This window comes from Plecotus auritus (genome assembly GCF_963455305.1).
Source record: "Plecotus auritus genome assembly, chromosome: 9".
In the NCBI taxonomy this organism is placed as follows: domain Eukaryota; kingdom Metazoa; phylum Chordata; class Mammalia; order Chiroptera; family Vespertilionidae; genus Plecotus; species Plecotus auritus.
In genome coordinates, this window is record NC_137783.1 from 110,053,035 (window position 1) to 110,306,090 (window position 253,056).

Below are 253,056 nucleotides of genomic sequence, written 5' to 3' on the forward strand. Positions count from 1 at the left end.
GAGGATGACCAAGGGAGGGGCTGTGGCAGGGAATCAGCAAAGGTACTGAAGTGATCTGAGAGACGAGGCCTCAGCTAAGGCAGGAGCCATGGGTCTGACAGGTTTGGTAGTAGACTGGATATGGGTGTAAGAGAGCTACCTAGGGATCTCTAGCTGTCTGGTTTGGACATTGGAGAGATGGTGGTACCTACCATTTACTGAGCTAGGAAACACAGGAGGAAAAACAAGTTAATTTTAGGGGGGAGGTGAATTCAGTTTCAGGAATGGTCAACATGAGTGGCCTTTGGTCCTTTGGGAGAGAGATGAGGAGGTGGATGGACCCAAGTGTCTAGAGCTTAGGAGATGATCTGGACTGTGGACAAAGTCTGGATGTTGGCAGATATGAAGCCATAAGTGGTGAGGTCATGTGAACAGTGCAGACTGTCCTGTTCCAGAACAGCAAGTTAACACAGCACGTAATTTGAAGAGATGGGACTGGAATCCAGGTTTCCCTGGCTGCTGTGGAGGCTGGCCCTGTCCATTCCACTGGGCATCCTAGACCTGAGGAACAGGCAGAGCATATCATGCTGATGGGCTACAGGAAAGGGATTTCTGAAGCTCTATGGTAACTAAATATAATGAATTGTCCCCTCCCCTCCCCCATATCAGCAGAAATAAGGACAACTTCATGGAGAGACTATATCAATAAAGGCTGGGAGATATTTATTTTAACAAGATCATAAATAACAAAGAAACAAAGTAGGTCCCAGACTCCAGACCGTGCAGCAGGATAAGGGATAGGAAGTTGTTGGGTGAAAAGGTGGAGGGGGCTAGACATCACCTACGACAGTCACAGAAAAGATGGGCTGCAGGAGACTGCCCCTCCCTGCCCTTGGAAAAGGTATGCTGGGGCAGCAGGGGGAGGCCGTAGTGCTGTGATGTGGCAACTGGAAGAGGCAAAGATTGAGGATGCTGGACTAATTCTATGAGGTGACATGGGAACCACAAATGCTGAAGATAAGCTGTGTGGGTCTAGAAGAAGCAAGCGGGCACTCTGCACACCTCCAGGAACCACTTATGAAAATGGTTAAATTTGACCCTTAAAAACAATTGCACAGGCTTTAGCTCTGTGGCTTTGTGCATGGGCTGTACTTAACCTGGGTTGCTGTGTGACAGGTGAGGGCTCAAGAGGTCCCTGGAGCAGCCTGGCCTTAGCCCAGGACAGGTGTCCAGACATGTGTGAGTGGGACAGTGGGCTCTCCCCAGATAGGAGGCCATGTGCTTGGACTGGCTGGACCTGATTTTCAGGATGGTTTCTTGTGATGCTATCCACTACACCTCCTTATACCTAAGAATTGGATCCTGGACTATGAGTCTTCCAAGCCTGGAAGAGTAAGACTGGGATAAAAAGGTACCCGACTGGTGTTTTATTTGGAAGGAAAAAATAAGGACCACTCTATGCATGGCCCAAACCCTGAAGTAGGGCAGAACTATGCCAAGAACAATATCAAGGAGTAGAGGTCTCTGAGCCTGGGGAGACATCTGAACCCAGGTGCATTGCCTAATGCCAGAAATAGGGGCCCAGGTGGCAGTTCTGATGAAGGCTTTACCCTAGGTAAGGCAGAGAACAGGCAAACCCTGAACAGGGAAGGGGTATGATCTGGGAACCTTTGACTAGGGAGGCTCATGTTGGTCCAAGGCCCTGAAAAACAATGCATTTGACAGAAATACACAAAAGGGTCCATATATCTGGAGATGCCCATCTATAGGAAGCCGGTGTCACATGGTCGGGCAGGATGGTGAGGAGGAGACAGCGGCATCACAGTGGCCTCTGGTGCGATGTATTTACAACAGACCTCATGTGAAGGGAGGGACAGATAGCAGGTCACTAACAGCCAGGAAACACACTGTGAAGAGTAGAAAGAGAAGGGAAAACAAATGTCACCCTGCCTCCTCCAGGATGCCCTTCCTAATGACCAGCAAGGACCTTGCAGATCTGTCCCACCTCCCACAGCACCATTCAGGGCTGTACACAGGGTCTGCTCTCAGTGTACTGCTGACTTGACCAAAGCTCCAAATGGTCCAGGGCCCCAAACATTGCTTATTAAGAGAAATTCAATCTTTACTTTTGATTCCTGGGGTTCATCAATGGGCATAAGGGAGTCACTTATATGTGGCTCACTGTGCCAGGCTCCTGTCATCATTTCTAAAGCCTAACTTGCCCTGTCACCCTCACCTCCCAGGCCCTGGTATTCCAAGTTCTCTAACACAAAAGGCATTTCTTCTTCAAACTTCCTGAGGGTGGGGAATGGGTTCCCTGGACCCTCATCAGGCTGTGGGCTCTGTGAGGTATCAGGGCCTTCTGTAACACAGACTAGGAGCTCCTTGAGGTGTGGCCAAGACCGTGTGTTATGGGTCACCATGCTTCTCTTCCTCCTCAACAAAGAGCCCAACTGTGTCTCCCTAATCAGATGAAGAACATCCTAGGATGAGAGGCATCCCCTCCAGACCAATGGTTCTTACCTGGGAGTGATTTTGCCTTCCTTGGGACATTTGGTAAAATCTAGAGACACTTTTGCTTATCACAATTATAAGTGTGTGGGGGTGCTACTGGCTTCTAGTGCATAGAGGCCAGGGATGTTGTTAAACATCCTATAATGCACAGGGCTTCCCCCAACACAAAGGATTATCCGCCCCAAGTATCAATAGTGCTGAGGTTTAATACCCTATTCTGGGTCTCTATTCAGCCTCCACGGCCTGCCCAGCCTTCTTCAGCAGATCTAAGAGCCTGGAAAAGGACTGATGCCCATCCCAGACTCCTTGGAGAAGGGCCATCTCAATAACAATCCACGACCAGAGAGACAAACAAACGATAGCATTGTAGAAACACACATGTTGGGCTTTGTGTTGAGGAAGGCATGGTGACTGAACCAGTGTTAAGGAAGAGATAGTTACAACTTTGCAAGTATCTTTTTGTTGGAGTTGGCCAGCACTTTGGGCTCCTTAATCCTTTGTACACCATAAGTGTCTATAGACACAAGCAGCGGACATTCCCCACACACCACGCATGTCTATAAGCCGCAAACTTCGCCTATCAACTCTGGTCGCCCAAATTTTAAAATCAGACTTATTAGTAACATCTCTGGGTTTGTAAAGAAAATTATGGAAACTTAAATTCATAAATATCTCAGCACATATGGAAGAAATGGGGATGGTTTATGTTTCCGACGTGTGGCAGTTAACTGGTTAAACCTTTGTACTGCTTACCACTGGAATCCACCAATGGGCTCTGCAAACCTGTTCCGGATCAGGAAAGTGGCAACAGCTTCAGCTACCTAGAATACAGAGATATTCCTAGCCATGTGAAGGTTAGCAATGGGCCTCAGCCTTAGAGGTCCTGTGGGCTTCTGCTGGAAGGTCAGACCCTATAGTGAACTCATGGGTCCTATAGGTCTTGGGAGCTTGAGATCACAACGACCTGGATACTGCTAGGGCTAGGAGACTCATTCCTAACTATTAGTATAATTTAGGGAGCAGTTTCTACCCCAATTATCCCTTTTACCACCTGGCTTTTGGAGGTAATGCAGAAGTGGAGCTTAAGATCTTCACTATAGGATCCCAGGATAAAATAGCAGGGTGCCAATAGCTTCTCAGCCTACACACAGAAAGCCAAGACCATAGGCAGCTGCCAGGGAGAGGTTTGGGAGCTGGTGGATTTGCATCTGTGTAGGCCCCACAGCAACAGCTGCAGGAACACAGACTGATTTAGAGGTATATTCTCTCTTCTGTAGACCCAAGGTTACTCTCACAGAGGTCCTCACAACTCTTGTCATCAAGCATTGGGCTCACCTTGTCTGGGGCATCCTCATGGACTGCGTGGCCACACTGAGGTAGGACCTGCATCTGGAACTTCCCTGGAGAGGAAAAAAATCCAGGTAACCTCAGGGACTAAAATGGCTCTCTCCTTACCACCTCTGCAGCCTCACAGGACATTTCAGAAGCCCAGGACCTCTCCCTCCCTCTCTCCCCAAAACTCTAGACTCAGTTACCAAGCCTTTGAGGAGGATGGTAATACTTATAATTGTAATCTTGGACAAATCATTTTCCTTCCATTTTTTTCCTTCTGCAACTATTTAATGTACATATATCTGCTTCAGGCCAGACATATAGAAAGAAACAGTTTCCTTTTTTCAGGAGATTTATTATAGTTTAGTGGGGGAGCAAATCACAAGAACCAACATTTTAATGCAACAGGTAGTTCCTATGATTAAACTGCACACATGGAACTGGAAGAATATAAGAAAGGGGCTTTGTAATCAAATAGGGATTCAGGGAGGCTTCCCATGCAGAAAAAGCCTACACAAAGGAAAGGAGGATGAAATAGTATTTATTCCTAGAAATAAAAAATTTGGCATGGTGCTTGTGAGTTATAATGAGGGTAGAAAAGTAAGCAAGGACCATAACATTATGGGTTTTGCAAGCTATGCTAGGATTTTGAAATTTATTATGACAGTAAGTTACCATTTGAGTGCTTAACTATATGCCAAACACTGTACGAATAAGGACTTCCTCACACTGTTTTGTGGAACACTGTAAGCTCACAACTAATGTGATCATTATTAAGAGTAAACAAAGATGACTGATAAAGCAAGATCTCTGAGCAGACTAAAAGATATGGGATCCAGAGCTCCCAAAAGTAGAGAGAGCAGACTCTCAGAGCTTCAGTATCTCCATTTACAAATAAAGGGAGTACTCTCTGAAAGCTTCTCTCTTTTTTTTAATAATTCTTTATTGTTGAAAGTATTACATATATCCCCTTCCCCCGCCCCCCATTAACCCCGTCCAGTCCGCCCCTTCCCCCTCCCCTGCCCCAGGCCTTCAGCACCTATTGTCTGTGTCCATGGGTTATGCATATATGCATACAAGGTCTCTGATTACCTCCCACCCACCCACCTTCCCCCACCTTCTCTCAGATTCCGCACTCTGTTCCATGCTTTGAACCTCTGGATTCACTCCGTTCATCAGTTTATTTTATTACTTAGATTCCATGTATGAGTGCGATCATGTGATACTTGTCTTTCTATGACTGACTTATTTCATTTAGCATTATACTCTCTAGGTCCCTCCATGCTGTCTCAAAAGGTAAGAGATTCCTTTTTACTGTTGCATAGTATTCCATGGTATAAATGTACCACAGCATTTTTATCCACTCATCTACTTGGGCTGTTTCCAGATCTTAACTATTGTAAATTGTGCTGCTATGAACATAAGGGTGCATACATTCTCTGAAAGCTTTCTTGGTCATTACATTCTGTGATTCTTACCCCAGTTACACAGTGCTTTAAAAATATTTTTCAAAATACGCTTCTATCCATGTTTTAAGTTGATTCTCAAATCTACCCTATAAAACTAAGCAGGGCAAATACTGAAATTCTTTTTTGAAATGATGAAACTGACTGAGGCCATGATTAATAAAGTGATTTGCCCAAGGTACTTAGTAGAGTAACTGCATTCCATTCAGTAAGGTTCAACTTATGCCCATCTTCTTGCAGTAAGCTGCCCCAGGTACCCAAGCCTAACTCCCCTCTCCCTTGTATCTCTTAATGTACTACTGTGAATGCATTTGAATCCAAACAGAGCAGTATGTGCCATTCTTGTTTTGTAAGCATATATTTTATATGCCTTTGGTGCTTGCCTCCCCAGGAGTGTGTCATTCTGTAAGGACTCCAGTTACTATCATTACTTGCTATATATCCCTAACAGGGCCCAACACTGGGCGAGACATTGAGCAAGTTAGTAATTTAAGCAAATGACTTGATGAAACTTGTAACTCCCAGGTTTAATGACTAGGAATGCATTTTTCAATCCTATTTGAAAAAATGGGCATAAGGAACCAAGGAGAACTCACACATACTAACACTATATCCAGTACACATAAAATAATGTTATCATGGGCAGTCCTCACAATAATTCTATGAGTTGGGCATATTCCAAACCCTCCCTTGTCATGTTACAGATGAGGAACCTTAATTTTAGAGAATCTAAATTATTTACCCAAATTGCACCGTGAGTGCTGGGTTTCCAGGATTCAATAACTAATTCAGCTGGTTTAAACACAATGCTGGAACCCTAACTGGTTTGGCTCAGTGGATAGAGCGTCAGCCTACACACAGTAGGGTTCCAGGTTCGATTCCGGGCAAGGGCATGTACCTTGGTTGCGGGCACATCCCTAGAAAGGGGTGTGCAGGAGGCAGCTGATGGATGTTTCTCTCTCATTGATGTTTCTAACTCTCTATCCCTCTCCCTTCCTCTCTGTAAAAATTCAATAAAATATATTTAAAAAATAAATAAATAAAATAAACACAGCGCTGGAAAGGCTGAGGTTAGGAATCTATGCTGAGTTAGCCATTTCTCTTTGTTTTATTGAATGTCCCTCATCACAGCCATTTAATCTCTACACTTATGAGATACTCTGAAAAAGAAGGTGGCCTTGGCATAATCCTTACTGGAGAAACAAAAGAGTATCTAATGAGGAATCATGACTGCTTCTTGAACACAGTGAAGCTATCATCTGTCAGACTCTTACTTCACTCACATTTTCTCATTTAAGCCTCACACAATTGTATTGAGATATAGCATTATCTCCACTTTATAGATTTTTTAAAAAAACCTCTGGATTAAAGAAGTCAGCAATTCATTCAGGCCACAAAACCAGTAACAGGGAATCAAATTCAGAACTATTTGATTCCAAGGCTGGTGATCAACACTGGTTCCAAATGCAAGTCCAGTCCAGATCAACTGCTTTCAGATAGAATCAGGTGCCATGTTTGATTCTTCTGTCTGCCCAACAGCAAGCATATGTCTTGCATAGAAAGAGTACTTAGGAAAGGTTTGCTTGAATTAAATTCAAGGAAAGATGTTTAAGCTCAGAATTACCAACATCGGAATTACCAATCGCACAGCCCCAGCCCAGAATTCTTCTCCAGGTTTCAGAACACTATGTAGTTGGAGAAAGAGATAGGATGAGCATCTGGGGCCAGAGTTTGATAAATCATTCTGGAGTCTTTGAACAACTATTGTGATGAAATATAGCCTCCTTTCTCTGTGGAGAGCTTAGAACAGCTAAAAGAACAGTTTAAGGGGCCTATGAAATATGTAAGTGGAGATGTCCAGCAGGTTTGATACATTGGCCAGGTCTGGAGCTCAGGAGAGAAGAGATATGAGTTGGACATTTAGCTTTGGGAGTTATCGGGGTATAAACAGAAGCCAGGAGATTTGCACAGGGATAGTAAACGGAGAAAAGAAGGAAGGTCAAGCCTGGCTGGTGTGACTTAGTGGTTGAGTATTGACCTATGCACCCTCCAGGAGGTCGCAGGTTCGATTCCCCGGTCAAGGCACATGCCCAGGTTGCAGGCTCAATCCCCAGCAGGGGGCGTGCAGGAGGCAGCCGAATGATGTTGATATTTCTCTCTCATAAATGTTTCCATCTCTCCCTCTAATCTCCTCTCTCTCTCAAAATCAATTAAAAACCTATTTTAAAAAGAAAAGAATCTGTTTAAGACTAAAATGTTGGCCTTGGGGTTCACACCTCTTCTTCCCATCACCCAAAAGGTGCCAATGCCTATTGACTACACTTTCGCCAAGACTTTTGTCCATATTAAAGCAAGAGCCTCCACAAAATCAGTCCCACTGCCTCCACTGTCATCTGGCCAACACACCCGGACCTAAGCACATTTCACTTTCTTATTCATTATACCTCACTGTATCTGTAAGGCTGCCATCAATTTTCTCATTTTATAGACTGAGAAAACTGAAGCCAAGGCAGGTCAAGTAGCTTGCCAGTGTCAAAAAATTAGTAGGAAAGAAGCATACTCAAATCCAGTTCTCCAAAGCTAAGAGCCCTTGCTTTCCCAACCACTTCACTTTACACTTTTTTGTATCTCAATTATCTTGGACCTTTATCTTTCCTAAAACTTATAACAAAAATATTGATAACTATTCAGAATATCTCCTTTCACAATATTACATACCTACCAGAGGCCCGGTGCACAAAAATTCGTGCACTCAGGGGGGTCCCTCAACCCGGCCTGTGCCCTCTTGCTGTCCGAGACCAATCGGGGGATGTCCACCTGCCAGCTTAGGCCCACTCTCCGGGGTATTGGGCCTAAGATGGCAGTCAGACATCCCTCTGGCAGCCTGGGAGCGGACCTAAGCCGTCAGTCGGACATCCTTAGCCCTGCCGAGGTAAAAGAGGCTCTCGCCACTGCCGCTGTGCTCACAGCCGCTAAGCGGAGCTCCCGCTGTGGAAGCACACTGACCATCGGGGGCAGCTCCTGTGTTGAGCGTCTGCCCCCTGGTGGTCAGTGCACATCATAGCGACCAGTCGTTCCACCATTAGGGTCAATTTGCATATTACCCTTTTATTATACAGGATAGTATACTTTATAATTTATAATGTCCTTTTCAATGACATTGCATTACTTCAGTCCTTACAACTCTGAGACACATGTGGCAGTATAATTCTCATTTTTAGAAGGGAAAAAAAATCAAAGCTCAGAAAAGGGAAATACTTGTTCATAATCATATAATGGGTCAGGAGCAGAGGTGCATGCTAAATCTGGGTCTAATTCTAAAGCTCAAGCTCTCTCCACTACATCTCAACATCTCAGAAAATTAATTTCCACATGATTGCACCTTTCTATACCTTCAGAGAACAAGCTAGAGCAGCGATTTTCAAACACTGTGTCATAAGGATTTTTAAAACATGCAATACCTATTTAGTCAGGGGCCCTGACCTTTTCCCCCTTAGATTGTCAAATAAAAAAATGACAACAGCCCTGACTGGGTGGCTCAGTTGGTTGTAGCATCGTCCCGTACACCAAAATATTGTGGGTTTGATTCCAGTCAGGGCACCTAGGTTGCACGTTTGATCCCCAATCTGAGAGCTTATGGGAGGCAACCGATCAATGTTTCTCTCTCACATTGATGTTTCTCTCTCTCTCTCTTCCCCTCCCTCCCCTCCTCTCTATCTAAAATCAATAAAAACATATCCTCCAGTGAGGATTAAAAAAAAAAAAGAAGACAACAGCCAATACAAAGATAGTAGTCTGGTGCAAATGAATCAAAATTATACCTTTTTTTCTTTTTTGTTAGATGGCAAAAAATTTATTTTTTGGTGTGTCGAAGAATTTTAGTAATTAGTTTATGTGTGCCATGTGATAAAAAAGTTGAAAATCATTGACTTAGGGATATCATTTCTTGATGTCTTACCTTGCATTTGGCCAATAGTCAGATCTTTATCCAATCTATCAACACCTAGAAAAAAATAAGAGAATCCATAAGTAGCTTACTAGAAAAGGCCGTGTGAAGTAGGTTTTACTGTTCAAGTATGATGTAAAAATTGTTACAAAGTTGTAAACATGATGACATTCTCAATTCATGTTAATGACAATCCTAACTCCCTAAGGGTATATTCTCACCATATGAAACTTTCCAGGCAATCAATTTGCTCATTTAAAATGGTTTCTGAAAAGAGGGTTTTACTTTTTAAAAGTTCCATTATACTCAGAATATCCTTACACCACTCTAGGAGAAGGACTTGGGCTTGACCAGGTACAGAGGCCAGGCCAGAATCAGGCCATCCCCGGTGGATGCTTATGCTTCATTAGGTTTAGGGATCTGGTGTGGGGAAGAAAAAGGGCACAAATGAGTGACGATGGTATTTCACCTTGGAAGTCACTACCCATTTGGTGAGTATTTACATATAACAAGAACATATGCAGATGACGATATACCTACAGTGCTACGAACTGAATTGTGTCCCCCCAAAATCTATATGTTGAAGCCCTAATCTGTGACTATATTTAGCAATATGGAAGTAATTATGATTAAATGAGGAAGTAAATGAGTTAAATGGGGTCATAAGGGTGTGGCCTCCATCATATGATAAGATTAGTGTCCTTATAAGAATAAACACCAGAGGGCTTGCTCTTGCTTTCTCTCTGCCATGTAAGGAAACAGTGAGAAGGTAGCTGTCTGCAAACCAGTAAGAAAGTTGTCACCAGAACTCAACCATGTGGGTACCCTGAGCTCAGACTTTCAGCCTCCAGACTGAGAAAATAAACTTGTTGTTTAAGCCACCCAGTCTATGGTTATATTGTTTTGGCAGCCCAAACTGACTAATACATGCACATACACACTTACCAGCCAAGAGTAGCAATTTAGGAATAGGACAACTAAGAAAGAGATTGGATAAGCCTCGGAACCAGCCATCCCAGTATTTTTCAGTTTTTGCCAGTTCAATCCTCCAAGTGTATGGATGGTCTTTCTTGGTCTGGAGGAATAAGAGAAAGTTTTGAGTCTCTGAAGGCAATCCCTGGAGGAACAGGATAAAAACTAGGTCCCTGGAAAAAGGAAAGGGAAGAAAACTAGCACTTATTAAGGACCTACTATGTCCCAGACATTTTAATAAACATTTAATTCTTGTAACAGCCTTGTGATATAGTGTTATTTCCGTGTTTAGATAATTAGAAGTTTACTTTTACTTCTATTAATTCAGTGAACTTGGGACATTTTCTTCAGAATATAAAGCTAGTAAATGGTAGAGCCAAGATTGAGTTGCTCTATATTTGGCAAAAAGAACACAACATCAAAAGGATAATTACAAAAACCATGTTGCAGTATGAAAAAAAAAATGCTTACAATATAATATTAAGTGAAAAAAGCAGAATACAGCATGTCATCTACATTAGAATTACCACTGGAAAAATGTGGTATACTTTGGGAAAGAACTTGAAAGGAAAACTGAAAATATGTTGATTTGTTAGTAGAGCATTTTTCTTACATTTTGATTTATGATAATGATATAATGTTCCTCTAATAGTAATTTAAAAAAGGAAATCTGACACAAATATATCAAAATGTCAATATCTGTTATATCTCAATATAAAGCAGATGGATGGGCATGGAGTATGCACTCATCAAATGCAAACTGAGCAAATAATTCTCTATACTTTTCTGCATCATTAAAAAATTTGAAATATTGTAATTGAAGTAAATAATTGGGATACTACATCAACCACAAGATGAAAATCTAGAAGTGAACATGAGACAGCAATATATTAAAGATCATTGGATGGTTAAGATGTCCATATTATCCACAGCAATCTGCAGATTCAATGCAATCCCTATCAAAATCCCAATGGCGTTTTTCCAAAAATAGAAAATTTTATACTAAAATTAATAGGGAATTTCAAGGGATCCTGAACAGTCAAAACAATTTTGAAAAACATCAAAATAATTTTGAAAAAGAAAAAAAGCAGACTCTCTGATTTTAAAACATTACAAAGCTACAGTAATCAAAATACTCTCTGAACCATTCCCAACACCATCCTTCCAAGAATGCAGGCTGTTACTCACCTCCATGTCATCTTCCTTCTTCCTCTTATTTACTGATTCACTTCCTTCTTCTTCATCTTCATCTTCCTCTATGATTCCTTCCACTACGGATTTTGAGCCTTCTGGACTTGTAATTCCTTCACACCTAGGTTTTTTTATAAAAAAAAGTGCTGTCTCAAACCTCTCGTGTATACACAAATTATCTCAGAAATACTGATACTTATGGTCTTTTATAATCAAACTAGAGGCCCGGTGCACGAAATTTGTGCATGGGTAGGGTCCCTAGGCCTGGCCAGCAATCAGGACCAATCTGGGCCTTTCTTCCCCCGGCTGCCGCTCTGCCCCCTGGTGGTCAGCACATGTCATAGCAATCACCCCCGGTTGGTCAAACTCCCAAGGGGACAATTTGCATATTAACCTTTTATTATATAGAAGGATGTTATAACTTAACAATGCTTCTGGAAGGATGAGAAAAAATGTGCTTTTTAAAATGTATAAAAGTAGACCATAACTGTGGAAGGTAATGACCAACATAAAACTATACTCTAAGAGATGGTTTCCAGTTCTTGTATCAAAATTGACCCACAGAAGGGAGTAATCACTTGGAGGCATGCTAACGAGTTTTATTGGCATTATCTTATGTAAATCCTTTTAACAATCCTATAAAATAGGCCTGAAGAGTTAAAAAATAGTCCAGGATCACTAGCTCATGAGTAGATGAAGCTGGCAGGCAAATGCAGGCCCAATTAATTCTAAGGCATAATGCTTTTCTATTATACCCTGAACAAGGCTCAACCAAACTGGTAAAAAGCTCCCACTTTTTAATCAGCTGATAGAAACTGGCAATTACAGTAATCATGACAGCTGAACCTTGCAGATTAGAACATCTGGTCCAACCAATTATTATTGTTGTGTTTCCTCTAAAAACATCTCTTTATTATGCAATTAGGTTAAAAAATATTATTTTATGAACAGCTGGTGCCATGGTTACTTTCAGCGATAAGTTACTGGAAAAAATATATTGACAAATGTTAGAGGTAAAAATCCCAAGGGTCTTGCCCAGCCAGCACGACTCAGTGGTTGAACATCGACTTATGAACCAGGAGGTCACGGTTCAATTCCTGGTCAGGGCACATGCCTAGGTTATGGGCTTAATGTCCCATGTAGGGCATGCAGGGGGCAGCTGATCAATGATTCTCTCTCATTACTGATGTTTCTATTTCTTTCCCTCTCCTTTCCTCTCTGAAATCAATAAAAAATATTTTTAAAATTTAAAAAATCCCAAGGGTCTGGATAGCAGCTAGTGCCAAGGTCTGCTATGCATGGTTCACAAGAATTTGTTTGAAAAACAAAGAGAAGGGAGAAGAGAAAATAAGCAAAGAGTGGGATAAACTGAAGGTCAGGGAACTTCAGTGGTGGATTTTTAAGAATGGTAACTTCTCTTTCTCCTTTACCCACTCTTTCTCCTTTACCCAACCTTCAATGAAGGCTATGTTCACAAATGTTTTGTTAGGTGGGGGTTTCTATTGAACTTGAAGTATCAAGTTTCACATCTAGGTCAAAGGACCATAACAAAAAAACAAGTGCTTTGGATTTCCATAGCTATGAACTGGGAGATTCAAGAGAATTTCACCTAGAAGAAGAGGGCAGAAATGTTACAGCTAATAATCTATGTGACAATTAAAACACATATATTCTTACATACACAGATTAACAAATTAAGAGAAAACATTACTTAAGCTTACAAATAGTAAAATTTAAAAATCACTTAATTACCTGCATACCAGCTATGTAACTTCCTTACAAAATGCTTTACCACTGCTTAGACAAGACAGATCTCAAAATATTTAGGCACTGAAAAGTGGACAGTTTCACAGATTACTCAAAGCCTCTGCTATGTGTCTGCCAGATATTACTACTCAAATTATACTTTTAGTCATAAAATCCATAATATAGGCCTTAGAGTAAAATAAATAGAATTTGAATCTGAGCTCTGTGATTCACTAGCTATGTGATCCTGGGAAAAATCACTATACTTTTCTGGACTTCTATATCTTCACCTATAAAACAATACTTATCTTAAAGAGGTATTCTAAGAATTAAATGAGATAAAGCAAATGAATTAATGAATCCAGGTAATGATCATCTATGTCAAATAAGAGACAAGCAGACATTATTTGCTCTCTGATGGCATTAAATAATATTACCTATTCTTAAAAACAAATAAACAAAATAAAAACAAATCAAACTGAATTTGATCAAATCTCTGGCTCTCACTAATAATTTATAGACAATACAGGGAACAAAGGAACATGTTAAATTTCACCTTGAGGAATCAACCAGCAAATCCAGATTGTGGGATATTCTACAGAGCAAACAACCAGGTTTCCTCAACATATAAATTGCAAGAAAAAAATGAGAGAGATAGAGGTGGAACCTATAGAAAGCATACTGAAATCATACAGAGGAAATTGTGTTTGTCTAGAATTCGTTTCACAATATTTTGTGCTTAGGGGAAATTAATAGGGGAACAGATAAAACAAGACTGGCCATGAGTTAGTAACTGTTAAAAATGGGCAACGGGTACACTGGGTTTCAATGTATTATTCCACTTTTATATGTCTAAGAATTTTCAATATTACATGGTTTTAAAAAATGAGATAGTGTATATAAAATACCTTTCACAGTGCCTGGCAAATAGCACACATTCAATAATTCCATTATCATTATCATCAACTTTTATGTTCCATTTGTTCCATTGGGCAACATTTTCTCAATTCACCTGAAGTTTCTTTTGTGCCTACATGGCAATATCAAGGACTCATGTAACCCTATCCAGGAAGATCAATGGGGCTAAATAATCTTAGCTCACAATTAGAATCTGGCTTTCACTCAGGTTATGCTAAAGCTTTTATCCTATAATTTCCTCACAACCATTATTGGTTTAGAAGGAAACTGTTATCAGATTAAAACCATACTGCCCGTACTTAAGGAGACACTTAATTTCTTATTTATTTTTGACTTGAGAGAGACAGAGAAACATAGATTTGTGCCTTCACTTGTTGATTCTTATATATTCCCTGACTGGGGATCAAATTCCCAACCGTGGCATATTGGGATGATGCTCTAAACAACTGGCCACTTAATTTTCAATGTCCATTCTCTGGGATTCTTCACCTTTAATACCTAGAGTTGTGCTAATAAGGTAATCCAATACTATACTGAAGACACTAATTGGTCTTGGGATTTCCTCAAAAAGGAGAAAGAAAAGAGAAAAGAAAATCTATACAATTGGCCCATCTGAGCTCACTTGTAAAAATTATCAAAAATAATGAAGGCATTCACAAGGATGACAGGATAAGTGTATGAGAAAAAGAGCTAATTGTAATTTCATCACCATGTTTCATTCTCTAACTAGCACAACAGAGAAAAATAGAACCTACTCTTTGACTTGGCCAACCATAGAGACACGGGCCGACTCCAGATTCCTAATCTGGCCACTCTTCACACTAAAAGAGAAAAGTAAGAAGGGAGAGAGGTTATTCAGCATCCACTTTATCATGTCACTAGGGTCAAATGAATAATTCTACAGATTCTGTAGGACCTACTAAAAAGTTATGGTTACCACTGTATGGAGGTTACCACTACTTCCCCCTTAGTTATTATGTCTATAAACTGAGTAGTAAAAATTAAGTAAAGACATTGAAGCCATTTCAGTCCTGCAAATATTTACCAAGAGGATACTTGTGGCAGACCCATGCTGAAGAAGCATATAATTCATTGGGGAGAAAGAAACACAAACAGATAATATACACTAATAAAAGAATAACATGCTAATTGACCGTACCTTTGCAACATCCACCAGCCAATCAGGAGTATGCAAATTAACCCAACAAAGATGGTGGGTTAATTTGCATACACAGGCTCCAAGCGGCCAGGGGCGGGGCAGGATGCTTGCGTCGTTGCCAGACGCAGGCGTTCCGTACCACCCCAGCTGCTCCGGGCCTCTGGGCAGCATGGAAAGGTGGGAAGACGGAAAGGCGGCTCCGGCCAGAGCGAAGGTGGTGTCGGCAGCCAGGGGAAGGAAGGCCCATTCTTGCACGAATCTTCGTGCATCGGGCTTCTAGCTTTAACATAATAAGGCAAAGTTCAAAGGAGTCACCTTTATTTTCAATGAGAAGGTTAGAGAAAGCTCCCCAAATGTCCTGCCTAAACTGAGAACTGAAGGTAAGTAAAAGATTAAAGAGGGTGGTCAGAGCATTATTGGCAGAGGGTACACTGTGTGAATGAAGGTACTATGATATAAAAAAGTCAGCAGGATGATGACTTTAGAGCCAACTGGTGGTCCGCAGACCACTGGTGGTCCATGAGGTCCGAAAGGTGGGCGACTGCTGGTTTAAGGAAACCTTTGGAGCAGTGGTCACCAACTGATGGTCCGCAGACCACTGGTGGTCTGTGATCTCTGAAAGGCCGACCAGTGCTTTAGAGGACAGAATACAAGGAAAAGCAGGGGAAAGCAAAGAGGGAGTGTGACAGGGCCTTGCATGTCATGATATAGGGCTTAGACAGCCGTGGGCAAACTACGGCCCGCGGGCCGGATCCGGCTGTTCTATCCGGTTCTCTTGCTCTCCCCTCCGCTCCTTTACTTTGAATTTATATTAGTTCACACAAACACTCCATCCATGCTTTTGTTCTGGCCCTCCGGTCCAGTTTAAGAACCCATTGTGGCCCTCGAGTCAAAAAGTTTGCCCACCCCTGGCTTAGGAGCTTAGACTCTATCTTAATAGATTAGTTTTCCCAGAGTGGTTTAAGCATGTGTAAGGGCCGAGCAAAACACCACATGAACCAAGCAGGCCAACAGAACACATTTCTTTAAATCTCATTTTTTAGCTTAAAAAAATCATGTAAAATTCTAAAGTGCACCCTACTCAATGACCTTATCTATTATTTTAGTAATAAACAGAAGCATTAGAACTACTACTCCATTTTTCTACCACAAACTGAGTCTACAGTAAAACAAACCCACCAGTATTCATGATCATATAGTCTGTTTTGATGACAGTTTAATATATGAAATATCTCTGCTCCTATTCAAGGCCAACCATGGGTACTGGTTCCCATGCCCTCTTGCTTATGAGGAGCTTGTTTCCTTAGTTACCCTATCTCTCTCCTATGTCACCATTCTTTTCCTCTAGAGGACATTACAAAACATCCTTTGAAAACATTCCCTAGCCTTTTAAAACATTTTCAATCCCACATTCACTACTAGATACTACCCCATTTCTCTGTTCTAAACAACAAAACTTCTCAAAAAAGTTATCTCACTTGCTTTCTCTACTATATCACCGCCCATCCTTTACTCAACTAATATTCCAAACCTGTAAGAGGTTTTATCTCTCCCTTATATTCTGAGATTTCCTTTGCAAGGTCACCTCCATCATGTCAATTCTAATGATCATTTCTTAGCCCTCATCTTGGGTGATCTCTCAGGATTATTTGACACAAATGCTCTCTCCCTCCTTCTAGAAACATTTACTATACTCCCCCAGTTTTCCTTCTATCTCACCAACTGTGCCTTTGCAGTTTCCTTTGTTCAATCTTCCCCCTCTTTCCAAGCTCTAAATATTGTCTAGTATCCCAAGGATCAGTTCTTGGATCTTTTTTTCCATCAACATCAAATCCCTAGGCGATTACATTCAATCTTTTGGTTTTGAATACTATCTATACTAGGAGTGGGGAACCTTTTTTTCTGCCAAGGGCCAATTGGATATCTATATCATAAAAACCTAAGTGACCGTTACGGTGGGAACGACCAGAACGACTGGTCACTATGATGTGCACTGACCACCAGGGGACAGATGCTCAACGCAGAAGCCGGGCTCACAGCTGGTGAGCACAGCGGCAGTGGCAGGAGCCTCTCCCACCTCCGCAGCAGTGCTAAGGAGCAGCAAGCCGAGCGGTAAGGAGCAGTGAGCAGGCAGGCAGTAAGAAGCGAAGGGTCCCAGACTGTGAGACGATGTCTGACTGCCAGCTTAGGCCCGCTCCCCACAGGCGGTCCTAGACTGTGAGAGGGTGCAGGCCGGGCTGAGGGCCCCGCCCCTGCAGTGCACTAATTTCGTGCACTGGGCCTCTAGTTTATAATATTATTCACGGGCCATACAAAATTACCAACTTAAAAATTAGCTTGCTAGCCAGGCTGGTGTGGTTCAGTGGCTGAGCATCGACCTATGAACCAGGAGGTCACAGTTCAGTTCCTAGTCGGGACACATGCCCAGGTTGTGGGCTCGATCCCCATTGTAGGGCGTGCAGGAGGTGGCCAATCAATGATTCTCTCTCATTATTGATGTTTCTATCTCTCTCTCCCTCTCCCTTTCTCTCTGAAATCAATAAAAAGATATTTTTAAAAATAGCTTGCTATATTTGGTCAAACATTAACTCACCCCTAATGCCTTGGCAGGGCCAGACCAAATGATTTCATGGGCCTTATCCGGCCCATAGAACAGACATTCTACACCCCTGCCTATCAGATAATTATTCAATTTATCTCTAGCTCAATCTATTCTAACTATAGACAGTCCCTGACTTACAATGGTTCAACTTACAATTTTCCAACTTACAATGGTAGGTAAGTGATATGCATTCAGTAGAAACCATACTTCAAATTTTGAGTTTTGGGGTTTTTCTGGGCTAGTGATATGCACTATTGTACTCTTGTGATGTACTCTTCTGATGCTGGGCAGCAGCAGCTAGATGAAGCTCCCAGTCAGCCACACGATCATGAATGACAGTATACAATAGGTACTCTACAGTGTGTTTATCGTGTTAGATGATTTTGCCCAACTATAAAGTAATGTTAATTGCTCTGAGCATGTTTAAGTTAGGCTAGGCTAAGCTATGATGTTCAGTAGCTTGTGTATATTAAAAGCATTTTCAACTTACAATGTGTTTTTCAATTTATGATGGGTTTATGGGGACAAAACCCCATCGTAAATTAAGGAGCACCTATAACATAAAGTGCCTACTTAATATTTCCATTTATATGTACATATATAAGTATTTCAGCTTACCTAAATAAAAATCCTGATTCCTTGCCTCTTACCTAATCCCAAATCTACTTCTCTTTGTCTCTACCATTCATCCAACTGGATGGGCTAAAAAACTGTAAGTCACCCTTGAGTTATATGTTGCCCCCTGCCCCACAATATCCTATCCCTAAGGCAGTCCTATCAGTTCTACCTTCAAAATACATTCCAAATATGACCATATTATGTCTTCTGTTGCCATCCTAGTCTATGCTTACCATCATTATACTCCTATACCACTCTCACTGTCTCCTACCCAATTTCCCACTTCCATTATCACCCCCACTCCCCACTCCTTCCCATATTGTTTTCCTCAGAGCAGACAGTGGTGCAACCAAGATGCAAAACCATATCTGCCCAATTTCAAAGCCCAGGCTCTTAATGACTAGACCATACCACCTCTCATTAGAATGACCAAGAAAGCAAAAGCAGAAATGCACTTTGCTTTAAATCTTTATTGAATTAAATATGTTGGGCTTGTATTTCAACATTAAAAAAAAAAAACCTGAATAGCTAAAATGGCCATCCTATCTAATAAAAGAGTATTATGCAAATTGACCATCACTCCAACACACAAGATGGCTGCCCCCATGTGGACACAAGATGGCCACCACAAGATAACCAGCAGGAGAGGGCAGTTGGGAGGGACCAGGCCTGCAAGGGAGGGCAGTTGGGGGCGATCAAGCCTGCAGGGGAGGGCAGTTAGGGGTGACCAGGCTGGCAGAGGAGGGAAGTTGGGGGCGACCAGGCCTGCAGGGAAGGGCAGTTGGGGGGACCCAAGCCTGCAGGGGAGAGCAGTTGGGGGGGACCAGGCCTGCAGGGGAAAGCAGTTAGGGGTGATCAGGCTGTTAGGGGTGACCAGGCCTGCAGGGGAGGGCAGTTAGGGGCAAACAGGCTGGCAGGGGAGCAGTTAGGCATCAATCAGGCTGGCAGGGGAGTGGTTAGGGGTGATCATGCTGGCAGGCAGAAGCGGTTGGGGGCAATCAGGAAGGCAGGCATGTGAGAAGTTGGGAGCCAGCAGTCCTGGATTGTGAGAGGGATGTCCGACTGCCCGTTTAGGCCCGATCCTACCGGGATCAGGCCTAAATGGGCAGTCAGACATTCCTCAAGGGGTCCCAGATTTGAGAGGGTGCAGGATGGGCAGAGGGACAACCCCCGTGCACGAATTTCGTGCACCGGGCCTCTAGTCTATATCTATAAAAGCCTAAGCGACCGTTACGACCGCTCTCTATGATGCGCACTGACCACCAGGGGGCAGACACTCAACACAGGAGCTGCCCCCTGGTGGTCAGTGTGTTCCCACAGCGGGAGCGCTGCTCAGCTTGCCGGGATGAGCAGGAGCAGATCCTCCCCAGATCCCCGCAGGCCATGCCGAGGGACCCCATTAGTGCACAAATCCATGCACTAGGCCTCTAGTAAGTTATAAACTTGACTCAAATATCCAGCAGAGTATACAACAAAATGAGCAAATACTTCATAGTACTCTCTGATTCTCAGGCTCAAAGAGTGGGGTCTAAAAATCAGTGACTTTCATAGAACCCAGAACATTATCACATTCAATCTACAAAAATCTTATCCTATCCAATATCTGCCACTAGATCAAGACTCTACCTCAAGCATGTCAAACTCGCGGCCCACAATGCATCCCAATACAAATCGAATATTTTTGTGGCCCAGTCAAAATAATGGTATATAAGAAACGTTTTAATAAAAATTTCATAATTTAATTTTTACAATATCCTGTATACATAATTATTAATAATGAACTACAATGTTCGCTAATGACTGATTACTATAATTGCGTTGCATTCATTTCCCTTACGTGCCTTACACACAGGTGCACCATTTCTCTTCACTAATACTAGCAGCGAATATTTTAGCAGCTGATTGCCACGTCATTAATCTTGTACTGACTTGGTGTGCACAACAGGAAATATTTTGCTTTCGGAGAACAAAAAAATAGGTTTCTTTGCGTTACGCTTATTAATTTGTGCAGCTATTAAGTGACTAGTAAGTTAATGTTCAAGAAAAAATATTAATTTTTATTAAAATGTTGTATTATTTTATGTTAATGATTACTCATTTATTTCAGCCCTTTGTATTTAGCATGTCTCTCTCGAAATCTATGTTTCTATAAAAATTGAAGCTTTTGTTCTTTTTTGTGGCCTACATAAACTTAAACCTTGTTTCTCTAGCCCTTGTGAGCCTTTGAGTTTGACATGCTTGCTCTAACTCCTTTAAGAGAAGGGCTGCCATGATTCCCAGGCTGAAATGGATACCTAACTTCTGTACCGCCTGTGCTTCCTTCATTGTATTGTTTATGTATTTACTTATTTACTTGTCCCTAACAAGCAAATACATAAGAACTAAGTTTAATTATCAGGTACTGACACATCTTAGGTACTTAAAAAACGTTTACTGAATAAATTTAAAGTTATTTGGAATAATTTTCTCACTGGTTGTTACTGGGGAAGAAGGCAGAGTACTCAAGCTACATGTTGAGCTGGCAGCAGCTGCATTCTCAATGCTGTGACTGCTCAAGATGGAGAGATCTTTGATGCTTCTGAGAGAGCAGTAGCATGAACACAAAAGGTAGAAGTGCCTTCACTAAACACAAACATCATTCTGGCAAGCCATATTTGGCATGAGACCCGCTGTCCTAGGTAAACTCCCTTAAGATATATTTACCAGGTCCTTAATTTTCACTTGATATCTCTGATTCAGTTAATAGATATGTTCTGCCTGTTAGAGCAGCCAGCGATATGCTATATGAAAGTACAAAAGAAATAGAGAATAGCTGCTGTCCTTATGATGCAGGAAGGGCATTAAGGCAGAAATGAAAATTAACAATATAAGCATATCCCTTGAGGGAGGACTAGAAGCCTTAAGTGGTAAACAGTACAAAATAATGCAGGTTTAAAGGTGTCAAGCAATTTTACTGAGGCAGTGATCTATGTGGTTTGGAGGAGTTAGAGAAAAGGTTCAGAGAAGGTACCGGATATGAATTTTGAATAGGTAGGAAGATGGGATATTGAAGATGTTTTATCTGAAGACTAATCTCTTTGGGGGGGGCAGTTATTTACTTATCTCTGAATCTTCACCCTTTAGCACAAAGTGTTTAATAAATATTTAATCAAATAACTGACTGAACTAGTAAATTAATGATTGAATAGCCTTTACTTAAGTGAAAGCCATAGACAATTCTGTCAGTTATTTTTATGAAAACCATTTACCCGAAGAGTTTTTATTTATCCAAAACCCAAATAAAAACTGAGAAAGGAATCCACACCTATCTTTTGATTCTCCATCATTTTCTCTGGAACACAGAAAGTGAATCTAGAACCTTGGAGCAATAGAGGTGGAAGAGGTCTTCGAGTCTCAATTAGTCTAAACTCTCACCTTAGAAATGGGAACAGCTAGACACCAGATGATACATAATTACTAAGATTGTAGGAGATACTACAGTATATTAGAAAAAGAGTAGATTTTATGCAACTGAGACAAGTCTGAAGCATTTAAAACTTTTTTTTAAAATTCTGCTCTTTATATAAATGTTTTTATCCATGATATTATAATAGAGCTAAGGCATGGAATTCTTCCTTTAAACTTTGGTACTTTAGTTGATGAAAAAGGAAAGCTTAACATTTAAAATACACACAATACAGATTTATGGATTACCTCCATTCAATGGCATTCTCCAGAGACTTGAAGGTTTTAGGACGACCACGTAAGAAATTCTGCATGCTATTAAGAGCATCCATGGCTGTACCTAGATGTTAAACAAAATTTTTAACCATAGCACTTAACATTTTCCAAGCATTTACACTTACTGGGGAAATACATACATCTGCCTTCAATGACAGCAAAATTCAGTATGCTTGGGGGAAAAATGATGCAGTTTAAGAAAATTCAGAAGATTGATGGGATAGCCAGGTTCCAAGATGGCCTCCAGTGATTTCTGCTTCCTGGTATTCATGCCTTCCTGTAGTATCCCGACAATGAAAAGGGCTGACTTGTATATGTAATAGTGTAACTTCTGATGCTGGGTCATAGAAGACATGGCAGTTTCTTTTTAAATGTTAAATAAAATTATGATATATACATACAATTAAAATATTATGCAGCCATAAAAGATGTTTATGAAGAATTTATGTCATGGAGAATGATTAGGTAATGTGGGGTGTTGGTAACATGAGTGTAGGTGTGGGACGCGGCTACAGTGTTTGGACAGGTTCAAGCCTTGGACTGATGAGAGGGCACAGTCCTCTTGTGGCCACGTGCAAGTCCCAGCTTGGAGGGCAGAGCCCTCCCAGCACAATTATAGCCAACAGCTGTAGTTGTAAGCTTGAACCTATGATCCGAACACGTGGCCCCAGGTGCCTGAGTGATATAGGCTTGATAGAGTTCAGGTGCATGTAGTTGAGTAGGATTGAAACCCACAAGAATGTTGTAAACATCTTGACCACGCCCTTACTTTGCCCCATGGCATCTGGCTATAAAATAAAGACACGGCTTGTAGTCCGTGGCGCTGTCTCTCAGGGAGCAGCGTCCCACTGAGACCCAGCTTTCATTCTCTTGTCTGTCTTTTCTAAGCCTGTCAGCCGCCCCCACTCAGGTTCATACACATGTAGGTGTAAAAAAATACAAAGTTCCAGTCACAAAATAAATAAGTCCTGGGGATACTTATACCACATGTATAGCATGGTGCCTATAGTTAATAATACTGTATTATATATTTGAAAGTTGCAAAGAGAATAAATCTTAAAGTTCTCAAGACAAGAAAAATTTGTAACTATGTGTGGTGATGAATATTAATTAGACATATTATGGTGATCATTGTGCAATATATACAGGGTGGGGCAAAAAGGTTTATAGTCATGAGGATGTGAAACACAGAGTTTATACTTATAATATTCTTTATTATTATATAATTTTCCATATGAACTGTAAACTTACTTTTGTTCCACCCTGTACATATACCAAGTCATTATATTGTACAACTGAAACTAATACAAAGTGATATGTCCATTATATCCCAATTTAAACAACACTTGGAATGCCTTTGCCACAAAATAACATAAAAGTAAGATATAAAAGACAAAGGGACATAATTCAAGATGAGTGAAATCAACAACAAATTAAAACATGATAATAATCTACCAGGATGGCTCTTATACTCAAAGATTTTGAATGGGTTAGCACAAGAAAGCTTACCTTCCACAACATCAATCACACACAGACCCAGGAGGCTTGGCACCAGGTTGGATGATGCTGTGTGGACTGCAATAGCTCCACCCATGCTATGTCCAATCAGCATAATTGGAGGAGGGAGGTCAGCATACATGGCTTCAACTACATTGCCAACATCTCTGCAAAAACAAGGAAAGAAAGCTGGGAATGCCTCTGACAACACTAAAATAGTTTTCTTTCTTAACTCCTTCCGTTGGTCTGTAACTAACAGGCCTAGGACTGTAAAGGTCTATTGCAGGGGTGGGCAAACTTTTTGACTCGAGGGCCACAATGGGTTCTTAAACTGGACTGGAGGGCCGGAACAAAAGCATGGATGGAGTGTTTGTGTGAACTAATATAAATTCAAAGTAAAGGAGCAGAGGGGAGAGCAAGAGAACCGGATAGAACAGCTGGATCCGGCCCGCGGCCCGTAGTTTGCCCACGGCTGGTCTATTGAGTCATCTCACAAACGTTAACTATGTAAAATTCCTAACGTGTCCCCAGTATTTGTACACAGAGCCACATACCTGGCTCTTCTGATAAATGACAGTTTAAGGACTAAGAACCCAAATATTTTTACTTTCCTTTATATAACACTTTTACTGTTCCACACATTTAGTATAATTACATAATCACATATCTTTAGTTTAAACCTAAGCTTGAAACTCTGGACAAATCATTTAACTGCTCTATGCTTCAGTTTCCCCATCTATAAAACAGAAAAACAACTTTATTAAGCATTACAATGTAGTGGAAGTTTGGAGTCACAGGATGAATTATAGCCCAAGTCTGTTTTTTACTATATGGACTTGGATTAGTTATTTAACCTTTCAGAGTTTCTATAAATGAAGATAAGAATGTCATTTACTATTCTGAATTTCTGTGAGAATTAACTGAGAGTGAATATAAAAATACTTTGAAAAAAGTAAAGTGCTATACAAATGTTAATTATTATTTGTCATATAAAGTTGTTTGAAGTATGAACATAAATGTAAGTATAGTGTACTGAGAAACTTGAAAGATGTTTAGAGCCTGTTTTTATTGGCTTCTGTCCTAGCCTTTAATTATGAGTAGGTCTGTTTAACAAAGTCAAACCTTACAGCTTTGAAAATGAGAACTAAAGTAGGAATTTTGGCTTTTATTTGCGACAGGCCTTCTTTGCTATAGCAAAAGCAAGTATGGTATGTTTCTAGGAACCACTGGCTCTACTGTCTCCTTCTGGGAGTGGCTGAGTCAATCAAGTTCAAAAGACAGCTTTGCCTTGCTTAGCCTCCACAGTATTCAGAATACCAAAGGTAAATGTCATTATTTCTAAAGGAATTAATCTTAAAACCTCATGTAACAATACAAATGTCAATACGGTAGCTGCATCATCTGCAGACAATCTGAATGGGAGATAAGGAGGCCACCCAATTTTATAATTGAAAATAATAGAGTTAAATTTCAGGCTAAAATTTTTTGAGTTAGTAACAGATATAATTAATAAAATTAAAAGGATGCTATAGAAGACTATCTAAATTCAGGTCTCCTTAAAATACTAAGTTGGAGGGTTCTCCGATAGCTGCTTCATGCATGCAGGTGGATAGGGTCTGAAACAAACCAACTTAATATTGTATCTAAGCTTAGGAAAGGAATATTTCATACAGATAAAAGTTGGTTATGATCAATCCCTTGATCATCTACCACCAGGAAAAATGTATCCTTATTAAAGTTAGGCAAAGTATTCAGTCACCAAGATTAGAGCCTTGAGACATGTCCTGAAATTCCAGAGAAATAAAATAAAAATAGAGATTAACTACAAATCTAGTGTATAACATAATTTTGGTAGTTGCTCTCTAAAGACATTCTATCAAACTTATTAATACTAGGTTCATTTCCTGAGAAGCAGTATAGCACATCACAGACATAACAGAAAAGGAATGTCAGAGTGACCTGAGCTCAAATCTCGGCTCTTCTATTTTCAGTGGAGTTGCACCTTATGTAGAGTATAGGTTCTAAAGTTGATACGTAAAGGGAAAATCATGCTGATAGTACTACTTGAAAACTCCACTAAATCACCCATTAAGTATACCCATTTTGGGATTTTTGTTTCACAGAATTATTGAATTCAGAAATCATATAAAGTTTTATTGCTTAGTCTATTTCAGCAAGAATCCAACTTACTGGCCATAATCCGTTCTACATGATTTTAATCATTTATTTTCTCTTTACCTTTACTGTGCCAGTTATCAACTTATTGTCTCTCAGCCCCAATTCACCTTTTATTGCATGTTCTGCACAATTGGCCCTGAGGCATTAAAATGTTTTTCCTTTGCCAGCTGACAAGATGTGAAGCTATGTCAGGAGAGACATTGCAGAAAAAAAGGGTTTTGTTCCTGATTCATGGGTGTTTTCTTTACAAACTCCTATAACTTGCACTTCCCTAGCACCCAGGTCCTGCAGCATAGGAAACCCCCAGCTCCCGCACCACAAACAGTTTTCCCCAGTGCCCAACCTCTCCAGCACTCCAACCCCCATTCCCAATGTTTTTCTTTCCAAGCTTTATTGAGGTATAATTGGTATACAAAGAAGTGGTACATAATTAATATATACAATTTGGTAAGGCTGTATATATGTGTGTGTGTGTATATATATATATATATATATATACACACACACTAGAGGCCCAATGCACGAAGATTTGTGCAATAACGTGCCTTCCTTCCCCTGGCTGCTGGCACTGTCCTCGCTCTGGCAGGAGCCACCTTCCCACCTTCCCACGCTGCCCAGAGGCCCAGAGTGGATGGGGCAGTGCAGAAAGCCTGCATCCCGCCCCGCCCCCGGCCACTCACACCTGCGTATGCAAATTAACCCACCATCTTTGTTGGGTTAATTTGCATACTAACTCCTGATTGGCTGGTGGGCATTGCGAAGGTACAGCCAATTTGCATCTTTCTCTTTTATTAGTGTAGATTTGTGTTAACATCACACAAGGATTACCTTGATCATATCCATCACCTCCAACAGTTTCCTTGCATCACTTCAAAAAAATATATTTATTTATTAAATTGATTGGGGTGACATTGGTCAACATGAACATAAATATTACAAGATCTGTATATTGCACCATGTACCCACCACCCAGAGTCAAATCTTCTCCTGTCACCTTATATTAGGACCCTCCTTGCATCACTTTTGTGTGTGTGTTAAGAACTCTTAACATAAGATCTACTCTCGAACTTTTTATAAAATGTTTTTATTGATTTTAGAAAGAGAGAAAGGGAGAGGAAAAGAGAGAAACATTGGTGAGAAACATTAATCAGCTGCCTCCTGCATGCCCTCTAGTGGGGAACGAGCCCGCAACCTGAGCATGTGCCCTGACCCGGAATAGAAACAGACACCTCTTGGTACATGGACCGAAGCTCAACCAACTGAGCCACACCAGCCAGGGTACCCTCTTAATCTTTTAAGTACATAATATCTTATTGATAACCCCTCTCCCTCTCCCTCTCCCTCTCCCTCTCCATCTTCTCTCTTTCTCTCTCTCTGCCAAACACTATAGTTGAATGATCACAATTGGTCTATTAACTGTGACCTCATATAGTTATTCAACCTATCTGAACTAGTTTTATCATTGGTAAAAAAAAATGATAATATCTACATTACAGAGTTAATAATGTAGACACATTTAAATAACTTAAATAAATTGTTTATTCTTAATAAATGCTTATTTTACACTTAATGAAGCCTGGCAAATAGAAAGGGCACAAACAGCATCTATTATCAACAACAAAATTATGGCCACATGAGTTTGGGTTCTAAAGGAAAAATAGTTTACTCTTGGATTAAAGTTGTTAAAATAAGTAGGGACAATATATTTTTGGCCAAAGTTGGTCAACTACTTGAGAAGACATATTAAGTACATGACAGAGCATGTATAAAAACAGGGTCATGAAAGGAGGATCCAAGATGGCGGCGTAGGTAAACACCTAAACTGCTGCCTCACACAACAATTTCAAAACTACAACTAAAAGACAAAACGTCTATCACCCAGAACCACGGGAAAGCTGGCTAAATGGAAGTTCTACAACTAGAAGGAAAGAGAAAAGAGCACTGAGACGTGCACAAGCGCTGAAAAGCTGAGGTACGGAGGCACGCAAATCGGGCTGGCGGTGGGCGACTGGGAGCGCTGCTCTTTTCAACCCGAAGGGAGACAAGCTCTCGATTACTCCGAACTCCAGTTTCTGGGGAGACGCGGGGGACCCAAACTCCTACGGGGAGAAGCTGGACTGTCTGCCATCGGGTCGAAAAGTGAGGGTGGCTTGCTTGCAGGGCTGTGCGCAGGAATAACTGTTTACTGCGCTGGGGTGTAGGACGCGGTCAGAGACTCAGAGCCGGCTTACTGGCAGCCATCGCTGTTTGCCACGCCCTAGCCTAGTGACGCCCTGAGATGCCGCCCCGCACAACTTACAAACCCACCCAAGCTCTAAGCAGCGGCTTTAGCATATGAATGGCCTGCCCTATCACAGCTTAACCTAGCAAACTTGCAGCCCAGGACAGACAGCTCCAAAAGCTCCAAACCCCAAGCAAAGAGGAGAAAACTGTAGTTTTCGCTGTAGCTCCTGCTGGGTGGCCTCAGACAGTAGCTAACCTGCACCCCACTGGAGATCCAGAAGACAGTGTACCTAGAGGTCAGTGTGAGACACCAGATTTCAACTCCTCACATCCATAAGTGACACATTCAAGAGGCAGACTCAGTGAGCACCAAAGCCCCACTGAAACAAGTCCTGCACCACAAGCGTGTCTCCAGCGCAGCAGTTCTTCCATTATAGACACAGCGGGTCCTCACAGCCAATTGGCCTGGAGGTCAATTCCTCCCAGTGTGCCAACAGCAATCAAGGCTTAACTACACCAAGACTTTGCACTCAGCACACAAAGGGGTGTACCAAGAGAGTCCACCTCAGGTGATTTGGGAGGCTGAGCTACTGGCCCCTATAGGTCACCTACCACACAAAGCCACTCCATCAACACAGGGAAGCAGCCAAAATGCGGAGACAAAGAAACATGTCACGAATGAAAGAAATGGAGGAAAGCAAAGTACTGATGACATAGAGTTCAGAACCACATTTATAAGGGTACTCAAGAATCTTCTAAAAACCTCTGAGGAACTTAGTGAGACCTTTAAGGATCTTAATGAGAATGCCCAAAAAATGGAAAAGGACCAGTCAGAAAATAAGCATACACTGTCTAAAATAAAGAATATACAGAAACTCAACTGTAGATCAACGTACCCCAAGAATCAAACCAAAGATCTGAAATATGAGGAAATAAAAAACACCCAACCAGAAAAACAAAAAGAAAAAAGAATCCAAAAATATGAAGATAGTGTAAGGAGCCTCTGGGACAACTTTAAGCATACCAACATCCGAATTTTTGGGTGCCAGAAGAAGAGAGAGAGCAAAATATTGAAAACCTATTAGAAGAAATAATGACAGAAAACTTTCCCTACCTGGTGAAAGACATTAACTTACAAGTTCAGGAAGCGCACAGAACCCCATACAAGAGGAATCCAAAGAGGACCACACCAAGACACATCATAATTAAAATGCCAAGGGCAAAAGACAAAGAGAGAATCTTGAAAGCAGCAAGAGAAAAACGGTTAGTTACCTACAAGGGAGTACCCGTACGACTGTCAGCTGATTTCTCGGCAGAAACTATGCAGGCCAGAAGGGAGTGGCAAGAAATATTCAAAGTGATGAACAGCAAGAACCTACAACCAAGATTACTCTACCCAGCAAAGCTATCATTCAGAGTTGAAGGTCAGATAAAGAGCTTCACAGACAAGAAAAAGCTAAAGGAGTTCATCACCACCAAACCAGGATTACATGAAATGCTGAAGGGTATTCTTTAAGAAGAGGAAGAAGAAGAAAAAGGTAAAGATAAAAATTATGAACAACAAAATGACATCAAATACATACCTACCAACAAGTGAATCTAAAAATCAAGTGAATAAAAAATCTGAAGAACAGAATGGACTGGTGAATATAATAGAATCAGGGACATAGAAAGGGAGTGAACTGACAATTCTCAGGGGGAAGGGGGTGTGAGGGGTATGGGAAGAGATTGGACAAAAATATTACACCTATGGATGAAGACAGTGGTGTGGTGGGGAATAAGGTGGAGGGGGGCTATGGGGGGAAAAAAAAGAGTAACACCTGTAATAATCTGAACAATAAAGATTTCTTTTTAAAAAAACACAAAAACAAAAAAAGCAGGGTCATAAGAATCCTGCTTACAATACAAGATAGTAACTCCAAAACACTAGTCCTATATCAGATTCCTCTATAGAGCTTTATCAAAATACTAGAGGCCCAATGCACAAAATTCGTGCACGAGGGGCGGGGAGGTTCCTCAGCCTGGCCTGCGCCCTCTTGCAATCTGGGACCCCTCAGGGGCTATCCGACTGTCAGTTTACAGGCCTAAACCGGCAGTCAGACATCCCTCTTGCAATCCAGGATGCTGCATGAAGCAGTGACCATACTTTTCATACAGTTGAAAGGCATCTTACTGTTGTATGGGCAGCTACATTTTTTTGCCCTGATTATAAAAAGTAGTACATAACATGATCCTTCTGAGGCAGTAGTACCATTTTCCCCATCTTATGGAAAACTGAAGCAGAGAGAAGTTAAGTAATTGGCTTTGTCACACAGTTATAAGTGTCAGAATCAGGGCTGACCACAAAATGTGCAAGCCAGAGTCCATGCATGTCACTGCTGCATCATCCTGTTTTTTCAGTGTTAAGAGTACCCTTGTCAGGTTTTAATTTTTAAATCTAAGAGACTGTTCCCAATATATAGGGTAGGGTCCCTAGGCCTGGCCAGAGATCAGGGCCAATCTGTGGGGCAACTGGCGGGGTGATCAAGGGGCCCCCTCTGGCACCCGCCTTGGCTGGTGGCCTGGTGCTACCCACTGGCTGGCGCCAGCCCCGCCCCACACTGACAGGTCGTTCCTCCGTTCAGTCGATTTGCATATTAGGGTTTTATATAGATAGATAAATGCCCAGATTGCACTGGTAGAAGAACTAATTCAGTAGGGTGAAGTAGGGCCAAATCATCTGTATTTCAATCACTTGTCATGTGATTTTGAAGAGTGACCAGGTTTGAAAGCTACTGTATATACTACGTTTATTTTTTACTTTAAGGCCTAGGATATAACTATTTTTTCTTTAATACTCTGTTTCTGTCTTACTACAAAGTTGGGCAAAGAATGTGGGCAGGGTATCTGAAGAACATTTCACAGGGCCTCTTATAGAGAACTTTCCAAGCATGGGTCCCCAACCGATGTCCAGATTCTATTCAACAATGTCAACAAAAGAAAACTTTTCAAAAGCTAATACAAACTAAACTGTGCCTTGAAAAATTTTCAAGTGCTTTATGTATGACCACTACATTGAATATACCAAGAAAAATGAATGTTTAAATAGATTAAATAGTAATGAGACACCAGATATAAGTAAAAAAGAATAGAGCATTTACTAATTATTGTCCAACAATCTCACCAGGAGAGTGATAAAGGTATGCTACTCTTTATAATAGTAATGAAAGCTAGGTGATGTATAAACAATATTAGATTACTTACTTTGCCATTGTTTCTGCAGACAGATCTTCAGAATTCTTGACTTTTGTTTCACCTAAAAAAAACACACCTATATTTTAAAAATAAAACTCCTGATAGAAATTATAAATGCAAGAGTATTCTCTTTTAAAAATCTCACCTTTGGACAACGAAATGGAGACTTTATATTTATATAAGGTGGACTTAGCAAAATTTTGTGTTGCATGCACATCTTTATAGTTGGATGCCCTAAGGATGATAATTACAGTAGTCTAAAAGTGAGTTATTCACATTCCTTATATATTACCAGCATCCAAATCTGGTTACATTAAAGGACATTTTCTTCGCTAAGCAACAACAAATATGTGTGTGTGTGTGTGTGTGTGTGTGTGTGTGTGTGTGTACTTGTAAAATATTTATAAAAACTGCAAGCTAGAACTTCCCTCAAAATGCCCAAATGGAAAGACCAGGTTATTTGATGGTCACACTGAAATTTGTAATATTTAACACTATTCAAAGGGCTTGGCAAATATGCCATTCAGTCAAAACTAATTAAGAATTTCACTCGCCCTAGCTGGTATTTCTCAGTGATTAGAGCATCGGGCCATGCGCCAAAGAGTCACAGGTTTGATTCCTGATCAAGGTTGCAGGTTTGATCCCCACCCCATTCAGGTTTCATGTGGGAGGCAACCAATCAATGTGTCTCTCTCACATCAGTATTTCTCTCTCTCTCCTTCCCCCTCCCTTCCTCCCTTCCAGTCTCTAAAAATCAATGGGGAAAAAACAAGTGAGGATTAACAAAAAAATAATTAAAAAAAAAAGAAAAAGAACTTCACTCACCATGACCTCGCAGATCCAAAGCTACAATCCTACATTGAACCCTACTAATGATCGCTGCCTAGGAGGAAAAGGAAAAGTAGTAAGATACATCTGGGTTAGCAAATTTTTCCCTTTACCAATAACTTTGTTGAATGACCTGCCATCAGAATTCAAGGATCTCAGGACAAGTGAAAGAAAACTTTCAATTTTAAGCAAAAAATTTTAAATGACAATTTTCTGCTTTTTTGGTGCATATAATGGTTCCATCCCAACTTCAAAATATAACCTTCTCTACTTGAATCCCTTCATAAACTTTAAATCTTCCTAGCTTTTCATGAAACACAGAGTGAGCTTCTCTAAGCAATGATCCTCTGTATTCTATTAATTATGATCTTCATCCATATTCCTTGGTTATCTTTCCCCTACTTTGGAAGGGAGATTTCCTAGATAAGGACCATGAGTCAGTTAATATCTTGGTTCAGGATATTACACAAAGTAACATTCAGATCATGAAATAATCCTGAAATCCTGAAATAATCATGAAACCTGCCAAAGACTCACTTTCGATGCAGGAGTACACACAAGCTTGTATTGCAGTTAAATAAAAATATATTTAAAAAGAACATATATGCATAGCCCATGGACATAAACAGTGCAGTGAAAGCCATAGGAGAGGGGGCAGGGACTGGGTGGAGGTGGGCAAAGAGGGGGAAATGGTGGGTATCTGTAATAGTGTCAACAATAAAAAAAAATCATAATATCCTAGGGCAGTGGTTCTCAACCTTTCTAGTGCCGCGACCCTTTAATACAGTTCCTCATGTTGTGGTGACCCCAACCATAAAATTATTTTCGTTGCTACTTCATAACTGTAATTTTGCTACTGTTATGAATCGTAATGTAAATATCTGTGTTTTCTGATGGCCTTAGGCTCTACAGCATTGGTTTTCAACCTGTGGGTCGCGACCCACAGGTTGAGAACCGCTAGCAGGGTCGCCTAAGATCATCAGAAAACACAGATATTTACATTACAATTCATAACAGTAGCAAAATTACAGTTATGAAGTAGCAACGAAAATAATTTTATGGTTGGGGGTCACCACAACATTAGGAACTGTATTAAAGGGTCGTGGCACTAGAAAGGTTGAGAACCACTGTCCTAGAGAGTTACAATTTTAGAGGTTTAAATGCTGTGAACTCATCTAAAACTGAATGCCTGAGTAAAGTACTTTATCAAGAACTGCACATCTTTTGTTTATTCTCACAACCACCCTATTAACTAGATGGTATTATATCCATTTTATAGATTAAGAAACTAGAGCTCGGTAGATTAAGCTGTTTTGAAATTTAAACCTCAGTGTTTGAAATGAAAGCTTCTTAAAATTTTTTTTGCTGTATTATTTGTATACATGTGCCATCTCCATTTTTCCTATATTTAGGATATATTCACAATTAAGTAGTCCCATTTGACTTAAATCATCATATGAACAAGAGAATAGCATGTATATTTAATTCTCCATTGCATCCATAGCACCTAGCATAATGTCTTGTACAAAGCAGGGGTTTACTAAGCATTTGCTGATTGGCTAATCTTGTAAAAGAGTAAACTCTCATTTTCCTATCTTGAGTAACCCAGAACAATACCTGAAATAGAGAATATACTTAGTAAATATTTGCTAACATAAACTGAATTAACTGAAAGAAGCAAAAGAAATCAGCAGACACTGTAGATTCAATTCTTGGCTATAATCAATGCACACTTGTTTGGTGGTCCCAGACCCCTTAGAGGTACCAAAACTGAAAACTGGAGGCTGGCAAAATGTAGCCTGCTGAGGCTGCATGTATTAGTGAGCTCCAACTGCTCCTCTGCTCTCTCAGCCAAACTTCAATTTCTGCTTAGTTCTGGATTCTCCGACAGCAATTATGCCAGTCTGTTATACCCATTACTAATGGAGAAGTCTATAGAAGCCCTAAGTATTGTATTATCCACTACATATGATAAACTTGATTACAACAACTACAGTAATAACTAGTTTACTGAATATAAACAAGGAATAAAGAATTCTGAAAAATTAATTTTCTAGAAACCTAAAGCTTACCCTTTAAAACACCATAATTCCCCTCTCTTAGTTATCATTCTTTAATAAATAATGATAATAAATAATGATCACACACACACGTATGCCTTGGGGTTTTTTTTTTTCCTGTTACAAAAGTCAAAATAGAAATGCTTCCTCTTGACAGTTAATAGAACTTGTTCAGGTGAATCTCTGAGGTTCCCCCACCCCCACCCCCACCCCCAAAACCCACAAAACATTTAATGCAAAAGGGTTTCTACTCAGGTCCAGAATTTTACAGAATGATAGATAAGGAACTTTAGTATATATTCACAATTAAATCCTACAATATGCACTATGCTGGAACACTACCAAGATGATGCTACCTTTCCCTTTGTAGAGGTCCTTGTCTGCTTTAAAATAGTCCCAATCTTTAGAAGTTCTGCCTTATGTGTCTCAAAAATATGCCTCCATGGTTTCTGCCCTGAGTCTGTACTCTTAAGCAGTGTAGAACTGGTCTTCAGAGAAACCTGACACTGGAGGTAGACAGAGGTAGGTTTAAGTTCTGGTGCAGTGAATGGCTGTTATTTCTCTAAATTTTAATGTTCTCATCTGCCTACCCTCACAGAAATATAAAAAGAATCAAATGGAATCATGTAGGTAAGCACTTATCCCAGTACCTGGCACATAATAAACATTTAAAAGATGTGGCTGATTTAAAAAAATAGTAATATTACAGTTGAAAGCAAATATTATGCCTCCCATATGTCTTTGCTTTTCTTAGGCCAAACATTCAGTTGAATGCTATGGTTTCAAGTACTCTAATCCTGGCTGCTCTTTTCTGGGCAAATTTGTTTGCCAATCTCCTCTTAACTAGTGGGATAGCGAACTGAATATAATCTTTGAATACAACTTTTGAAATTAATATAAACTTTTCCCTTTAAAAACAGTGTGCATTAAAGAAAAAACAATCTTTAAGTTATAAAATAAAAAACATACAACTGAAAGAAAACCTAGAAAAGAGAAAAACAGAGTTTTTTCCATACTGTCCAGAATTATTTTAAAAGGTTGTATAGTATTTTGTCTTATAGGTACATACAGTTTATTTAATCAATTACTTATTGTTGGACATTGGGATTGTTAATTTTAGACAAATAGCTTTTCCCATTTTTGGTATTTTTCCTTATAAGTACAATTTCTGTGTCAACTGGTATATATATTTGCTGATTCGTCACTGTAAATTACCTTCCAAAAAAAAGCTCTATTTACAATGCCACCAGCAATGTTTGAAACTTTCCTTTTCTAAGTATCCTTGCCAACAGAGGAATTTTTTTGAAAAATACTCATTTGATATTTTAAAAAATGATACCTGTTATGAATCATATCTGATTACTAGTGAGGATAAACATTCTGTTTGTTCTCCATGAACTATTTCTTCCTGTCCTTTGGCCTCATGTCTCCTAGAGTTTGTAACTTTTCTAACACATTATACAACTTCTTTATGTATCAGTCATATGTAAATGACTTACTGCCATTTGATAAAGCCTTTAGGAAAATTACACTTTTCTGCTTTCTTGAATAGGAGACAATGAAAAAAATTTAATCTTTTCTTAATTGTTAGGAATTGGTATTAATTGTTAGGAGTTGGTATTGACTAGAAAATTAAGGTATTAGCTGTTTTGTGGGAAGAACTACTGAGCATCAACCCCATGCCAGGCTCTGTGTGCTAGACCTATAGGGTGAATAAGGCATAGATCTGCTCTCAAGATTCTCATGATCTAGCATCAATCACAGTTGTTCATCTCTTCCTTTGGCTGCCAATATATCTGTCCACCTGCTATGCAAGGGCCTTTTTGCTTCCATTTTATTGCCTTTTTTACCAAATATCATCTGGGCAAAGATCTCAGGGAAATTCTGCCTCTCATGATTATGAAGCACTTGAGCTTATTCCTGCTATTTTCCACAGCTGCCTTCTGGATTCACAGACATGTGCTAATGCTTGAGGAAATATGAGCTCTGGATCCAGTCAATTGCAAGAGCACTAACTTTTATGTAGCCATGTTTATTTTCAAAGCACAATCACATATCAATGTATTCAGTGGGCTGGTACACTGGCAGGAATAACAACAAAAAAGGGCAGGCAAATTTAACCAGCCAAGTCCAAGCTATTAAGTCAATTGAGTGGTAGAGAATTCCCTTGGTTACACAAGTAAACCAGGTAAGCAATTGGGACATGGTGATCTATCTATAAAAGGAGTTTCACAAAGTGCGAGAATCAGTAGACACTTCAGTTTCAATTGTTTTTAGGAAAAAGGAATCAGAATCAGTACACAGTTCAGATTCAATTGTTTTAGAAAAAAGGAATCAAGTGGTCAAATACATTTAGGAGACAAAGTTGAAATTTAATAGACTTCGAAGAACATCCTAAAGGCTTTAATAATATACTGATATGCAGGATGAATTTCCAAGAGAGGATAAGAAAAGGATATTATATGTAATATTGCTCAAACTCATTTAATCACAAAAATCCCTATTTCATTAATTTCTCATGGAATTTGTAATCTGTAGAATAGATCTTGGTAAAAGAGATATCTTCTACAATAATAAAAAATATAATAATGTCAGCAGCTATTTATCAATCACCTCCTCTATGCCAGACACTTTGCATGTTATTTCATTGTTCCAATTAATGGGATAAAAATATTTAATATCAATACATGCCAACAAATAGCTTATTATAATATTTGTACAAGGCTTTATAATCTACAAAGTTTTTATATTCGTATTTCAAATAATCTTCAAAGAAACCGTGAATTCTAAGGAGACTGCATTTAGCGAAGAAAGGCTTATGTGGCTTGCTCAAGGGCTAAAATAACTTTCACGAGGATGTATTATGAGTACTGGTAAAACTGGAGCTAGAAATCACATCTTCCTAACTCCACTTCATTGTTCCTTCTTTTAGTGTCAAAAGCAATAGCTGTTTTGTGGGAAATATGTAGCCCAACCTAGATCCCTCATCTCTAAGGATTCTGAATGCTCAAAGAGGTAATGTTACCTCTGATTTTGCACCAGACTATTAGAGAGCTGCTCAAAGTTCAAAGAATATAGTAAAGCTACCTCTAGCCTATATATGTAATTCTTATAAATTTTATAAAATCTTGTAACCCATTAAGAACTATCCTTGGTTTTCCTATCCACAGACTACTTTTTGCCAAATTTTTTATGAGGCAGTCTGGAGTCACTATCCCTAGCAAGTTTCAATACAGTTGTCTGAATGTGACATGACAATTAAGACAGTGCCTCTTTCCTTACAAGTCTTCAACATGTTAGCTGCCCTGTTGCAGTGTATTAGCTTAGAGCAGAGCCAGGCAAGTCATGGTACATGAGCCACTTCTGGTGGCTCTGACCTTGGTTCAGGGCAACTGGAGTATACTTATTACTATGGCTGCTACATTAGGAAAACGTTGCTATTATTTGTTCATTTCAAAAAACATCCTTGAGCATACAATATGTGCTAGGTAAAAATAAACTGTGATCTTTACCTCTAAAAAAGCTTACTATTGCCCTGGCCAGTTTTTCTAAGTGGTTAGAGTGTGGGCCTGCAAACTGAACGGTCGCAGGTTCGATTCCCGGTCAAGAGTACGTACCTGGGTTGCAGGTTCAATCCCTGGCCAATTAAGAACCTTTACTTTAAAAAACAGGTGATATTTGGCCTACCATAATAAATACAGAATCTCTCTCTCCTCCCCTCCCCTACTTCCCTCCCTTCCCCTCTCTAAGAAAAGTCAATGGAAAATATATCCTCTAGTGAGGACTAATAAAATAAAACAAAAAAAGCTTACAATCTAATAGATGAATGTAAATGTCTAAAGCTATGCTACTAAGGACCTGAGATGTGGCTATCCAAACTGAAATGTGCTATAAGTATAAAATACATACTGGATTTCAAAGACAGTATAAAAAATAATGTGAACTATCTCAACAGTAACTTTTAGATTGATTACCTGTTGAAATGGTAAGATTTTGGGTACAATGAATTAAGTAAAACATATGTTAAGATTAATTTCACCTGTTTCTTTTTAGCTATTTAATATCCCTATTCAGAGATTTAAAATTACATATATGCCTGGCATTATATCTCTATTGGACAACACAGGTCTAGACACATGAAAGAGCCTAGCACTTATGGGCAAATCATACAGCTATAAAGCAAGAGATAAGAAGTAGCAAGGCAGGGGACAAATCATTTAATAACAGTTGAATAAGTGCCTATGTGTCAAGAATTATTTCAGGCATTTGGGAAACAAGAAAGAGTAAGACATTATCCCTGTTCTCAAGGAATTCATATTCTAAAAGAAGAGACCAGAAGATGATTTTATACTTAATCCCAATAATCCTGCCAGAAGCAAAATGATATATTCAGAAGCCTCTTCAGCTCCATACTCATCTGGTTCTGAGTACCTAGTGCTGCATTCCCAATTGCTCCCATTTTCTGTCCCTCAGACTCCCTACTGGTTAATAGAGGAAGTATGTATATCTGCTTGATACACATAAGATATGACAATTTCTCTTTATAAGGAATATTGCCAGTATCTTCCTGAGCAGTATCTCTCTTTACACATGGACCACCCCACCCCAGAGTCAAGGATATTAGGAAGACCTACAAATAACAACATTCACACAGACACATATCCTCTACTCTAGACCAGGTTATCATCAACCAAATATTGCTTACTTCCTAATAGCTCACAGGTACCATTAAGTGTAAAGCATTATTTGTAAAAAAAGAAGGATTACTTTCCAAATACTTATGGGACATCTCTATGTATAAATATAAAGTACAATAGGCTCTATGAGGGAGATAAATAAAAAATAGACATTATCTCTATTTAAAGCACCTGAATAGAATGTCTGATTCTCCATTACTTATATCACTGAAATACAGACCCCCACTTTTGACAAGGCACAAATTCCATCCCCCTCATCCCAATGAAATATATGTAAAACATTTTACAAAACGTTTGAATAAATCATGCACTGAAACTCACCCGTTAAGAACCTTTACCTTAAAGAACAAGTGATATTTGGCCTACCATAACAAATACAGAATCGACTCACATCCATAACCTTCTTATAATCAAGCCAAAGAGTGAGCACAGAGGAAGAGTTAGGCTAGTCAAATTCATCCAGAAGTAAACAATGATTGCATTAATATCAACTCCTACTATCAACTACTTACCGTGAACACAGCCCAGGAAAGGGCGGAATGGCCTCCTCCATGCAAAAGGAGTAGGACTGGACCCTCTGAACCACTCTTATAAACTCGAAAAGAGTATGAATAGTTAAAGATAACATATCTAAACTTTGTTCATTGAAATTTTTCATTTCATAATAATGCTGATTAGAAAACTAACTCATGCAGCATGAAGCTACATGCAAAGCTGCAGACTTCTAAACTTAAGAGATACTTCAATATAAGTTTCTGTCTTTGAAGCATGAAACCAGTATGACCATTTTATCGATGGGGAAAAAAAAATGCTCTCCGTTGCGCTAATGAGGACATAGTCCCTGGTTTCTAGACGCTAAAAACAAGTTCAACTCACTTCACTCATGAAACTTTACCCTGGGCCCTTAGGAAATATACCAGTTTCAGAAATTTAATTCTTAATCCCTTTCCCATGCATTAGACAATTATAGCCACATAACATATTGGCATTGACTTATAGGTAATATTCCATGCCACACAAAAAAACAGGTGGAGAATAAAAATGAAATAAGCAATAGTAATAAAGAACATTTTAGGAACTACTACATAAATCTTCTACTTAAACATTATAAGCTTACTAAAGAACTAGAAGCCCAGTGCATGAAATTCATGCATGGGGAGAGGGCGGGGGGGGGGGGGGGCGCATCCCTCAGCCCAGCCTGCACCCTCTCCAATCTGTGACCCCTCAAGGGATGTTTGACTGCCCATTTAGCCCCAATCCTGGTGGGATCGGGCCTAAATGGGCAGCTGGACATCCCTCTCACAATCCAGGACTGCTGGCTCCCAACCACTCGCCTGCCTGCCTGCCTGCCTGCCTGATTGCCCCTAACCGCTTCTGCCTGCCAGCATGATCACCACCTAACCACTCCCCTGCCAGCCTGATCGATGCCTAACTGCTCCCCTGCCGGCCTGATTGTCCCTAACTGCCCTCCCCTGCAGGCCTGGTAACCCCTAACTGCTCTCCCCTGCTGGCCTGGTGCCCTCAATCCTCCCCCACAGGCCTGGTCCCCCCCCGACTGCCCTCCCCTGCCGGCCTAGTCCCCCCCGACTGCCCTCCCCTGCCGGCCCGGTTGCCCCCAACTGCCCTGCCCTGCTGGCCCAGTCCTCCCCAACTGCCCTCCCCTTCCGGCCTGGTCCCCCCCCACTGCCCTCCCCTGCTGGCCTGGACCCCCCCGCACTGCCCTCCCCTGCTGGCCTGGTCCCCCCCCACTGCCCTCCCCTGCTGGCCTGGGTCCCCCCACTGCCCTCCCCTGCCTGCCTGGTCCCCCCCCCCACTGCCCTCCCCTGCCAGCATGGTTCCCCCTAACTGCCCTCCCCTGCAGGCCTGGTTCCACCCCAACTGCCCTCCCCTGCTGGCCATCTTGTGGCAGCCATCTTGTGTCCACATGGGGACAGCCATCTTGTGTGTTGGAGTGATGGTCAATTTGCATATTACTCTTTTATTAGATAGGATAAGCCATTTTGCAAAGGATATATCCTTGCCAGTTTCATTCTCTAGTTCTACGTCTTCCATGGACTCAAAGTACTGACTCCAAGAAACAGGGGAAAAATCCCGTTTTCTTCCAGGGCTATGGAAATAAAAAGAGGGAGAGAGATTTTAAGTAAAAAATAGTTATGCATTAAATGATTAAAATCTTGATCAAACAAATGCTAAATGTAAATCTGAAAAGAAAATAGCAAGGGTATTTTTTCCTTGAAGATATGAAGTGGTTTCATACACAAAGTATTACACTTAAAATTCAAATATATGTTTCTTAAAGTTCAAATATTTTTTAAGAGTAAAAAATTTAAATACACTAATTAATTTGAGGAAATTAGTGTATTTTCATCACAAATGTGTTCTGTGTATATACATACCACAAAACCCAGTAGCTCTTTCTCCTATTCTTGGCTATAGGCTAATTCTTATCCTCTTAACCTGCTACAATAATTGTTTTGGTCACTTATGCTTCTTCATACCTTTAATCCCTCACATAATTTCACATTTATTATTTCCCAGCCAGTAAATATTCAACCCTTCATAGAAGGCAAAATGGCAATATCGATACCTTGAATTTCTAACAATTTATCCAAATACATGCTCACAAAGAAGTGAAATAACTTATCTATTCAAGATAGCATCATTTGTAATAGAGAAAAATTGAAAACAACCTAAATATCCATCAACAGGTGAATGATTAAAATAAATTGTAAATAAAGAAATAACATTTAGTTGTTAAAAGAAGGAAATATTTATATACTGATAAGATTCTTTATATATGGGGAAGATACACTAGGTAAATAAACAAACATGATGCATATACTACCATTTGGGTAAAAATGGGAAATACGTATAAACTAGAGGCCCGATGCATGAAATTCATGCAAGAGTAGGCCTTCCTTCCCCCAGCTGCTGGCACTGGCTTCCCTCTGGCACCAGCTTCATCCAGAAGGTTGTCCGGTCTAATTAGCATATTATGCTTTTATTATTATAGATACAATTGCTTATATATGTTTAGAATATTTCTGGAAGAGCAGTGATATAACATTGTTGGGAGATAAGAGGGACAATCTTCAATATAGATCCCTTTCTATCTTTTGATTTTTGAACCATGTATTATTAAAAATTGTAAGATTATTTTAAAACAAAACAACCAATAAATGTCTATTTACAACCTGTCTTCAATCTTGGATGGGACACAAGAAAGATATCCTAAGCCTTCCCCTATTTCCACACCTTCTTCCCAATAATAAAGGAAATTCAGAATTATATGAGAAGCAAAATATTACTTCCTGCCAGACATCTTCCTGTACATGCCATGGGGAATGGAGAATATGTACAAACTATAATACAAAGCCCTCTTTAAGACTTAAGTGAATACAAAAGTACTCTAAGTGGCTATAATACTGAAAAGAATTATAAGGGAGCAGCTCAGCAGTCAGGTATATATTCTTTCAAAAATCAAGGATTTATTAAATATTTACTCTCTTATAGACATTGAAACAGGTCAGTTCTCAATCCATCCTATATAATAAAAGTCTAATATGCTAAGTGTCTGGTTGTCAGGTCATCCGTTCAACCAAAGTGTAATATGCTAATGATATGCTAAGGCCGCTCAACTGCTCGCTATGACATGCACTTACCACCAGGAGGCAGACAGTTGACTGGTCTACCAGTCGCTATGATGTGCACTGACCACCAAGGGGCAGATGCTCCAGCTTGCTGCTGGGGTCTGGCCATTCGGGACTGAGCGAGACAGGCTGGACACACCCTGGAGCCCTCCCATGATCCCTCCCTGGCTGGCCAGCCTCCCGTGTTCCTCCCTGGCCCAAATCATGCACCAGTGGGGTCCCTTGGCCTGGCCTGTGCCCTCTCGCAATCCAGGACCTCTCAGGGGATGTCAGAGAGCCGGTTTCGGCCTGATACCGCAGGCCAGGCCGAGGGACCCCACTGGTGCACGAATTCATGCACCGGGCCTCTTGTGTAATAATAAAATCACCTAGGGAGCTTTTAAAAATACTGATGATTGGGTCTCACTTCTAGAAATTGATTTAAATCTGAGGTGTGACGAGGCACTAATTTTTCAAGTTCTAGAAGTTGAAAGAGGGGTGCTAAAAATGCAAAGGTAAAGTATATGATTTGGAATGAGAGAGAAGTTCAAATTCCTCACAGTTCCTACTTTTTCCCTATAATTCCCTACAAATTCCTAATGCAATATGGGCTTAGAAAATTCAAATTATTTAAACTCCTCTGCCTTTTATTGTAGTGACTAAATAAAATAACTATTTTTTTCAGAAATCTAATATACTTGGCATTTGGTCCTTTCTCAGTAAATGAGTAATCCTATCCTCTGATAGAAAAACTATCTCTGTGACAGTAAACTACAACTTTAGCCTAGACCAGCCGTGGGCAAACTACGGCCTACGGGCCGGATCCGGCCCGTTCGGCTGTTCTATCCGGCCTGCGGAGCCGAAAGAGCGAAGGGTTCTCTTGCTCTCCCCTCCGCTCCTTCACCAGCAGCAGTGTTAACATGGCAACGTCGGGGAAACACGGCCACAGCTCCTTCTTCTGAGTGGGCGGATTTATATCCGCCCATTCAGTAGAAGGAACAACCTCTCAATCTTCCAGAGGCTCCTTGTAATGCCCGCGGACACGAGTAGACACGTTATCGTGGTGATGTAGGGAGACATGCCCCTGGAGAGCACAGTATCAGAGGCTTTCTGAGGTAAGATTAAGAGCTCTACTCAAACAATTTTTTCCTGTTCCCACATTCTGTACATCACAATGACTTTTTTTTTTTTAAATATATTTTATTGATTTTTTACAGAGAGGAAGGGAGACGGATAGAGAGTTAGAAACATCGATGAGAGAGAAACATCGATCAGCTGCCTCCTGCACACCCCCAACTGGGTATGTGCCCGCAACCAAGGTACATGCCCTTGACCGGAATCAAACCTGGGACTCTTCAGTCCGCAGGCCGACGCTCTATCCACTGAGCTAAACCAGTTAGGGCACAATGACTTGTTAATAAAACAACAAAGACTTTCAGCTTTTAGGGCTTGTATCCACTGCAGTTTTTTTTCCCACTGCAGAAGCGCGCAGCAGAGAAAAAGACACACAGAGGACATGTCACACTAGCCATGCTGCGGCTGCATTTTTTTGCTGATACGGATGCGGTATCAGTAACGCTACCGTGGCCACTAACCGCATGTGTTAGCAGCAAAACAAATGCATTTTGCGCTGCGTTTGCTTCTCCCCCTTGCGCCTGTAAAAATGCGTGCTACAGGGCATTTGTGTTAACATGCACCACTGCACATTAGCATCAATGCAAACATGATGGAAACCTGTGTACCCTGCATTAACCCTAGCTGCGCTGCATTGCAGTACTGCACCACACTGCAACGGCAGCATGGCTAGTGTGAACGAACCCTAATTCAGTGGGTTAAACAAAAAGATTGTATAGAAATGTGATGAACTAAAGATTTTATTACAAAATCGCTTAATTTCAGGGTTTCAGAAGTAATTGGACACATGAAAAACTGAAAATCAAATGTTCATATCTAATACTTGGATGAAACCCTTTCCTGGTAATGACAGCCTGAAGTCTTGTACTTATGGACATCACCAGGTGCTGGGTTTTCTCCTTTGTAATGCTCTGCCAGGCTGTCACAGTAGGGGTATATATATAAATATCCTGCCATTTCCAGCTTTTAATAAGAAAAACTGTTGCAATGGGCATTTAAAAGTGGCACTTGGTTGTTTTTATAGAGTCCAGTGGATGCAATCTGACATTGATAATGGGCTCTTTCACACTATGTGCACTGCGGCTGTTTTTTGCCAGTAATGGAAGTGCTAGTGGTAACTACTGGTTACCTATGTTTTGCACTGCCCTAGCACCTCCCATACAAGTGTGTCTGGAAGACACAGCAATGTGCAGCTATGTGTGTTACCATAAACAAAGGGCCTGTGTGAAAGATACACAGGTTTCCTATGGAGGAAAGGGGTTGTTCTCTATGGTCAGGGTGTGCCTCTGTCCCATGTCTGAACTTTTTCAGATGATTTTATTATATATATATTTTTTAGAAGACCAAAAATGTTATAGTAGAGCAAATTTAATTACTTGTTTTTATACTTTACTGTCTTATTTTAGTAAAGAATTTAATAAGAGAACGGTACTGTTGGCTTTAGCCCAATATTAAACATGAGTGGACCAAAGAAAAGGAAAGTGGACAATGAATGCCGAGTGTTTAAGAGGGAGAGGACAACAAAATATTTTTTCACCGAAGTCCGATCAATGCCGGTATGTCTGATATGCCAGGAAACACTTGCAGTCTTCAAAGAGTACAATCTCAGCCGTCACTTTGCCACAAAGCATGGCAACTATGCTAGCAAGCAGTCACCTCACGAATGGGAGGCTACTGCACACAGGTTGATGGCTAAATTACAGGCTCAGCAAAATGTCTTTCACAGACAAACTGCAATTCAAGAGACAACTACCAAAGCAAGTTTTATGCTATCATTCAAATTAGCAAAAGCTAGCAAACCTCTCTCTGAAGGCGAGTTTTTGAAAGAATGTATGATAGAGACAGCAGGTCTCTTGTGTCCAGAGAGCAAAGGCAAGTTTGAAAAACTCAGCTTATGGCACAGGACAGTGACTTGTTGAGTGGAACTGACTGATGAAGACTTGGCCAGGAAGTTAAATAGTAAGGCAGAGTTCTTTAAGTTTTATTCACTAGCATTGGATGAAAGTAATGATGTAAAGGACACTGCTCAGCTCTTAATTTTTATCCGAGGGATTAGTGACAATTTTGAAATTACGGAGGAGTTTTTAGCCATGGAGCCACTGAAAGGAAAAACACGGGGAGAGGACTTGTATGACTGGGTGTCTACTGTCATCAAGAAAATGAAGCTACCATGGAGTAAACTTGCTAATGTCACGACAGATGGATCTCCAAATTTAACTGGAAAAAATGTTGGACTGCTAAAAAGAATTCAGGATAAAGTGAAAGAGGAGAACCCTAACCAAGATGTTATTTTTCTTCACTGTATTATTCACCAGGAATCATTGTGCAAGTCTATATTACAACTTAATCATGTTGTTAATCCAGTCGTAAAGCTTGTTAATTTCATTCGAGCAAAGGGACTTCAGCACCATCAGTTTATTAAGTTTCTGGAGGAAACTGATGCGGATCACCACGACTTACTTTACCACTCTCATGTCCGCTGGTTGAGTTTGGGCAAAGTTTTCCAACGAGTGTGGGAGCTCAAAGAAGAGATTGGTGCATTTTTGAAATTAAAGGGGAAGTCTGACAAATTTACTGAGCTGAGTGACAAGAATTGGCTGTGTGACTTTGCATTTGCTGTAGATATATTTTCACATTTGAATGAGCTAAATGTGAAGCTACAGGGAAAAGATCAGTATGTACATGACATGTACACTAATGTGAAAGCCTTTAAATCGAAGCTGATTTTCTTTTCCAGACAAATTTCAGACAAAGTCTTCACTCATTTTGCCACACTAGCCACACAGAAGGAGACCATCCAAAACGTGAATACAGCAAATCACTGGATGACCTGCATGCAGAATTCTGTCGTCGGTTTTCTGATGTTGAAAAAATTGACCAGTCACTTCAACTGGTGGCCTGTCCTTTGTCACAAAACCCTGAAACAGCACCAGAAGAGGTGCAACTGGAACTCATCGATCTTCAGTCTGACTTTGTCCTAAAGGAGAAATTCAGCTCTCTTGACCTACGAGACTTTTATGCTCCACTTAATGAAGCCACTTTTCCAAACATCCGGAGGATGGCACAGAAGATACTGGTGCTGTTTGGGTCAACCTATGTTTGTGAGCAGACATTTAGCATCATGAACATCAACGAAGCCCCTCACAGATCCAGCTTAACTGACGAACACCTCAGATCTATCCTGAGAATAGCCACAACAAAACTAACTCCAGACTTTGATGCATTAGCTAAAAAAGGAGACCAACAACACTGTTCCCACTGAAGTTGATGTTTTAAAGACCAAAAACCTTTCAATCCAGTCTACATTGCCATCTACATCTACGTCCCGGGCATAATTTGGAATTTGCACTAAAGAAAATGTTTAATTTACTGTTTACACATTTTGTTCTTTTCTATTTGTTTTAGTTTTAAATTATTTTATTATATTTAAGTTTAATTTGAAAGGCTTTTGTACCTTTCCTTTGTTAGGCAATTTTATTTTGCCTTTGCCATCTTCAATATAAGGTATGTTATTGTGCTATGATTCCTCCATTTTTTGAAGTTTCAAATCATAATAATTAGTGTTTACATTCTTCTTGTTAAAATGTTAGAAATGAATAAAACTATGGAAAAAAAAAAAAAGACCGTACCCTTTTATGTAATGATGTTTACTTTGAATTTATATTAGTTCACACAAACACTCCATCCATGCTTTTGTTCCGGCCCTCCGGTCCAGTTTAAGAACCCATTGTGGCCCTCAAGTCAAAAAGTTTGCCCACCCCTGGCCTAGATCAATTTTTTTCATTTGCCGGTTGCACTTGAATTCTTACTGGAAAACTAAAGGCAAAACTCTTAATTCTACCGACTCATCAGTCACTCACAAATCCACCTATGCATATACTAATTTCAAATATAACAACCACAAGATGGCATGCCAAGCATTTATATAAGGGTCTCTTATGTAAATAGATTTTTTATATCATCATAGTAATAGTACCTAACATTTACTATAACAACAGGCATTGTGCCAAATACAGGCAGAATTCTATTTAACCCTCACAAATTTTGAGTTATTTTTATCCCCATTTCACAAATAAAAAACAGATTTAGATATGTACAGTAACTTGCCCAAGGTTATACAACTACTAAGTGGCAATGACAGCATTCAAATCCAGTTCTACCACTCTTCAAACCCTCTGCTATTTACCCCAATGCTATATTAATAATTCTTAGATTCTTACCTTTCGTTCTTTCTATGCTTCTAAAAAGTAATAAGGCTTTAGGGCATATTATCAGAGGTTTCCTTTTCATAGTCTAAGTATGGTTGACTTTGTCAAGGCCACAGAAAGTTTCCAAGTTGGCTAGATACCAGTTAAAGAAAAATTACTTCCTATAAACAGAAATTCTTCCTAGGAGAATACCCTCCACTTCTAATTTCCTTCATTAAAAAAAACACACAAAATAGTTCCAGGGATTCCCCAATTTACACCAACATATGAGTAATTCCCATTTGATAAAAGCACCAATAATCTATACCTCCAAATGTTACTCCTACTCCCAGAGATTTTTCTAGCATACTTATAGTATCTTCATTTGAACACACAATTGTTTAGACTCCACTACTTCAGGTAATTTTGCAACTAATGTTAGACATGAAGTAGATAGCAAGGACCTAACATTAATCTTTACATACTAGCTAGATAATGCCTGTTCTCAATAAGCTAATGTAAAATACCTAAATATCAAACATAATGTACAGTTAACCTAAGAGGTATGGCTAAAGTGCTGTGAATGTTCAAGGAGGAAAGAAAGATTACTCTCAGCTTGGGAAATAGAGACTTCAAAGGAAAAGTAACATTTAAGCTAGTAATTGAAGAACAGACAGAATACAGACTAACGGAAATAGGGAGGAGGAAAGAAGACATTTCAGGCAGAGAGAAGGATACAAATAAGGACCCAGTATGGTGCCGGTCATAGGGAACACTGATGAAAAACAAAAATTTAAAAATAGCTAACTGCAATATGTAGGAATAAGTACAGCAGTTCTGAAAAACTAAAGGAAGCTGATACAACTGAAAGCAGATAGTGGAGAAGGAATAATATAAGATATAATAAAGTAGAAAATATAATATGCCCCACTTCTGTTATTTGTGTGTTAGGGCCCCAAAAGTCAGAGGGTTTGGATGGTGTAGAAAATGAGGAGCCAATTAAAGTATTTTTAAAAAATAAATGTGGTAAAAGGTACAAAATAAACTTGATTCTGGAAAATATGTTGCAGTAACTTGGTTAGAAGATGGGAGTCTAGACTGGTAATAGAATTAAAAAGGAAGAAAACATAGACTTTTCAAAAAGGCAATCAACAAACTCAGGAATGTTAAAGATATGAAAAACAGTAGAATCTAAGTCAATTCTAAAGTTCTGAACTAACAGAGAGATGAATTATTAAGTCCTCAACTTATAAATAAAAATCTACTTTGGAATGTAAATATATAGAGAGAATTTTGAAGTCACAATAAAGTTTATTTCAAACCTAACAAAATAAATGTATAATTTCCTCCCATCTCCTGCTACCAGAAAAAAGGAGTTTGGCAGAGAGGGAACAAAATGGTGGTGTGAAACACAAAGGAAATATGGCTTTGGTCTAAACCACGTGATTCAAATTGTTTATGGACCCTTTGCCATTATCCCAGACCCTGTTAAGAATCTGATGAACACTATAAAATTTCACTCTAAAAAAAAAAGCACAAATATATATTTTATGTACAGTTCCATTGGCTTCAGGAAACTCAACTATGAGTCCCAAATTAAGAACCCTTGTCATACTTTGACCGTAACAACCTATTTCCAGCAGAAAGAATAATTTTTTTAAAAAAGGAGATACAAAACTTTTAGTACATCCTAAACCTAAATTAATTTTCCATTTGCTACTGACTAAAGATTTATTTTCATAACCCAGTTCTGCCTTTATTACTTCTGTGAACTTTGGCAAGTCACTTAACTTCTCTAAGCCAGAGTTTCTTATGTCAGATGGAGTTATACCGCCTATTTTATAGGGGTTGATATGAGAATTAAAGTAGCCTGATTACCCTTTGGTTACTCTCAAATTAGCCTGTGCTAATTTGCTACTAATGTGAGAGTCATGAGAACATGAATATTCTGTATCTGTTCATCAACATACTCTCAGAGTCTAACATATTGATGATTATCTGTCGACAGTATGAAATGAGCTAATGTGCGTAAAGCACTTCTGTTGGTGTCTCAATAAATGTTTTTAATATGATTATTATTAGGCTTTGAAGCTAATAAGCAGAATTCTCCTTACTGAATCCTCATAGTTTCCAGGAAAAGGTAATGGAACATGCCCAGACGGCATGGCTCAGTGGATAGAGCGTCAGCCTGAGGACTGAATGGTTCCGGGTTCGATTCTGGTCAAGGGCACATGCCCAGGTTGTGGGCTCGATCCCTAGTAGGGGGCGGGCAGGAGGCAGCAGATAATGATTCTCTCTCATCAATTCTCTCTCATCACTGATGTTTCTAGCTCTTTCTCCTTTCCTCTCTGAAATCAATAAAAATATATTTGGTGGCGGGGGGGGGGGGGGAAGGTAATTGAACACTACCAAGCTACATTAATCAATACTGTGATACAAGCATGAGAGTAGACATATAGATTTACTGAATAGAACTGAAAGTCCAAAACATTCACAGCCAACAAATTTTCAGCAAAGGGTCCAAGACAATTCACTGGGAAAAGAACAGTCTTTCTAACAAATGGTATCTGGACAACTAAATCTCAAAAACTCTAATATTGGAAAAAATAATAAGCATAGAAGAATAAATGCAGTCTGATTCAATTAATAAAGTTCAAAAATAGGCAAAACTAAGTAATGTTTTTATGGGTACATGCATAGATGGCAAAACTATTATGAAAAGCAAGGAAAATGATAAACATGCAATTCAAGACTATGGGGCATGGAGGTGTTCTTGAGAAGAAACAAACAGACCTATAAAGTGCTGAAAATGTTCTATTTCATAAGGTAGGTGGTGGATGTATGAGGATTTATTTTTCTTCAAACTGTATATATATTTTAAAAATACTTTGTGTGTGTAATATATCACACAATTTAAAAACCTTTGAAAAATCTGTAAAACTTCTCTTAATATGGTCAATCATATTAAATAATATATCAGGTCCATTTTCCTTTGGAAAATTCCATTCCTGACACCTTCCATTCATCTGCTCCAAATGGGACTGCTTCCTCTATGGGTATGATGAATTGTCATTTCACTATCATCTTGAGAATTCCTCTTGCCTTTCTCCTATGTTGAAACCCTTATTCCCAAATCCCATATTTTTTTTTATGCATTACTTTATTTTGATGAAACATATACTCCATTAGCTTCCTGAGAAAAGGAGATTTTCAAACTTTGCACGTCAGAAAATGCCATTACCCCATTTTCACACTTGACTGACAGTTTTCTTAGGTATAGAAATTTTATGTTGGGGACTGTTTGCATCATGGTAATTAGGTAACTTGATAGATACAACTTTGGAAATATTTTAAATAACATGCATATGTGTTTAAAAATATATGAATATATAAAAATAAATGTGTATTATATTTTATTACATTATATTACACATATTATAATTATTTTCATTCATTCATTCTTAAATGCACAGATGAACTGGCACGAAAGTAAGAAATATAGAATATTAAGATCAAAAGTTAACCTTGGTTGCGGGCACATCCCCAGTAGGGGGTGTGTAGGAGGCAGCTGATCAATGTTTCTCTCTCATCGATGTTTCTAACTCTCTATCCCTCTCCCTTCCTCTCTGTAAAAAAATCAATAAAATATATTAAAAAAAAAAAAAAAAGTTAAGTACAGGTGGGAACCCAGAGAGGCATTCAGTCTACTAAAGTTAGCTTTTATATTGATGGCATTTGCCAACTAATTGAACTTTAGGTTTTGGGGTCTCCTGGGGTATACTACACAAAGCCCAAGGTGGGGAGCTGAGTAGGAAACCTTTCACCCACAAAGCTGGGATTGCAAAGGATTATATAACCAGGGAAAGGATAAAGTAAATCTGTCTGCTCCCTAACCCAATTCTAAGACTAAGGAAAAAAATTTCTGTCCTGAAACTTGACATTGAGAGGGAGAAGAAAAACAAACCAAAAATCCTTCTCAAGACAGCTCTCATACTAATTTTAGCTAAATTCATACAACTTATATGATCCAAGAAATTTCAAGTTAAGAATTTAGTTTAAAGTCGACCCAGACTGGTAGTACCCGTAAGACCCCAACATGAACAAAGGCAAACCCTCTTTGAAGAAATCAACCTTCATTCTAGGACAAAAAACTCCCGAAGTTCCAAAGCAAATGACTACTTCACAGTCAAAAAGCATAAACCATGTGCGGAAACAGATGTATAAAGACCTCTCATATTGAAATTACCAAAAAGAATATAAAATAATTTTAATATGCTTTTTAAAAGAATAGAAAATTGAAAATACAACTTTTAGAATGAAAAGAATGTAATTAAAAAATAAATGATCAGCTAAGGGGAAGGGTAAACATACATTTGTTCAGATATATGTAGATATATCTAGAATATAACATAAAAACAAAAGATGAAAAATATGAAAGAAGTTAGAAATATGGGAGAGAAATAAGATTTACATATGTCAGATCAGAGTTCCAACAGGAAATTAGAGAACGGGTAAAGGCACTATTTGAAGAGTAACAGCTGTTGATTCCAGAACTGAAACGTCAAACTACAGATGCATAAAGCCCAAGGAATAACAAGATTTTAAGAGAATTACTATATTGCAGTTAAACGGCAGAACATTAAAGACAATTATCTTAAAAGAAGTCCCCCTCCGCCCTGATATGAAAGGATCTATGCAAGTTTATTCATTTCAGCACTATCTGAAATATAACATTATGGGAAGAACCCAATGTCTATCAGTAAGTAGAGTGGTTGAATAAATTATGTTATATCCACACAGTGGAGTACTATGCACCTGAAGGGAAAAAAATGAAAAATATACTGTTAAGGAGTGATCAAGATATATTAAATTTTAAAAAGTCATAAGCAGCACAGCTGGGATGGTTCAGTGGTTACTGATTCGATTCCTGGTCAAGGCACATGCCAGGTTACGGGCTCATGCCCCAGTAAGGGGCATGCAGGAGGCAACTGATCGATGTTTCTCTCTCATCGATGTCTTTATCTCTCTATTCCCCTCCCCATTTCTCTAAAATCAATAAAACCTATTTTTTAAAAATATGCAGAGGAGTATATAAAATGTTATCTTTTATCAAAGAAAGGGGGATTATAAATATATACATATAAACTTTTCTAAAGTGGAAGGATTAAACAAAAACTAATGAAAATGATTATCTGTGGGGTAGTGGAGGGGAAAAAGGCAAATGCTATCCTTTTCTGAATATACACTGTTTATACTTTCAACTTTGGAGTCATGTAAATAATTTATGTGCTTTTTTATTTCTAAATATATTAAACAGTTTGTAGAAACTAATCACCAACAGTAACAAAAAAGGGAGCAAATTAACCTAATGGCATACAACATTTATTCCAAGTGACTTTAAAACACAATTACTTAGAAAAAGAAAAAAAAAAAAGCACAATTACTTGACTGTACATCTCTGGTGAGACATACTTTAAGGAAAAAAAAGAAAATAACTTAATAAAAATCTTAAACAGTATTCCATAATCATACTGTTGGTAGCTTTTATTGGTAGTATAATTGGTTATTTTGAACATCATGTGTGTGCATATTTATATACATATGTATCTATCTATATAATAAAAACCTAAGCGACCATTACAGCGGAATGACAAGAATGACCAGTTACTATGATGCACACTGACCACCGGGGGGCAGACGTTCAATGCAGGAGCTGCCCCCTGGTGGTCAGTGTGCTCCCACAACGGGAGTGCCGCTCAACCAGAAGCCAGGCTCACGGCTGGCGAGCGCAGTGGCAGTGGCGGGAGCCTCTCCCGCCTCCAAGGCAGCACTAAGGAGCAGTGAGCTGAGCGGTAAGGAGCGAGGGCTCCTGAACTGCAAGAGGATGTCCGACTGCCGGCTTAGGCCTGATCCCCACAGGGAGCAGGCCTAAGCTGGCAGTCGGACATCCCCCAAGGGCTCCCAGACTGCAAGAGGGCACAGGCTGAGCTGAGGGACCCCCCCCCCCCCGAATTTCGTGCACCGGGCCTCTAGTACTATATAAAGTAGGTAGTTAGGTTAATGTCATTAGAAACTAAGATTTCCATTGTAAGAGTAGAGATAATTATATGAAATCAAAGTTAAAAAAAACACACTGTAATCTTATTTGAATTGGAAATATCAATGAATTCATTTTGTCTTGATTCCTTTTGTCTTAAAAAGTACATTCTAGCTCTCTGCCCATTGCAAAGGCCTACATCAATAATCAACCTAGTAGCAACAAGTTCATCTGTGCCTACATTGAGGTATTTACTAGGTGTACCAGTTAACAATGCTGATTTTGTAATCAAAGAAAACACGATAATTTCAAGAGAAACATCTAAAGTGCTTTATTCAAAGTGATGTCCATTGCTAGCTACACATTTCCCCCATCTTTCAGGTAATTTGTGGATACCGTCCCAATAGAACTTTTCTTGTTTTGAGGCAAACCATTCAGAGACCCAATTGTCCACTTCTTCGTATGTTTTGAAGTGCTGCTCAGAAAGTGCGTGTGCCATTGTTCAGAGCAAGTGGTCATCTGAAGGAGCAAGGTCTGGTGAATACGGCGGGTGGGTTAATACTTCCCAGGCAAGATCTTTTAACGTGTCTTTAACTGGTTTTGAAGTGTGTGATGGTGTGTTATCATGAAGCAAAATTACTTTGCCGTGTCTTCTGGCCCATTCCAGTCATTTTACGATCAAAGCATGGTTCAAATTGATTGTTGTTGGTGCAATCAGTATTAACGGTTTCACCTGGTTTTAGAAGCTCATAATACACCACACCTTCCTGATCCCACCAAATGCAGAGCATTGTCTTCTTTCCGAAGCAATTTGGCCTTGCAGTCGATGTTGATGGTTGACCTGGATCAACCCATGATTTTGTGCGTTTGGGATTCTCAAAATAAATCCACTTTTTCATCGCCAGTCACAATTCTATGCAAAAAAGACTTTCTTTCGTGCCGTTGAAGCAACATTTTACTGATGACTTTTTGGTTTTCCATTTGTCTTTCGTTCAGTTGATGTGGCACCCATTTTCCTTCCTTTAAAATCTTTCCCATTGCTTGTAAACGATCAGAAATTGTTTGCTGAGCAGTGTTTAATCTTTCTGAGAGTTGTTTTTAAGTTTGGCACGCATCTTCATCCAATAATGCTTGTAATAGATGGTCTTCAAACTTTTTCGGTTGACCTGGACGTTCTTTGTCTTTCACATAGAAATCGTCACTTTTAAAGTGTTTAAAACAGCGTTCACAGGTATCTTGAGATGGAGCATGTTCACCATAAGCTTCCCGAAGTATACGATAACTTTCAGCAGCACTTTTTTTCAAAATAATGAATTAAAACTTCCCGCAAATGCTCTTTTTTGGCACGAAATCTGACATTTTTAAGCGTAAAAATATCTGTAAGGTTAACACCTTCAGCAAATTTGACGTGAAATTTTGAGGCTTGCTGTCAATACAACAAAATAGCATACATATCAAATTGCATATGTATAAACATATGTGTAACTCCATCTATTGAAAAAAATTCGCATTATTAACTGGTACACTTAGTATTTTCTATTTTGTCTATCAGTTTATTTTGTTCATTAGACTCTACATATAAGTGAGATCATATGGAATTTGTCTCTTTCTGGCTTATTTCGCTTGGCAGAATAATCTCCAGGTCCATCCATGCTATTACCAAAGAGTTCCTTTTTTTTACAACCGTGTAGTATTCCATTGTGTACCACAGCTTTTTCAGCCACTCATCTACTGTTTTAAATACCATTTCTAGCTTCTAGAAGATGCCTGTATTACTTGGTTCAGAGATTCTTCCTCCATTTCAAAGCCAGCAAGCAAAATGGCATCTTCAAATTCCTCTTAGATTTCTGACTACTCTTCTGCCTCCCTGTTCTTTCAAGGACACTGTGACTGCACTGGGCCCACCCAAATATTCAAGAATAATATATTTAATTATTTATTTATTTATTCATTTATGTTAAACAAAATATGTTAAATGCAAGAATCCAGTCACAAAATATTTCATTTATTATAAATATCCAGATTAAGTAAATCTATAGAGAGAGAAAATAGATTAGTGGTTGCCTAGGCCTGGGAGGTTTGGCAAAAAGTGAGAGCTAACTGCTAGTGGGTATAGGGTTTCTTTCTGGAGTGCCAAACATGTTCTAAAATTCATTGTGGTAATGGTTACAGAACTTTGTGAATATGCTAAAAATAATTGATTGTATATTCTACCTGGTCACTTGTATGATATATGAATTCTATCTTAATAAAATTGCTATCAAAAAATATTAAAGTAACCATTCAAAGAATTTATCTAGAGACTGTATCATTACTAATCCAATAGAAAAATATGGAACGAGAAAAAGAAACACAGGTCAGATGAGACAAACAGAAAGTATAAAATAAGGTGGTAAAAATAAATCCAAATATATCAAGGGCAAACTAAATGCTCTAGGTCTGAAACATACACCCTTAGATGAGATTTTTTTAACTCCAGCTATACTAGTATCCTCTATACATACATATCCTCTATACTAATAAAAGCCTAGGTGGTCCTCGCACCCTCGTGCGACGCCCTCACGTCATCACAAGATGGCCACCACAAGATGGCCACCACAAGATGGCCGGCAGGGGAGGGCAGTTGTGGGTGATCAGGCTGGCAGGGGAGGGCAGTTGGGGGCAACCAGTCCAGCAGGGGAGGGCAGTTAGGGGTGATTGGCCGGCAGGGGAGGGCAGTTGGGGGCAATCAGGCCGGCAGGCAGAAGCGGTTAGGGGCAATCAGGCAGGCAGGCAGGCAAGCAGTTAGGAGCCAGCAGTCCCATATTGTGAGAGGGATGTCTGACTGCTGGTTTTCGGACATCGCCCGAGGGGTCCCAGATTGGAGAGGATGCAGGCCAGGGTGAGGGACACACCCCCATGTACAAATTTCGTGCACTAGGCTTCTAGTACTATATAAAAGAGATTAAAAGTTCCAAGACAAAGATATAGTAGGTAATTACTAGCCAAAATAATTTTAGGTTAGATATTCTTTCTCAAAATATAAGGCATTTTTCTATCACCTTCTAATTAAAGTATTACTATTGAGATATTTTTAAATAACCTTTTTAATCCCTGTACTTCTCAATTTTAATCTTAATGTAGAACAAGCTTTCTAAAAGATTCCTTAAACTTTCTCTTCTACTGAATTTATATCTACCACATATGTTTTCATTCCTAATAGTTATTTCTTATTCTCTGAAGCAAGTTTCCTTTTTTTTTTTTTAAGAGCATCCTTTTCTTGTGTTTAATAGGTGCCATCATGTCTCTTGTCTTTTTGACAAGAGATATTATTTTAGGATTCTCTTCTGTTCTATGCATTATAGTTTCCTTTCTTCGTTTTGTTTTGGTCTCTGTCTTTCACGTTAAAGGCTTTCCTTGGATATTTGGTGAGTCCATGAGAGAGTGAGTAGTACTTATTTAGTATTAAATATCACTGTATAGTTATCGGGTAGAGGCCCAGACATTTAAATGGAGGACTCTTCCCCCAAACATCAATATCTACATGTCTTTTCTTTTAGACCAGTCATTTCTCCAGAGAGAAATCGTCCACTCTCTTGCATGGGAACATAGACTAGCTGTTAGAACTTCTGAAAAAGTTCAACAAATATTCATTAAGCATCTATGAGATACTATTTTAGGCACTGGGAATACTGCAGTGAACAAAAGAGATAAAACCCCTTACCCTTGTGATGTTTACACTCTAGTAGAAGGAGACACAACTAAAAATTTGTCAGGCAGCAGTAAGTGCCATGGAGAAAAATGAGACCAGGAATGAAAATACTGAGAACTAGATCAGAAAGGACTAAAGTTTTAAATGGTGGTCAGGGAAGGCACCTTTAAGCAAAGACCTGAAGGAGGTGAGGGAGCAAGCTATGAATCTATCTAGAGGACAGATGTATATCTAAATTTAAACACTGTTTTCATCCTGTTGCTTTACCTTTGCTCTCATAGACCTAACTGTGTCTGAGTCCATTCTTCCACTCTGATTCAATTCTTCCAGAAATTAACCTGTCTCCCATCACACTGAGGAAAAAGATAAGATCTGGGAGTCTACTGGTACCTTATTCAGATTTTCTACCAGTCTTTCTGTTTTAAAACCCATTTCAGAAGTAGTTAGCACCTACAATTCCTTAGCCTTTATCTGATTCTGTTATGGATTAGCTTGCACTTTCATTCTTTCTGTGAATGGTTTTATGTTTGCTCTCTATTGTGAGTGAATAAATATTCTTAAACTTGCTATCTTCCTAAATCTTGTTGGTATCTTATCTTCCCTCCTCTTCTTTGTCATTTGGTTTTACCCCTTTTTCCAAATTACTTTATAATAATTTAATGAGGTTTGGGGGATAGAATAGATATAAACACATTATTTAATTTCCACTACAACCCTCTGGGGTAGCTACTATTATCCCTGTTTTGCAAATGAGAAAACTAAAACTTAAACCAAGGGACTACAGAAAGTAGCTGAGCTAGAATCTTACTCTCAGGGCTGCTTCTTTATCAATTTGCAATATTACGCTCAAATACTAGGTTCTCCATTCTGGAAATCACCAAAGATAACAATGAGCACCCAGAAATCCCCAGGAAGAGATGAAAAAGGACTGGTTCCTACATAGGAATAATGATTGGTAGAGAATCCTTGTAGCAAGCCTCAGTACACTGGAAACTAAGAAGAAAGTCAAGGTTTACAACTATAATGATAACGGATAGGAGGGAGCAGGAAGGTAGAGTGAGAGGGGAAAATCAAATTCTCAAGTTTCTCTGATGCCATTCTAGGGGAAAAGAGAGGAGGCCTTTTTAAAGCATTTTTACTTACTAAATACAGATTTACCATGTGCTTGAAAATCCTAGAATCTATTACTATTACTTTTCAGTGTTGGCCATTGGTGAGATTGTTAACTGGACATCACAGAATCCAAAAACGGAAACAGTAACATGTCACACTATATCCTGCATTAAACAACACAAGATACATATGGTCCAATATATGATGTGGTTTAAGCAAATGAATGAAACCTTACCTCACTTAAAAACAGTTTCAGTCCTAGCCGGTGTTTCTCAGTGGTTAGAGAATCAGCCTGCAGACCCAAAGGGTTTCGGGTTCGATTCCTGGTCAAGGGCATGTACCTGGGTTGCAGGTTCGATCCCCAGCTCCAGTTGGGGTGCATGCAAGAGGAAACCAATCAATGTGTCTCTCTCACATCATGTTTCTGTCTCTCTCCCTTTCTTCCTTCCTCCCTCCCTCTCTCCCTTCCACCCTCTCTAAAAATCAATAGAAAAAAATAACCTTGGGTGAGGATTAACAACAAAAGAACAGTTTCAGATAAAACACAATCCAGAGAAATTTTCAACCTACTGAGTCAGATCACACAAAAATATACTTTGTTTAAATGGATGGATAAACAGACTGCTGTAGCACAGGAAGAACTTGTAATCTTATACCTTTGGTGATAAAAAATTCTGTTTTAGTTAAGTTAGAAAAATTTCTAAATTTTATGTCCACCATTCACTCAACCTAAGAACATAATTTTTTTGCCAAAACCCTAAAAGGAAAGGGGGGGGGGGGAAATGACAACTTTACTAAAGTGGTCTGGCCTCAAACAAAAACACAACTACTGATAGATAAGAAAGAAAGCAGGCAGAGTACAAAGTTTTCTTAATGTTTTGCAAGAGCTAAGTGTAGCTGTTTTTCTCATAATCAATGTGTATGGCCATACTCAAGGGTCAGAACTTACCAGTAGCTACTATTCTACTTAAGACAGTACCACATCAGGAAGAAACCAAGCAGGTTTGGGGTCAAAGTTTAAAAGGCCAACAAGTCTGAAGAAACCCAAAACACTAATTTGAAAGAATATATGCACCCCTATGTTCACTGCAGCATTATTTACAATAATCAAGCTATGGAAGCAACCCAAGTGCCCATCATTAGATGAGTATATAAAAAGCTATGATACAGCCCTGGCCATTGTGGCGCAGTTGGTTGAGCATTGTCCTGTGCACCAAGGGACTGTGGGTTCAATTTCCAGTCAGGGCACATGCTCAGGTTGCAGGCTCAATTCTCCATAGGCAGCAGCTGATGGATGTTTTTCACTCTCTCTCCCTCTAAAATCAATAAAAACATATCCTCGGGTGAGGATTAAAAAGTATATTAAGCCCAGCCAGTGAGGCTCAGTGGTTGAACATCAACCCATGACCAAGAGGTCATCAGTTTGATTCCCAGACAAGGCACATGCCTGGGTTTCAGGCTCGATCTCCAGTAGGGGATGGGCAGGAGGCAGCTGATCGATGTCTGTCTCTTATCGGTTTCTATCTTTCTAGCCCCTCTCCCTTCCTCTCTCTCTAAAATCAATAAAAAACAGCCTGGCCAGCATGGCTCAGTGGTTGAGTGTCAACCTATGAACCAGGAGGTCACAGTTCAATCCCCAGTGAGGGCACAGGCCCGGGTTTGGGGCTCAATCCCCAGTGTAGGGCATGCAGGAGGCAGGCAATCGATGACTCACACTCATCATTTATGTTTCTATCTCTCTCCCTCTCTCCCTTCTTCTCTAAAATCAATAAAAATATATTTAAAAAATAATAAAACAAAACGTATTTTTAAATATATATACATATACATATATATGAGATCCTGGACCACCAACAACAAAAATACTATATAAATCATTTTGTCTCAATGTTAAATTTTCTGAATTTGATAATTACATAAGGAGAATAAAAATATCATTATTCTTGGGAAACGCACTAAAGTTACGATTAAGGACGATTACGTAAAATATTTCCAAATAGCTTAATAAAGAAAACTGTAATTGAAAAACAATTTAAAGCCAATAAATTCCATATAGAAGACTCTCATGAAGTATATTTCAGAACCAACAGCCATATAACGCCCTCCACAGACTCACCTGAATGCCATGGTTATAGAGAATAAAAGATACTTCATAAGCAAACAGCAAATATCTTCAGGGTAATTATTTTAGTGCCTCTTTCCAGTTACAACTTGCTTATATAACCAGCTAATTTAATTCCAATTCAATTAAAGAGATATTTGACTATGCTCTGTATGGCAGGCCCTGTTACACTTCCTGGGTACTAGGGCAATCAGCAGGCCAGAAGTTCCCATCGATGAATAAAAACTCAGTTCTTGCCCTCAAAGAGCTCATGCCTGGGAGGGAAATAGATAAGTAAACAGTCACTGTATATTACAACTATGACAGAAAAAAGCCTAGCATACCATGAGAGCTCATAGATGGAACATCCAATATTTTTTTGGGCACTTATGGGGATGAAATCAGGTCAGAGAAGGATTTCTAAAGATAATATCTGGTAAAGATTTTGTCAAATCAAATACTATAAAAATCTGAAGTACTGTCCATACTAAATAATGACCCAGACGGGGAAGAGACAAAAGTACAAATCCTCTAATTACCAATAAAAGATTACAATCCCCAATACTCAGTGAAAAAAAAAGTTAGTATAGAGATTTTCCAACTTAAATATGGGTTTATATTCCAAAGGTTTGTAAACAGGTTGTTGGGAAAACTGATGCACATTTACCCTGATTAACAGCATTATGAAATATTGGCAGATTTTCTGGGTAGCTCCACCCCCAAGCCTATTTACCCATAAGACGCTAAAAAGATATTTATGATGAAATTTGGCTAATAATAATGTAGTTCAGGTGATTAACACAGAAAACTGAATTTGAAGTGATTTTAAAATATTTTGAACCATGTTTCTTATGCTTAATGAAAAGCTGCTTTAATTGAAAGGATGAACAGTATTCAATAAAACAAACCAGACATGCATGTGCTAGGTACTTTATATTACGTGAATTTAATCCTCACAACCTGAGCTATATTTTCTTAATAGAATAAAGTTACAGGGATATAAATATGGAATCACAGAAAAATATAAACAGGGTACAATTCATTTTTGCATAATATCAATAATCACAGCTTTTAAATCTCACTTCTATACTCAGCAAGTCAATGGCTTTTCCCTCTTATTTACTTCCCTACCAAATTCAGGGCGAACAATTCTAAACTATTGAAAAAAATTGTCATGTGTCCACTGTATCTGAGTATCATTCATTAACTCATCAAATGTTTATTGAGCTCCTGTGTGCTTACCACTTTGGGGCATGTAAATAAAACACAAAAGGAGTTTACAATTAAATTAGGGAAGACTAAACAAGTTTATCACAATCTTATTATTAATAGGATAAAATATTGTATCTATAAAGCACCATCAATTATAAGATGAACCATAATTTTATGTATCACTAAGAAAAAGAGCTACCCATTAAGATATGTAACACTCTATCACTTAGAATTCATTTTATATTTCTTGAAAGAGCTCTTTTGTACTTACATTGATTCATCATATATCACTTATGGGTATATATAAAAAGGAAAATGAGAGCAAAATAAAATACTTAAGGTATTCCTAACCAATTTCTTCATACTGTGAATCGTACTCTGAATCATTCTAATACAGTCCTCTCTGCTTCACAAGAACATTAGTGGAGTATTTCTTAAAACTAAACACCAGCTCATATCCAACTTTACCATTATGTAGCGAGCTATATTATTTTTATTCTCATTTAAGGAATATTGCTTAATTCATTCTCACAACCATTCAGTTATTTGTGGTTAAAAATACTCCACTCTGGCCCTGGCCAGGTAGCTCAGTTGGTTAGAGCATCATCCTGATACACTAAGGTTTGGGTTTGATCCCTGGTCAAGGCACATACAAGAAGCAACCAATGATTTCATGAATAAGTGGAACAACAAATCAATGTTTCTCTCTCTCTCTTAACTTAATCAATGTTTTAAAAATTAATTTAAAAATGTTCCACTTTTGTCTCCAGAATTTTCTCCCAAGCTGCCAACAACTATTTTACAAGTTTTAATACTGGTTTTGGGGTTCACTCATGCATTAGCAATGAGAAACAAGTCAGGGCTGTTACCTGACCAACAGCAATTGTTAAGGTCCTATTATTTTAAATATGAAAAGAAGTGATCTTAGAATTTACAAAATACAGTAAATAACTTTCCATTATATAGCTTTACAACTTAAGCAATAATTCCACATTTATATCATCTCTTTCTCCTCAAAAACAACTCTTTGAGGCCAGTATTACCCACATTTTAAGAAAATAAAGTCAAGTTTGCACCAGTTAAATAGCATGTAGCAAAGTATGTTGATTTAAAACCTATCTACTAGTATATATCTATATATATAAAAGCCCAGCAACCGAACAGCAGAACGACCAGAACGACCGGTCGACCAGTCACTATGACGCGCACTGACCACCGGGGGCAGACGCTCAACGCAGGAGCTGCCCCCTGCTGGTCAGTGCACACCCACAGTGGGAGCGCAGCTCGGCTGACTAGGATGAGCGGCGCTCCCACAGCAGGCCAATTCCCGCAGGCCATGCCCCCCACCAGTGCATGAATCCGTGCATCGAGTCTCTAGTATTCTATTAAGAGACAGAAGTACAGAACTAATAGTATTGATATGGAGTTGGCAACCTATAGTCTATGGGCAAATCTAGCCACAATTGCAGCCTTCTGCTATGGCTTGAAATGACTGGTACTTTTAATATAATCTCTTATTCAGATTTCAAAATATATTGGTAGTATATGCTTAGGACTGGTTGTCAATACAGGCATTCTTCAGAGATACTGTAAGTTCTGTGCCAGACCACCACAATAAAGTGAATATTGCAATAAAGTGAGTCATAATCTTTTTACTGGTGGAGAGTCCTCCCTTTAAGACCTTGCAAAAACCACAGTATCTGCCAAGTGCAATAAAGTGAAGCACAACAAAATGAGGTATATCTATACTACATTTTGAAGAACATCTAAGTGAGGTGTACAAGTGGACAACACTTTCACCGTGTTTCCCCGAAAATAAGACATCCTCCGAAAATAAGACCAACTTACAGGTTTCCTTCTGAGTGAAATATAAGGCATCCCCCGAAAATAAGAGCCCCTGGGCTCTGTCTCAGAATGAAAATTAATTTACCGTAAACTGGTCGCTAGGGCCGCCCCGACTGGCGTCTAGCAGCCAGTGACGTTACGTGGCGTCCTGATGTCACTGCTGTGTGGAGGCGGAGCAGAGGTCGGAGTGAGCGGTGAGCGCGGGGTGGGAGAGAGGAGGAGACTTTCGCAGATGCGTGTAGAAGAACAGGAGGATTAGAGCGGACGGGACGCGGCGAAGGTGGTGAGTGCTGTCTCTGGTGACACTACCTGATGCTCGCAGCCGCCTTCATGATGACTGAAGGTTCTCAGTCAGTGGCAGACCCTGCTCCAGCCCAGATCCAGGCCCCAGCAAGCCCAGTGACAGTCCCCAGGCAGGCCCCAGGGGGTAACTGTCTGATAAAGGGGTAGGGGGGATGTCTGGTGAAGGTGTTCAGTGGCACAGGGTTGGGGGGAGGGGGATCACTTAAAATGACACAGGAGGATCAGAGGGGACAATCAAAATGACACAGGAGGATCAAAAGGGGTTACTAAAATGGTAATCCCCCCTCTGATTCTCCTGTGCCATTTTGATGCCCCCCTCTGATCCCCCCTGTGTCATTTTGAGTGATCCCCCTCCCCCCATCTTGATACCCCAATTCCTTTTTTTTTACCCCTAGAAATGAGCGCAAAAAGAAAAAGCTACTCCGTGGAGTACAAGAAAGGAATCGTGGAAGACTCTCGGGGCCAAAATCTTACTGCTTTCTGCAAAGAGAAGATGTTGAATATCCGATTGGTTCGAAAATGGCGAGCAGAGTATGGTAACCTCATTGAACAAGTGGACAAGGGAAATGCTAAAAAGCGCAAGTGTGGATCAGGTCGGCAACCATTATTTTCCGAGCTGGAAGACCTGATCTGTGAATGGGTTGTTGACAGGAGAGCAAAGGCTTTGGTTGTGAATAGGGCTCAGATTCAAGAATTTGCCCTCGCAATGGCACCACAGTTTGACATAGCCCCCGAAGACTTCAAAGCATCACAACACTGGCTGGATAATTTCCTTCAGCGAAGTGAACTGTCTTTAAGAAGATCTACAACATTGTTTAGGTTGGAAGATACTCAAGTTATTAAGCAAGCACTTGCATTCAAGTCCTTTATTGATGATGCTGACTTCTCTAAATACAATCTTTCCAACATGATTGCTATGGATGAAACTGCAGTGTTTATGGGCCAATCATCTCAAACAACAATTGAACAGGGGGTTGCCTCCTTAGCGTACATTCCCTCCACTGCTTACGAAAGTGCACGTGTTTCCTGTATTTTGGCAATTCGTCTGGATGGCACTAAAATCCCACCTTTAATCATTTCTAAGGGCAAGAAGGAAAAGATTGAATGTGTTTTGGGCGTTTTTATTCTTGAAACTGAAAAAGCCTGGGCCACACAAGCAGTTATAAGGAAGTGGGTCGATTTAATGCTGCCGCTTGTTATGCGAGGGAGCCAAAGAGGTCTGCTAGTCTGGGATGCAGCCAGCACTCACCGCGCTAAAGACATGAAGACATTTCTTCACGAAAGAAAAATAGATCAGATAATGATTCCCGCAGGAATGACGGCCTATCTCCAGACTCTTGATATTGCAATAAACAAGCCATTCAAAGACAATTTGCGCATGGAAATTAATGACTACATTGAAAATAGAATGGAGAGAAATCAGCGTGGAAACTTTGTGAAACCTAAACTGCAAGAAGTTGTGACTTGGGTGAAGAATTCATGGGAGAAAATCACTGACAGTTGAATTGCAAATGCACTGCGAGCAGGCTACCTTGACAAGAAGTACTCATTTAAAGACAGTGCTATTGCTAAACATGAGAGATTTGGTCCACTGATTCTGAAAGAAATGGAGTCTCAAGAAATTCACCAGGAAATTCAGGAATTGGATTGTTATGATGATGTTCCAGAAGATGATGACATGATTGTCATTGAATAAATGAGTAAATTCTTGATACTGTAGGATTCACAGTTTGTCTGGTTTGTGTTGACAACTACCGTACTACCGTACCGTATACAGGTAATAAATTTCCTTTATTTTCATTTAACAATAAATGTGTACCGTATTCTTCTTCATGGAAAAATAAGACATCCCCTGAAAATAAGACCTAGCGTGTCTTTGGGGGCAAAAATTAATATAAGACACTGCCTTATTTTCGGGGGAACACGGGTAATAGTGCTATGAATTAAAACTTTCTTCTCTAAATGAAAGTACTTCATATCATGATGAAAAAAAGTTTTTCCTAACCAACCACGGGTGTTTTCTCAAATCTGAGAGCAAGTAACAGAACAAGAAGGGCTAATTAGGTTTAAAAAATCCAATTATCCAATTTTGGAGACCCTAAGAAGAAATATATTTGCTGGTAATAAGCCTAGCAACAATGGAAAAAAATGGACATTTACTCAGAAGTGCTCAGGTCAAGGGGCTCAAACCTGGCACAAGTGGGAAAGGATGGGGAGGAGGGGTCACGTCTTATATAATGAAAACAGTAGGGAATCTGAAGTCAGATCAGTCTCCCCTACTTGTTAAGATCAGGACTTGAGGCAGCTGCTGTTAACTCTCTACATTCTTTCCCCACTTCCCAGTCTCTAATCCTTAACAGAATTCCAAATTGTTTTAGTAGGTAGTAATCTTATCTTTCCTCCAGCCCAAGGGAATGAATCAGAATTAAACACTAATCAGTAATAGTAATCAATTCCATGTGCCAGTGATTGGTCTTAAGAAGGACATGTGGCCGAAACCGGTTTGGCTCAGTAGATAGAGCGTCGGCCTGCGGACTGCAGGGTCCCAGGTTCGATTCCGGTCAAGGGCATGTACCTGGGTTGCGGGCACATCCCCAGTAGGGGGCGTGCAGGAGGCAGCTGATCGATGTCTCTCTCTCATCGATGTTTCTAACTTTCTATCCCTCTCTCTTCCTCTCTGTAAAAAATCAATAAAATATATTAAAAAAAAAAAAAAAAAAAAAGAAGGACATGTGAACTAGTTCTAGACTATGAGATTTAGGGAAAATGTGCTGGAAGTTTCCCTTTCTAGATAGAGAGAAAAAAAAAAAAAAAAAAAAAAAGCTTGCATAGGAAATGGCCTTTGCCCCTGTTCCTTCCTTTTTATTTGGAAAGACAGAATAAAGGTAAGATGCAAATGGAGTTGCAGCAGCCATCCTGTAACCATAAGGTGAAAACAAGAGAAGGAAAAGCCAACATTTCTAAGATGGCAAAAGAAAGGATGCAAAAAGTATGGGTCCTGAATGATCAGTTGAATGGCTGGATTAATTCTAGAACTTCCTATTGATAATAAATAAATAAATGTTAACAGTAAATTATTTCACATGAATGTAATGTTGCTAATTTTAATTTAGGGAGTTTTGTATGTTTGATTGTATTTAAATAGTAAATTTGTTGAGTTTTATAATTATATAAGTGTAATATGAGGTTTACTCATACATAAGGCATTTTCCCTATACTTGGAATCTGAAATATTTTCCTTCAAAAGAAATACATATATATTTCTTTAAGGAATTCAACATCATTAAAATGTTTATTCTAAGTTATTTTACATATTTTAGTCCCAATAAAAATAATATCAAGATTTTTTTTTCTGACACTAGTCTAGTTGGTTAGAAAGTTTATTTGTAGCCGAAACCGGTTTGGCTCAGTGGATAGAGCGTCGGCCTGCGGACTGAAAGGTCCCAGGTTCAATTCCGGTCAAGGGCATGTACCTTGGTTGCGGGCATCCTCAGTAGGGGGTGTGCAGGAGGCAGCTGATCGATGTTTCTCTCTCATCGATGTTTCTGGCTCCCTGTCCCTCTCCCTTCCTCTCTGTGAAATATCAATAAAATAAAAAATAAAAATAAAAAAGTTTATTTGTAAGAATAAATAAGAGGACACAGGAAAATGTTAAAAATGAGGGAGAACCTACCTCTACCATGTACTAATAATGATGCCTAATTAAAAGTGTAGCAATGGCACATAAAAAAAGGGAAAGAAACTGCATAAACCCAAATCTATGTGGAAATTTGGTATATAATATAAATGTCATTTTAATCAGTAGAGAAATGCATTATTTTTTTTAGGTGAAATACATAATGGGAAAAGGACTTTTTAACAAACAGTGTTAAAATAACTGGACAACATGTAGATGAAGATAAAATTGGCTCTGTTCCTCACTTTGTACATCAAGATAAATTTGAAATAGGTGCAAAAAAAGAAGCCCTACTGGCCCTGGAAAAAACAAAACAAAAAACCTATATGAATTATTTTATAACCTGTGAGAAGAAAATGTATTTCTGTGATTCAAAATCCAGAATATGCACACATCTAAATAAAGTTAGTGAAATTGAGGGCAAGAGATTATGAAAAATAGTTAAAAGAGTAATAAGTAAGAGATTGGCAAAGAAACAGGCCCAACTTGAAAGTAAGAGATAGATAGGGGAGTGGGAAAAAATGGTAAGATAAGAAAAAAAGCAAGTGAGTAGAGGAAAAATAAAGGATGCTTTGAAATTAGTGGAAGTGAGACTTCATAAATCAGGACCGAGGAAAAAGACTAAATCTTAGAGTATTTGCAAAGGAGTAAGATACACAACTCAAATTAAATATTGCCAGGATAACAACTATAAATCCAAAAAAAACACAATGGGTCTCAAGAGTCAAGAAACACATGTTCTATATTAGCATGGCCCCTGCGCAAGGATGACAAGCAAATTCGTGAAGCGTTCCATATGTAAATAAAATAAAAAAAGAAAGAAACCCAGGTTCTAGTCCTTAGCAGCCAACCCTACAACCAAGCTTCTAGGGTACCTCAGTATGAGGAAGATTTGAGTTTCAGTTTGTCATTAAGAGAAAATATTGTCCCCTGCCCCTTAGTTTACCTTACAGAATACAGAATTCTGTTTCCTCAGCTATACAGTGAAATGGTGAGATGAAATCATTTCAAGAGCTCTCTTAAAGCTTTATGATTGTAGGGGGCCATGGGTCTATATTATCACTAATATTAGACTTAGAGGAGGCCTGCCTGTGTTCCAATAAGAAGAGAAAAAAAAAAACACATAAAAATAAGCCACTTGAGGACCACATAAAATTCACCAACATATGCTCTTCTCTTTACAACAGTATAAAGCTTCTTTCTAAAGAATACTTTTCAGGATAAGCAGTTAGCCTAAATTAAGAAGACCAAACATCTATTTAAAGTTACTAACAATTATACAATCGTCTAATCAGCAGATTTTCCCTTTATTTTCTCTTAGTATTTTCCTTCAGTTCTTCGTCTTTAGAGAAAGTAAGAAGGTGAGTTCTAATTAAACTTATCTGAAGCATGTATAGTTATTTAAAAAGGTAACATTTGGCACAGTTTTTAATCAAGGAGTGCTGGTATACTGAAAGATCAAATTTTAGATTAAGATAGGCAGAAACTAAGCTACATTCAACAATAAATGTTACATTAATTTTATACTCCAGGTAATTTTCCCAAATAATCTGTTATGGATCAATTTCCAAATCCTTATTACTCATGTTACAGTTCTATCTTTCTGTCTTCCAAAGCTAAAACAATTTTCTTAAATGTAGCCTTCTACCACCTCTTTCTGTTGTGCCTCAATTGGCCTATCTTTTCCTGTCAAGGTTTCTACTGCATATTCTCCTGTCATTTTTCTACTGTATATCATAGTCAGGTCTCCCCTTCAATTCTTAATTTCCTTCCCTGGTTTTTCCAACCATTCGCACCAGCTCCTACTGTTTTAATTTATAGAATTTTCCCTTTCTCTTCATTGTTAGGGCCTACGTTCACAGTACACTCTTCTATCCTCCTCGCCTTTTCATCAGTTTTTGTACATATTACTTCTTCACAACCTAACGTTTCTCTTCTCTAGTCCTCAATCCCAAGAATATCTACCAATCCATCTCTAGATTCCTGAACACATACTCTTGACTACCTTATCCCTAAGTATTCTTCCAGCCCTTTTCTCTGTACAGTCATCAGTTTCCAAAATCTTGTCTGATGCTACAAACACCCCTCAAAACCAACTGCCTATTCAATTCTCTCTGCTTTTCAGCAACTAACACTGTCATGTTCAACACATTATGCTCTCTCCTACACCTCCTAAGTATCCCCTATCCTGGCGCAAGCCATTCAACAACCTAAAATTCCAAGTCTCTGTCTTCAACGCAGCTCCTTTCTCCCATGTAAATGGCTTCCCTGAAACATTTTAAGTAGCTACTTTCAATGCTTCATTAACTCTGTTTTATCAAACCAGTACATGGCTTCCATCAGACCCATCTGCCAGGCAAAAATTAGTTACCCGAATCTTCCTTTTTAAGCTTCCCATTCACTAAACCCTGTTCCTAGTCGTTGCTCAATTTCTAGAGCCCATGGTCGCTTCTCTAACCTCCTCAGTCCTCTCCCTCATCACACCTCCCCTATTCTCTACCCTCAATTCTCATCACATTCCTATTACCCTTAACAGTCTTCTTGGCTATGTTATCCATCTTTCCTTAGGCCTATTCGCCCAGCTTTCTCATTTCTCCTAACTCCATGAATCTGCCTCTTACACCTCTAAGAACTCCCTCCAGAACCTAACTGCTCTCTCGTTCATTTCTTTCTCTAACTCTGCTTCAGATGTTCTCTAGTTCTCATAGCTTTTCTAATACCTAGCTCTCATAGGCTTTCTACTCCTAAATCTTTCCCAAGTTGCTTCCCCTAATTCCCAACTTTTCTCTCAGTCATTCCCCATTTCCCTCAACCCTCCCTGGCAGCTTCAAACCCACCTCTGTTATCGCTGGACTCCCTTTTTTCAAACCTCCTCCATCCCTTCTTCTGTAGGTGCTTCCTAAGTCTCTTTGCCTTATTCCTTTCTCCCTTCAAAACTATCTGTCCTCCAATTCCCATTAACTTGACGCCGCCCGTAGAGCCCAAACCTGGCCTCTACTCCACCTAAACGTCTCCAGGCCGCCGCCACCATTCTCTCCTCTCCTTAGCCTCCCTAGACGTGCAGCTCCAAACGCCCAGAGACACCATTCTCTAATGGCCAACGCCTGGCCTCTAAGAAGAAGGGGTCCAGGTTACGTACCCCATTCGCATCTTGGCTCCGCTCTGATTGCCTCCGTTACCGGGTAGAGGGGGGCGAGAGGGCAGGCGGCCGAGGTGCATGCTCTTCTCGAGGGCGGACATGAAGGGGAGGCCGCAGTCACACAGGAGCCAAAGCTTAGTCCCTGGCTAAGTGCGGCCCAACTGGTCACAGCTCGCCCCTTTAGCTGCTCCCAGTCGCCTCTGGACAGCACCCAACCAGCCGCAGAACCACCCACCGACCACCGGCTCCGTAAACTCCACCCCCTCTCTTCAGGCGGTTTCAACGGAAGTGCGCAACAGGAAACTTCACAAAGGAAGCTGGGTAACGAGTCCGCAGACCCTTCAGATCCCTAGTGGAGAACTCCACGGACCTCGCCGGAAAGAGAAGCGCTCCTGGTGGCAATGCACTCTGGGCAATGGAGTCCTCAAAGGATGTCTCCCTTTGCGCCTGCGCAGCTGGAGGCGACAGCGTCCAACCCCGCAGAGGTAGTGTAGCAAAGCATCGTGGGTGTTGCAGTCTATTGGCGGTAAGGAGTCTTGGCGCCTTCCCTTCTCACCGCTTCCCAGACTGTTAGAGGAAAAGCTGCTTCTTCGTGCCTCCCAGGCTGCCCAGCGGCGCCGTTGCCGAGGAACGCAAGCGCGGTGGGAAGGGATGGCGGGAGGCTACGGCTTAGGTGCTGGGGCCGGAGTTGTGTTGGTGAAGAAAAGTTCGGCCTCGTCATGAAACAACGGAAAGGCCAGGGGCCTGGGGGCGGCCGTGGCCGCAAGAAAGGAGGTAACCTGAGCGACCAAAGGTTAAGGAAAGCGTAATAGGGTGGAGATAGGGAAGCAGGGTGTAAGGTGTTCTAGGGAGACCACCCCACCCCCCGCACCTGCCTGTAAAAAAAAAGGGGGGGGGGGACCGAGGAGGGAGAATAACCAGGGAATCAGGTTAAAAAGAGGGCAGTTGGTCTCCAACGAATGGAAAGGAAATAGGGGCTGGAGTGGGGTGGGGACGGCAAACTGGACAAATAAATGGGGCGAAGTGAGAGCTAAGGGGTACAGGGAGGACGCTTCTACATTCTACAGGTTTTTTTCTTTTACTTCTTAGGAATTTAGATACAATTGACATAACATTGTCTCCAGCAACTTTCAAATATACACTATTAACTACAGTCACCACGGTATACATTACATCCCCATGACTTGGGAGGCTTTTTAATAACCAAGTTAAACGTGTGTGAGGATATACCTTTGGAGGTCCATATAGGACGGAAGAAACACAATTTGGAGAGGGGAGTATGTCAATAATCCTAATAGGCAAGGGTCATTGCTTTATACCTTACTGAATCCTCAAGAAGTAGCACAAAATAGGACTCAGTAAATATTAGTTGAATGAGTGAAGCATGAGGGGCTTCAGACAGGAGTGGGGAAAGATACTTGTGGAGAGAGAGAGGAAGGAGTGGGGAGTTACACCATGTGGTAGGTAGGGTGGAAGTGGGGTTGAGGGCATGAGGCCCTCTGAAGGATTTGAGATGATGGAAGAGTGTGTATGTAGCAAGAGGTTATCATCAGGTTAGTGCACTCCAAGAGACACACAAAGAGAATTAATAGAAATAGTGATAATACATTAGGGGTGAGGACTGAAGCTGCAGCCTGGAAATGAATCTTATCCAACTGTGTAAAGATATTTAAACAGTTTTGAGGCAGTGCCTTTCCTCCCAGGAATGATGAAACATGGAAGGAAGTGGTCAGTTTTGCTGCTCCCTATGTCAAACCAGTCAAGTTTATTTGGTTGTTAGGAAAATCAAAATAGAAATAGCTTAAGAATGCCCTACACGCTATAACATATACATACGTAGTAATGCTCATATATACACCTGTGTATAACTTTTTTATTGAGACTAGTTATCCATAAAGATTATGGTGGATTTTTTCTTTTCTATAGAGAACAGAGAAGGTGTTCATTTCAGAAATCCAAAGAGGTATTTATATAGATATCTCATCTGAGAGGCTCCAGTGTATTTTCTTGTGAGGCCTAACCACTCCCCAAGGGTAAAGTCAGAGGAATAGAAAAGTGTGTGTAATGTAGGAATGGTTTCTTAAATCTCTGAGTCTTGGTTAGTAACATTAAAGGAAAGTTTTATAGAAAGCTGTGATGAATTGCCTCATTTACATTTTGTTATTTGTCTGAAAGCCAGTAAATATTACAAACCCAACTTTGTGCCAAAAAATAGTGTAGAATCTGAAGATGATAACCTCTGTACATATTAACCTCTGTACTCATTGGCAGGAAAGTAAAGACAGACAATTTAAGGTGGTCTTTATTAAGAATTGTCGACTTTGCATTAATCAAATCAACAGTACTTGGAAGAAAATTTTCAATTACTGAGATTTGCATGTCTTAACTTAGTATGTTCTTTACTTATAATAACCTGAACCAAACCCTAAATACTAATTTGTTACCAGGATGACTTAAGGGACCCAAATAGGTTATTCTATGGTCTGGTTTGTTAGTTACTTCTTTATTAGGATAGACAGGATAAGCCTGCTCTCTGTTTTGTGTATTTTTATTCAAAAAGCAGATTATATATTTTCTGTATTTACTGTAAATTTTGACTTGTTATTCTTGAATTCCTCCATAGGTTTGAGTGACATTCCTCCTTCTACAAGCCTACCACCTCTAGTTGAAGGCCAGCTACGCTGCTTTCTGAAACTTACTGTTAATAAAGTCATATGGAAGATTGCAAAGCCTCCCTCTTGTGTACTTGTCAGAGTGAGATGGTGGGGAGAAACATCAGATGGAACCCTCTTTTGTCCCACAGACACATTGCAGACTGAACCAAAAGCTGTGAGAACAACTACACGTTATGCTATTCACTGTGGTCCAAAGCAATTTACCTCTTATCTAACAGGTATGCTTTTTTCACCTATAGGCCTAATAAGCATGTAGTAATGTTGTTATCAATAGGTGTTACTATGTACCTAGTATCTATGGCATTGTTAATAATTGAGGACTCAAAGAGGTATTACAATGGCCATCGTTATTGAGAGTATACTATGCGTTAGCAATTGATTCATGTTATTTCTAATTCTTAATAACCCTGCAAGATGGATATTTTATCTGTTTTATAGACTATGAAACTGAGGTTCAGAGATTAAATCAGTACTCTCTAAGGTTATATAGTTGATAATGGCAAAACTAGGATTTGAACCCACTTCTGTCTGACACCAAAACTTTTCACCAAATCATGCTTCTCTAATAACTATAGTCTTTGCTCTGGGACTTACATTATGCTCAAAGAAAAAAGATATAGACACGAAATTTACTGACATTACAAGGTAATACATGCTAAATGCCAAATGAATGGTTTAGTGAATTAGTACTATAGGTTTTTAAAAAGGGAAGGATCCCTCTATAAGAATCCAGAAGCCCAAATTTCTTCATTTCTTTTCAAGGAAAATATTCTAAATGTTCTGAATTATTTTTCAATATTTAGATCAGACTTTCACATAAACACATTTTTGGATCGTGAGATTACTTATCAAATCAATCCAGTTTAAGTCAGTAAAAATCAAGCATTTATCATTAAACATTGTTGGGCTAAGAATACTGGAGAGCCAAAGGTGAATTAAAGATTAACCTGTCCTTATGAAGCTTACATTCTATCAAGAAAACATTTTGAAAACATCAAATGTAAAGAACAAAAAAAATTCAGTAATTCAAAAAATACATATTGAATATTTAGCATGTGCTACACATTGTGCTAGGCACTATGGGATTACAAATGTGAATAAAAGTTTAATCAGAATAGTATCTAATTCTAACTAAATTCACAGAGTTTAATTATAATAGTAGGTAGAAAGTGATAAGTGCTCTTAAAGGATACCCATAGATACTCAGGTACTATAGACCTAAAACTTAAATCCGCAGGTGGTATTTTTATATAATTTTAACATATGAATAGGGATTAGAAATTCTTCACTAAGAAAGAAATATCTGTTAATATGATAATTAACATATCAGAGACTTATTTGAGCACCCTGTGGTAAAATAAAGAATGCATTAGCCGTAGCCAGTTTGGCTCCATGGATAGAGCATTGGTCTGTGGACTGAAGGGTCGCAGGTTTGATTCCAGTCAAGGGTACATACCTAGGTTGCAGGCTCAATCCCTGGCCCTGGTCCGGGCTCATGGGGGAGGCAGCCAATCAATGTGTCTCTCTCACCTCAATGTTTCTCTCTCTGTCTCTCCCCCTCCCTTCCACTCTCTCTAAAAATCAATGGAAAAATATCCTCAGGTGAGGATTAACAACAATAAAAAAAGAATTCATTAGACTTGGCATCTGAACTTTAGGTTGTTATCAGCTGTGGGATTTTGGGAAAGCCCTTTCCCATTTTTGACCCCCTTTTTCCTCATCTGTGAAATAGGATCAAATGGTTGCCCTTTCCATGAAAAAGCAGCCTGATTGAATGAGAAGAGGATGGGTTTTGAAGTCAGACAGTCTTACATTTGAATTCTGGCCTTAGGATTGGATGCTAGGTGATGCTGGAAGGTTCCCTAAGATCTTGGAGCCTCAGTTTCTTATTAGTTATACTAGAGGCCCATTGCACAAAGATTCGTGCAATAGGCCTTCCTTCCCTTGGCTGCCAGCACCAGTTTCCCTCCGGGACCCAAGCCTTCGCTCTGGCTGGACCCTTCAGTGTTTGTTCCGGGCCGGAGCCTTCAGTCTTCTCTGCTCTGGCCGGAGCGCCGCTCCTGTAGCTCCCTCTGCCCCCTGCCCTCCCCCTCATAGCAGGTGTCTTGCCCTGCCCTCTGCTCTGTGCCTGTGTATGCAAATTAACCCGCCATCTTTGTTGGGTTAATTTGCATACTCACTCCTGATTGGCTGGTGGGCATCATGGGGTATGGTCAGTTTGCATATTTCTCTTTTATTAGTGTGGATGTGAATAATAGCACTTACCTATCAGAAATTATTGTAAAGATTAAACAAAAAAATTTTGTGGCATTTATAAGACTCACACACACTCTTATGTGCCAGGAGTACCTGGCACATAAGAGTGTGTGTGAGTCTTATAAAAATATAATGTCTTAAGTACAGCATAGGGAATCTATAATAATAAAAGCGTAATATGCTAATTAGACCAGACGTCCTTCGAGATGAAGCCGGTGCCAGAGGGAAGCTCAGGTCCCGGGTGCCAGGGGAAGGAAGGCATGATTTTCATGCATCGGGCCTCTAGTATAGTCAATAACATTGTAATAACTATGTACAGTGCCAGATGGGTAGGTGAAATATTGGGGGTTCTACTTTGTAAAGAATATGATTGTCTAACCACTATCTATACAGTACACCTGGAGTTCATACAAAATAACATAGATTTAAAATATATATATATCTACCACCCTAACCAGTTTGGCTCAGTGGATAGAGTGTCGGCCTGCGGACTGAAGGGTCCCGGGTTTGATTCCAATCAAGGGCATGTACCTTGGTTGCAGGCACATCCCCAGCGGGGAGTGTGCAGGAGGCAGCTGATCGATGTTTCTCTTTCATCGCTGTTTCTGACTCTCTGTCCCTCTCCCTTCCTCTCTGTAAAAACTCAATGAAATATATTTTTTAAAAAATACCCTATCAACAAATACCAAGAAAGTTAAAGAGAGAGAGAGAGAGACAGAGAGAATCTGAATAGAAATCCAAAACAGCAGGAAATTTGTATTTTATAGTCACTTGGCTATTCTTTTTTGGGGGGATAGGGGAATACAGAGATTTTAGATGTAGCCTCTAATCAAAAGGAACTTAAAGATTTGTTGAAAAAAACAAAACTGACATATATGAAACAAAAGTGAGCAGTACCAAATAGTGTGTAATTAAATACTTGATTATCTGATGCATACAATGAGTACTATATGAATATTCCAAGAAATTAATAAGGGCTAAACTAACATAAGCTACTAGGAAACCTACTTCTGTTCTACACTAACTTGCTGCTAGACTTCGAGCAAGCCATTTCATCTTCCTGGATCTTAATTTTCCCATTAGTAAATTGAAGGGGTTAACCACCAAATGGGTCAATACTCAAATTTTATTATTCTAATTAGGAAAGAAGCCTTGGAGAAGGTTGCATTTGAGTAGGAGACACGTGAGATAAACCTTGTAAGTGATGGCCCAACTGTAAACATGAGTATATGTGTATTAGAAAATGAACCCTGGCCGGTTGCTCATTGGTTAGAACATTGGCCCATGGACCAAAGGGTCTGGGTTCGATTCTCAGTCAAGGGCAGGTACCTGCATTGCAGGGCCGATCCTGGCCTGGGCATGTGCAGGAGGCAACCAATTGATGTGTCTCTCTCCCATCAATGTTTCTCTCTCTCTTTCTCTCCCTCTCTCCCTCTCTTCCTCTCTCCCTCTCTTTCACTCTCTCTAAAAATCAATGGAAAAAATATCCTCAGCTGAGGATTAACCAAAAAAAATAAAAGGATCTTACATTGAAGGACTTTTAAGAAATAAAAAGTCTTTTTTTAAAAAAAGAAAATGAAGACACAACATTGGTTTACATGAGTATGTGCTCTAACTGAAAACTTGGGGAAAGTATAACTATTTCTTAAGATGTGTGATATTATTATTTTATGTACTCTTTTGTATGCATAGCTCATTTAAAAGAAAATAAGATTCATAAAGTAAACCAATGAATATATTGTCTCATATTAGCATAAAGCTTGTATAGATCCAGGTTGGAAAGAGGAAGGCAGTAAAATGGAAATTATACGAATTCCTCAGATAAAAATAATATAGCCTTGGCCAGTTTGGCCCAGTGGATAGAGCGTCAGCCTATGGACTGAGGGGTCCTGGGTTCGATTCCGGTCAAGGGCATGTACCTTGGTTGCAGGCACATCCCCAGTAGGGGGTGTGCAGGAGGAAGCTGATCAATGTTTCTCTCTCATCAATGTTTCTAACTCTCTATCCCTCTCCCTTCCTCTCTGTAAAAATCAATAAAATATATTTTTAAAAAATAATAATAATAATATAAAGGAACAAATGAAAATATATAGCATTTTATAGTTCATTCCATCTTATTTGATGTTTAAAATGACCCTGTGAAGTAGGTAGGATTATTTGTTTTATTCATTTCTTTTTCTTTTCTTTTTTGTTAATCCTCACCCAAGAATATTTTTTCCATTGATTTTTAGAAAGTGGAAGGGAGGGAGAGAGAGAGAATAAACATCATGTGAGAGAGAGACATTGATTGGTTGCCTTCCGCATGCACCCAACTGGGGCCGGGGATCGAGCCTACAATCAAGGTATGTGCCCTTGACTGGAACCACCATCCTCCAGTCTGTGAGCTGGTGCTCTAATGGAGAGGTAGGGAACCTTTTTTCTGCCAAGGGCCATTTGGATATTTATAACATCATTCTAGAGCCATACAAAATTATCAGCTTAAAAATTAGCCTGCTATATTTGGCCAAACATTTAACGACTCATCCCTAATGCCTTGGAAGGGCCTGACCAAATGATTTCTCAGGCCTTAAATGGCCTGCAGGCTGGATAATCCCCACTCCTGCTCTAACCACTGAGCAACTAGCTAGGGTTGTTTTACTCTTTTTTCTAAAAAATATATTTTTATTGATTTCAGAGAGGAAGGGAGAGGGAGAGAGAGATAGAAACATCAATGATGAAAGAGAATCATTGATTGGCTGCCTCCTGCATGCCCCTACTGGGGATTGAGCCTGCAACCAGGCATGTGCCTTTGATGGGAATTAAACCCAGGACCCTTCAATCCTCAGGTGGACGCTCTATCCACTGAGCCAAACCAGCTAGGGCTACTCATTTACTTATTTTATTCTGAACAGAGGCATTTTGTTTTTGGTTTTGTTTTTAATTAGTTTTGGTATAAGGGTGACCTTGAGTAAGTCCCACTTCTAACTCTGAAACTCAAATTCATCACCTAGAAAGTGAGGCTAATAACCCATTATAATTATACAAGGCCTCACAATATGCATTCTAATACACTTTAAGTGGCTTTCTCTCATTCCTTCTGTATTTTCACATTCTTTAACAAAAAGTTCTTAAAGATTTAAAATGTAAAGGTCACCCTTACACCAACCCTAATTTCAGCGATGTCCTGAATCCAAGATCATTAATGTTTCTGCTGTGCCATAGGAAATAGAGGGATTATAGGGTTCTGAGATATGTCTCATACTCTTTTCTGACATCTTTCCTCCCTTACTCTTGATCTCTTTACAGGAAATCGCAGCCCTGAAAATGTTTGAAGCATGTGAAGATTAGAGTAGAAATAGAAAATTGCAGTAATTCACTAAGTCTCATCACTTGATTTTGCCTCTCTTTAATCAGATAGGATTCAGTTAGTTGGAATATGAAAGACAATGGGGGTGAGAAGAATTCTGAACAATAAGGATTCTAATTCTACAGAATGTCTTATATACCTTAATCCCCCTTTTCTATCTCTGAACCTTTCCTGCATATGGGGTCTCTGATTCTCTCATGTATGTGGAGTTCCCATATATGTGTAAATATTAAATTTGGTTATTTTCTCTTGCTAAAAAATATAAAAATAATAATATAAATAATTCCACAGCAAAAGTGAAGCATAGAAGTCAGAAGCCTATTAAGAATTAACATTTTTTCTCCCTAGAAGTAATGAATAATGAAGCAGCATGGTATAGTGTACTTTAAATTTAGATCAAACTGAGTGTTAGCCCATTTTTGTGACTTATAGTTAGGTGAATTTAGGAGTGTTCATGACTTCTTTGAGCCTGTGTTATTCTCAAATGGGGATAAAAATACTGTATCATAAGTTGTTAAAAGAATAATGAGACATGGAATAGCCAGGCTGTTAGTAAATAACCAAAAAATGTTTGTACAGTTCCCTTATTCTGCATCTGCACATCATTTTATAGTCTTCAAAGCACTTTTACATTTATTAGCTCATGATTTGCAGATAGCTTCCATAGGAAGGTAAGACAGGGAATGTGATAGGATAGGTAATTTGCTTAAAGACCTATAACAGTCATTAAGGCTCTACCATGTGAGAGACCCCTGTGCTATGTTTTACTTGCAACACCCATCTCATATAGTCATGCTGTAGTATGATGCCTGTTTTACAGATAACTGGCTTACACAGAAGTAGTTTTTTTTAATATTGGCACTGTAACACAGTCACAGGTCTTCTAATTATAGCCCCTATGCTCTTTTCACTACAGTATTGAGCATTTTCTCAACTTGGTAAGCAAATATTCAGAAACAATACTGTCCTGAAAGAATCTTAGATTCCAAATGAATGCATTATATTTCTTCTGCTGTAAATTAAGACCATGAAGGTATTAAGTTTGAGCGACTAATTGAAGAATACAGTTAAGGAGTTTATTTTCATTCCTATTAGTTCCAAATGCTCTCAGTATTTCAGTACTCCAGATACAATCAAGGAGTAAGCAATTAGATACTCCTGGGAGGCAGGGACTAACACTTGAATTTATGTAAGAGAAGCCCTTAGTCTACTTCAAAACTAGAAATGGTGAGAATAAAAGAACTAAGAGTTACTGCTTTTTATATTTCAAAAGCAAAGCCTGAGTTCTTGCCAAATAAGTTAAAAATACTCTTGTTAAGGAAATTTTTTAATCAAATACTTGATATGCAAATGTTTTTGTTCAGTGTAATTCTTTTTTCTCCATGCAAGATATTTTGTCATTGTTCTTCTCTAAAACTTTGTTCTGTTAATCATGGATGGGTTCACTCTCCCTCCTACCCCAGAATGATATGGTAAGTACATGGTTTATTTGAAAATAAAATAATTTTTTAACGTAAAAAATTTTTTCTAATGTATATCTCCGTTCACTTCAAAAAATAAAAGTAAATGAAAGTATTTATATTATGATTGTTTCTGATTAGATATGGCTGTCCTGGTGCTGGAAGTAATCACCAAACTTGATCATCTTCCAATTGGTAGAGTTCAGATCAGTGGATTAGCCAAGCTTTCTCCAACCCATCACATCAATGGATTTTTCAGTATTATTTCACCAACATCTAAGAAACTTGGAGAACTCCAGGTAAAGATACTTTAATTCTTTGTTGCATAGAATAAAAAATTGGGGGCACAAGTAGTTGAGTCTGTTTGTAGGATAGATAGGTACATGACTCCCATATACCATGTTAATTCCCACTTAATGCCTTTGTTCATATTTTTACAAAGGTATATAACATACCTTTGTTTCCCACTTATTCAGATCCTCTTAGTGACTTCACAATACTCCCAAGTACATGTACGCTGGATGCTTGATATTTTTTCCTATTGCTAGATATTCAAATTCACTAATCTTTTTTTTAATTCTTTATTGTTTAAAGTATTATGTAAGTCTCCTTTTTCCCCCATTGACCTCTCCCCAGCCGCTCCCACCCCCTAGCACATGCCCTCACCCCCCTACTGTATATGTCCATTGGTTATGCTCATATGCATGCATACAAGTCCTTTAGTTGATCTCTTAACCCCCTACCCAGCCACCCCCACCTTCCCTCATAGGTTGGATGGTCTGTTCAATGCTTCTATGACTCTGGCTCTATTTTTGTTCATCAGTGTATGTTGTTCATTATATTCCACAAATAAGTGAGATTGTGTGATATTTATCTTTCTCCAACTGGCTTATTTCGCTTAGCATAATGCTCTCCAGGTCCATCCATGCTGTTGCAAATGGTAAGAGTTCCTTTTTCTTTACAGGAGCGTAGTATTCCATTGTGTAGATGTACCACAGTTTTTTAATCCACTCATCTGCTGATGGGCACTTAGGCTGTTTCCAAATCTTAGCTATTATAAATTGTGCTGCTATGAACATAGGGGTGCATATATCCTTTCTGATTGATGTTTCTGATGTCTTGGGATATATTCCTAAAAGTGGAATTACTGGGTCAAATGGGAGTTCCATTTTTAATTTTTTGAGAAAACTCCATACTGTTTTCCACAGTGGCTGCACCAGTCTGCATTCCCACCAGCAGTGCATGGGAGTTCCTTTTTCTCCACATCCTCACCAGCACTTGTTTGCTGATTTGTTGATGATAGCCATTCTGACAGGTGTAAGGTGGTACCTCATTGTCGTTTTGATTTGTATCTCTTAGATGATTAGTGACTCTGAGCATGATTTCATATGTCTCTTGGTCTTCTTTATGTCCTCTTTCGAAAAGTGTCTGTTTAGGTCCTTTGCCATTTTTTGATTAGATTGTTTATCTTCCTTTTGTTAAATTGTATGAGTTCCCTGTAAAATTTGGAGATTAAGCCCTTAACGGAGATAACATTGGTAAATATGTTCTCCCATACAGTCGGCTTTCTTGTTGTTTTATTGATGGTTTCTTTTGCTGTGCAGAAGCTTTTTATATTGATGTAGTCCCATTTGTTTATTTTCTCCTTAGTTTCCATTGTCCTAGGAGCTGTATTGGTAAAGATATTGCTGTAACATATGTCTGCTATTTTGCTGCCTATGGATTCTTCTAAGATTTTTATGGTTTCCCATTTTATGTTTAAGTCTTTTATCCATTTTGAGTTTATTTTTGTGTATGGTCTAAGTTGGTGGTCTAGTTTCATTTTTTTGTATGTATCTGTCCAATTTTCCCAACACCATTTATTGAAGAGACTGTCTTGACTCCATTGTATGCTCTTGACTCCTTTGTCAAATATTAATTGAGCATAATGGCTTGGGTCAAATTCTGGGTTTTCTGTTCTGTTCCATTGGTCTATATGTCTGTTCTTGTGCCAGTACCAGGCAGTTTTGAGAACAGTGGCTTTGTAATATAGCTTGATATCTGATATTGTTATCCCTCCAACTTTGTTCTTCTTTCTCAGGATTGCTGCAGCTATTTGGGGTCTTTTTTTATTCCATATGAATTTTTGGAGAGTTTGTTCTATGTCTGTGAAAATATGCCGTTGGTATGTTAATGGGGATTGCATTGAATCTATAGATTGCTTTGGGTAGTATGGACATTTTAATGATGTTGATTCTATCAATCTATGAACATGGTATATTCTTCCATTTGTTTATGTCTTCCTCTATCTCTTTTTTCAATGTCCTGTAGTTTTCCAAGTACAGGTTTTTTACCTCCTTAGTTAAGTTTATTCCTAGGTATCTTAATTTTTTTTGGTGCAATGGTAAATGGGATTTTTTTTTTTTTTTTTTTTTTTTTTTTTTTAGTTTCTCTTTCTGTGAGTTCATTATTGGTGTATTAAAAAAACCACAGATTTCTGGGTGTTAATTTTGTATCCTACTTTGATGAATTCATTTATTAAGTCTAGTAGTTTTTTGATGGAGTCTTTGGGGTTTTCTATGTACAATATCATATCAGCTGTGAATAATGACAGTTTTACTTCTTTTCCAATTTGGATGCCTTTTATTTCATCTTGTCTGATCGCTATGGCTAGCACTTCCAGTACTATGTCTAGGAGTGGTGAAAGTGGGCATCCCTGTCTTGTTCCTGTTCTTAGGAGAAATGGGCTTAGTTTTTGCCCATTGAGTATGATGTTGGCTGTAGGTTTGTCATATAAGGCTTTTATTATGTTAAGATATGTTCCCTCTATTCCCACTTTGCTGAGAGTTTTTATCAAGAAAGGGTATTGGATTTTGTCAAATGCTTTTTCAGCATCAATTGATATGATTATGTGATTTTTGTCTCTTCATTTTTTTATGTAATGTATCACATTTATTGATTTGCAGATACTGTACCAGCCTTGCATCCCCAGGATAAATCCCACTTGGTCATGGTGTATGATCTTTCTAATGTAATGCTGGATCCAATTTACTAGAATTTTGTTACTAATCTTTTCTTGTACAGTGTCTAATCTGTTCTTATCCCATCAATCAGATTTTCATTTCAGATACTGTTTTTCCATCTCTTTAAAAGTTAAATTTTTTAAATTTTATTTTTTTTTAAGTTTATCTTTTTTTAAATAAGTTTATTTTTCAATTACAGTTGACATACAATATTATATTAGTTTCAGGTGTACAACTCAGTGATTAAACATTTATGTAATTTAGGAAATGATCACCCCAGTAATAAATTTCATTTATTAAATGTATATAATCTATATAATAGTTGCTTCAAGATCCTATATGTTACTTTTACTATATCTGTCATGTGTTTGTTTTAATTGATTTCAGTGTTCTTGAGATAGTAGGGCTCTTCCTGCTTCTTGTAATTTTTTATTGCATACTGGAAATTGTGAATTTACATGTTCTATACTTGATTTTTTTTTTTTCCTTTAAGGTGCATTGGATTCTAACAGGTAGTTCAGTTACTTCCCAGTATTAAATATATCAATTTTCAAATTTAAAAAGCCTACTGAGGTTCCAGTTATAAAAAAAAAAAATTAGAAATAATCAGGGAAATTGGAATGTTGACTTAATCTTTGATAATATTAAAAAATATTATGAATGCTTTCTATGTGCTAATGGTAATATGTTTATGTTCTAGAAAGGAAAAGAATCCTCATATTATTACTAATGTATTTACAGAAGAAATAGTATGATATCTAGGACTTATATCACAATATCCCAATGGTGTAAATGAAATGTGATTAGTTATGTGTTGATAATTATTGAAACTGAATAATGAATACCTGAGTTCATTTTACCATTTCTAATTTTGTGTTTTAAATTTTTCTTAATAAAAACACTTTTCATATTAAAATTTTTTAGAATGGCCCTTTGAGTATAACACAATATATGAAAACTAACTTACGCCAAGGTATAACATTGTGACATTTCAGAATATTCAAAATAAGACAATCCAATAAGCTTCCAGAGAAAAGGAGAATCACATGCAAAGAATTGGGAAGTAGTATTGCTTCAGGCTTCTGAATAGAAATATTAGGAGCCAGAAGACAATTCAATAATACCTTTAGAATGTTGAATAAAAATAGACTATCCTGGCTGGTGTGGTTCCATGGTTGAGCATAGACCTATAAACCAGGAGGTCATTGTTTGATTCCTGGTCAGGCACAGGCCCAGGTTTGAGGCTCAATCCCCAGTGGGGGTGGTGCAGGAGGCAGCCGATCAATGATTCTCTCTCATCGTTGATGTTTCTGTCTCTCTCTCCCTTTCTTCCTCTATGAAATAAATAAAAAATATGTATTTTTTAAAAAGTTTTTTATCTTAATAACTAGTGGCCCCGTCCACGAAATTTGTGCACGGGGCAGGGGGTGTCCCTCAGCCCAGCCTGCACCCTCTCCAATCTGGGACCCCTGTGGGATTGAGCCTAAACTGGCAGTTGGACATCCCTCTCGCAATCCGGGACCACTGGCTCCTAACCACTCACCTGCCTGCCTGCCTGATCGCCCCTAACCACTCTGCCTGCCGGCCTGCTCACCCCCAACTCCCCCCTCTTGCCAGCCTGCTTGCTCCCAACTGAACACCCCCCGCCAGCCTGCTCGCCCCCAACTGCCCCCCCCCCCCCCCGCCAGCCTGCTCGCCCCCAATTTCCCTGCCTGCCGGCCTGCTTGCCCCCAACTACCCCCCTCCCACCAGCCTGATCACCCCCAACTGCCCTCCCCTCCTGGCCTGATGGCCCCTAACTGCCTCTGCCTCAGCCCCGCCACCATGACTTTGTCCGGAAGGATGTCCTGAAGGTCTCCCAGTCTAATTAGCATATTATCCTTTTAGTAGTATAGATTTTGTGTCATGAATACCACTTATTAGTTTTTTAAAAAAAAATCCTGCTTAAATTTCAGTACATTTCTGTTTATTCCATTTTCATCATGCATATTTTCTACATACTGATTATGTTTCTGTAATTTGTTTCATAAATGCTAATTTTTGATAGTCTCATTTTTTTTGCTTTGTTTCATCATGGAATATTCTATTCCATAAAGAAAATGTCTTCCATTTCTTTTGAAAATAGTTCTCTCTTTTATGAATACTAGTACAAGAAATATTTCACTTTCCTCTTGATTCTACTGTAAGAAAGACAGCAACCTACATAACACAGAGACATTGTGGCAATATTATAAACAATTCTATAAATTTGACAATTTATATAAAATAGATCAATTCTTTGAAAATCACACTACCAGAAATCACTCAAGATGAAATACATAACTTGCATAGACCTCTAAACTATTAAAAAAAATTGAATTTGTAGTTTAAAACCTTCAAAAAAAGAAATCTGGCTTAGGGAAAAAGCAAAACTCAGTGGTGGGCCAGCCAGCAGTTAAGGCCAGGGACACAACAATTATTCTCAATGTCTCCTTTTTTCTAGAATACATCTTCAGTCTTTTAGCAAGTGATGAATTGCAAGGGAACACTTGCTGGCATTCACATTTGGGCAGCCAGAATTTTATGTGATGCTATTACAATGATCACTGCACAGAGTATTTGTCCCACTGCATTCCTGTCTGTTGTCTTTGTAGAAAACCTTGATGATGAGTAGATTTAAAAGACTATGTTATTTGGTTCATGAACAAAATTCTCATTAAGACACAAGTATGTTTTATTGAGTCTGTGCCTTAGCAGTTTCTTTGCACAGATTATTTCATTGACCTTCCCAGAGACATCTTAAAGCATCTAACTGCAATCTTTCATTTTTGTTTGATTCTCTTTGGCTGCTTAAATAATTCCTGCTGCTTTTTTTGTTATTGTAACTGAACTTTTAATACAGCTATTCTTTCCTTTTGGAGTATATTCAACTTTCTTGTGTAGAGTTGTGTTCTAGAATCTATTTTATTTTCTATTCCTCATTAGGCTTTTCTCCATTAGGCTTTTCAGATGACTGGAGAACCTTTTAATGGGGAACCTGAACTCACAGGAATGAGATGATAAAGGAAATTTCAAATGATTACTTTTTGTCTAAGTGTTTCTCCCTCCTCACCCTGCCTTATTCCCAGCATAGAGCAAGGGCCTTATTTTTCTCAAATAACTAACAATGACTACATGGGAGATAATGTCACTCTTGTATTGTTCAGTTTATTAGTCATTAGGCATACTAGACTTGTACACTGTGTACTATGCTAATTAGTCCACCGAAAAAGAATATGACAGTCCATACCTTCAAGGATTTCATAATATAATCAGGATGAAAAATAAGCTACAAGTTACAGATACCTCCTCTAAGCCTCTCTTGGTTCTTTGTAATCTTCAAATTAGGGTAATATACTTTTCTGACAGTGTTATATGAGCTTTTCTGTCTAAGGAACTCAGCACAGCTTCTGGCCTGTAGTAAAGTGTTCAATAAGTGGTGGTTATATTGATTGATACTGAGTAAGCAGAAACATGAAGAAGGGAGTGGCTATGACATCTCTTCCTGGATACAAAGAAGTTTACACAGAAAAAGTAATACTGATGAAATTGCATATACGAAGGCATAAGGGAATGAATATAAGGTTTTAGAGAACTCTTAAGTAATTGGTATACCTACAAGAGAGGATTGGAGGAGGGAAGAACAGTGAGAGATGCGGCTTCTCAGGTAGGCAGGAATTTTAACTTGGTCTTATAAGGAATGGGGGACGTTAATTTATAGTAAGCAAGGAGTCTCAAAATTAGTCCATACTAAAGACAAGTTCTCATATATTATATGTCTCTTTCAGGTCTCACTTGCCCTGGAGCCTCTGTCAGAAACATATGACAGCTACAACCCTCTGCTTACCACTGACGTGACAGACAGTGTACTTTTATCTGAGGAGGGATTCAGAGAATATACTGAACCCAGCAATACCCAGTTTCTGGTTCCATCAAGACCTCGTAGGATATCTACCACCAAAATTAATGGAAAAGAATTAACAGCCAATAGTAGTAGATCAACCACTCCAAGGTAATTACCACACCTAATCCTAATCCCAGTCAGTCTGTCAGCTAATTCCCACTGCACTCATAATTTCTTTCATTTTGTGATTGGGTAAAAGATTAAAGGTAGTCACTCATTTAGCAAATAATGACTACTGGGCATAGGAATTAATAAGACATACAAAACAATCAGGGGGTTGTAAAATACAGTATAGGAAGTATAGTCAATAATATTATAATAACAATAACATGATGCCAGGCAGGTACTAGAATTATTGGGGGGATCACTTTGTAAGTTATATAATGTTTAATCACTGTACTGTACACCTGAAACTAATATAAAATATTGAAAGACAACTGACATTGAAAAATAAAATAATAAGACATTCCTGTTTTTGAGGTCTACTTACAGTCTAGTGGGGAGGCCAACATTCAGGTAAATAAATATGACTAAGTCATATACAGATGACATGATAGATGTCCATGAGGAAAGAGGGAAAGGCAGTATTTTGTGAAACAGAATAGAGTAAGAGGAATAGCTTTTGATTTTAAATAATAATGAAGCATTTGCTTTGTGTCAGGCCCAGCACTTTAGCCACAACCACACAGTAGTAGGCAAAGCATCTATTACTTATTTCATTTGGGACATGAAAAACAGATTACAAAATCTAAGCTGCACTGCTACTGCTATAAACCACTGATCCACTTTCTGTCTCTGACAGCGTGGGATGTTACCATATGGGTAAGAAACTGCTGATGTTTTTTATTTGAAAACAGGGGAAAGGACCACTTGTACTTTGCAGAGAACTCTGATAGAATAAAGGACTCTTTTTTTGGACTACAGCACCATCTTAATTCAGGGCAGAGTTTAGAGTCTATGGCTCTGAAAGGCAAAGCCCCACAGAAACAGATGTCTCTTCTCAACAGTTCGGAATTGCAGCCTCAAATTGGGACAGTTGCTAAGAGTCACAGTGACTTATGCATTCTTTCTTCAAACAATCCCCCTACCAAGGACCTTCTTTCAGGTATGTACATATTGTGAACTGAGACTAAACTATATTTATTGGGATTACGCTGCTTGTTAGCCAGCCTACAAAGAGAACCAAAACTTCTGTTTGAACTAAATAGCCAAATAAAAGAACCAGAATTTCTCACCATTTAAAGGCAGCTCTATTAAACCATTAAGTTACTGCTAAATACTAGGTGCTTATAATTGTAGGTTTAGGAAAGAAACCTGGTGATTAGGGAAATCCTTTATCAGAGAAAAATATTAGTTCTTATTTGTTCTGAAGTAATTCAAGGCAAATAAGGTTTTGTCTCAACACCAGCATTTACTTGTATGACTGTGCAGAGGCTAATATGAAATCTGTTTCACGCTCTGAAAACTGGTCTCAGAGGGGAACATTCAGTGCACAGCAACTGCTTATTTTAAGCCTGGGAATTAAATATGACTTGCAGGCAAACAGAAGTAGAAAGGAGTCACTTTACCTATGTAAGGGCTTAGACTGAAATAAAAAAGCAAATAGAAACTGGATCAGATTATCTCAAGTTAGGGAGGTAACTTACATTACACTGTTATGGTCAATTATATATCTCTGTGACATTGAGAGCAAGACAGGAATTTGTTTCCATCCTCACAAGTAAGATTTCCAAAGTAGAAAGTCTGCAGCATTAGCAGAAAAGTCTTTGAAATAACTATTTGGGTACATAATTTACATTAGTAAGGGTCTTTTATTAATGAAGGAATTTTGTTTATATTTGTAAAATTGAAATGTCTTTGCTCCCCTATTTTAAAAATATACTCTGATTATAATCTATTAATTTTAGTCTTTAATGCAACCTAGGCTATACTAATAAGAAAGGAAATGGTCCCACCATTTAGCAGTTGTCAGCTTATACCTAGAATATTTTGTGTAGACCTGGACACCAGATTTTGAGAAAGATATTTGTCCACTCATTAAGCAGTTATTTTTAGCACCTATTCAATGTCTCACATTCTCGTAGGTGTCAGGGATACGGCAATTTAAATTAAAAACAAAACAAAAAAACACAAACTCCTGCCTTATGGATCTTAAATTCTAGATGGGAAGACCAATGATAAACTAGATAAATAAGTACATAGTGTTAGGTGGTAATAATAGCAATGGGAAAATATGAAGCAAGTAAGGTGCGAGGAGGAAGTATTAGTTTTACATAGTCTGACAAAGGTAGGCCTCATTCAGAAGGTAACAGAATAAAGCTCTAAAGAAGATGAGTTTCTTCTAATAAGAGTAAGTAGGTCAATGGGGGGAAAAGGAGACATATAATGCTTTAAATAATAAAGAATTTAAATTAAAAAAAAAAAAAAAGAGTAAGTAGGCTGGTGAAGGGACCACTGAGAGATATTTAGCCTTGAGAAAGCAGTTAACATTTACTGAGCTAGTATCATATGCTAGCTACTGTGCCAAGTGTCTTATACACATAATTTTTTTAAAACCAAGTGAGGTTGGGACTTTTATCTCCATTTTAAAATGAAGACACAGGCTTAGAGTTAGGGAGGTCCTGCCGGGTCAAAGAGGGCAGTTGTTCCTCAGCTCTAGTTCATTGTCTTAGAAGACTCCAAGGCAAGGTCAACTGCCTTACCCTACTATAAGTTAGTTAACCTAGGCCTGCCTGCCCTTTTTTTTTTTTTTTTTTTAATCAAAACTGCTGGCCAATGTTCAAGCCAAACGGAATATGCCAGTTACAATCCATGGTCTGCCATGTGCAGCCTCTTCCATAAGAGTTATTAGTATCAGTAGGTTTAAAGATAAACCAAGACAGATTGTGATCCAGTGTAAATTAGTAATTTTTACACTGTGTAAAATTAGAAAGGACAGCTTCAAGATGTAGTGAATTCTCTATCCCTGGAAATGGAACTCTTACAGATTAGATTAAACCATCAAGTAGGCAGACATTATCTTTAAAGATCCCTTTCAACCACAAGATTATGGAGGACTAAGATTAAGTGGGTCTAGGCCTGAAGTTATGGGAGAGATATAACAAATGCATAAACCTAATTATCTTCCTGGTCTTTCTTTCTTGTACTGACATCATACCAAAAAAGGAGGTACAGAGCTGAATTAGTCAACCAGCTAGTATTTATAAAACTAACTATACATCCAGCTTCTAAGAGTTGGGGATTTAGAATAGATGGCAAGGAGTTGGAACAAAAACCAGAAGCTTTATAACGTCCCTGTGTTTGGCAGGAGCTGTGTACAGCATGTAGGAAGTACACAAGGGATACATTTGTCCTGAACTCACTTGAGTGCCCTTCCCTTGTGTTCAGGAAATGACAGCTTTTATACTGAAAGTACCACCTTCCTCTTAAGATGGGAGATAAGATGTTTTTATTCCCATGCCTTGGCCTTTAGAGGAGCTTTTCTAAGAATGGCTGTTTCAATAATGAAACCACTTGGAGGCCAGTAAATAGACTACCTGTGCTCAGAGTTTTCCTACTTTTCCTCCTTAATATTCATTTCCTTTTAAAACCTTGCTTTTGGAAAGTATCTTTTGAGTGCCTATTTTGTGTCAGTCACTGTTTTCAGTATTGATGTTAGAACAATATATAAGATACAGACCCTAACCTTAAGAAATTTAGTCTAGTAAAGGCAACAGACCCTAAAGCAGAAACAGTATAATATGTGTGATACATACAATAATGGAAGTATTTATTAAAACATTTTATCAAGTACCTGATATATATCAGGTACTGTACCAGACACCAAGGATACAAAGACAAGAACCAATCCCTAATCTAGATGTTGATGGGGTGAGATAGAAAATTATAATACCTCACGATAAATTCTTTGATGGAATTATATATCTATAGCTTTGAGAGCACAAAGGAAGTATTGTGATTAAGGGATTGAAAATAGTTAAATATGGTTAGATCATAAAGTACCAAGGCTATTTTATCTGTCTAGAAATATTTTGGGTCTCAGTAGAAAAACTATTTTTCTACATGCCCTGAAATCAAATAAAATTTATTGTCACTGCTTATCATTAACTACTTGATTCATAAAGCATTTATTGAGTGGACTCACCTCAGTCAAGAACTTTTAACTAGCCCGGTTGGAGGTCTCAGTTGATTGAGCATCATGATGTGCACCAAAAGGTTGCCAGTTTGATTCCTGGTCAGGGCACATGCCTGGGTTACGGGTTCAATCCCCCATCAGGGTACATGTGGAAGGCAGGCAAACGATATTTCTCTCTCTCTCTCTTTCTCTCTCTCTCTCTCTCTCTCTCTCGCATGTCCTTGGGTAAGGATTGGAAAAAAATAAATGACTTGTAACTACATTAAATAAAGCCAAGTACCAACTAGAAACTAAATGTAGAAGGGTTTCCTCTCACATAGCAAGCTTCTTTAGCCAAATTCCAATGCTAGCAGACTGTGTGTTTTTTCTTTAACTTTTCTCATTGAATAAATAAGACATCCATTTTCTGGCTGAATCCTAATGAGATTTTTTAATTAAAACAAAAATACTACCTGATCAGGTGCTTCAGTTGGTTGAAGCACAGTTACATACACCAAAAGGTTGCAGGTTCAATTCCTGGTCAGGGCACATACCTAGGTTGCAGTTTCGATCCCCATTTAGTGTGCATATGGGAGGCAGCCAGTTGATGTTTCTCTCTGTCTCTGTCTGTCTGTCTGTCTCTTGCCCTGCCCTGCCCTTCCATCAGTGGGAAAAATATCCTCTGGTGAAAACTAACAAAAAAAATATTTAAAATGAATTCCAAATAGAATATTGTGCAGCCATTATTTACATAGGAAAGGGTTATGCATATAGTTAAGTGAAAAAACAGTTACAAAACAGTAGACATAATATGTACCATTTTGCATAAGAACAATTTTGTATATATAAAGGGCAGGCATACCTCAGAGATAGTATTTGGGTTCAGTTCTAGACCACAATAAAGCAAATATCGAAATAAAGCAAGCCACATGAAATTTTTGGTTTCCTAGTGCATAAAAGGTTTTTTTTGCACTATACCTCAATGAGTGTGTGAATCACTGGGAGAAAGTATGTGTACACAGGAGCTGGGGGATCTTGGTGGGGTTGCGGGTAGAGGGCATCTTAGGATTCTGCCTACCTTGACGAGTGATCTTTATTTTTTTTAAGCTTAGTTGTACTTTCACTAAATTACACATTGAACATAATATTTTGGGGTTTGTGTTTGCATTTTTGTTTTTCTTTTTTTGTGTGTGTGTGTGTTTTTTTTTTAGTTTCTAAGCTATATTTTGAATTCTTTTTACTAATAAATATTACATGTTTATAAATCTGTTTAGCTTGTGTGTTTTTTCCTCATGGCCTGTCTACCATATCTTCTTTATTGATAGAAGCTATAAAACTCTAGACCCGTGGTTGGCAAACTGTGGCTCGCGAGCCACATGCGGCTCTTTGGCCCCTTGAGTGTGGCTCTTCCACAAAATACCACGGCCTGGGCGAGTCTATTTTGAAGAAGTGGAGTTAGAACAAGTTTAAGTTTAAAAAATTTGGCTCTCAAAAGAAATTTCAATCATTGTACTGTTGATATTTGGCTCTGTTGACTAATGAGTTTGCCGACCACTGCTCTAGACTAAGATAGATGGTGTCTAGGCTCATTCCCTCTAAACAGTTGTGGAAACTCAAGAAAAGAATACTTTCCAGTATTCCTTACAATAATGCCACTGGTCCTTCGCTTTTAAAAAGAAGTCTAAGAACTAAAATGGGGTCACATATAGTATAGTGGTTAAAATCAGAGGGTAGGGAGTCATCCTGGTTATATATACATGTACTGCATGCATAACAAGCAAATTACTTATCCTCTGCACCTCATTTTTTTCCCATCTGGAAAATTAAGGAAATAGTAGTATCTATCTTAGAGGATTGTTGGGAGGATTGAGTGAGTTAACATAGAGTAAGGGTTCAATAAATGTTATCTGCTATCCTTGTTGTTATTATTGTTATTTAGGGATGGGATAAATTTTACCTGTCTGAAGTCTGAAGGCTTCATCCTCACTCTTCTGTTAACCTGCTGTATGATCTTAGAAAAGTTATGGACATTTATTGGCATTCTTTGTCCATAAAAGTATAAATTTGGAATTGGTTATCACTATGGCCCCTAAAAATTTAGATGGTATAGTTGTGTTTCTTGGATAAGAATGACATTAAAACTGTTGCGGATAATAGAACTCAATAAGGTATCTGAATACAAAAATAATATAAACACATTACTAACCTTATTATGTACAAACACCAGTTGAACAAGTCAATAATGACTCCTACAAAGAAGTCAGGTCTCTTCAGAAGAGAGACTTCATTCACTGCTGTAATACCAGCATCTAAAGCAGTTTACATATTTGTTGTAAAATGAACGTTCGCAAGGGATTCTCAAGCTAGTGGGGAAGGCAGACAAGTAAGACATTACAGTGCACTGTGATAAGTCTTGTGATAGAAGCAAAGATGCTAAAGATTACAAGTATTTCTGCTGAATTTTAGATTTTTTGTGTGTCTTCTACTTTTGTCCTCAGCTCTGTTGGAACAAGGCAATAAACTACGTAATGCCATGGTGGTTTCTGCAATGAAATCAAGCCCAGATACTAGCATGTTGTTGGATGAAGTTCATCCTCCTGTGAAGGAAGACTTTCTTAGAGCATCAACACAGTAAGCTATAAAATAAACATGAACCCCAGCAGTTTATTTCTTGATAGTTGTTAATGTGTGTTTTTGTCAAATTATGGACTCAATAATTTTGTAAGTGTTCAGCAAACAATTCTTAAAGTGGTGGGAAAGAAGCCTAAATTAGAAGTTAAGATAATCAAAATCTAGACCTAGCACTGGCACTTACTAAAATATGTAAATGACTAAATTCTTTGCTTCCTCTGACCAGTATGCCTATATTTGGAATTGGGATATTCTGTCCTCCCTCTCTTACAGAAATGAAATGAGATTCTAATGTAGGAAAAGGCTTTGTAAATTGTGAAATTTTATGTATATTTAAGATAGTTACATCTAAAGTGTGTTAAATTTTCCATGCTGAACCATCTTTTAGCTCAATTAATCTAATTTAGATTGTTTTCCATGTGTCAGCCACTCAGAAAATATTTTTCCACACCTTAGAATCAAAGCCTTATCTAAGAATCAATTTAAAGACCACAATGAAGATCACCTCCTGCCTCTAACTGAGAATAAATTTTGGAAACAAGACACAAAAGCTGATACCAGAGCCATACAGCTACTATTGGGCAGGTAAGAGCTCTTAACTAGCTTTCTTTGCTTTAAATTTTTTGGCTATATCATTGTTACATTGTTCACAGATTTATCTTCATAAAGTAACACTTACTTAGAAAAGCAAAAACATTCTCTTGCTTACTTGTTGCACACTAAATAAAAACCATTATTCATTACCCACTAAGTAAAAATTTAATCTTTAGCCATTTATTTATTTATTTTTTTGGAAATTCTTTTTATTTTTTAATCCTCATCTGAGGATATTTTTCCATTGATTTTTAGGGAAAGTGGAAGGGAGAAGGAGAGACAGAGAGAAACATCAATGTGAGAGAGAAACATTGATTGGTTGCCTCACACAAGTGCCTCAAGCAGAGAGAGGCAATTGAGGTACATGCCCTTGACCAGAATCAAACCCAGGACCCTTCAGTCCACAGGCTGATGCTATATCCACTTAAACAAACCAGATAGGGCTAGCCTTTAATTCTTAACTTCAGTTACAGAATGGTCTCAAATCTACCTTTTCTTTTTTTTAATATATTTTTTTAAATATATATTTTATTGATTTTTTACAGAGAGGAAGGGAGAGGGATAGAGAGTTGGAAACATCAATGAGAGAGAAACATTTATCAGCTGCCTCCTGCACACTCCCCACTGGGGATGTGCCCGCAACCAAGGTACATGCCCTTGACCGGAATCGAACCTGGGACCCTTCAGTCCGCAGGCCGACGCTCTATCCACTGAGCCAAACCGGTCAGGGCTTAATATATTTTTATTGATTTCAGAGAGGAAGGAAGAGGGAGAGAGAGATAGAAACATCAATGATGAGAGAGTATCATTGATCAGCTGCCTCCTGCACGCCCCCATCGAGCCTGCAACCCAGGCATGTGTCCTTGGCTAGAATCAACCCGGGACCCTTCAGTATGCAGGTCAGTGCTCTATGCACTGAGCCAAACCAGCTAAGGCCTTTTTTTAAAAACATTTTTTATTGATTTTAGAGAGGAAGGGAGAGGTAGAGATAGATAGAAACATCAGTGATAAGAGAGAATCATTGATCGGCTGCCTCCTGCATGCCCCCACTGGGGATCAAGGCCACAACCAGGGCATGTGCCCTTGAACAGAATCGAACCCGGGACCCTTCTATCTGCTGAGCCAATCAAGCTAGGGCCACCTTTTCATTCTTATCTTCCAACTTTATCCCCAACATCAGTGTTAGGGTATAATGAAAAGAGCATGGATTTTTACCCAGGCACAAGTTGAAATTTGGAGTCTGTCTCTTATTACCTACTAGGGGCCCGGTGCATGAAATTCGGTCATGGGTTGGGTCCTTAGGCCTGGCCAGCAACCAGGTCGATCTGTGGGGTGACCGGCAGGGTAATCAGGGGGCCCCCACTGGCACCTGCCTTGGCTGGGGGCAGCTCCTGCATTGAGCGTCTGACCCCTGGTGGTCAGTGCGCATTATAGAGACCAGTTGTTCCACCGTTCGGTCAATTTGCATATTAGGCTTTTATTATATAGGATGTGGTTTGCACAATTAGGCAGGAAAAATAAGCAGAGTTCTAATTAGAAAGGAAGAAGTAAAATTATCTCTAGTCACAGGTGACAGGATCTGGTATGTGGAAAACCCTAAAGAATGCACTAAAAAATAATTAGAACTAATAAATTCAGGAATATTGCAGTATATAAGATTAACATAAAAAAATAAGTTGTACTTTTACTAATAAAAGGGTAATATGCTAATTAGACCGGGAGACCTTCCAGACAAAGTCATGGTGGTGGGGCCGAGGCAGAGGTGGTTAGGGACAATCAGGCTGGCAGGGGAGGGCAGTTGGGGGTGATCAGGCCAGCGGGGGGGGGGCAGTTGGGAGTGATCAGACCGGTGGGGGGGGGGGAGAGTTGGGGGCGAGCAGGCTGGCAGAGGGGGGCAGTTGGGGGCAAGCAGGCTTGCAGGGAAGGCATTTGGGGGCAATCAGACTGGCATGCAGAGTGGTTAGGGTCAATCAAGCAGGCAGGCAGGTGAGCGGTTAGGAGCCAGTGGTCCCAGATTGCGAGAGGGATGTCCCAGATTGGAGAGGGTACAGGCTGGGCTGAGGGACACACACACACACACACATACCCCGTGCACTAATTTCGTGCACTGGGCCACTAGTCCTATATAATAAAACCTGAATATGCAAATCGACCAAACAGTTGAACGACCAGCCGGTTGAACGACCAGCCGCTATGACGCGCACTGACCACCAGGGGCAGACACTCAGCATCTGCCCCCTGAGAGTGAGGCAACTGGCGGCAGCAGTAGGGGTGCGGGCGACACCAGGCCGCCAACCAAGGCGGGTGCCAGCGGAGGGGGCCCCCTCAATTGCCCCACCCACTGGTCGCCCCACAGATGACCCTGATCACCGGCCAGGCCTAGAGACCCTACTCTATATATTGGGAACTGTCTCTTAGATTTAAAATTAAAACCTGGCAAGGTTACTCTAACACTGAAAAAACAGGATGATGCAGCGATGACATGCGTGGACCCTGGCTTGCACATATTGTGGTCAGCCCTTGTTTTGACACTTATAACTGTGTGACAAAGCCAATTACTTAACTTCTCTCTACTTCAGTTTTTCCATCCATAAGATGAGGGAAATGTTACTACTGCCTCAGAAGGATCATGTTATGTGCTACTTTTTATAATCAGGGCAAAAAAATGTAGCTGCCCATACAACAGCAAGATGCCTTTCACCTGTATGAAAACTCTGGTCACTGGTGCATGCAGCATCCCGGATTGCAAGAGGGATGTCTGACTGCCAGTTTAGGCCCAACATCCCCCTAGGGGTCCCGGATTGTGAGAGGACACAGGCCAGGCTGAGGGACCCCTCCCCTACCACCCCTACTGCCCCCATGCATGAATTTCATGCACCAGGCCTCTAGTTTTTATATACTTGCAATAGGTAATCCAAAAATGAAATTAAGAAATAATTCATTTACAGTAACATTGATAAGAATAAAGTACTTAGGGATAAATTTAACAAAAATACAAAACATAAACTCTGAAAACTGCAAAACACTGTTGAAAAAAATTTTAAAGATCTGAAACCTGGAGGGGGTGGGACCCTATGTTTATTATTCAATGCAATCCCTATAGAAATCACAGCTGACTTCTTTGAGGAAATTGACAAGCTGATTTATAAAATTCCTATGAAATTGCAAGTGATTCAGAATAGCCAAAACAGTCTTGAAAAAGAAGATAGGAGGATTCACACTTCTCTATTTTTAAATTTCCTACAAAGCAGCAGTAATCAAGTCAGTTTGGTACTGGCATAAGAACAAACATATAAATCAATGGACTAGTCTAAAAATAAACCTATGTGTCTACAGTCAACTGATATTCTACAGGAAGAACACCACCATTCATTGAATAGTCTTTTTAACAACTCATACAGGGATAGCTGGCTAGCCACACATTTTTTAAAAATGAAATTGGAACCTTACTTCAAATCATGTACAAAAATTAACTCAAAATGGATCAAATAGCTAAACAGAAGAGCTAAAACTATAAAACTCTTGGAAGAAAACATAGAGGTAAATCTTTATGACCTTCATTTGGGAAAGGATTCTTAGATATGATACCAAAAGCACAAACAACAACAACAAAAAATAGATAAATTAGACTTAATAAAACTTTAAAATGTTTGCCCTGGTCAGTATGGCTCAGTTGGAGTGTCGTCGCTATGCACCAAAGGATCTTGGGTTTGATTCCTGGTCAGGGCAGATACCCAGGTTAAAGATTCAATTCCCAGTTGGGGTGCATGCAAGGAGGCAAACAATCAATGTTTCTCTCTCTTTTTTTAAGATATATTTTTATTCATTTCAGAGAGGAAGGGAAATGGAGAGAGAGATAGAAACATCAATGATGAAAGAGAATAACTGAAGCAATTCCTCTGAAAGAGATTCAGAAAGTAAATGAGCAACTTCTACACATCAGACAAATGAGAAAATAACCCCGCAACCACACCACACAGTCAGGAGAGAATCCCTAACTCCTAGCTTCTTGAACACAATTTGGACCTCATATCTAGTGCCCCAACTTTTAGAACTCCCACCACAAAGAGATGGGCTCCCAAAATGCCTAGCTCTGAAAATTAACAGGGCTTATGTCCACAAGACTATAACAAACAAAGATTAGAAAAATGGTTTCTATGGAGGGCAGGAGAAACAGGGAGAGATTGATAAAAGGGTACAAACTTTCAGTTATAAATTGAACTAGAGGCCCGGTGCATGAAATTCATGCACGGGGTTGGGGAGGGGTTCCTCAGCCCAACCTGCACCCTCTCCAATCTGGGAGCCCTCAGGGAATGTCCTACTGACGGCTTAGGCCCACTCCCCATGGTTCTCTGCTCTCTGCAGGGCCTGCCTGCTCCACACCATGGTGATGGGCCAGCAGGCCCTGCTGGGTGCTGTCTGCGGGCCATGCTTGCCTGCTCGTGGGTCACCACAGCAATGGCAAAGCAGGCCCTGTTGGGTGCTGCCTGTGGGCCGCACTTACCTGCCCCTGGGTTGCTGCAGCGACAGCCAAGCAGGCCCTGCTGGGAGCTGCCTGCGGGCCTGCTTGCTTGCTCGCGGGTCGCCGGGGCTACAGCCAAGCAGGCCCTGCTGTCTGCTGTCAAGCTGCGCGGCCGCCCTCTCCTCCCGGGGCGGTGATGGTCCCAGGAGGCTGTGGGCTTGGCACCCGTCCCCGGGACCCAGGCCGCTTGGCGCCACCCCGCCCCCGGCTGCTTGGCGCCTGCATATGCAAATTAACCCACCATCTTTGTTGGGTTAATTTGCATACTCCTGATTGGCTGGTGGGCGTCACGGAGGTACAGTCAATTTGCATCTTTCTCTTTTATTAGTGTAGATAAGGTCTGAGGTGACTAGTTGATAACATGTATTGTATAATTGAGATTTGCTAAGAGAGTAGAACTTAAATGTTGTCACCCCTCCCCCAAAAAAGTAAATATGTGAGGTGAAGGGTATTTTAATTAATTCAATGGGGAGAATCCTTTCACAGTGTATACATATATCAAATCATCACATTGTACACTTTCAATATTTTATAATTTTATTTGTCAATTATATCTCAAGTTGGAAACAAACAAAATAAAAGACTTTTCCACCAGCTCCATGGAAGACAATGGAGAAATGCTTTCAGAATTCTGAATTTTCAACCTCAAATTCCATTCTCAGTCACTATTAATCAAGTGTAAGGGTAAAGAAAAATGTTTTCATGCATCCAGGGTCTCAAGTTTACCTCTCCTCAGTAGGTTTAAGTTCTGTGTCATATTTAGAGAATAAACACTCCTTTGGGGAGCTGGACAGGGCCTCACTGGGAATATTTCACTAGGGAAGGGGGTACATGGAGACACATTCCTCCTGTGTTTGAAATTGAGTGGAAATTTTCAGTTCTCTTGGATAGTTCAATAATGAAATAGTAATAGGCACATAGAAAACTAAGTAGATGAAAATTAAGGCAGTTATTAAAAGAAGGAAAACTACAAGTTGTTTATGAACGTGTAAAAAATTATACTTGGTTCTGATACCATGTTAACCCTGAAAATTAACTGCAAAAAAAAAGCAATATAACTAAATTGAGCCAAAACCGGTTTGGCTCAGAGGATAGAGCGTCAGCCTGTGGACTGAAAGGTCCCGGGTTTGATTCCGGTCAAGGGCATGTACCTTGGTTGCGGGCACAACCCCAGTAGGAGGTGTGCAGGAGGCAGCTGATCGATGTTTCTCTTTCATCGATGTTTCTAACTCTCTATCCCTCTCCTTTCCTCTCTGTAAAAATCAATAAAATATATATATTAAAAAAAAAAAAAAAAGAGTAGGGATTCCAGAAAAAGACTAAGTAGCTTGGAATCCTGGATCTGCCTTTTTCTAATTTAAAAAAATATATATATATAACTAAATTGAGAAGATGGGTGAAAGGGAAATCTGTGTTCAACAGTAGTGGTATAAAAGAGTGGATTCTTCATTTTTCATAATAGGAAGTCCATAAATCATTTAGAAAGGGAAAAAAAATCAGAAAATGGCAGTACACATGTTATTTAGCAATATGAAGATAAATATTAGAAGAAATATCTTAATGAGTTGAAAGTAAGGAAGCAGGCCACTATTTTTTATTATGTCTTGTAATTCTATTTTAGTTTTAAAACAGGTATATGTATTTGATTTTAAAATGTTTAAGATGTAAAAGAGAGGAAAGTGCTGAGAGCGTGCTTGTCTTATGGCAAAGAACACAGGCAACCTCCATCCCCATCCCACCCCTCTTTTTTTAATTTATTTTTTATTATTTTTGTTGTTGTTGTTAATCCTCACCTGAGGATATTTTTCCTTTTTTTTTTCTAAGAGTGAGTGGAAGTGAGAGAGACAGAGAGAGAGAGAAACATCAATGTGAGAGAAACACATCAATTGGCTGCCTCACGTATGTGCCCCAGCCGGGGCTGGGATCGAGCCTGCAATCCTACAGTCAGTGGTCCAGAGCTCTATCCACTGAGCCAAACTGGCCAGGGCGCATCCCTTTTTTTTCCCCATTCTCATTTCTCCTGCCCTCTCAGCTGCACAGGATCCCCAGGCCTCTGTCCTGTGCAAAATAGCTCTGACCTCTCCCAGTTTCTGGTATAAGTAGGTCCAAAATATTGCATGGAGGGAAATGGCATGCCCTTTTAATGTGTCATAGACAGTAGAATAAATTCAAAGAAATGTTAATTTGAAAAAAGAACAAGTAAAAGGTGGAGGATTATATACTGAACAGTAGAGATCCTGCTAACTTTAAGGGAATACAAGGGGGGAGGGAAACAGCAAGCAAATGAGTATGTGGGGATGAGGGCGGGATAATTGGCAAGCGAGAGTTGTATAGAATACCAAGAAGTAGAGCTTCACAAAGGAGCAGTGCACAGAAGCCATGTCAATTGGGAAGTTGTTAGTTGGGTTTTGGTAGTTAGGAAGTTGTTCTGACCTTTGAGGGAGAGATTACTATAGAGCAGTGGTTCCCAACTGGGGACAGTTCTCCCCTGTTCCCCATGGGACATTTGGTATTATCTGGAGACATTTGGGGTTGTCAAAACTGAGGTAGTGCTACTGGCATCTGGTAAGTGGAGTCCAGGGATCCAAGATGCACAGATAGCTCCCAATGACAAAAGAATTATCTGAACCAACATGTCAGTAGTGCTAAGATTGAGAAATTCTGCTACAGATTAAGGAACAGTGACGAAAAGAACCTGTTAGTTGCAAGAAATAAAAGAACATGATCTAATTTGAAGGTATTTATTGTGTCCTGTATTCTTGAGAAATCAAAGAAGGGGAATAAAGTATAGCAGCTAATTTGAAAGGGAAGCAAAGTTGAAAGAATAATTGAAATGCTTAGCATAGTGTCTGGCACATATTAAGTATTTAATAAATATTGCTTTCATTATGAAGAATATGTTTATTAAGAATTCAGTAGGATGCGATACCATCTCACACCTGTCAGAATGGCTATCATCAACAAATCAACAAACGACAAGTGTTAGCGAGGATGTGGAGAAAAAGGAACCCTCGTGCACTGCTGGTGGGAATGCAGACTGGTGCAGCCACTGTGGAGAACAGTATGGAGTTTCCTCAAAAAACTGAAAATGGAACTCCCATTTGACCCAGTAATCCCACTCCTGGGAATATATCCTAAGAAACTAGAAACACCAATCAGAAAGGATATATGCACCCCTATGTTCATAGCAGCACAATTTACAATAGCTAAGATTTGGAAACAGCCTAAGTGCCCGTCAGCAGATGACTGGATCAGAAAACGATGGTACATCTACACAATGGAATACTATGCTGCCATAAAAAAGAAGGAATTACTACCATTTGTAGGCACCTGGATGGAATTAGAGAACATTATGCTAAGTGAAATAAGCCAGTCAATGAAAGAAAAATACCACATGATCTCACTCATTTGGGGATAATGAAAAACATTATAAACTGATGAACAAAAAGATAGATACCGAGGCAGTAAAGCATCAAACAGACTGTCAAATTACAGCGGTAAGGTTAGGGAGAGGTGGGGGAAATAAGAGATCAACTGAAGGACTTATATGTATGTATATAAGAGTAACCAACGGATGCAAAACATTGGGGGGTGAGGGCATGTATGGGAGTGGGATGGGGGGGTCAATGGTAAGATATGTACACATATAATACCTTAATAAAAAAAAGAAAATAAAATAAAGAAAAGAACAAAGTTAAAAAAAAATAAAAATAAATAAAAAGTTATCTAATCAGAAGAAAAAAATAAATAAAATAAAATAAAAAAAGAATTCAGTAGGTTCGTTAACAGATTTTCATTAGTTACTACAGGAGAAACAAACATGAAATATACATATGCTTATATGCTTATCTTACTAGTTTACAAATTCTATAAGTAGGGTATCTATTTTACTCCTATATTCTACAAAAAAATCTTGCCATAATTAACCCTAAATACACATTTTTGCTTAGTAAAGAAAGCATATTTATGAATTAGCCATTCTTCACAAAAACAACATATAACATTTAACTCATTGAATTATAGTTAATTATTTCCCTTTTTTTTTACCCCTCCCTGCTAGACCATAAGCAACACAAGAGTAGAGCAAGTTAGCTTAGCCATCTCTGTATCATTTAGTATCTAACACCATGCCTGGCACATAATAGGTGCCCAGTAAAGTGTTTGTTGAATAAATGAATGAAATCACAATCAGTGTCAATAGTGTATTTTTTGAATACTAGCTGTTGGCATCCCAGAGGAGGGGGAATATAATATGAAAATATTTATCAGATAGTCTTCTGTTTAATGTGAATCTTCTCTTTAACATATCTTCATATTTAGAACTTCAGAAAATTTTTGCAAAAAAAAAAATAGCTCAGCTAAAATTTCCTTTAAAGTTCTGCCTTGTTTTGTTTTTTTAATCTCTGCAGTGCTGAATTTTCCCAAGGTCATTACTGGGACGGACTAGGCTCTCCTCCAGATTCTCCAGCTCCTGGGAGTGATGTGTATTGCAGCAGTGAGCCGAGTGACCCTCAGTATGACCAGAGTCTCCTGGAGAACTTATTTTACACAGCACCTGTAAGTCATTGAATCTGAAGCTTTAGGAGTTAGATAACAATTAGAGTATTAATAGGATGAGTAGGGGCCCGCATCTTGCTACTTGCCAGATAGAAAGCTATCCATTTTATATACCATATTTAATTGTAATGACAACCTGAAAAGGAAAATATTGTCCTCATTCTGCAGGTGCAGAATCAGGCCTACTAAGATTAAGTATGTTGTCTAAGTACACATAGTTTTAGAGCCAGGATTCAAATTCTAGTTTACCTGAGTCCAAATACATTATATAGCTTCCTTAGAGCTCTTCTAAGGAAGAGCTAATGCAGGTGTACCTTCAGAACCACCCTTGACTGGTATCTCTTCAAAATATTCCAGACACACACCTCTACTTACTAGTGACAAATACCTCTACTGTTCTAGCATTTTCAAAGTTCTTATATCAAGCCATATGTTCTGTTTATTGGCTTTTAGTATCTCTTAGGGTCTACACATATTAAGTTCAATCCCTGTTCCACAAGTAATCATTTATATTTGTGAACATTGCTGTCAAATTCCCAATTTTCCTTTTCTCCGGGTCAGAAAAGATAACTGAAATATAAGGTAGTTTATACCAGCTCACTGATAAGACAATGCTATCAGGGTTCAAAACAAGCAGGGAGAACTTTTACATTAGATTGTCAGGAGAGAGCATTATGAGGAGTTAGGGGTTCTTAATGGGACTTGAAAGATGGTGTTTAGAGAGAAAAAGGATATGAAATGGGAATAGAAAGAATGACCTATCTAGAGAAGCAGTTTGTGCTCTGCAAGGTATCTAAATTGACTAGATGAAAATTTCTGTGGAAAAAGAAGTTGTCCATAAGGCAGGCTAGCACAATGCAACCAGTCTGTGAAAGCCTGTGAATGTCAGATGATGAGGAAATGACATGATCATGATAGTGTTTTAGGAATGTTAATCTGGCAATGATATAGGGGGCCAAAAGGGGAGGATGATCAGAAGCAGATAGGAAGCCATTGGGCTACTAGAGGTGTGAGAGAGGGGGGGAGCCTGAATAACAGTGGCAGCAGTTGGAAAGGAGAAGATGGATTTAAAAGACATTATGAGCCTGGCCAGTGTAGCTCAGTAGGTAAGCATTGACATAAGAACCTGGGGGTCACAGTTCGATTCCTGGTCACGGCATATGCCGAGTTGTGGGCTTGATCCCCAGTGTGGGGCGTGCAGGAGGCAGCTGATCAATGATTCTCTCTCATCATCATTGTTGTCTCTATCTCTCCCTTCCTCTCTGAATTCAATAAAAATATATGTATTAATAAATAAATAAATAACATTATGAATTGTTAGGATTTCATGACTTCCTGCCTCCAAAATCATCACTGCCCAGCTGGAATGGCTCAGTTGTTGAGCATCAACCTATGAACCCAGAGGTCACATTTTGATTCCCAGTCAGGGCACATGCCAGTGTTGCAGGCTCGATCCCCAGTGTGGGCTTGCAGCCAATCAGTGATTCTCTCATCATTGATGTTTCTGTCTCTCTCTCCCTCTTCCTTCCTCTCTGAAATCAATAAAAATATTTTTTTAAAAAATAAAAATCATCACTGATACTCTTTTACCTGTAGGCTAAAAAGGAAAAGGAATTATATTTATTTTATATGTTTTCTGTGCCAGGGAATTTACATTACCTGTTATTTATTCAGTACTATACCAGATGTTTTAAATTTGTTATTTCATTTAATTCTTTTTCTAATCCCATGAGTGAGTGTTATCTTTTTTACATATCATGAAATAAAAGCTCAAAGACATTAATTACTAGCAATAAGTGGCAGAACTAGAATTCTTACTCTGGTCTGTCTGACAAAAAGCCTGTGTTTTTCCTGCTTAGACCACACCATCTCATCAGCTTTGAGCATGGCATTAGAATATGATCTTGTCTTACCTTCCTCACCTCATCTCCCATTGTGCTCTATACCCATTGGATACTCCAGTCATACTGATTATCGTACTTCTCCTCAGACATTCAGCTCCTTTCCTATCTCATTTTTTGCTCATACTGCCCCTTCTACTTTGAATGTTGAAATGCCCTTGTACATCTGGTAAACTTGTCTTCATTCTTTATCAATTCATCACCTCTCTGAAGAAAATATCCCAGACATCCCCAAGAAGAATTCTTTGCCTGAATGTCTGCAATATCCAGTACATACCTCTGTTATGTACAGGATACAATTCCTTATGAAAGCAACTATGTCTTCATTATTTTTTTATTACCACTAGAATAAAGGTCTGATAGATATTGAATACTCAGTGCATATTTAAAAATTTATGAATGGCACTGTGTAATCCCCAATGCTGTCAATGATGAGAGAACAAAATAATTTTAGAAAATGATTGTTGACAGAAAAAAAGGAATGAAAATTTAAGAAAATGGGGAGACCAAGGAGTTAGAATGCTCATGTCCTTCCTTGAGGTCATTGTTTGATGTTCTTAATATTGACTAACATCCACGGCTTAGAAATTGAGCATTATTGCCTTGTTTTTGGTTCCTTGAAATTCTTAGCTTTTGAACAACCTAGATTATGTTTATTATCATTTCCTTCAGGCTATGGACTCAACTAGAGTTTTATTGCATTGTCAATAAGCATTTTTAAAAGCTTACTAAGAGCAGAAAGCTTTGTAGGGTTGAAAACGGGGGAGACCATGGCATCCTCCTCGGCCCCATTTGCTATTGTACCGGCAACTACAGTAACCCCCAGCCCAGGTTTCTGTTTTACCGCCAAAACCATGAAGCATTTTGTGCAGCAGAAGGTGAAGGTGCTCTGGACATGTTTGTGTTCCTCTGGAATGTAACCCACGCTATCAGTGAGTTCAGCAAGGTGCCTCCCCCAGTGATTCTGCTGCCAGATAACTTTAAGGCCAGATCCAAGATCAAGGTCAACAATTACCTATTCCACAGGGAAAATCTGCCCAATTTCAAGTTCAAGGAGTGTTGTCCCAAGGTCTTCAGGAAGCTCCATGATCAATTTGGCATTGATGACCAAGATTACATGTTTCTTACCCAGAGTCCCTCAAGTGAAAATGAAGGCAGTGACGGTCACTTCCTTATCGCCTATGATCAGATTCTGGTTATCAAAGAAGTATCCAGTAGGGACTTTGCTGACATCCATAACAACCTCTCCAAATACTACCAGTACATTGTGAAGTGCCATGGCAACACGCTGCTGCCCAGTTCCTGGGGATGTACTGAGTTAGTGTGAATAATAAAGACAATTGCATGCTTGTGATGTGCAACATGTTTAGCCACCATCTTTCTATGCACAGAAAGTGTGACCTCAAGGGCTCCCTAGTGCTCCTAGAGATGCCAAGAAGAAAGCAGCTCATGTAGCATGGGCTGGGGCAGAGATCTCTACTGTCCATACTGAGCAGTATGCTAATCGATTCCTGGATTTTATTACCAACATCTTTACCTAAGAGACTCTGTGGTGGGGTTCTGAGAGGCTTGGGGAAATTGTGGATATTCTGGTCATTACTTCTTAACTTCCTCTTGCAAAATTCAGGCTACAGGCTCCTTCCAGCCAAATAACTACATCTTGTTAAGTAAGCTCTTTCTGAACCTCAGAAATACATCATCTTTTCTCCCCTTTGTCCAGTTTTCTTCCTTCTCTCCCTCCCCTCCAACAAATCTGCTTGCTTCATTAGAATATTAATGTTGATTCTCTCCCAAGTGCCTTGCTTTTGTAAAAATGTTCTGTTATTTCTATAACATAGGAGGAGTTGGGGGAGGGGGTTGTTTGCTCTCTTCAGGACCTGACTAGTAGATGAACCTGGTTCAAATAACTATGGATGCACTTTGCTCTGTGGGATGAACTAAAAGTGACTGAATTTTGCTGATAACCTTATAGAACTCATTGTGGCATGCTTCCTTCTGGCTAGGCCCTGGGATGGTATACTTTCATGATACTACAGATTTGGGACAGGCATGCACACATGATGGGATAAGGCCAATTTTACACATAGAGGTGGGGTGGAGCATGGTCAGCAGGAAGGCACCTCATGGAGGTGGGAACTAAGAGGACTCTTATGATTATGCAGGGGACTAGAAAAAAATCTCTCAAGGAATAGGTATTCTCTCCAACCTCTTCTCTCACTCCATTTCCACCCCTACTTCTGAACTTCTGGGCACAGGAACTCAGAGATTGATGGCCAAAGTGTTCAAACATGGGTGAAGGTGTTTGACTATTGCTGCTCTTCCCCAGGACCACACATCCCTTCTGTTGCTGGAACCCTTCAGTGGGGTTGTGGCCTGTTCTGGAGGCTGGGATGATAGGCCAAGGGTGTAAAGTTTATTCCCCATGTTAAAGTTTTTTCCTTCATGTCTAACCATCTCTGAGGTTTTATTCCTAGTAAAAGGGACTATCTCTACCTGGGTCAACCCTGGTCATTTCAAAAAGATGGAGGTCTCAAGTATGGGCACATCCTCTACCCCCTGGGGGGGTGCCTACCATACTTCCTTCCCCTACCCTTTTCAAACCCTTTTTCCAGTTAGGTTTGTTATTCTGTTCTCTTTCTAATTTTACTAGTGGCCTGGTGCACGAAATTCGTGCCCCAGTGGGGGGCGGGTGTTCCTCAGCCTGGCCTGCACCCTCTCCAATCTGGGACCCCTCGAAGGATGTCCTACTGCCGGTTTACAGGGATCGGGCCTAAAACAGCAGTCGGACATCCCTCTCACAATCCGGGACTGCTGGCTCCAGCTGCTCACCTGCCTGCCTGCCTGCCTGATTGCCCCTAACCACCCTGCCTGCCGGCCTACTCGCCCCCAACTGCCTCCCCTGCTGGTCTGCTCATCCCCACCCTCCCTCCCCACTGGCCTGCTCATCCCCACCTCCCCTCCCCACTGGCCTGCTCACCCCCAACTGCCCCCCCTGCTGGTCTGCTTACCCGCAAAGGCCCCTGCCGTCCCATCCTGGCTTGATCACCCCCCAACAACCCAAGGTCCCAGCCCCTCCTTTTTTTCTTTTTCTTTTTCTTTTTTGTTTTTCAGCGCCTCCTTGAGCAGAGGCCAGGGCCTGCTGGAAGCAAGTATCTAGGATTTATATATCTTCTATAATTGAAACTTTGTAGCCTTGAGCGGAGGCCAGGGCCTGCCAGGGTGGGCGGGAAGCTTGGCTTCCTCCATTGCCGGGGCAACCCAAGCCTCCTGCTTGCTCCAGCTCCATGGCCATCGCCATCTTAGTTGGGTTAATTTGCATACTCGCTCCTGATTGGCTGGTGGGGTGGCTTTGCGTAGTGGAGTGATGGTTAATTTGCATGTTTCTCTTTTATTAGTGTAGATGCTGCTACTCTGTCACCCAGGGGACAGATGGCCTTCTTTGTCATCTTCACTCTTCACCCCCAGAGAGGAATCAGAGCCATAACTCAATCATCCAACCCCACCCAAAGATAGTTGAGTTGGTACATGATATTTTTTTTTTTTTAAATATATTTTATTGGTATTTTACAGAGAGGAAAGGAGAGGGATAGAAAGCTAGAAACATCGATGAGAGAGAAACATCGATCAGCTGCCTCCTGCACACCTCCCACTGGGGTTGTGTCCGCAACCAAGGTACATGCCCTTGACCGGAATCGAACCCGGGACCCTTCAGTCCGCAGGCCGACGCTCTATCCACTGAGCCAAACCGGTTTCGGCGAGTTGGTACATGATATTGTCAGAATGTAGAGGACCCTGATGAGCCCACATGTGCCTCCCTGCCCTCTAATGCCTTTGGGGCAAAGGCAGCCTTTCTTACTATCATCCATACCCCTTGAGGCTTCTACATTTTTTAAAAATAAATATGGACACCAGCAACTGTCCTATGGGCATGCAAAGATTCTTTTCTCTATATCTGGCTGGACTGATCTGTCTCACAAGAAGTCATGAGGTCAAAAAGAATTCCTTTCTCCCCTCCATCTTCTGTTCCAAAGGAAATAACACGAAGAGTCCCCAGTTAAGGATTGGAGCCCCTATGATACCTTCCTATCTGGAGCCTAATGGATCTTTTTCATTCCAGTCGTCTACCTTTACCGTGTTAAATGCAATAAGACTCCATGACACCAGCAGCTGTTGTTCTTTAAAAATGGGTTTTCTGACCATGTGGCCAGTGTATCACAAGCAGTATGGGCTTCTTAATTTGTTTATCCTGATTATTATCTTTATAGTTTTTTTAACAAAAGATCTTGTGTATTTATTCCCATTGTTGCCATTATATAGAAATTAAATTATTGAAACCAAAAAGAGAAAAAAAGCTTTGTAATAACACCTTGAAAAAGTTGGATTGCTTCCTAGAAGGATAGTCTGATCAAGCCTAGTTAACTGTTAACTTGTTACTCTTATTACACAGGTCAACAACTCATTATACACCCTGAAAAGGGGAGTTAGAGGTGATAAACTTAAAATGACTTTGGATCGGCCTCCTGCATTTATATTAGCAAGCTTTGTTTGTTTGTTTTTTACTATATAACTGTACCCAAATAACTATAATACTGTCTTCTCTATTTTGTATTTTGTGGTAGAAAGGGCTAATGAGTCAATTGTGGTAGCTGCCTTTTCTCAAAATAAAAATTAATTACTAGGGACTTGGCCACTGGTTCCCCCATTAAGGAAATTTGTGACATATAATAAACAGCTCATCTTAGCAAAATTAAAGTAGAATGAGTCATTAGTAGTATGGAGAGGTGAAAAAAGCAATCTGTGCATCCATATAGTTAGACTAGAGGCCTGGTGCATGAAATTCGTGCATGGGGGCGGGGAAGTGTCCCTCAGCCCAGCCTGCACCCTCTCCAATCTGGGACCCCTCGGGGGATGTCCGACTGCTGGCAGTTTGACATCCCTCTCACAATCCAGGACTGCTGGCTCCCAACCGCTCGCCTGCCTGCCAGCCTGATCACCCCCTAACCACTCCCCTGCTAGCCTGATCAACGCCTAACTACTCCCTGCCGGCCCGATTGCCCCCAACTGCCCTCCCATGCCGGCCCGATCGCCCCCAACTGCCCTCCACTGCTGGCCCAGTAAACCCCAACTGCCCTCCCCTGCTGGCCCGGTCACCCCCAACTGCCCTCCCCTGCTGGCCCAGTCACCCCTAACTGCCCTCCCCTGCCGGCCCAGTCGCCCCCAACTGCCCTCCCCTGCAGGCCTGGTCACCCCCAACTGCCTTCTCTTGCAGGCCTGGTCACCCCCAACTGCCCTCCCCAGCTGGCCTGATCACCCACAACTACCCTCCCCTGCCGGCCATCTTGTGGCAGCCATCTTTGACTACATGGGGACAGCCATCTTGTGCGAGGGCATGAGGGTCAATTTGCATATACCTGTTTATTTTACCTCTTTATTATATAGGATGGCATTTACCAGTGACTTTGCCTCAAATTATGGTAGAAATACAGGCTTTGGAACCCAGGGAGATCAAACCTGCCTATACTACTTAATGGTGTGAATCATAAACAAGCTAACTTCTCTCAGCTTTCATTTTTCTCACTTATAAAATTTAGGTAAGGTCACCTTTTAGAAATGTGGTATTAGAAATACACATGAAGCATTCAGCATAGTACCAGATACAGAGCAGTCAGTCAATAAATAGTGGTTATTATTATTGTTAATTTGAAAGAATTTATTTTGTTTGAAGTGAACTTGTAGGTTATTTTTGTTATTATTATTGACCCTTGACCAACACGGTTTTGAACTGCACAGGGCCACTTGTACACAGATTTTTTTCAATTCATATTCAGCCCTGTGTATCTGCAGGTTTTGCATCCATGGATCAACAACCATGGACTGAAAACAGTATTTTTACATTCCCAACCATGGTTTTCCAACTGTGATTCATGAAAATACTGTTTTCGATTCACAGTTGGTTGAATCTGTGATGCAAAAGGCCAAGTGTAGTTAGGGTTTGGGGGAGTCAAAAGTTATAGACACATTATTGACTACACAGGGGGATCAATGCTCTTAACTCCCATTAGTTCAAGGGTCAACTGTATTTTTGTATAACAAGGAGAAACATGGGATTATCTGATACCCGGGTGTTAGTTATCACTTTAAGAATGATATATGTACAGAGAAGAAATTGATTACTTGTAGAGAAATGTTTTTGTTACACTACCCCAAAAACACTTATCTTTTAGTGCCTCTTTTCGTTTCTTCCCCCCACCCATAGAAATCTGATAGCAGCATTAGTGATTTCTTCAGTGAAGAAGATGATATTGTCCCTTCTAAAAAAATGAGCCAATCGAAAGCTCTTGCCAGATCTTCTAAGGTTCTGGAATCAAATGATCACAAGATGAAGAAGAGAGCAGCAAGCAAGAAAAATAGGTGAGCCTCTTTATGAATGCTTGCTTAGAGGCAAAAGCAAAGGAAGATTATTTTTACAAGATTTAAAGTGAATTACCTGTGCTTATCCAATAGTATCAGGCTGATTAAGTTAGTTACTGTAACTCATTAAATATTGTAGTCCTTAAAAATATAATAACATGAAAAGATGGATATGATGAAATGGTTCAGGAAGAAAGCAGAATTCTAGGTTGTATATGTGCTGCATTATATTTGTGAAAAAATATACATAAGGAAAGCAAATGAAGAGGAATACAAAAAAATAACAATAGTAGATATATTAAGGTAGTGGGTAACTGAAGTCTGTATCCCATGTAGAAAAACTAGTTTTTGACATCAGTTTCTATACATGTATGGAGATAAGCCTATAGATTAGAAAAATGTTATTACAGTTTTTGAGATTTCTTTCACTGTGGATTAGGACCAGAATTTTGATAAAATCCATTTCCCAATACTTGATAACTTGTGAATTAAGATGCTTGCTGCCCTTCTTCTTTCTCCTCTTGCCAATGCAAACTAGATCGTTTCATATTGGGCCTCTGACTGTCTGCCTCACTGTCTGTATGAATTCCTTTCAGAAATTTGGTTGAACAACAAATGAAATCAATAACTCCAGAAGATGCCCAAGTGATGACACTAAGTGTAGATAGGCTGGCCCTTCTGGGTAGAACACACTCAGTCAGAATCATCATTGAAACAATGGAAGTTCCTCCAGAGAGTCCACAGATGACCCCTGGCAAAAAAAGCTTTCCTGGGAGACCACCTAAGCTGACAACAAAAAAGCGGTATGTCTCTAACATGGGAAAACTAAATTTGACAGTGGGAAGTGTCCGATAAAAATATCTATAATAATAAAACCGTAATATGCTAATTAGGCTGGACATCCTTCCGGATGACCTTCTGGACAAAGCAGGGGCTGCAAGGGGCGAGGGCCACCGCAGCGGGTGGGGGCCGAGCCCCTTGCACGAATTTCATGCATCAGGCCTCTAGTAAATAAATAATTGTATAATACTTTATGGTTTGTAAAATACTTTCATAGGCACCATTCAAGCAACAAAAATGTATTGAAAATTCCCCCACTAAGTCCCAAGCACTATGCTAGGTATGTGTAAGAATAAAGAAAGTTAAGACCTAAACTCTGTTTTTACATACTTTACAGTCAGCAGGAGAGAGATTTTTAAATGGCTATCTGTAATATAGGGCTTTAGGGTTCAAAATAGAAGCTTTATATTAAAAGTGCTGTGGGAGCAGAAGGAAGGGAGCCTTTAATTTTGCCTGGCAGGATTGGTGAAAGCTGTGATGGTTCCTCTGAGAACCTGAGATCCTGAAAATAGAACCCTGAAAGATATGTAGAATTTATCAGACAAAAAATAAGTTTATTATTTGGTTTGTTTTTAATCACTTATTTTTTTTTTTTAGCACCTTCTTTGTGGAATATCACTTTCCTGTGGGCTTTTCCAAAAGTGGATTGGGAAAGACAACTTTGATAACTGAGGTCGTTCGACTTGCCTCCAGCAAAATTTCAGATGGAAGTAAGAGAAAGACTGATTTTCTGCTTCTTAAACATTTTTGTTTTGGAAGAATTTTGAATCCCTAATTACTGATCTGACTCTTAACAGTATCATCGAATTTTAGATTTGAAAGGGAGGTGGGTGGTGTCATAGCATGGATTGATGATGTCTCTGTTTGGGTGACAGGTACTTATGTGTCTGATTCTCCTTGCAGTGGTGAAATTCCAGCAGAGATTTGTGTTTCCGGTACAGTTTGGTGGTCCAATGATAGAACATTGGTGGAATTCCAATCTTATTTTCCAAATTTACACAAAGAAAACCCCACAGAAAAAGGTACTTCACGTGATTTTCACATTTACACCAGGGGTTTGGAGCATACTTAAAACTATATGTCTTCATAACATAGGAATTTCTGTAGGCTCAAACAACACTAATGCTTTTGATTATTATCATTATTTTTAAATTTCTGTTTGCTGTTTGTTATAGAGCAGATATTATTGTGTGTTTGCTGTATAGATTGCATGTGCTAAAAGTTCTACATGAACATACTGTCAAATTTAATCATTACAGCAACTTTGTGAATAGGAACATTATTTTCTTCATTTTACAAATGAAATAAACTGAGATTAAGTAACTTCTATAAGATCACCCATGCTAATAAAAGAAAATCCAGGATTCCACCCCAAGTCTTTTGACTTTAGATCCTAAGTGCTTACTTAATGTCTTTACTGTGCTCCCTACTATGAAGAGTTGACTGTTTGGATTGATGTAGACTATTAGCCTTAATTTGAGATCCTACTTTTTTTTGGCAGAATACTTATAATTCACCTATGTTCAAGATAATGTAATGTGGGCAGCAGTTTTGATCAGCTCATTCCACGTCTATAAAATCCATTTGTAACTAGTACAACATAAATCATTAAACAATGTCATGAGCAGTTTTTACTTCTTTCAGTAAAGGAGTAGCTTTTGCATATTTGACCTCTTTGGTATGGATAGCATCAAGAATGCATTTTGGGTTTTTGTTTGGTTTTTCACAGGGGTTTTTAAAATAGAGCAGAATAGGAAGAGGAGAAAACATACATAATTTCACAAACTCAAGAAAACCTCTATAAACATTTCAGAATATTTAAATTGAATCACCTAGTTCAGTGGTCGGCAAACTGCGGCTTGCAAGCCACATGCGGCTCTTTGGCCCCTTGAGTGTGGCTCTTCCACAAAATACCACGTGCAGGCGCGCACGTACAGTGCAATTGAAACTTCGTGGCCCATGTGCAGAAGTCGGTTTTCAGCTCTCAAAAGAAATTTCAGTCGTTGTACTGTTGATATTTGGCTCTGTTGACTAATGAGTTTGCCGACCACTGACCTAGTTAATCCTTTTTTTCTAATTGTAAAAGAATTATACATATTTTTATAGAAACTTGAGAAATATTTTTTAAAATATATTTTTATTGATTTCAGAGAGGAAGGGAGAGGGAGAGAGAGATAGAAACATCAATAATGAAAGAGAATCATTGATTGGCTGCCTCCTGCACGCCCCCTACTGGGGATCGAGCCCGCAACATGGGCATGTGCCCTTGACCGGAATCGAACCTGGAACCCTTCAGTCCGCAGGCTTATGCTCTATCCACTGAGCCAAACTAGGTAGGGTGAGAAATACTTTTAAAAAGGAAAATCACCTGTTATCCTATCACCAAGAAATAACTATTGTTAATATTTATGTGTGTTCTTTTCTCTTTTTCAAATGACTACAGTATTTTATATATGTAAATCTTTGTCAGTATTAGGATACTTTTGTATGCAGTTTTTATCCTTTTTTAAAATTTAACATTGTCTTGAAGGTTTTTCTTCTTTCTTTTTTCAAAAATATGTTTAGCCCTAGCTGGTATGGCTCAATGGATAGAACCTCAGACTGCGGACCAGAAGGTCCCAGGTTCAATTCCACCCAAGGGCAAGTACCTCAGTTGCAGGCTCCTTCCTGGCCTGGGCCCTGGTCAGGCCATGAGCAGGAGGCAATCAATCAATGTGTTTCTCTCACATTGATATTTCTCTGTCTTTCCCTCTCTCTTTCACGCTCTCTAAAAATCAATGGGAAAATATTCTCGGGTGAGGATTAAAAATATAAAATAAAAAAATGAAATGATATATTAAAAAAAAGAAAGAATAAGAAAAATTAAGTTAAAATCAATGAACTATTAAAAATATATGTTTAATCTTTTCTGCAAAATTTTATAAATGTTTCAATACCCTATTTTTGTCAAATATTATAATAAATATTTATATTCAGACTTTTAGTAGACATCATTTTAATGGCTGTTATTTCATTGTAGGAATGTACAGTAATTAGCTTTATTATAATAACTTGATTATTGAACATCTAGTTATTTCTCTTTGTTAAATATACATATTTGTATGTAAGGTTTTTATCTATTTACTAGAAGCCCCGTGCACGGATTCAAGCACATTGAAAGGAAATTAATTAGAAGAAATATTTTAGAGGCCAGGGGGGTCCTTCAGCCTGGCCTGCACCCTCTTGCAGTTCAGGAGCCCTCAGGGGATGTCCAACTGATGGCTTGGGAGTGGGCCTAAGCCAGCAGTCGGACATCCTTAGTGCTGCCTAGGAGGCAGGAGAGGCTCCAGCCACCACCGCTGCGCTCGCCAGCTGTGAGCCTGCCTCAGGGCTTCTGACTGAGCGGTGCTCCCCCTGTGGGAGTGCACTGACCACCAGGGGGAAGCTCCTGTGTTGAGCATCTGCCCCCTGGTGGTCATTGCGCATCATAGCGACCGGTCGTTCTGCCATTCGGTTGATTTGCATATTAGCCTTTTCCAGAAGTGAAATTACTGGGTCAAAGAATATGAATATTTAAAGCTTTTTATATTTATTGCCAAATTTGCTGTCCAAAAGTATGTTGCCAGTTTATATTCCCAACTTCAGGCATATGACAGCCTCTGTTTCTCTATAATCTTGATAGCATCAGCAGTAGTGTTTTGTTATTTTCCTAGCTTTAATGGCAAAAAATTATATCATCTTTCATTTCATATATTTAAGAGTGAAGTTGCACAATTTTCATGAAGAATTGACTCTTAAAAATAGAAAGAGAAAATCTTCTGACTTCTTTATGACTCATGAAACCCTCTGTAATCTCCCAGGGAGAAGTAGTGAAGCCCAGAAGGGGGACCAAAATATAGCAGAATATGGATTTTTACTTAGAGTTGCCTCAGTCAAATAATTAAGCTATTTACTTCATAAAGTATGCGTGCCTGTATAAGATATATGTTGTCATTTCAATTAAAGTTTCCTGTTGCTCCTCTTTAATTTAAACTTTTTCTTTCCTTCTTCTCTTAGCCAGAAGTCATTGGATCTGCATCACTACCTTTGAGAGCTGTCATTCAGTCTGAATTGCTTTCTTTCAGTGACCAGCTTCCAGTGCAACAGGAAAATGGTCAAGTTCCACTTGGCCCCCTAAAGGTACATAGATATAATTCAGGCAGTCCAGTATTTATGAAGCACATATTACTGGCTGGCCCTGAGAATATAACAGTGAAGAAGAAAATAGGGTCCCTGCTCTTGCAGCTTATATTAAACTAGAGGCCCAGTGCACAGATTCGTGCACATTGAAAGGAAATTAAAAGAAATATTTTAGAGGCCGGGGAGTGACGGTAGGAGATTGGCTCCAGGATGTGTCCGGTCCGTCTCACCCAGTCCCGATCAGCCAGACCCCAGCAGCAAGCTAACCTACCTGTCGGAGCTTCTGCCCCTGGTGATCAGTGCGCATCATAGTGACTGGTTGAATGGTCAAATAAACAGTCAGACACTTAGCATATTAGACTTTTATATATAGAGATAGATAGGGCAACAGAAGTGCTGTGAAGGAAATAAATGGTATGCTATAATAATGAGTACTGGGAGGAAATAGGAGATGGTGGTCAGGGAAGGTCTCTCCAAGGAGGTGAGATTTGATGAATGAGAGGAAGAGGCTACCAAGTAAAAAGCACAGGAAAGATCATTTTGGACAAGGAATAACACCTCCAAAGGCCCTAACATGGGAATGGGCTTGGTGTTGTCAAGGGACAGAATGTTGGTACAGGATAGTGAACCAAAAAGGCAAGTGGTAGAAAATAAAATTGGATGGGCAGGGAGGAGCTATAACATTCAGAGTTTGTAGGTCAAAGTAAAGGATTTAAATTTCATCCTAAGAGGCAAGAAAGAACATTGAAGTATGAAAATGACAACTCATTTACATTTTAAAAGATTACTGTGTGGAAAATAGACTGTAGGGGGCAAGAAGGAAAATGGGAAAGTTGTTGGATTAGTTCAGAAAAGAGATTGTTCATGGCTTTGAGTAGAGTAGTGACCATGGACAAGGAGAGAAGTGACTGAGTTTGTGCCCAGTGAATGAATTCTGATCTATAATTCATTAGAGAAAGGATTCGTTCCTTGTACAGGCAGTCCTCGGGTTATGTCGGACTCGATGTACGTCATTTCGTGGTTACATCGCTATCTCCCATCTATATATATAAAAGGCTAAGTTTTTTATATGGCTGGTACATATGACACATACTGGCAATTTAAAAATAGAGGTTGGCCGAAACCGGTTTGGCTCAGTGGATAGAGCGTCGGCCTGCGGACTGAAAGGTCCCAGGTTTGATTCCGGTCAAGGGCACGTACCTTGGTTGCGGGCACATCCCCAGTGGGAGGTGTGCAGGAGGCAGCTGATCGATGTTTCTCTCCCATCGATGTTTCTAGCTCTCTATCCCTCTCCTCTCTCTTCCTCTCTGTAAAAAATCAATAAAATATATTTTAAAAAAAAATAAAAATAAATAAAAATAAAAATAGAGGTTGACTTGCACATGCATGATACATATAAAGGTTTTGCTGGCACCAATCACAAGTGACGCCAGAATGTATCTGAAGACCAACAATTGGCACAAAAGATTGCAACCTAACATAATCAAAACTGAAGTATTAACAGGATCTGCGGAAGGAGAGATTGTTCTGATTCCAAGAATTGATTTGTCCCTGTCTGACACTGGCCTCCCATTTAAATTAATTCGAACACAGTTTCCCATGATGCCAGCATTTGAGATGACTATTAATAAATCACAAGGACAAACTCTAGACAGAGTAGGAATATTCCTACCTGAACCTGTTTTCGGACATGGTCAGTTATATGTTGCTTTCTCTCGAGTTCAAAGAGCGTGTGACGTTAAAGTTGTAAATACTTCATCACAAGGGAAATTAGTCAAGCACTCTGAAAGTGTTACTCTTACTGTAGTGTACAGGGAAATATAAGAATAAGTTTAATCAATTTACCAGTCATTGTTTTCATCGATGTTTTTATATCATGTTTTTGTTATTTTTATATCATGTCTTTGTTGTTTTTATAACATGTTGGTATTGTTTATTTATTAATCAAGTGATATATTATTTTCATATACATTTTACCTCATCTCTGACAACTTTTTCTTTCATCTCTGACAACTTTTATTATAGAGAAAGGGCAAATAGGGATATTAAAATATTTTATACTTTAATTTTATAATATTATATTACATACTAGAGGCCCAGTGCACGTAATTCGTGCACAGGGGTGTGTGTCCCTCAGCCCAGCCTGCACCCTCTCCAATCTGGGACCCCTCAAGGGATGTCTGACTGCCTTCTCACAATCCAGGACTGCTGGCTCCCAACCACTCACCTGCCTCTGCCTGATTGCCCCTAACCGCTTCTGCCTGCCAGCCTGATCACCCCCTAACCACCCCCCGGCCAGCCTGATTGATGCCTAACTGCTCCCCTGTGAGCCTGTTTTCCCCTAACTGCCCTCCCCTGCAGGCCTGGGTCCCCCCCAAGTGCCCTCCCCTGCAGGCCTGATCCCCCCCAACTGCTCTCCCCTGCAGACCTGGGTCCCTCCCAACTGCCTTTCCCTGCAGGCCTTGTTGCCCCCAACTTCCCTCCTCTGCCGGCTTGGTCACCCCTAACTGCCCTCGCCTGCAGGCTTAATCGCCCCCAACTTCCCTCCCTTGCAGGCCTGGTCCCTCCCAACTGCCCTCCCCTGCTGGCCATCTTATGGCAGCCATCTTGTGTCCACATGGGGACAGGATCTTTGATCACATGGGGGCATCCATCTTGTGTGTTGGAGTGATGGTCAATCTGCATATTACTCTTTTTTATTAGCTAGGATAGAGGCCTGGTGCACGGGTGGCGGCCAGCTGGTTTGCCCTGAAGGGTGTCCCGGATCAGGGTGGGGGGTCCGTTGGGGCGTGGGGCAGCCTGGGCGAGGGGCCTGTGGTGGTTTGCAGGCCGGCCACGCCCCCTGGCGACCCAAGTGGAGGCCCTGGTATCTGGGGTTTATTTATCTTCTACAGTTGAAACTTTGTAGCCTGGAGTGGAGCCAAGCCTTCTGCTTGCTCTGTGGTGGCAGTCATTTCTCTTGGGATTTATCTATCTTTTATAATTGAAATTTTGTAGCCTTAAGCGAGGCCTGGGCCAGCCAGGGTGTGCGGAAAGCTTGGCTTCCTCCATCGCCGGGGGCAACCCTAGCCTCCTGCTCTTTCCAGCTCCCTGGCTGCCTCCATTTCTGTTTGGGTTTATGTATCTTCTATCATTGAAACTTTGTAGCCTTGAGTGGAGGCCTAGGCCGGCAAGGGCAGGCAGAAAGCTTGGCTTCCTCCATTGCCAGGGAAACCCAAGCCTCCCTCCTGCTCTCTGTGGCCATAGCCATCTTGGTTGGGTTCATTTGCATATTCACGCCTAATTGGCAGGTAGGCATGGCTTGTGGGTGTAGCAGAGTGATGGTTAATTTGCATATTACTCTTTTATTAAATAGGATATTATTTTGACATGTAATTTTTTTTCAGTAATGTAATTACCACAGGAATCTTCTAATTAATTTCCTTTCAATGTACATTAGTTTATTTATAAAAAAACAAAAATTCCATCATTTTGATGTATGTACATATGTGCTTTATGTTTTTTACTACTTATTTACCACAAGTAAAGGTCAGGAATTGTTACCTTTCTTTTAAATTTTTTTTACTGTTTCACTTCATTACTGCTGCGTATGTGCTCCATGTGAGTGACGTAGGTGCTTATGTAGGTGGGTTCTGACTTACGGCGAAAATTGCGTTACGTCACGCCGTAGGAACGATCTCAGATGTAACCCAAGGACCTACCATATTCAGAAGCATCAGAATTTCTTAGGTGGTAGAATTTGAATGTAGGGCTTGTCCTGGTGAGCTTTTAAAGTCATCAGAGCCATACCTAAAATATTTCCATGGCCCCTCATATACCCAAAGGATAAAATACAGGGCACACCAATGACCCTAGCCTACTACTGTAACCTTCTCTCTTCCAGTGGTCCTACCAATAGTTATGTCAAACTATGTAAAGACTTGTTAAGGTATCATGCTGGTTTATGCCTCCATGCTTTTGTTCTTGGTTTTCATACTGCTTCCTCTTCTTGGAAGCCCTCTTCCTGGTGTTAATAATAATGCCATTTAGTTGTAAAGACTTATGTGATTATCATTGCAAAAATTAACATCACATTACTTTTCTGCAATCAAAGTTTTTATTTTTTGTTTGCCTAATTCATTCTGGTCTGCATGGTTTAAAATTAGAAAGAGGTAAAAATAGAATTGAGGGACTAGAAATTGTTTCTATTATGTCTCTTGAGAGAAGATCTGTTCTAGATAGATTGCTGTCTAGATTCAATAGAACTTTGCTGTGGAGTTTAAATAAAAGAAACAGGAAGTTCCCTTTTTCTTTAGTAATTCAGTCTTATAATAGTGACCACTTTTCATCATTTCTCTTACATCCACTTTTACTTCATACTAGAGGCCCAATGCACGAAATTCATGTATGGGTAGGGTCCCTAGGCCTGGCCGGCGATCAGGGCCTATTTGTGGGGTGACTGGCAGGGTGATCATGGGGATCCCCGCTGGCACTCGTCTTGGCTGGCCTCAGGCCTGTGGGCAGGGGTCAGCTCCTGCGTTGAGTGTCTGCCCCTTGGTGGTCATTGCGCGTCATAGCAACCAGTTGTTCCACCAGTCGTTCCACCATTCAGTCGATTGGCATATTAGGCTTTTATTATATAGGATTTTAACTTTTTAAAAATAACTTCAAACTTGCAAAATTGAAGAGAAAAATTGCAAAAATAGTACAAAGAACTTGCATACCCTTCTCCTAGACTCAGCAATTATTTATATTTGTCACATTTGCTTTATCATGTCTGTTTACTTTTTTCTGTATCTTTCTTTTTTTCACTTTTCCTTTTTGTCTCCCTTCCCTCTACATACACATGCACAATTTTTTCTGAACTATTTGACATTCTGTTGCAGACATAATGTCTCTTTTCCCCTAAATTCTAGTGTATATTTCCTGAGAACAAACACATTATCATACATAGCACTAAACAGTTTTAAAAATCAATTTAAATCTGATACTGTATTCTATCTTCAGTCCATATTCAAACACTTCCCTTTGTAGTGGGTTTTTTTTTCCAGTCCATGATCATCCATTGCATTTATTTGTCATATCTCTCTAATCTTCCTTAGTCTGGAGCAGTTCAGCAGCCCTACTTTGTCTTTTAGGACTTCGATATTTTTGAAAAGTAAGGCCAGTTATTTTGTAGAATGTCCTCTACTGGGATTTACCTGAAACACTTATTACTATAATGATTGAAAGATGATTTTTTTTTAATTTAATAAATCTTTATTGTTCAGATTATTACAATTGTTCCTCTTTTTTCCTCCATAGCTCCCCTCCACCCGGTTCTCACCCCACCCTCTGCCCTTACCCCCCCACCCACTGTCCTCATCCATAGGTGTATGATTTTTATCCAGTCTCTTCCCACACCCCCCACACCCGTTTCCCCTGAGAATTATCAGTCCACTCCCTTTCTATGCCCCTGATTCTATTATATTCACCAGTTTATTCTGTTCATCAGATTTTTTTATTCACTTGATTTTTAGATTGACTTGTTGATAGATATGTATTTGTTGTTCATAATTTTTATCTTTACCTTTTTCTTCTTCTTCCTCTTCTTAAAGAATACCTTTAAGCATTTAATATAATACTGGTTGGCGGTGATGAAGTCCTTTAGCTTTTTCTTATCTGTGAAGATCTTTATCTGACCTTCAATTCTGAATGATAGCTTTGCTGGGTAGAGTAATCTTGGTTGTAGGTTCTTGCTATTCATCACTTTAAATATTTCTTGCCACTCCCATCTGGCCTGCATAGTTTCTGTTGAGAAATCAGCTGACAGTCGTATGGCTGCTCCCTTGTAGGTAACTAACTGTTTTTCTCTTGCTGCTTTTAATATTCTCTCTTTAATATTCTCTCTTTGTCTTTTGGTCTTGGCATTTTAATTATGATGTGTCTTGGTGTGGTTCTCTTTGGATTCCTTTTGGTTGGGGTTCTCTGCGCTTCCTGGACTTGTAAGTCTGTTTCTTTCACCAGGTGGGGGAAGTTTTCGGTCATTATTTCTTCAAATAGGTTTTCAGTATCTCGCTCTCTCTCTTCTTCTGGCACCCCAATAATTCTGATGTTGGTACGCTTGAGGTTGTCCCAGAGGCTCCTTACACTATCTTCATATTTTTGGATTCTTTTTGCTTTTCCGGTTGAGTGTTTTTTGCTTCTTTGTATTTCAAAACTTTGACTTGATTCTTGCGGTCCTCTAGTCTGCTGTTAGATCTCTGTATAATATTTTTTATTTCAGTCAGTGTATGCTTAATTTCTAGTTGGTCCTTTTTCATATCCTCAAGGGTCTCGCTAAATTTATCAGCCTTTTTTAGAAAATTCTTGAAAAACCTTATAACTGTGGTTTAGAGCTCTGTATCCAGTCGTTTGCTTTCCTCCATTTCTTTCATTTGTGACCTGTTTCTTTGTCTCTGCATTTTGGCTGCTTCCCTGAGTTGATAGAGTGGCTTTGTGTGCTAGGTGTCCTATAGGGCCCAGTGGCTCAGCCTCCCCAGTTACTTGAGGTGGACACTCTTCACGCACCCCTTTGTGGGCTGTGTGCACAGTCTTGTTGTAGTTAAGCCTTGATTGTTGTTGGTATCACTGTGAGGAATTGACCTCCAGGCCAATTGACTGAGAGGATCAGCTGTGTCTACGCTGGGAGAACTTATGTGCTGGAGACACCCTTATGAGACAACACTTGCAAAAGCCTCTGTGCTCAGCTTGGATGGGGCGGAGTCTCAGGGCTGAGCAGACAGCATTGGTTTCCTGTCAGCCCTGTCCTAATAGGCCCCTGTGTCTCAGTGTCCTGTGGTAATCATTGCAAGCACCTCTGAGAGAAAACCACCCTTGAGTTCCGCCCGCTGCCAGACAGTCCAGTTTCTCCCCGAATGAGTCTGGGTCCCCAGAGTCTCGCCCGGAGATCAGTGCATTTGGGAGCTTTTGTCTCCCTCCCGCTTGAGAAAGCCAGCCGCGTACTCAGTTGCCTACCCTCTGTGCGCACGGCTTGGTACCTCTGCCTTCCGCAGTTCCTCTGAGTCTCAGTATGCTTTTCTCTTTCCTGACAGTCCAGTTTCACCCCGTATGAGTCTTGGTCCCCAGAGTCTCGCCTAGAACTGGAGTTCAGCACAGTCGGGAGCGTTTGTCTCCCTCCCGCTTGAGAAAGTCAGCCGCGCACTCAATTGCCAGTCCTCTCTGCGCATGCGCGTGCGTCTCAGTACCTCTGCCTCCTGCAGCTCCTCTGAGTCTCAGTGTGCTTTTCTCTTTCCTTCTAGTTGTATAATTTCCACTCAGCCAGCCTTCCTGTGGTTCTGGATGATGTCCGTTTTGTCTTTTAGTTGTAGTTTTGAAATTATTGTGGGAGGCAGTAGTTTAGGTGTTTACCTATGCCACCATCTTGGTTTCTCCTGAAAGATGATTTTCTAATTCCACCTTAACTCACCATTCCTTGTACATTTATTTTATTTTATTTTTTAACCTCTTTTTTTTACCCTCATTTGATATTTTTCTATTGATTTTTAGAGAGAGTACAAGAGAAAGGAAAAGACAGAGAGAAATATCTATGTGAGAGAAGCACATTGATTGGTTGCCTTCCGCATGAGCCCTAATCAGGGCCTGGGGCAGGGAGGAGCCTGCAACTGAGATACGTGCCCTTGACCATAATTGAATCCGGGACCCTTCAGTCCATAGGCCGACACTATCCACTAAGCCAAACTGGCTAGGGCACCTTGTACATTTATTAATTCGCATTCTACTATATGGAAGAGTTGGCCTTTCTCCCATGTTTATTCATATTGATGTGGACTCATGGGTTCTTACATTATTTAATTGGTTGTAATCCATTACTGTTACTCATTTTGATGCTCAAATAGTCCCAGTCTTGGCCCGTGGGAGCCCCTTCAACTTGATTCTGTATCCTTTCAATATGTCTCTATCCTTATTTTCTGGCACAAGTTGATGTTCCAGGTTCATCTTATATTACTGATAAATCATCTCCTTAGCTTTTCTTAATCCTGGTAAGGTAATGTATATGGAGTCTACTAATGTTCTTAATGTTATGGCGTTTGTGGATGAATTAATTTATTTCCTAACAATCCAGTGCTGCATCTAGCTTCAAAATTCTGATTCTGATTCTAGAAGAGATTCTTACATACTCCCTTTCTTTTGTGTTCTATAGGTAACTGTGGAGCTTGTTATAGATAAGGATTTCAGTGGTGTCAAGACGAAGTTAAATAGTAGCACCCCACATACCCTACTTTCTACTCTTATAAGCCCAGATAAGAAACTGTCAGAACCTAGCCAACATGCTACCTGCACCAAAAATTCACAGAACCTAAATCAAGTTCATGAAGAAACTGCAAAGGAAGAACAGAATTTTGTGCTCTCCAACCCAAAGTCACCAAGCCCTGTTGCACCAAATCCTTCAACCTTCATGGCTATGCCAGCTTCTCACAATTTGGTAAATCAGACAAATGGGTCAACCAAAGACAGTGCTTTGCTGTTGCATGTGCTTTTGATGGTGCCAGATGGGAAAGATTTCATTACTGAAGAATCTGAGAAACCACCACCATGCAATGTTTATTTAAATTGCAAACTCTTCAGCACAGAGGAAGTCACCAGATCTGTCATTGCATGGAGCACAACACAACCGGTCTTTAACTTTTCTCAGGTAACTTTCTACATATCTTAACATTTCATATCTATTAGGAATGTATGGAGGTGGGAGACAAGTATGTTTCCCAAATCATAATACCATTGTACCAGTAAAAGAAATCTAGAATGTTCAGCCTGGGAGGGACCTTTATAATTTTCTGGTATGTAAATCCAGTCCCACTATTGGGTGGGAAGAGGAAAAGATATTGCCAGCATTTTCAAACTTTTGGTCTTTATTTCTTTCTGTTCTGTCTCAATTCCCCACTATTTCCTTTGCCTGGATTCTGAATTCTATTCCTTGCTGCTTCCTCTAGGGCTTTGATCAGGTAAACTTCCTCTTTTTCCTTTCTGTTCCTCCAATCTCTCCTTTATTTTTTTATTTACTTATTTTTTTCCTCACTGACTTATTCCTTCACTTATTTCAGTACTCATTTTGCTTGGTTTCTCTATAGAATTTCATGCTATTGCTTAGTTTTCTTTCTCGATCTATGGAACTCTAATCTCTTATATTTTTTCTTGACTTAACTGTCCTTTTTTAGTTATTGGGTCAGAGGAAAAGAGTGGTGACACCAGCACTTCTCTCTTTTACCTTTATCTCCTATTCATTATTGTTGGAATTCTTCCAAACCAACCTTTTTTTTTAATGTTTTTATTGATTTCGAAGAGAGGAAGGGAGAGGGAGAGAGATAGAAACATCAGTGAGAGAGAATCATCTATCAGCTGCCTCCTGCGTGTCCTCTACTGGGGATTGAGCCTGGGCATGTGCCCTGACCAGGAATTGATCTGTGACTCCTGGTTTATAGGTCGACGCTCAACCAGTGAGCCACACCGGCTGGGCCAAACCAGCCTTTTCCCCACGGTCAACACATCTACTCTCATAGCTTCAGCTCTCATTTATGTGAAAACTAGTGACCCGGTGCACGAAATTCGTGCACATTAAAAGGGGATTAATTAGAGGAAATAATTTAATATTGCTATTTGCCCATTTTCTATAATAGAAGTGTCAGAGATGAAAGAAAATTAGTAAAATGTATATGAAAACCTTCCTCCTGTCAGAGTCTGGGGCACACTACGGGACCCAGAGTCAAGTCCCCACCCACCCACATGCACCTCAAAATTGCATGAGACCCAGACCCAGCCACCCACCCCGCATTGGGCTAGATCCAGACCTGGCCAGTCCCACCCTTGTCAAGCCCTGCCAGGCAGGGGGTGTAGCCTGAGGTCCCCCAGCCCAGACCGGGAGGTGGGGGACACGGCCTTAGATCCCCTGTCAAGCCCCACTGGTGGGGGGTGCAGCCTCAGGTCCCCCGTCAGGCCCCACTGGGTGAGGGCACAGCCTAAGTTCCCCCGACCCAGCACTGGGAGTGCACCTTGAGGTCCCCTGTCAAGCCCCACTGGGTGGGGGGCACGGCCTGAGGTCCCCTGTCAAGCCCAGCCAGGCAGGGGGGCGCAGCCTCAGGTCCCCTGGCCCAGTGCTGGGGCAGGGTGCACAGCCTGAGGCCCCTGTCAAGCCCCGCCGGGCGGGGGATGCAGTCTGAGGTCTCTCATCAAGCCCCACCTGGTGGGGGGCACAGCCTGAGGTCCCCCCGCCTGGTGCTGGAGCGGGGGGAGCAGCCTGAGATCCCCTAGCCCAGCACCAGGACAGGAAGCACACCTTGAGGTCCCCCATCAAGCCCCGCCGGGCGGGGGGCATGGCCTCAGGTCCCCTGGCCTGGCACTGGGGCAGGGAGTGCAGCCTGAGGTCCCTCAGCCTGACGCCAGGGTGTGGGGCGTGGCCTGAGGTCCCCTGTCAAGCCCCACAGGGGCAAGGGAGGGCGTAGCCTCAGGTCCCTGCTGATTGCTCATTAAGGCTTGTTATGGGAACTTGGCCTCAGCTGTGAGTGCAGCCATCTTTGTGATGGAGTGATGGTCAATTAGCATATTCCCTCTTTATTAGATAGGATGACTTCCTATACTTCTTTTTTTTTTTTTTAGAGAATTTTTTTTTTAAATATATTTTATTGATATTTTACAGAGAGGAAGGGAGAGGGATAGAGAGCTAGAAACATCGATGAGAGAGAAACGTCGATCAGCTGCCTCCTGCACACCTCCCACTGGGGATGTGCCTGCAACCAAGGTACATGCCCTTGACCAGAATCGAACCCGGGACCCTTAAGTCCGCAGGCCGACGCTCTATCCACTGAGCCAAACCGGTTTCGGCTTCCTATACTTCTTTGTAGGACATACAGTCTCCTATAGTTTCACATCTCTATATCCTATTGCCTGCTGTTTGTCACCACCTGGATGTCTCAAAAGCATTTTATACTTGGCACCTACCACATCACCTTTCATATCATAGGTATTCAATAAAGATGTGTTCATGAAAGAAGAAATTCAAATGTGTCCAATTCTAAATTTATTTTTCCTTCCAAATCTGTTTCTCCTCCTGCTGTCTGTCCTAATTCGTATTATAATTTACTCAGAAACCCAAGTAGAGCCTAAAAGTTTACTCTTTCTTATATAACTAGAGGCCTGGTGCACAAAAGGCGTGCACTGGAGGGGGGGGTCCCTCAGCCCAGCCTGCACCCTCTCCAATCTGGGACCCCTTGGGGGATGTCCGACTGCCGGTTTATGCCCAATCCCTGTGGAATCGGACCTAAACTGGCAGTCGAACATCCCTCTCACAATCCGGGACTGCTGGCTCCTAACCACTCACCTGCCTGCCAGCCTGATCACCCCCTAACCCAGGGGTGGGCAAACTTTTTGACTCGAGGGCTACAATGGGTTCTTAAACTGGACCGGGGGGCCGGAACAAAAGCATGGATGGAGTGTTTGTGTGAACTAATATAAATTCAAAGTAAAGGAGCGGAGGGGAGAGCAAGAGAACCCTCCGCTCTTTCGGCTCCGTGGGCCGGATAGAACAGCCGAACGGGCCGGATCCAGCCCGCGGGCCGTAGTTTGCCCACGGCTGCCCTAACCGCTCCCCTGCTGGCCTGATTAACACCTAACTGCTCCCCTGCCAGCCCAATCGCCCCCAACTGCCCTCCCTTGTTGGCCCAATTGCCCCCAACTGCCCTTCCCTGCAGGCCTGGTCACCCCCAATTGCCCTCCCCTGCCGGCCATCTTGTGACAACTTGGGGGAGGCCATCTTGTGATGACGTGGGGGCGGCCATCCTGTGACAACATGGGGGCAGCCATCTTATGGAGGCCATCTTGTGATGACATGGGAGCGGCCATCTTGTGAGGGCATGAGGGCCAATTTGCTTATTACCTCTTTATTATATAGGATTATTCACCAAGTCCCATAGATACTGCAAACTTAATTATCTCTGAATATATCTTCTTATCTCCACTTCATTGCCATTGCTTTCATTCTGGCCCTCGCTCTTTTTCTAAATAGCCTTCAGATTGGCTACCTGTTTCTGTTCACTCCCTGTCCATTCCTTCCTATGCATCTCTAAAACACTAACCTGAATATTTTACTCCTCTGCTTCAAACCTTTCAATGTTTCTTCATAGCCTTTAGGATAGAGTCCAAATCCTTGTTTTGGACTATAAGACCCTCTAATAACTGTCTATACTCTCCAGTTTTCACTCTTCCCTTCACACTAGATAGTCTAGCTATGCTCAGCTACTTGTATTTCCTGAATATTCTCTTTTCCTACCTCTGTGTCTTTATATGTATTTCTGCCTGGAATTTCCTCTCAACTTTCATAACTCCTATTAGGCAGAGTTTTTTGTACTAGTTAACTCCTGCTTATCCTTAAGATTTAAGTTTATTTTCTCCCAGAAGCTCTTTCTGAATTCTCCCTATTTGTAGGTTAGGTTGACGTGTTGTACTTTTTTTGGTTTCAAGGACCAGAAATGTGGTCATGGTACCTTATGTAATTGAAGTGTCTTAGATGAATACAAAAGTAGATCTGCTCTTCTGATTTCACCCCTTTGCCTCTTGTATTTTCTGTTAGTTTCATCACTAGGTTTCTCTCTCTTCTGCTGTTAGTTATTCTTAAGTTTGGTTTTCTTCAAATCAGTGGGCCCTTGACTCTTGTTATTAATTTGACTGACCTGCTCTTGACTCTGGAGCTCTGGTTCTCTTTGTGACTTTTCTTTTTTCTTTCAACTAACAGCTGGCTGGCCAATTCTGGAGTCCTTTTACACTGAAAATCCAGATGAACAGTTGGCCTTGTTATTTACTACTAGAGGCCCGGTGCACGAAATCCGTGCACAGAGTGGGGATTCCCTCAACTCGGCCTGCACCCTCTCCAATTGGGGACCCCTTTGCAGGATGTTGGACTGCCATTTTAAACCGGCAGTCAGACATCCCTCTCACAATCTGGGACCACTGGCTCCTAACTGCTCACCAGCCTGCCTGCCTGATTGCCCCTAACTGCCTCTGCCTGCCAGCCTAATCACCCCTAACTGCCCTCTCCTGCAGGCCTGATGTCGCCCCCAACTGCCCTCCTCTGCTGGCCAATTTGGTTCTGATTGGTCGGTTCCTGTGCCAGCGTCAAAAGCTTCACCTCCTAGGCAGCCATTGGCTCCCCACAGCACCCAGATTTGGTTCTCATTGGTCGGTTCCTATGCCAGTCAGTGTCAGAAGCTCCACCTCCTAGGTAGCCATTGGCTCCCCATAGCACCCAGATTTGGTTCTGATTGGTCGGTTCCTATGCCAGTCAGCATCTCCAGGCCTATCTCTGTTCAAAGAGGCAGGTCTTAACAGCAGCCCCCGTGGAGGCCAGGAGAGAAAGAAAGAAAAGCCTGGCCACTGGCAAAGATCAGAAAGAAAGAGGGAGAGAAAGAGAGAGGTAAGTACACTGATCAACAGCTTCCACTGAGGCTGCAGATCAGACCCTGACTCACTTTCTGGGTCTCAGCCATCTGGGCAGTCAGTGCTGGGTCGCCAGGCTGCAGCTGGGCAACCCAGCGCTGACTTCCAGATGGTCTGCATTTGGTCACAGGCTCCGCCCCTTCCCAAGCCTAAAGCCTCCGCCCCAGGCTTTAGGCTTGGGAGGTGGCCCTCTTCCTCTCCCCCACTCCAATTGCAGGCTCGGCCCCTTCCCAAGCCTAAAGCCTCAGCAGAAGCTTTAGGCTTGAGAAGGCTACCCCCACATCCGATTGCCGGCTGGGAGTGACCTGGGTGCAGAAGAGGTTCCCGGGACCGGGTATGTATGCAAATTAACCACCATCTTTTGTTGGGTTAATTTGCATGCTCACTCTGATTGGCTGTGGGCATAGTGGAGGTACGGTCAATTTACATGTTTTTCTATTAACTCATGCCATTTTGTATTTAGCCTTTATATATGTTAGTTTCTGACACCAGACTGTGGCTTCAAACTGAGGATGTAGGTTGGATTTTATTTTAATGTCTTCAGCTCTTAGCACTGTGCAAGGCACACAGTAGGCTTTCAGTAAATGTGTGTTGATTAAAAGTATAAATTATTTTGTCTCAGGTGTGGGCTTTTGTTTCTTGTTGTTCCTCTCTCCAGGTGATTCCTGTCTCTCTGTCTCCCAAATACTTGGAAAGGCTTAAGAACAATGTGATGGTAATAGAAACTTGGAACAAGGTGCGGAGCCCAGGACAGGACAAGCTGCTCGGGCTGGTGAAACTCCCCCTCCATCAGTTTTACATGTCATTCAAGTAAATAGGATCTTTTGGAGTATTCTTTATTTTACATCTTTAACTTTGTATGGACTGAAGAGGAATTCTTTTGTTTTGAAAACATGGCTAGCCCTGTAATTCCTTGGACAAATTTGTCAATTTCACCGTAGTTTTTGCTCTTTCTCTTGTGTTAAAGCAGTCTTACAGATACTGCTTACCATGTTTCAGGCCCTATTTTAAGAACCTTACTTACCCCATCAAGTCATTTAATCCTCACAACAATCCTCTGAGGCAGGTACTTTTATTTTCCCTATTTTACTGATGAGTTAACAGAGGCACAGAGAAGTTATATAACATGTCATTATATCGTAAGTAGTAGAACAGGTAGAACCCAGAGAGCCTGGCTCTAGAGTCCACCATCATCACCAAGCAGCTCAACTGCCAAAGGTTACCACAAAACTAATGGTTTATCCTGTCATAAAACTTTAGTATTGTTCACATCAGCTATTTGAAAGATTTCTGTGCTCAGTATTGTCTTTTACACCTTCAGATTTGATTACTGTATCTCACTTGTCACTACCCAACACCTAGATGGGGTATTGATTTTATCTGAAGGCAATTTCTACCTGCAGTACAGACTGTTCATTTTCTGTTTTGATTCAAGGTGCACTGTTGTGGGCTCTATCTTGTATGAACCTTTCTATAACTCTAGGAGATATTATCATTATCCCCATTTTACAAATGAGGAAACTTGTCTTTTAATTTGGAGAAGTCAATCTCTTTGGCTTTCTTTTTATCATATATAAAATGAGGCTAAGGATAGATCATCTGTCTCCCTCCTAGAGCAATTGTAAGAATCTAGTGGGAAAAGAAATGAGTAAGCCTTCTATGAATGCTTACGTACTTATCATGGCAACATAGGAAAGCATAGCCAGGCTAAGGAGTACTGCCAGAATCATGGATGCCACTGCCAACTGAAGGCTTCCTTTTTTAGTTGTGATATTAGTCTGGTCTGATATTCCCCTTTTCTTCTCATTTCATTAGACCCCATTCTTTGCTGAGAGAGCAAAACAATGCTAGGTACCAATGACTGAGCACTTACCTAAATATGCCAGGCATCACAGTTGGTATCTTATATTTGTTATCTTAGTTTACTCCTTATAACAGTCCTTTGATGGAAGTTTTATTACCTACATTTTACAGATGAAGAAATAGACAGATTAAATTGATTACTTAGTGTCATACAGCTAGTAAGGGCAGAGCAAAGATTCAGCATGAAGAGCATTTGGACTTTTTATTGTCTGTTAATAGTGGATAATATTAACCCTTTGCAGTATTAAAAGGATTATAGAAACTGTAAAGTGCTTATCATATAGTAAGCACTCAGTAAGTGGTATTATTGGTAATATTATCTAAATTTTACCCACCAGACTCCAAAATCCATACTTTTTCTAGTTGACCATACTGCCTACCTGTAAAATAATGCAATTCAAAAGACTTCTACTGAGGACCATGATGATACCGAGATAAATCAGACACATTCTCTGCCTTCAATTTGCTACATTTGGAACTTACTGCCTGGTATTTTTTTTTCCCCATAATCCTCACCCAAAGATATATTTATTGATTTTTAGAAAGAGAGGAAGGGATAGAGAGAGAAATGTCAGTGTAAGAGAGAAACATCAATTGGTTGCCTCCCATACGCACCCTCACCTGGGATTGGGGAACAAACTCAAAACCTAAGTATGTGTCCTGACCCGGAATTGATCCTGCAGCCCTTTGGTGTATGGGACAACACTCCAACCAACTGAGACACCTGTTCAGGTCCTGCATGGTAAATTTTATTTGATGGATTATGAATAGAATCATATGTTTTCTCAAGCCACTATTACTTTTCTAGTTGTAGATACATTTTTAACAAACTGAGAAAATGAGCCAAGTAAGAAATGAAGCAACTCTATGACATAATTGATGATTGTTATTTGTTCATGTACAATTTCTCTCCCTTTAGAGATCCCAAGATTTCTCGCCTGCTGCTTGATGCTCAGTTCCCAGTTGTTGCTGTCGACAGCTACATGCCTGTGATTGATGTGTTCTCAGGCCAGCAAAATGGTTGTCTTCGAGTCTTTTTAGCTATGGGTTCTTCAGATCAGATAATGGCACTACAGAGATTGAAGAATGAAGAAGGAACACTTCCTCCCTTCAGCCCAAGGCCAGCCCATTTACTGGACCAGCTATCTAAAGCATCCACTGCAATGGTAATGACTAAACACTTGATTGTATGTTTATGTTGTAAAATGGTTATCAAAATCAAGCTACTTAACATATCCATCACTTCACCTAATTACCTTTTGTGTGTGTGGTAAGAACACTTACTATACTCTCTTAGCAAATTTTTTAAGTACATAATCTCATTTTATTTTGCATGTTTTAGTGAAAGCATTGCCCCAAATCCTTATTTCAGTAGTGAAAGGCTTAACAAAAGAACATACTTGTACTTCAGTGCTTATGATAGATCAAAGGAAGCATTGTTATTTTTCTTTTATGGCTTAAATGCATATCTGTATCCCTCTGAGCTCCTTGAATTTATGAAGAAAATCTAATTGGACAACTAGATCTTAATCCTCTAATTTACTAACTTAATTGCCTTTTTAAAATATTGGGGTGAAACGTAGCTGCTGTAAAAAAAATAGTCTTAATTTTAAAAAACTTTTAAAGATAATCCAGGAAAAAAATGGGGGTTCTGGGATGAAGAGTGATCCCAAATGTAAGCCAGCAAAATCTCACTCTGTTTTTCTTGACCAGATCCTTGTTGGAAAGTTAGAGTGAAGTTCCTAGCTTTTCTAAGTTAAAAGTAATTTATTTTGTATAGTGCTGTACAATTAAGAAAGTACTTTATCATGATTCTTTTCCTAACAACTACATGAAGTAGGTCATTTTCGTTCTTTTTTATACTTGACTAGAGGTCCAGTGCACGAATCTGTGCACCAGTGGGGTCCCTCAGCCTGGCCTGCGGGATCAGGCCAAAACTGGCTCTCCGACATCCCCTGAGGGGTCCCGGATTGCAAGAGGGCACAGGCCAGGCCGAGGGACTCTACCAGTGCACGATTGGGACCAGGGAGAGACGTGGGAGGTTGACCAGCTGGGAAGGGACCGCGAGAGGGCTCCAGGGCGTGTCCGGCCCGTCTCACTCAGTCCCGATTGTCCGGACCCCAGCAGCAAGCTAACCTACCAGTTGGAGCGTCTGTCTCCTGGTGGTCAGTGCACATTATAGCGACTGGTTGACTGATCAACTGTCTGCCCCCTGGTGGTCAGTGCACATCATAGCGAGTGGTTGAGTGGCCTTTGCATATCATTAGCATATTACACTTTGTTTGATTGGTTGACTGGGCCGACTGGACAACTGGACACTTAGCATATTATATAGGATGAAATAGAAAATCAAAGAGGTTGTGTTATTTGTCCAGAATCCCATAGCTAAGAATGGGAGAATTGGAGTTCAGATATAGGTCTTCTGACTTCTAAGTCCATAATATCATGTCCTGTTGTATCTTACATTTGGTGTCTTAGTGTCCAATATAGCTAAATCTCAGTCTCCACTCCATTTAAGTATATTATATTTTTTAATCTGAATCTGAATAACATTTAATGTTTCTAGCAAAGAAAGAACTATTAGGGAAGTATCTATTAGTAGGTTATTATTTATTTGTTATGAACTCTAAACTTTTCTGTTTTTATTGAATATTAGTGTCTATCAGTAGATAGTAGTGTTTTATTTTTATTCAAAAATGACATAAAAGCACAAATTTAAAAAAAATCTATATTCCCAAGTGTTACTGTAGTGTAGAAAGTTAGAAAATGTTATTTACTACGAGCACAAAAATCCTTGAAATGTTAGATATCAATAAAATACAGTTGTTTTTTCTCCTACATTCATAAGTCCCTCACCCAATTCAACATCTACAGAACTGAATTATTAAATTACTATAATACTGTATGCCCAAATTGAGCAGGCACTGTAATTTGGAGAGGGCTTTTTTTCCCTATATTTTTCTTCTCTGGGAAATCAAATTGTAAGGTTCCTGTTTCTGTAGGAAGGTTTTTTGAGCAGGTATTGCTGATGTGCGTTTTTAGATTTCAAAGCAAAGACCTAATGCAATCTCTGTTCCAAATGTATTGAATGTTAAACATGTATAAATCATACAGTCTGAACCTTACCTGAATCCTGTATTCCCCTTTTGAACATTCCTAATAATCAGTTATCTAGTGTCTGCTGTACAGAATAGAGGTAAAGAACTTTGGCTCTGGAATTAGACTACCTGAGTTCAAATCCTAGTTCCACTATTGTTAGCTATGCATGTTAAATTAGCTAATATAAGTGAAGGGCTTAATAGAGTGCCTGGCTCATGGTAAGTAGTAACTACATTATTAGTTATTTAGTAACAGTATATTCACTACCTCCCCAAATAGTCCTTACCATTGACGAACAGTTTTGTTGTGGTGGTGGGTTTGTTAATCATCACCTGAGGATATTTTTCCATTGATATTTAGAGAGTGGAAGGGGGGCGGGGAGAGAAACATTGATGTGAGAGAAACACATCAATTGGTTGCCTCCCACATGTGTCCAGACCAGGAATGGAGATCAAGCCTGCAGCTAGGTACATGCCCTTGAACAGAATCGAACCCAGGGCCCTTGAGTCCACAAGCTGATGCTCTATCCACGGAGCCAAACCGGGTAGGGCCATTGACAAACAGTTTTGGTATTATTCCTAACTTCATCAAAAATAGCAATTAAGTAAATTAATGCCTGTTTATTTCAAATGTATATTTCTTATTTTATTAAGGAAATAACCTTCTATTCTTAAGTTTACTGAGAATTAGGAACAGGTGTTAAATTTTATCAAATGCCTTTTTTGTCTATATTGAGATAATCATATTTGTTTGTTTGTTTTTCATTTCATTAATGTACTGGATTACATTATGGGTTTCATAGTATTGACCCAGTCTCATAATCTAGAGTAAATCCAGTTTGATCTGATTACAATGAGCAGTTGTGAGATTTATACATAATGAAAATTAAGTATCTATTTTAGTACAGGCCAATTAATTATGCTTATTTCTTCATCTATACTCAGACTTCATAGAGAAGCAACAATATTCTAAGCAAGTTACTCTTTACAGCTCACCAGTCTCTCTGTGTTTTGTTTAATAGGCAGAAAACCAAGGAAATGGATTGATGGAGCACCACTTTGAGCTCCACGTAGACAAGGTTAAAGGGCTAGTCCCTCTTCAGGCCACAGTCTGGGGAGAAGCAGATTGTTATGTTCAGTACTACTTTCCAGTTCAAGACTCACAATCCAGTGTGTTAAAAGGACCTGAGTCCCTTGAAAATGGTAGGTGGAGGAGATTAGGCCTTCTCATTCTTGTTTCATTCTTTTACTGGATATACTTAGGAATTTTTTTTCCTGAGTGAATTTTGTGTTCCTCAAAAATTACTGTTACCTGGGCAATACAGGAGATAGGCTAAGTGTTTATTTTACTTTTCTTAACATTTTTTTTTTGGTAACTTTTTATTTTGATTTGGCTTCAAATTTATGGAAAAGTTGTGAAAATAGTACTGAAAACTTCTGTGTACCCTTTCTAGATCCATCAAATTATTTACATTTTGTCCCATCTTATATCATTTGCATGCCTACTCATTCTTTTTTTTTTTATGTTTTTATTGATTTCCAAGAGAAGGAGAGAGAGAGAGAAACATTGATGGGAGAGAAACATCAGCTGCCTTCTGCATACCCCATACTGGGGATCAAGCTAGCAACCAGGGTATGTGCCCTGACCAGGAATCGAACCCGTGACCTCCTGGTGCATGGGTCAGCACTCAACCACCGAGCCAGACCAGCCAGGAAGCCTACTCAATCTTATCATCTATAAACATACAATTGACCCTCATTACATGGAACTTATGTTCTATAATGTCTTTAAAAACACCACTTTAGAAAATACTGAACCGCCGAAACCGGTTTGGCTCAGTGGATAGAGCGTCAGCCTGCGGACTGAAGGGTCCCAGGTTCGATTCCGGTCAAGGGCATGTACCTTGGTTGCGGGCACATCCCCAGTAGGAGGTGTGCAGGAGGCGGCCGATCGATGTTTCTCTCTCATCGATGTTTCTAACTCTCTATCCCTCTCCCTTCCTCTCTGTAAAATATCAATAAAATATATTTAAGAAAAAAAAAAAAAGAAAATACTGAACCATTGCTCCTGGGGAAAATATGTACATATACATACCTCACATAGATCATAATCTTCTTTTAAATTTTATTTTCAATTATAGTTTACATTCAATATTATTTTGTTTTAGTTTCAGGTGTACAGCATAGTAGATCATAATCCTAAAGCCTAAAAACAACTTATTTTGGTCGATTCTATTTTCTTTATTTTACAATAGAGAAAACAAGGTTCAGACGTGTGAAATGGCTAAGGCCACCTCACTAACAATTGTCAAGGTTGACATTCATGCCCTGTCCACTGGCTCCACAGCTTCTTGCATTATACTGCACTGTCTCCTACCATATCTATCTTGTCATTTCTGAGAGCTAAAATAAGAAGACAAAGTATTGCTTTTTTTTTTTTTACCTCATCTTGAAATGAGCAAGTCGGGTGACTCAAACTTTTTTGCCATTCTGAGCATGTCAACAAATAACTGGGGAAGCACTACCAGTGTTGGTTTTAGGGTTCAAATAACAGACTTGTACCCTAAATATATAAAGAACTTTACAAATCAATAATAGACAATCCAATTAAAAATGGGCGAAGATCTCCAAATTCATATAAATGGTCAATAAGCACATGAAAACATACTCAACATCATTACTCATTTGGGGAATGAAAATCAAAACCACCAGAAGATACCACTAAGATGGCTATAATTTTTTTAAAAAAAGAGCCCTAGCTGCTTTGGCTCAGTGGGTAGAGCGTCGGCCTGCGGACTAAAGGGTCCCAGGTTCAGGGACCCTTCTGGCCAAGGGCACATGCTGGGGTTGCAGGCTCGATCCCCCCAGTGGGGGGCATGCAGGAGTCAGCCAAACAATGATTTTCTCTCATCATTGATGTTTCTATCTCTCTATCCCTCTTCCTCTCTGAAATCAATAAAAATATATTTTTAAAAAATTAAAAAGAAAGAAAAAAGAAGACTAATAAGTGTTGGTGAAGATGTGGAGAAAGTGAAACACTTATTCATTGTCCACCAACAAAGGGATCTTTTACTTCTGTATTATGATGAGACCTTAGGTACCATAACTACTAGGGAAATGGACCTTGATAGGACTTACAGTCTGGAGATAATAGATTCTGGCTCCACCTCTGTGACCTACTAGCTCTAAGACCTTCAGGTTCATCATGTAACCCAGGGTGTCATTCATATCCTCATCTATGAAGTAGGGGTAATAATACCAGCTTTGTTTTCTTTATAGGAATATTGTGAGGATAAAATTGAATAATATTGGATATTAACATACTGTCTTACTACATATAAAACACTAAATGATGTGTTGATTATTCTGAATTGCTTTTCTTTTCCAAAGGAATCACTCTGAAGCCTTTCAGATCTGCAACCACACTCTGTGTTCCAGATCCCATCTTTAATAGTCAGCACCATCACTCTCTCCTGTTGCCAACAGAAGTTCCAGTGCAAAGGCTCCTACTCAGTGCCTTCTCTGCACAAGCACTTGTGCCCGGAGGTGGAGTCCACTTTGAAATCTGGTGCAGGTAGTGTGGAGAACCCAATCCTGTGCTTAGGAAGGAAGTATACAAGCATAGAGCATCCTTCCCATAACTAGTCTAAGTTGAATTATACAGAAGCTAAGCAGTCCTTTCTGCCATGTTTTATATTATTTGTGTTTGTTAATGATTGTTGTCCAGATTTTATTGAAATCTATTCTATTATTAGGCTCTTGGAAGCAGTTGTATCTTACACTTCTAACCACTACTTATAATTATAAGTGAAATTCTATCAGTTTTACCTCCTATTGTTCTCTCAAATGTATCAGTCACCTTTTTCTGATTATCTTACTGCCTTATTTATTCAGGCCTACATTAGATCATGCCTAAATTAATGTAATGCCCTTCTAGACTCACTTCTTATAATCTGTTCTTCCCACCACCAGAAGAATACCCTTCATAAATATAAATCCACTCATGTCACAAACTTTGGCAATTTCCAGAAAAAATAATGGCATTAAAACAGGTGTTCAAATTCCTCCCTTGCATCCCCATCCCCAAGAAGCCAACTAAAATGACTAAGAGAGTATAATTCTAAAAGGAGAGGAACCAACATCAGGAACAGCCACTTGCCAGAACCTTTTCCTAAATAGAATCAGGTGGAAATTAGGTTTGATAACTTTGTGATCAAATGGGATGTTTTGAGATGAGAGGGAAATAGTGTAGGTACTAACAGATCCTAATTACATCTCCAAATTTGAGGGGCTTGGGCCTGAAGACGAAGAAATTTGGACTGCTCCACCTAGAACCACTTTGATACTGCAGGATGGATATTTTCAGGAGTGGCTGCTCCCAAAGGTCCAAGCCAGATGCAGATACTTCAAACAGAATGCCTGTGGGAAGCTGGGCTTTATCCTGAACACAGTAATTTATGGGGTTCCACCTCCACGTAATGAGCAGTAAATCCGGCCAGACACAACCACAGCTGTATACCACAAGTACAGATCGGGCTCCAAAGTTGATCCCTAGAGCAGACTGAATCATTTATCTGCCTAATTCTTCCAACCAACAGCTTGTGCTTTTGTGGCTTACAGATACTATTATCCTAATGTGAGAGACCAGATGGTCGCCAAAGGAACCTTGCCATTATCGAGGATCTGTGCCATGGTAACCATGCAGCACCGTGAGGATGTGGGAATGCAGACCTTTAATCTCCCTTTAACCTCCAGGCTTGAGAATAGGAAAGAATTGAGGAACCAGTCATCAGGTAATTGAGGACTATTTTTGTTTTTCCCTTTCAAAGTCAGTATGCATAAATATCTCTTTTTCTCTAAATTAATGTTTCTTCACATTTTGTGGTATTCACCCTTCTAAGAATCTGATTAAAACTCTGAGGCACCTTCTCTTAGACAAATTTGTGTAGAATATACACTCCAAATTTTGCATACAGCTTTGGAAAATTTATATTTCCAAACACTGTCTATATAAATGTTGCTTGTCTCATTTCACCTTTAAATTCAGCAACTGTTTGATAAACCCTCGCAGCCTAAATCCTAAGTATTACTATATATAGGTGTACTCAGAGAATTATTATTCCAAGGCAACATAAGCAGATGTGGGATTGGTGGAATATATTTAATATGAACTAGAAATTCACTGTAATAGAGGAGAAGGTTAGGATTTAAAGTTGGAAGGAATTAATTAGAATTGGAAGTTTTGAATTCTGTCCTAATGGTTTCATTAGGATGACCCAACCTCCAAGTACATAACATAATAGATTAATAGGATTAGCCTCCTAAATTAAGTTATGGTATAAGCTTGCTGGGGAGTATCTGTGAAACAAAAGCTTTTATCTTGCCATGATTAAGATTGAGTATTTCCGCCGAAACCGGTTTGGCTCAGTGGATAGAGCATCGGCCTGCGGACTGAAAGGTCCCAGGTTCAATTCCGGTGAAGGGCACGTACCTTGGTTGCGGGCACATCCCCAGTGGGAGGTGTGCAGGAGGCAGCTGATTGATGTCTCTCTCATCGATGTTTCTAACTCTCTATCCCTCTCCCTTCCTCTCTGTAAAAAATCAATAAAATATATTTAAAAAAAAAAAAAAAAGATTGAGTATTTCCTCTTGATGCTCACTGATCAGCTTGTTCTGTTGTTCCTTTAAAAAAAAAAAAAAAGAGCCCTAACTGGTTTGGCTCAGTGGATAGAGCATTGGCCTGTGGACTCCAGGATCCCAGGTTCGATTCCAGTCAAGGGCATGTACCTTGGTTGTGGGCACATCCCCAGTAGGAGGTGTGCAGGAGGTAGCTGATCGATGTTTCTCTCTCATCGATGTTTCTAACTCTCTATCCCTCTCCCTTCCTCTCTGTAAAAAATCAATAAAATATATTAAAAAAAAAAAAAGATGGTATGTAAAGGGTGTTTCAAATGGTGGTGGCAGGAGGGTGATAGGAATATGAGTATAGAAACCTTTTAAAAGTTTAAAAGAAGAAAAGCTAGAGCTCATCTCAATTCTGTAAATAACTAGGAGTTTAGAAAACCTGGAAATAAGTTCTGCCTCTGATAGTTATATAATCTTGGCAGACAATTGAATCTCTGAGCCATAGAATCCTATCTAATAAAAGAGTAATATGCAAATTAACCATCACTCTGCTGCACCAACAAGCCAATCAGGAGTGAATATGCAAATAAACCCAACCAAGATGGCTACAGCCACAGAGAGCAGGAGGGAGGCTTGGGTTTCCCTGGCAATGGTGGAAGCCAAGCTTTCCGCCTGCCCTTGCCGGCCTAGGCCTCAAGGCTACAAAGTTTCAATGATAGAAGATACATAAACCCAAACAGAAATGGCAGCAGCCACGGAGCTAGAAAGAGCAGGAGGCTAGGGTTGCCCCCGGCGATGGAGGAAGCCAAGCTTTCTGCACACCCTGGCCAGCCCAGGCCTTGCTTAAGGCTACAAAATTTCAATTATAGAAGATATATAAATCCCAAGAGAAATGGCTGCTGCCACGGAGCAAGCAGAAGGCTTGGCTCCACTCCAGGCTACAAAGTTTCAATTGTAGAAGATAAATAAACCCCAGATACCAGGGCCTCCACTTGGGTCGCCAGGGGGCGTGGCCGGCCTGCAAACCACCACAGGCCCCTCGCCCAGGCTACCCCACACCCCAAGGGAACCCCCACCCTGATCCGGGACACCCTTCAGGGCAGACCAGCTGGCCCCCACCCGTGCACCAGGCTTCTAGCTAATAAAAGAGTAATATGCAGATTGACCATCACTCCAACACACAAGATGGATGCCCCCATGTGGTCAAAGATCCTGCCCCCATGTGGACACAAGATGGCCGCCACAAGATGGCCAGCAGGGGAGGGCAGTTGGGAGGGACCAGGCCTGCAAGGGAGGGCAGTTGGGGGCGATCAAGCCTGCAGGGGAGGGCAGTTAGGGGTGACCAAGCCGGCAGAGGAGGGAAGTTGGGGACAACCAGGCCTTCAGGGAAAGGCAGTTGGGAGGAACCCAGGCCTGCAGGGGAGAGAAGTTGTGGGGTGACCAGGCCTGTAGGGGAGGGCAGTTAGGGGAAAACAGGCTGGCAGGGGAGCAGTTAGGCACCAATCAGGCTGGCAGGGGAGTGGTTAGGGGGTGATCATGCTGGCAGGCAGAAGGGGTTAGGGGCAATCAGGAAGGCAGGCAGGCGAGCAGTTGGGAGCCAGCAGTCCTGGATTGTGAGAGGGATGTTCGACTGCCCATTTAAACGGGCAGTCGGACATCCTTGGAGGGGTCCAAGATTGGAGAGGGTGCAGGCTGGGCTGAGGGACACACACCCCTGTGCACGAATTTTGTGCATCGGGCCTCTAGTCTTGAATATAAAGTATAAATAGTAACTATTATTATGTGTGTTTTTTTAAATATATATTTTTTTACTTCAGAGAGGAAGGGAGAGGGGGAAAGAGATAGAAACATCAGTGTTGAGAGAATCATTGATTGGCTGCCTCCTGCATGCCCCACACTAGGGATAAAGCCCACAACCTGGACATGTGCTCTGACCAGGAATTGAACCATGACCTCCTGGTTCATAGGTCAACACTCAACCAGTGAGCCACACAGCCGTGCTATCTTTATTAATCCTACAGTACAATAATATAATGTGAATCTGACCATGGACAGATTATCTCACTGCTAAGGACCCTTATTGTTCATTAGGATTATAGTGTTTATTCTCTTCCTTCCTTCCTAACCAGGATTTGGGGCTTGATAGAACAGAGATTCTTCCAACCCACCTTTTTATTTTGTTTTCTTTTTTTCCTGACTCTTCAGGTTTACTAGATGTGGGCCTGAGGTACAGGCGTACTCCAAGGACAGCAGAGGGGGTTCTTGCTGGCCGAGCTGTCTCTATCTCAGTCCAGATTATCAGAGCCTGTGGTCTGCAAGCAGCAGCCAAGTAAGTTCCCTTAAAAAGCAATTCTCAAACATTTTTCCACTGCAGTCCACAAGATATACAATGCTCGGATACATAAACTTTCTTGTGTACAATTTCCACTCATTAACCACAACTCTACTTTTTTTGTTGTTTTTATAAGAAAGCATATAAGAATGTAAGTGAATAAATATTTGCAAACTCTGCTATTTTTTAACTGTTTCCAGCAATTTAGTTCCTTAACCTTGTCCAACAACTTTATCCTCAACCCTATTTAAGCACTTAATACCCACGGTCATACTCTACAGTCTCAAAGCATGCCAGGACCAGTCATTGCAACTCTTCTGTAATCTCATGTTCTGTCTCAGAATACCAGCTTCTATTTTTCTAGCTTGTTCGCCTTCAAGTCGCTTCTCAATACAGAAGCCAGTTATGCCATGAAAATTTAAGTCAGATCTGGACACATCTCTATTTATTTATTTTTATTAAACACGTCTCTATTTGAAACCCACCAGTGACTTTCCATATCATTCAAAGTAAAAGCTAGACTTCTTAAAATGGTGGTAAGGCCCCACATGTTCTGACTCCATCATCTTTGTGACCTCGTCTCTTTTTGCTAGTCTTCCCTCTGCTGATTCCACTCTGGCCCTCTTATTGCTTCTGAACACACCAAACTCGTTTTCCTCTTAGGGCCTTTGTCTTGCTGTTTTCTCTGCCTGGAACACCTTTTCTTTATATAAGCAGCTTGGCCCTCTTTGCCTTCTTCAGGTCTTTGCTCATACTTCTCTCTACCTTGAATATTCTTCCTTTCGTCTGCTAAACAAACTTCTATTTTCTTTTAAGATTTTGCAACTTCTTTGCAGCCTTTCTTTATGTCTTCCAACATGTAGACAGAATTGGCACTTTGTCCTTTGTTAGCACCGTGGTGGCAGCACATATCACTCTGTTTAAGTTATTTACATACATGAGTTTTCCCCCACTAGGCTTGTGAGCTCCTCTAGCCATAGACACTGCCTGAAGTCCTCTCTGTCCCCCAGCCACCACAAAGCATAGTCCTAGCACATAACTGGTGCTCAGTAAGAAAGGGAACTAGGTCATACTCCTGCTGCAGACTAGTTCGTTTTGGACATGAGTTCAAGAAAGAAGAAGCTAGTGTTCCTTAACTTCTTCCTTGTAACCTAGAATCAAATTGTTTGCCTTTAACTTCATGATCTCTAAATAGCTAATTGAATTATTGCCCATGTGAGATCAGATATTGAAACAGCTAGTAAAATGTTCAGTATAATTAATATTTTTCCTCACTGAACTCTAATAGACTTTTTCAATAATTGCCTGACAACATTTTAGTGTTAGTGTAAGTGATACTATGGCAGTTTTTTAAGTTTTTTAATCATGTGACTTACATTAAAACTTCTGATGGTTTCCCATTGTCCGTAGCAGTGATCTCCTAATTTGAATTGTGTATTCCTACTAATGGAAAAGATAAAATTTAGTATACCCTTTAAATATGTGTATATTTACTATGTATAAATTATCTGTGTGTACTACTATATCAATATATAAATACATTATAAAATAAATCAGAGTAGTAAAATTTTTATGTATCAGATAACAAATATAGAAGTTTTAACATTTTTTCCTATGCTCATATAGTTTACCCTATGAACTCCATAGGTTATATACAATCTATTTTAAGGACTACTGGTTCGCAGGATAAGGTTCACTGTGCTTAACTTAGCATTCAAGGCCCTTCAACTTATCTTAATCTGAATCTTGGGGGAAAAGTAGGACTTACCAAAATAATCAAGAGGACTGAAAATTATTCTGGTCAAATAATTCTGGTCAGAACATTTGCAAAGGCATGGAACTTGGGTGTCTAAAGTACCTATTCTGTGTAAGACCCAGCTAAGGTCAGAATTCTTAAATATGGTGTTAAATTAACTAATTGGCAGAGAATCACTTGGAATTAGATAGATAGATACTCAGTAGATCTCAGAGAGACTCAATAATAGACAAGAAACTCAGTAGTCCCCTTCGCTGGGGACTCATAGGGAAAGTTAGATTGGATGTGAGTTCCACATTTGGTCTATTTAATAACTTCGATAAGGAAAAAGGCAAGAAGCCAGGCTATTCCTAACACTACATTCTTCTGATAGGTTGGGAGAGTTCCACAGGATATGAGACAAAGCATGGTATTATGGAAACAGAACTCCACTAGAAATTGTATCCATTGGCTTCTAGTTCCATCTCCCACTAGCTGTGAATGATATTGGGCTAGTTTATTTTCCTCGCTGAATGTCAGTTTCTTCATCTGAAAATAAAAATTATGAACACCCCCTCCCATTTTATAAGGATTAGTGTAAAAATGAACAAATATGAAATCATTTTATAAACTACCAACTTTTTTAAAAATTAAATCTATTGGGATGACATTAGTCAACATTAAACTACCAACTTCTATACCAATGTATAGGTTTTTGTGATTATTTCCATTTGTATAGATAATTAATGCTACATTTATTAGCCAGTAGAATATAGTAAAATCAGAAATAAGTTTTACATTGCTTCTTATTGAAGAGAGGAATTATTGGTACTCTAAACTTATTCCTCCTTTGAATCTTCACTCTGGTATCCAAATAGCACTTGCTCGGTGGTTAGAGCTCATGGGAGGCAACCAATCCATCTCTCTCTCTCTCTCTCCCTCTCTCTTCCTCCCTCCCACTCTCTCTAAAAACCAATGAAAAAAATATCCTCGGATGAGGATTACAACAACAAAAAAAAAGAATACCAATCCAATATCCTCGGATGAGGATTACAACAACAAAAAAAAAGAACACCAATCCAAAGCAAAGCCCCACTTCCTTAAACACACATTCCTTCAAATCACTTAACATGAGCCCAGTGATATAAGTCCTTTCTGAGACCTTCTTATAAAGGTGCCCCATGATTCCCACAGTGTGTGTTCTCCCTATTAGAGTGAGCAGTAAACCCAACTTGTTCAGTTGTAGTTGGTTCCTGGTAGCCTTTGGCTAAAGGACATTGGCCAAACAATGAAGTGTCTGTGAAGTGTCATTCTGGTGCACAGATGACTGCTGTCTCTTCCCACCCCCACACACATATACTCTGAACCCAGATTACTAAGAAAGCACACTGGCACTACCAAAAGCCTAGACAGGAAATACGGTCACTTAATGTTCTTGGCCTTATAGAAATGGTGGAGCTGTTTTCTGAGCAGGAAAGCTGATTTTTTATATTTCTTTCTTCTCCTGCCCACTCTTTTCCCCTACAGGGCTTTGGCTGAGCAGGAACCCTCTCTACAGTTTAGTGCCTCAGTAGGGGTCAATGCCTTTGTCACCATTCATCTCTCCTTCCTGCCCACGGGAGAACAGCGCCAAACCCGCCCTGTGGCCTGTACCTTCTGCCCTGAGTTCTCCCATCACACAGAGTTCTCATGTAACTTAGTAACTCAGCACTGCAGTGGAGAGGCCTGTTTCCTGGCAGAGCTGTTGGAGTTTGCAGAGGTCACTTTTGCCATTTATCATGAAGATACCAAGTCAGGTGAGCACCAAATGGCTCATCACAATCATAATTAAAAGGGACTCTGTTTTGAATGATATATCTTTCTTAGAAGATACATGCTGAAGTATTTAGGGATGAAGGGTTATATTCTCTGCAACTTAACTTCTGAAGGGTATAATGAAAATAAGTAGAATATGTATTGACTGTGTGTGTGAGAGAGAATATAGAGAAAGATAAATGTGTCAGGATGTTAGTGGGTAAATCTAGGTGGATTTCATTGTAATATTCTTGAAGATTTTCTGTATACCTGAATTTTTTCAAAATAAAATTATTTAAAATTACACACACACTCATCCATATATGACTAATTTAATTAAAACAATATAAAGGGCATTTGATTGGAGCAAGATGATCTCTAATGCATCTTCTAACACTAAGATTTAGTGAGTGTAAATGAAGGGTTATGTGAATATACTGTAAATACAAACTGGTCAGTAGATCACCAAATAATTTATCTTTTTTGTTTGATTTGACAGCCAGTGATATAACCAGTATCCAGTCATTAAAAAAGTATCTGCTTGGAGTAGTAAAGGTTCCAACAAAAGAATTGCTAATCAAGAGATCTGGTAAGGATCCTAGATTATCACTTTCTAATCCTATCTTTTCCCATTCACTTCCCTGTAAGAGACCATCTTGTCTAGCTGCCATAAAATATGCAAAAGAAAATATGACCCTGTAACACATGCTTCTGAATTCTCCCAAGTACTCAAAAGTTTTCTCAAAAGCATTTTAAGCGCTGGCTAGTATTTCTCAGTGGTTAGAGCATAGGCCTACGTACCAAAGGGTTACAGGTTTGATTCCTGCTCAAGGGCATGTACCCGGATTGCAGGTTCTGTCTCCAGCCCTGTGCAGGAGGAAACCAAGCAATGTGTCTCTCCCACATCAATGTCTCTCTGTCTCTCTCTCTCTCTCTCCCTTTCTTTTCTTCTGTTCCTCCCTCCCTCCCTCCTTCCTTCACTTCCAACTCTCTCTAAAAAAAAAACAAAGGAAAAAATATCCTCAGGTGAGAATTAACAAAAAAGAAAAGAAAAGGCATTTTAAGTCTTCTCCTAATCATTTCAAAGTTTTTCTAATAAAGCAAAGAAGCTCAAAACATTGTACTTTTCTAATAAAACAAAGAAGCTCATAACATCTTCCTCTAGGAAAGATAATGATAATGATACTACTAATAATAAATATGGTGATATCTATTACATTATATAGCACTTGGTAAAATACTTTCTTAAATCTTGTTTAAGACTGGCAGGGATACAGGATCTTATTCTTTTCATTTGACAGATGAGAGAAAACTTAGGCTCACAGAGGTGATTTGCAAAAACCACACAGCTAGTGAGTGGCAGTACTGGAAATCAAATCCAGATTTTCCCATTCTTTTTTTCTAAATTATCTTCTTTCGGTGAAAAAGGAATAAGGACATGAGATGAAGATACAACCACCAAGGCAGTTTGGAATTAGTGGTCCTGTCCTACTTATTACTAGCCTGGTGACCTTGACAAAGTGACCTTGTCTTCGGGGCCCCAGTTTTCTTAGCTCATGGATGGAGACAGTCTATAGGTAGGAATTGATTAAATAGGATAACATTGACACATAATGAGCACTCAGTAAATGTTTCCCTTCTCTTGTCCATTTTCCTCCCTAGGGTTATGTAATCTAGTTTCCAAAATTCTGTCACACAACTCCTGAGCAATACCCTAATAAGCAGGCACTGTGTGCCTGGCAGAGAGAAGTCTATACAACTTAATAATAGAGTTTAACTCTCACTTCTGTCACTTACTGTTTGTGATCTAGAAAAAGTCCCTTTATCTCTCAGATCCATAGTTTCCTCATCTGAAAACTGGAAATAATAAGATCAACTTTGCAAGATTATTGAACCATTCAATGAAATTATACATGTAAAGGATCTTGGCACATAGGAAACCTCAGTTTCTCTCCTTCTGAAACTTACTACAGAGTTTGTCAGGCAATAGGCACCATCTGGGAAATTTCATACTTACAAATTAGATTTAACCCCTTGGGAATAATCCTTTAGATAATTTGGGATATATCTTTGTCTTTGTTTTCAGAGTTATTCTAAACTTGAACGTTCTATTTTCTTTCCTCCTGCCAATAATCTCAATTATTGAATCACAGAGCAAAAGGAACCATCTAATCTAGCAGTTCTTAATTGCTGAAATGGTGTGAAATTTTGTGTGTATGTGCATTTGTGTGATTTTCTGGGGGTAATAGCCAAAGGGATCTGTAACCAAAAAATGTTAAGAACCACTAGGTTGTGGGGAAATTAATAACCAGAAGGGAGAAGTTACTAAAACTAAGGCCGTAAGTTCTTAGACTGACAAAGCCGAAAAGAGTCTTAGAGATCAACATATTTAGCGTCCTCAGTGTACGGATGAAAACTAGGAAGGCTCAGAAAAATTAAAGGCCTTTTCCAAAAGTCACAAAGCCATAAGTGATCTTTGGCAAGTTAATTTCAATAAGTCTAAATTTTCTCATCCATAAAGTATAATTAATGAAACCTTTCTCATAAAATTGTTGTAAATATTATTATACCAATTATATAAATGTGAAATTCAAAAAGTTTTTTATTAACTCATTGAACTGCAAATCTGAACTCAACTGACAGACTAGTCTTTATTTATGACTTACGCAGCTGCCTGATTATATGAAGTTTTATTGGAACACATAATGCCCATTTACATATTGTATATGGCCACTTTCTACAACAACAAGGTAGCTGAGCAGTTGAAACAGACCATATGGCCCAAAGTCTAAAATATTTAGTCTGGCCTTATGCAGAATAAGTTTACCAACCCTGACTTACATGATCACTGACCATTACATAATATTTTGTTTATGTACCATATTTTCTTTCTAAAATATGAAAAATTCTAAATTCAGAAACAAATATGGCCCTAAGGGTTTCAGATAAGATACAGTGAATCTATAGTAGGTGGAATGTAGACTGTGGAACCAGTTAGACCTGGGTTCAATTACTAGCTCTACCACTTGGTAGCTATAACAACTTGGACAGGTCTCTGGGTTTCCATTTTCTCTTCTACAAAATAGGGATTCTTATCCCAGTTAAACCTCAGAATTTCACAGGGTTATCAGGAGAATGAAATGAAGTAATATATATAAAACTAGGGGAATTTCTGACACGTAGTAAATACTCAATAGAGAAGTTATTATTATTTTGAAATCTAATTCCTGGTCCTTGGTAAATGTTCACTAAGTGGCAGTTCCCTTGGTGGAAAACCTGGAACTAGATCCCTCATCTCCTGATTGCTTGTCCCTTGCCTTTTTTATTATACTATCCTATAGCCTATATAATAAAAGACTAATATGCAAATTGCCCCCTCGGGAGTTTGACTAACCAGGAGTTCAACCGCTGACTATGACGTGCGTTGACCACCAGGGGGCAGCACGGAACGAAGGAAGGCCCCAGCCAGCAGCTGGGGGAGGGAAGGTCCCAGCCTGCAGCCCGGAGCCAGGGGAAGGAAGGCCCCAGCCAGCAGCTGGAAGGCCCTGATCAGCCCTGATTGCTGGCCAGGCCTAGGGACCCTACCCGTGAACGAATTTCATGCACAGGGCGTCTAGTAACATCATAATAACATTTCGGGTCTTGTGTAGTACTTCTCTTTGAAAGCTTTTCTAAAACCATTATCATTTAATAATCATAACAACTTTGTCTGGTAGGCAAGATCAGCAGTAATTTTCCCATTTGCCAGGTAAGGAAAACAAAGCTGAGAGAAATAAATGGCTTACCCAGATTGACCACTAGTTTTGGGCTGAGCCAAGGAGAGAATTTAGATCTTTCAACTCCTAGACTTCGTTCTTCAACCTGTTCTCATTGCCTTTCAGTGGTCAGATGAAACAAACTACAATGCACTGTTCAGTATATGTTTTCTGTTCTATCTTGGGCTAGAGTGATGGTGGCTCTGGGGTGGATAATGGGTAAGTCTTTTTACTTTTAAGACAATAATTGAAAATGTTTTCTCCCATAAGGGATCACAGGATGGTATCCTATTGTTTTACCAGAAGATGGGGCCATGCCTCATGGCTTGGAGCTCATGCAAAAGATTGTGGGTGGTCTGGAGCTTTCAGTTTCCTTCACCCATCCTGGAGACAGAGAACGGGTGTTGGAAGCTGCTGAACTATTGGGCTGGAGCTTTGAGAATAACCTGAAGGATCTTGTCAAGATGGATGAAGAGGAGCCAGCCACTATCACCATGTCCACACCCAGGCTCTGGCTGCCCCTTCATTGCGTGCTGCTTGCTGGCCAGAAGCACATTCATAAGAGCACATATTGCTACCTCCGCTACAAGCTGTATGATCATGAATGCTTTTGGACTCCTCTCAAGAAACCTAAGGAATCTACAAACCAAAAGCAGGTCATAGTTACTTTTAAGGCATCCAAAAAAGCAGAAATCTTTAGGGGTCCGTCACTGCTTTGGTACTTCAGGGAAGAGAGATTAGAGATCCAAGTGTGGCGGGCTTATGGCAATGAAAATGTGGAAAGGCCCCACAATACGGACAGTTGGATTGGCTCAGCCTATGTGGACCTGTCCAGACTTGGGGAGAGGACAGCAAGGACACTAACTGTCAGTGGTAAGTTAAGAACCAGCCTCAGCTCTTGTGGTTTGAGCACCTGCTCTATGACAAGCACTAGGTGAAATACCCTCTCAGACATTTTATTTGATCCAGCAATCCTGTGAGGTAGGTATCCATTTTATAGTCATGAAAATGGAGGCTCACAGAGGTTGGGTAACTGCCCAGGATCATAGGAAGTGTTCTTTCCATTATTGTGTGCTGAAGATTAATAGTAATTTAGTGATGCTTCTCATAACTAAAGAGATTCCAAAAAGAGGTTTGCTGGCTGCTTTAAAAAGAGCATTATCTACTGACAGTCTACTTTCATGGAATCACCACAGCTCTAAGAACTGGCTCTGAACTTAGTAACTAAAGAGTACATCCAAATGCATCAGATTTTTGCACCTAACGTACTGCCTACAACATTGTAAGCACTCAGTTAATATGTATGAAGTAATGAGTAAATTTAGGGGACTATCTGTAACCACTTGTGTAAGAACCTATATGATAATGTAGAATCCTAGTTTTTTAAATACACTGAAAAGCATACCTGCTAATGAAACTAGGATATCCTTTCTCTCTGGTCAGCATATTTTGAAATCATAAAGAAAATCAATATAGTAATACTTTGGTTCACAGGCAGAAAGGAAAAAGGTAACATTTTACAAGCGTCATTATGTGCTGGGTACTTTTCTTTCAAACATTTGTTTAATACATGACACATCTACTTGGCCCTGGGAACTCAAAGATGAGTAGGAAATAATGCTAACCTCAATAGAGTAGTAAATAAACAATTACAGTGAAGCATACAAACTATGAAGAAGGTTTTCTCAGTGGTACTAAGGGAGCACAGGGGTTCAGCATCTCTTTAGTTCAAGGACAACATCTCAGGGAAAAAGACACAAGTTTCAAAGGATTTAGGAATAAGCCAAGAAATGTGGGAAACAAGGGTGTTTTAAAAGGATGTGTGTGGAGACACAGAAGCATGAAGCAGTTTGATACATTTTAGGCACTATAAGTAATTTGGTGCTGCTGAATCATAGGACACACAGGTTGGGAAATGATGGGAAATGAAACTAGAGATGTGGACAAGAATACTATGTTGAAGGCCTCTTCTAAGCAGAAGAGTTTGGAGAACTATGGAAAACTATAATGGGTTCTGAATAGAAGAGTGACATAGCTGCATACTAGAAAAAATAAGTCTAGTAACTATAGTGCATAATGAATGGAGATGGCCAGACTAGGTTTTTTACAAACATGGTATTAATCCATCTTATATATATGTAAGGTTGTTATTTTCCTACCTAAAAATAGAAAAAGACAGGAAAGGTGCTGTCTTCCCCCCCGCCCCCCATAAAGATGTTTCATTGATTTTTGGAGAGGGGGTGCGGGGAGAGAGAAACCTTGATGTGAGAGTGCCAGGCATGTGTCCTGACCAGGAATCAACCGGCAACTGAGCCACACCAGTCAGCGCAGGAAAGGTTCCATTTTATGCTATCGGAAAATCAGTTAACTATTTTCCTGAATTGATATGAGTCTGCTAAAGCAAACTTTGGGCTTCTGAAAGAAATATTAGTGCCTTATGCTTTATAAATAAAATCTCATTGAATATTCAGACAGCCAATAAAGCTCATATCCCTGAATTTAAATCTGCCACTTATTGAAAAAGTCATCTTTGCAGGGTACTTAACCCCTCTGAGATTCTGGCACACGAAAAAACAGTCAACAAATACTAATTTCTTACTTTCTTGCCTCCTCTGCCACCGCCTCCTACTTCCCTTCCAAATGGTCTCCAGGTCTACTGCCAAAACATATTTAGTTAGTGAACAGGCTAAATTGAGTATCAGGGCAGCTTCCTGATGAGAAGAAGCCCTAAGAACAAGAGTCAATGGGACATGTGGAAAAGAAGACAGGCCGCTCCTGATTTCATAAAAATCTTGGACTTTTAAGTGGCTTCAGAAGTCATCGAAGCCTAGCTGCCCCTCAGCACATGAATCCCTTCCACAACAGCTCTGCCTGTAGTCATTTGGCTTTGGCTTCAAATCTAAGCTCTGACTACTTTCCATTATTGGAGATAGTGCGTGACAAGGGGTTTGGAGAATGTTGCGGGAGTTAAAAATTTTCACATTGTATACTAACTTCACAGGTGTTTTTGCAAATTGGTATGTTGGGGCCTGTAGGTCTACAAAAGAAAAGAGGGACCACAAGCATCCTCTTTGAGCATCTCTTCCACGGTTATTGATTCCTGCTTGCTTAGGCTTATTCTCCTGTATTCTTTTGCAGGTGTGTATCCTCTATTTGGACGAAATGCTTCCAATCTCTCAGGAGCTGCCTTGCGAGTTCATGTGGTGCTTTCCTCTCTCTCCCCACACCCTGGGCCCACTCATGAGCTGGACTCCATGGACTGCAGCAGCCACAGTGAGTCTGAGCAACTCCCCAGAAGAAAGGATGAGATCCAACTCTCTGTACCACCTGACCACCATAAGCCTCCCACCTGCATCCAGATTCCCTGCAACAGGACCACAGCTGAAGTCTGCCCAGCCCAGGAGGGTCCTGCTGAATTGGATGGAACTTTTGCCGTCAGTATCCTGGTAGAAAGAGCAATGCACTTAAGCTTGAAAGGTACGCTCTACTCACTTACCCAGAAACATGTATCTTACTCTGCAGGCTGTGGTCATATCTTCACATATCTTTCAAATCATGGCAGCATCTGCAAGAACTGCTAACCATCTTAATCATTATTATATTTTTCAAGCCTAAAGCTTAAGCAAACTGAAAGCCTTTCCAAACATAAGTGGACCTTGTCAATTTTCCTAATTTTGCATATTACAAATTTCCCAGTCCAGAAACCTGAGTATCAGCCTAAATACTTTTCCTTAGTTACCATCCTATCTAATAAAGAGGGAATATGCTAATTGACCATCACATCCTCACAAAGATGGCAGTGCCTATAACCAATAAGGAGGGGATATGCTAATTGACTGTCACGCCCTCAAAGAGGGTGGTGCCCACAGCCACAAAATGGCGGTGCCCAGTCCCCTCAGCCCCGCCGGAGCAGCAGGCGTGTGGCATGACCGGGCCCGCCCCCAGGCAGGTCCAGCCACTCTGCATGCCTGCCTCCGGAGTCCCCCAGTTTCCTCAGCCCCCCAGCCACCCAGGGCCACCCGAGGCTTAGGTAACCAGGGCCAGCCAAGGTTTTCACTGCCGGCAGTGGCAGCAGCAGAGGTGTGATGGGGGCGTTGCCTTCCCTGATTGCCGGGTCACCTCCTGCCCCTTAGGGCTCCCGGACTGCGAAAGGGCACAGGCAGGGCTGAGGCACCCCACCCCCCAGTGCATGAATCTCATGCACCAGGCCTCTAGTAGGGCTATATTATGGAAGATAACATAAAAGCCTCATGGGTTTTTAGGTTAAGTACAGGCCTCCTAGTAGATACGCTTATTGTTGCTCTTTAAAGGCAACAGAAACCCCTATGCTTTATAGAGTTTAGTGTTTACTTTTCTCTGGATTATTGTTACTTTGGTGAAAAAGTTTGAAAAGAATTGGTCTAGTCTAATGGAAACTTTTGGTTGAGGAAATTACATCAAAGTGGCAGGTATTTCTCTTTCCCTAAAAGAAAGCTGAAGTTGGAGAAATCTAACTGAGGGTATAAAGTTCCGTGATTCTGCCTAGAGGGTTGAGAGGCTTCTGAGAGTAGATGGTGGTTAAGCTCTTTTAATGGCTACTTATTAAATGTTACACTGCTAGTGAAGGAGAGTAAAATCAACAGTTCCTGACCATGGCTTGTTCATCAGATTGCTTTCTGTCACAGGATAGGCTGAGGTCTTTGGAAGAGTAGTCACGGAAAGGAGCAGCCAGATAGAGAAGGAACAGGATGGTGCCTCAAAGATTAACTTCACCTATAAGGTGAAGTGAGAGTATGCATTTGGGGAAAGTTTGAGCTAGACAGATAGAAGACAAATTGCTTAGAATCCACATACAGAATTTGTACCTCTGGATCACATAAATAATGTTTAAAACATACTTATTTTCTTACTCTTTTTCTCTTTTCTTCCCTTCCCTACATTTGTAATCCTGAGATTCATAGTGTTTTAGAGTTAAGAGGGAGCTTATGGAGTACATAGAGTCTACATTATATAGAGTCACTCTTATTTAGCACTGACAAAAAGAACTTTGTACTTTAATTGAAATGTTCTATATCTTTACTGCCCAGTATGGTAATCACGAGCTACATGTGGCTATTGAGCACTTGAAGTATGGCTAATGCAATTGAGGAATTAAATTTTTAATCTTATTTAATTTTCGTTAATTTAAAGTTGAACAGCTAAGTTAGACTATCTAGTATCATTAGCCATCTTCATTTTGCATTTGTTTTAAAAGAGAACAAATGACTGAGTGTCTTATGTTGGAAACCTAAAAATTTCTAGCATAGTACTCAGTGTTTTATATTCATCAACTCTGTAGTGGAGTCATTATAGTTGATGGCTGGGAGCTTCGACTCTAGAGCCAGAATGCTTGAGTTCTACTGTATAATAAATGTGTGGCCACTTAATAAATGTTTAATCTCCTGTACCCCAGTTTTTTCATCTGTTTAATGGGAATAATAATACCTATCTCAAAGGGTTGTTGTAAAGATTAAAGGAGTTAATATATATATACATGTATTAGAACAGTACCTGGCACATAGTGATATACTATAAGTGTTACCTACTATTATTTATTTTTAACGTCTTAGGAGATGTATCATACGCCCTATTTGAGGAAGCTGTGTCCTAGATAGGCCTTTGCTCAAGGTCACACAGAATATATATGACAAAGCTAATAATTGATAACCTGACTCTTAAGTCTATGGCTTTTTGCAGTTCTATCTTTTGCCTCTCAATCACATATTTTCTATCATTCCATAAAGTATAAGGAGATGGGAGAAGTCATTCTTTGTCGGGGAATATTTATGAACTAAGCCTTGATAGGACAGTTTTAGTAGCAGAAAGGACACTGAAAACATTTCAGATACAGGGAATAGCTCAAGCAAAGACCCAAAGGTATAAGACGGCTGGAATAGTCTTGCTCTTGTACCTGTATAATAGGATGCTTCCAACAAATTCTTTCTGGTACCCTAAAGTACAGTTACTATATTCTGTTCTATTTCAGGGAGCCCCTTGACAGAGCGGAAGGTATCAGTACCCAGTTGTTGTGTATCTTTTGCAACAGCTGATGAGCCATCTCCTGTCTACACCCCAGTGGTTAAAAACACAGATTCCCCCATCTGGAATTTTCAACAGCAATCAAGGTTTGTATTTTATAATGTTCCCTTAACCTCTAGAATCTGGTTTTGTTCCAGGAGACAAACTCAGAGCAAGGAATGTAACAAATACAGTAATAGTTAGCAGACCTGGGAAATGCTTTTCTTAAGCAATTATTTAATCCTAATGCTTTTAAATTCACAGGTAGTAAAAGGTGAAGGGATTAAGAAGTACAAATTGGTAGTTATAAAATAGTCATGGGGTGTAAAGTACAGCATAGGGAATATAGTCAATAATATTGTAATAATTATGTATAGTATCAGGTGAGTACTTGAAATATCAAGGGATCACTTTGTAAAGTATATGATTTTCTAATCACTATGCTGTGTACCTGAAACTAATACAAAATAATATTGAATGTAAACTACAATTGAAAAAGAAAAGAAAAAATAGGGAAAAATAAATTCATAGCTAGCAGTGGTTTAAAAGCTTGTTGTGTTTTTTATTCAGTGAGGATTGTAATTATCTTTAACTCCCAGTACCTAGAACAAAGCAGGACATTTCAGATGATTAAGATAAATTTAAAAATTACACAGAGTGGCATATGCTGCTCTCAACTCTATATTCTTAGAAGGTGATAGCTAAACGTTCAGGGAAGGTTCTTAAATAAGATATCTCAGCTAAGTATGGAGGAATGTATGTTATCTAGATGAAGAAGGCCAAGAGAACAAATCTCAGAAAAGACTAAGGATTGTACATACTTGGAAAAGATTTCTGGTGCAGTGGGAAGAGGCTAGGCTTTGGAACTAGAGAGAGGTGGCCTCCAGCCCATCTCTGTCATTTACTATGTGAACAAGTTACATAACATCTCTGAACCTTTTATTCCTCATCTGTCAAATGGGATAAATCACAGGGTTATTGTGAGGTCCAAATTAGATGACATTTAGGAAAATTACCTCATGGTACATATTAGGTACACAACAGATCTCTTGTGGAGGGCTCAAAAAAATCAGAGGCTGAGTTATGTCAATCATACTACAGTTGTACAGACTGGCACAGGGAGGTTACATAATCTGTAGGCAAGATTAGAAGAAAAATGAATAATGGTACCTTTTTTAATTTCTTTATCACAAAATTGTTTCATTTGATCCTCCTAGCAACCTGTAGGTAGATATTATCCCATTTAATTGATTTATTATCCCAAAGTAAACCAGACTCAGGGTCACTCAGGTGACAGTAGTAGAACTGGAATTCAAAGGTAAGAATTTTGACTCCAAGCTAGAATTCAAAACTCTGACACAGTATTTGTTTCACTTTAGCACAGTGCCTCTCATTCAATTCCCTAGTGGTCTCTGAGTAAGAAAATTAAATCTCTTAATTTGCCTTGGTTCTCCCATCTTGCTCACCTGAAGCAGTGATACCTGGTTTAGAACTTTCCAAATCTTTGTAATTTAAAACTGTATAATTCATGTCATATAAAACATATTAATTCCACATCAGCTTCTTTACCTGTATGAAAGTTGGGCACTTTCCTATTTTGGTGCCTTACCTCTGCACAGAGTGGCTTTGGAGTCAGGCAAACTAGGGTTCAAATCCCAGCTCTGCCACTTGCTGACTTTTATGTCACCTTGAACAAATCACACACCTCTCTGAGCCCAGCTTCATCATCTATAAAATAGGGATAATAATGCCCATGTCATAGGTTTTTGTGCAGATTACATGTATATAAAACACTTGATGCTATGCCTGGCCCAAAAAAGGCACTCAATAAATGTTCTTTTTCCCCCTCTTTTTTCCTTCTCACCATTTCCCCACTCCCATGGCACAAGAAGAATTCTTACCTGCTGCAATAAAACTGTTCATTACATGTTGAGGGGCTCCCTTTCCACACTCCCTCCCTTGTCTTGAAAAACAGAGTTTGAGTGTGAGGGGAAAGCTGCTGTATCAGGGGAGTCTGTTTTCAAATCTTGGCAAGTTATTTCATCTCTCTGACTTTCCATCTCCTTTTAACTGAAAATAAAAATATTTCCTAGAAGATGACATTGAAGGTAAAATGAAAGTGCATTGCAAACTACAAGATATTCTTCAAACCTAAGCTTTGTACTACAGAAGCATCCTACACAGTTCATTTATTGTGGTTGTTTTCTTAATAGGCTATCAAAAGAGCTTCTTTTGGACCCACAACAAACTCTGGTCTTCAAAGTTTGGCATAAAGGAGGTATGAACTCTATTCTGTAAACTCTGGTTGTGAAAATTAGCTCACACACAATTGACAGTTTGCTAGTCCTTTTCTTTTTTTAACCAAATGAAACAGTAGAACTGGTGGTGCTGAGTACCCACAAATGTACTAGAAGTGAATCCCACAGAATACCCTGTAATTTAAATCCTTACAAAGCAGATAATGTTGTTTGACCACATGCTTAGTGAGGCATAATACAACTGAGTTAAGAGCACAGACTCTGAAGCCACACTCTTTAAATTTAAATACCAGTTCTGCACTTACAAAGTAGTATGACCTTGGGTGAATGACTTGAACTTCTCTATGCTTCAGTTTCCTAAAATAAAGATGATAATAGTACCTACCTCATAGGTTTTTGGGAGAATTAAATGAATGCCTGATACTTAGTAAATACTATCTCAGTTTTTATTAGTGAATAGCTATGTGCTAAGAGCTTTACAAATATTTGTGATCCTGCAAGGTAAGAATATAATTAGTTCAGTTTTATAGATGTAAAAGCCCAAGGAAGTTTAGTGGTTTAACTAAGGTTATATACCTATTAATTGATGGAACCAGGATTTGAGCCCAATTTTGACTAGCTATATATCCTTCACCATTTGTATTTCACCACGCTAATAAGATTGAATGACTCAAAAATGAGGTGGTGATGACATCCAACTATCTCACAATTCCTATACTTAGAAAATTTTGTCTCACTAAATCCCTCCTATAAACCTAGTTGCTGTAAGATTCCTGCTAGGGTCTGGTTTCAAACTTTTGGTTGATTTGAGTCATCCACAACATCACAGTTTTTGTTTGCTAGTGGTAAGTTTTTAGAGCTAACCCCAAAGCCTAATAAAGACCTGAGAATAGTCAGGGTATAAAGGAAATCAGCTTACCTATCTCCTCCTGTTTGGAAGTGATGCTGTGTGTCTGGTTTAAATGGTTCCTCCCATGCTGCTTCCTCGGATTCACTTATGTCCCCACCCCTGCCCAACCTCATAAATGCAGCAGGAGCTGATCATAAATAGGTTTTCTCTGAATTAACACTAGGAATTCCTGCTTCATTTATTTAGGCTCCACACTCCGGTCTTGCTTTCTATTCTTCTCCTCTCTCTGACGTAGTCCAGAGAATGTAAAGCAGACCAATGCTCACCTTATTAATTCAATACTTATCAGGAAAAAAAGAATAAACCTTTGGTCTTACACAGACCTGGATTCAAATCTTGGCTCTTCTGTTTACAAACTGTGTGGCCAAGAAAGGGATCTTCTCAGTCATTAAGGGCAGCCCCCTTAGGAGACATAGCCTAAGCTCATTTTGCGCCCTGTGCTGGTTTTCTAGGGGATTATTTGTCTTTCCTTTGTGATTTTTTAACTAAATATGTTATCAAAATTTTTGAAAATACAGATAAGTATAAGTGGGAAAATGCAAATAAATTGCTCAAAATTCCAGGGGTGATAGTCTTTCAAATGCTTTCTTTTAAGACCCAGTCCCCTGAGGAAAATCACTAAGACACAATAACCTAGGGACAAGAACAAGTTTCTTATATTTAAGAGTGCTCTCCAGTTGTCTGTATCAAGAGGACACATCTCAACCCTGCCAGCTTTTCCCTGCCATACAAAAAGGGAATCTATAATAAAAGCATAATATGCTAATTAGATTGGACATCCTTCCAGACATCCTTCCGTTCTTCTGGATGAAGGCAGGTCTGTGAGAGAAGTCTGGGTCCCGGGTGCCCGCCATCGGCCGCAGGGAAGCCCAGGTCCCAGGTGCCGGAGGGAATCCCAGGTCTCAGGTGCCAAAGGGAAGCTGGTGCTGGCAGCCAGGGGAAGGAAGGCCTACTTTTGCACGAATTTCATGCATCGGACCTCTAGTCTATATGTTTAAAAGCCTAATGTGCTAAGTGTCCAACTGTTCAACCGGTAGCTATGACACACACTAACCACCAGGAAGCAGATGCTCAAGGCACAGGCATGGAAACATGGAACAGACTGCTGAATCTCAGAGGGGAGGGGGGGAAGGGGAGGGCAGGGAGAGATTAACCAAAGATCTTATATGCATACTAGAGGCCCGGTGCACAGATTCTTGCACCGGTGGGGTCCCTCGACCTGGTCTGTGAGGATTGGGCCGAAACTGGCTCTTCAACATTCCCCGAGGGGTCACAGATTGCAAGAGGGTACAGGCCAGGCCAAGGGACCCCACTGGTGCACAAAATGCACTGGGCCTCTAGTTAATCCATAATAGTGAAAGCAGGCTGTGGTTGTCTGTCTCATCCTTATTATCTGTCTTTTCTGTTGATTTTGGAACCACTAAACCTCCCAGTCCCCTAAATCAGTTTCTCCATGTGCAGCCTCTAATCTCAGTGGCAAGACATGCCTAGCCACACTGCCCAGCTCTTCTCTTTCTCCCATAGATGAGGAGAGGGTGATTGGCTTTGCCTCAGTGGACCTCTCCCCGCTTCTCTCTGGCTTCCAGTTTGTCTGTGGCTGGTACAACATCACAGACTTCAGTGGAGAGTGCCAGGGGCAGGTAAAAGTTGCTGTCTCCCCTTTGGAGAGTTTGATGCATTTCAAAGAAGAAAGGCAAGCAAGACGTGGGGTGGAGACCCCAGGATCACTGGTATGTATCCTACTTCACATCCTTAACCAAAAAGGGTTCTACTGAGTAAAACCTGCAAGAAAATATTTTAGATGTATTTAGTACTTTCCAGCTTATAGAACACATTATATATTTGTGTTTTGTAATAACCTCATGACCTTTTAAAGGTGATAAAAATGTTTTGTAACTATATATCTCAGTTTTTAAATAAAATAAGATTAGTTGCAGTGTGGAATCTGAAGTGATACTGGTTGAACTTTTTTTAAACTCTTACATTAAAATCATTGGCGTGGCTCAGTGGTTGAGCATCAACCTATGAACCAAGAGGTCACGGTTTGATTCCCGGTCAGAGCACATGCCCGGGTTGGGGGTTCTATCCCCAATGTGGGGCATGCAGGGAGGCAGCCAGTCAATGATTCTCTCATCATTGATGTTTCTGTCTGTCTCTCTCTCTCTCCCTTCCTCTCTGAAATCAATAAAAATATATATTTTTTAATCATTGGTCTACCTTTTAAAAAAGTTCAAAAGGAGAGACTGGGAAGAAGGGAATTGATGATAGTAAGTATAGACAACTCTTTCATGGAGTTTAACTATAAAGGAAATGAGAATTTTCCAAACTGTCCCAGATAGGGGAGCTGTGTCAACACAAAGATTGTAGCATATTCATCTCTCTATCATGGGTGCCTGGTCCAGTATCTGACAGAGTGGGCATCACCAAATAATGAATGAATGAATGAATGAATGAATGAATACATGCATGCATGAGAAAATGATGAGTTAAACAGTCTCTATATAATAAGGACTTTTCTTCACATCAACCCTGGTAGTTTTCAGATAAGAAATATCATAGCCACATTATCCTCACATGTAAATGTAAAACGATGTCTAGCCTGGAGTTCACAGACTAGCTAGAGGAACAAGATCATAAATATGTATAGATAAAGCAACTAAAAGGCAATCTACTGGTATAGTCTGTAAAATGGGCATAATAGCATCTACCTCATAAGAGTATTGTGAAGTTTAAATGAGAAAATGCATGTAAATTGCTTAGTACAGTGCTCAACACATAGAAAATACTAAGTAAATTATATTTATAAGTATATAATATATTTTACAAATTGGTTTATATTACTTTGTCCCAAAAGGATTTGTGATGACAAGTATTTTCATTGCTTCTACAGATCCCTATATACCATCCCTTTTCCTTCCCTGTCTCTGATGTGTATGCTGCATTCCCCAGCTGCATTGCTAGACAGACTCCAGAACAACTTGTTCACACCTCTTCAAAAGAGCTTGGTTTCTCCTCCCCTGGGAGGTGAGTGATTTCTTGATGATGGGACGAAATGGAGTCTAAGTGTAGAAGTGTTCGAGCTGGCTTGTCATTTCTCTTTCCTTTATTAAAGGAAGAAACTAAAGACAGGGAAAGAGCTTTGTTGACCTTCCGTTACAATATCTGGGAGCCTCAAGATCCTATGAAAACAACGTTTTTATAATATAGGAACTAGAACTTTTACTGCTGTCAAAAGGATAGCTTCAGCCCAGCTGGTATGGCTCAGTGGTTGAGTGTCGACCTATGAGCCAGGGGGTCACGGTTCAATTCATGGTCAGGGCACAAGCCCAGGTTGCGGACTTGGTTCCCAGTAGGGGCCATGCAGGAGGCAGCTCATCAGTGATTCTCTCTCATCATTGATATTTCTATCTCTCTCTCCCTTTCTCTCTCCCTTCCTCTCTGAAATCAATAAAAATATTTTTTAAAAAATAAAAGGATAGCTTCAGGCAAGAGATATGTTTTTCTATTCTTCAGAGGCCTTTGACCTTCGTCTGTAAAATCAGTTATCAGCTGTGTGAGAAAGATATCATGATCTTTCTCCTTCCAAACCAATTTGCCAGGTTATTTTGTAAAATGCATCTGGCTCATCCTTTTCACCCAAGCCAACCATGGCTATGCATGTGGATCCCCATATTCCATCCTGTCAAAGAGCCAGGTATAAGAATAAGATTGCTTCTCCCCACCCCCCATTCTCTTCCAGGCCCTGGTGTCATTTGGTATCCTTCTGCCTCTACCAGTCTCCCATGTCTACCTCAGAAGGCAGGGGATCTTCCCCTACAGCAACCACTCCAACAGCAGCAGTTACTGAGTAGACCTTTTATTCCAAGAAAGATACCACTTAAAGGCCCACTACAATGCTATGTAGCTTTCTGCCTGCTCACTACATGAGGAGAGCCTCTGTGCTCTGCGTAAAGGAAGCCCATGTATCTGTCAAATTCTAGATCCCAGGTTTAGATCATTTCTGGTTTGTTTTTTTCTTCATTGAATTTATTGGAGTGACATTGGTTAATAAAATTATGTAGGTTTTAGATATACTAGTACCTATAATACATCATCTGTATATTGTATTGTACACTCACCAACCCAAGTCAAGTCTCCTCTTATTATTTTATAGGTGTTATTTTGATCATAGCCATCCATGAGACATATAGGTAGGATAAGGGTACTGTACAAGAACAGAAATACAGATCAGTGGTGAGGCCACTGTATAGTAATTGTAAAAGCTACAAGTTTAGTGGTTTGCTTTTTGTCCAAACAAAAATGTTTCTGTTCCCACTTCAAAGGGCTATATCAAAAAGACAAATTCTAGCTAGCCATCCATATTGTGGTATATTCATACAATGGATTAATTCTTAACAAAAAAAAAAGGCAATGTTGGTTTACAACAAAATGAATCAAAATAGAAGTTAGACAAAAAATAATATGCTTTATATTATTTCATTTATATAAAATTCTAGAAAATGCATTCTAGTCTATAGTGACAGAAAGCAAATCAGTAATTGCCTAAAGACAAAGTAGTATGAATGGAGCTGAAAGGAAGGAGGAGTTACTAAGCATAGAAGGAAACTTTTAGGGGTGATAGATATATTTATTACCTTGCTGTGGTAATAAATTCCTTAAATATACATGTATCTCAAAACTCATTATATTCTATATTTTAAATACGTGGTTTATTATATACTGGCTATACCTTAGTAAAGCAATGGTTCTCAAATATTTCCACTTCAAAACACCTTTATACTCTTAAAAATTATTGATGACCTCAAAGCTGTTCGTTTTTATGTCATATCTATCATTTTTTACCATATTAGAAATTTAAACTGAGAAAATTTTAAAATATATGCAAAATCAATTGTGTCTATATATCAGCAATGAATAATCCAAAATGAAATTGAAAAAAAACAATTTCATTTACAATAGCATCAAAAAAGATAAAATACTGCCCTAGCTGGTTTGGCTCAGTGGATAGAATATCGGCCTGTGGACTGAAGGGTCCTGGGTTCGAGTCCAGTCAAGGGCACATGCCAGGGTTGCAGGCTCAATCCCCAGTAGGGGGCATGCAGGAGGCAGCCGATCAATGATTTTCTCTCATCATTGATGTTTCTATCTGTCTCTCTCTTCCTCTCCCTTCTTCTCTGAAATTAATAAAAATGTATTTTTAAAAAAGATAAAATACTTAATAAATTTAACCAAAAAATTACAAAACTTATTCTCTGAAAACTACAAAACATTCTTAAAAGAAGTAACACCTTAATAATAAAGAAATTTTAAAAAAAGAAATTAAAGGTCTAAATAAATGAAAAAACATCCCATGTTCATGATTGGAAGACTAATATTGTCAAGATGGCAATACTGCCCAAACTGACCTACAAATGCAATGCACATTGTCACAATTCCTGCTGGATTCCTTATGGAAATGGGCAAGCTAGTCCTAAAATTCACATGGAAATTCAAGGGACACAATAAACAAAACAGTCTTGAAAAAACCAAAGTTCCTGATTTCAGAACTTACTACAAAGCTACAGTAAACAACACAGTGAGGTACTGGCATAAGGATAGAAATATAGACCAATGGAATGGAATTAGCAATTCAGAAATAAACCCAAGAATGCCAAGATGTCAAAGATACCAGGATGGTTTAATTAAGGAAAAATAGTCTTTTCAACAAATGGTGTTGAGCAACTGAATATCCATATGCAAAAGATTGAAGTTGGACCCCTTCCTCACACCATATACAAAAATTAACTCCAAATGGGTCATATTTCTAATTATAAAAACTAAAACTCTTAGAAAAAATATAGGAGTAAACCTTTATGACCTTGGATTAGGCAACGATTCCTTAGATATGACACCAGAAGCAGAAGCAACAAAGGAAAAAATTAATTCATCAAAATTTTTAAATTTAGTGATATAAATGATACCATCAAGAAATTGAGAAGACAGCCCAGCCTACAGAATGGAAGAAAATACTTAAAATTATATATCTGATAATGGACTTATATCCAGAATACAAGGGTGGGCAATAGTAGTAGGTTTACAATTGTGAGTACACAAAAACGTTAATAAAGTTATTATAATAATTATAACCTGCATGTCCTTTTTCATACAAATAACTGTAACCCTACTTTTGCCCAACCCTATATATAAAGAATTTTTAAAACTCAGTAATAAAGGCAAATTATTCCATTAAATATGGGCATATTGTCCTGGCCAGTGTGGCTCAGTTGAGTGAGCACCATCCTTTGCACCAAAAGGTTACCGGTTCAATTCCTGATCAGGACACATACCCAGGTTGCAGGTTTGATCCCCAGTCGGGGTGCGTACGGGAGACAACCATTCAATATTTCTCTCTCACATCAATGTTTCTTTCTCCCTCTCCCTCTTCCTCTCCCTCTCTTATCTAAAATCAATAAAATATTTTTTTAAATAAATCTTTATTCAGATTATTACAATTATTTCTCCTTTTTCCCCCCATAGCTCCCCTCCACCCATTTCCCACCCCACCTTCTGCCCTTACCTCCCCCCCACTGTCCTCATCCATAGGTGTATGATTTTTGTCCATTCTCTTCATGAACCCCCCATACCCCTTTCCCCCTGAGAATTATCAGTCCACTCCCTTTCTATGCCCCTGATTCTATTATATTCACCAGATTATTCTGTTCCTCAGGTTTTTAATTCACTTGATTTTTAGGTTCACTTGTTGATAGATATGTATTTGTTGTTCATAATTTTTCTCTTTACTTTTTTCTTCTTCCTCTTCTTTAAGAATACCTTTCAGCATTTCATATAATACTGGTTTGGTGGTGATGAACTCCTTCAGCTTTTTCTTATCTGTGAAGCTCTTTATCTGCCCTTCAATTCTGAATGATAGCTTTGCTGGGTAGAGTAGTCTTGGTTGTAGGTTCTTGCTATTCATCACATTGAAAATTTCTTGCCACTCCCGTCTGGCCTGCATAGTTTCTGTTGAGAAATCAGCTGACAGTCGTATGGGTGCTCCCTTGTAGGTAATTAACTGTTTTTCTCTTGCTGCTTTTAATATTCTCTCTTTGTCTTTTGCTCTTGGCATTTTAATTATGATGTGTCTTGGTGTGGTCCTCTTTGGATTCCTTTTGTTTGGGGTTCTGTGGGCTTCCTGGACTTGTAAGTCTATTTCTTTCACCAGGTGGGGGAAGTTTTCTGTCATTATTTCTTCAAATAGGTTTTCAGTATCTTGCTCTCTCTCTTCTTCTGGCACCCCCATAATTCTGATGTTGGTACGCTTGAAGTTGTCCCAGAGTCTTCTTACATTATCTTCAACTTTTTGGATTTTTTTTTTTGCTTTTTGCTTTTTCGGTTGAGTGTTTTTTGCTTCTTTGTATTTCAATTCTTTGGCTTGATTCTTGGGTTCCTCTATTCTGTTTCTGGGTCTCTGTATAATATTTTTTATTTCAGTCAGTGTATGTTTAATTTCTAGTTGGTCCTTTTTCATATCTTCGAGGGTCTCGTTATATTTATCGGCCTTTTCTAGGATATTCTTAAAAAGTCTTATAACCGTGGTTTTGAATTCTATATCCAGTCGTTTGTTTTCCTCCATTTCTTTCGTTTGTGATCTGATTCTTTGACCCCGCATTTTCACTGATTCCCTGAGTTGGTAAGGTAGATATTTGTGCTAGGTTTCCAATATGGCCCAGTGGGTCTGCTTCCCCAGTTAACCTGAGGTGGACACTCTTGGTGCACCCCTTTGTGGACTGTGTGTACAGCCTTGTTGTAATTAAGTCTTTATTGTTGTTGGTATCACTGGGAAGAATTGACCTCTGGGCCAGTTGGCTGTAAGGATCAGCTGTGTCTATGCTGGGAGAAGTTCGGTGCTGGAGACAGCCTTATAGGATTAGACTTGCCAAATTGCAATAGCCTCTGTGCTCAGCTTGGATGGGGTGGAGTCTCAGTCTTGGCTTCCTGTCAGCCTTGCCCTTGTGCGCATGTGCGCTTTCAGTCCTCCGCCTTCCCTGGCTCCCAAGTCTCCGCCCGAGAGTCCAGACTCCCCCCACAAGAGCGTGGGTCCCCAGGGGCTCGCCTGGAACTGGGGTTCACTGCAGTCAGAACTGGGGCTCAGTGCAGTCAGAATCCTCTGACTCCCTTCCACTAGGGAAAGCCTGTGGCAACCTCCGCAGCCTTTGTGCGCACTGGCCCACGTGCGCCTTCAGACTTCTGCCTTTCCCAGCTCGAGTCTCCGCCCGAGAGTCCAGACTCCCCCCGTAAGAGCGTGGGTCCCTGGGGGTTCGCCCGGAACTGGGGTTCAGTGCAGTCAGAACTGGGGTTCAGTGCGGTCGGAGGCTTCCTTCCCCCTTCCGCCAGAAAAAGTCAGCCAGGCTCTCAGCCGCCCTTCCTCTCTGCACGCACAAAGCCCCTTTGCCGTACCTCCAATTCTCTGTGAGCTTTCCTCTTTCCTTCTAGTTGTAGAATTTTCACTCAGCCAGCTTTCCTGTGGTTCTGGATGGTGTCCGTTCTGTCTTTTAGTTGTAGTTTTGAAATTGTTGTGCGAGGCAGCAGTTTAGATGTTTACCTATGCCGCCATCTTGGTTTCCCCAATAAAATATTTTTTAATGGCACATTATCTGAGTAGACATATCCAAAAAAGGTATACAAACAAAAACAGCCAATAAGCACATGTAAAGATGCTTGGCATCATTAGTCAGGAGGGTAATGTAAATGAAAACATAATGAAATACCACTGTACACCCACAAGACAAATATTACAAGTGTTGGGGGAGATGTGGAGAAATTGTAACCTTCATACTTGGATTTTAAAATGGTGCGGCTGCTTTGGAAAATGGTGTGGCAATTCCTTAAAAGATAAAACATAGAGTAAACCATATGATTCAGGAACTCCACTTCTGGGCATATATATCCAAGAGAAGTGAAAACATGTTCATACAAAAACTGTACACGAATGTTGGTAGCAGCATTATTCCTAATAACCAAAAAATAGATACAACCCAAATGTTCGTGAACCAATGAGTACATAAAATGTGATATATCTACAAAATGGAAAACTGTTCAACAATGAGAAGGAATAAAGTATTGATACATGCTACAACATGGATGAAACTTGATAACGCTAAATTAAAGAAGCCAGTCACAAAAGACCACTTACTGTATGAATCCATTTATACGAAATATCCAAATTAGTAAAATCTATGGAGACAGAAAGTAGATTAGTAGTTGCCTAGGGCTGAGAGTTCTGGATGGGGGTTGGGAAGAGAGGAGGAAATGTGGAGAGATTGCTAATAGGTATAGGGTTACTTCTTAGGATAATGAAAATGTTCTAAAATTGATTATGATGATGGTTGCACAACTCTGTGAATATACTAAAAACCATTGAATTGTAGGCCCTGGCTGAGTGGCTCAGTTGGTTGAAGTATCTTCCCAAGTACCAAAAGGTTGCAGGTTTGATTCCATCACGGCACATACCTAGGTTGCGGGTTCAATCCCTTGTCAGGGTGCATAGGAGGGGCAGCCAATCTATGTTTTTCAAATCGATGTCTCTCTCTTTCTCCTCTCTCTTCTCTTTCTCTCCCCCCCTTTCCTCTCTCTCTAACATAGTAGTAAAAACATATCCTCAGGTGAGGATTAAAAAAATAATAATTGAATTGTACACTTTAAATGGGTGAATTGTGTATGTGAATTATTTCTCAATGAATCTGTTTTTTAAAAATATTATCCTTAAAAAAAAAGAAAAGAAAAAATATTATCCTATCTAACAAAAGCCTAATATGCAAATCGACCAAACGGTGGAACAATCTGTGGAATGACTGGTTGCTATGATGCGCACTGACCACCAGGGGGCAGATGCTCAACTCAGGAGCTGTGTGCAGGCCCCAGGCCAGCCAACGGGGTTGTCAGCAGGGGCCAGTCGCCCCACAGATCGGCCCTGATCGCTGGCCAGGCCTAGGGACCCTACCCTTGCACGAATTTTGTGCATCGGGCCTCTAGTTTTTTAAATAATAATAAAAATAAAGAGATTATTGCTGGGGTCAAGTTCTTGAATGCCCAACTAAGGAATTTGAAATTTGTTTTATAGATAAAAAAGAAGGTAAAACTAGAAAGGAATGATGATGATTAAATAGGTTAGTACATGTTGAATGCTTAGAGCATTGCTTGGCATGTAATAAGGACTCCATAAATGTTCTCATTATTTCAGATTTGTGTTTTCAAAAATCACTCAGGCTATAATGTGGAAAACTTATTCAAGAGGAATGGGTAATACTGAAGGTAAGATTATTTAGGAGATTGTTGAAATACAAGAAGTTGATGAAGCCAGAACTGTGGTAGTGGGATGGATTTGCAATACCATTTCAGGAAGGTGATTTGTTTATTGTCACACTAGGAGTTTTCCCATTGGATGGAAATTTATTTGCCCCCATTTATTCCTGACAGAAGTGTTGCAAGAAGCCAGGCATCACGGCATGAAGAGCATGTGCAGAATATCCGCCGATTTCATGAATCCCTGCAGCAGGGAGAGGCAGTCTCGCCAAGTGAAGACAAACTGACCACACCACCCTGGTCCTCCCATACTTCCATTCTGACTTCTCTGAGGTGAGGCCCTCTGCTGAGAAAAGACACAGGAAACTATAGTGGAGCACAGGTGAATGGGCAATGGCAACCTGCAATACAGCTTTTCCATCAACTATCACCCCTCTGGGAGGTTTAACAGGGGCTTTCATGCACATTAGTGTCAAATTGGACCCTGTTTTCTCACAGGTTTCCTCATACGTGAACCTGTCTCAGCTTGGACCTTTTATTCCTTCACGAGGCTCTATTAATGCACCGTAAATACAGGAACTTTAGATTATTCACCAAACTTATTGATAACTACCCTCATAGCTACACAACCTCTCATCTACTTTACAATTTACGAAGCCTCATTCTGTCCACCATCTTTATCCTCACAACCACTGAATTCTTCCAGACCAGCATCTGTCCTGTTAATGCTTCCCTCTTCCTTAGTCAGCATCTGAGCCAAAGAAGCACTGTGAGAATTGAAGGACCATTATAGATCATCTGGATCAGCCCTGAATTATCTAATAAGTGTAGTGCAGTGAAAAGGACTTTATTATTATTTTTTTAATCCTCACCCGAGGATATTTTTCCATTGATTTTTTTTTTAATATATTTTTATTGATTTCAGAGAAGAAGGGAGAGGGAGAGAGAGATAGAAACATCAATGATGAGAGAGAGAGTCATTGCCTCCTGCATGCCCCCTACTGGGGATTGAGCCTGCAACCCAGAATCAAACCCGGAACCCTTCAGTCTGCAGGCCAACGCTCTATCCACTGAGCCAAACCAGCTAGGGCCACATTGATTTTTTAAAGAGTAGAAGAGAGAGGGAAAGACAGAGAAATACCAATCTGAGAGAAACACATCAATTGGTTGCCTCTTGCACGAGCCTCAACCAGGGCCCAGGCCAGGGAGGATCCTGTAACCAAGGTACATGCCCTTACCAGAATTGAACCCGGGACCCTTTGGTCCCCCAGTCGACACTCTAGCCACTAAGCCAAACCAGCTAGAACCCAGATTCTCATTTTAGATTCTCAGCTGGAGACAGGCTATTTAAGTAAAACCATCCATAGTGTGACTATATTTATTAGGTCATTCACATAACATATTTTAGAACCCACTGAGAAGAGAGAAAAAGAAACTCTCCTTCACCCTAGAGCAGTTTCTCTCAACCTCAACACTGTTGACATTCGGGCCAGATATTTTGCTGTGGGGCATATCCCATGATATTTAGCAGCATCCCTGGATTCTGTCCAGTAGACACCAGTAGCACCCCTCTCCCAGTTGTGACAACCAAAAATGTCTCCACACTTTGCCAGATGTCTTCTTGGGATCAAAATCGCCAGGCTAAAATCCACTCTTCTAAAGCTTTGGTTCTCAAAATGTAGTGTGTATCAGAATTGCATGAAAGGACTTGTTAAAACAGAGATTGCTGGGACCCATCCATACAATTCCTGATTCAATTGGGCCTGAGAATTTGCATTTCTTACAAGTTCTCAGGTGATGCTAGTGCTACCAGGATGACTCTCTACCAAATAGAGAGTAATAGAGATAATCTTGTATTACTTCCTTGGGTTCACAAAGCCCTAACACAGTATTTTCTCTGAGCAATCCTGTGAGGCCTACAGAACAAGTATTAATAAACTTTTTTCACAGATGAGAAATTTGTAGCTTGATATTAGTAGGTTCTGCACCCAGAACCTCTGACAACGCCAGTTGGGTTTGCATATTTTCTAAAGCTTCACCGTGTTTACATTTATTTGCATGTTCCTGCTACAGGTATTTATCCATGTGGCATACACCCAGATATAGACACCTAAGTAAATCCACTGTGATTTAGTAGAATCATGGCTTCTAGTGACAGAATAAGGATCAGCTTTGTCCCCTCATTTAGCTTGGATTTGACTCTAAGACATGCAGACTGTTCCTAACAAAAGGATAGAAAGACTTTTGGTTTACTTCACAGGTATTTAGTATCTATGCTGTGCCAGTTGCATCAGGCACATTGAGTATACTAGAGAAATGGAGAAGTTTGAGATATTATCTTCTATTACCAGATGCTCATGCCCTAGTTAGGGAAACTAAACTAACACATAATGAGAAAACTAAAGGAAAATCTAATACAGCAAGTCAGTGGAGATGCCAAGAGTGAAGGAGTTTAAGGGAGAGGTGGATCAATGATTTGGGGTGATGGACTTTGAAAGGGAGAAATGTGAGCACCTTAATAGTTGAAAGGAATAAGGACAGAGCAGGGGGAGTAGCTTGAACTCAGGTTCCAGCATTCAGAGCTGTGAGACAGGAATGATCCCTGTTGGGACAGGGCCCATCTATTATCATGGAAAAAGCACAAGACTTGGAGTCCCAAATTCTGAGTAGCTGCATACCACTCACCCTGGACAAATCACTTAAATTCTCCGATCCTCACATTTCTCATTTGTAAAACAGTAATTACTGATCTCATCTGGTTGGCTGAGAATTAAACAAGGTAATGTATTTGAAAGCATAAAATATTAAATCCTATGCAAATGAAGGTGGTAGTGGTTGGTGAACAACCACTGGAGAATGGTAAGAATAAAAAAGGCCTGCTTTTCCATGCTGATAGCACTCTCGCAAACATGGTGAACATTCTAAAACCCGCCAGACTTTCTGTAAGAAGTGTGGCAAGCATCACTTATTAAAACAGTGTTAACAGTCATTTTTTTATATCCATTTAATGTTGATTTAATTTTTGCCAAGCAGTATGCTGAGTGTAGTAGATATAAAAGAATCAGCACAGAGCTTATACTTCCTCAGAGGAAATCAATGTGAAACAAGCAAGTGATGGGATTGAAGAGTATAGAACTGTGGAGCACAGAGGACCCTTAAGCCAATTTAGAGGATGGTCAGGGAAAGCTTGCTAGGCCTTGAAGGATCAGGAATGGTTATGAGGTAGCAAAGGTCAGCGTTATCCCAGAGTAAGGCCTTTTTCTGTCAGAGGTAGAGGGCGTGATGACTGGAATGATGATCAAGAGTGTTTCCTACCAGGAGTTGGGATTTTTGCTGTACATCAGAAGAATAATTGCATGAGCCATACAGAAGAGGGAGAAAGTTGTCCCCAGTAGTGGGATTGTAGTCAGAGAAGTGAAGGATGAGTTGTTGGTAGATTGGAGAGAAAGAGAGCCCTAGTATTAACAGACCAAATGAGAGGTATTAAGGTCCTAGCTCAAGCAGTAGAATGTCAGGGGAACATAAAAGATGCTTATAATTTCAGTGAAAGATCCTTTTGTCCTCTTCTCCCCTTCTCTTTTTACAGGAGGAATCTGAGTGAGCTAGATCAAATTCAGAGGTACTTCAGCCAGAAGCTCACCAAGCCTGTACTTCCCCTCAGTCCTCAGACTCAGACTATCTTGCAGTGCCAACAGAGCCATGGGGACCATTGTGGGCCAGAAGCCAGCAGCCTAGATCCTGAGAGCCAGTGCATCCTGGAAAAATCCAATAACCTGGTGTTGCAAGTCAGCTCCTTAATCACGGGTATGGCTCAGGCCCCTCTTGTTGAGAAGTCATGATCACTGGGTGGCTATTCAAAAAGCAGATGAATGTCTATCCTCAGACAAGCTCCTATGACCAACAGAGACCAACAGCTTTCATCATCTTATTTATTTATCGTCTTCCTTTTGAAAGGAGAGGCATAGTAGCATGGCACAAGAACATGTGCAATGGAAAGAGCATTGGACTGGAGGCAGGAGACCTGGGTGGGGTCCTTGGTGGGTTTCTAGCATGGACTTACTATTTGACTCTGAGCATACCCTTTCCCTTCTTAAGGTTTCCCCAACCAAAAAGGGGGTGGGGGGGGCGGTTGGATTAAATGAGTTCTTCAGTAGCACTTCTTGAACTTGTGCCACTCTGTTTTCAGAAAAAATCCACTACGTACATATTAAAAATTCTAATTCTAAATACAAAAAGAGCCCAGAAGTCTGCATTTTTAGCAAGCACCCCAGTTGCTTTTGGATGTTAGTAATCTACACTTTGAAAATCCCTTAGTGGTAGTTCTCACTTTGGCTACATATTGGAGTTACCAAGGGAGCTTTTAAAAATCCAGATGCCCAGCCCGCCAGCATGGCTCAGTGGTTGAGAGTCGAACTACGAACCAGGAGATAATGGTTCGATTCCTATTCAGGGCACATACCTGGGTTGTGGGCTCACTCCCCAATAGGGGGTGTGCAGGAGGCAGCCGATCAGTAATACTCTCTCATCATTGATGTTTCTCTCTCTCTCTTCCTCTCCCTTCCTCTCTGAAATCAATGAAAATATATTTTTTTAAAAATCCAGATGCCCAGCCGAAACCGGTTTGGCTCAGTGGATAGAGCATCGGCCTGCGGACTGAAGGGTCCCGGGTTCGATTCCGGTCAAGGGCATGTACCTTGGTTGCGGGCACATCCTCAGTGGGAGGTGTGCAGGAGGCAGCTGATCGATGTTTCTCTCTCATCGATGTTTCTGGCTCTCTATCCCTCTCCTTTCCTCTCTGTGAAATATCAATAAAATATACTAAAAAAAAAAAAAATCCAGATGCCCAGACTGCACCATGTCAGTTGCATCAGTATGTCTGAGAGTGAGACCCAGCATCAGTATTTTTCATAATTCCCCAGGTAATTCCACTGTGCAGCCCAGAGAGAGATCACTCCAGAAAAAGTATTTCCAAACTTGCCTAAGATAAGAATCACCTGTGGTGTTTATTTTGAAATACAGATTGCTGGGTCCTACTGAATCAGAATCTAGGGTTAAGCCCTAGAAACAGGCATGCTGTGAGGATTATTGAGAAATCATTTAGATCAGCGCCTGAATTCAACTCACTTGGTGTCATTTTTGCTCAAGGAAAATATGTAAATTGTACACACGGATGGATAAGTTTCATTTTCCTTTTTTAAAGGGGAAAAAAAACCCACCAGAAATCTTATTCCTACTTTGTTTTTCTAGATATCTAACCTGTTGGTAGCCAGGACCCCAGAGGTGTACTGTGTATTTGATTTCCTCTTGCTTGGAAATAATGTTCTGTCAGCTATTTATTGAGCACTAACCATGCCAGGCACTATTGTTTTACTAGTTCCAGGAAGGTACAGTGGTAGACAAGACAGGCATTGTCTCTGCTTTCATTAGTGTACATGCTATAGTCAATCAAAGAAACTGCCCCCCAAAAAGAGAGCTAAGAGAAAAACAGGAAGGCTCATTGCAGGTAGAGGTGAGAGCAAATAGGGAATCCCTTTAAAGGGCTATATTAAAAGAGGAGAGAGAAAAGAACTGAAGGATTAAAGCTGGAGGGCCTTGAAGGCAAGCTTGAGTATTTAATCTTTTCCTGGAAGAAAATGGGGAATTTTAAGCAAGGGGATGACAGGATAAGAATTAATATTCACAATGAGTTTTGAAAGATGATTGGATCAGAGAAGCCAGGTTCTGCCTCCATCGTATCTCAATACACTTTTAATGAAGTAATTAGACAAGTAGGTATGAGTGAAGCTTGAGAGGGAGTTACTGAATGGTTGTTTCATTTTTGCCACATCTATGTGCCAGGTCCTTTGCTGGGCTCTGAAGTTGCAACATGAATCAGATAGACATGGTCTCTGCCTTTGAGAAGCTCACAATCTGATAGGAGAAATATGTAGACAGACAATTACACAATAGCATGTTCTTATGCTTTCATGTAGAAAAAAGGCTATGTAGCCATCCCTTCTAGCTGGTGCATCTGGGAGGGCTTCCTGGAGGAGATGCAGTAGAGTGGGGCCTTAAAGGATGGGCTGGGTTTTAAAAAGCAGAAAGACTGCTCTAAGACAGAAGGGTAGTTCAGGCCAAAGGGCCAGAAGCAATTAAATGTGCTTCCTGGCTCCTGTTCCTATTTGCAGCAGGGATGTTCCATTTTCTACTCCCCTTTGAGACCTGAAAATTGTCAATGTATTAAGCCTAGCCAGGACCTTCTGCAGGCTGCGTACTCCATTAGGTGCTGTGAGGGAGATGTGATACCTATTTTTGGGAGTCAAATTTGCCTCCCAGCTTCTTTCTCCTCTCAAATAATCATGTAAACATATGACATTTACTACACCTGTTTATTAATTTATTTCCTACCATTTCATCTTTAAAACAATTTGAGGTGACTAGTAGCTTCCATTTATTAAGTATCTATATATGTGCCACACAGTGTGTGCCCATTTATCTCATCTATTCTTTATATCAAAACCTTGTGTAAAGGGTGGCGTTAACCATATTTTAAAGATAAACAGGCTCAGAGAAAAGAGTTTGCTGTTGACCACAAAGTTGGTAGAGATTTGATCGGAAGACTGACCAGCTCCAAAGCCTCTGCTCTTTCCAGCACACCATGCTGCCTCCATTTTCTCTGTAAACCTCCCCTACCTTATCATTTGGGTGATAGGTATTTCCTTGCTTTCATTTTCCAAGTAAAATAGATAGTTCAAATAGTTGTCATCAAATAGGTAAATAAGTGGATTCTCATTTTGGTTTTTAATATAGGTAATTACTGAAGTAAAAGGAAGCATGAACATGGACTCTCAGCTCCCAAGAATTCCTGAGCAGGAGCAGATAGTCTCTGAAAGCGTTTCTACAGATGTAACCACAACCATAAATAGATTAGATTTTGGTCTTCTGATATTAGAATAAAGTGCTAGAAATTATACTGCTTTGAATATAGTTTCACTTACTCTTGGGTGGATTAACTATCTTTAAGATTTGTTCAGTCTGATTGCAAGAATACTTCTTTTTCCTTTTGTTCTTTTTTTTTTTTTAAGAATAATTCTGAAGCTAGAGGCTAATGTGGGAAAGTTGAGTGGTCTGTGTCCCTACCTTGTAGTAAGAATGATATCTGTTGCTATTCAGATCTGCAGACTATCACCAGGAATTCTCAAGCATCTTTGAGTTCTCACCAAGCCAGGAGTAGAAGCAGAGAAGTTACCACTCTCCCAGATGCTCAGAACACAGGAGCCATGCAAGAACAGAGCACAATTCCAGACCTGCCCTTGGCAAGAGCTCCAGATGAGGGTGCAGACTCCCCTCCTCCCCATACTCCAGAAGAGTCTTCGAGTGGAAGAGTAATGCTCCATGAGTCCCTTGGACACACAATACCTATTACAAGGATGCAGAGCAATGAGGACACTGAGGCAGGCCCAGCCTACAGTGATGAAGACTATGAAGAAGACATCATTGAGCCCAGGACACTCAATGAGATCACCACCATAACAGACAAAACAAGCCCTTGGTCCAGTTTTGTGTCAGACTCAAGTGAGATCATTAGCCTTCATCCTGATGAGGTGCAGAGGGTAGGCCCCTCTTGTCCTTCTCCCGAGCTCTGCCTTAGAGAGGAACTCAGGGTCAGAAATAGCTTTCTGTCCAGTCCAGAAAGAGCTGTCAATTCCCACCTGCCTAGGCAGGGTTCTGCTAGCCAAAGTCTTGTTCCTTGTGAGGGTAAGATCCCTAAGACCTGGGTTGGAGAGCCTGCCTCAGCAGACCCTCAGCTCATCCCAGGTGTGACACTCTCAAGAGCCCTAAAGAACAACGCTTGCTCACCAAGCGTAGATCAGGACCAGGAGCCTAAGCCAAAGGCCCTGGCTAAGGATGAAGCTGCCTCCAATGAGCTAAGTGACTCTGCTGATAGCTTGGATAAATTCCCTCTACACCTAGCCTCCCAGAACAAAAGGGAAAATCATAAGGGGCTACCCATCAACTGCCCTGACATCAGGCAGAAGCAGGCGGCATCTGGATCAGAGGTTTCCACAAAGCAGAATCTCCTTCTGTATCCTTTGATGTTTCCCACAAGTAGCCAAATGTAGGCATTTTGGATGCTGGTGCTTAGGCCAGCCTAGTGGGCATGAGCAGTGGCCACCACCTTCATGGGATTCACTGAGGGGCCTGGGAAGACCCTTCAGAAGACTCACCTGCACTGACAAGGTGCTCCAATTCTCCCATTAACACCAGCCCCCTGAAGCACAGGCTTTTAACGGGGTTTAGGTGTTGGGAGCACATTCATTAGCCTATCCTGGCCTGATTATTGTGTTGGGTATTTTACAGCTGGCTCTAGGAATGAGAACCTTTAATCTCAGTTGAAATAGAAGTGGAGGGTGCAGATGGGATAGAAGAGTACTACCACTGACTGAGCATTTACTTTGTGCCAAGCACTTGACATTTTTAACTCAATCATCTCAAGTCTTTTTTTTTTTAAATATATTTTATTGATTTTTTACAGAGAGGAAGAGAGGGATAGAGAGTTAGAAACATCAATGAGAGAGAAACATCGATCAGCTGCCTCCTGCACACCTCCTACTGGGGATGTGCCCACAACCAAGGTACATGCCCTTGACCGGAATCGAACCTGGGACCTTTCAGTCCGCAGGCCGACGCTCTATCCACTGAGCCAAACCGGTTAGGGCTATCTCAAGTCTTTAAGGTAGGTATTATCATTTCTATTTTGCATGTAAGGAAACTGAGGCTCAGAGTTGTAGTGATTTGCCTAATATTTTTTAAAGGCAAGTGATGGAGCCAAGAGGAGGGGAAGTAGGCAGAGTTGAAATGGCGTTTTTTTCTCCTTTGAAACGCAGTTGACACATTATGGAGAAAGGAAACCGCTTAGGACCATCACCACCCCTCACATGTGCAGCCTAACCAGTTGGCTTTAATGACTGGAGGCTGAGTACTGACAGCCAACTCTCTGGTGGAGTTCTTTCCTGGACTCCCTCAATGCGGCTTCTGACACTGCTGCCTTTACAGTGCTCAGAGTTTATGGTCAGTGGAGGAGCAGTCACAGGTCCTAATTCAGACCTTCCCTCAACTATTCTTTCAAAAAAACGAGTATTGCCTGGCCCTGTGCTGTGTACTGAGAACAGAGATTTTAATCAGACTTTACCTCAAGAAATTCCCATTATGAGGTAATGACAACAACAGTAAACTCACCATGACAGTTAGTGTTCTAAGTTCGGTGATGATACATGGACTATATGCTGGGGAACAAGAGGAGGAAGCTGCCATAACTGCTTGAAGGTATCCCAGTAAAAGACATTAGAGCTGGACCTCAAAGATGAATGGGCATTCTGTAGACAGAGATGAGAAAGTGGATTGTGTGTGCAGGGGCATAGCCAGGTGAAAGCCTGGCTTCTGGGCAGCAGCAGTTGACTGTGGTTAAAGCCCACGTGTAAACACATGGTGAGAGGTGAGGTAGAGCTGGATCTTCAAGGGCCTTGTATGCCTGGCTAAGTTGCTTAGACTATCCTGCAAGCAATTTAAACTTGTTTCCTTATCTTTAAATGGAGATAATAGACCTTTTCCTGGGGTGATTGTAAAAATTGAAATAATGATATAAACTACCTAGTACAGTGCCTGGTACGTAAATAGTGTTCAGTAAATGTTAACTGGCAAGCAAGAGTATGATATGGTCAGATTTACATATTAGGAAAGTCACCAGTTCCCTGTAAAGAGAGGATTAGATCAGAGGAGACCAGAAGAAAGTCTGACCAAAAGTATAGACTGCTTTAATTTTTTTAATATGTTTCTTTTTATTTCAGAGAGAGGAAGGGAGTGGGAGAGAGAGATAGAAACATCAATGATGTTGAAAAGGAGAGGGATAGATTTGAGAGGATTAGTTAGATAGGAAGGACAAAGAGGAAAACATCATGTGTGATAAATATCTATGACTTAGATATTTCTATCACAAGTTACTAGGTAATGGTGTCATTTATTGGATAGGGAACCACACATAGAGATAAACAGTTTCTGGGAAAGAGCAGATTTCCATTTTGGACCTGTGCCTATAAGACATTTAATTAGGCTTGGAGTTCAGGACGAGATCAGCTATAAAGGTAGGTTGTGGAAATAGATTAGGGCTGCAGGGAGAACATGGAAAGGGAGAACCACACAAGACAGAGTCCTGATGTAAAGGGTGGACAGAACAGATAACCACAGAGAAGAGCTGGTCAGAGGTGGAGCAGCAGGAGAGAGGCAGTGTGGGAACAGAGTTTCAGGAATTAGTGGTCAACACTGACACTTGACAGGCCCAGTAGATTATAGACTGACCTGTGTTCACTGGCTTTAGCATTATGGAGGACAGTGCAAAATGGAGAATGCAAAGCAGTTTTCAGTGGGTGAGGGAACCAGTGGTAAGGACAGTGAGAAAAAGCAACTTTTTCCCATTAACCAGGGAGACAAGAATAGCCGGCATTGAATGCTTGCTATGTGTCAGGCACCGTTCTCAGCACTTTGCATGTATAAACTCTTAATTCTCAAAACAAAAGTTACTATTAGTATATCCATTTTACTGGTGAAGAAACAGGCATAAAAGTGAACTTACCTGAAGTTAATCATCTAATATTGACAGAAGTTACTGTTGGAGCAGGACCCTTAGGCAGGAGGTGATGGGAGAAGAGGGGAACTTCAGTGTTTCAGACACACTCCTGAGACCTCACAGCAAAGCCGTTCCTCCCCCACAGCATCAGCTGACTATCCAGAAGATTCCCCAGCAGTCAGAGCAGCAACAGCATAAGCCCTGCCTCACCAGGGCCTCTGAAGAAGAGTCAGGGACTTGAACCAAAGCAGGAAATGCTGCATTTCATTCATTTGGTGGGTATTTATTGAACACTTACTGTGTTCCAGGTACTATGCCAGGTGACAGGAATGTGGCTATGAAAGAGATCATCTATGCCCTCTTGAAGTTCAAAGTCCAGCATGGAAAAAGGATGATAAACCAATTTGAATTAGAACCATACTTAGCTTATTGAGCAGAAACAAAAAATTAAACTTCAAAATGGCCCCATCCCTCCCCTTCCAACTGAATAAGTGATTTGAACAAATATTCCCATCACAGTGCTGATATCTGCAGGGTATACAAAGGAGAAGTACAAGATCCAGTATCTGCCTTCAAGGGCTTACATCCAGACTGGGTGGACCAGCTGTGCCCACTTAGTCAGAACCCTCATTTCTGTGTATAAGCAGAAAAGAACGAGGGGGACCCTCCTTTTTTACTAGGCATCTTCCTCCAGTCTATAAGACACTGCCCCTTGGAGCCACCTTGTCCGACTAACTTCTAACTGCTCGGTTTTGGCCAGCAGGCCCTCAAACAAGTATCATTAACGCTTGCTACCTACCAGCCTCATGTGGCGCTCTAGGGAAGTAGTGAGGTCACTGATGGAAACTATGCCATCTTTGCCTTGGAGAAGTTTGGGGGGATTTTGAGAAAAACACATTGAGATTCATATCACACTAAATCATCAAGCATTATCCTGTTTTGCAAACTCTGCTCTAGAAGGAGGAATCACTGTGGCCTAAGATCAGGAGAAAGCTTCCCAGAGGAGGTGGGATTTAAACTGGCCCATAAAGAAAGCATAGACTATGATTTGTTAGGAGTGGGGAGGGCCTTCTAGGCAGAGGGAACCATGAGCAGAGGATTCATGGGCAGGAATAGGTTTGGGGACGGGGGTAGCGGGGGATGCAAGGATAATTAAGACCAGTGACTTTGCTGGTCTGGCAGGTGGGAGGATTTCTAGGTGTATGTGTCCCTTAACTACCATGATAGCCCAGACCCCATTGTGGTGCCCAATTTTTTTTTGCCTCCTCAGCAGTTGGAGGCCTCCCTGCGGTTGCTCTCATTCTCTACAGCTTTGCCACCACCAGCCACAACAGATCAGGTAAGAGAACTTTCTCTCCTATAGAGTCATCATCTCATCAATGCAGAGCTACCCTGGGCCGCCTTCCTGAAAAGGCAGTTGGCGGGGGTCACTCTCCAAGTTTCTACTGAGCATATTCTATGGGCCCAACATTTTGGGCAAGGAGCTCAGGAAAAGTGAAGAGCAAAAGTGTTAAGGGCAGGACATCATCAGCTAAGATGATGTAGAAGAAACAGTGCAGAAGCATAAAAGCAGGACTCAGCTAAGAAATGCATACCTAGTGCGCTGGGAGCTCCAGCTAAGCCATGGTGGGTGTGTGCAGAAGAAGCTTCCTACAGGAGGTGCAACCTTAGGAGACCCAACAATGAGTAAGGCCTGGATGAAGAGAATACCAGTGGCATACCTATTTGTTTATGGAACACCACGTAACTATTCACCACTCAGCTGAGTTAGGTGGTTGGAACACTGGTACAAATCCCAGCTCTTGTCTTTTCCACCTTGGCACAGCACCTGACGTTCCTTGAGGGTGGCAAGAAAAATAACTACTTTTCTAATCATTCAATATATAGTTATTGTCAAGCATTGTGCTGGGTGCTGAGCATACAGTAGTAAATAAGACAAATTCTCAGTCTTCATGGAGCACAAAGAGTAAACAAAAAATAAAATATTTACAGATTGTGATGAGTACTGGGTGCTCTGATTAAAAACAGGGTCTCTGAAGAGTCCGTATTTCAGCTAAAAGATGATCAATGTGGTGCCTGCCTGTTACCAGGCACAGTTCCAAGCACTTTATATTAACTGACATACTTCAGCAACGTAAGGAGGGACATAATTTTTTTTTCCTTCTTTAAGATGAGGAAATTGAGGTACACAGAGGTTAAGTAACTTGCCTCACACAGGTAGTAAGTGGTAGAGCCTAAACTGGAAACAAGTCAGTTTGATTTCAAAATCTGTGTTCCTAACTACTTACTGTACTACACGGAGGAGGATCTATGTAAGCAACTTGGAGAGCATATACCAGGCAGAGAACACAACAAATGCAAAGGCCCTCACACTGAAAGAGCTCAGCATGATTTAGGAACTGACTCAGAGCTGGTGGCTCTGGAACGTAGAGACTGACATAATGAGGTCAAAGGGCCAGATCATAAAGGACATGTAAATCAAGGAAAGGACTTCTGATTTTATTCTAAAGGCAAGGCTATCCATCTAAGTGTGTTAAGCAGAAGAGTAAGAGCTAATTCAATTATAAAGGATTCATCCAAGGTGCTGAGTGGAGAATGGGTTGTCTTTGAGATTTGGCAGCACAGTGGTCATTGGTGACCTTGAAAGAGTAATTGCAGTGATGTGGAGAAAGGTGCCATGAAGTACAACTGCGTGCCGGGCACTATTCTCAATCATGGGGTAAACTAGGCACAAATTACCGGCCTCATGGAACTTAAAAAAAAAACAACAACAACGATAATTTCAGAGAATAATACATGCACTACGGGTAAAATATATTAGCTTGTTTATTAATTATAATAACTAATCCCTATTTAATGCTTACTATGCACTAAACATTATTCTAAGTATTCTACATATATAAACTCTTCGAATGATCCAATGAGGGTGGTTACTGTTATTATTCCCATTTAAAAAATGAGAAAACTGAGGCTCGGAGCTTCCCATGCCAACCTACAAGGTATTATTATTTCTATTTTAAAGATTCAGTCACTTGCTCAGGGTCTCCCAACTAGTAAGTCATTCTAAATACATGACTCCAAACTCTGCTTTTTATTATACCACTTTAAAATCGTGACACTTGTCTTATGGTATATTTTCTGGCCAATTTGCCTTTTAAGTATACTTCATTTTGCAATTAACATTTAAACATTTTTTATGCTTTTCCAGAGCCTACTTTGATGACAGATGGGGTCAGTGCAGAAGTATCCTAAGAGCCTGAGGGTATAGTCCTAAAGAGAAGCATTTATATATTTTATTGATTTTTTACAGAGAGGAAGGAAGAGGGATAGATAGTCAGAAACATCGATGAGAGAGAAACATCGATCAGCTGCCTCTTGCACACCTCCTACTGGGGATGTGCCCGCAACCAAGGTACATGCCCTTGACCGGAATCGAACCTGGGACCTTTCAGTCCGCAGGCTGACGCTCTATCCACTGAGCCAAACCGGTTTTGGCCTAAAGAGAAGCCTTTAGATGTCTGTCCTTTTACTGGTTTTCCTTCTCTCTCTCTCCCTCAACTTCCCCAGCACCATTTTCAGGACATCTCATTGATTTGGCACATAGGTCAACCTAAGTTCCCACACATCTCAGTTTTTATCAAATTTGAACATCCTGTCTCGGAGGAACAGTCCCCACCCAGGAACTCTGCATTTTTGTGGCCTTTATTTCTAGTCTGGTTATGGTCACCAGCTCATCTCTTTCCTCTCTGCATCTTCCTTGCATGTCCCATACATACCCATCAGCATTTACTTGAGGGTCATGGGACTACGTCCAAGCAACAAGCACAAGCTTGTGAGCAAAACATCCAGGGAGTGAAATACTTAATCTGCTACGCAGTAGCTAAGTTTCCGAGTCTCAGGTTCCTTATAAATAACACCAGGCTAATAAAGTTCTTACCCAATAGCGAGAATTACCCTAGAGGAAAGAAACAGACACTGTTCGTTTCCTTTCCCTCTCCCTATATCAGCCAAGTGGGTGAAGTGTGAGTCATGCCCCTTAGGAAGGGAGGTCTGTGAGCCACTTCGAGCTGTTATGCCTCACCTGCCAAGCAGAACTTACGTTCCTGCCCTTGCGTTTTCGCCTTCATAATGTGCCAACTCCCAAGGGGACATACTGTCTTTGGTCTATTAAACATACGATAAAAATATGGGAGAGGGAGAAAGAATTTTCACTTCAGTTAAAGAACAAGTCTATTTTTTTTGTTGTTGTTGTTAATTGTCACCAAAGGATATTTATTCCATTGATTTTTCAAAGAGAATGGAAGGGAAGGAGGGAGAGAGAGAGAGAGAGAGCACGAGCGAGAGAGAGACATCGATGTGAGAGAGACACTTGACTGGTTGCCTCCTGCACACACCCCTACTGGGGCCAGGGATCAAGCCTGCAACCGATCAGAATCAAATCCGCAACCCTTCAGTCCGCAGGCCAACACTCAAACCCGCTAGTTCTCCAGTCTCTTTTCTTTCTTGCCCACAAAATACTATTTGCCTGCTGATCTCAGGGTCAGCTCTCTCCTCAAGACCTCATTTCGGGGTCCTAGTTAGGGTAACCAGTCATCTCAGTTAACACCCAAAACTGTCCCATTTTCAGCACTGAAAGTCCCACAATCCAGGAAATCTCAGGAGGTTGGTCAGCCTCACTGATCATGGTCTCTCTCACTACCTGATGCATTTGTAACTGCATTTTCTGAGTCATGCTCTTGGCTAGATGCCAGCCAATGCTAACTAACCTAGGGATCAAGTATGTGTTTAAGGCACAACAAGTAGAGGCACCAAAAATTAAGGGATTGGGGGGAAGGGAGGAATTTTAAGAATCCTATCTAATAAAGAGGGAATATGCTAATTAACCATCACTCCGTCACAAAGATGGCTACACCCACAGCTGAGGCCAACTTCCCATAAGGAGCCTTAACAAGCAATCAGCAGGGACCTGAGGCTACACCAGCCGTGGGCAAACTACGGCCCTCGGGCCAGATCCAGCCCATTCGGCTGTTCTATCGGGCCCGCGGAGCCGAAAGAGCGGAGGGTTCTCTTGCTCTCCCCTCCGCTCCTTTACTTTGAATTTATATTAGTTCACATAAACACTCCATCCATGCTTTTGTTCCGGCCCTCCGGTCCAGTTTAAGAACCCATTGTGGCCCTCGAGTCAAAAAGTTTGCCCACCCCTGGCCCTCCCCCACCCCCGTGGGACTTGACAGGGGACCTCAGGCCAGCAGGGCTTGACAGGGGACCTCAGCCTGCCTTCCACACCTGGCAGGGCTTGACAGGGGACCTCAAGGTGCGCTTCCTGTCCTGGTGCTGAGCTAGGGGACCTCAGGCTGCTCCCCCTGCTCCAGTGCCAGGCCAGGGGACCTCAGGCCATGCCCCCCACCAGGTGGGGCTTGACAGGGGACTTCAGGCCACACCCCCCACCAGCAGGGCTTGACAGGGGACCTCAAGGTGCACTTCCTGTCCTGGTGCTGGGCTAGGGGACCTCAGGCTGCTCCCCCCACCCCAGTGCTAGGCCGGGGGACCTCAGGTCATGCCCCCCACCTGGTGGGGCTTGACAGGGGACCTCAGGCCACGCCCCCCACCAGGTGGGACTTGACAAGGGACTTCAGGCTGCACTCCCCACCCCGGCATCAGGCCGGGGGACCTCAGGTCGCACTCCCCGCCCCAGCACTGAGCCAGGGGACCTGAGGCTGTGTCCCCCTGCCTGGCGGGGCTTGACAGGGGACCTCAAGGTGCACCCCCAGTGCTGGGTCAGGGGAACTCAGGCCGCGCCCCCTGCCCAGGAGGAACCTGAGGCTGCACCCCCCTGCCGATGGGGCTTGACAGGGGACCTGAGGCTGTTCCCCCCCTCCCGGTGCCGGGCCAGGGGACCTGAGTCTGCGCCACCCCCCCTCCGCCCCCCGCCTGGTGGGGCTTGACTGGGGACCTCAGGCCATGTCCCACACCTGGCGGGGCTTGACAGGGGATCTCGGGCCATGTCCCACACCTGGCGGGGCTTGACAGGGGACCTCAAGGCACGCCCCCCCACCCCGATCTGGGCTGGGGGACCTCAGGCCACGCCCCCCATCCTGGCGCCAGGCCAGGGGACCTGAGGCTACGATCCCTGGCCTGCGAGGCTTGACAAGGGTGGGACTAGCCAGGTCTGGATCTATCCCAATGCGGGTCAGGGGGGGCAACCGGGTCTGGGTCTCACACGATTTTGAGGCGCATGTGGGTGGACGGGAACTTGACACTGGGTCCCATGGTGTGCCCCAGACTCTGACAGGAGGAAGGTTTTCATATACATTTTACTAATTTTCTTTCATCTCTGACACTTCTATTATAGAGAAAGGGCAAATAGCAATATTAAATTATTTCCTCTAATTAATCCCCTTTTAATGTGCATGAATTTCGTGCACCAGGCCACTAGTTACATATATTTTTTTAAAAAACATTGAAATAGTCACCATGGAATAAATCAGAACTTACTATCTTCTTTATGTGTATGATTTATTTTAGACTTAATTGTGAATTATATTTGGGCAAGGGCATCATAATCATCTCAGTTTGGGGTCTCTGAAGGACTTAAAAGTGGACTTACTCTGAAAATTTTAAGACATGAAAATTTTAAGACATAAAACAGTATTTTATATTTACCCCATACTTATTTCTTGTGTTTCTTTCATTCTTCACATCCTGATTTCAGTTTAGGGCCTTTCCCTTCAGTATGAAGGGAATTCATACATTGTAAAGAAAATTCCTTTAGAATTTCATGTAGTGCAGATCTACTGGTAACTGATGTTCTCAGTTTCAGTTGTCTGAAAATATCTTTATTTTGCCTTCATTTTTTAAAGGCTTTTTTTTCCCCACTGGATGTAGAACAACTTGAATTTTGTTTGTTTGTTTTAGAATTTAGAACTGTCTACACTACTGATTTCCAGTTTCCAATGAGAAGCAACCATCATTCTTATTGTTAAACTAGAGGCCCAGTGCACGGAATTCGTGCACGGGGTGAGGGGGTGTGCCTCACCCCAGTCTGCACCCTCTCCAATCTGTGACCCCTAGAGGTATGTCCGACTGCCCACTGGGATCGGGCCTAAATGGGCAGTTGGACATCCCTCTCATAATCCAGGACTGCTGGCTCCCAATTGCTCGCCTGCCTGCCTTCCTGATTGCCCCTAATCACTTCTGCCTGCCAGCCTGATCACCCCCTAACCACTCCCCTGCCAGCCTGGTTGATGCCTAACTGCTCCCCTGCCAGCCTGTTTGCCCCTAACTGCCTTCCCCTGCAGGCCTGGTCACCCCTAACTGCCCTCCCCTGAAGGCCTGGTCACCCCTAATTGCCCTCCCCTGCAGGTCTGGTTCCCCCCAACTGCTCTCCCCTGCAGGCCTGGGTCCCTCCCAACTGCCTTTCCCTGCAGGCCTGGTTGCCCCAACTTCCCTCTTCTGCTGGCTTGTTCACCCCTAACTGCCCTCCCCTGCAGGCTTGATCGCCCCCAACTGCCCTCCCTTGCAGGCCTGGTCCCTCCCAACTGCCCTCCCTTGCTGGCCATCTTGTGGTGGCCATCTTGTGTTCACATGGGGGCAGGATATTTGACCACATGGGGGCAGCCATCTTGTGTGTTGGAGTGATGGTCAATCTGCATATTACTCTTTTATTAGATAGGATAGAGGCCTGGTGCATGGGTGGGGGCCAGCTGGTTTGCCCTGAAGGGTGTCCCGGACCAGGGTGGGGGTTCCCTTGGGGTGTGAGGCGGCCTGGGCGAGGGGCCTGTGGTGGTTTGCAGGCCGGCCACACCCCCTGGCAACCCAAGCGGAGGCCCTGGTATCTGGGGTTTATCTTCTACAATAGAAACTTTGTAGCCTGGAGCGGAGCCATGCCTTCTGCTTGCTCCGAGGCAGCAGCCATTTTTTGGGGAATTTATGTATCTTCTATAATTGAAACTTTGTAGCCTTAAGCGGAGGCCTGGGCCAGCCAGGGCTGCAGAAGCTTGGCTTCCTCCATTGCCGCAGGCAACCCTAGCCTCCTGCTCTTTCCAGCTCCGTGGCTGCCGCCATTTCTGTTTGGACTTATGTATCTTCTATCATTGAAACTTTGTAGCCTTGAGTGGAGGCCTAGGCTGGCAAGGGCAGGCAGAAAGCTTGGCTTCCTCCATTGCCTGGGAAACCCAAGCCTCCCTCCTGCTCTCTGTGGCCGTAGCCATCTTGGTTGGGTTTATTTGCATATTCACTCCTGATTGGCTGGTGGGTGTGGCTTGTGGGTGTGAGTGAGTGATGGTTAATTTGCATATTACTCTTTTATTATATAGGATGTAATGTGACCTTCACCTCTGGCTGCTAAGATTTTTCTCTTTGGTTTTCAACAGTTTGACTGCAATGTTCATAGTTGTGGAGAGGGGGTAAGGCAAGGAAGGGGGAGCACACAGGTCTATTCAACATTATTAATAATTTTTTAATTCTTAGGTTTGTTTTTGTGGATTTACAGATGTTAATTTTTATTATGTTCATAATTTACATGTGTTACATAGATTTTTTTGATGTATTACATGATGAAATCACAAAATCATATTAAAGTTTAAAAATGATTGAAGGTTGGGAAAATGGAGACACCAACTCCTCCCATAAATTTGGCTGTGCATATGAAGCAGGGAAACAGCATAGGGACTGGAGTAGCAGTGAGTTCAAGGGGAGGTGTTTTGGTTTTGTGTTTTAAATATTAGACCAGCTAGAACTTTCTGTATGCTAATGCAATGATCCAGTAGAGAAAGGGAGAAGGGGAAGATGCAGGAGATGGAGAGAAAATATGCACAATCAACAGCTCAAAGTGAGAGATAAGGAGGGGAGGACAGGAGCCCTATCCTGTACCCCCATTTGAGGATTCCATCTATTCTGCCTCCTCCTAAGGCCAGCCGTGGCCTGAAGGCAGAAGAAGAGGATTTGAGAGGCTGCTGAGCTCTTCTCAGCCAGTGTCTTGGGCTGGCTGTATTATAGCTGACCTGCTTCAGGGCCAGGGCAAGTGATCCATCTTCAAAAAGAGAGCTTGTAAGTGCTGGCTCAATTACTCTGGCTTCACTATAAGATCTAAGGGAGGGCCTAATCCAGTGGTTCTCAACCTTTCTAATGCCGCGACCCTTTAATACAGTTCCTCATGTTGTGGTGACCCCCAACCATAAAATTATTTTCGTTGCTACTTCGTAACTGTAATTTTGCTACTGTTATGAATCGTAATGTAAATATCTGTGTTTTCCAATGGTCTTAGGCTCTACAGCAGCAGTTCTCAACCTGTGGGTTGCGACCCACAGGTTGAGAACCGCTAGCAGGCTCGCCTAAGACCATCGGAAAACACAGATATTTCCTTTCCGATTCATTAACAGTAGCAAAATTACAGTTACGAAGTAGCAACGAAAATAATTTTATGGTTGGGGGTCACCACAACATGAGGAACTGTATTAAAGGGTCGCGGCATTAGAAAGGTTGAGAAGCACTGGCCTAATCCCTCAGTCCACATTGAAACCCTCCAGATCAGCGGTCGACAACTGGTGGTCCACGGACCACTGGTGGTCTGTGAGGTCCAAAAGTTTGGCGACCACTGCTCCAGACTGTCTCTACTTCAAGAATTTGTGGAGCAGGCTTTTTCCCCTCCCTACTCCATGTATAGTGGATACAGGTCTTTTTGTGACATTAGTCAAGTCTTCTGGTCTTCCTGAGTCTGTTTTCTTATCTGCCAGATGGGGTTATCAGGCCTCACAGGGTGGTTGTCCTGTAGAATACCACGTGCCACACAGGTTGGCTCGCCTTCCTCATGACAGTTTCGTCTTATAATTTTTGCCTCTTCAAGAAGGCAAGGAAGGAGCCCTGCTGGCATGGCTCAGTGGTTGAGCATCAACCTATGAACCAGGACATCATGGTTTGATTACCGGTCAGGACACATGCCTGGTTATGGGCTCTATTCCCAGTAGGGGTCGTGCAAGAGGCAACCAATCAATGATTCTTTCTCATCATTTATTTGTCTATCTCTCTCCCTTCCTCTCTGAAATGAATAAAAATATATTTAAAAAATAAATACAAAGAAGGAGAGAGAAGGATGGCAGGTTTAGCAGGTTTCACATTGCTTGTGAATCTGTCAAGTTCAGCTGCCTCAGCTTTCTCTTCCCTCCAGTGATGAAGTACCTCTTCAGGGGACAGCTTCCTGGTTTTATTTAAAGTTACTTCTGGCTCTGTTTGCTTAGCCACTATGAGCAAACTAGTTTTATCAACTTCCCTAAAAGGGGAGGAAAGAGTATAAAAGTAATTTGCATGTTGTTTTCCCCAGACTTATGTCTTCTGCTCTTGTAGGAATTCATTTAGGAAAATCTCAACCACTTCAATTCTTTCAGTTGTTATTTACAGTTTGATGACTCACAAATCCCTATCTTCGGTCTAGACTTCTCTCCCATGCTGCAGATACACATGGATCCAGCTGTATCCTAGATGTCTTGTCTTTGATGTGTTACAAACAGTTCACTATATCCAAAACATGAGCCTGTCATGTTCCTTTGCATACCCCCTCTACCGCCTGCACTTATCTCGGTAAACTCAATCACAGCATAGGTGTTACCTTCCCCTCTTCCGACTCTATCCCCCGAGTTCTCAGCCAATCTCTTACCAAGGCCTGTTAATGCCAACTCCTGAATATCTTTTGAATCCACTTCTCATCAATTCTTTATCTAGTCCCAGTCATCTCGCCCATGACTATTTCTGACCAATCACTCATATCCATGCTTTCCCAGCACTATTCACTCTCCATACTGTAGCCAATGTGATCTCCCACTGTAATCCAACTTTTACTCCCACTTTACCACTAGAGTGGGAGGGCCTCTTCAAGGCTGCCAAAATAAAATAAAATAAAAACCTCCATATTCCTAAGTCAGTTATCCAATCTGAGTACCCAGTTTATTTGACCTCAGCAGCAAAAGACATAGTTGATCTCTCTCCTTTAAACACTTTCTTCATTTGTTTCTAAGGCATCAGTCTCTCTTGGTTCTCCTCTCTCATTGACTGCTCCTGCTTGGCCTGTACTGGTTCTCCCTCATTTTCCCTACTTGTTAATAGAAGGGTGACCCAGAGCATAGTTGTTAGACTTCCCTATTTATACTTACTTTGTAGGTAACCCCATTTGATCTCAGGACTTTAAATTCCCTCTATATGGTGAAGACTCCTTATGGTTACTTAGCTCAGATCTCTCCTATAATTCTAGGCTCATATGTCCAACTGCCTCCTCAACATCTCCACTTGGATATCTAACTGGTATCTCTTATGTCCAAAACTCAACCAGATTTTATTCCTCAGACCTATTCCTCAGTCTTCCCCATCTCAGTTCACAGATAATCTATCCTTCTAATTTAGTTGTTCAGGCCAAACTTTTAGAATCCTTCCTGATGCCTCAGCCAATCCACCAGGAAATTACGGCAGCTCTACCTTTAAAATACATCCAAATCCAACCACTTTTTATCACCCCCTCCATTACCACCCTCGTCTAACCCATCATTATCTCTTGCCTAGATTATTGTAGGAGCCTCCTAACTTGCCTCTCCACTTCTGCCTTTGCCCCTTCAGTGTTAAATAAGTCATTGAATAAATCATGTGACTTCTCTGCTGAGAACCCTTCAATAACTTCACTTGGTGATTAGGAGAGCCAGAGCTGGGCCTGAGCACAGGAAGGCCAGAGCCAGAGAGTAGGAAGGTAGTTTGAGCCTCAAACTCGAAATATACATCTTTTGGCAAATGAACGAAGACATAGTCCCAAACCAGATGCAGAAGACAGGAACTATGGCCCTTTCCTTTGAGAGCTCACAGTTCCACAAGGGAACCAGTTTTATGTCTAAGTCCACCAATTCCTACAAAACACCTGTAATATTTAAAGAGCTGGATCTGGGAGAAACCAAGATGGCGGCATAGGTAAGCACCTAAATTGCTGCCTCGCACAACAATTTCCAAAACTACATCTAAAAGACAGAATGGACACCATCCAGAACCACAGAAAAGCTGGCTGAGTGAAAATTCTACAACTAGAAGGAAAGAGAAAAGCTCACAGAGAATTGGAGGTACGGCAAAGGGTCTTTGTGCGCTCAGCGAGGAAGGGTGGCTGAGAGCCTGGCTGACTTTCTCTGGAGGAAGGGGGAAGGAAGCCCCCGACCGCACTGAACCCCAGTTCTGACTGCACTGAACCCCAGTCCCGGGCGAAACCCCGTGGACCCAGGCTCATACAGGGGGAGTCTGGACTGTCAGGTAGAGAGAAAGGCACCTGGAGACTCGGAGACCTGAGGGAGTCCCGGGGGAGCCCCGACGGGCAGGGGTCTGGAGGCACGCGCCAGTGTGCACAAAGGCTGTGGAGGTTGCCACAGGCTTTCCCTAGCAGAAGGGAGTCGGAAGCACCTGACTGCACTGAACCCCAGTTCTGACTGCACTGAACCCCAGTTCCAGGCGAGCCCCTGGGGACCCACACTCTTACGGGGGGGAATCTGGACTCTCGGGTGGAGACTTGGGAGCTGGGGAAGGCAGAGGTCTGAAGGAGCGCACGTGCCAGTGCGCACAAAGGCTGCGGAGGTTGCCACAGGCTTTCCCTAGTGGAAGGGAGTCAGAAGCTCCTAACTGCACTGAGCCCCAGTTCTGACTGCACTGAACCCCAGTTTCAGGTGAGCCCCTGGGGACCCACGCTCTTGTGGGGGGAATCTGGACTCTCGGCGGAGACTCGGGAGCCGGGGAAGGCAGAGGTCTGAAGGCGCACACGTGCACGCAAGGGCAAGGCTGACCGGAAGCCAAGACTGTCTGCTCCGCCCTGAGACTCCACCCCATCCAAGCTGAGCACAGAGGCTATTGCAATTTGGCAAGTCTAATCCTATAAGGCTGTCTCCAGCACTGAACTTCTCCCAGCGTAGACACAGCTGATCCTTACAGCCACCTGGCCTGGCGGTCAGTTCCTCCCAGTGATACCAACAACAATCAAGTCTTAACTACAACAAGGCTATACACACAGTCCACAAAGGGGTGCACCAAGAGTGTCTACCTCAGGTGAACTGGGGAGGCCAACCCACTGGGCCGTATAGGAAACCTAGCACACAAATCTACCCTACCAACTCAGGGAAACAGTGAAAATGTGGTGTCAAAAAAACAGATCACAAAAGAAAGAAATGGAGGAAAACAAACGACTGGATAGAATTCAAAACCACGGTTATAAGGCTTTTCAAGAACATCCTAGAAAAGGCCGATAAATATAACGAGACACTCCAAGATATGAAAAAGGACCAACTAGAAATTAAACATACACTGACTGAAATAAAATCCAAAAAGTTGAAGATAGTGTAAGAAGACTCTGGGACAACTTCAAGCGTACCAACATCAGAATTATGGGGGTGCCAGAAGAAGAGAGAGAGCAAGATACTGAAAACCTATTTGAAGAAATAATGACTGAAAACTTCCCCCACCTGGTGAAAGAAATTGACTTACAAGTCCAGGAAGCGCACAGAACCCCAAACAAAAGGAATCCAAAGAGGACCACACCAAGACACATCATAATTAAAATGCCAAGAGCAAAAGACAAAGAGAGAATCTTAAAAGCAGCAAGAGAAAAACAGTTAATTACCTACAAGGGAGCACCCATACGATTGTCAGCTGATTTCTCAACAGAAACTATACAGGCTAGACAGGAGTGGCAAGAAATTTTCAAAGTGATGAATAGCAAGAACCTACAACCAAGATTACTCTACCCAGCAAAGCTATCATTCAGAATTGAAGGGCAGATAAAGAGCTTCACAGATAAGAAAAAGCTAAAGGAGTTCATCACCACCAAACCAGTATTATATGAAATGCTGAAAGGTATTCTTAAAGAAGAGGAAGAAGAAAAAAGTAAAGATAAAAATTATGAACAACAAATACATATCTATCAACAAGTGAACCTAAAAATCAAGTGAATTAAAAATCTGAGGAACAGAATAATCTGGTGAATATAATCGAATCAGGGGCATAGAAAGGGAGTGGACTGATAATTCTCAGGGGGGAAAGGGGTATGGGGGCGTTCAGGAAGAGACTGGACAAAAATCATACACCTATGGATGAGGTCAGTGGCGGGGAGGTAAGGGCAGAAGGTGGGGTGGGAACCGGGTGGAGGGGAGCTATGGAGGGGAAAAGGAGAAACAATGGTAATAATCTGAATAAAGATTTATTTTTAAAAAAATAAAGAGCTGGATCTGGTGCTATAGACCCTGCCTTCAGGGAGTGCACAGTTCTTTGAGGGCCCTGGCCTCCAAACCATTCAGTTCCTCAAATGACATTAACACTTAAATAAAACAAAGCAAAGAAAATGAGGATAGGGAAAGGAAGACCGCGTCACATGGGGTGCTTGAGTAGAATTCAACAAAGGTGAAGGGAAGGCTTTGTAGGCTGTGGATTGGAAGAAAAATCTGTCAGAATCGCAGAATTTGGAAGCTTGGAGGTACAAACAATATAGTCTAGAGAGAAGGCCAGAGATGAGGAGAGATAGGCCTGGACCGAAACAATCAAGTTAAGATAGGGATCAGAAGCAAAGAGCAAGAAACAACCTGTCATCTGAGCCTTGGCCTCTCTGGCTGCCCATGTAACAGTTCCTTACCATGAGATTGCCCTGTCTTGTTCTGTGCCTTCCTTCCTGACCGCCAGGCTCTGCCACATCATGAATGAGCCTCTAGATTAACCACAGGCATGGGGCCAAACACTGTTCCAAAAAAGAGTGTAGGAGGCAGGAAGTTGGAGACAAGGCCAGGCAGGTTGCCCACCCCCTCCCACCCTAGTGTTCTCACCTCCACTCAACCAGACCACAGTGTTTCAGACATTACTAGTAATCGGTGTTCCACGCAGCTGGGAAGCTGAGAGCAGACCTGATGCCTTGCCCAGGCTCTGCTGCTGGCTTTCTGGGGGTCTAGGGCAAGGTTTCTCTGGTCTCAATTTGTGGCTGTACTTCCCTCTTCTCTCCAATCAGGCAGTTTGTATAGTGGTTAGGAGCATGGCCTCTGAATCCAGACTGCCTAGGTTTAAAGCTCAGCTTTCCCACTTACCAGCTGTGTAAACTGGGACAAGTTACCTAACTTTTCTATGCTTCATTTCTTTTATCTAAAAAATGGGCACAATAGAACCTGCCTCCTAGGGTTTGTTTAGGATTAACTGGATAAGATAATGTAAAGTCTTTGAACAGTTCTTGGCACGCAACATAGTAAGAACTATACAAATGTTAAGTGTTGTAATTTTTATCATTTTTTAATTTTTTTTTATTAAGGTATTATATGTGTACATATCTTACCATTGCCCCCCTCCACCCCACTCCCATACATGCCCTCACCCCCCAATGTTTTGCATCCGTTGGTTATTCTTATATGCATGCGTATAAGTCCTTTGGTTGATCTCTTATTTCCCCCACCTCTCCCTAACCTTACCGCTGTAATTTGACAGTCTGTTTGATGCTTTACTGCCTCTGTATCTTTTTGTTCATCAGTTTATGTTTTTTATTATCCACAAATGAGTGAGATCATGTGGTATTTTTCTTTCATTGACTGGCTTATTTCACTTAGCATAATGTTCTCCAATTCCATCCAGGTGCCTACAAATGGTAGCAATTCCTTCTTTTTTATGGCAGCATAGTATTCCATTGTGTAGATGTACCATAGTTTTCTGATCCAGTCATCTGCTGACGGGCACCTAGGCTGTTTCCAAATCTTAGCTATTGTAAATTGTGCTGCTATGAACATAGGGGTGCATATATCCTTTCTGATTGGTGTTTCTAGTTTCTTAGGATATATTCCCAGGAGTGGGATTACTGGGTCAAATGGGAGTTCCATTTTCAGTTTTTTGAGGAAACTCCATACTGTTCTCCACAGTGGCTGCACCAATCTACATTCCCACCAGCAGTGCACGAGGGTTCCTTTTTCTCCACATCCTCGCCAACACTTGTCGTTTGTTGATTTGTTTACAAACGTTAACTGTTATAATTTTTATCATTTTTACTGAAATGTCTTCTCTCTTAGGCTGTTACATCTTGGGTGGACTGGTAGGAAAGAAATACTAAGGGATAGAGACATCAGAAGCTTAGCACTGGGAATGGGGAGCTGAGAAATATGGAAAGCATTGCTCAGGGCTGTAGCATTTACTGTGTGCTCAATTCAGACCCAGAGTTAGAGGCCCAGAGCAACACACTGCCCCACCTAAGAGTGATGGAGCCCTCGCCACAGCAGTCCATGGCCTGCCTGCCTATGAGTCTTAAGGCATTAAGGCTGCTTCTTTTCTCCCAGGAACCCAAGGAATTTTCCTGTCCCTTGATTTCCCTTCCCCAAACCCAGAGACATCTGATATACAATTGCCTGGCCAGTGTTGCTCAGTGGTTGAGCATTTCTGGTCAGGGCATGTGCCTGGATTGTGGGCTCGACCCCCTGTGAGGGGTATGCAAGAGGCAGCCAATCAATAATTCTCATCATTGATGTTTCTATCTCTCCCTCTCCCTTCCTCTCTCTGAAATCAATAAAAACATTAAAAAATAAAAGCCCGGCTGCTGTGGCTCCATAATTGAGCATCAACCTAATGAACCAGGTTTCATTCCCAGTCAGGGCACATGCCCAGGTTGCAGGCTCGATCCCCAGTGGGGGATGTGCAGGAGGCAGCCAATGATTCTCTCTCATCATTGATGTTTCTATCTCTCCCTCTCCCTTCCTCTCTGAAATCAATAAAATAAAATAAAAATAAAAAATATACACTCCTGACAAAGAAACCCAACCACCACAAAATCACCAGATCAAATCAGCAGGGAAACTTCCTGAGCCTGGTGTCTTCTGTCCTCAGCCTGTGCTCCAGGCCAAATGGCTGAACTGTTCCTTTTGGAGCTGGAGGCCCATTTTTGTGAGCCACCAAGACTAGTCCTCTGCAGAGCCCCAAGAGGAGACCTAAAGATTAAAGGGTTTCTGATAAGGGCCACACAGAGCTTTGGGAAGGAGATGAGCTCCCTGGCCAAGGATGCACAGAAATCAGGGGAAATAGCTAGAATTGGCTGATGCCCACCCTGACCCAGAATGCAATTTGACAGGCTCCTCAAGGGAAAGGACCCATAGGTCTGCTGGGTATGTTCTAGGCCCAAGTTGCCTAAGCTTCTCTGAGGCCAGAAACCGGGAGGAGCTAGTAGTTCTAGAAGTGTCACTTTAACCCTTCCCTCTCGGGAATCTGGACTTTTGGGCCCTCTCACTGACAGGGAATGGGCTCAAAAGGTTGAGGAGTCTGGATCTAGTCAGGCCTCCTCATTGGGTAGATGGGGAGACAGGCCTAAGGTGAGGGAGTGATCCTAGGCCCTGTGGAATAGCCTGTTGTCAGGGAAGGCTCCTTAAAGGGAGCATGTAGGTAGTGAGACCCACATGATTAGAGCTCTAATGCAGGCATGAAGTGTGAGCTCAGAGCGTGGGCCCCAGCCGTGCTACAGCTGGGCTGGGTGGGTCAGATTAAGATTGGCCTCTCAGGGCTAGGCCTGTGGTCTGTCTCCACTTCCCCCTGCTCTTAGCCACAGCTGCTAGGTTTACTGCTCTCTTTAGCACCAAGTCTTAGTCAGAGAGGACTTTGTGAGCCCCACCCCCACCCCGGGAGCAGGCAGCCAGCCAAGGGGGTGAAAGTTGAGCAAGGCAGGCAACTATACTGAGCCCTCACTTGTCTGAAGCAGTGATCTGTTGGCAAGCCCACCTAGCCAGCCAGAACCAGGAGGCTATTAACAGTTTTCAGCTCTGGAAAGTTTTGCTTCCAGCTCCTGAGTCAGTGTTTGTCACTTAGGGGAGCTGCTCTGGGAAAAGAACAAAACTTCAGTCCTAATGCCAGGCCCAGAGGCTAACTGGGCAGGGATCAGTGAAGTGGGAGAGCCTGGCCAGGCCTGGCCTAGCATGCCTTGGGGAGGTGCTTTACCCCAGTTCTTCTCTGCTAGGGTGAGGTCAGAGAAGAGCAAGGCTTCATTTTACTCTCTGCAGCTGTTGTCAGCTATAGCTCCAGCTTAGCATCTGTGTTTTGCAAGATGTTGTACCAGGCAAGAACCTTGGTCACATCTGAATTTTATTTCTCAGTTTCACAGTAGACCTGAGGTAAGAAGGCCTAACAGAAGTTCTTAGCTCCATTTGGCAATGACGTTACTGACAGAGAGAAAGTATCTTGGCTCTATGCAAGTGGGGCAGTTGAGCTTGGCCACAGACCAGTGTTCCTCCCGCTCCACCCACTGTCTCCCCTGTGAGAAAGTCCCAGGGATAAGTGGGGGCACCTGCACCTACCACCCTCCTGGGAACATGTGGCCTTTTCAGGGGGACCCATCTGGGGACTGGAGTGGAGGGAACCCAAATCACAGTGCCTTGGAGAAGGTGCATCACAGGGACGTAGCCAAAGAGGGAACCACAGCTGGGATAAGTCCCCGGGTACAGAACCTCCTCTGGCATTATCTGCTCCTCCTGATCCACTTCAGGTGGGGAAACCGAGGCCCAGAGAGAAAGTGACTTGCCCAAAATCACTTGTCTAAGAAGCCTAGAGCCAGAACTAGAACCAGCTCCCAGCCAGAGTTAGCCTCTTGATTTGAGGTGCCCAGGAAGCCCCAAATTTTCCTTCCACCACCATACCTCACTCCTTCCATGACACTTTATTTTCACCCCATTGGAGTTCTACCTTTGGCATTAAAGTCTCCTTTGAGATACATCTGTCTCAAATAATAGGCATTAAGGCCTGTTGTTCTTCATGGCCTGGGTGTCCAGGTGCTCAGAAAATGGAGGTTCCCATATTTGAAAGTTGGAGAATTTAATGGGAAAGCTGGATGGGTTTAATGGGGACTGTTGGAAAGCCCCTGGCCTGCTACCATGCTTACCCAGACCATTGGAAAAACCAGTCTGTCCTTCAACCCAGGACAGTAGTCAGACCTCCACCCCAGGTCCCACAGAGGAATATGGTCACTTTCTCCCCAGACATTTAGGAAGTTCCCTCAGCAAGCATCAGTTCCTCTCTCTGGATTTGTTTTCCATCCTCCCTATGTACAGTTCAACCAGGCCCATCCCCACTGTTTTCCCAGCAAAGAAATTCCTTCTTCACACTTTTGCTCAAGTTGAGCTTCCACCTGGAACACCCTCTCGCATCTTTCTTATTCAGATTCCACCTTCATGATTTTTCAAGTCCCTCTTCAAAGTATCCTTCCAGGAATGTCACCCCATATATGACACCCACTGCCTAGACTCCAGGGCCCCTACAGCCCCTTAGTCGGAGGATCCTGCTTCCATGTGGGTTCCTCCTGCCTCCCCAGGAAAGCTGAGGTTCCTGCAAATCCCAGGCTACGGTGACAACTTGCTTCTGCCAAAAGGGCTAGTTTCACCTCTGCCCAGCTCCTCCAGGTTGTGTATTTTAGGGTAGCAATCCTGATGAAGAAAAAACTTTTATTACTAGTCAAGGTGTTTTTTAAACCCTGTTGATGTCAACAGAAACCAAATGCTGCTGAGGGTGTGTTCTCTGTCTTTCCACACCTCTGCCTCACCCTGTACACACAGCCAAGCCCTGGTCCCTGGGCCTGGGCCATACAGATAAGGCCCCCTAAGTCGCTGGGTCTGGGTGTGGGTGCTGGGAGGTTGGCTGAACCAGCCACACTAGATTCAGCTCCAGGGCAGTTGGCCCAGGCAGCAAGTGCAGGCCTGTGCTCCTGCTGTTCCCTCCAGTGGGGTGACCTCATGTCCTCCCCCAGCTCTGCTGAAACCCTGCTCATCTCAGATCCCACCTCTGTGTGAAGAGTCCTGACCTTTCCAGCTGTTAATAGTTGCTCCTTTCTCCATGCTCCCAAGTTCTAGGCCTCATCTCTGTGATTGTTGGGTAGGTTGGTATCTGTGTCTCCCCTCTCACTGAGCAGCCCCATGAGGACAGGAACCAGGGCTTACCTATTATCCTTAAGAATTGATTAGGTTGGCCCGGCCAGCATAGCTCAGTGGTTGAGCATCAACCAATGAACCAGGAGTTCTCGGTTCCATTCCTGGTCAGGGCACATGCCGGATTGCAGGCTCAATCCCCAGTAGGGGGCGTGCAGAAGACAGCCGATCAATGATTATCTCTCATCATTGATGTTTCCATCTCTCTCTTCTTCTCCCTTCCTCTCTGAAATCAATAAAATCTATTTAAAAAGAAGCAGAATTGATCATGTTGGCCCAGCTGGTGTGGCTTAGTGGTTAAGCTTCGACCCAGGAACCAAAAGATAACTGGTTCAATTTCTGGTCAAGGCACATGCCCAGGTTGCAGGCTCAATCTCAAGTAGTGGGCATGCAGGAGGCAACTGATCAATGATGTTTCTCTATCATCAGTGTTTCTATCTCTCTTTCCCTCCCCCTTCCTATCTCTCTAAAAATCAATGAAAACTTTTTTTTTTTTTTAAAGAATTGATTAGGTTGAACAGATCTTAGGCTCCTGAAAGGTTTGATGAATCACCAACAAAGTTCTTTTGATGGTCATTTCATGAACTGAGGTACTTGGCCCTTCCAATCATGGAGAGCAAGGCCCATCAGAGCCTCTTAAAAACAGAGAATGCGCCCTAACCAGTTTGGCTCAGTGGATAGAGTGTCGGCCTGCAGACTGAAGGGTCCCAGGTTCGATTCCGGTCAAGGGCATGTACCTTGGTTGTGGGCACATCCCCAGTAGGGAGTGTGCAGGAGGCAGCTGATCAATGATTCTCTCTCATTGATGTTTCTAACTCTGTATCCCTCTCCCTTCCTCTCTGTAAAAATCAATAAAATATATTTTAAAAAAAAAACAAACAAAAAAACACAGAGAATGCTTCCTCTCTGTCAGGACACAGAGGCCTGGTTTTAGAATTTGAGAGAGGACCAATATCTCCCTGGTCCCCTTTCACTGTAGCAGAGAAAGAAATGGAAATTATGCTTGCTTCAGCAGCACATATTCTAAAATTGGAACGATACAGAGAAGATTAGCATGGCCCCTGTGCAAGGATGATAAGCAAATTCGTGAAGCGTTCCATACTTTTTTTGACCCAGTGATCCCACTTCTAGGAATATATCCCAAGAAACTAGAAACACCACTCAAAAAGGATATATGCACCCCTATGTTCATAGCAGCACAATTTACAATAGCTAAGATTTGGAATCAGCCTAAGTGCCCATCAGCAGATGAGTGGATTAAAAAACTTTGGTACATCTACACAATGGAATACTATGCTGCTGTAAAAAGGAAGGAACTCCTACCATTTGCAACAGCATGGATGGGCCTGGAAAGCATTATGCTAAGCAAAATAAGTCAGTTGGAGAAAGATAAATATCACATGATCTCACTCATTTGTGGAATATAATGAACAACATAAACTGATGAACAAGATCCAGAGACAGAAGCATCGATCAGACCGTCAAACCTCAGAGGGAAGGCAGGGGAGGGTGAGGGAAAGGGGGAGAGATCAACCAAAGGACTTGTATGCATGCATATAAGCATAACCAATGGACACAAATACTAGTGGGTTGAGGGCATGAGCGGGGAGGTTGGGGGCGGGGGGAGGATGGGGAGATAAGGACACATATGTAATACTTTAATCAATAAAGAAAAAAGCCCTGACCAGTTTGGCTCAGTGGATAGAGCATCGGCCTGCGGACTCAAGGGTCCCAGGTTCGATTCGGGTCAAGGGCATGTACCTTGGTTGCGGGCACATCCCCAGTATGGGGTGTGCAGGAGGCAGCTGATCAATATTTCTCTCTCATCGATGTTTCTAACTCTCTATCCCTCTCCCTTCCTCTCTGTAAAAAATCAATAAAATATATTAAAAAAATAAAGAAAGGAAAAAAATCCAAAAAAAAAAAAAATAGAAATTAAGCTGGTGACCCAGAAGATCCATCTGCAGTACAACTAGATGACTGGAATGGTACTTGGTGTCACTCCTAAATTCTAAATAGGAAACAACAGTCTTGGATCTTGGGAGTAGAGAAAGGTATGCTGAGGCTTAAAATGCTGCTGTAAGGATTTGACTTTAAAGACTTGGCACATAGGAGGCAGTAACAACTATGGGTTCCAGAATGAATGAATGAGGTACTTGCTACAAGAGACAGTCTCCTCCCCACTCAATTTAAGCCTCTGGTCACAGTGGCTTGGTCCCGCCCATTCACTGATCTAACAGCTACCAGGCTCTTATCTTGGATCTGGACCAGTTGGAATCACAAGCATATATTCAATTCATGCCCTTTGGAGCACTCAATCTGGAAGGGGAAGGTAACAGGCAGTGATTAGGCAACTGGCCTTCCCTGGTCTGAGGCATTATGGGATGCAGGTGCCTCCCATATTTTGGAAATAAGAAATGCATACACTAACAAAGGGTTCGTTTCCTTTCTCTCCTTTTAGCCTAGTCTGCCTGGAAGATGGAGCCATATCTTCTAGTCTATTCAGCCCCTAGCTCCACTTTGCTCTTGGTTCCCAAGAAATCCTGTCATACTTGAGAGCTTACTCAGGTTGTGTGCACTCCATTGGCATTTTAAATTCCAGATTGGCAAGGACCCTCGAGGTTGCCCATCTCCCCCTTTTCCAGGGGTGGGAAACTAATGCCCAGGCAGTAGAGTGGGGATGCCTGATTTCCACTCTCCTTATATGCTGGCTGCTATTCTAATTCTTTCAGTAGATCTTTCTGTCTCCCCTGCTTAACTGAGGTCAAGAAATGAATTCTGTCCAGTTCTGTCTCCCTCTCACAGTAGGCTGCATAAATAGGTTAAGGAAATAGAGGAAAGGATCACTAAATGTTACTGGTCCCAGAAGCAGCTATAGCTGGACCTCAGTTTCCCATCAGCAGCAGAGTTTCAGGGAGCAGGGAGGTAGTCTCAAGCTCCTCATTGCCTGAGGGGTATACAGTGTGTTCTTAGTGTTCTTCAGCTAGTGAAGATCACAGCTCCTGGAGTTGGAGGGCGGGAAGAGAGGTCCATCCAGGGGGCAGGCTGCATGCTGTGAAGTCAGCCACGTTTGCCTGTGGTGGTGACCCCCATCTCCTTTTAGCACTTTCTCCTCTCCTGCGAGGCCTCCCCCTCTTCCCCAGGGCCATGCTCTCGGCCAGCTGCCAGTGGTAGCTTTCCTATAGAGCTTAGAGCTCCTTCAGGGCAGGAAACTGGCACAGACTGAGCACCAAGAAAAAAGGTTGAGCAAATGAGTGAGTCATAGGAGTCGAGGACCACAGTGGACTAACCCAAATGCAAGCACCTTAAAGGTGGAATTAGTGATAACCTTTCTCCTTGAGTCAGATGTTTGACAGTAGGACCATGAGTATGTGCTTCGTGTCACCTGGCACCTTGAGGAACTCAAAGGGCCAACAGAGTATATTATTCACCAACATCTTCTTCCCAGAAGTTGGATATATTCCCGGTGTCATGTGGGACAGACATAACTCAGAGGACAAATGTCTCGTCTAGACTCATACAGACACAGAACGGATGAGGCTTCAAACCCATCCTTGAGGGGACTGCCCCTCCTCCTGAGGCCTAGAAAGAGCCTGAGCTGGTTCCACATCTTAGCTCTACTACTCCGAGCTGTGGGACCTTGAGTTTATTTCACTTGAACTGTAGTTTCCTCATCCATAACATGGGAATGATGTACCCACCCATGGGGTTGAGGTAAGGATTATACAAGATCAGGTATGTAAAGTGCTTTGCATCACTGTTAGCCAAAGGACCAAAAGATGAGAGGAACCAAAGCCATCTCTTGGTGGTGCCACATCCTCAGTGCTAACCTAGATGACTTCCTCTCCAGGACAAGAATGAAGGCACTGGAAGCGCCCCGTCCCGAAGGCCTTGCCGCCCGAGACCTCACTCGCTGCCTCCCAACCTGTCTGAAGAAGAAACTCGCAGAATTGCACGGATATTTTCTTCCCAGTACTCCCAAAAAGACTAATGCAGCTGAGAGACTGAAGGAAGGAGCCCCTGCCCACTGCCCTCAGCCTCGTCCAGCTTGCAGGAGTGCAAGGTCTCCTCTCTGGGCTGTCAGAGTCCTTAAACCACTAGGCTAGTTCATGGGCACCCCGAGAGCCAGACAGCATAGACAGTGAGAGCATCCCAAACCGGCCCCTTGTCCACCTGCAAGGACTTCGGCTTCTTCCTGATATATTGAGGCAAAGACTAGAAACAAAATGGATTCCAGCACCCAACTGGCCCACTTGTCTTGAAGGGACCCAAGCAGGCATCTTTTGGCTGAGAAACTCCTCCTAATGTCTTTGACACAGCGTATTGCTGGCATGAGCTCACTCTCTGCCTGTGATGGGCCATTTCTGCCTTAAAGGTTTTGGGGGAAGGTGTAGATTGTATGCATTGTGCATAAATGAGGAAATGCTACATCACCTTCAGTTCATTTGCTTGAGAATAAGGATATTTTATAGATCTAAATTATTTTTATGCTGTGTTGAATTAATTAGTAGGAGAGGAGGGGGAAATCACCTCCCTCAAACATTTTATCTGATTGTCTGAAATTCAAACCATGCTTTTAACTTATTGTTTTTACCTAGCTCTGAAGGTCATTGTTCCTGCCTATGTTTGAATAAAATCATATTGGTATTTGTATTCTGTGCACAAGTATTTCCTGGGTTGGCCACTGGACAGGAGTGTTAGGAATTCATTTGTGTCCTAACAGGCAGAAAAAAAGCTTGACCATCATACAATCCCTTAGAAATTCATCTGAGACCAGGGGCCAGAGTCACCATGAGACTTCTGAGCTCCCCAAAGATCAGGTTGATCCAGATTAGGGTGACACCCATTACTTCTTTGCTGGTGCCTCAAATCTATTAGCAAAGTAAAGGGAGTCTCCTGCAACAAGTTGTCTCAGAATTCCCCACCTCTCCGGGATCTGTGGCTCTGACTTAGACTGTCAGACCTCAAACTGAGCAGCTACTGTAGACAAGGCCTGTGGGGAAGATAAGGGCAAAGATGTGCAGAGTGGCTGCGACAGCTAGAAGGGAGCTAACATGGAGGGCCCTGCTTTCTACCCCTAAGCACAGGTCATTTCACTTAATCCGGAAAAAAAACAACTCTATCACCCACATGTTAGGCTTCCCATTTTAGAGTTAATTAAAGCTCAATGAAGTTAATTTGCCTCTGTTGATGTAGCTAGGAAGTGGACCATCACACGACATCTCCAGAGATGTCGCAAGGCTTCTGCACTCAGTGACCAAAACAGGTCACAGCCAGTAAGTGCTGTGAATTCAGGGACTATATGGAGAAAGACCATGTGGGTTGGAACAGTCAGGGAAGGCTTCCTAGAACAGAAAAGTCGAGGTGAGCCCAGAGAGAGAACCCAGCGGGTACTCGGGCCACATGCTCCTGGGGATAGAGAAGATACCACTCCCCCAGTCGGTCCCCTCCGGCTTCTGAACCTCTGTTGCCTCATCTGTAAAATAGAGATAATAACCCCAGCTTCATAGGGTCGGTGTGAAGATGAAATGAGATGACATTTGCGAAAGTGCTTTGCCTGCACTTGGCACTTAGTGGAGGCTTAGGAAATGTCAGCCCCGCCCACACCTCCACACTTCTGGACAGGCAAGCGCACCAATAACTGAGAGATAGGTAGGACATGCCCTTGGAGGGTACACCGTGATGCAGGACCCCCAGGGAGGGACACTGTGCCCTCATCAGTGAAATGCCCTCAGGCCAGCCTGCCCTCCTTCATCTGTTCACCTCAGCCCCCTCGCCTGCCAGCTCACCCCCTCCCCAGAGCCTCCCTCTCAAGCCACCTGCCCAGAGGGTTAAGGCCTGGGGCTCTTCCTCCCTTGAGGCCCCAGAGAACCTACAGTGGAGTAGTCAGGGGCCCAGGCCTGGGGTGTGAAGCTGGTGAAGAATATTCCTTCTAGTAAATCCTCTCAGGTCCTGTAAATAGCCTGATCAGATCGAGTTAGGATAAGGCCACAGGAGGACACAGGCTGCTTCCACCCAGGCCGAAAGCAACCTTCATGACATAGACACTCAGCGTCTGAAACCCACTGCACCCCCGGAAGCTGGGTCTATTTCCCAGTGACAGCTCAGGTGAAACACCATGCAGGGTCATGCAGTATGAGGTACCTGTTGGTTCCCACCACCACCAGCAGAGCTAGCCTTGTCTCCCCCACTTTCCCTGTGAGTGCTCCCTTTGTGGAGACCTGAAAATGGGTGTTTCTGATCACCCACAGGCTTGATCCCAGCTCAGGGCAGCCAACCTTGGGACTTCTAGAGCAGGCTGGATTCTGGGGACAGAACCAAAGCAGACCTGCCTGGCCCCACCCTCAAGAAGCTCTCGGGCCAGTGTAAGCTGAGCCAGCCCGCCTGCCTGCCCTCTGACTTTCTCCAGGGCCCGCTGTCCCCTTGTTTGGGTTCCTACTGTTTATCCCTCCCCAGATACAGTACCCACTGCAATTCACCCACCACCTCGAGGCCAGCATTTTCAGGTGGAGCCTGGAACCTATGTCCTGAGCCCTCCCAACCTCAGTGGCCCTAGCAGCCACTTCTCTAACAACACTTACACAGCTGCCTGTCCTGCTGACATTAGGGCAGGGCCTGGTTCAAGGAGGAGGGCAGGCTTTGTACTTGAGCATCTGGACTTATGATCATCTGCCTCGAGGCCATGGCTCTGTGCCCAAATCCAGAGGCCATGGCCTCTGCCTACTCTGCCCCACCCAGTTCATTCCCTTCTCTTCCCAACCCTTTCTTCCTCTCTTCCACTGCCCTCTCCTCCCCTGACCCCTTCCCCTTCTCTATTCTCTGTCACCTGGGTTCCAGGTTCAGATGTGTCCAACCCTTACCCTCAGTGCCTACCCGACAGCAGCTGCTTCAGAGGACCCATCCCATCCTGCCCTCCACACCCTCCCAGCTGCCTTTGGCTCCAGCAGTGTCCTTGCTGGAGCCTTCAAATGTTATGACATTGAAAACGTGGTCACAGCAGACAGACCCAAAGTTTGTTACAATTTACAGGCTAGAGGCCAGACTCTGCCTCGTACTAGCTGTGTGACCTGTATAAGTCACTGTCTCTCCCTGAGACTCTATTCTCTGTAAAATGAGCATTACAAATGTTGGGATCCTCCACCATGAAAAGGAACAAACAGATGAACTTTGGAAACAGTATGCTAAGTGAAAGAAGTCAGTCACAGGGTATGTCACATATTCTATTTATATGAAATGATTCTATTTATATGAAATATTCAGAACAAGCAAATCTATTGTGATTACCTGGGGCTGGGGAGAAGGGAAGTGACTGCTGATATGTAGGGGGATTTTTTTTAAGGGGTGATGAAAATGTCCTAAAATTGTGATGATTGATGGTGGTATAACTGTGAATATACTAAAAGCATTGAATAGGTAGGTAAATGGTGTGTGAATTATATCTCAGTAAAGCTGTTATTTTTCTTTTCTTTTTTTGTTAATCCTCACTTGATATTTTTTCCATTGTGTTTTAGAGAGAGTGGAAGGGAGGGAGGAGGGGAGAGAGAGAGAGAAACATCAATGTGAAAGAGAGATATCAATTGGTTGCCTCACACGTGCATCCTGACCAGGGCCAGGGATAAAAACTGCCACCAGCTATGTACCCTTGACTGAAAATCAAACCTGAGATCATTCAGTGTGTGAGCAGATGCTCTAACAACTGAGAAACACTGGCCAGGGCAAAGCTGTTATTTAAAAAAAAAATAAACTTCGCCCTAACCAGTTTGGCTCAGTGGATAGAGCATCGGCCTGCAGACTGAAAGGTCCCAGGTTCGATTCCGGTCAAGGGCATGTACCTTGGTTGTGGGCACATCCCCAGTAGGAGGTGTGCAGGAGGCAGCTGGTTGATGTTTCTCTCTCATCGATGTTTCTAACTCTATCCCTCTGCCTTCCTCTCTGTAAAAAAATCAATAAAATATATTTTAAAATAAATAAATAAACTTAGAATCCTATTAGTACCTAACTCCTAGGGTTGTGAGAAATAGAAATAATATATGTAAAGTATCTAGCTCATAGTAGGCACCAAGAAATGAGTTATTATCAGTGTTATTGAGAGGAGGCTGGGGAGAGACCTGCCCAGCCTACGGAGGGAGGCCTTGACCTTTGGACTTTCACAGGTGACCGGTCCAACACCCCACACATGCACATATATATCCTCCTTCTCTGAGGTAGCTCTTCCTTCAATATCTTCCTTCAGTAGCTATTTTAAAGAACCTCAAGTGAAAGGAACTGAACCAGATCTAGAACTCTGACCTCCTCCCTCACCTCCCTGCCCCTCACCAGCCGCCTCTTGTCAAGTGATCAGGCTGTCACTAGCATCTGCAGGGTAAGGTTTCAGGTCAGCCAGAGTGTATAAAGATAGGTGCCAAGCCGAGGCAGCAGAGACAGCAGTGAATGGCCAGGGAGCAATCAGAGTCCTGTTGCTGCCTCCTGGGATGGAGCCCTAAGGAGGTCCTGAGCTTCCCCTACTGCTGCTGGACTCAGGTAAGATCCCATTCTCTACCCACCCCCTCATGTTCTCCCCTCACCGCAGCCTACAGAGAGCAGCCAGGAACTGGCAGGGACCCCTACCATGGCATAAGAGAGCTGATCGAGATTTAGTCCAGCCCCACCTTGTCAAGGGGAGGGAACTGCAGCCCTGGTGAGGGCACTGTGGCAGGGCTGGGACTCAACCCCACCACCATGTCACTCACCCAAGACTGGCCCCTTGCTCTGCTGACTACCTCTGCTGTGACTTTGCACATCCCCGTATGTAAGTGGCTTTCTCCTTAACCTGACCCAGAATCCTTTCAGGATTCCTTCAGAGCATAAAATCCTCTCCCCATAAGGGCTCTGGAGACCCCTTTCCTGATAACTGACGGTGGAGGCATGTCTGGCATGAGGCCTGGCCCATGTTGCATGCTGGGAGTTTTACAGAGCCCGTGGGAACTCTCCGCCCAGGGGTTTCCTTAGTGGGAATGTTGACGAGGCTTTGCCAGGATGGTGGGGTTGGCAGGGTGTCTCAGAATGGGGCTGCTTCAGAGACATCAGGGAACTTGTTCTAATGCAGATTCCCAGACCCCAACCCAGACTTGAACTGGGATCTCTGGGGCCGAGGGCTGAGAATCCACTCCATAATCCTGAGCTCTCCCTGAAGCCTGAGACTGAGCAATGGAACAGGCACAGGTGTCAGGCAGATCTGGGCTCCAATCCCAGCTCCATCTCTCAGCCTTGACTGGTGAACCCTCAAAGCCTCCGGACCGACCCTTGGTAACGAAGTGGGAATAACCATAGCAACTACATACCTTAGAGTCTTAGAGAGGGACTGAAATTTTTCAATGCCTAGAAAGCCCTCAGCTTGGTGTTTTGTGCAGGAAGCACTCAGCAAGCATTAATGGCACCCTTACCCCAGGCCCTGTGGACTAGACCATCTCATCCCTCAAGTGCCCCAGCAGAGCTAGCGGGAGGAGGGTTCTGCTCTCAGCTTCTTCTACCCTCCAGTGGCAAAGGTCTGCTGGCTGCTAGGGTTCCTCACATATCAGGAGGCTGGAGTAAAGGGGGGAAGGAGGTGGGGAGCACTGGTCTCAGGCAGCCCTTACCTGCCCACCATTGCAGCCTCCCTGCCCCCACCCCAATTTGACCATTGGAAGTTCTAAAGCCCTCCCCAAAAGGTGTGGCTTTTGACCTGAGTCCATGCCTATCCACTCTGCCTCCCGTGGGTGGCTCAGGACTGCCTCTGGACTATGCCTCAGCTTCACCCGGGGCCACTGCTCTTTTTGGTTTGTTTTTTTGGTTAATCCTCACCTGAAGATACTTTTTTCCATTGCTTTTTTCAGAGAGAGTGGATGGAAGGAAGGGAAGGGGTGGGGAGAGAGGGAGAGAGAAACATCAGTGTGAGAGACACATCAACTGGTACCTCCCTCACATGCCATGACCAGAGGCAGGGAGCGAACCCGCAGATGAGGTACGTGCCCTTGACCAGGAATTGATCCTGCAACACTTGGGTGCAGGCTGATGTTCTAACCACTTAGCACACCAGCCAGGGTGGAGACACTGTTCTTTTTTGTTGTTGTTGTTAATCCTCACCCGAGGATATTTTTCCATTGATTTTTAGGAAGAGTGGAAGAGAGAGGGAAAGACAGAGAGAAATATCGATGTGAGAGAGACACATTGGTTGGTTGCCTCCTGCACGAGCCCCGACCAGGGCCTGGGCTGGGGAGGAACCTGCAACCAAGGTACATGCCCTTGACCAGAATCAAACCCAGAACCCTTTGATCTGCAGGCTGATGCTCTATCCACTGAGCAAACCTGCTAGGGCTGGAGCCACTGTCCTATTTTTTTTATACATTTTTATTGATTTCAGAGAGGAAGGGAGAGGGAGAGAGATAGAAACATCAGTGATGAGAATCATTGATTGGCTGCCTCCTGCACGCCCCCAACTGGCGACCGATCCCGCAACCCAGGCCCTTGACCGGAATCGAACCTGGGACCCTTCAGTCCACAGGCTGACGCTCCCCTGAGCCAAACCGGCCAGGGCTGGAGCCACTGTTCTTGATCACGTTCAGGCTCCAGCACCTCTCCCTGTACCATTTCAACCACCTGCTCACTGGTTTCGAGCCTTCCATCTCTCCCTTCCAGTCCAAATGTCTGTACCAGCATGCTCTACACGTAGGTGTGCTAGTCTCACTCCTCAACTCAAAATCACCAACCACTCTTCACTCTCGCTAGATTCAGTATAGCCCTGGCATTCGAGGCCCCCCACTTAAGGCTGCTGTGGGCACCTCCAATTTTATTTCCCATTTCTCCCCTTCAGCAAGTGGGGTTCCTTGGTCAACTGGTCCTCTGTGGGCCTTTTGAGCCCTGGGCCATCCCTGTGCCAGGCTGCAAAGAAGGAGGATAGTCAGCCCTGTCCCTGCCTTTGGGGTCCTCCATCAGGGGAGGAACCACTGCAGTTAATGAGCTAACCCTACAAGAAAGTATGGTATGGGACCAGGAGTAGCTGGGGACAAAGGAAGTTCAGAAGTGTTCCCTGCCAGGCCGGCACATCACACACGTGCCTTGGAGTCACATAGCCCTGTGCAACTGTGACCTCAGATGGTCATTCCACCTGTCTGGGCCTCAGTTTGTAACTCTGAAAGTGGAGTGAAAACACCTAACTTGTAAGGATCTTCTTTTAGAGCTTGGGTAACCCCCAAAAGATTGTGAATAAGGGACACTCCAACAACCAGTAAGAGACACCAGAGAGCACAGCCCCCAAGGGCCTCCCAGCTCTGAGACTCATGCCCTCACATTCCCAGGCTAAGGTTCCAAGAAGCCCAGCACAGGCCTAAGGAGGGGAAGGGCAGGGGGACACTAGTGCTTACGAGAAGAGAGGCTAACAGAATGCTCGCATTAGGCGAGGTCTCTGCGGTTGCCATCCAGCCCCAGGCCGAGGAGCCAGAACCTCCCTGCTGGGGACCAAGCCAGCCCTGGCAGCTGCTGGTCTTCTGTAGGGCAAAGGCAAGTGTGAAAGGAGGCGGGGGGGACGGGGATTGGTGTTCCCCACCATGACGTCCACACTGTTCCCTCCATCAGGCTTAGCTGTGTGGACACAGGTCCTCTACACCATCCTCCCAAGAAACCAGATCCTTCTGGGACCCTGTCAGGAAGGCAACGCAGGAAGGCAGGTAGACGGGCTGTGGGAGGAGCCGCTGTGAGAAGAGCACTGCAGAGAAGCCGAACTGAACTGCCGAGGCCTCAGCCTCTGGGGCCCTTTTTTACCTACCGAACTGGGCAGACGCCCACCAGCCCTTGAATGCCTCACTATAAAGGCAAGATCATGGATATCCATCCCACCACAGCCACTGGGCCCCGGAGCGGAACGGGGAAGGGAGCCTAATGCCATCACAAGAACCTGGCTGGAGTTCTGTGAATTTGAGCCAGTCTCTTTCCATCCTAAGCCTCTATTTTCTCATCTGTAAAATGGACTGACATGGTGTCCTTCCTTCTTTCCAGGGCTATGCTGAGCCTAGGAGAGCAGAGGGAACCAGGCTCAGACACTAGCAGCTGGTAACGCTGAGCCAGCTTGTCTCTGAGCCTCGGTTTGCTCATCCAAAGTAGGGAAAGGAAGGGAAAGCTCCCTTTCAGAAAAGTTATGAGAATTCCATGAGACAGTATGTAAAGCTCACTGCGAGGTCCTCACGGCCCAGCAGCAATTCCCTCCTCCCACCCTAAGCCATGTCACACACTCTCACACAGCTCGTGCCCTTTCCTGCACCTCGCACACTCTTCTCCAGTTGAACACTCTCTGCTCACCTTTCAAAGCCTAATTCATGCAACCCTCCAACTACCCCCCATGAAATTGTTCTAATTCTACCTCACAAACAAGAGAGAGGGTCTCTCCCTCCTTTGAGCCCCTTCTGGATGGCTCCTTCCTCTGACATTGGTCCAGCCCATCTTGCACTACAATTACTTGTAGGAAGGTCTAATGCCCCTGCGAGACTCCTTGAGAGTTCCTGTGGGCAGGTCACACTCCCTGTTCCTCAGAACTGCCTGGGGAGTGCCAAATACAGAACCTGGCACGAGGTGGCTCTTACGGAGGGGTCCCCAGGCCACAGCAAGGACTTGGGACTTTGTTCTCAGTAATGGAGGGGGCATATTGGACAGTTTTATAACAGGGAGTGACATGATCTGACTTACGTATGCTTGGATGCCAGGTTAGATCCCCGCCTAGAAAATCTCTTCCCCATCTGCTGTCCTGGCCAAACATTCCAGAATCAACACACAAGTCCCATTACAGCTCATTAAAATGCATACAACCATTATATGGAAATTGTACCTCAAATTTTTTAATTTTTAAATAAAAGTAAAGTTTTAAATGCAACTTCATCCTGGGAAAGGTCTAAAGAGATAAGTCAGCCTGGCCAGCATGGCTCAGTGGTTGAGCATCAACCTATGAACCAGGAGGTCATGGTTTGATTCCCAGTCGGGGCACATGCCCGGGTTGTGGGTTCGATCCCCAATGTAGGGTGTGCAGAAGGCAGCCAATCAATGATTCTCTCTCATCGTTGATATTTATATCTCTCCCTCTCCCTTCCTCTCTGAAATCAATTTTAAAAACATTTTAAGAGATAAGGCCAAGTCATGTGGCCAGTTTTTCTAAGCCAAATCCACACAGCTGAACGTGGAATGCCCAGGCTTTTCACTCATAAAGTTCCTCTTGTGCTGAGCCAGGCAGCCCTGGTTCCATCTGCCTCCGCCGGCCTGTCTCCGCAGCCTTCTCCCTGCAGTAAAGCCCAAGGCTGCAGAGCGGCCTCTCTCCTCGGACCTCAAGGGACTGGAAGAAAGCTCTGCGGCCATGGTTGGACTACAGCCTTCAGAGATGCCTCCGACAACAGCTGTGAAGTTCCTGGGGGCGGGCATGGCGGCCTGTTTTGCTGACCTCCTCACCTTTCCACTGGACACAGCCAAGGTCCGCCTGCAGGTAGGTGCCCCTTGGCCAAGGGTCATTGTTCACATCAAAGGAAGGGCTGAGGTCTCTACCACAGCACCTGTACCGCCTCCCAACAAGCTTTTCCTCACACAGAACCCTGAGCAGGCCACTCCCTCCGCTGCTTCCAACCCTGCCTTGCTGCCTCCCCATCACCATTGCCCAAGACAAAAAAATCTTATTCCTTGGCATGCCGTGACAGGACCCTTCAAGGCCTAGCCCTATTTTGTAAACCGTAAAGAGTGAAGTAAAAGTAAGGAATTACTGGGTGACCTTGAGCAAGCCACTGACCACTTTGGTGGGAAAGCCAATCTGCCCTCCCTTTGCTCTGAGAAGCAAATGCCACCCTGTGAGCTGTAAGCTGCGGCACAAACCTCAGTCACTCTCCCTGGGATGTGACAGCTTGGTCATGCTTGTTCTCCAAGTCCAGCCCCAGGCAGGTGCCTCTGAACACAGCCCATCTGCCCCCCCACCAAGCTTCTCACACCTCTGCGGGGGGTGTCCCTCAGATCCAGGGGGAGAACCAGGCATCCCAGGTGGCCCGGAGCGTCCAGTACCGCGGAGTGCTGGGCACCATCCTGACCATGGTGCGCACCGAGGGTCTCCGCAGCCCCTACAACGGGCTGGTCGCCGGCCTGCAGCGCCAGATGAGCTTCGCCTCCATACGCATCGGCCTCTATGACTCTGTCAAGCAGTTATATACCCCCAAAGGATCAGACCGTGAGTGCCCAGTACCCCGGGGACACCAGTGCATGGGTCCAGAGACCAGGGCAGTGCAGACTCAGAGGCAGGGCTGGGGTGTGGGGAGCTGGTAACAGACGCTCTTGAGGAGACTCAGAGCCCCTTAAAGAAAGCTCCAGAACTCTGACCTAGGAGAAGAGGCAGGCATCAGGCAGGGGAGAATGGCATCAGGCCCAGAGAGGTGTCAGGTGATGGGAAACTGGCCCACACTCTCTCTCCTCCTCCCCAGACTCCAGCATCACCACCCGGATTTTGGCGGGCTGCACCACAGGGGCCATGGCAGTAACCTGTGCCCAGCCCACAGATGTGGTGAAGGTCCGATTTCAGGCCAACAAGCACTTTGGGCCTGGAGGCGACAAGAAGTACAGCGGGACAATGGATGCCTACAGGACCATCGCGAGGGAGGAAGGGCTCAGGGGCCTGTGGAAAGGTAAGTCTGGACTCCAGTCTCGGGGGGCCTTCGGCAGAGCTTTTCCTACCCTAGGGCTGGGGCAGAGAACTGAGCGACGAGGCAACTCCCGGCAGAGTGTATTCCAGTGATTCTGAAAGAGCGTCCTACCTAAAATACCTCCTGACGACCACAGTGCTCCCAATTCAGCTCAATCTGCTGACCCCCCACCACGTGCAGGCTATTGAGAGGGAGACAGGAGTGAATAGAAGACACCTTCCACACCCGCACAGAGATGAGCCATGTCAAGGAGCAGCCATAGCACGAGGCAGGATATGCTAGGTTCAAGAGAGATGCAGGCCCAGAGGCAGGAGAGGCCGTGTGGGCTCCGGAGGGAAGGTGACGCATAAGCTGGGCCTTAAAGGCTCAGCAGACGCTGAGTGTGTGAAGATTGCAGGGGAGGACCTTCCAAGCAAACGCTGAAGAGAGGTGACTGCAAGGCGTGGAGAAGAAACAGAGGCAGCAGCGAGGAGTGGGGCACAGGAGATGCTGTGAAGAGGGAGCTTCCTTGGGAGCATGGCTTTAGGGGTCCCTATGTGTCTAAATGGTGGCAACCCCGACAAATGCTGGAGTTTCCCATATGGAGACCGGGGTCCCATGAATCCTTCTGAAGAAACAGTGACCCAGTGAAGGTTAAGAGCAGGACGGACACCTGGGTCAGAGCCCGGGCCTTGCATTCATTTGCACTGTACCCTCCTGGAGCCTGGCCCTCCTCTGGGAAACCAGGGGGTTGGTCTTGATGCTCTCCTGGACCCTGCCAACACTGCACTCTGTCACTGTTGCAAGAGCCCACCTTCCTCTTCCAAAGGAAGACTTCCTTTCCTAGCTTAGACAAGTCTCAGGGAGGTATATGTAAATTTTGATAGATTTTGCAGATTATCCTCCAAAATGTTGCCCAAACAAACACAAGTGGGCCTCTCTGTTTTCTGCCTCTAAGGAGGACATGGCTAATCTGAGAGTTGTTAACACCAGGTTATGTGTAATCTGCTCAGCGGAGGTGGGTGGGCTCTCTGAGACCACTGGAAGGGGGCACCGTGCCCCCCAAACTGGGGCCTATGGCCTTGCAGCCAGGGGTCCACTTCTCCTACTCCCCATTTATCAGCCCACACTCCCTTTCCAACAGGGACTTTCCCCAACATCACAAGGAATGCCATTGTCAACTGTGCTGAGATGGTGACCTATGACATCATCAAGGAGAAGCTGCTGGACTATCACCTGCTCACCGGTGAGGCCCTGGGCTCCAGGCAGACAGCCCTCCCACAGCAGGGAGGGAACCTGGAACTCCACATAGTGGGCACCACCCTGAGGCAACTGGGTCTTAGAAGGATCAGAGAGGAGCAGTGCCCAGTACATCATTGAGACGAGTAGGAAGAAGCCCTGAACGGGGAAGCCAGGGACCTGGCTTCCAGCCCAGCACCACTTCTCACCGTGTATCTTTAAGTGGGGATCACCTACTCTGACTCCAGTTTCCTCAAACAAGGTGGTTGGGCTGGATGACCTTCCAACTGTGGAACGGCTCAGTTCTATCTTGCCAGTCCTTACCAGGGGCTCCACCCAGGGCAGTGAGAGATGGAAAATACCACCCTTCTGCTCAAGGAGTTCACCGTTTAACTGGGGACATACGATAAGCACACATGGAACAGAAAGCAAGTGCTCATCCCATCTCACAGCCCTGTCTTTGCTCTTCCCTTCCCTGCCACAGACAACTTCCCCTGCCACTTTGTCTCTGCCTTTGGAGCCGGTTTCTGTGCCACAGTGGTGGCCTCCCCAGTAGATGTGGTGAAGACCCGGTATATGAACTCGCTCCCTTGCCAATACCGCAGCCCCCTGGACTGTATGCTGAAGATGGTGGCCCGGGAGGGTCCCTCAGCCTTCTATAAGGGGTGAGCCTACCCCTCCCACCTCCATCTCCCTTCCAGAAAAGTTGGCTCCTCTCTCTCCCTCCTTCCCTTCTCCCTCCCCTTTCCTCCTTCCCTTACCTTCCTCCTTCCCTTTCCTTCTTTCTTCCTTCCTTTCTTCCTTCTTTTCTTTCTTCCTTCCTTTTTTTTTCTTTCTTCCTTCCTTTCTTCCTTTCATGAATAATGTGCCTGCCATGGTTCCCTCTGGGATGCAGTGGTGAACAGTACAGATGTATATGCCACAAAGGAGAGTATTAAGAAATATGGAAGTTGGGAAGGAAATGAGCCAAATCCAATTTGGAGAGTCAGGGAAGGCTTATCTGAGAAAAGGGAGTCTAGGCATAGGTCAAGTGCTGTCCCCAAATTCACTGGGCCAGGAAGGAGGGAAAGGTGGTTAGTAATCCTGAGAATTTTCCCAACCCACTGCCACAACTGTGGATCACCACCAATGGCACCTGAAGGGCCCAAAGTATGTATGTCACATTTCCTTGCTTCTGTGTCTTGGCATTTGCCATTCCCTCTGCAAAGAATGCCTTTCCCATGCCATCTACACGCCCTAAATATATTTTTAATAATTTTTATTTTTCAATTATAGTTGATGTACAATATTATATTAATTTCAGGTATACAACCTAGTGATTAGACATTTATATAACTTATGAAGTGATCACCCTGATAAGTCTAGTACCCACCTGGCAACATATATAGTTAATAGAATATAACTGACTATATTCCCTATGCTATACTTTACATCCCCGTGGCTCTTCTGTAACTACCAATTTATACTCCTTAATCCCTTCACCTTTTTTAAAAGTATTTTTTTATTGATTTCAGAGAGGAATGGATGGGGGAGAGGGAGATAGAAACATCAATGATGTGAGAGAATCATTGATCAGCTGCCTACTGAATGCCCCACCCTGGAGATTGAGCCTGCAACCTGGGCATGTGCCCTGACCGGGAATCGAACCGTGACCTCTTGGTTCATAGGTCGACACTCAACCACTAAGCCACACTGGTCAGCCAATCCCTTCATCTTTTTTACCCATCCCCTCAACACCCTCCGGCAACAGTCAAAATGTCCTTCAAGACTAGTTCACAAGCCACCTCCTCCCAATACTCTCAAGTACCCTGTGAGCTTCAGCAATACTTCCTTGATACCGTTTGTGTAGTTTTTACCTCCTCTTACTTTGTGTTACGGCATTTGTAAGTTTAAATTATCCTCCATGCTAGAATGCAAGCTCTTGGAAGCCAAGGACTAGTGGCTTGTATAGCTTTCATCTCCCAGAGTCCCAAGCACAAAGCCAGCACTCAATACATAGGTTATCATCATGATCAAGTCACTGAGTACTAAGCCTTGTGCTGAATACTCAGCAACTCCTGAACTGGGAATTATTGTTTACATTTACTGAGGAAGAGACTCAAATATCAAGTCACTTGTCCAATATCACAAAATTTAAATGGCAGAGCCACAGCTCGAACCCAAACCATCAGACTTCACCCAACATGTTCATTGTGGTGCTAAGCTCTTTTTTTCGCCCTCTCACCTCCCACCACTGATGAGAACTTTCTGGAGCCCAGTGTTAGACTGAACTCAGTAAGCAAACAGGTTCTAACTCCTGGGAATGACATCGTCAGTCTGTGTTCCCACTGACAGTCTGTTCTTTTCCTGTAGTGCCTCTATCATTACAATCTTAAGTTGTAGCCACTTGTCTCCGTTTATTATTTTACTTGGGACACATTTGCTTTGCATCTCATGGGTGCGGACCTGGTGCTATGCTTCCCCAAAGAGCAGCAGACAAGTAGGTGCCATCTATTGAGCATTTTCTGATACTGGCCTCTGTGCTGTGTGCTGTGCATAACTCATTGAATCCTCACAACAACTCTATGAGGTAGATACTGTTACTGTATTTTCCTCCTTTTACACATAAGGAAACTGATGCTCAGGAAAATTAACTCATCTGAGATCATGACTCTAAAAAACTGGTAGAGCTAGGATTTAAACCCAAGTCTGACTCCAGAGTTCTTATTCATTGCCTCAGGACTATGCTCCCTATGAGGAACCTAGGCTGAGGGTTCAGGAGAGGCCTTGGCATGAGGTTATGATGACCAAGCCAATTCCTACAGAGCTATTAGCGACCAGCCAGGCAAGGACATTCCAAACAGAAGGAGCAACATGGGCAAGGGCGTGGAAATAAGGGTCTGGCAGGAGCAGAGAGAACCAGGAAGGGATCAGCAAAGAAAGGCTGAGGAGGAGGGCAGGGCCAAGTCACAGGCTCCTCCCTGAGTCTGAAGCAAAGCTGAGGTGGGGACAGGACAGGCAGGCTCTCCGGAGATGAGCTAAACTTGGTGGTACACTATCTTTGCCCTGCGGTATCCCAGCTTCTCGGTGCCCTAACAGGCACCTCATCGGGGTGAACATTCAGGATGTTCAGAATCACATTCAGGATGTTCAGAATCAGCCCAGAATCACCCAGTAGCAAAGGGAGTCATGTGGCTATAAAAGAGCTACTTAGCCCTAACTGGTTTGGCTCAGTGGATAGAGCGTTGGTCTGCGGACTCAAGGGTCCTGGGTTTGATTCCGGTCAAGGGCATGTACCTTGGTTGCAGGCACATCCCCAGTAGGGGGTGTGCAGGAGGCAGCTGATCGATGTTTCTCTCTCATCGATGTTTCTAACTCTCTATCCCTCTCCTTTCCTCTCTGTAAAAAATCAATAAAATATATTTAAAAAAAAAAAAAAAAGCTACTTAACCTCCCTGGGTGGCAGTTTCTGAAAAAGACAACTGGCAACAATCGGCTGTCTTATAGAACTGTGAGAATAACTGCCTGACACAGTAACCTGGCTAAAAATGCTAGTTTCCTTTCCTTTCCTTCTGCCTGAATCCCTTCAGCAGAGAAGAGAAAGACTGAACAGATCTTAGAAAATGTTCATGACTAACACAAGTCTAGGTCGTTGGCACTGACACTGTGATAGGGAAAGCACAGATTTCTTTCCACTCTGCCTTATGTTTTGGTTGTTTGTCTCATCAGATTTACACCCTCCTTTTTGCGACTGGGAATCTGGAACGTGGTGATGTTTGTAACCTATGAGCAGCTGAAACGGGCCTTGATGAATGTCCAGATGCTACGGGAATCTCCATTTTGAGTAGGTCAGGCCACTTGGATGCAACTGGAACAAAATCAGTTAAGAACGGAATAAAACAGTGGGTCCACGCACACAGGGCACAGACCCACACATGTTTACAGAACTGTTTACTTGCTGATGACTCAAGAAACAGAAGGAGAAGAGGAGGAAGGAGTCTGGTCTTCAGTGCGTTGTCTTCTTTTTTCTTTCTTTCTTCTTTTTTTCCCCTCTTCTTTCTTTTTCTCAGTGTGTTGTCTTAATAACGTTTTTGTTTTGCACTGATAAGATAGCAAATAAATTATATTAATTTTTGAAACCCATTAGGTTGGATGCCTAACATTTAGGCAAGAAAAAATAAACCAAACAGATCCATTTGGATAAATTGGAAGATTGTAAACTGGAAAATCCGATTAGACAATGAAAGAAAAGACTGCAAGAATCGGTCGGGAGTGGCACATGGTAACTTGGCAATTGGCTAAGGAACCTGGAGGACATTGCCAAAGCAACATAAAGCTTGTGCTCGCAGCCTCTGGTTAGCCATGGACCACCAGCCGTCTGTGTGATGTGTCTGCTATAAAGAATCCATTGGATTCTAGGAAACATGAGAGAAAAAAGAGAAAACCTGGAATGTGTATCAGAGGAGCACTGCTGGGCCAGTGAGAGGCTGAGACAACACTGGGGTTCCAGAGGACAGCCTCAGTCTCCTTCCCCGTAACATGGGAGTAAAAATCCCATCCTGTTGCTTCACCAGGTTATCATGAGAACCAAGTGGGAAACTGGACAGAAAAGCACTTTATAAAAGCAAAAGTTCTGTACAAATGTAAAGATACGGACAAGGCCTTAGTAAAGATTTTGTCAGGACAGTGAGGAAGTGCCAGGGAAGTTCTTAAAAGACGGTTGATTAGAGGTACAGCCAAACGAACCAGGGGCAGGAGTAACAGAGGGTGACATATAGCCACGGGACCGCCACTCCCATGCAGCCCCATTCCCTGGCTGTACTGTGAAGCATCTTGAAGAGTGCGGGGCTTGTGGGGAAAGAGATGAATGGTGGAGTTGAGAGCCTAAAGTAGCAGGACTCAGAATTTTTAGAAAGTTATTATGACTTAATAAAGGAATTCATCTTGGGTGTTGGAAAGAAAACAGCCACTTTTCTGCCTTCTCTTTCTTGGACAGGATTTGACTTTCTCACTTCAGGCTTCCTGTTTGTAAGGGCTGGGCAAGATCTGGCCCCACACACCCACACTGCCTTCTTTCCTCCCCTGCAGGCTGGTTGCTCTGCCTTTTAGAGCTTCGGCTCCTCCATCTGTAAAAGGCAGGATTGAACCAGATGACCTCCTTCTGGATTTAAGACTTGACATCTTTCAGGTTGACACTGGGGACCCAGAATGTTTTTCTGCTTCTTAGCAGCCAGTGTGGCTCTGATGGCAGAACTGGGTTCAAACCTCGCCCCACCCCCACCTTACTAGCAGGCTAACCACCAGGAATCCTGGCACCTCCGTGTCCTACCAGAGAAATGGGAACAATCCCACCTCACAGGAATGTCCAGCAAAGTCATCCCTCCTTCCCCACACTGACTCCTCTACACGTGGGAGAAAGTGAATACCCACTTACACTCAGCACTTTCCTAAATTTAAATTGTAACTTGAGATCGTCTACATATATAAACTGGAAAATTCAAACGAAAGCAAAAAGATAAAAATTATCAATTTAATGTCTGGTTTGGCTTTCAACTAAAATTCCTGTTTAAAAGGTTCTCTTACTGCCCTGGGTGGGTTGCTCTGTTGGTAGAGCACCCCAATATGCCAAGGTTTCAGGTTTGATCCCCAGTCAGAGCACATACAAGAATCAACCAATGAATGCATAAATAAGTGGAACAACAAATCTGTTTTTTCCTCTCTCTCTCCTTTCCTCTCGCTATAAAATCAACCAGTCAATAAAATAAAATTTCATCTTACTTTTGACTTGACTGACATGTGCAATTACATGCGTGTGTGTGTGTGTGTGTGTATGTGTGTGTGTATGTGTGTAAATGTTTTTGTAGGGATGATAAGAGGAGCTGGCTGGGCAAATATCTGAGGAAGAGGATTCCAGGAAAAGAGAACAGGCAGTCACAGGCCCTATAAGATTGAGCTTGGCATGTTCAAAGAACAGAAAGAAGGCCCGTTTGGCTGCTGTAAGGTGAATGAGAAGATGAGTGTGAGAGCATTCATTTATTCATTCATCAAATATGTAAGAGTTGTGCCAAAGGCTGAGAAGTCAGAGGACAGCCAATTATTGGGAAATTTGGCAGAGAAAGGAAGGAGAAAAAAAATGTCTGATGTAAAAGGAATAGGCAAAAAGAAAAAAGGGGGGTAAAAAAGGAGCAGGCAAGTCCTGCAGGTTCAGTTCATACACACACACATACACACACACACACACACACACACACATGCTAGAAGTAAGGAAAGATTGAAGATGAGGGGGAAAGACTGCAGAATCAAGGTCCCAGAGAAAACAGAAAGCACAGAATAATGGATCTAGGTGGGATGAAACACTCTAGAAAGGATATGAGAAACCTAGAAATAAAAGAGTCAGACGGGCAAAATTTTTGAAATGGAGAGAAGCAAAATGAAGGCATTCTCCAATCCTTTCAATGAAATGGAGGAATGGTCAAACATAAGAGTAGGTTAGTGGGCCTGGAGAATTATTTATAAGAGAGATAATTTTAAAAGCTCTTTTTTCTTCTTCAAATTTAATGTAATGAAGAAACTTAAATCCCCTGAGGCACCCCTGACACCGTTCTGTTCTCTCCCATGAAGCAGCCCAGGCATTCTAATAGAGTGAGGCCTCCATCAGGCTCCCACAGCTGTCGCAGGGCCCTCCCACCACAGACGGAGGCCCACATCAGCACAGCCACCCCGAGAGCACGCTGCCAGCCACATGCAACAGCGTCTTGGAAATTCACAGAGAAGATATGCGAAGCAGGTTGTTCCAAAATCAGTTATGATACAGAAATAAACTTAAGCATGTAAAGAAAGATTAATGCAAATACTTTGAGGAACTATTATAGTCAATATTACTTCTTGCTGTACCTTTAAAGGACCTAAGGACAACACCATTTTTTTATATTACAGAGGACATTGTAAACAGAAGATTTATGCTTCACTGCCCAGTTTTCCTAGGGCTGAGTTCTAAGTTTTCTTGGCATAAAAAGGTAGGAGTACATTGATATTATAAATCAGTCTAGATCATCAATTTTTTTTAATTTGAAGAATGGTCACATTGTTTACTAATAATGCCAGTGGAAACTGCCATAGAGGCATGGTGGGTGGTGCAGGCTGGTCAGATAATGACATAAAAATATACAGAAACATACTGTAGATAAGATCACCAATTTAGGCCCTTAACTCTCTAGATCACTAGAGATTATAATGTGATACACAGTTTATATAACAAACTTTTTATTTCAATGTATCACTAATGACAATTTTATTCTCTGTAAGATTTTGTAATGAGTTGAATGCAAGATGACTAGATGATGAAACTTTCAAACTCTATATTCTTTTCAATAGTTGAGCATACTAATATTGCAGAGCTTGCAAATGTCCTTGAGATAGACTTTCCCTTATTAAGAAATGTATTCCTATGTATTGCTAATTGGGCTTTTCCTGGCTGAGTGGCTCAGCTGGTTGGAGCATGGTCCCATACACCAAAAGGTTGCGGGTTCAATCCCCAATTGGGGCACACGTATGGGAGGCAACCGATCTCTCTCTCTCTCTCTCATCAATAGAAACATATCCTCAAGTGAAAAAGAAGAAGAAAAAGGAGGAGGAGGAGGAGGAGAAAAGACAGGGCCCTGCCTAGGTAGCTCAGTTGATACACCAAAGTTGTGGGTTTGCTCGCCTGGTGCGGGCACATACAGGAAACAACCACTGAGTGGAACAACAAATCAATGTTTCTCTCTCTTTCTCTCTCTCTCTCCCTCTCCCCCTTTCCCCTGCCTCTAAAAATAATAAATAAAAATATTTTAAAAGGAGATACAGTAATAATGTGGATCAACTTTATTCACAATGATAGAATGTTTAATCTGTAAACAGATTTAAACGTACTTTGGATCCACAAAAGATACTCTTATCACAGGAAGGAAAGGAAAGCAGGAGTCCTGAACAAGAAGCTTTGTCAGCTCTGATACTGATAAAAATAGTCAAGATCCAGCTGACACAGCCAATATAAGCAGTTTGGGTCTGTCTACAGGACACACAAAGCTTATTGATTTCCTATTTGATTCAACTCTTAACTTTTTAATGATGGAAAATCTTTCACCAAAAGTTGGCAAATTCTCACATAAGTCTCTGGGACAGCTTCCTTACAAAACTAGGAAAGGTTCAAAACACTGGTGAAGGACTGCAGAGATATCTTGACCAGGCACTTACTGAGAAAATAATACTGTCTCTCTGTCTTAATAATGATATAGTCACACAACTGCATAGCAAGAACAATCCAATTATGATTTCCCTCTGAATTTCTTACACTGTGGAAGCCTTCTTGATCTGGACCCTGCGATTTATAGCAGAGTTCTAAACAAAAATTATATATTGTTTTTTCCATTGCTCCTCTCCCTAATGAATTCAGCCCATCAGCAATAGCACTCTCCAGAATATTAGACCAGTTATCCAGAAGTCACTGCCCAGAAATCAGCTCCTCGTTTATTGTACTGTCCAAAACTACAAAACTTCAAAAACCATCAGATATATGTCAGGGTTATTATTGAACGTTAATGTTTTTGGAGTCATAATCCTGAAGTAATTCCTACTTTAGATTAGCTCAGGTGTTGAATGATGGGATGAGAAAAACCTTTTCCATTTGATAAAACAGAGCTACAAGGAGAGTTTGCTTGTGTCAATATGGGTGTTCATAAGCATTACAAATATCAAAAAACGTCCAGCTGGAGTGGCTCAGCGGTTGAGCATGGATCTATGCACGAGGCCACGGTTCAATTCCCAGTCAAAGCACCTGCCTGAGTTGCAGGCTCAATCCCCAGTAGGGGGCCTGCAGGAGGCAGCCAATTGATAATTCTCATCATTGATGTTTCTATCTCTCTCTCTCCCCCTGCCTTCCCCTCTGAAATCAATAACAACATATTTTTAAAAACAAAAATACAAATATCAAGGAACAAAGTGGGCTTGTAGGGGTTTCTATAAATATGTCCCCATGTCTACGTTTCTGGACAACAAGCAAAAATGAAAACTTGGTGGCACTTCTGGTGAGAAAAGAGAACCTTATTTAACTTCTAGCTCAGAGCAAATGAAAGTACAGAATCGTCAGAAATAGTCATTGAGGAAGCAACTGAGGCGTCAACAATAAGAACTCTGATGTTGCCACAACAGAAGCTAACTGGTTTCCTCTGAGCTGTTTCTCATTTAATTCAGAGTTGTTTAGTTGTTCCGCTCTGAATTAAGTGAGAAAATTTGTAAGAAAACTGCTACACACAACCTTTGAAGAAAAGCCTTCAAAAACTCACATTTCAGTAGAAAACTCTCTCTACATGTCCTTGACTTTGTTCCCTCATTTAGGAAGGTGCTCCTACACTGGATATTCACATGGAGGCCAGCTTTTTCAAGTTTGCTTTACTATCTTATGCTGGTCTAGCTTTTGCACTTGAGTGCAAGACCATTAGGGGTTGGGAGACCCCACAGTGCCAGAAATAATTTTTTAACTTGACTTCTCAGTTTCCACGTTGCCTCTGCTTCTACCAAGGCCATGTGCTCAGGTGTTTTTTCTTTCCTATGTGAATGGAAAAAGGGCTATGTAATAAACCTGACAACAGAGCGGGGGAGGGGTGTAATGTGGCAGGTCTGACAAGCTCAGTGACCAAAAGTAACCACACAGGATGGTCTGATCACAAATTCCTAATGGGCAGGTCACAGCAGGTAATGTCCCAGGCCTGTAGCAAGGGTTAACATTTACCTTAAAAGTGAGCCATGACCATGCTTTTTATTCAGTTAGGATAACATGCCATTGAAATGTCAGAGTAATTTTCTTTCCCAGATCCCCTCAAAGGCACAACCACAGGCACCAGAACATAAAACCACCGGAGCAGGAGACCACAGAACCCCTCATGGTTATCTTGTTCCCGCATACCATCTCTGTGAGCTGTAAATGTTAATTATTAACTATCCTGTACCCACCAATGTAAAATAAGCATGTTTCTCTGTTTTGCTTTTTAGCCAATCCCAGAGATTTTTCTGCTTTACTTTCTCCCACCTCCTTAACCTATCACTGGATTTCATGTATCTTCCTTTTCTCCTGATCTGAACTGCATAAACGGAACTACAAAACTGCCATTCTCCGGGGCATTTTTTAATCCGTTGAGATCTTGCTTCCAGGCACCTCCTATAAAACTTAGTTCAAATAAACACCTATAAAACTTTTCTATAGGTTTCAATGTTCTTTCCTGGACACTTGCTGTAAATATCCATCTCCATTCCAGCTAGTTTCCTCGGCTGACAAGTCCTTCTGCTTGTGGACAATACAGAAAACCATGCATGGAGCCCGGTAGACCAGGGTTTGAGTGAGGGCTCACCACTTCCTAGCTGTGTGACATTAGGCAGATGATTTAACCTTCGTGGGACTCTGTTTTCTCATCTGTAAAATGGAGGTTAATACCTGCCTCAGAGTTGTGTGGAGTATCCACAATGAACCTGAATTAGTAACCACTCACCAAATGTTCATCTCCCCTGGCTCCCATTACACTTCTCAAGGCACTTTCAACAGCAGCCCAAACTGCACATATTGAGCCTCTACTAAATAATAAAAACCTAATATGCAAATCGACCGAACAGCAGAACGACCAGTCGCTATGACTCGCACTGACCACCAGGGGGCAGACACTCAATGCAGGAGCTGCCCACAGGCCAGCCAAGGTGGGTGCCAGCAGGAGGGGGGAGACTAAGGGGGGCAGCAATTGCCCCACTGATCGCTGGCCAGGCCTAGGGACCCACCCATGCACCAATTTCATGCACCGGGCCTTGAATCCTCCTATATAATAAAGAGGTAGCCCTAACCGGTTTGGCTCAGTGGATAGAGCCTTGGCCTGCGGACTGAAGGGTCCCAGGTTCGATTCCGGTCAAGGGCATGTACCTTGGTTGCAGGCACATCCCCAGTAGGGGGTGTGCAGGAGGCAGCTGATGGATGTTTCTCTCTTTCTATCCCTCTCCCTTCTTCTCTGTAAAAAATTAATATAATATATTTTTAAAAATAATAATAAAAAAATAAAGAGGTAATATGCAAATTGACCATCACTCCAACACACAAGATGGCCACCCCCATGTGGTCAAAGATGGCCACCACAAGATGGCCAGCAGGGGAGGGCAGTTGGGAGGGACAGGCCTGAAAGGGAGGTCAGTTAGGGGCGATCAGGCCTTCAGGGGAGGGCAGTTGGGGGGACCAGGCCTGCAGGGGAGGGCAGTTGGGGGGACCAGGCCTGCAGGGGAGGGCAGTTGGGGGGTCCAGGCCTGCAGGGGAGAGCAGTTGGAAGGGACAAGGCCTGCAGGGGAGGGCAGTTAGGGGAAAACAGGCTGGCAGGGAAGCAGTTAGGCATCAATCAGGCTGGCAGGGGAGTGGTTAGGGGGTGATCAGGCTGGCAGGCAGAAGCGGTTAGGGGCAATCAGGAAGGCAGGCAGGTGAACAGTTGGGAGCCAGCAGTCCTGGATTGTGAGAGGAATGTCCCAGATTGGAGAGGGTGCAGGTTGGGCTGAGGGACACCCCCCCACACACACACACACCAGGTGCACGAACTTCGTGCACCAGGCCTCTAGTGGGTTTATATTGGCCCTTGGAGGGCTGTGATACTGATAATACAAGAAATAGCTTCTGGGTCTGAGGAGCTTTGAGTGTAGTCAGGGAGACAGCTTCCCCTTACAGAAGCAGTCCTGGAAGCAGATAAGGACGACAACGGTGGAAGGAAGGGACGGAGGGTACACAAAAGTAGGGACACAGAGTCCAAGGGCGAACAAAAACGTAACGCGCGGGGCGCCGGTCCTCGTGCGTCACGCTTGGTGCCCCGCCCCACCCCACCCCACCCCACCGCACCCGGAAGCCTCCCGGGGCCCGCCGGGCCGGAGAAGGCCGGAAGTCCAGCTGTTCCCAACGGCCCCGGCGGGGCCGGCCACCTGCTGCTGCGGCCCGGATTGGCTCCTTCCGCCGACGCGACGGCTTTAACCAATCACCAGTGAGGCCGGTCGGGAGGCCCCGCCCTGCGGGAGCCCGCGCTTGCGTTCGCGCCCGAGTCAGGCTGCGGTTTGCCGAGCCCTGGGGCGTTGTTGGAAAGGGCCCTGGCAGGGAATACGGGGCAGAGGCGTGTGTGACACTGGGCAACCTCCGCTTTTCCCTGGCGTCAGTCTTGCCATTTACACGGCGTTGGCGGACTGGGGGAGGGAGTGACCCCGGTGGTGGGGAGAAGGGACCAGAGGAGTGGTCGCGGGAGTCCGTCCGCTCGCACGGAAATGGGAGCGGTGGAGGGCGCGCGCAGTGAGGGCCCCGGCGGAAAGGCAGCGGCGAGAGCGGGTGGTATCTTGGATCGTAGGGGCCCCGTAGACCCCGCCCCTTCCCGCAGGCCCCGCCCCCAGAACTTAAATCGCGGGGGCAGCTTCCGCACACCCCACTGCAAGCCTGGCCGACTGCGCCCTCGCATACCGTCTGCCTCCCTCTCCGCGCCCTCCGACCGCCCGCCGACCGACAGAGCCACCCGCACTCTCGTCTCGTGTTCTCCCCGCGGCCCGGTGAGCCCGGCCCGCCCCAGCCCTGCTCCTGCTACACATGCTCCGCGCCTGCTACCGCGCTTCCCTCTCTTTAATTTCCCTTCTCTGCTCCCAACCTATTTTTTATTTTTCCTCTCTCCGTCCTTTATCTCTCTTCTTTCACCCTTTTCTTATCGCGCTTTTCTTTACCTCTGGCGTTCAGGTAGCTGTAATTTAAACCTTCACACCCCCCCTTCCTTCCCTCGGCTGGAATGCCAGCCCTGCGTTGGGTGGGGACCTTCTGGCGCATCAGCGATGACCAGAATGACCCCTCCCTTTCCCGGGGGCTCCAGGCCTTTGTTGGAGCTATTTCTGCTTGGAGGGGCTTTGAGCTGCTGGAACCGGCCGCTGCTGGGCCTGATCCCAGCTCCTCTAACCTCCTCGCAGCCCTGCTCTGGGCCCTAGTGGACTCACCGAGTCTCTCCTGACGCATCATGATACCTCTAACCGCCCCCCCCCCCCGCCCCCAACACTCCTACTCACCAATCTGCTGACTGGGTTGGGGGATGCCTTCCAGAGTCCTGCGTGCCACCAAAACAGAAGTCTGGAAGAGAGCCGATGTGTGGTACTAAGCAGACAAGGAGGGAGAATTCCTGGGTTCATTTCCTCCCTCCATTGTGTGCACTGAATTGGTCCCTGGGGAAATGGACCCTGTCCGCTCTCCCCAGGCACGGATTGAGTGGGCTTTGTGCCTTGCACAGGTGCCCTTTCCTTAATAGGGTGTGGTCCTTTAAGGTGAATTTCCTTCTAAATTTCCCCCTTCTTTTCCCTTATTTACAGGACACATAGTATGACCTTTATGTGTTTCGTCTCCCGGCCATTTTCTATGGAAAACCAACAGGATCGGACCATGAAAGCTACTGGCAGCTTTGAAGAATGGGACGCCTTTAGAGAAGCTTGATCTTGGAGGCCTCAGCGTGAGACCTTATAAAGCCGGGTGAGAGTCCAGTCCAAGGGAGGGTCTCCTGCTGCCTCCTCGCCCTAGGGTCTGGGATGGAGGTGGAGAGTCAGCAAGACATAAACAAAAATAACTGCCCCCACCACCCCAGTGAAGTCACTCTTCAGAGTTCACAAAGCACTGACATGTATGTATCCCTGGTCTCATTCTGGCTCTTGGGCTGACCCTGACAAGCCAAGGATAATGGTACCCATTTTACAAAAGAGGAAATTGAGCCCCAGGTAGGACAGTGATTGGCCCTGGGTGACCCTGGGAATCAACAAAACAGGAACCTATTGGTTCTAACTACATATAGTTTTACTTCAGTTTTGACTGCCCCTGAGACTGAGACTGAAACTTCTAATAAGATCTATGGCTTTTGGATACTGAAACTGGTTATTTGCTGGGGACCGCAAAATAAGATTAATTCTTCCTAGGCCTGAGTTTTACTAACTCTTTTTAGTAGGGTCTTTAGCAGAGGTGACCTTTAACCCCATACCGATGCCCCTGAAGGACCTGACTTGTGGCAAACCCAAGGCAACATTCAAAATGGCAGCTGAGTCTTTTTTTAAAATATATTTTATTGATTTTTTACAGAGAGGAAGGGAGAGGGATAGAGAGTTAGAAAATTCGATCAGCTGCCTCCTGCACACCCCCTACTGGGGATGTGCCCGCAACCAAGGTACATGCCCTTGACTGGAATCGAACCTGGGACCCTTCAGTCCGCAGGCCAACACTCTATCCACTGAACCAAACCATTTATGGTGGCAGCTGAGTCTTTGTGTACTTGTCTTTGAGGTGAGCAGGGGCTGGGTCTCACAACACCCTCAGCCCAGCTCAAAGTCAGGACGTGAGACTCATGTCATCATGTCTCACATGCCCAGAGGAGGGATGCCACTTGCCTTTACTTTCTCAGAACTGTCATATTGGCATGAGAGAATTTGGCTGTTGGACTTCGTTGTGAAAGGCCCTGCTGGTGCCTGGGGCTGAGGAAACCACAGGAAAGAAATGAGCTGGGCACAGTACAAAGCAAATAGCTTAAGCTTTGGAGACTGTAGACATAGCTGTCTTACCAAGTTCCCTCCTCATCTGTAATACGGAAGTAAGGGTGGCCACCTCGCAGGGCTGCTCTGAGGGCTAAGTGGGCCAATAGAGTGCCCCAGGTGCTGGGGTGGAGCACCTCCTGGGGGATGAGGATAGCAGAGCAGGGAAGCTAGGGAGTCTGGAGCATAATCCACCCATTGTGCCATTTGATGGCCCATCTTAACAGCCTCAAGTGGGCCAGGCTCCAGGGAAGGGAAAATTCGCCCTGCCCTATAGGAGCTCCTGATGCAATTGAGTGGCGAGTAGGCTCCGGATTTCCCTGTTTGCCCCCACCACCTGGGGATGAAGCCCAGGAGGAAGCAGCTTGTGAGCTGTTTGTTTCCATGGGTCACTGTGTTCACAGCTGACTCCCACCAGATCCTCCCTTTGCTGGTCAGCTCTTTCCTCCGGGCCCCAGCAACAGGGGCAGCCAATCAGACTGGGTTCAGAGCAGCTGCTCCAATGAAATCAGAAGTGAGCTCAGGGGAGAGAGAAGCAGGTGGTCCTCCCCCACTGGGGCTGGGCTCACTTCCTCCTTTCTGCAGCGGGGGAGGGAAGGGTGTTGTTCCAACTCTAAGAACAAAATGTAGCTTTTGGTTTCCTGTGTCACTATCTCTGACTGGCATCTCCCCACCCCCGTCTCTTGTGGTGATGTGGGTCCCCCTATGGTGGAGGGGAAGATACTGGCCAAAGGGAGTGGGTTTTCCCTGAATCACACAGTAGGGCAGGGGAAGAAAGTTGAGCGCCTAGGCACTTCTCTCAGCCCCGAGAATTGCCTAGGATCCTTCAAGGTCCAGCTAAGTGTTACCATGCCTAAGTCTTCTGATTACCCACTCTTCTTTGCCTCTCTTCTAATAGAGTTAGTTGTTACCTCCTCTGCAGTTTGACAGTATGTCCTGCAAGTCCCAATGCAGCTTGAATCACCTGCCTACTCCCTGTGCCAGACAGTAAGCCCCCTTAAGGGTAGATACTGTCTTCTGCATCTCAGTGAACCAGGCCCACCTCTTTCTTGTTGAAAGAATGATTCAGGAGAGCCCAAGCTGTGCAAGGGCTGGGAAAAGAATGAGACTGATGGGATGGGAAGGACTGAATACCCGTTCCTTTTCTTACACACTTAACAGTTCCAGAACCTTAGGAGTCTCGCTTGCTTAAGAAACCCAGGTGGATGCCCTGACTGGTTTGGCTCAGTGGATAGAGCGTCGGCCTGGGGACTGAAAGGTCCCAGGTTCGATTCCGGTCAAGGGCATGTACCTTGGTTGCGGGCACATCCCCAGTAGGAGGTGTGCAGGAGGCAGCTGATCGATGTTTTTCTCTCATCTATGTTTCTGACTTTCTATCCCTCTCCTTCCTCTCTAAAAAATCAATAAAAATATATTTAAAAAAAAAAAAAAAGAAAGAAAAAAAAGAAACCCAGGTGGAAGCCTTCAGGTTTATGCCTGTCAGGTCTTGGTCTGCCTGAAACCTTTTCCTCACTTCTGCCCTCCAGACAGATCCACAGGGCTTCATGAGTGAAATCTCTGGGCCCAGCAGACGGAGGTCTGGCCCAGGGCCTATTTAAGGCAACACTAGGATATCTGTGATCCGGACTTTCCCTATAGTGAGAGCTCTTAACAAAATTTGGATGCCTTGGGCAGGAATTGCTTCTTCAGCCCCTATTTGAGTACCTCCAGAGCTCACTATTTTCCCTCATAGGGTTACTCTGGTCCTTGCTGAGGGAGGTGTTGCTGTCAGAGAAGGTAGGGGTGGGGGTGGTGAGCAGGGAAACTGATGGGGCTTCTCTCTCCTTGGCTTAGATTCCGGCAGAGTTCCTCTATCTCGTCTTGTTGCTGGTTGAAGGTGCCCCCTTCTCCAACTTTTCTTCATCTCCTGGAAGACAGCAGAAAATCAGCATCATGGTTGGGTTTAAGGCCACAGATGTGCCCCCTACTGCCACTGTGAAGTTCCTGGGGGCTGGCACAGCTGCCTGCATTGCAGATCTCATCACCTTTCCCCTGGATACTGCTAAAGTCCGGCTGCAGGTGAGGGGATGAAGCCTAGGAATCCTGATGGTATCTAGCCTGTTCCCTCCCCAAGACGCAGACTCCTCAAGGGCCAGTGGGTTGTTTGGCACTGTAAACGTTGGAGCATGGGCATGCCAACCTGTCTGTTCCTATACCTGTCTTGGTCTAACAGATCCAAGGAGAAAAGCAGGGGGCAGTGCGAGCTGCAGCCAGTGTCCAGTACCGCGGCGTGCTAGGCACCATCCTGACCATGGCGCGCACCGAGGGTCCCCGCAGCCTCTACAATGGGCTAGTCGCCGGCCTGCAACGCCAGATGAGCTTTGCATCTGTCCGCATTGGCCTCTATGACTCTGTCAAGCAGTTCTACACCAAGGGCTCTGAGCGTAAGTGTGGAGCTGGGCTGTAGGCTCCTTAGCCTTTTCTTCTCAGTAGTGATGGATCCTAGTTCATTTCGCTGCCTAGCTCCTTCAGGGCCCTGATTCTCAATGATTTCTGAGCTTTTGGGCTGTGCCATCTCTGAGCAGGGTGTCCTCCCATGATAATCCTCACAACTACTTTGAGAGTAGGTGGTATCCCGTGTTACAGATGAAGAGACTGAGGCTTGCTGGGGGTAGCATGGGAGGAAGGACTTAGCCAAGCGCACACAGAGGGAAGCAAAAAACACACCGAGGACTTTAGCTTCCAAAGGCCAGCACTCTTGTTTCTTCTCAGCATGTCATGTCCACCCTCTGTTTCACACATTTGGAAACTGAGGACCCAGGTTAAAGGTTGACTTTTCCTAATATCACCTGGCAGGGAGAAGTAGATCAAGTCTGATGTGTCCCAATCTTTGGAAAAGCCACTTCTCTCTGAACCTAGGTTTTCTCATTTGTCAAATGGAAATGACTGGTTTCTGAGGGCTATTGAGCAGGTTAAATGAAGTGAATAAAAATATTTTATGAAAGAAAGCACTAAAGTCTCGTTTTGTCCTACTCCCTGCTGTGTCCCAGTGCCTACCAAGTGGTAGACAAAGTAATATTTGGTTTGATGTGAGGACTTCTTAGAGGAAGAGCTGGTCTGGATCCTATTCCCAAAAGGCAAGAGAAGCTGTATGTGGTGAGGAGAGGCAGAAAATGAGTGCAAGCCCAGCTGGACACTGTCCTTCATGGTTCTTCCACAGATGCCGGCATCGGGAGCCGCCTCCTGGCCGGCAGCACTACAGGTGCCCTGGCTGTGGCTGTGGCCCAGCCCACGGATGTGGTAAAGGTCCGGTTCCAGGCTCAGGCCCGGGCTGGAGGTGGCCAGAGATATCAAAGTACTGTTGATGCCTACAAGACTATTGCCCGAGAGGAAGGGTTCCGGGGACTCTGGAAAGGTGTGTACCAGATGTTTCTTCTTTCCCTTTTTTTCTTCTTCCTTCTCCCCTATTCCCTGGTCTCACATAGACACTCCTTCCTTCTGTAGGGACCTCTCCCAATATTGCCCGTAATGCAATTGTGAACTGTACTGAATTGGTGACCTACGACCTAATCAAGGATGCCCTCCTGAAGGCCAACCTCATGACAGGTGAGTTAGGGTAAATGATGCTGGGTCTCACCCTTCCCCCCGCTCAGGACCAGATGTGGTAATCTGGTTGCCCGAAAGCCACATCTTTTCATCCTGTTTCCTCTTGGCTTATAGAATGAGTTCCTCTCACTAGCATATTGAAGCCAAGTGGAATGAAGTTCCCACTTTGCACACTGAGGCTTTGAGGCAAGGCGGGCAAAGTGACTTTAGGTTCTCAAGAGAGGTCCCAGTTGGAGTTTCCGTCTCTCTAAAATCACAAGACCCCAGCTACTTAAATAACCTCTCTCCGTCTGGAATGATGGGGTGAGGAGTCCTGACCCCCTTGCCTGTTCCTCCTCCTTGACAGATGACCTTCCTTGCCACTTCACTTCTGCCTTCGGAGCAGGTTTCTGCACCACCATCATTGCCTCCCCTGTCGACGTAGTCAAGACGAGATACATGAACTCTGCCCTTGGCCAGTACAGCAGCGCTGGCCATTGTGCCCTCACCATGCTCCAGAAGGAGGGTCCCCGAGCCTTCTACAAAGGGTGAGCCTGTGATCCACCCCACCCGATTCCAGGCCTATTACACCTGGAACTGAGTAGCAACCAGTATCAAACTTTCTGATCATGGTCCTGGTATTTCATGGGCATTCTCATGCTCATACTCCTTCCTCTCAGAGTTGCTGCCTGCTTTATGGTGTTTAAATGGAGACTCACAGGGCATTCTTGCTCACAGCCACACAGCTGTGAGGCTTTGGTCCCTGGGCCCTCCCAACCTCCTTTGGGACAAAGCACAGGGTTGGATTGGATGCCAGGGCCCAGTGGGGTGGTGAGCAGGAGGTGGAGGTGCCCCCTATGACCTGTGTTTTCTCCCCTCTAGGTTCATGCCCTCCTTCCTCCGTTTGGGTTCCTGGAACGTGGTGATGTTCGTCACCTATGAGCAGCTGAAACGGGCCCTCATGGCTGCCTGCACTTCCCGGGAGGCTCCCTTTTGAGCCTCTCCTGCTGCCAACCTGACCACCTCTGGCTTGGCTTCAGCTCCAGCCAGGCCCTCCTTTTCCTCTTCCCCTCCTCCCCTCCCCTCACTCCCCACCCTTTCCTTCTCCCATTTCTACCATCTCCCTTCCCTCTCCCCACATTTTTACCTCATCTCCCCATTGCCTCTCAGTCCTGGTGGAGTTGACCCCAGTTGACACTGTGAAGGCCTATCACCAACCAGGATCCCAAGCCTCTCAGTCCCTTGAAAAGTTCAGCCCATCCCTTTGTCTTGTTCCCAAGCGAAGCCAGCCCGTCACCCATAAAACAAGCTCAATCTTGGTGTCTCCTCCCTCTCTTATAGCTGTTAGCAGAGATCTTAGTTTGATGGGCCCCTTTGGCACCTGGTGGCAGTGGGGAAGCCACCCTAACTTGGAAAGGGGCGGTGTAACCCACTTTCCACCTCCAGTGTCCAACCTGGGGCCCATGGACGTCGTCTAGTCTGTTCCTCTTTCCAGAACAGGCCTGGTGCTGAGGTGTCAAGAGAAGGCGTGGTGGCTTTGCTGTCACCAGGCTCCTTGAGCTTTCACTCACCCAGTGCTTGGTACTCCAGCATTTGCCTTTCTACCCCCTCAGCTGGCCCCAGGCCTGCTGATCTGCAAAATGAGTGTTCCTGTCTGCTCTCCATCTCCTGTGCTTCTTGGAAGATTTAGAGGAACTTGGGAGTCAGATGCTGTGGGCATATTTTATTCCATTTTATAAATGGGAAACCGACCTCCCCAAAGTCCCAGACCTAGTGAGGGCAAGTTGGGCTGCCTCCCATCCTCCAGATTCCCATCCTTGGGAGACAGTATTGCTGGACTGGGAGTGCAGGCTGCAGGACAGACATCTGGCCTCAGCCTGAGGGTACTTCACACTTGAAGTCTCACCCTCTCCCTGGGCTAGAGATCCCAAGGAAGCAGTGGCAAGCCAAGGCTTAGACTGCATTGGGATTGACACATCTCTATCCCTCTTCCGACCACCTGTCTTCAGGCAGGAAAGCAGGTGGGCAGGGACTGTGAGGTCCTAAAATCTCAAATATCACGCAGGACTGAGCCCTTAGAATTAAGCCCACCAGGCCCCTCATAGATGTCTGAGGGCTGAGAGGTCATGCAGGGAAGGACACAGGACCGATCTTGGACTCCTCCCTCTCCCATGGACTCTCCCACAGAGACCCTTGCTGGGGTCCTGCAGGAATCCTGTTGGGTAGCTGTGGAGCCAGGTTGAGAGAACATGACCCTCCTCGCAGCCTAAAACAACTGATGCTACTGCTCCTCCATTGGTCAGAGCTGGAGGCTAGGCTTTCAGCACCTGGGCAAGCGGTTCAGGATATTAAACAGGTTCCTGGAGAAGGAAAAAGGGCCCAGCTTCTGACAAATTAAGCCAAGGTCTCAGGCCCCAAGAGGGACATAGCGGGGTGCCACAAGTTGATTCAGAGTGAAGCCCGGCAAATGCGACCAGGTTGTTCTCTACTGGGCTACAGGCAGGCAGTGTAAATGGAGGCCCCTGGCCCTATGTCTTTGGCCTTGTCACTGTTTTGCACCAGAGGGGCAGTTTGTCACCTTGGCATGTCAGCTGGTTCGTTTCGGCAGGCTTGTGTCCCAGACATGGATAGGAGTGCACCAGGTTTCACCATGGTTCTGGGTATGATCCAGGGGCAATGAGCTGGGAAAGGTGGTAGGAGCCACTGGACAGGGTACCACCAGTAGGCCTCTAACTGGTTCTTAGTCCTTAATGCCTATAAAATGGGTGTGTGGTGAGCCCTGCTTTGCTAAGCTCACAAGGTCTCACCCTGGGGAAGAGGTTAGCAGGCTTTCCAGCTGGCCTGGCAGAGACCTGGAGTGCTGGGATATCCCAGTGTAGGCCCACATGTCCTTCTCTAGTCACTGTTCTCAGAACAGGGCTGCTACCACCACTCAATCCCCCAGGTTGTTCCTCAGAGGACATAGTTGGCTTCGTTCATCTGGTTTGCACAAGGACTGCAAGATAGGGGTTGTAGTCTGAATCTGAGATTTCCGAGAAGGGAAGGGATTTACCTAAGGGCACAGCTGGTAAGCAGCACATCTGAGGTATGTGACTCCAAAGCCATGATTATGCAGAGATGCTCCTTAGACCCCGGGCCCAGATCCTACACCTTGGGCTGCTGCTGCCGTTTCCTGGTAGGTTAAAAATGGCTGACTAGTGCTACTGAGTCCCATTGAAGGAAGAGCCTTAAGCTAATAATGATGCTTTGAATGGTGGAATCCAATGTGGGAGCTCTTTCTGGCACCTCTGAAGTCTTCACAAAAGTGGCCACTTTGTCATAAAATTAGACCTATCCTAGCCCAAACCTAGTCTTGGCACAGAAGAGGTGCCCACCTCACTGTCATTGACTGATGAAAAGCAGATGGGGAGGCAGGTGTGGTCTGCACAGGCTCAGCTGGATCTGGAGGCTGGCACTCCTGCAGGCCACTTGGACAGCAGTGCTGGTCCTGAAATCAAGTTCACCAAGCACTTTCACACAATGACTTGGTCCTCACAAATAGCTTGAGGAAGAGTCAGTGGCTGGGCTGGGAACAGAACCCAGGTCTCCAAGGCCACCATGCCTAGAGGCAGCCCAGGACCCACTCACTGCTCAGGCCAGGGAGTTGAGGCCGGCAGGATAGGAAACAGTAATTTCCAGCACTTGTGTCCTTTATGCTGCCTCTCTAAGCAGGGTGAGTCTGTGGGAAGTGGCCTTCGAGGTTCTGATGACAGCTGTGCCACTGAGCCCTGAGACAAGTGTTTTCTTGTACTTCAGTTTTCCCGAGTACAAAGTGACCTTATCACACTAGACACTTGAGCCCTTTTTAAAGACCAGGTGTCCAGGCTACACAGCACTGCCCCAGGCTCTCAAGGTGGGAGCATTAAGGCTCTGAACCCTCAGGGACCCAGCCACACCCACAAAGTCAGGGCAGGGACCCAAGAGGGGCTATAGGAAGCTTCTCTCCCTCCAACACACTCTCCTGGGTGTAGTAGAAGATAGCAAATAAATTTTTATTTGTCAGCCCATCCTCATGTCACACCTGTGCAGTGGGCTGGCTTCCCTGAGCACTCCGAGGCTGTGGGAAGTAGAAGTGGGGTAAGCCCCCTCCCCACAAGCCTCCGCTGACCCCTGTTGCAGCCCCCAGCCCACCAGTTACGTCAGCAATGCCTGGCGCAGCATCTGCTTCTTCTGAGGTGTGAGGCGGGTGGGGAACTGGATTTCGAAGAAGATGAAGAGGTCCCCCTTCTTGGTGGGGTCCTCAGGCAATGGCATCCCCTCACCTGGCACCTTCTTGCAGTACTTAGGACTGAGAGAAGATGAAAGAAGAGAGTTGAGAGGGCACCCCAGAGCAGCATCTGGACAGAGCCCATACCCCCGCTGCTCACATCACCTCAGGCATGGGACAGTCGCTACAGCTTCCACCATGGGCAGTAGCTTTCTTCAGCCAGAACTGGGTGGGAGGAGAGAAGGCTGGCTTGTTCCAGATAGTTTGCTCCCTGAGAACCCATTTACACTGAGTCTCTGGGAGTATTTCAGGAATCTCATTTTAGAGATGGAAAACAAGGCAAGGAAGGAAGGAAAGTGAATAGACCCTGTCTTGTTGGGGAGTGCTGGGCTGCTGAGCAAAGCTTCCCATGCAGAGGGCCCTGCTTGGAAAGGGCTCATTGGGATTAACTCAGAACTCTAATGAGAGCTTTTGAAGGATGGAAGATGAAGGCAACAAGGATTGCCTAACACTGTGGACCCCTAGCCTCTAAATGGGCTTTGTGAAAGTTACAAAAAGGCACCCCGTTGGCCCGGAGAGGCAGAGTGGAGACTGGATTTCAGTCCTCTCTTGCCCCCTTGTGCTTAGTGCAACCTCAACAACTGTACTAGGCCAACCTGTCTGATGCTACTACCCTCTAAGGCCCAAGCCAGCCCTTCTGCCTATGGAGGCCCAAGCAGATGGACTCACTGGATGATGTCATTGATGGGGATGTTGAGTAGCCGATCATCTAGGGTCTTCACCTCCACGGTGCAGCAGGTCAGAGCCTAGGGGACATTAGGGCCAAAGGCAGAAGTAGGGAAGTTCCCCATGGCCATTCTGTTTAGAAAGCACTTTATAATCCTCTTTAGTACCAGGCCCCAAGCTGGGCCTCGAGGAGATAAAGGGATATCCAAGAACAAACGAGTGAGCCAAACAATTTCCTGCCCTCAAGGAGGTCGGTCTGATAGGCAAGACTGATGTTGATATGTGTTATGATAGAGGGAAGTAGAGGGGTCGATGGGAGCCAAGGAGAGCCCTCTCCCCCTCCCCCAAACCATTTTGGAGCGAACAAAAGGGTTACACTGTGCTGGTAGCAGTTGATGAGGGCTTTAAAGAGTGAGGAGGAGCTTACCAGTTAGACACGGTGGGTAGATAGCATTCCAGGCAGAGGCCAGAATAAACAAGAGAATGAAGGTGTGAAAATGTACCAAATGGGCAGGAGCTCTAAGTGGCATGGTGGCTAGAGGGCAGGGGATGAGATCAGCAGAGGCCAGATTGTAGAGGGCCTCGAATGCCATCAAAGATGTTTAGACAGGAGTGTGGCATGGTCAGGTGAGGAAAGACTGCTGTGGGCAAGAGCCTGGAGGAGATGAGCAGGGAGGCAGGAAGGCCACCAAAGAGCCTGCTGCTCAGACCCAGATGGTGGGTTTGAACAGAACTGGACCAAGGGGAGAGGGGCTTGGAGGTGGAATTGACAGGACTTAGTGACTGACTGCAGGTGGGTGGAAAGGAGAAGCAAAGTCTAGGCTGGTGCCCAGTTTCTTGCTTGGGTTGTAAGGGTGTGGAGGGGACACTCATGCTCAGGAGTGAACCTGGCCATAAAGATTCCATGTGGCACTCCCCACATTCTGAAGGCCTGCTTGCCTCGGGGCCTCCCATAGGGCAGGAGGAGCTCACTCTGATCCACCCACCCCCTAATTTTCCACTTTAGCCACTCACCTTGCCCAAGGGGATGGAGTTCACAAAAATGAGGTTGTCATTCTCCCTGCGGAAGCGAGGGTGTAGCTTCTCCTTCACAATGAAGATGATGTCTGCTGGGATGATGTTGGGGCCCTGGGCAGAGGGGGCCAGGGAGGACAGGACTAATGGGCGTGTGACCTTGGCCAAGTTATTGCCTCTACTGGTCTCCAGGTCTTCATCAAAACAATGAAATTAGACCATTGTTCTTTTAAATTTTTTTTAATTTTTATTTTTGTTAATCCTCACCTGAGGATATTTTCCCATTGATTTTTAGAGTGGAAGGGAGGGGGAGAGACAGAGAGAGAGAAACATTGATGTGAGAAAGACACATTGATTTTAGTTGCCTCCTGGACATGCCCTGACCAGAGCTGGGGATTGAACCTTCAACCGAGGTACATGCCCTTGACCGGAATCGAACCTGGGACCCTTCAGTCCCGGCTGATGTTCTATCCACTGAACTAAACCAGCTAGGACTAGACCATTCTTGATGGGCCCTCTCAGTTTGACTTCAGAGCCTCTCCTCTGATAAAATTTCCCTGGTGAATTCTTTTTCCTCTCCTGAGCATGCCCAAATAGATGCACTCAGCTGAAGGGAGACAGGCTTCCGTAGATGGTGGGTGGAACACTGTGCTGGGTGTTCTACAAAGTCTCTGTACTGCCAAACTTGACCAAGTCACCAAAATTCTACTGAGGTCTCTTTTGCACCCCGGGACAGAGGAATCAGACCTGCCCCTACCCCCAAGAGCTCCAGTCTAGGGGGTAAACAGACACATAGTGAATCCTCAGCATGTTCAACAGTGATGAAGGGAACCCAAGGGCAGGAGCTCAGGGAGGTGCTGACCTAAGTGGGAAGGTTGCCCAGAGGGAACATTAGAGTTGGGTCTAGAAGAGGTTTTTTGGAAGTAAATGTATTACAGGTGAGAAAGGGAGCGAGAAGTTCCAGCAGAGAAGTTAATCTCTCTCAGCTCTGAAGACACCATCCGCTGCTTTGGACAATAATTTTATATTTTTATTTAAGTATTTAAAATTATTAATAAGTGATTTCTGAGTAGTTCCTATAGTTGGATTTTACTCAGAGAAACACTGAAGAAATTCAAGCACTAGAGTTAGGACTGGGTTCTCTTTTCAGCTCTTGCCTTGGGCAAGGGCCTCCCCTCTCTGGTCCCCAGTTTCCCACTCTGCAAAATGGAGAGAAGCCCTAAGCTGCCCACTCACAGACGTGTTGTGAGGCTCTGTCCCTTGGAAGGGACACTAGGGATCATCTCACCCACTCTGCAGACTGCTCTCCCTGCCAGACCAGGGTTCACAGGGGCAGAAAAAAGTATTGCCCCCTCTCCCCGCTGCACACCCCCCACACACACACTGAGCCCAGGTAACTGATCCTGGAACTGACCTTAATCAGCTTCCTTCCCTCTCACCTGGTCACCTTCCTTCTCAAAGGTGATCCGTGTGCCTTGCCTCCAACCAGGCTTCACATCAATTGTGAGGATCTTGTCCTTGATGGTGGAGGAATATCCATCCTCGTTCAGCACCTGCAGTGGGATGGTGAGGGGAGAATTGCTCAGGATTTCCCAAGGTGAAAGAAATGCCGAAGGATCTGTGCTGGAGCTCAGTCCTCTAGCAATGGGGAGAACCTGCCTTGAGCCATTGCCACTCCCACCCCATTCCACCAGAACAGGAACTTAGGATTCCAGGATGGTGGGCATGTTATGGGGCCAGGACCTGAGATGCCAAGCAGTCACCATGAGTGGATCAAACCACTCCAGCCCTAGAAAACATGTGGCCCTGGCCACTAACAGATGAACAATGAACATGTACTTAATTCTTCTCTCGCACCCTAGGGGATGACACAGAGCTCAACATATCTGAACATCAGCTGAAGCATTCCCCTATTATGTCATCCATCCATTCCCCAATCACATGCCCAAATGGGTGCCAGCTGTGGAAAGCATGACCACAGTTGGCATCTACTCTGCTGGGAAAAGTTTTGAGGGGACCTTGTTCATGTGCTAGCACAGGGCTGGGCCATAGAATTGGGGGTCTTCTTCAACCAGTCCCCTCAGGGACTGTCTCCCAGCCTACCCTTAATTCCCACACTGCTCTTTCTTACTCATGGGTCATACCCCAGATGAAATCCTGAGGGTATGGTCTGGCAACATCCAGAGGGCAGAAGTCATAGTTTTAGTTCCTCCCTTTCAGAGCCCATGGGGATGTGGCTGAACTGAGAAGGGAAAGATCCCCTCCCAGTGAGAAATGTTACAGAAGGAATTCCTACACTAGAAAAGAACCAGGCTAATACCCTCAACTGTCCCTTCCAAACTCCAGATTCTAGTATTCTGCAATCCTAGGTCTCCGAGTCTAAGATTGCATCATTCCATCAGAGACCATACCTGAGGTCTAGAGTCAGGGGTGACTGTTAGGGTTGGAGGGGACAGTTGATGTCTCCCTGTAGGAACAAGCCAATTACTCACCCTGCGGGAGATCTTGATTTTCTTGGTGCAGCCAAAAAATAAGTCCTCCAGGGAAAGGTAGAGGTCTCTTTGTATTGGGAGGTCCTGTTTCTTGACCCCTCGGCCCCGGAGCCCCCCAAAGTTCAAATCCACCTCTTTTCCTTCTGCATCAAAAAACTCTGCAGGAGGTGGGGAGAGGAGTAAGAGGAATTGTGTCTAGAGTCTTGGATTGATAGAACTTCCCCTACCCCTCCTCTTCAGTGCCCAAGGAAATCGGGTGCTGGTAATAGCTAGCATCTGATTTCCATCTTGAAGATTCAGCCTTGGGCCAAGAAACTGTCCTCAATTGCAGATCCCATGATTATCATCCCTTGCCACTCCCCATTGCTTCATCCCCCACTTTGGACCCCCACTCTTTCCTGACTTCCTTTCCCCACAACTGTGAGCAATGGACTATTATAGCCACTTAATAGTCAGGAAGCTGAGGTTTCAGAGAGATGAAGAGATTTGCCCAGGATTACACAGCTCATAAGTGGCAGCACATGGGTTTGAAACAGGCCATCTGAGTCCAAGTTTCTTGCTTTTCCCAGTCTTACATGGATTTTATTATAAACTCAGGTTTCTTTAGCAGATAGGTGAAGGCAATGCACAGTGGGAGGGGTGTCTGAGCTGAAGGGGCAATGGGCTATAGTCCACTCATCATAGTAACATGGAAAAGAGGTAGATTTGGGGGGGGGGGTCAAGCAGGGAAAAGGGAGACATATGTAAAACTTTAGACAATAAATAAATAAGATAAAAGAGGTAGAACTTTTGAAATGCAGAAAGGCTACAGTATGGCCAGGAAGAAAGGGCTGGGGAGCCAGGCAGTGAAAATCTACTCTCTTGAGTTGCACAACTGGAGCCAGGAAGACAGGTTTGAAGGTTAACTCCTTGCAAGGTGATTCTGAGCCTCAGAAATCAACTCTTTTGTCAGTCTGTGTGAGACCTGGGACCTGTGATCATTCACCCATCCATCCATGGAGTCATCTGACTAACACACACACACCTGTGCAATGAAATCTTATGCAGCCATAGAAATGAATAAAGTAAATCTGTATATAATGTATAATAAGACAAGTGAAAAAAAACTGTGTGAGCAATGTGGTCCCACTTTCTTAATAAATAAAAGGTTTACGTAAAAACAAAACTATGCTCAGAAATGCATAGAAAATCTCTGGAATAATACATAGAATGTTAACTGTTAGTGGCTGTTTCTGGGAAAGAAATGGAAGGCTGCAATTTATTCAATAAATTATTTCTTTACCATGATACATATATATGTAAAAGTTAAAAAAAAAAACTACTCAAAGAAAAGCATCTTTACAGCTATGCCCAAGGCAAGGGGATAGGTAGAACTTCTTACCACTAAAGGGGTTGTTTCCTCCGAAGAACTCATGGAAAACCTTTTCAGCGTTGCCATGGAAGACATAACCAGTTGCCCATGGGGTCTCGGACCCAAACTCCAGAGGAATCCCGCCCTTCAGACCCTCTTCTCCAAACTTGTCATAGATGCTTCTCTTCACAGCTGTGGATATATGCCACTTTGAGAAGGAGGCAGAGTCTTGAGGGGCTAAGAGAGCTAGAAGGCTGAGTAGAAGGAGGATATGGGGAAGAGCATAGGACAAAAGCATCCATATTTCTAGTGTCTACAGTCTGGCAGTCTTTGGAAGGAGACATAGAAGTTAGGGGTTTAATTTCGTTGTGATGGATCTGGGTTTGCCCCCCTCCAGAGAAGAGATGGGAAAGACTGAGTTATGCTGGGGAGGGGTGGGGATTGGAGTAGAAACAGGGCGACCAAGGGTCAGGCTAGCCTTCTGGGATTTAGTTTAATCCATCATAACGGCTATCTCATCTGTAAAGCAAAAATAATCCTAGAACCTGGACATTGTAGAATCTAAAAATTCTAGAGTTTTGAAACCCTAGGGTCTAAAGTCCTGAAAACTCTGGGCTGGAAAAACCTTAGTGATCTGCCCATTCTCCTGCACAGTATCCCTGATTATAGTCTCCAGGACAAGTGCGTTGGGAAACCCACGTGGGCAATGCCCCAGGCAGGGGTGGGAAATAACTTCCTCCACTCTTCTGGTTTCCATAGGAGAAAAATGTCCTAATTACTGGCCTCTCTCTACCCTTACTATATATATAATTTTTTTTTAATTTTTTTCTTCTGATTTTAGAGAGGAAGGGAGAGGAAGAGAGAGATAGAAACATCAATGATGAGAGAGAATCACTGATTGGCTGCCTTCTGCACACCCCCTACTGGGGATTGAGCCCACAATTTAGACATATGTCCTGACTGGGAATTGAACCATGACCTCCTGGTTCATAGGTTGATGCTCAACCACTGAGCCATGCCAGCTGGGCTCTCTCTGCCCTTTTATGCTGTACTCAGGGAAATGGAGATTTAGCTACTTAGTAAATTCTGGAAGGATAATCTAGGCCTCAGCCTTGGCCTTTTCCCCTTGGCAGCAAGCATCAAGTTCTCTCCATCCCTGTAAGGGATAGTGGGGTGTGGGGGATGTGGGGAGTCCTGCCCCACCTCTTGCTCTGATGAGACCAGGTGAACACATCAACTTGATCTGAGGGTTCTCCAGCCCACATCCTCCACCTTAGCTTGTGTCTACTGAGAAAGGCAATTCTTCATTCTTTTCTTTCTTAGCTTATTTAGATTTTGCTTACTGTATGCTGAGGCTCCTCAGAAAGCCCAACATTCAGAAACTTAAGGAATGATCTTAATGGAGAGGTGGGGCAGAGGAGAGGTCCTGGAGTCACTCCTCCAGGCTCAGCCCCAGTCACTCACGGTCGCTCAGCACATCGTAGGCCTCTGCTATTTGCTTGAATATCTCCGCTGAGGCTGGCTCAACGGACTTCAATGGGTGGTTCTTAAGGGCAAGTTTCCGGTACCTAGAGGAGGGAGGGTTAGAACAAGTCATAGCAGACCTGGCTCAGAGCTAGCTCTGCTTTCTATTACCTAGTGACCTCTTAGCGCTCTGGTGTGCCCCGCTATAAATCAGGGCTGTGGTGGCCAGGGAAGCACACTGTTCAGACCCCCTTGAAGAGAACCCAGTGTAGGGAGCAGAGCTGACTGACAGTCCCAGCGGCTGGCCTTACCCTGGGTCTTTGTGCTGATCCTATACCCCTACCCAACCCCAGCTGCTCCCAGCCAGTGAATCAAGATGCTGGGGATATTAGTGCTGGCTCAACTCTGAAGGACACAGGGCTCCTCATCACACAATCACTGCTGCTTGAGGCCTCCTCATCAGCCTGGCTGAGATTTTCTGCAGACCAGGCTGCAGCCTTCCTTCCCCAAACCTTCCTTCCCTCTCCCCTTCCACAGGTGTCAAACCTACACAGTCCTGCTCCCCCGCCACCCCAAGTGTTTCCCCAATTCATTTTTTTACACATCTAATTCCGTCTTGTCTGAACTGACACACAGGCCTCTTGGGAAGATTAGATAAAATAAAGTGTCAAGGGCCTGGTTCAGAGAGGCACTCCACGCATGTCAGGTGCTTTCACTGTCTCCAGTTACTGTTGCCTATAATCTGAGGCTGCTCCAAATTATAACTGACTGAGCTGGGTTTGCTGTCCTGGGACCCTACCTCTTCATCCATGAGGGTCCTGGCTCAGCCCTTGGAGGCCTTGCAGAGAATCTGCTCTATCTACCTTGAGAGACTTAAAGATAATTGTCACAACCTCCTGAGACTTCTAAACTAGCCCTTCTCAGTTATAGAGGTTGCAGTCAGTTATGAGGAGATTTCCAAGTAAATTCTTTCAGTGAGTAAAAGTAAAGAGATTTGAGAAGAGTTCAGTTTTTCATATAAACTTGAGTGGTTTTAAAACGATCTCTGCAGTAGTATCACCTACTCTCATTCACCTACTTTCCTGAGTGGGAGACGGGGTGGAGTCAGTACAACTGCGGCAACCTACAATGAATGAGTGATACTGAAAAGGTTAATTGGTGATTGATTATGAATCATTGTTATATAAGTTTAAATTGGGGGGTGGTGGCAAAATCGAGGTGCTCCTGTGGGAGAGTGTGTTACACATGTGACTCATCCCTTAAGAGTTGTTGCAGGGGAGAAGTGTTAAGAACTGTTGTTTGAAACATATACAGTTCTTTTATTTTTTTAAAATATATTTCTTTATTGATTTCAGAGAGGAAGGGAGAAGGAGAGAGAGATAGAAACAATGATGACACAGAATCATCTATTGGCTGCCTCCTACATACCCCCCACTGGGGATCGAGCCCGCAACCCAGGCACATGCCCTTGGCTGGAATCGAACCCAGGACCCTTCAGTCAGCAGGCCTACACTCTATCCACTGAGCCAAGCCGGCTAGGGCCATATGCAGTTCTTTTAATCACTATATGACATGGTTTCAGATGCAAATGATTGCTAGCATATTCATGTTCATTATCTCATATAATCCCATTTCAATACCATGATAACCCTCCTCCCCTTCTTAGGGAGAGATGGGAGAACTGAGGCTCAGAGAGGTTAAGTAATTTGCCCATGTCACACAGCTAGCAGGTAGAACCTGAACTCAGACCTAAATCTTTCCAATGCTTAAGTTGGACTCATCGTTCTGGACGCCCTCCTCATGATACTTCCCTAAACGGGCCCTACAGGCCAATGAGCTGCTCTGAACAGTGGGTGACATGACACACTGTCCTGAATTGTTCTTTAATTGTTTCATGAGTGTGTGTCTTGTTTCTCCAGCCATACTGTAGACTCTCTCCCCTTACATCACTTAGATGCCTAGAGGACCTGACCCACAGTAGGTAACTATAGCAGGCATGGTGTTTGAGTACTGGCTCTGCTGTTTCCTAGGCATGTGACCTTGGGATAATAATGGCACCTCCCTCTCAGGGTTGTAGTGAGGATTAAGTGAAATAATGGTGGAAGGTTCTCAGAACAACATCTGTACAATTCAATAAATGTAGCTAGTACCACTATCCAACCTTGATTGATTGAATTATCCTAGATTCCTCCCTTTTTTTACCCCCCAATTATCCAATTAATTGTCAAGTCCATTCTCTCCCCTCTCGACAGCCCACTGCCCTACTTCAAGCTTCAGCTTTTGCCTTGATTATCATTACATCCTCTGAAGGGGTCTCTCTCCTTCCAGTATAAGCTTCCTCAGCACCCTGCACTTCTCCTTTTTTATCATTCATAACACTTATGACTTATTCAACATCTGTATTCACCAACAAAATTAAGCTGCATCTCTGAGTCATGCTTGTATCTCCTAACCCATTAAGTAGTTGCTCAATAAATATTGGTCCAAAAGAGGGTTTTTTTGTGTGTGTGTTTTTGTTTTGTTTTGTGTTTTTTTTTTTTTTTCAGAAAAATGTGCTAACTCCTGTCCTAGACTTTCTTAGAAATAGACCATAATGCCCCTAAACTTGATGCAGTTTATTCAACACTAAGACCCCATGTGATGGCCAAAATAAAACTTGTAACACATCCTTCTGGCCAGGTCACTCTTCTGCTCTCAATCCTTTAGTTCTCCATAATATGCAGAATAACATTCAAATGTCTCCTTTGTCCCCATTTCATTGTTAGGAAAACCAGGGCACCTAAGAGGGGGAGATAGGGCGGGGAGGGTAAAGGATGATGGACTGGGAACCCTGACACAACCCAAAGCCAGGCTAGAAGTGTGCAAGGAGCAAGAGAAGAAACAAGGTTTACTTTGCTTGCCCAAAGCTGTGCAGGAAAGATCAATTTGAAAGAGCAGATGGGGCCGGCCCCAGCACATAACCCAGCTCCTGTCCCAACTTACGCCTTCTTGATCTGGGCATCCTCTGCATTGCGAGTGATGTGGAGTATAGCGTAATAATCCTGGCCCATGGCTGGCTGGCTGGCAGTCCTGGATAGCCCTGACTGCAGCAGGGCTGTTAGTCTGCATTCCTTGGTTGCTCCTGGCAACAGCACAAGGGCACTCTGGGAGTTATAGTCCTTCCTGCCTAAGCAAACCACCTTCTCAGCTCGGTCTTACAGAAGAGTGAATGAAAGGACTGTGAGAACTGGGGCTGATTCTGTGACCCTGATAACGATCACTCAACTCAGAAACCTGAGAGTTAAGAGAGTAGCGATCAGTTTTAATTTAAAAATTTTCATAACAAATGCATTTTGTTGTTTTTTAAAATAAGAAAAGTTTTAGATTTTCAGACAAGCTGTGAAGATAGTAGAGTTCTCAAATACACCACAGTTCCCCCCATTATTAACATCTTACAAGTTCTTTGTACATTTCTCACAAATAATAACCAATATTGACACGTCATTTATATCAGAAGTTCATTCTTTATTCAGATTTCCTAGTTTTTAACTTAATGTCTTTTTGCTGTTCCAAGGTCCCATCTAGGATCCCGCATTACATTTAGTTGTCATGTCTCCTTAGGGTCCTCTTGACTACAACTGTTTCTCAAACTTTCTTTGTTTTTAATGGCTTTGACAATTTAAGAAGTACTGGTTATTTCGGAATGTCTCTCAATTAGGATTTGTTTGATGTTTTTTGTTTGCTTGTTTTTTTATGATTAGACTGGGGTTTGTGGGTTTTGGAAGGAAGACCAGAGTGCGATTCTCATCACATCAGATCAAAGGTATATACTACCAATGGGACCTATCACTGGTGGTGCTGACCTCGCTCACCCGCTGAGGTAGTGTTTGCCAGGTTTTTCCACTGTAAAGGCACTTTGTTTCCTGCTTTCTGGATTGTACATTTTGGTGGGAAATCATTTTGAGGCCCACCCCTAAAGAGTGGGAAGTTCTGCTCCATCTCCTTGAGGGCTGCAGTGCACCACCCACAAGCCAGAAAGAGAAAGGACGGGGGGAGGGGAGAGTGATAAAGTAAACAATAAAAAGTTCAATACTGGGAGATCTGGGTGGGGATACATTGGAGTTCTTTGTACTACTCTTGCAACTTATTTGTAAGTTTGAAATTATTTCAAAATAAAAAGTAAATTAGAAAAAAATATAAAATACATCCACAGACTTGTTTAAAATAAACCTTCACTTTGCAAGGCTATTGTGAAGACTGTGCTTGGTACAGTCCTTGCTCCATAGCTGATGCCACTGTCAGTCAGGTCAGCTTGAGAAACAGAGGCACTTCTCACAATAAGTCACAAGGGGGCATCTGAAAACCAAGAAACAAGGTCTAGCACAGAGCTTCACTGGGCCTGCAGTGTTGAGGCTGGTGTTGGCTGCCCTTCCTTACCCAGAATGCACTACTCAATCCAAAAGGAAAAGCAAGCTTTGCCTGTTACAAACTGGGGATCCGTCCATTCACAGTGCACAAGGCTTGGTGTGGATTTCACAGCAGCTCTCAAGGGTCACTGCACCCATCACAACCAGGATATCCACTCTGGTTACTTTTCATAACCCGCTATGGAAAGGGGGCTATGGGGGGGGGCGGTAAAAAAAAAGAAAAAAAAATGAAAGGGGGCTATGAATGTGATAGCAATGGAGAAGGGTGTGTCCAAGAATGGGGACTCAGACACACTTGCCATGTGATGAACTCAAGCCATAATCCTGTTTTCTTTTCTTTCTTTCTTTTTTTTTTAAAATATATTTTATTGATTTTTACAGAGAGGAAGGGAGAGGGATAGAGAGTTAGAAACATCGATGAGAGAGAAACATCGATCAGCTGCCTCCTGCACACCTCTCACTGGGGATGTGCCCGCAACCCAGGTACATGCCCTTGACCGGAATCTAACCTGGGACCCTTCAGTCCGCAGGCCGACGCTCTCTCCACTGAGCCAAACCAGTTAGGGCAACTTTTCTTTTTTGAAGGAGAGAAGGGGGGGAGGCAGGAAAATCCATTTGTTGTTCCACTTATTTATGCATTTATTTGTTGATTCTAGTATGTACCCTGACCAGGGATTGAACCTGGTGTATCAGGGCAATGTCCGAACCAACTGAGCCAGACCAGCTAGGGCTCATCCTGGCTTCTTCTTCTTCTTCTTCTTCTTCTTTTTTTTTTTTTTTTTTAATAAATCTTTATTCAGATTATTACAAATGTTTCTCCTTTTCCCCCCCATAGCTCCCCTCCACCCGGTTCCCACCCCACCTTCTGCCCTTACCTCCTCGCCACTGTCCTCATCCATAGGTGTATGATTTTTGTCCAGTCTCTTCCTGAACCCCCCATACCCCTTTCCCCCTGAGAATTATCAGTCCACCCCCTTTCTATGCCCCTGATTCTATTATATTCACCAGATTATTCTGTTCCTCAGATTTTTAATTCACTTGATTTTTAGGTTCACTTGTTGATAGATATGTATTTGTTGTTCATAATTTTTATCTTTACTTTTTTCTTCTTCCTCTTCTTTAAGAATACCTTTCAGCATTTCATATAATACTGGTTTGGTGGTGATGAACTCCTTTAGCTTTTTCTTATCTGTGAAGCTCTTTATCTGCCCTTCAATTCTGAATGATAGCTTTGCTGGGTAGAGTAATCTTGGTTGTAGGTTCTTGCTATTCATCACATTAAAAATTTCTTGCCACTCCTGTCTGGCCTGCATAGTTTCTGTTGAGAAATCAGCTGACAATCGTATGGGTGCTCCCTTGTAGGTAATTAACTGTTTTTCTCTTGCTGCTTTTAAGATTCTCTCTTTGTCTTTTGCTCTTGGCATTTTAATTATGATGTGTCTTGGTGTGGTCCTCTTTGGGTTCCTTTTGTTTGGGGTTCTGTGTGCTTCCTGGACTTGTAAGTCTATTTCTTTCACCAGGTGGGGGAAGTTTTCGGTCATTATTTCTTCAAATAGGTTTTCAGTATCTTGCTCTCTCTCTTCTTCTGGCACCCCCATAATTCTGATGTTGGTACGCTTGAAGTTGTCCCAGAGGCTTCTTACACTATCTTCAACTTTTTGGATTTTTTTTTCTTTTTGCTTTTTCGGTTGAGTGTTTTTTGCTTCTTTGTATTTCAATTCTTTGACTTGATTCTTGTGTTCCTCTAGTCTGTTTTTGGGTCTCTGTATAATATTTTTTATTTCAGTCAGTGTATGTTTAATTTCTAGTTGGTCCTTTTTCATATCTTCGAGGGTCTCGTTATATTTATCGGCCTTTTCTAGGATATTCTTGAAAAGCCTTATAACCGTGGTTTTGAATTCTATATCCAGTCATTTGTTTTCCTCCATTTCTTTTGTTTGTGATCTGTTTCTTTGATGCCGCATTTTCACTGCTTCCCTGAGTTGGTAGGGTAGATTTGTGTGCTAGGTTTCCTATAGGGCCCAGTGGGTCTGCCTCCCCAGTTAACCTGAGGTAGACACTCTTGGTGCACCCCTTTGTGGACTGTGTGTCCAGCCTTGTTGTAATTAAGTCTTGATTGTTGTTGGTATCACTGGGAGGAATTGACCTCCAGGCCAGTTGGCTGTAAGGATCAGCTGTGTCTACGCTGGGAGAAGTTCAGTGCTGGAGACAGCCTTATAGGATTAGACTTGCCAAATTGCAATAGCCTCTGTGCTCAGCTTGGATGGGGTGGAGTCTCAGGGCGCAGCAGACAATCTTGGCTTCCCGTCAGCCTTGCCCTTGCGCTCACGCACGCGCCTTCAGACCTCTGTCTTCC

General features: G+C 42.4%; 5 protein-coding genes across 14 annotated transcripts; 3 read left to right on the forward strand and 2 right to left on the reverse strand.

The window, feature by feature from the left end:
- Nucleotides 1–681: 681 nt before the first annotated feature.
- Nucleotides 682–71,347, reverse strand: PPME1 (protein phosphatase methylesterase 1). The gene is made up of 14 exons (XM_080642150.1): nt 70,948–71,347; nt 40,894–40,987; nt 39,393–39,485; nt 32,121–32,178; nt 31,305–31,356; nt 23,673–23,827; nt 22,137–22,227; nt 14,820–14,885; nt 11,398–11,521; nt 10,183–10,312; nt 9,250–9,294; nt 3,829–3,893; nt 3,247–3,314; nt 682–1,886 (listed from the first exon to the last, which is right to left on the reverse strand). Exons 1-14 carry the CDS (start codon nt 71,046–71,048, stop codon nt 1,868–1,870), a joined length of 1,161 nt encoding a protein of 386 aa, XP_080498276.1. The 5' UTR covers nt 71,049–71,347; the 3' UTR covers nt 682–1,867.
- An 82-nt stretch (nt 71,348–71,429) lies between these two features.
- C2CD3 (C2 domain containing 3 centriole elongation regulator) lies at nt 71,430–205,641 on the forward strand. 3 transcript variants are annotated; one of them, XM_080642152.1, is made up of 33 exons: nt 71,430–71,721; nt 73,571–73,840; nt 80,826–80,983; nt 87,493–87,716; nt 88,466–88,713; nt 94,221–94,353; nt 94,810–94,938; nt 103,879–104,026; nt 112,184–112,338; nt 112,935–113,141; nt 113,776–113,888; nt 114,082–114,200; nt 117,214–117,336; nt 125,498–125,989; nt 131,438–131,589; nt 133,562–133,808; nt 136,763–136,943; nt 139,131–139,314; nt 140,361–140,533; nt 143,571–143,694; nt 146,960–147,228; nt 147,726–147,815; nt 151,252–151,854; nt 154,120–154,458; nt 156,986–157,124; nt 159,231–159,295; nt 161,710–161,915; nt 163,076–163,209; nt 170,641–170,799; nt 174,053–174,270; nt 177,619–178,531; nt 182,297–182,408; nt 204,839–205,641. In XM_080642152.1, the coding sequence occupies exons 1-33, from the start codon at nt 71,667–71,669 to the stop codon at nt 204,977–204,979; spliced, it is 7,023 nt and encodes a 2,340-aa protein (XP_080498278.1). In that variant the 5' UTR covers nt 71,430–71,666; the 3' UTR covers nt 204,980–205,641. The 3 variants fall into 3 exon arrangements, with proteins under 3 accessions (XP_080498278.1, XP_080498280.1, XP_080498279.1); XM_080642154.1 differs by having other exon boundaries at nt 177,619–178,020; nt 182,340–182,408; nt 204,839–205,640; XM_080642153.1 differs by lacking the exon at nt 151,252–151,854.
- A 3,742-nt stretch (nt 205,642–209,383) lies between these two features.
- Nucleotides 209,384–222,640, forward strand: UCP3 (uncoupling protein 3). 8 transcript variants are annotated; one of them, XR_013961608.1, is made up of 8 exons: nt 209,384–209,508; nt 214,258–214,465; nt 214,981–215,191; nt 215,442–215,642; nt 216,784–216,885; nt 217,363–217,543; nt 220,587–220,866; nt 221,005–222,640. XR_013961608.1 is itself a non-coding variant. In XM_080687537.1 (8 exons), the coding sequence occupies exons 2-7, from the start codon at nt 214,340–214,342 to the stop codon at nt 220,699–220,701; spliced, it is 936 nt and encodes a 311-aa protein (XP_080543663.1). In that variant the 5' UTR covers nt 209,384–209,508; nt 214,258–214,339; the 3' UTR covers nt 221,946–222,640. The 8 variants fall into 8 exon arrangements, 4 of the variants coding, with proteins under 4 accessions (XP_080543663.1, XP_080543661.1, XP_080543664.1 ...); XR_013961609.1 differs by having other exon boundaries at nt 221,946–222,638; XM_080687537.1 differs by having other exon boundaries at nt 220,587–220,701; nt 221,946–222,640.
- A 6,324-nt stretch (nt 222,641–228,964) lies between these two features.
- On the forward strand, nt 228,965–236,321 carry UCP2 (uncoupling protein 2). Its single transcript, XM_080642155.1, has 8 exons — nt 228,965–229,439; nt 230,238–230,394; nt 233,271–233,495; nt 233,650–233,860; nt 234,637–234,831; nt 234,921–235,022; nt 235,369–235,549; nt 235,884–236,321. Exons 3-8 carry the CDS (start codon nt 233,370–233,372, stop codon nt 235,996–235,998), a joined length of 930 nt encoding a protein of 309 aa, XP_080498281.1. The 5' UTR covers nt 228,965–229,439; nt 230,238–230,394; nt 233,271–233,369; the 3' UTR covers nt 235,999–236,321.
- Nucleotides 236,322–239,174: 2,853 nt separating this feature from the next.
- Nucleotides 239,175–249,359, reverse strand: DNAJB13 (DnaJ heat shock protein family (Hsp40) member B13; the record flags this gene model as incomplete). Its single annotated transcript, XM_080642156.1, has 8 exons — nt 249,277–249,359; nt 246,295–246,398; nt 244,861–245,022; nt 243,480–243,637; nt 242,427–242,540; nt 240,988–241,101; nt 239,977–240,053; nt 239,175–239,328 (listed from the first exon to the last, which is right to left on the reverse strand). Exons 1-8 carry the CDS (start codon nt 249,342–249,344, stop codon nt 239,175–239,177), a joined length of 951 nt encoding a protein of 316 aa, XP_080498282.1. The 5' UTR covers nt 249,345–249,359.
- Nucleotides 249,360–253,056: the final 3,697 nt, after the last annotated feature.

What these genes read in the sequence shown, in the direction of transcription:
- UCP3 (XM_080687535.1), top strand. Translation starts at nt 214,340, where the DNA reads ATGGTTGGACTACAGCCTTCAGAGATGCCTCCGACAACAGCTGTGAAG. An exon ending in CAGCCAAGGTCCGCCTGCAG is followed by an intron (nt 214,466 to 214,980) that starts GTAGGTGCCCCT and finishes GGTGTCCCTCAG; the next exon opens with ATCCAGGGGGAGAACCAGGC. An exon ending in TACCCCCAAAGGATCAGACC is followed by an intron (nt 215,192 to 215,441) that starts GTGAGTGCCCAG and finishes CCTCCTCCCCAG; the next exon opens with ACTCCAGCATCACCACCCGG.
- PPME1 (XM_080642150.1), bottom strand. Translation starts at nt 71,048, where the DNA reads ATGTCCGCCCTCGAGAAGAGCATGCACCTCGGCCGCCTGCCCTCTCGC. An exon ending in GACTATTGGCCAAATGCAAG is followed by an intron (nt 3,894 to 9,249) that starts GTAAGACATCAA and finishes TTTCCTCTCCAG; the next exon opens with GGAAGTTCCAGATGCAGGTC. An exon ending in ATGAGGATGCCCCAGACAAG is followed by an intron (nt 3,315 to 3,828) that starts GTGAGCCCAATG and finishes TCTGTATTCTAG; the next exon opens with GTAGCTGAAGCTGTTGCCAC.
- UCP2 (XM_080642155.1), top strand. Translation starts at nt 233,370, where the DNA reads ATGGTTGGGTTTAAGGCCACAGATGTGCCCCCTACTGCCACTGTGAAG. An exon ending in CTGCTAAAGTCCGGCTGCAG is followed by an intron (nt 233,496 to 233,649) that starts GTGAGGGGATGA and finishes TTGGTCTAACAG; the next exon opens with ATCCAAGGAGAAAAGCAGGG. An exon ending in CCCCGAGCCTTCTACAAAGG is followed by an intron (nt 235,550 to 235,883) that starts GTGAGCCTGTGA and finishes TCTCCCCTCTAG; the next exon opens with GTTCATGCCCTCCTTCCTCC.
- C2CD3 (XM_080642152.1), top strand. Translation starts at nt 71,667, where the DNA reads ATGAAACAACGGAAAGGCCAGGGGCCTGGGGGCGGCCGTGGCCGCAAG. An exon ending in AAGCTGACAACAAAAAAGCG is followed by an intron (nt 113,142 to 113,775) that starts GTATGTCTCTAA and finishes TTTTTTTTTTAG; the next exon opens with CACCTTCTTTGTGGAATATC. An exon ending in AGAAAACCCCACAGAAAAAG is followed by an intron (nt 114,201 to 117,213) that starts GTACTTCACGTG and finishes TTCTTCTCTTAG; the next exon opens with CCAGAAGTCATTGGATCTGC.